General features: G+C 42.0%; 1 protein-coding gene and 2 long non-coding RNA genes across 9 annotated transcripts; 1 reads left to right on the top strand and 2 right to left on the bottom strand.

Annotated features, from left to right (window-relative positions):
- Nucleotides 1-107,488: 107,488 nt before the first annotated feature.
- On the bottom strand, nucleotides 107,489-116,895 carry LOC128152058 (uncharacterized). The gene is made up of 2 exons (XR_008238524.1): nucleotides 114,341-116,895; nucleotides 107,489-110,381 (listed from the first exon to the last, which is right to left on the bottom strand). It is a non-coding gene; the product is annotated as an uncharacterized LOC128152058 (long non-coding RNA).
- Nucleotides 116,896-121,892: 4,997 nt separating this feature from the next.
- Nucleotides 121,893-269,379, bottom strand: LOC128151825 (uncharacterized). 7 transcript variants are annotated; one of them, XR_008238474.1, is made up of 10 exons: nucleotides 262,877-269,379; nucleotides 260,410-260,712; nucleotides 245,469-249,558; nucleotides 241,556-242,064; nucleotides 183,233-183,392; nucleotides 182,618-182,700; nucleotides 138,499-138,604; nucleotides 126,325-126,503; nucleotides 125,949-126,123; nucleotides 121,893-124,842 (listed from the first exon to the last, which is right to left on the bottom strand). It is a non-coding gene; the product is annotated as an uncharacterized LOC128151825 (long non-coding RNA). The 7 variants fall into 7 exon arrangements; XR_008238478.1 differs by having other exon boundaries at nucleotides 121,893-125,948; nucleotides 126,035-126,123; XR_008238476.1 differs by having other exon boundaries at nucleotides 126,035-126,123.
- Nucleotides 269,380-285,767: 16,388 nt separating this feature from the next.
- On the top strand, nucleotides 285,768-288,029 carry ID2 (inhibitor of DNA binding 2). The gene is made up of 3 exons (XM_052810221.1): nucleotides 285,768-286,235; nucleotides 286,497-286,561; nucleotides 287,233-288,029. Exons 1-2 carry the CDS (start codon nucleotides 285,888-285,890, stop codon nucleotides 286,551-286,553), a joined length of 405 nt encoding a protein of 134 aa, XP_052666181.1. The 5' UTR covers nucleotides 285,768-285,887; the 3' UTR covers nucleotides 286,554-286,561; nucleotides 287,233-288,029.
- The last annotated feature ends 329 nt before the right edge of the window (nucleotides 288,030-288,358 follow it).

Raw genomic sequence — 288,358 nt, 5'->3', positions numbered from 1 at the left:
CCATGCTACCAGCTCATCTTGTACTACATAGAAAGTAATGAAATTAGCACTCTGTAGAGTTAGACATCCCATGCTGAAAGGCACTGTCTGCAAATTCAGTATCAAGATTACATTAAACCCCTAAAATATGCTGAGTGAGGTTCAGTTTCTGAGCTCGTTCCTCCCTCACATTTCATGTGGTATATTTCTCAAACAGGGAACCTGCTCATTCTCTCTGTTTACCAGTATCTGCCTGATAAAGTAGAACTGAAAACACTGTGTTGTACTGGAACGTGAAGAAGCAGGGAGTTCAAAACAATTGCTTGCTACAAAAATAAAGGAAGGCCTTTCCTATAAAATCTATGAACTCGAAACAGGAATACAGAACTAGTTGTTGCCAATAACTTTAACTTCATTTATCTATATTTGGCAAAAATTGTGCTGCAGCTGGAGATGAAATGCTGAGCTAAATAACTGCAGCGACGTGAGCTCCAAAACAGCAATTACTAAGCTGTGCTGCCTTGTGTAAGATTTTACTTTTATTTATTGTATTTAAAGCAACTCTCTAGCTATGTACAGTACAACAAGAACTGCCTGATCAAATAATGCCTGATTGCAAGGCATCTCAGCTCCACTGTCAATATAGTTAAGTGTTTAGCAAGGCAAACACGTCTTTCATGAAGCCTGATTAAAGCGGTGTGCATGGTAGTTTTACCATTCTACATACCTTTTTTTTGTCTCTAATTGCAAGGAATAACTCATTTTAAACCTAAACTTGGTTTATCACAAATACTGAATGGATTAAATTTATTTTTTCTTATTATTAGAAAAGCTATTGATAGTTTTAAAAGGCTGAAGGAAATGGGCACACAATCCCTATTCACTGCCACAGTGAAAATCTCCGTCTCTAAGGGCTTGGTTGTTTAACCTTTCTTCATGGTTATGAGAACAAAAAAAATGTATTAATAAAGCTATTGGAGGAACTGCTTACCAACATGATTTCTATCATCTACCCTTTTAAAAAAGAGGACAAGAAAGTTGGGGGGGTGGTTTCTGCAGTGTCATCCCTTCCTGGTGGATGTCTCTGCTCTCAAGTGTGAAGCTCAGGTAGCTGTAATTGTGGGTGTTCTCCAGTGCTATCTAACTCCACATGTGTGTCTACTGCTACAGTGGAGCCTCACAGTGGCTTCTGTCTCAGGCACAAAGAAGAGATACAAGAATATTGAACATGCGTAACCAACTTCATCTGGGGAAATGTTGACATTTCTGAGAAAGAAAAGGAGAAAATGGAGTGACAGAGGAGTATTCTGCTAGTTGATCTAGAAAATGACTGCTGATGCCATAAATCTAGCTCATTCCCAAAAAGTAATGTGACTGAAATAATATCACAGGGACAGAAAAGCTAATTGTCTGGATTCCGAAGGTGACATAGTATTATTAGTAGTATTCAGTCCCTCAAACGGTGGATTTCATCCTCATTTGCCACATTTCTCTCTTTTGCTTTACTTCCACAACCAGAAATCCTGATACAGAGCCTTCCCTTCTTCCAATTTCTTGGTCATTTGTGAGCTTTTTAACCTAAACCAGCACAAGCTCTTAACTATCTATCTCAGTCATTTTCTAGATGCACATAGCAGCACTTCTTTGGAACATATGGCTTTTCAGCAGCTGGTTCCCAAATATTTAGGGCCAATCGATCATTGCTGTCATTCAAATTAATCAAAATTACTCTGCACTCTTATAATCTAACTTCTGCTTGAAGGTAATACTGAAAATAATTCTTAATATAGCTCCAGATTTCATCTGCAGACCACCTCCCATGACTTCATTGATTGACCACTAGTCATTGGTGAATACAAAACTACTGATCTACTGTACACAGAACTGGTGACATTTGTTCCTCATCATCTACATCTGGGAAACAGTTATGTCAGAGGAAGCAGTCACCTAGACAATAGTAGGTCGTACTGCTTAATTTCTCACCAACTTCATCTAAGGAGAAGCAATGTTAGATTTGTCAGTGCTTAGGGAGCACCAAGCTGGCTACTTATATGTCCTGGGATGCTTCTCCATTTATTTCAGGACATTGAAACCTTCTGGGAGAGGTAGGAGTGGGAGACTTGCTTCTTGTCACCTTGTCTCAACTTCAGAGCCTGCCTTGTTTAATGGAATAAATTTTAGTCCAGCACTATGCATACAGATACATATTTTCCTCAGATTTTGTGATTCCAGTCTAGACCTTGTGATTCTATCTTCTGCTAAATTGCTTGATTTCTTGGAGGAAAGGAAAGCAAAGCAAAGCAAGGAGAAGCAAGCCAAGGAAAGGAATACAAGTCCTGTATGAATCTTCAGAATTCTTGATGGAACTTACCCACTTTTCATTACTGGATATAGCCTGTCAAAGCTTGGCTTCTCTCTTTATTTATTTGTCCATACTATGGGTCACTCTTGCAGTTCCATAGGCACAATGTAGAAATATTTCAACATGTTAACCTACAACTGCATCACCACCAAAATAGTTTACAAGCTATAGTTGTTCTTATAGTAGTTGTTACTATAGGAGACCTTTCAGAATGGAAAAGAAGAATTGCTAAGCACATGTGTCTAGCAGCCATTTACATCCCTAGACCAGCTCTGCTGTACTGACTGAGAAGCTAATGCCAAAGTCCCTCTAACCTTCTGATATTCCAGTCTGAGTAGATCGGTGATCAGCTGCCCTTCACAGCCAGGTCCTTGCACCTTGAAGGATATGAAAACCATATCATGGTTTACTCTTCCTTTGCAGAGTCACTAGGAGATGGCAGAGCTAAACATTTCAACAGCCATCACTTTAAACTCAGTAAACCAAATGAGCTGAAGCATTCCAGCATCATTGCTAGTGCTTTTAAAGTACAGCCCGTTTTGTGTTTTTACATCAGAAAACTCATATTTACATCAAGTTCCTGCTTAAAGAGAGAGACTGCACACATACTTCCAGGGTAATCTAACTTGTACCAGAGACTGCTAGAGATTAACTGACTGGGTGTTACTGATGTTGACACTCTGATATATGTCTCTCTGCTTTTACTTCAATATCTTATGGCCATCGCATATGTTGAATTTTTGGGGGGCTGTGGTGCTTCAACATAACATGAAGCAGAAACTACAGCAACATATAATTTACAATGGAGAGTCTACTTTTTACTTTCACATATAGAACACATATAGAATTCTTCCTTTTAAAGTAAAGCTTCCTTGTCCATTCATCACATACCACTAATCACCACCACTTAGGCATCTTAAAGAAAATGATGTACTATGTATCAGAAAAACTGACAGGGCAAATGACTGAAATTGAACACATCTGTACAAATTGTGAAAAAACTGCAGGACTGTTATACAAACAATAATAAAGGCAGCCACATTTCTTTTCTAAAAACGGAATCATTCTCCTGCCAGTTACAACAGTTTAGTATTTACGCACCTCCAACAAGTCTTCAAACCACTCTTCCTGAGTGATTCTGAGGACTAGATCGTGGTTCTGTTGTTTTGGAAAGATCAACAGCTAGTCAAGCACATAACAAAATAACAGCCTGACTAACTCCTTGTATTCAGCAGGATGATATTACTGAGGAATCTTCTCCTTGCTAACAAGGTTATACTCTGTTTCAGGAAGATCTACGTGCATACGGATCCCTGACTGCATTTACTCTTTGCATTGCAATCTGCTCTCCATTATCCAATTCACTACCCTTTATATCTTATATTCCATTCTTAGCTATTAAATAGGAAAGACTATGGTGTTGAAACTTGTGTTAATGTATATGATTACCATGGTAATGGAAGCATTTGGTTTCTTCTTCAAATTCCTAATATGCATTGGCTGCTCTTTGTCTGCTGTACTGTTTTCCTCCTCTTGGCTACACTGTCATCTCTTCTGTTCCCAGTTCCTCTGCAGTAGACTGGACATAAAAGTCTATGTCATCTCTAGAACCAGTCAGATAAAGACACAAGAAAACACTAAGCCTGCTAAAATAAGGGGCTTCTTCTGGAGCAGAAAGCATTTCAGCTGAAAGCTAAGGGGTAAGATAAAGGCAGCTCATAGTTTGTCCCACTCCTGCCTCAAGTAGACACCCTGCTTTGCCCTCTTAGAGACGTGCAGCTTCCCATGGGGCGCTTACATCCTGTTTTCCTAGGGTACCTGCAGTGCAGGTAAATTACTATCAAAGCAGTAAGGTAATTCCCATTTCCACACTCTTCTGATCTGCCCCTGCCTCATGTTCACTTCGGCTCTTTACACTGATTTTGAGACAGTAATTCTTTAATTTGTATGACAGCTGAGGGCTAGGCTCCACCAGCCTCTGAGCTTATGGTTTATCATCTCTGTGAAGCTCATGCTCTTTTTTGGTTATACCACAGAATTCACTTTCACCTGTTAAAAGAATGACTTAGCTCCATACATAGGAACATCCTGCATATTTCCACTAAGCACCATTGCTGCCATTCTAGCATGACTGTATTGTAAATGACTACTCAGACACAAGACAGTGAGAAACCTGATGTTGACATGCAAAAGAAGCTAAAGTGGGTCTCTGCCTTTTACAAGGATGTGCATTATTGATAGCTTGTAACCTGCAATCCTTTAAAAGGCCCAGCAAAAATCATATTGGACATCATGAATTGTGGTTTCAGACAAGGAAATAACTGAGTAGCTCATATTCTTTGATGGCAAACCGTTTCTGAAGGGAAACTATTGTCCTAACCTTTCTAAATAAGAAAAAAACACAGAGAACAATTTATGAGGCTTATGCTAGACTCAAGGCCCTCAATTTTTATTTGTTTGGTTGGCCTGTTGGGATTTTTTGTTTGTTATGGAGATATTTTCTTTCTTTATAGAGAGTGCAATATTGTTAAAAACAAAGGATATACTGTTGTTAGTAGATCTGGCCTGAATATCATTCAACTAACGTTAGTTATTAGGTCAGAAATAAAACTTACCCTGTTATTAAATCCATATTCTACCACAAATACTTTGCTAGTAAGAGAGCACATTTCTTCATATGGCAGACAGGAGCTGAGGAGAGGCAATGGTGAGGGATAATAACAGTGGAATCTCATTTATCCTAAAACATTGCATAAAACTTAAGTTGTAATTTTCCTCTGCCTTATTGAACTGTTTTCCTTTAAATTCCCAAGAGCAGCCAGGTGAATCAGGAAAGCATGAGAATGAAGATTAAACACATTTCCTTTCCTACAGTTCCACTCAGGTGAGGGGGAAGGATTCCAAAAAACCAGTATTTTAACTGCATTTGTTGGAGCGAAAGAAGAAAAATTTGGAGATAGTGCCTTTTCATTTACAGATTATTAGCAACTTTTACTGTAGAGAATAGTGCAATTATAGGTCTGCCAAAATGGCTGAGATTATTTGATAAAGATTCATTAGAGAAGGAGAAAAATAGAAAGTAAAGGAATGAAGATCTTAGGTAATCCAACATGTTCTACTGCGGCCAACAGAGCCAAGAATGTAATTCAGGGTGCATAGTTTCCCATTTTTTTGTTTCCTGTATTTTCAAACATTGCCTACTAAAGCAGCCATTACTAGCAACTCGATAGGTGCTGTGGGCTGATTACATGACAAATCAAGATCAGGTGAAATAATATACAGCATTTGCCAAAAAGTATAATTTCAGTAATCCCGAAATTACTTCTGGATTTGCACTGAACAAGTGGAATAAGGGTTTGAGATCTAGATGCTGATAATGCTGCTATCACTCTGGTTTTGTACTCTCTTCCAGTAATTACAGCTCTGCCCAGTCACATGAGACTGGTTCAGTGCTGTTCTTCACTAAACAAAATTTGAACCCAAACCACTTTTCTCCAAAAAGAATGCCCTAGACATTGAACTAGGCATTCAGAGTGTTCAGACACTCTTTACTGTTATTTTAATATTCCTTGAGTTGACAAGAAAATAGCCCAGTAGCCTAATGGCTACTGAGCCTGTAGACTACCTTGGCTTCAGGCACTGTTCTGAACCAGTCATAACATGACCTGAATGCAGTTCTTGCATTTTTCAAGCAAATGTCTTAACGACAGACTGTCAATCAACCTAAGCACTAGCTTCCTCAACCTGTTTCTGGTGGTGTTTCACAATGATTGTTTATTTGTCAATCCAATGAATAAATCACGGTTTAGCCCAGTGGTTAGGGCATTGCTCTAAGAAACATGAGAAGTGGCTTCTCATCCTCCTCCACTCATTAAGTCACTTATGCAATTGAAACAGCAATGACTTAAGAGCATTTTACCAGGATATCTTAACCAGATGGCTCACATTTTCTACTATGAGTAAGACACCAGGATTCAGTCTTCATTAGGAGAAAAGGGGGACTGTCTCCCACACTGAATAAATGTTCAAAACTCAAGACAGACAAAGCGTGGGAGGACGAAGAGGGGTAAAAAGGAGGTGATGATGGAAAGTGACCCTGTCTTAGGTCAGATAGACAACAGTGTTAAAAGTGGAATCAAAATTCAACCTCCTGGCAGCCAGGACACAGCCTCAGGTACTAAACAGCCTTGCCTGCCCTCACTTCATTTGCTGTTTTTCCAAATTTATCAGGACGCGTTCATCAAGCCACTCCATGTCACCCAGCTTTAGAGCCCAAACATGGGTTGACAAAGTGTCCCTGAGCTCCATTTCTGGGCAGCGGAGACCTTTCTTCCTCTCAACCTGGGACAGGTTTTGAGACGGTTGAGGTGAAACATCCTCCCAGATTGCATAGTGTTTGACTGCGAGAGGGGCCTAAGGTACTAAGACTAGACCGGGATGACTACATTTCAGATGCCTGAACTACACAGGAGGAACCTCTATGATCCAGCTGCCCTGTCCAGGCACTACCCCTGTTTGCCCTACAGAGACGTCATGATAGTTACTGCACATTCCAAAATCCTCAGAAAAAGGTATTAAGTACACGTTATTTGCACCAGCTTTGCAGACACATTCAAGTTCACTTACAGGCTGCTATTACTCTTCAGTTACTGAGAAACCCATCCTATATTTTTACAGAAGTTTGAGTTAACAATGGAGCTAAGCTCCCACAACACAGTAACCATCCCTAACAGCTGGCTTTTTTGATGGCATCCAAGACAAAGAAGAGGAAATGTTTCAGTGATGCTGACCAAAAAGATGTGCCATCTCTTCATGAATAAGAGAAAGGGAAAAGCACTCCACAACTGAGCGTACTCACCAGCTGGAAGAGAAGGAGAGGCAGCAGGCAGGTGCAAAATAGCCATTTTGGGGCTCTAGCTGGTTTTCTCTATATTCCAAAGGACTGACTCCACAACAGCTTTCTGTGAAAAGAGACAAATCTAGATTTAGTCCAGAAGTGACCAGTCAATGAAAAGGGACAGTATCCAAACTCCCGCATTTTTAAGGATTAGGCCCCTCACACACTGTTTTTCAATATTATTCTCTGCAATAAAAACTGAGATTGTTTTCTGAACAGGACGCCAGCTGCTTCCTGTTCATGCTACTAATACATAACACTGCCATTGTATCAAATCAAGGGATCCTCACTCTGATCATCAGCCAGCAGAACAAATGCACTATATTAAGTAAATCCTCATAAAAGGCTACAGCTTCGATTGGTGTAATTCAGCCCAGTCACACTGACTTCAGCAACATTTTACCCCTACTTAAGACCTAATCTGCATTGAAATTTATCTTTCACATGATTAACTAATACGTTGTACACTTATATGTAGGAAATACAGTTCTATAGGTTATGCACATAGTATGGGCCCCGTAGTTAGTCACACTTCCTAGTTATGACCTCTCAGGTGCCCTGCAACGAAAACATACACTAACAGCACAAAGCTCCCTGTAGCATGAGCTGAGTATTGCTCTTCTTTGCCATAAAGAAGCATTCTCTGACCTTCTGCAACTCTTGCTGCGAGCATCCCCTTCCCTCCCAAGAGACGATCTTCCCCAAGAAGCCACTGCCTCATTCCACGCAACTCAAATCTGCTGTTACCATGGTTAATATTTCTGACTTGATTGGCACCACTAGTAATTGAACTGCAGTCTCTTGAGTGCAGCAAGCTCTATTCATTAGCCCCTATTGTGTTAGGACACTGCATCAACCCACATTATTTTTCTGTGTTAAGAAGGGGAAAAAAATCAGCCATGAATACAAAGTTATGTTGCCATACAAGATCATGTGGTTTTGCTCTTGGATTAATTTTATGAAATTAAATAAAATATTGCACATAAATTTTATTTATATCAAGAGCAGTGCAATATGGGATGAGGCACCTTCATTTTCACTGAATAAAATTATGTATATCTAAAACCTGAATAGCTCGGTATCAGCTTTATAAGAAGAGTTTCAGTTTCATCACCATATTAGCAAAATATTTGCAGTCTTCTCCTTTTTTCCACTTTATACAGCGTTATACTTCATACAAAGTTGCTGATTTGAGTCTATATGTGACAGAATGCTATATAGGCAATGAAAAGAATCATATACCAGAAGGTTTCCTGTATAAGGAACAGGACAGATAAGCTTCATACTGCAGCTTCCAACTGTCTACTTGGATGAAGATTTTATATATTATATACCTTTTAGTAGATTTTATAGATTACCTTATGGTATATATAAGTGAATTAGACCATTTAGAAATTACTTCATAAATCTTGGTAATTTTAAGCTGACAGGTTTAATAGAAGTAGCCAAAATATGAGAAATATTTTGTATCCTGATCCCATAAAATCTTTCACAAATGAATAACCTCTGACATTGAGGAGACGGCCATACCAGCAAGATTTTCCAGAGTGTTCCTTTTGTTCATCCTACTGCATTTTTACTGTAGTAAATATCCTCCTGGTTTCGTCTTTGCAAAAGTTTTCATGCTTTGTCTGTTTTATTCCTTTTTCCTTCCCCCTTTATACAGACCCATTAGAGAGGCCTGAGAAATATTGGCTGCGAAGATTCTTTCCCATGGGGAAAAGGGAAAAAAAAAAAGAAGAAGAGGAAGAAAGGAAGATAAGAGGAACACAGGTGCCAAAGCACAAAGTTCTGCTTTACTCCATCAGCCCACCTTGTGAGATGGATCTTGGAAGACAAGGAGTTTGCAGGGCTTCAGGAATGTGAGTTTGAGAAAGGTGGATGGGAGGGAGAGCAAGAGACAATGATGTGAGATACTGACAGCAGACAAACTGCTTCTCATTGTAGCTTGCTATTAAGTGGAGTAAGCTGTTCTTCACACTCTCAGTGCCAAGATTCTCACCTTTCCACAATTTCCACTCTGTGTTGCATATGCAGTAATATATTCCCTATTTCTTCAGTTTCCAGACTCAGCTGAGTCCACTGCATTATGTAGAGTCAAATAGGTTTACAAGGAGTGAGGCAAGAACAGCACATGTTCTAGCAGAGACACACTTACACAACACAGCAGTGCAAAAGAGCAGTACTGTGAGACGTGCATCCCCAAGTCCACAGGGTGGGTAGTCCTGTCAGTGGTTCTGACTTGTCTCAGCTCTGTGTGAGAATGGCCAGTGCTTGGCACATCAGAAAAATCCATTTGTGTCCCATTTTATACAAATGACTATTGAAGCAGTCAAAATTGATGGCACTGCATGCTTAGGTCCTCTTCCATAGCATGCAGATAGCAACAGTTATCTTTCCCTTTATCATTGTAAAGCTTACTTTGTATTTGTAAGGTACTCAGTTGATAGAGTAGCAGTTGCCAGAAGAAAGTCCATGGCACTGTGAAAATTCCTTATCTGGTGTATGCCTGTTGCTGGGACTGCATATGAAGAGCACTATGAGTGACAAACTCAAACAGACTGTGAAATGCAGTATTAACTGAACCTGCTTCACTCTGAGTGATTCTCTGATGTCTAATATGCTGGTTGAGCTGACTTAGTGAGGTTCTGAGGACACACACTATCCCCCCTTCCCTGCATCAAGTTTAGACTAGATTGTCCAATAGATTTAAAGTCATTAGAGAGAGAACTGGTCAGCAAAAAAATAACAAAAGAATCATTTGTTAAGAAAACAAGGTTAAAACTAATTATTGATCATCTGTCTCATCCAGATATCTCTGTCCATGCCATTTGATAAACGAGGTAGGCACCCCGTGGAAAACCATTATATGTGATCAAATAATAGTTCTCACAGTACATGTGCCAATGGGTATGCCTATAGGCATCAGATTAAGGCAGGTAGCTGTCGCGATACTGATGCATTCAAACTTCTGATTATCTCATTTCACAACTGTAATTTGTTTTAAGTTTAATCTTCCCCTAATTTATCTTTGGGTGTTCATAATCCAAACAGCTACATATCTTTTTGTACTTATTCTGCATTTTTAGATTAAACTGGTAACATGATGCACCAGCCCACACTCAGTGTCAACAGTCGCATGTTCCCAGAGCATGATCACACATGCTCCTGTAGCCTTCTGAGTTCTTTCTGTCTTTTCACAGCCTCACCACCATGTGGGATTTGTAGTGTTAAGTAGCCCCACAAATGGTCATCTACGGCGTGCGTTAACTGTGCACCCTTTGTTTCACAATTTACACAGTCCTCTTCAAACTCCTGCTGGGACCACTGCAAGCAAAATTCATGTATGAGCAGACTGGTTATTTTCATGCCCGTCAGCTTTCATTCTTTTTGTTGGCCAACACGCCTGCTACATAAATAATCATGGTTTAAGAATAGAGCTAAATTCTATTCCTCTGTTTGACATACTGAACTAACTGCAAATATTCTCAGCTCAGCTTTTTAGAGCAGTTTGTAAACAGCACAAAACCCAGATGTGACTCAGAAAGGACACTCTCATGTAAATATAAAAAGACATAATTCAAAGTACAACGTTAAGTCTCAGTAATTCACACCCATTTGAACTTTACGCTTTGATGGCAACAACCCTGACCTGACAAATACTACTGTGTAAATTTGTATAAAATTGAGTACATTACAGGATCTTAAAATCATAGTCACATTATAATAATAGCAGTGGAGCTCTCCCTTGAGCCCAGTACATACACACAGATTTTCTAAAGCACCTAAGGAATGTAGGTGCATAGGCACTACTGAAGGTCAGTGGGATTTCCATGGCTAAATCCCTAAGGCATGTTGGAATCAGTCCCTTGCAATTACTAATTCAGGTACAAAATACAGTTATTCACTTCTATATTTTAATGTTCACCTTGGATAGAGCAACAGGCCGCATTTGGACTGGTCCTGAGTCACACCTGCCTGCATACTTTTCCAGTGAGGCAATGCGTGTTGCTTAAGTCATCTCTAATGGGAGAGAGAGCATCTAAGTCTGGCTGTGGCTGTTTGTTTTTATTATCTTTGGTTCTATTCTCTTGCTTTCTTCTCTTTATGTTCAGCATCTCCCATTCTCAGGCTAATTTTCTTCATGTGTGTTTTGATATACACAGTGGTTTTCTTCTTGGCCACACACTCTTTTCTCTCTGCATCACCAGGCTGAATTCAGAGAGGATTAGTGACTTAGCTGCCTCCCTCTCCAAGCTGTATTTATGATGATGACAGCACTTGGGTTAACTCCTTCTTGTTTTCTGATAGAACAGAAGCAAAATTAAATGTGTTCGTTGGCCAGACAGCTGCACTCAGGAAGTTTCTGGAGTTAGAGATATGTCTATGGTACTAGAACACTGTCAGGGGCCAAAGAGAGAGCCACGCAACACTACACCCCCTATAACCCTCCCGCCGTACCCATCCAGACTTACTCTCCCTCCCATTCCCAAACACAGAAGTGGGATGCTACCCTGGACGGTCTTGCTGAATCTGCTGATCAGCAGTGTCTGTTACATTTGAACAGCTCTATCCATTACAGCACAATATCCATCAGTGAAGGAGCAAATAGTTCATATGTCACACAAGGCAATATTGTGCCTGCATTACCACAAGGGAATGTTCCTGGGGCAAACATCAAGTGCTGGGGGAGAAACCCCAGCAGGAGACTTGCGTATGAGGTCTTCTCCATGTAAGCCCCTGAGGGACAGCAGATATGGATACAGCACAGTGCTGCAGATGGGCTCCCCAAAGAGATGTGCACCGGTCAGCAGCTGCTTGGACACACTGCTCAGTGTTAAGCTTCGGATTCCAGAGGAAGAAAATGGTCACTGTTTCGCTCCACAAATGTGAGGAACAAATGCAGCAGAGTCCATGTGTATGAGTGCTGTTTAATGCAGACACTGAACAGGCTTTGAAATTATTTTGTTTGAGTATTCAAACAAAAAGTAAAAATCAAAAGCCATTTTGGTAAAATATGATCTTAATATTTGGATCCAGACCCCCAAAGATATTAGCCATGTGAGGACTGAAGCCTCAGTGTGTGTTCAAGCTCCTTCGCCACTGGAAAGCAGTGAGATTTAATTATTTTATGGCTGGAAGATACATACCAGTCTCTATAGGAAACTGCAAGTAGTATTGCGAAAGATTAGCCTTATTTGGTTTTGTTTTCTTTTACACAGAGTAACATAGCTGCTGAATCATTATTAAAAATTGTTTATGTTACAGTAATGCCTTAAGCAACCCTCCAGGATAAATACTAAAAAGGATAAACCCTGAGCAATAGCTCCAGCAGAGCAAGGGGGATTTTGTTTTCCCTGGACTCTGAGCCTCTTGCACCTGCAGTTGGGCTGCTCCCCAAGTTATACAACCAAACCCATTTTGCAGGTCCTGAACTGTGTGCGCTACGTGGGGTGCTGCTAAGCGAGTGGTGCTACCATCCTCTAGTCTGCTCCTGAAACCCAGTTACCCCTCAGCTCCATAACTCCCCAAGAGATCTGACAAGGAAAATAAAACAAGCCTGGCACACACTCAGCTATGTTAGTCAATCTGAATAATTCCCTAGCTTTGGTATCAGGCACCAGTGCAGCTCCCACTCACCTCAGTAGGAGGGAACTGGCCCTCTGCATTGCCCAATTTATCAACATGATACATGAAGTCTGTCTGGAAGATAAACAAGGGGACATATTGTGGTGCCATACGAACTCTTTTCAAGTTGCGCATCCTAGGAGATAGATTACGTGATGAACATGTGCAGGATGCCTTTTCCAGCTTGTGCTTCTGAGCTGAACTGTGATGTCCTTCCTGAGGACAAGCTGCATTTTATCCCACGGATAAAGCTGGCTTCCCTTTCTGGGGGAGCATCTCAGAATTTGGTTGCTTGGGGTACATGACAAGTGCCTAATGAGAAGAAATTTATAACCCTTTGCCTGATGAGATTTTGTGATGTCTTTCTGTTTGGGGAGAGGTGAAGAAGTACACTTCTATTCAGAGAAATGCAAAGGAAAAGGAGCAAGCCCTGCGGTGTAAAACTGTCCCCGTCCCTGCCTGCCTCCTACCAAAGCTGATTGCAAAGGCTGTTTGAAACCACCTCCTTCCACACTTCCCCTCTAATTCACCATCACTTGAGAGAGAAGCAAGAGCTTCTCCCTCAGTAATTTTTAAAAGGCATTAGGAGTAATATTGTGACAAGTCAGCAGCAATTCAACACCTCCAAACACAGGATAGCAGAAATGTGCCCATCAGAGCACAGCTACAAAACAATTGCTGGACTTGCCATCCCCAGTGTCAAGTATGGAGGTGGGAAATCTCCAGGAGCCTGAAAGACACATAAAGACAGCCTCCCCTCTCCCAGTCGAATTGATCTGGGGACATTTGCACTGCTTCTGTCTTTGAAAAACTCCCTCTTCAAATGTAGCTGATAGAGTTGTTATTAAATCTGCATATACCTGGACTGCAGTATTGCTGAAAACAGTTTATCTGAAGATAGTAATCTTTTAATAATATCTTTTCAAATGACCTGTTCTCCTGTTGTCACTGATATGATGTCATATGGTCAAAATTCATTACAAACATTGATGTTAAGCTTGAGTCACCTGGCTGGAGAAAACAGGTTGGCGTGGGAGTTTTTAAGAGATACATTCACAAAAAATGGGCCTTTTAATAAATATATTAATATATGGGGAATATATATACAAACCGGAGAGCTGTACTAACAAATAGGCTGGCACTGGCTGTACAGTTAGACCATGCTGAAGTATGAATTAAGTAGAATTAAAATGCTAGGTGCCATAACCCAGCCATTTTTCCTTTGTATCACTTACTCCAGGACTACACTGAGCTTGTACCTGACCTGGTCAGTCCCAGGAACAGGCAGAAGCCCATGTCCTGAGTCCCTCAGCTAACATCAATGCTGCCATCAGGCTGCCTACAGCTCCCTTGCACGCTGGTGCTCCCTGAGGCTGGAGCCTCTCTAGGAAGGACGTTTGGGCTGGTGGCTCAGAGTCATTCAGGCAGCGGGTCAGCTGGGTGCTACCACCAGGCACAGAGCATCCAGGCTTGTCCGCGTGGAATGTCTTTTTGCCCTAAAGCATACAGTTCAGCTCCTAGACAGTTTATCTCCTCAATGGTAGCCACTGGGTTACCTCAGGGCTAGCAGGTTAGCACCTGAGTTTGGCCCTACAGGGCTTCAAGGAAAAAGTAGGGTGGATTGGTGGTGTCTTAACTCTGCTCCAGCCTCATGGTTGCTGCTACGCAGCTGCATCTATACTATGCTACAACTATACAAACACAAGCAAACTAGAGATCTTTTTTAGACTAGAGATCTTTTTTAGGCTCTGAAGCCAAGTGGCGTGGCCCAGCCTGCATTCATATGCACTGGAGATCCCCAAAAAAGGATAGCTATACCCCAACTGCTTTGGGGGATAGTTCTTGTTACACGTTCTGTTCCCATCCATCCCCAGCTGAGATAACGTGCTGGTTAAATCCATTACAGGGACCGTGCTGGCAGTTTACGTGTGGACAATCACATACCAATGCTTCAGCATAAACCAGCCTAGGTTAGTTTACCAGCATAGATGTAGCTCCTGTGTCCATACCTGCCCGGGGAGAGATGAACTCAAAATATCCACTGTTGTCCTGGGCTGCTAACACAAGGTCTCACCTAGGCCTGCTCCAGCCAACATCCCAGGAGCAAGAACCCAGGTCCACTTTATGGTCTTAAACACCCCCCCCATATGGTGCTCAGGAAAGCCTGGCTGGCATGTAACAATGTGACTGGTAAGCCAAGATTTGGAAAGTGGTTTTGACTAGGACTGACTGAGTTGTCATACTTCAAAGTCTGTATCAAAACGTTCCAAAAGCAGCGAAAGTAATGGGCTCTCGCATAATGGCAATAGACATCAGAGCAGCCTAAAGGATTAATGAAACAGAAGGCACAGTTTTGTTACTTTGATGCTCGGCTTCCCATGCAGCCTTTTAAATCAGCCTCCTCAAAATCTGAACACACTCCCTTTTGCACAGAACCACAATACACACAAAAAGGAATATGCGATGCAACTTAGAGAGACAATATTAGGTTGGAGAATTTTGGACTATTTCTCTTACAGACGCAATCAATGCCAGTTTTGTGTATCTTTCTACCTGCACGAACAAATAATTACCAGACTACAGCATTCTGCAGTAATGATCATTAACTGCAGTAGCAATATTGCAGGCTCTAGGGCCATATTGTAATCTTCCTCATTTCAGTGTTAAACTACTCTAACTTCATTAGCTTCACTGGAGATACTCCACTTTACACCTACATAATTGAGAGCAGAATCAAGCCTCCACTGCTGTGGAAAATACTGTGTAGTGCAGCACTTTTCAAATAAAATGTAATTAACATGAAATTCTAGATCCATATTGCAATTTGCAGAATGATCACTGTGGGTGCAACATGACTTCCAACTCCCTCTCTCATCTTAATTTAGTTAGAAATAGGACTGCCTGTGTAATATTTACTCCATAGCAGCAAACAGAGGCATATTTCTTTTTCTTTTCCTATTGTTATTTTTTTCTCTTTATAAATCTTTGTCAACAAAGGATTACTGGCTCACCTGAGAGAGGCAGTTAAAGTCAGATACTCACCCGTAATTAGGGAAACTTGGAATCCTTGACAGTGAACACCTGGCTTCTCATTACTACCTGAATTTTATACTTCCAAGTGTTAATCTCTCCTCAGGGTTTGCCTTGGAGTTTCATTCTGGTATTCAATGAAACCATCAGGTTTTCCAGGCACTGACACCTTTGAAATGTTTTCCACATGGGAACCAATATGAAACATGTGTGATTATTACTGATTTCTCTGTGTTGATTTCTATTATGGTAGCGCCCTGGAAAAATAGTACAGACAGCAGTAATAAAATCTTTCATTGAATGACTTTATACAGCAGGAAGAGTTGTGTTTAAAGGGGCTGGTTTGACGGGGGGGCTTCTGTGATGAATGGTGTTATCATGATTATAGCTTGGTTTAAAGGATTCGAAGAACTTCTTGCACATTTTTTAGTCTTGAGAGTAAGTAAGTCCTACCAGCACTTCTTTCCTCTTAAAAGCCAGCACTGCTACCATTCCTCATAGTTTTAGATTAAATACGTGGGCTAGCTGGAAGCTGGGAACAGGCTGAGCATGAACTCCCAGCCAACACTACGGGGCTACAGTTCAGGCAGATTACAATAATTTCCTTTACTTTACTGAGTGAAGAGTTTTCTTCACTTCCCAACCTTTACCAGCCTTATGGGCAGGAAAGTTTTCTCATTCTTATGAGATCAAATGTGCTGAGAACTTTGTGCTTTTACTCCAGACACCGGAAAACCCAGGCAAAAGGATATCTTTGGGGTTTATCTTCTGTTAACCAGAAGGACTTACTATCCTGTGCCTGAATAAGATCCGTTTAAAGCACTCCAGGCCCAAAGCTCTTATTGACTACTGCAAGGCAATAGGGCCATAAGAAATCAAAATAATCTGAAAGAAGAAAAGCAAAGCTAAGAGTTCCCATGGAGCTGAAACTCACTTAGAAACATGAAAACAAGTAGCTTTTAAACAATAGTTTGTTTGGTTTCTGAAAGAACCAGGTGCCATTGAGAAGGAAAACCACCAGGTTATCTTACCTCTATCAAGTCCAAGCCCTGATGCACTTGACCATTTTTAAAGTTTTCAGTGACTTCAGGAAGAGCAGACTATGAAATTTACTTAAGGAATAAGCACACTCAGTGAAAGAAAATATGTAAGACTTGTTTGGGATCTGAAGGGGAAAAAAAAGGAAGCAAAACAGTGGGAGATCCTCTGACTGATGTAAGCACTAGTATTGGAATTAGCAGTATTTTGCTGATAAAAGAGCAGTTGTGACTGAATCCCAGAAGAAAAACACGGTAGAAGACAACTGAGAAACCCCAAATTAACCTATGGTGAGCTTTATGTGTGAAAAGATTAAATGAAAGAAGAATGCAAAATTTAATTAAAATATCAGATAATCAAAGGTGTTGATCAAAGTGGTCTTTGTCTTGCAGTTCAGTGATAAAAAGTGGAAAACTAAGTTGCCTACTCCATTTCTCTTACATGGTTCAACTCAGACTCTGACGTCTAATGTGTCATAGATGCTAAAAAAACCGAGCATCAATATGTTCCAGCAAAAGAAGAGAGTTCGTTCTTCCTGTATGGATACAGGAAGATTCATGTCCCTATTTGCCAGAACTCAGTTTCATTTAAAACCAACCATAGTCCAGTTCTCACCACTGCGAGAGGACACCTGACAAATTTTCCCTGGAGAAAAAGATTTCCTTTCTTTAGTTGCATGATTATGATTTGAGTTCTGGGCACAGCCCCAGGAGAGACTGATGCATATACTTTGAAGAAGACTACATAATCTTACTATCAGAACTGGAATGCAAGCACGTTTCCCCAGACCCTTAGTGAGGTCCTAGATGCATGACATTTCCCAGATTCCTTGGGGATATCCAATAATCCTTTCCAGTCTCATGGTCACTTGAGGAGCAGCTGCAGAGCACCGCCTCCTACTCAGCAAAGCTCAGGGGAAGAAAATAGTATGTCTTCATAAATATGTGCTTCAGATTATTCATAAAATTAAAAAAAAACCAAACAAACCACCAAACCTGTGCCATAGCGACCATGCACATTATGTACATATATATATAAGTAATGGAAGGGAAAGTTTAACCTAGATGCTTCTTCTCTCAGCAGTTTTTTAGTCTCCATTGACTGTTTCAATTCCTGCATTAACCCCCTTCCCCTCAATTTCCTACAGTCTGTTTTCTCTCTCCATTGTAATACCCTTCCTGTCTCTGCCTCTGATTTTATGCAAATGTAAGTTATCTGGGAAGATGATTATAGAACTGAAAATAGAGTAATACAATAGTCCTGCTCTAGAGCATTAGACTCAAAGTGCAGCGGATCACTACCTACTCTGCTGGGAGCATTTCTGGGCACTTAGCTGCACCTTCTGCAGCTCTTGTCTTCCTTCAGATCCTACTATTTCTCTTCCACCTATGTGTATCAGGAATGAATTGCCTCATAAGGCTGTAGGGCAGACTCATGCAACAGTCCAGATCTGGACATCATAGACTTGTGCCCTGTGACAGGAATGACGTGATGCCAGCTTCCCAGCACGCGATCTTCAGATATTTAGTTGTATCTGCATATAGTTAGTTGTATCTGTCATTTGATACTTCTTCAAGTCCCCATTTCTTCTGACATCAGCTTCTCTCATTATAGGCACTATAGTTCTCAGTTTTCTGTTAAGAAAAACATCTGCAGAGGAGGTGATGAACAATGTTGCTGTGGTGCCTCCTGCGATGAGTTGGTGAATCTGCCCCAGTACAACTGACAAATTCTGGTCACTGATGAAGTTACCAGGAAAATTGTTGGGCTGTGAGATGTTGCTATGAATTCACCTCAGCTGTTCTCACAAGATGAGGAACCCTGAGGAACTGCTAATCTTAACAACTATGATTGGATCAACTTTGGCTCGAGATTGACTGACAAACCAGCTTTAACTGCCTGTCTGCCAGGAGGAGTGAGGAATAGAAAAATCCCAAGAAGGATTTTAGAGACACACAAAAAAGCAGTGAGGGAGAAAGGTCACAAAACTCACAGGACAAAGAAACATGTACGTTCATGTGATGGGGAGGACCTGACTTAACTAATGGATCAGCTCAAGATGCGGAAACACTGCCTTATTCAGAAAACAGCAAGAGAAATATCTAAAAGGATGCCAGAGGACCTGCTTCCAGCCTAAATGATGTACCAGAGGAATAAGGAAAAGAAATGTATATAGGATTTATCACATTTATCTTGTTCTAGTAAGTAAGGAGCAAAAGAGTTCAGAAAACCTGAACAGAGCCCTGTGAGAAGGTATTAATAAATATATCCATGACCTCCTGAATACTCACAATGTAAAGCAGCGTGCTCACATACTTGCCAATAGTGATTTCTAGGAAAACATGTTTAAATTTGGGAAGTCTAAAGAGTTGGTGTTTTGTTTAGTGGAGGGAACAAAAACAAATGTTGTTTTGGATGAGCACAAATGTTTCATTTTGTGGGGTTTTTTTAATTCAGTCAACAACAAAAAATACTTCATTGCTAGCATCACTTGCGAGTCAGGCATATACATAGGAAAACAAAAACCATAGATTTATGTTGTCCTCTGTTGCACTGGAGAAACCCAAGGGGAAACTATGTCTGACAGGCAAAAAAAAGAAAACAGAGAGGAAAGAATTCTTATTTTAAAATCTCTAACAGGATTAAAGAGACAGGGAACAAATGACTACAAACCTCAGAAGCTGAGGACTTCCATCTTTAGGTGTTCTGGAGCTTCTATTATGAGCCCCCACTTCGAACATAACTGCAGAGAAGAAACTGATTTTCTGTTTTTATGACTTTTTAAGGGCACATTAATGTTCTACATAACTGAGTATTTGCACAGTACTTTATTATGTGAAATACCATTAATTTCAATGGGAGTTTGTGTAGTATGGTAACGATGTCATTAAGCAGGGCTGTTAAACTCATTGGGCTATATACCATCCTGAATTACACCTGTACACCCCACTCCCCAAGATCAGCATGCCCTCTCTCACACCTCTGTACCTGAGCCATACAGCATGCCCCTGCTTCCCCTGGCTAGCAGGGGCCAAAGACCAAACCTCTGCAGCTGCGGCTAATGACTAACAGGTAGGAAGTTTTGAGACATAGCCCATGTTATACCCATCTGCACAAGAGCAAGGTTTGTCCAAAAGACACTTACAGACCTTTACTGTGTGGCTGTGCCATGGGTTGGAACGGCTTCATTTATCACTTTATCCTAAAATGTCACAGGTTTATTCTCACACCACCTTTGTGAAGAAGAAAAAGAGCAACTTAATTCCCCGGAGTGGAACTGAGGCACACACAGAAGATACAATCTGCACACAGCAAATTCCTCCAGCAGCCTGAGCCCTGAGCAGCATCCTGGCTAGAGGCTGCTTTCCAGACCCATTACTGCTGCAACCAGTAGGGACATCAGTATGTGACACGTTTTATAGGTGACTATTTCCATTTCAGTCCATGGATAATAACTTGCATGCTCAAGAATTTGCAAGACTTTGTCTTTTTAATGTTTAGGGATTAAATTGCATCTTCAGGAAAAGCTTGAAATAATGGGTGGTAAGCTGCACCATCTTTGAAGTAGCTCCAGGAAGTATTGTGCTCAGCATCGCTCCTCTGAAGTACTGTCAACCTCTTTCCTGTGTGTGCCGAAGTGAGGGAAGAAGGTGCGTTTTCCTTCCTACCCTATCCATGCTGGTTGCCTTGAAGAGAAGAGAGAAATTGATGTACATACAGACTGGAGAACAAGAGGCTGGAGTGCAGCCCTGCAGAAGAGGATCTGGGGATTTTGGCTGATGATAAACTCAGTCTGAGTCAACAATGTGCCACCAAAAGGGCCAACTGTATACTTGGGGTGCATTAAGCACAGTATAGCTAATTGGTCAAAAGAAGTGATTGTCCCACTATACTTAGCATTGGTGTAGCCTCACCTCGAGTACTGTGTGTAGCTTTCAGGGTCCACAATATAAGAAGGATATAAAAATTTTAGAATGTGCCCAAAGGAGGGCAACAAAGATGTTGAAAGGACAAAATAGGGCATGACTTACGAGGAGTAGCTGAGGATACTAGGTTTGTTCAGCTTAGAGAAGAGGAAACTGAGGGGTGACCTCAATGCTGTCTACAGCCTCCTCAAGAGGGGGAGCGGAGAGGGAGGTGCTGACCTCTTCTGCCTGGTGTCCAGTGATAAGACAGGAGGGAAAGGCTTAAAGCTGCATCAGGGGAAGTGTAGATTAGATATTAGGAAGAAGTTCTTCCCTGAGAGGGTGGTCAAGCACTGGAACAAGCTCCTCAGGGAAGTGGTCATGGCCCCAAGCCTCTTGGGGGCAATAAGCAGCATTTGGACAATGCTCTTAGATACCTGATTTAACTTTTATGTTGCCCTGTGTGGAGTCAAGAGTTGGACTCAATGATCCTTGTGGGTCCCTTCCGGCTGAGGATATTTTATAATTCTGTGAAAATACAGCCCCATTCTCAGCTTTCCACTTGATCTAGAGGCAGTGCAGCAGAATGGACCAGGAACCAGCAAAGGCCTGGTATGAAGGAAGCTCTCACTTTCCATCTTCACACCATGGCTTGCAGCCCAAATCATCTCTTTGACTTTAAGCTCTGTCCTTTGCTCTCTTTCCCAATAATGGGCTTTTCTTTAGGATGGTTTCTTCCTGTCCCATTGAAGTCAATGAGAGTTTTGTTAATAATTTCAGCAGAAGCAAGATCAAGCTCTTTATTTTTCTTTTTTTTTTTCTTTGTTGGTATCTAATTTAGATTGCAGTTGTACTGATTGACAACTCCACTACAACTGCATTGAATTGCTGCCCAAATCAGTAATCTACTTTGGTGTCTTAATTAACTAGAGTCAAATTTGAATTGAATTGCTTTTCTTGGAGATCTTTTAGGGTGGCTGTCAATCCAAAGGTAAAGACTTTTATAAAATTGCTGCTGCTTTTTATTTTGTACAATTGCTTTAGATAAAGATATTTTTCTTCATCTCTTACCTCTCAGTACTTACATTTTCTTATTTCATATTCCCCTCTGTTTCTTTTTTCATTTTTAATATATTCTTTTCTCCCTCTTATTTTTTTAATTAGCCTTCTATTTGAATTTAATTATTTTCTTCTCTTTCAGCTAACTCCTGTCTTACACAGCTCACTATCTCACCACCCCCTTCAATAAAGCTCTGTCTCTCAGCTTCACCTGCCTCTTTTAAGTCTCAACTCTCTAATTTATTTTTTGCATTTCTAATCCCTCCCCTCCCCCCCAATAATTCTTTTTTAACTCATAAGTTTCCCTTCCAGCCACAGGGCCTAGTTTTATCTCCTTTTGCTTCCTTTACATCAATGCAGTGCTGTAGGTCCCAAATGAGCAGCACTAGATCTGTACCCTTCCAGTATAGAGAAGAATCAGGCCCACAAAGCAAACCCAGCAAAGAAAACTGGGATGTTTTCCTGGGCAAAACTTTTTGTCCTTTTGAACAGACTGGGAAACAACTGTTCAAAGTATGACAAATAATGGGATAATTTTTCAAATTCCTGATCCCAGGAAGGTGGAAGAGCATTGCAATAAGCAGTTAAATATTCCTGGTCTTTATCCATTCCCTACCAACATTTCTCTTCCCACTCCCCTTCTTCCTGCAAAATTCACATATGCTGTCTCTCTTGGGCACAGATTCTGATCTTGTTTTTACCACTTTTACACTGGCTTCACTGGACTAACTTCTGTTTCATTTCTCTTGAGTTATCCGAGCTGAAGCAAGAGCAGACTCAGGCTCTCTGTTGGGCTGGGATTTTCTTTTTTTTTTTTCTTTTACTTTTTAAATTTGATGTCCCAGCTGATCTTAAACAGCTGGCTTTTTTCATTTCAGGAGTAGCTTAAGTCTGCACTCTCCAACAGCACACAGCAGTTATCAGTTAATGAGATGACTTGTACCCTTGTCCACACTTGCATCACTACGGCTGCTTAAATGAGCTGATGTGCTGCAACTGAGGATTAAACCATCTCTTTCAATCCTGCATGCACTGCAGCACAAGCTACTCACTCCAGCAACCACAGAAGCAATTGCAGTCCTGGGAAAGTCAAGATGAGCAGAAACTCTTGTGCATTAAAGGTAAAGCAACTTCAGCAGTGGAAAAATGAAGAGAGGAACACATCTTCTGCCTGCTGTTCAGATGTTGCTGAAATCCCTTACCTGTTTTTTCCAAATGTACATTGTTTTGTGTATTTTCACATCCTTTTTTAAACCACCTACCCATGTTTCATTTTTGAAAGGTGCACTACAAACAAGTTAGGGTTAAATAGGACACTGCAACATTCATGTCTGTAGACTTCACCATTCCAAAGCCATGCACGTATAGTATAGGAAACATGTTCTAGAAAAACAAGAAAATTCCTAGTGTTAGAATATGATCTTTGGGGCTTCATACTTCCAGGATGAAGTAACAACTTTGGTACCCTGAAGCCTGAAGAAGAGCTATTTTTATAATAATGCTACATTTGCTGACTCCACAAGGAAATCACAAATGTTGGGATATGGTTCCAGAGGATTTAATCCAAGTGTTGGTCCCACACTGAAGGATATTCAGCTATAAATGACTACCTGGTCATTTAAACTGGCAAGTTGAAGATAATTACATACATATTTTGGTTGTTATTGATTACAGAAACACTACAACCTAACTGTTTCAGCCCTAGGGCTAACTAGGTTCAGATGTACCCTCTTTTTTCTACACAGGCTGCATAAACGAAGATGCCTTAAGGAAGGATTGGAAACTGGGGTCCGTTTATCAGTGCAAAGGTATACTTTGCTCAGAGAACCTAAATTAGTTGTTCCATTTCCATGTTACAGAGACAAAATTAGTAACATTTCTTCATATGTGGAGGCAGCATTTGCACTGAGGTGATTATACTTGCCAAAACAAACAAAAGCCTCAGTTGCTGAATATTTTTTGCTGTTATCCACTATTACTCCCTTCTCTGCAAAAATTCTGTTTTAGGCTTCTTTGACTTATTACAGTAGAGAGCTAAGACACCACTCTTGTAAGGAGCTTTATGTAGTACCAAGATTCTGCAAGATCCCAACACAGCTCTAGGCACTGTACAAGCACCTACCAATAGACAAATCCATATATCCACTCAACCCTGAAAGATATTTATACCGATGCAAAATGAATGTATTATACTACCACTCTGTTTTGATGGCAACTGAGGTCCATCAGTTAATTAATTGTGTGCAGCACCAAAATAGTACTGAAGGGACACAACCGTCCCTGCCCTGGCAACCTCATGAACTACTTTCCCATCCCTTCCATGTTACACTTGTGTGAGCTCTACACATAGGCAGCAAGTCTTCAGGCTTAGAAAGGATTCAAAATAAAACCCATACCAAAACAAAAACCCCATTGTGTACTTTCTGATTAATTTTTGAGTGCACCTGAAGCAATTACAAGAGTAGTAATGATATTCTTCATAGATCCTGTCCCTTAATGTGCACCATAATTAGAGGAAACTTGGATCCCAACAGACATGGTCTCTAAAGACTCGAGGGATTGGTGGCGGGGGTGTGAAGGGGAAGGGGGTAAGGCCATTAAACATAGCCAAGGCACCTCTGCCTATCCCTCTCAGCACAGACTAATGCAAATATGTGGTCTGAAAATTAACACAGCTAGGAAGGAAACATCCCACAGGGAGAATCAATACCCAGCAAAGGATAATGGGAACCCTGTGCAAACAGCTGTGAGCTGCCCTCTGAACATTAGCACCTGTCGACGACAGCAATCAATGCTGGTCAATGGGCAGCTCTCCTTACAGCTCAATTCACACAATGATCGTTAGCTGGAACCAACCCGGTGGCACCCCATGCTGCCAAATGGTGTCCCATTCGTCCTAAATGCAGGCAAACAATGAATTCCCCAAATAACTGGCACTGCTCTTTTTAATCTTTCCTCCCTCCCTTCTGCTTTTGCCTTTTTGCAGTATACAAGGAGGATCCATAGAATCCACAGCTAGAAATTAAGTTATTCAGCTTAATTTCAGAATGTGTTCTGCCATGGAGTCAAGGCATGACAGGCATTTCAATTCAGCCATAGCAAGGAATTTGGGCTTAACCATTTCTGCTGATAAGATGTTTGCATTGTACTTTATGAATATTATTAAAGAACCATATTTATTACCCTTTCAAGGACAGTGGAATAGTAAACCTGGAGATGCTCAGAGCAGGTTGGAATTTGAGTTATTCTCCACAGGACAGAGAAATTTTGCAGGCAGTGACCTTTATGCCTGTCTATAGCTGTCTAAGTTGCACCACTGAAGACTATTCCTGTCACAGCCTTTGTGCATGTCTCCATACAGTCACAGTGTAATACAGTAAAAAGAGAAAAAATGGATATAAGCAGAGAGTCATGATGCTTTCGTGGAGTCCACTGGGCAGAATGAGGAATTAGCCTGATGTAGTCAGCAGCAGGTCCTGAGAACATTTCTTTCACTCAGAAGGACCTTCATGTTTCTGGTGCAAGTAATAGCAAACAATATCAAAGTCTGCAGATTTGTTTTAGAAATTTGAAGCATGTCATTTTGACCCATGACTGTATGACTCCTTCTAACAGTCTCCAAACTCTTTTGTGTTTCAGTATCCCGAGATACTGTGAAATACACGTAGGAAGCTGAATTCTAAAGAGATCAAAACCTCACACCTCTAAATGCCATGTGACTACTCACATGCTCAAAATTAAGAGTGTGCTTCATTAGACTGGGGTCTGTGAATCTGTTTTAAATACTAAAAGCCAGAAGAATGTCTCCAGAAGATTGCAGGAAATCCTAGTAGCCACCAAAAATGACTCCGGATCCTGTGGTTCCCAGTCCCATACTCTCAGCGTAGTAATATCCAGTTTCCCACTACAGAACCTGGTAGTATTAGCAAACACAGAAATGCAGATTGAGCTTACTGAGATGCCAGCTAGGGCTCTAAAAGGTAGACAGCTGAGCAGTGTACTGGAAAATGACCAGATATATTTAAACTGGCACGATCCAGTTCACTACATTCTGAACTGATGCCAAAAGTTCAGGGATATTGCGAGCACATCTTACATAAGGGACACACGTTTCTGCCATCTACTCCTGGTATTGAGCACAGCCGAGTGGAGAGCAGGGAGCAGAGGGCAGAGGATATCCTAGCGTGTTCTTTCAAACTTGACACAGATTTCCATTTTGTCACGTTCTTAGCATGTGTGTTTATTTTCCTTGAATATTCAAGCATTTGGAGCTTTACAGTTGCCAGAGCTTATGAAAAGTACATATTTAGCTCAAAGAGTTCCCAGATGTGAATTTCAAAATGACACTGTGTTGATTAGCTATAGAAGGCAGCCAGTCAAAGAGCAGAAACAACGACATGTGACTTGGCATTCCCCAGCCAGCCAGAAAATAGTCACCCATTTACTTTTTCATGAATTTTCCAAAATCTGGGAGTACAGCAAAAGTTAAAGGCATGAACAAACGTTTCTGTTTCCTAGTCTGCACCTAATGTCTTACCCTATCATCACTGCTGTTTCACCTCCTCCTGTTGGGAAAGGTCTTGAGAAGACCTGTGGGGTCATCGCAAAGCAGTGGCCATGACTTCAAGGTTCCTCCGTCACTGAAGTTATCCTGCCATGGAGATACCTGGTGCTCTGCCCCACCTCTGAGGGAAAAAAATGAAATTAGAGTGAAATGCATTTATTTTCTCTTAATGTTATGCATTGTTTGCAGCTGATCATTCATCATCACAGCTCGCCCCTATGAATGATTCATGAGGGGACAGCTGTTCCCAGGGCCTCGGCTCCTGAGCTGCACATACCACAGGAGGCATCCCCAGGCTGGTTGTGTGAGAAGTTGAGCACCTGAGAACTGCTGAGGCCTCTTCTGCTCAAAGAGCTTCATTTTTTCAAATGCTACAATGTGCCCTAACAGTGCAAGGGGGGAAGGAGTGGGTAAGTAGGTTGCGCATAGAAATAAAAGGTGCTTTAAGGTATACAATAAGCCAGGCTTTAAGGAAAGGTATATTAGTCTGATCAGCTGGAAACACTGGGATTCAATGTCTTGTACAGCATTCTTCTAGCTTCCACAAAATGCATGCATAAAACACACAAACTTCATTGAAATGTTGACATGTTTTGCAGATATTGTTTGGTTTGTGTCCTATGTTTCAAGAAAAGGTCTATACTTTGCAGGCACTACAAAGGACACAGTAAAGCCAGTTTTCATATCCATTTCTGATTTGCTTCTGAGTCTTGTCTTTGTATAATAAGCTATATGTCTCACACTTACGTGCACAGCATGTATAGCGCTCTCCACTGCGGACAGAACTAAACTTCTCCTAATGAGGCTTCCCAGCATTAAATTAACAGTAATGTAAAAATAATATCCTCCCTCTTTCTTTACTGTTACCTCAACTGAAGGAGAAAGACATAAGAGAGAATTTTAAAATCTACTCAGAAAGCACAGTTGGTAATATTACAGTAATTATTATTACAAATCAGCTATTTTTTTCAAATACAATGACAATTTTTCTTTAAGAAAATAGGAAACTGGCAGTAGAACTGAAGTGGCAAACAATTTCTGTACTGTGTGTGGATGTAGCACAAATCAGGAACATATCCTATGCCTTTTTCCTCTCTCTTCTGTCCTTGCCCCTTAAAAAAAAAAGATAAATTACTTCCAGGATGATATTCTACTAGCAATTTTAGGAAATCCCTAGACCCCAGCAACTGCGCTGAAGAAAGATTGGTGCTACTCTTTCAAGCTCCACACACAAAATAAGATTGAATTGCCAAAATCTGATGCCATTCCTAATAAACAGCACAGATGTTTAGAATAGAAGAGAAAATGCTACTTAGACTTTGGGTTCCAAACTCTTTAAAACCACTTTGATTGAAAAAAGCATCACAGAATGACATTTCAAAAAATAGTTCTTAACTGGAAAGCCTCTAAATCTACAGCCCAGGTTTGGAATTATTCACATATTACTCCCTTCTTTAAGGAAGAGTAGTTTACACCAATGCAGCATGGAAATTTTTTTTTTTCTTACCCATACAGCTTTCGTGTTAGATGTTCCTTATCCTATTTGTATAGTTCTTTCTCTCAACCTCATTCTGACCTTCCACTCATCCCACCACAGACTCAGTCTACAAAGTATTCAAGGTTATTTATACCACAATCATTGTTTACAGAGAAGTGGGCAAGGGAAACTCAGTTGTTTGTAAATGCAGGAGGGCAATTTAAAATAGAATGAATTTCAGCTGCAGTGCTGGAATTCTTTACTGTGTCTCCATAAGAGATGTACAAACCACTTATTCTGCAGAGAACAAGGTTACAAGTCACACATCATACATACACTGGAATTACATGGTTTGTGGTAGACCTCTCTGGTGTCAGAGCCAAATTCTGTTCTCAATCTCTGGAGACAATGGGCTTGTGTTGATATAAGGTTGCAGAATTTGACTTTAAATCAGTAAACAGGCACACCAGACAAAAAACAACAGGCCTCTGCAGACATACGTCCTTGATCAGACATTACTTGCACATGGAAATAATTTTTAGTTACAGAATAAAGCCTTTTGTTGTCCCTAAAAAGACCAATACAATGTCTAGGCAGCCAAACATTAAGTAGCTCCCTGGAAGCAGCAGTGGCCATCTTTGCTGTAACAGAAAAGAACCATGGGAGGATTTCCCAGGGGGAGAGGCAATGTGTCTAGCCACCTTTTTTCCCATTAACAACAGTTAGTGCAGTTCAACCTTCTCATCACATAGACAGGTGGCACCAACACCACTATACCTGCATGTATCCTAGAGAATTAATTATACAGATCTCTGCTTCAGGGAGTTGAACTCAATGATACTTATGGGTCTCTTCCAACTTGAGATATTCTATGATTCTATACATTTCAGCTTGCTTCAGATAACATTTTCCAATGACAAAAGTCCAAAAGGATGAACCACTAAAGCAGTATTCATTTAATAAACAAGCTGCTAAAAAATCCTTTCCTTTGATATAAAACCCACTATTAATTGTCTCAGGCTCATATTTCCTTGATGAAGATCACTTTCAATGATATGGTGAGAGAAGACCAAATTTGTACAGAATGGTAGGATCCTTGAAACTGAAACAAGGGCAATTCCTTCAAGTACAGTGTGGCTATAATATAATGCCTCTCCTCTTCTCAGTACCCTTCAGATTCCAGCTGTGTGCAGAACATGATACTATTATCTGTAGGAAGAAAAACAAAGAGAGAAAGAGTGGTTGGTTGTCTGGAACAAATTACTACTGTTAAAGGTGAGGCATAACAGAGCTCAGAAACCATTAACATTAGATATGTAGTGTATGCCCATGCTGGTCACTCTCTGGGAAACATATTCTTCTGTAGCCGTTGTTTAAGTCCCATATCTTGTATCCTCAGTACTGAAGATCTGATTCAAGCTGAACACTACCAGATTCAAACATGCTAAATTTTAAGTGCTTTGACTCATAATTAAAACCTTGCATTATTTCTTATTATTTAATGTTGCAAGGATTTTAATGATGAAGATAATATTTTGCTCTTGGATAACTTTTATCTGCAGATCTGTATGCAGTCTATCAAAAAGAGATAGAACCGAGCATCAAAGAAGTGAAGACCATAGATGAGATTCTCAGCAGAGGTGAGGTTACATCCCTCAATTCACTACCTTGTCCCTGGATCACTCTGCTAGTAGAATTAAAAATTACAGAATTCACAGGACCATGGAATCATAGAATCATTTAGGTTGGAAAGGACCTTTAAGATCATCGAGTCCAACCGTAAACCTAACACTGCCAAGTCCCACTAAACCATGGCCCTAAGTGCCACATCTGCACATCTTTTAAATACCTCCAGGGATGGTGACTAAACCACTTCCCTGGGCAGCCTGTTCCAATGCTTAATAACCCTTTCAGTGAAGAAATTTTTCCTAATATCCAGTCTAAACCTCCCATGGTGCAACTTGAGGCTGTTTCCTCTCGTCCTATCACTTCCTACTTGGGAGAAGAGACCAACACCCACCTCACTACAACCTCCTTTCAGGTAGTTGTAGAGAGCTGTAACGTCTCCCCTCAGCCTCCTTTTCTCCAGACTAAGCAACCCCAGTTCCCTCAGCCACTCCTCATAAGACTTGTTCTCGAGACCCTTCAGCAGCTTTGCTGCCCTTCTCTGGACACGCTCCAGCACCTCAATGTCTTTCCTGTAGTGAGGGGCCCAAAACTGAACACAGCACTCGAGGTGCGGCCTCACCAGTGCCCAGTACAGGGGAACAACCACCTCCCTGTTCCTGCTGGCCACACTGTTCCTGATACAGGCCAGGATGCCGTTGGCTTTCTTGGCCACCTGGGCACACTGCCAGCTCATATTCAGCCAGCTGTCAACCAACACCACCAGGTCCTTTTCCGCCAGGCAGCTTTCCAGCCACTCTTTCCCAGGCCCATAGAGTTGCATGGGGTTGTTGTGACTCAAATGCAGGACCCAGCACTGAGCCTTGTTGAACCTCATACAACTGGCCTCAGCCCATCGATCCAGCCTGTCCAGATCCCTCTGTAGAGCCTTCTACCCTCCAGCAGATCAACACTCCAGCCCAACTTGGTGTTGTCTGCAAACTTACTGAGGGTGCCCTCAATCCCCTCGTCCAAATCATTGATAAAGATATTAAACAGAACTGGCCCCAATACTGAGCCCTGGGGAACACCACTTGTGACCGGCTGCCAGCTGGATTTAACTCCATTCACTACCACTCTTTGGGCTTGACCATCCAGCCAGTTTTTTTACCCAGTGAAGAGTACTCATGTCCAAGGCATTAGCAGCCAGTTTCTCCAGGAGAATGCTGTGGGAAATGGTGTCGAAGGCTTTATTAAAGTCTAAGTAGACAACAACCACAGCCTTTCCCTCATCCACTAAGTGGGTCACCTTGTCATAGAAGGACATCACGTTAGTCAAGCAGGACCTGCCTTTCATGAACCCACGCTGACTGGGCCTGATCACCTGGTTGTCCTGTACATGCCACATGATGGCACACAAGATGATGTACTCCATAACCTTCCCTGGCACTGAGGTCAGACTGACAGGCCTGTAGTTCACTGTATCCTCCTTCTGACCCTTCTTGTAGATGGGCATTACATTTGCTAAGTTCCAGTCACCTGGGACCTCCCTGGTTAGCCAGGACTGCTGATAAATGATTGAAAGTGCCTTGGTGAGCACTTCCACCAGCTCCCTCAGTACCCTTGGGTGGATCCCATCCGGCCCCATGGACTTGTGTGTGTCTAAGTGGTGTAGCAGGTTGCTAACCATTTCCCCTTGGATTATGGGGGCTTCATTCTGCTCCCTGTCCCTGTCTTCTATCTCAGGGGGCTGGGTACCCTGAGAACCACTGGTCTTACTATTAAAGACTGAGGCAAAGAAGGCATTAAGTACCTCAGCCTTTTCCTCATCCTTTGTCACTATGTTTCCCCCCACATCCAATAAAGGATGGAGATTGTCCTTAGCCCTCCTTTTGTTGGTAATGTATTTGTAGAAACATTTTTTGTTGTCTTTTGTGGCAGTAGCCAGATGAATTTCTAGTTGGGCTTTGGCCCTTCTAATTTTCTCCCTGCATAGCCTCACAATGTTCTTGTAGTCCTCCTGAGTTCCTGCCCCTTCTTCCAAAGGTCATAAACTCTCATTTTTTTCATGAGTTCCAGCAAAAGTTGTCTGTTTAGCCAGGCCAGTCTTCTTCCCGGCCGGCTCATCTTTCAGCACATGGGGATGGCCTGCTCCTGCGCCTTTGAGATTTCCTTCTTGAAGAATGTCCAGCCTTCCTGGACTCTTTTGCCCTTCAGGACTGCCTCCCAAGGGACTCTGTCAACCAGTCCCCTAAACAGGCCAAAGTCTGCCCTCCAGAAGTCCAAGGTAGCAGTTCTGCTGACTCCCTTCCTTACTTCTCCAAGAATTGGAAACTATCATTTCATACCACTACACCCAAGACAGCTTCCAACCATCACATCACCCACAAGTCCTTCTCTGTTTGCAAACAGCAGGTCCAGCAGGGTGCCTTTCCCAGTTGGCTCCCTCACCGATGGTGTCAGGAAATTAAAGCAACCAGCCTAGTTGTAGACCTCTATGCCCAGGATTGACCTGTTTTCCAGTGTTCTTGGGTGATCTAAGAGAGAACCTACAGGTATCGCCTCAGTTGAAAACCAATTAAAAAGAAGAAAGAAAAAAAATCCTGTGCATGTAATGGACATGAATGGAAATTCCCTGAACCAATTAGCACCGCAGTGTGTTCATACTGACATATGAAATATCTGTGGACTTAAAGCAGTTTTCTGTGATGCTTAATAAACTTTATATCTATGACAAACTAAAAAATTGAAAGGTCTGTTTTTCTTACAGTAGCATTCACTACAATTTTTTCTTTACAATGCTTACATTTCTGTTCCCACAGTGAAGGGTACTTTCTCACCCTTATTGGACACAGTAAATATTTGAGACAGAACTGAAGTAATTCATTCAGACAGATGCATATCTCCAAAGAAAATCCAGCTGCATGAAGGCAGGTTAGAAAGGGAATGATTTTGTAGGCGCTGTCGTTCACTTCCTAAAATATCAGTTATCTTTGTGAAGAACTTGTCTTAGAATAATTCCAGACTCTTTTTCCATATTACTGGTAGGCTTCTGTGCATATGTTTATATCCAGACTTTCCTCTGGATGTTCAGTCATTTGCAGAGATGTGTGTGTACTGTGGGTCTTTTAAAGACCACTAATTCCTGCAGGAGGACTAACCCACTGCCCACTAACCTACTGCCAAGCATCACTATGGGAGACAAAACCTCACCACTGCAAACAGATGCTGAAACTACTTCAGATCCACTCTGCCATTGTGAATGTGCTTTTTATATAGTAAGTAAGTGGCAAAGAAAATTGCAAAGCGGAGGTTGGACTGAATGACTTCCTAAGGTCACCTCAAACCTGAATTTTCCTATGTTCCCATGAGAGGTGGCAATGCAGTACATGAGACAGAAACTGCTCCTACTGCATAAACCTGAGGATTTACTGTCTATTATTACCAAGCTGTTGTTACAGTTCTGCTGTGAGGTACTGCATGATCTAACATCCTGATCATGTGAATTGCCTTCCTCTAATATGCTTTTCCACATAAAACACTAATATATTTTTATTTATAATTTATATACTTATAAATGATAAATAATTCATTGTATAAGCCTGCACAACAAAATCTAGTGAAGACAGCGTGAGCTAAAATAAAACCCAAGCAACTCTCTGACAATTTAGCAATGTCTGTGCACTGTGATATATCCTTTAAGCAGAAGCCCACACATGAAGATAGAGCTTGAAGTGCCTTTCCTGGGACTTTACGGCAACCAGGGTTGTACTGCAGGAACAGCACAGCTCTCAGCCATGTTCAACAGTCGTGCAACACTGATTTGGGGCAATATCAGAATGGGACCCCCCGCTATGACAAAAATAGGGCTGACAAAGTTGTGGAAGGAGCCAACGCTTAACAACAGATACAGCACGTGGCGAAAGGGAATGCTGCTTGAAGTATAATGTAAGATAAGATTACACTCATACAGCATTGCTGTTTGCAGGAAGAGAGATGTTACCCCTCCAACACAGGCACACTCACACATTGTAATGAATCACAGATTAACCGTTACATTATTCCTGCAGATTCAAAGGGCTGTTGTAGAGTAGAAGGCTGTGGTGGTGGTTGTCCTACCGCTAACAGCTCCAAAGAGTTGCCTCATTTCACTTGTGAGAAGGAATTCCAACATTACACTAACAGAAGTGCTCAAGAAGCCCCTTTTCCCACCTATGCTGAGCTTGCCATCATGAACGTAGTCCTCAGATATTAACTACTTTGGATTATTTCAATAAACAGTTCACTACCTGGTGTCAGTGGCCAGGCACTCAAAATCCACAGAGTGATTCAAAGCATGTACACTTCAATGAAAGACATGCCCTGACTCTCATCCTGACTCACATGGGCTGAGGGTCAGGCTCTTAGAGTCCGCACATGACTGGTAATTTTTAAATGATTACAATGAAAGGAAAGACTGCCTTTTTAATGCCCAAGCGCAACAGCTGCAATGTCATTGGGGTTGTGTTCTGAGATGCTCCTAGACTGCAGCCCAAATAAGTGTCTTAATGATACTTTGAAAATATGTAAAGCACTTCTTTTATATGCAATGACAATTCTGTCTGGGCGCATCGTCTGTTTGTCCAGCCAGAACAGAATTAGAATTAATGAACCAGATTCTACTCTGATTTGTACAACGTGCAGCTACAGTAAATGCAATGAAGTCACACCATGTGTAAATAAGGGGAGACTTGGACTAAGTTACTTTATTTATGACAGTGAGATTACAAATAGATAGCACCTTTTGACTGCAGTGGATCTCTAGGTTCTCTGAAAAATGATACACTGCACAAAGCTCTGCTTTATTTGCGTGCATCTACTGTTTAACAATTCTTAACCAACAGCTTCAGAAAACTCATACAACAATAAAAGTTGTTATCAAAGCTGCAGAAGGAGTTTGGGGAAGCAGACTACAATTACTTTCACAGGAATTTGGACAGTATGCAGGCACTTCACCTCTACTCCTGTAAGAAATGCCTTTGGATTCTTTAATGATCATACTTGATGATGGCCTTGTCTTGTTACCATATAGACAAGACAGCTTCTCTGGCATATTGTCCCAAAAGTGATGGTTTGAGTCACTCGGAGGTGACACCAACTGATGGTCCAAAGCTGTATTACTGATTCAAAGAACTATCACCTCTTATTCGCAGTAGTTGTTATGCATGGCAATTATGTTACTAATTATGTTATAAATGGTAATTGCTATATATGGTAATTTATATGGTATAAAAAATATATCTGGTGCTAAACAAGTAACAAAAAATAGACTAGGTTCTTGTCTTAAAAAAAAGGGGTAAACTAAATGAGTTCATTGAGGTGCACAGCATTGTCTAAAGAAGGGAACAGCTGAGGTCCTGCAACCTACTACTATTGACATCTCAAAGGAAGCAAGCGGTGACCTAAGTGCAACATGAATGAAAATAGTGACGGTTGACAAAACAGTAATAGCTGACTATATCGGTGGGAGGTGAATTAGAAACAGACAACTGAACCAATATTAGTTCCAGCAATTCTCTCATATTCCTACTGCCCTTATACTAGACCAGTGTAAGGGCAGCAGCATCTCAGACAATATCTGATGTATCCTGAGATTATAATTGCTGTCTCTGGTAGATATTTGGCTTTTGTGGGTTCTTCTAGAGTGGGTGAGGTGTTATGCAGGAAGATAAAAGCCTATCCAAAGCTTTTCCATTCTGAAAGACAATCCACCACTAATTTATAAACTCATGAGGGAAAAAAAGTAACTGCATTATTCCAAAACTCTTAGCTTTTTGTAGGCAATGTCTTGCTATATAAAGCAAGACAACCTAATGAATGATACCTGCTTGTCAGCACTCTGCACACTGAGAGACAGGCATTTCCACGTACTAATAAGGTCATTAAAATCTGGAGGACAGAGAAATTTTTAGGTCTTCCCCATTCTGGCCTTTCACTTGGTTTTACCCAGAAAAGGCAAATGTCCATTTTCTTCTTTCTTTCAGTAACAGTTCCTGTAATTAAAATAAGATTTGAGGAACAAGATGCAGGATAGAGGGGAAGGAGGTTAATGTAAAAAAGTCCTGAGAAACTTTAAGAGGCCTCAGCTGTTCATTAGGCAACATATACACAGCCACCAGTATGCAGGTGAATAAGGGAGTTACACCTTAGGGACAAACAACAAATCAAGTGTGACACTCCAGCTTATCGGATGGAGAAGAGGCCCCTGGGAACTGGCAGCATAGTCCTTGATAGTAAAGTGACTTCAGTGAAAACATATGGAAGCCAGCATATGGTTATGCCATCTGACTCCTTATTATACTTTAAAGGACAGAGGTCTGGTAATAGCATGGGGTTATAATGCTACAGCAGCCCACAGCATGTGTGCTTCTCTCCCAGTAAAATCTTCTGCCTCCTTCACACACCTATCAGGCTGTGTCTGTCTGATTGACCACAGCAAGTGACTTTGGCAGGGCAACATACAACCCTGAGGAGGAAGGGCTATAACATATTAATATAAGAATGTAGTTGATTACAATATAAGCCGCTGAAAGTGAGCTGACTATAGCACAAGACTGGAAGAATGCGGCTGTCTGCAGGGTCCCGACAGGAGAATGCATCTATCTATACCTACAAGCGTGTGGCTGACTGCAGGCAGCTGTCATGCAATTGGAGTGGTCTGGTGGGGTTGTCACCTATCAAACCATCGCGCCCACAGTTATTGTGGGTTTAAATACACCTCCCATCTGCCTCCCAGCAGCTAACTAGTGTTCGTCTCCAGCAAGGGAGGAGGAAGGGGTCTCACTGGATTTGTTTAGAAGTTTCTGAATCTCCACTTTGACAGAAAGTTTTGTCCTTCAACTGGCAAATGCCATTCGGCTCTTGTACTCAAGGGAATGATTCCATTATTAAGAATCTGATTTATTTTTAATAACCTTTCTGCTGTATATATAGGAACACCCTGGATATTATAATCTAAAAAAATCCCTAAGGGTAATTTGTTTTGGAACAAATATACTGTCTGGGATTTTTTGAATAGTGGACAGTAATCAAATGAGGTGCATTTTCTATATCTGATGTGTTGTAAGAACACATTGAAATGTATAGGGGTTTTTTGTTTTCTTCATCCGATAGACACAAGCAACATTTAAATAATAAAGCATTACAAAAAATAGATCTAAATAAATTCTTAATAAAGGACAACCAATCCTGCAATCAGACCCGTCAGGCCCATCCCGCCTGAAAGCCAATGAGTCCACCTGCTCTGAGCTGACTGCTATATTTATATATATATCAGACTGGGATTTGCCAATTACTCTCTGCCCTTAGTTAATGGAGCTCAGCCCTGCACAGTCTCAGAGAGGATGCTTAGGATAACTCTGCATGGGGCTGCGGCCATCCTCTCCAGCTGGTGCAGCATGCCTTCCAGTGCCCAGCTCCCCTTGGGAGTGATGGGCCCTTCCAGGCACCTGTCTTCTCCTTGTTAGTGGAGCAGCCTACTGCCTTTCAACTCTCACCTTCCCTTTCCAGCTCTCCTGCCCCGGAGGCTTCATATGCAAGTGTTAGCTGGCCTCACCTCTCTTTCTTCAGTACCAGTACATGGGAGTCCATTTAAACATCCCAGATTGGAGCTGTTGATATCACTCTCCATTTACATGGATCAAGTAGGCTGAGCTTTTTCCTATTCAGTTGTATGAGCTATTAGTATGTGAATGTTTTGTCCCTTTCTTCCCCTAAAAAAGAAAGCTTAAAATGTTATTTGCTTTGGATTCTGAGACGTACAAACTCTACCACATGGCAGACACATGTGAATCCATATGCTATCATGTCTGTAAAGCCGAGAGAGATTAAAGCCTGAAGCTTCCATTAAATGCTCTCCTTTTTTTCTTGCATACAACATTTTTAGATCAAGCTCTAAATGTTCACCGACTCATGAATATTTTTGAGCCAGCTCTGTTCACTGTGATAAATCATGCTGCTTGTGTGTTGGTTTAGTGACAGATAGTTACCTGAAAACTTCTAATGTAAAATGGTTTATGGCCATCTGAGGGGAAAAAAATCTGTGATCTTTGCCTGACTGCTGGAACAGTATGACAGGAGGAAACATACTGTATTCAAGTCCCACAGCATGCCAACTTTCTTTCTTTCTTCTAGAAATGGACAGAACTGAAAGGAAAATGACTGCTGGCATATTGTGAAAGTACTTCCAAGTTTGTACAAGCTCCAGTGATAGATGCAAACACAGACAAAACCCTTCATAAGAAACGAAAAGTTTTGCAAAGAAAGCTGAAAAATATCCTATGAAAGAAATAGAACTATCATGGTTAGTCCTTCCAACAAAAAGAAACATACGGTCTCTAGGCTTATGTTCCAAAGTCAGATTTATTGTAGTTGCTAAACCAAATACAGATATTCAAGAATGTTATTCACACTGTCAAAAGCACATATAATATTTAGAGCAATGCAAAGAAACCTTTTCTTCTTTTAGAGATCTCAAATACAAGGACTGCCTTGTCTCCTTGAAAGTTAGCTACCTTGAATCACCTCACATTACCATGGTGTATGAGCATATAAACAGGCAGTTGGCTAACAAATTACCCTGCATGAACTGCTCTGTGATAGCAGCTTGTATGTACACTTCCACACAGCTGTAAATGGAGGACAGTCTGATTTAGCTAATCCCTAATGGCCATCAAATTCAACCCTTGAATTAGAGATCCCTCTGGGATGGGGAAAAAGTTGTCTTCCATTCAGGTGAAGAATGATAAGGAAACTACCCATAGACAGTTAGCAGAGAGCAGCTTTCCCTCCCCATGATGATGACTGAGCAGCAGCAACCTTTACCGGAGTCATCATCAGATGTCTCAGATCAGGCACCACACCAGCCCTGTGCTAATGAAAACAGGGAGATAGGGCTTTTAATTCTTCCCCTACCAATCTTTTCATCTTATATCAGTCCTAAAAACTGAGGAGTTCTTTGTAGAATAGGGTTCTCCCAGTTCTCGAGAAATATGATATTTCCTTCCTTTAGAATAGAATGTAAGAAGTAATGGAAAAAAATTTCCTCCCACTGCTGGTTGGAAGTGCATTAGCATAATACAGGATTCTGTAGTTAGGCTAATAAACTGTGTTTCTTTTCTTGATTAGAAGTAAATCACATCCTAGTTATAGTATCATCATTAATACGACATCACCACTCTGAATATTTCAGCTCTGGGCCTTGAGTAAGACCTGATAAAGATTTCTTGCAGGGTAGAAACAAATTCCACTGTCTATTTTAATGATCAAAATCAGCAAATCTAGACTCTCTTTTTTCCAAAGGAATCCAAGGGAATAAACCACCAAGATCCTACTGATTTTCAGTAAGATCTGGAAATTAACTCCCTATACGTGCCTTTGAAAATAGTAGCCTGAAGAGCTCAGCCAAGAGTGAAATTCTGCTCAGTAAATCAGGAGAACACCAGTAACGTCAGTTGCACTGAGTGGGAAGGACGAAGGGTAATTACAGTCCCAGCTGCCAAATTCACCTTGGTTGCAAGTAATCATGATTTGCACTGGAATTACAAGGTGGGGGAGACACAGACACTCTGAAAATCAAACCACTTTCATTACATGGTAAAGCATGGACATAAGCACTTCATCTGTGTTTGAAAATCTTCACCTCGATGACTAGGGAAGGTTAGAGAGTAAATCTGTGCAGGGTTGTGAATGACACAAAGACCATCCTGTTCCCCAACAAGCAGACCACGCCTCCTCTTTTATTAAAAATATCATAGAGTACCTTGGTCTCTACCCAGATTAGTACTTTTGCATCTTTTATAATTAGATGATGCTAACAATGAACTCCCCATAACTACCATAATTTTACTGATACAGACTGCTTATGTAGTTACATGTATTTGTAGTAAAAGTACTGTTGTTTATTAAACTATTATTATACTACCATACCATTGTTCTTTATTAAACTATCCAAATGCTATCCTTTTATATGTATCTGATAAACTAGTGTATTAAAACAGGCCCTCCATTAGAAAGTGATTATTTACAGTGTAAGAGCAGAATAGCGCAGTAATCCACCATCACCTGAACCTCCCAGGGAACCTCTGCAAGGGTAAAAGAAGGCACAGGTCCCTGCAGCTGCAGCACTTCATTCCTGACTCCCAGCCCTGTGTAGTTCCCAGTCCTTTCCATGGAGGCACCCTCCAGAGGTACTGCTGCTTGGCAGTCCAAGCAAGTTCTCAGCAGCCACCGCACACACTTGCTGTTCTAATTTGGAGGAAACTCCATCCTAGAGTGTTCAGTACAGGAAATAAGGAGACAAGATACTTAAGGCAAAAAATAGAGCCCTGTTAAGTCACCTACCATTCTTAGCATCAGAAGACTGTTGGGGCCATTTTCGTGTTACGGTGCTAAACATGACAATCAAAACAGAAATGACAGGTGGAATCAAAGAGATTTCCTAGGGAAAAAAAAAACAATCAGATTTAATGTTTTGCAAAGCTTTTGCCTTAGTGGCCCATTGACAATACTCAACATTTCTCTCAGACTATTCTGCACATTTATCAAAAAAAATTCAATAGAAAACACTCCATTGCTTGCAGGGGCCTGGGGCCAGTTATAAAGCAGGCATGTTGGCTTTACAGAGCAACCGCTGACTTACAGACAATCACTCAGAAAACTTCAGTCCAGAGCATCTTATTGTTCTCATAATTGTGGTATCTGACCACCTTTAAGAGTAGATTATTTGGAAGAAGTAGGTAAAGATTAATAAACTAAGGAATTAAGTAAACACACCTGGACTTTTTCTGCAGCAAACACTCTGGTGATCAGTGATCTGGATCTAATCTCTTTCCTTCAGTGAAGCATAAATTCAGCAGTGATTTGGATCTCCATCCAGATTTGAAAGTTAGATATTTAATAGGCCAAACTAAGTCCATGTTCTGCAGACATTTGGAATTCAAGCAAGAATATGACCGGGAACAACGCTATCTCTTCTTTCAATTAGCAGCCTCTTTCCAATTTTCTCAGCTTGCCAGCTTCAGCCTGCCTCAAAACCAGTCACCATAAAGAACAACACACTTACCTGTTACTGATAATCTTTGCTGTGTATTCTTGCTGTTCTCTCTTACTAGTCCAGAGTTAACACATTGATTTAAAAAAAAAAAGAAAAAAAAAAAGAAAAAAAAAGCCAACGTAAATTGCTTTTCCCTGAATCATCTAATTAAATTACCTCCCTACAGTAGCTGAGCTAATTGCTCTTACCCTACAATTCTATATACCCATTTCACCTTTGCTGGCTATTTTCTAACCATGTTTCCTATCAGTTTCCCAGAAGAAACACTCCGCCACTTAGAGTAATGTTCTCTTTCCCTGATGGAGAGGCAAGGTACCTTGGAGCTCCTCCAGAGTGAGTTTTAAGGACCTGAAATGTAACATTCAATAGCACTATTCCTTATTCTCGTGTTTCCATACAGGCAATCGACCCCAATGGAAACAATCCTACTCTTGTCCCCCTTCCAGCAGCCAAGTGAATAGTTCTGAAGAGTAGCTAGAAAACTCCAATTTCAGACTGGCTGGGAGAAATCTTCTTATTATTGCCAGCCCTCAGGCTTCTCCAGCCACAGGCATTTATCTAATATCCCAACTCAGCCACAACTCATAGATTTGAAGCAGGAACTAATTCAGGTAAATTCAGGAGGAAGAGTCAGTAAAGGAGGGAAAATATACCAAAGGTCAAATTGGATTATCATGATGGCCCATTGTAGGCTTAAAATACGTAAATATAGACCTGTTCTCCTGCAGTAGTCTTTATACAGTGCTGTCACACATTTCCTAGTCACAGAGACTACTAGCATCTCTCAAGTGCCCCAAAATTATTATTACCACATGGAAAAAAGCCAAGAAAAAGGGCTTCTTCATTAGCCAATCTCCAAAATTTTCCCCAACTACCTGCAATATCAAGTGTGCTGTGATAGGAAACATCCTTCAGACAGGTTTCCACACTTCCACATGCAGTCATAGTGAAATCAATACATGTGACATAGGGATACGTGTGGACCTCACAGAATATCAGCCTTATTGTTCCCGTTTCAGGTACATATTTGAGGCTGGGATTGAAAGCAATCAGCACATCAGTATGAAGATGTCTATACTTTTACTGCACATTTTCCTTGCTTTCTGTATACAGACAAAATATACATATAGTTTATGTGTAAAGTTTTCAGATTATTATTTTCAGACTAAATGTTGTTGTGTAGATTATGTGCAAAAAGGAGGATACAATCCATTTTCTTTCTATATTCTGACTCAATATAGTTGAATCAGATGCTGACTGTTTTTTTCTGGCAACTAAATGCCTTTTTTCTTTCCAGATTTATATAGCACCATATTGATTTTAGGATCATAGTGATCAAGGACCACTTTTATTACCAGAATTTAAAGACCAGGCCCAGCAACTGGATCTCATGAGCAATCTTGAGCACACAGATTAAGTTTAGCTAAGAACAGATTAATAGATATATAAATCTAAGGTTAAGAAGATGGAAATTACATTCAATCATTTTAGGAAAAAAAAAAAAGGAAATATTTGTCATGCTTATTTGGAAACAAACATCTAGTAAAATCTACTAAAATCTTCAATGAAATGAAAGGATATATTTTTCAGTTTGTACCTCCCCCTATTACAAATATCCCAGGAAACTACTAAAAAGAACATCAATATAAAATTCCCATTTTTCAGCTGGGTTAAATTTTGATTGTCATCTTGCAGGCCAAGAAAAGCGGGGAGAGTGTTTCCATAAAGTTGCTGCAATTGTGTAAGCCTTCAGTAGCCTGCATGGGTGAAATCAGTCAATTTAACTCAGATATATCTGGCTAATAATTATTCAGAGTAGTGTTCTTTCAACCAATGGAGTGTGCAGGTGTGCGACATCCTGTTCTGATGTGACTAGCCGAGTACAAACGCCGAGTACAGAATTCATCCCTGGCTGTAGCGACTGTAAATCCAACTACCCAAAAATGGCAGTCGCGCTTCTGAAACTCAAGCAGACAATGCCAGTGGAGTGCTTCATAAAATGTTTCCCCCCAGCATCAGGACAAAGTCTTTCATGAAGTAGAAAGAACAGGTGTGCATGTGAGCTAAGTTGTCTCTATTGTTTTATAACAAGCCCTCTCATTTTTTTGTACTTCAGCCCTGTGTCCATTAAATGCAATTTAGCGGGATCATCAGAGCTTGAAAGGGCAGATCAAACAGCACTGAGAATCCCAGCTGTGCAGGCCCCAATTCAGAGTGAACATTAACCTCGGCATTCAGCAATAATTTATTCTACTCGAGACAGGAAGATGCTCTGTTTCTGTCTTGCATGTTGGTCCCATTTTTTTTTTCCTCCTGAAACAAAGTAATGCGTGTATATGTGATAAACCACAGCAATTTATATATGTGTGTGTGTGTGTATATACACATGTATTTGTGGCACAGAGAATTATATATCTGCCTCACAATTGATTTTAGATGTGCTCAGGGCTGAACTAGTATCTCAGAAGCCCTTCCAGAGGAGCAGACTATTTCTATTATTATTATTTTACAGTGCCTGAGCTAAAAGAAAAGAAGCCTCAGTAAACACAATGACTCTACAAGCTTGTATTCAGCCATCAGGTTTCAGTCTTTGTGGTACTGTGGCTGAAACCTGATGGCTGAGGCTGAGGATTGTGCTGAAGGCACTTATTTTAGGCAGAAGCTGGTGATCAGTGATTGTACTTTAAAGGTAAACAGAGAAACGGTGTTGTGTTGGGGTTTTTCTTTCTTTTTTTAGTCCACTGTTAGCTAAAAGCTCTCAAGCAGTGCTTTTTCTAGTGCCTGAAGATGAGAGATGTGCACAGAATGATTTGCCTCCCAGTCAGATAGGCTGCACCTCAGCTGATATAACTGTATGCATGATATATCTCTCCATTTCACAGTATATTTCTTCCTGACATTTTTTTAACTATATGAGATGTATAGTGGTACAAACCTCGAAAGCTGGTCAAGAACCAAACCTGCAACTGTCTTTAAGGTAAAAGAAGGCAATGGTAAGGGGTTAGTGTCCACAATGCTCATTACACAAATTGTTAAATTACGTACTAGAGAGGCAATTGCTATTTTAACTACTAGTGACATGGCTAGTATTTAAACAGTAGCATTTCTATTGCTACATCCAGCACTGGAGATGTCCAGGGAAAGGTCAACTCCAAAAGACGAGTCATAGAAGTATAGCAATTAATGGCCAAAGTACAGAAATAACCTGTCGGGTTTTTTCCTCTCTCTTTCTCTCTTCCTGTTCTTTGCTTCTGTACCAGATTGTGCTACATAAAACATTTTGCTTGTTTTGATTTTTCCTAAGCACTGAAGTTTATTTTGGATCAGTGAGGTGAGAAACCTTTGAAAGGCTCATGAGACTCCCTAAGCCCGAGAGTCCAGCATTTGCACCTGTCAGGTTCATGGTTTCCTTCAACAGATTGCTAACTTGGAAATTTAGCAGACACATTTCTGCATTTATTTCCTTCTCTGCCTTAACAAGAAAAAAAAGCAATATTGTGTAGGTAACATGTAATCAAAGGTTTCACTTGTCAGATTAAGTGGATTGTGATTTTTTCAGAAGTGAAAAAAAGCTGCAGCAAATTCAGTCTGCATTGCACAATCCCCCAGGTACACAGACAGTAGTTAGCTTGTCTTGGAGAATGTTAGAAGGATTAAAAGACTATATAAAAAAAAGAATAAATAAATAGGGTTACTCTGATTAAGGAAAGCAATGGCTGCCTGTGTGTTTGTTTAAATCTTCACAGTCATATTAAGGGCTTAATTACTTTAGTTAAGGATTCAGGTTCTATTGAGGAAGAGAACTATAAAGAGACAAAACTAATTAATGCAAAATACTCAGAGTCAGGGAGCACAAAAAATTCTTGCAATATCCATTTTCCTTAGACACATTTAAGTTAGTGAAAGGTACATCCAATAATATCAGACAGATTTCTTCTGTTGAAGTATTGCAACATTGCTACTTTCCTCCATCCTTCCTTCCCTTTAGAAATAGATCCAGTATTTAAATTCCTTCTATGTATAACTATTCACAAAACAGAAAGTGAACAGATCCTGGGATCTGGACATCAGCAGACAGCACAGATCACCGCTACAGAAAGATACAAACAGAGTTCAGTCTGGAGGTCAACAGTTTCAGAAGTTTCTAAGCTCATTAGCAGTCTAAGTCCCACAGATAAGCCCCACGTTGAAATGCAAGCAAATAAGAATTCAAGCTTCACCAAAAAGGGAGAATTAGGCTCCTATGTCACTTCCAGAAATCAGGTATAGTTTAATAAATTGCTTAAACTTTACCATTTTTCAGAAATGTTTGCCTGCAGTCACAAACCCTATTGGAAAGCAATATTGGGCGCTTATATGAGCCTTCAAATACCTACATGCTTTTTGGAATACAGACCTATGGCCTCAAAGTATCTAAACCTGACCAGCTGGCTGGCTATATCTGAGTCCCACTGAACCTGGTACTGCTTTGTGAAATGGCCGTTTGCTTTCCATTTTATCAGAAATGCCTAAAAGTTGCTCCAGTTCTGCGTAGCTGTAACACACTGTGAACCAAAATCACAACCAACAATCAATGCAAATGAGTGTGATTGAGACACTACGTTGCCTTCCCCATTGCCTTCTCCCTTCAGTCATGCACCCTTTTGATGTTATCCCTACAACACCAAGGAAGAGAAATGTAGGTGCCCCACAGCAGCTCATCTCAGAACTACATTTCTGCTGAGCCAGATCCTCCAGCTTTCGCATTAGTTTATGCTGACAGTGCAGACAAAAGCAGCTGCACAGTAATGGAGACTCCTGCCCTACATTTCTATTTCTATCTAGCCCAAAGGAATCATAAGAGGATGACCACATCAATCATAAACAATCCAAATGTATTTTGATGCAGACTATGAAGTTGGATGAATGTTGCATTAAAGAAGGTTGTGCCTATTTGTTAAAATAGAAACCATGAATGAAATTACTTTGTGCTTTGTGACTATTCAGTAGTTAGGTTGTGCTGTTAAAACGTTCAAAGGATGCACATGTGCATTAAAACATTTACAAGCACATTTGTGCTAATGTTGATGGAGGTAACATTCTCACTGCCATCTTGACATCTCTTCGTCAAAGTTTCATTTACCCATATCAGGGGACAGAGACAATGATACATGCCCTACTTAATCACTCTAATACAACACATGACGCCTGAGGTAAAACGATCACAAAAGACAAAGAGATTGCATAGATTGTTAAACAAAGGAAAGTAATAAGGGAATTACCAAATATCCAATCAAATACATAGGAAATTCGGAGGTGAAACATGAAGAAATATTCCCTGGAGCTATTTGATACTTCCTCAACTCATCACAGTGTTATGGAGGACACAAGGGCCTCGCCAAATTCTTTTTACTATTTGTATTTACACTGGATACCAAAAGCAGTAACACACGGTGAGGAACAGTCTCAATCTCAAGAAGCCTTTTGTCCAAAATGGGCAAATGAGGTAAATAACAGGATCGAGCCAATGTAGATGCAGCCTGTAGATGCTCATGCTAAATCACATCTCAGAGACATGTCCCCAACACTGTGGAGAGGTGTTGTAGAGGATGGCTCTCCGCAGCTCCACATGGCTTTGTAAGTGCTCCCAGGCTGGGATATGGGCCAAGAAGCAGAAAAGGGCCCACAGCCGGTACAGTGTGCCATGGGTAATTGGCAATCAGGGGCAAACAGAGAGAGGATAGAAAGCTCCTCCAATCTCTCTTCTCCTCCTAAATCCATGCCTAGCTAAGTCACAGAGAAGTGAAACTATTTGTCCTCATAGTCCAACTACAAAGCTAGGAAACGCCAGGCTTCCCAGCTATCAACACAATGTGCTTTCCATTAAAGCATATTTCTTTCAAGTGCTCTTTTAAGTTAACACCACACTTACAACCTAGCTCACAGCTTGTCATTTATTAACAGGTCAGCCAGTTCTAGTAACATCTTCCAATACCATACATCTTTCCATCCAGAAAAAAAAAATCTTTTTTCAAAAATTGTATTCCTCTGTACTTCGTGCCTTTGAATACATCATCTCTAACAACTGTGATAAGAAAGCTCAGTGTGAAGGCTGCAGAACTCAGCAATAGGCTTGCATGAAGTGTGAGCCACGCATTCATCGCTGCTGGCCTGTGTTTCATCACTGATTTGTGCGGAGGTGTACGTAAACTACACTCACTCCTGAGGAACTTGTCCAATTGTAATTGGAATCAGCAAGAAGCTTTGGAGGATTGGGCATGGGCAAGTCTTCTGAGAAGGTGTTTTTGCTAAAGAAAGAAAATAAACATGGCAAACTGGCATCCAAGTAAAATATGAACCATGTAGCATTTTATTTCCTAAGTTGCACATTTCATGCTGCCTACCAGCTTTTAAAGGTCAAACATGTAAACTTAAGAAGTGTGTGCGAGTGTATACTAGTTGCAAAGCTCTTTTTTTGTCAGTTCTATGAAGCAATAACCCATGAAATATAGTTGATATCTCATGGGCACAGTTCTCCATGCCTGCAAACATTTAAAATTGCACTTGTGGTACATAAAAGATTTATAATGATCTCACCCACAAATATAAATTTTATCCCACATAGGAGAAAAAGACCTAGAAGCAGAAGCAGTGAACAGCTGAATATGAGCACAGTGTCATAAATTCATAACACTTACAGCTTTTTAACAACCAGTCATAAATGTGACCGATTTCAATTTAATTTATGAGACTTTGTGATAGAACCAGGATTATCTCCTCAAAACTGAGTTTTAAAATACAGTGGGTACAATTATGGCCTTACTACAATGTCAGTTGGGGCAAATGGGATTGGGGTGGCCATCTGGAAGGTCCCTGAGCCATGCTTCATGTGCAGGGTCAGACAACTGGAGCTGAAAGGGCTCCACCAAACTTTAGTGGGGATCCTACTACTGCTCCAAGCCAAGCAGCACATCCCTTCACAGCACAAGCTACCGATAAGGGACACGTTAATAAGGGCTATGCAACTTGCCATCACCAAACCTAGCATTCTTTGTATGGGTACAGCTGGGCAATAGATAGTCAAGACATGCATCATGGTAGAGACTATTTCTCATGCAGGTAAGTATCAGATTCACCTCATCTCCACCACCTCCCCCATACATTCACATGACTCAGTCCTTGTAATATTTTACACATATTTAGACAGTTTTGTCTGGACTGGAATTTTTAGTGGCAGTTATTTGAAAGGAAAGGATAGTTGGGAAGGGACTGGAAGATAGGAAAGACCACCAACCAAGAGGACAGGGGATGAAATAAGAAGTCAGACGTGCTTGCTCAAACATGCTTCTTCAGGCATCACTGGAACAACTCAGGTCAATGAGCTGCCATAAGTTAAAAACCTTTGTTTTCCAAAATGCAATGTAACCTTTCTCCCACAACTGTATTGTTTAAGTCTGGTATCTATGGTAAAAAAAAAAAAAATCTGAATTTCAGCTACATGTATCTCATGAAAACTCAAAGGCAAGCCCTGATATCTGGTAAGTCAACAGAACTGTTTATTTTCTTGGACATAGAGATTGAATTTTATTTTGGGTCTGGCAAGAGGAAAATTTTTGAAATACCCTGGGGAGTCAGAGTTTGCCTCAGAGCTCTCTCTTTCTGCACCTGTCAGAAGTTTGATTTATTTATTTTTTCTCTACTGTACATATTGGCAGCTTGGAAACCGAACAAACAAACAACTTGTGTATTTTTCCTGTAATCTCATCAGGAAAAAACAGGAAGAAGAAAACATGTTTTACTACCTAAGCTTTTTGCTTCCATTTTTATCTTACATTGCACTTGTTCTTACATATGGAAGATAACAAACAGTCCCTTGTGTTGCCTGTGTGTATGTATTTGAAGGCAAAATATTATGTCACAGTGTGAAGTTGTAATATCGTGCCTATTAAAACATCAAAATGAGCTCAATATAGAAAAAGACATGGTGAGGTCAAGCTGCAGATGTATCCCCAAAGGTGCTAACTAAGGAGGACATATTGGTCCCAATTATTTTTAAATGTGTGTTGTGACGAGTGGCATTCCTCGGGGATCAGTATTGGGACCAGCACTGTTTAACATCTTTGTTGGTGACATGGACAGTGGAATTGAGTACACCCTCAGCAAGTTTGCCGACAACACCAAGCTGTGTCGTGCGGTTGACACGCTGGAGGGAAGGGATGCCATCCAGAGGGACCTTGCCAGGCTTGAGAGGTGGGCCTGTGCGAACTTCATGAAGTTCAACAAGGCCAAGTGCAAGGTCCTGCACATGGGTCGGGGCAATCCCAAGCACAAACACAGGCTGGGCGATGAGTGGATTGAGAGCAGCCCAGCAAAGAAGGACTTGGGGTGTTGGTTGACAAGAAGCTCAACATGACCTGGCAATGTGCATTTGCAGCCCAGAAATCCAATCGCATTCCGGGCCGCATCAAAAGAAGCATGGCCAGCAGGTCAAGGGAGGTGATTCTGCCCCTCTGCTCTGCTCTCATGAGATCCCACCTGGAGTACTGCGTTCCGCTCTGGGGCCCCCAGCATAAGAAGGACATGGACCTGTTGGAGCGAGTCTAGAGGAGGGCCACAAAGATGATCAGAGGCCTGGAGCACCTCTCCTATGAAGACAGGCTGAGAGAGCTGGGGTTGTTCAGCCTGGAGAAGAGAAGGCTCCAGGGAGACCTTATAGCAGCCTTCCAGTACCTAAAGGGGGCCTACAAGAAAGCCGGAGAGGGACTTTTTACAAGGACATGTAGTGGTCAGACAAGGGTGTAACAGTTTTAAACTGAAAGAGGGTAGATTTAGATTAGATGTAAGGAAGAAGTTCTTTACTGTGAGGGTGGTGAGGCACTGGAACAGGTTGCCCAGAGAGGTTGTGGATGCCCCATCCCTGGAAGTGTTCAAGGCCAGGTTGGATGGGGCTTTGAGCAACCTGGTCTAGTGGAAGGTGTCCCTGCCTGCAGCAGGGGGTTGGAACTAGATGATCTTTAAGGTCCCTTCTAACCCAAACCATTCTATGATTCTATGATTTTATAACTAAAACATAATTCTTCTGGGTTTGAGGTATAATGCATTTGCTAATAGTTGATGGCTATGTCATCTGAAGAGGCAAAAAGTTTTATATTTTATTTACTTTTTTTTTTTAACTTTAAACCACTTACATTTTCCTTACAAGAAGATCATTGATCAATCAAGGAGACAAAACTAATGACTGACAGGTTCATGATATTTGTTACTGCTTGATACCTTAGTCAAACTAATTGCGAACCGTTAGAGAGCAACATGATGGTCAATGTGAAATGTAGCAGTGATCTGAGTTTCTTGTATAAAATTGTAGATATAGCTGTAGTCAGTCCTGGGTCAAAAAATAATGCTCAATTCACATACTGCTCATAGTAACTCTCAAAGTATGTTAGAAAACAACAGAGATAATTACTACATGTTCTGTAATAAAGAATAAGAAAGCAGTTACAGACACGAACAAAAAGCTAGTGATATCAGCACTGGGGTCTGAGAAGGTGGTCTGTGCTTTGTAGAGATGCATAGACAAAAAAAAAAAAAAAAAAAAACATAAAGCCAGTTGGCAGGACAGCCCTGAGGACCTTGCAGAGCCCTTGACCTCAGAATAAAGTAGTTAATATCAAGAGCTCTTCAGTATCTGAGAGGAGACCATCTCCATACCAAACTGAAATCACTGCAGTACTGAATTAATCTGGATGCATCCTGGATTGTGGTGCAAAGCTGCAGCAGCCAAAAGCTCTAGTCATGGCCTAAGACATCACTGGTCTGATTTGTTGCTGAAAGCCCAACTGTCTTTTCTGAAGTCAGTTGTCCTAATAAGAGATATATACCTTTTTTTATATACCTATCTTAGTTTACATTGTTCAGACCATCATGGTTACTAGGAGTATTGTTTCAGGTTCAGAGAACAAGAACACCTCTGTCTCTGAGAGAAGCGAGAGAAGCAAGAGAATCAATGTGCATTCAAGAGTTTCACTAAGAAGCAAAGCTTTTAAGAGTACAGAATAGGATTTTTTTGCTTAAAAAAGACCTAACATCATTACCAAAATGTCTCAACAAAATGTCTCACCTTTCCAGGAAGGTAAAATGGGCTCAAGGCGCTGAAGAAATCCCACTGGAAACTTCAACTATTGCCTTCAGTGGGATTTTTCACACAAACAAAATTTGGGCTAGAATGATACTCAATTTTTGTGGCCAAGGTATGCACATGAATTTGGAAGCTCTTCTATTTTTCTGCAAGTATTATATGATTACCCATTTGCCTCCAGCTAAGATGAAAAGAAGAGGCTGAAGCAAGAAGAAATAGAGTTGTTTGTGTAATCAGCACATCAGCAAGCCATGTCATGCTCTGAGTGAGGCTTCTGTTCCAATGGCAGAGGTGCAATTCTTCTTTTGTTTTCAGTTTCACCACAAAACTAACTGAAAATTAACCTTTATTGAAAGCAGGACTGTAAGATTTTTCTACACCTGCATTTAGTCTTCCACTCATGACACCTTGGATGTTAAATTTACTGTTGCCTCTTTTAAAATAGTGTGACCCGCAGGAGGGAGAAAAGGTCAGGTATTTATATCCTAATAGATGCAGTAACACAACTCGCATTTGCACTGGTGCTTCAGCTATTAACTAAAAATGAATATGAATTCCTCAGAGGCCGAGAAGAGGGAAGAAGGATAACCTTTTCTTCTTAAATCAGTGGTCTGGAGAAATGACTGGAGAAAACTGAATAAGAAGTTTCTATGCTTTTAGTTCTTCATGATGAAACATAATTAGTTATATTTGTAGGGTCTTTTCCAAAAAGTCTTTCAAATACAGCAGCCCCAATCCCACAGTTCTGATGTAGGTTCATTTCTACTTATATCGGGGAGCAATATGACCATAGTCAGGTAGCCTGTATCAGAATAACTTCAAATGCCACAGCTTCTAGAGCATCTAACTTTAAAAGAGTCGGTGAGGCTTCGTTACTTACTGCTCTCATGTCCTGAGTCTCAGTTCACTTGGTGGGTAACAGCAGCCACGGCAGCCGAACTGGACACCAGCTGTAGACAGGCTGAACAGCATCTCTTATGCCTGCAGTCAAGATTTATTCAAGAAGTTTTGTATGTGCCAGTGTAAAAATAACGGACCCCAGAAAGGCTCTGAAACTGTAAATATTAGGGTTATCAGAGCTAAACAGTTAGCAACTGAGTCACACCAAGAGAGCAGTTACTCATGTGCACAGTACAATTTCAGTAGCGGATCCTAAATTTGCCCTGCTATAGTGACTAAAAAATTCTCTCTAGTTTTCAGAATATTATACAATTGTCATCAACATTTATCAACCCAGATAAAAACAAGTATTCAGCTTAGCACTCTGATGTATCTATCAGCCAAGCTGGTGAAGAGGGCTTTAAACTAAAGTTGCCAGGGGACAGGAACCTCAATCCATCCCACTCCTACCAGTTTGATGCCAGTGCCAGCAATAGATGCCCAGAGCCTGGAGAGGGACCACAGGTCAGCAGGAGAGCACCTGAAGAGCAGCACAAAGGAATTCCAGCCCCTCCAGCCAGTAAGTCAGCTTCATCGGGGCCCAACTTAAATGCCTCTGTGCAAACACATGTAGCATGGGGAATAAACAAGAGGTGTTAGAGACGTGTGCACACCTGCAGGGCTATGGTCTTACTGGCATGACAGAGACATGGTGGGATGGATCCTATGCCTGGAGCGTTGGAATGGAAGGATACAGGCTTTTTAGGAAGGACAGGCAAGGGAGACGAGGAGGGGGTGTCACCCTCTATGTCAGTGACCTGCTGGAGTGCATGGAGCTCTGCCTGGGGATGGGTGAGGAGCCGACCAAGAGCTTGTGGGTCAGGACTAAAGGGAAGGCAGGGACAGGTGACATTATAGTGGGCATCTGCTACAGGCCACCCAACCAGGAAGACTGAGCAGATGAGGCCCTCTACAGACAGAGAGGAGCAGCTTCACATTCACAAGCCCTGGTCCTCATGGGGGACTTCAGCCACCCTGGTATCTATTGGAGGGACAACACGGCAGGGCATAAGCAATCCAGGAAGTTCCTGGAATGCGTTGATGACAACTTCCTTCTCCAAGTGACAGAGGAGCCAATGAGAAGAGTTGCTATGCTGGACCTTGTTCTCACCAACAAGGTGGGGCTGGTGGGGAACGTGAAGCTCAAGGGCAGCCTTGGCTGCAGTGACCATGAAATGGTGGAGTTCAAGATCCTTAGGGCAGTGAGGAGGGCGCACAGCAAGCTCGCTACCCTGGACTTCAGGAGAGCAGCCTTTGGCCTCTTCAGGGATCTGCTTGGTAGAGTACCATGGATAAAGCCCTGGAGGGAAGAGGGGCCCAAGAAAGCTCGTTAATATTCAAGGATCACCTCCTCCAAGCTCAGGAGCGATGCATCCCAACAAAGAGGAAGTCAGGCAAAAACACCAGGAGGCCTGCATGGATGAACAAGGGGAAACATAATCCCATTTTTAAAAAGGGAAAAAAGGAAGACCCAGGCAGCTACAGGCCAGGCAGTCTCACCTCTGTCCAGCAAGATCATAGAGTAGGTCCTCCTGGAAGCTATGCTAAGGCACATGGAAAATAAGGACGTGATTGATGACAGCCAACATGGTTTCACTAAGGGCAAATCATGCCCGACAAATCTGATGGCCTTCTATGACAGGATTACAGCATTGGTGGATAAGGGAAGAGCAACAGACACCATCCACCTGGACTTGTGCAAAGCATTTGACACTGTCCCACACAATGTCCTTGTCTCTAAATTGGAGAGACATGGATTAGACGGATGGACTGCGCCATGGATAAGGAATAGGCTGGATGGTTGCACTCAAAGTGTTGCGGTCAATGGCTCAAAGTACAAGTGGAGAGCAGGGATGAGTGGCATTCCTCAGGGATCAGTATTGGGACTGACGCTGTTTAACATCTTTATTGGTGACGCAGACAGTGGGATTGAGTACACCCTCAGCAAGTTTGCCGACAACACCAAGCTGTGTCGTGCGGTTGACACGCTGGAGGGAAGGGATGCCATCCAGAGGGACCTTGCCAGGCTTGAGAGGTGGGCCTGTGCGAACTTCATGAAGTTCAACAAGGCCAAGTGCAAGGTCCTGCACATGGGTCGGGGCAATCCCAAGCACAAACACAGGCTGGGCGATGAGTGGATTGAGAGCAGCCCAGCAAAGAAGGACTTGGGGTGTTGGTTGACAAGAAGCTCAACATGACCTGGCAATGTGCATTTGCAGCCCAGAAATCCAATCGCATTCCGGGCCGCATCAAAAGAAGCATGGCCAGCAGGTCAAGGGAGGTGATTCTGCCCCTCTGCTCTGCTCTCATGAGATCCCACCTGGAGTACTGCGTTCCGCTCTGGGGCCCCCAGCATAAGAAGGACATGGACCTGTTGGAGCGAGTCTAGAGGAGGGCCACAAAGATGATCAGAGGCCTGGAGCACCTCTCCTATGAAGACAGGCTGAGAGAGCTGGGGTTGTTCAGCCTGGAGAAGAGAAGGCTCCAGGGAGACCTTATAGCAGCCTTCCAGTACCTAAAGGGGGCCTACAAGAAAGCCGGAGAGGGACTTTTTACAAGGACATGTAGTGGTCAGACAAGGGTGTAACAGTTTTAAACTGAAAGAGGGTAGATTTAGATTAGATGTAAGGAAGAAGTTCTTTACTGTGAGGGTGGTGAGGCACTGGAACAGGTTGCCCAGAGAGGCTGTGGATGCCCCATCCCTGGAAGTGTTCAAGGCCAGGTTGGATGGGGCTTTGAGCAACCTGGTCTAGTGGAAGGTGTCCCTGCCTGCAGCAGGGGGTTGGAACTAGATGATCTTTAAGGTCCCTTCTAACCCAAACCATTCTATGATTCTATTGTTCTATGATTACAGGTAGTAGAACAGTTACGGAGTTGCAGAAGGCAAATAGCCAAACACAGTTTTGCAATGCTGAAGTAGAGTTGCAAGTAGCATGAAGTTACTATTTCCTCCTTTTTCTTCTCAGATGCAAAATATTCCTGTTTGTGCAATGCAAAGTTTAAGCTGAGCTAGCCACCACTTTGGCATCAAAAGAACATCACATTATTTTAAATGATTGCTTGACAGCCTAGGTACAAAACTTCCCAGGTAAGAACTAAGGAAATTTTTTAATATCTATTTAACTGTTCCAAAGCTCTGCACATTTCACATGGAAAAATCATACAAGCCATTTGTCATCCAATCCAGAATGTATTGTTAGTTTCTTAATAGTCCCCAAATTCTGTCAGGCATTGTCCATTTACAGAAGAAGCTACAAGAGGAGGGGGAGATTAAAAAAAATTAAAATAAAATCAATTAGGTAATTAATTCTAATTGTTTTCTGTACTATTCTAGCACCTAAATGCCTTTTACATGCATATTTATTGTGGAATCTTTGTATCTAGGTGTACCCCAAACACTAAGCACACCACATCTGTTGGTGATCAGTAACCCATATTTTGAACTTGCTTGACCTTCTTGAGCTTTCTCCAGCCATTTTCCATTGTATTTGTAAACAAAATGGGTGGTTACATGACGGTATGCCAAACTAACTTTTTTCCATGAGACATGAGGCACCAGATAACTCAAAGCACTGAAGGCTCCAGGGTGGCAGACCCTTGTTTATCTAAAACATGACAAAAGGCATGTGGCCCAGCACCTCAGCCAGCAACTGGCAAGCAATAAGAGACACTAGAGGTGGTGGTGATGAAATTCATGGGATGTTGGTTCTAGTCCTGGCCCTGCTACTGGCTTACCTTACCTTCAACAAAACTGAAAAAGGAAGATAAAATGTTCACCCTCTACAAAATACAAGGAGGTGTGTGAGCAAGAAAGAAGTAAAAAGAGCTAGAAATAATCATTATTTCAGCACAATAACTACATAGCCACTACAGCATATTGTCACACAGTCTTTCATGTATCACATGAGCATCTACCAAATTCACAAAGCAGCTATCCCCTGGAGAAATAGCTTTAGTCATCACATTGCTCCTGGTTACCAGCCTCCTCACAGTCTGACCAAAGAGCAGGGGCACACGTGACTCTGAAGTGACACTGAGGTGTATGTACGTCATGCTGCTCTTAACCACACCACCATTTTTTCTGCTTCTTCTGATCTTTTTCATTCTCCAGAAACTTCAGTCCTTCCTTCCTTCCTTCCTCCTCAACCTGTGACAGTATGAAGAGGTTTCAGAACCGCCAGGAGAACACTGTCAGGGTGGGAATAAACCACGGCTAAAAAGGGTAGCGTTTCCATTTTTCTTGTTTAACCATACAATCACAAATAGGAAAAAGGGGGTATTAGACATACCTGAGAATTTGCTGTTTCACAAATGCTTTTCTTCACCTTCCCACATGCACAGCAGGCATCCAACTACATTTTACTTATCTACCCTTCAGCTTGTGAGGAACAGTAAACCAGTCTTACTGTTCTGCAAATGAATGGGTAGACCCACTAGCATTAGTCAGACCTTGGCTAATATAGACCAGGAGTCAATAAAAGTCCATGCAATTTACTGCTGGTTTAATGAAACATATTCACACTGAAGAAGTGCAACTTCTTTTCTTTTACCGGCTCCACTCACTTTATTACACAATCCTTCGTGCCCGTGTCATTAAATCCACCAACTTTCTGGACCATAGCCTCTACAGACATCTTCCACTCAGCTAATGAATATCTTCCAGACAACATTCCCTTTATTGGCATACATAAAAGTCCTAGCTTATTTGCCTTGCAAAAGTTAGATCTTTATTGGCTGTGTATGCTTCATTTAGTTAATTAAGAAGTAACCAGCAACAGCCTTGGCTTATACTGATTTTAAGAACTTAGTCTGGGTCCATTTCCAGTGCTTTAACATGTCAGTTTCACATTATTTTTTTCCTATACGTTTTCCCATAGCCTGAAACAATGACTAATAATCATTTACTATTATTTATTTCTATTCTAGTCATACCTGAAGATTCATACCAGACTGTGCTTCTGGTATGTCTTCCAAAACCATGACAAGAGAAAGTCCATGCTTCCCAGAAGCTCACAATACAAACAAGAAACAAACAAAAAAAAAAAGTGGAAGTCATAAAATTATATTATTAATGAAACATTAACTGATAAGGTGACCTACCCATGGTAACATTTAGAGCCCATGGAAAAGCCACAGAAGTCAGAAGAGGTAATATTTTCTTTTCTGGTTTCTATGTAAATAGCTATCAAAGTTAGTTAAATCAATTTTAAATTCTGTAAAGAAAATTCATAGTGCTCTATCTGAAAACCAGTAAATATGTTTTAGGCATTAAAGATCATTTGTTTGGTGGGTTTTTTTCCTTCCATATTGCGCTTATTCACACCTCTGAATATTCACATATGGATGGTCAGACAAGCCTAGTAACAAAGCTCAGCCTTACTGAGCCTTCCTGGTGTTCATTCAGTAATCAAGAGAAAGACGATTGAAATATAGTCATTCTTGATGGTCACTCATGACTAGTATGCGATGTCATTACAGGATCAGGCCCCTATGAAATTTACTCCTCTCTTTCAGGTGCAGTGTTAGGTGATTGGCAGGATTGTGATTTGTTCATCGCCCAGGGGCCAGTGCCAGCGACTGAAGGCAGAATACCTGTTTGTAGCAGGGATGCTTGCTAGCAAACCTATTGTGAGACATAACAGACACCCATGAAGGATGAGGGTTGATCTGTCTCTCTATCAGGTGTTTCCACAGGGCATTGGTGAACAGGAAAATATTTGTGATTGAAAAATGTTTCCTGAGAGTGTAGAAGAAAATACTTTGTGGACACCTCTGACTGTATGTTTTTTAGCAGCTTTTCCATTTTGTAACTCACGTATGTGAAATGAAGGGCCATTTTCTATCCCTATCAAGTGTATATTAGGACATTTGCCTGTTATACAAATGACTGTTTTGCAGATACTTCTTGAACACAGGTAATATATACTATACAAAATCCTTTATACTTTGCACAGGCTGATCATTTTATCGGTACAGATTTTGTGCAAGGCCCATGTGGTAGAAGCAGAGGACATGGGACACATTCAAAGCTCTCTACTAAAACACACAGTCCATGGTCTGCTGTGCTGTCCCTACAGCACCGTCCTTCCCAGCCTGTTTTAGCCTGGTGAGTTTTGTAATGTAGAAAGAATCCACAGACCTCCAGTTCATTGATCTTTTTCTTATTATTAACTCCTTGTAAGAAAAAATACACTCATTGACTACAGTCAAGGATCTCCATGTGTTAGTTTGTCCTTGACTTGCTTTTGAAACGAAGGAACAAAATCCAGCAATGGCTTTTCTTGCCTGTTTTACATTAGTCTAATTTAGAATATTTTGTTGAAATACTGCACTGAACAGGAAGCCTCTCCCTGTCCCCTGAGAGTATTTCTAATGCATTGATATACATGCTAAAAAGATTTGTGTTCCGCATGGACCATGGCTTCAAAAATAGTAGCAGCTCTGCAGCACAAAAGGTGCATTGCTCTGAGGGAATGTTCTGCAGTCAGTCTGATGACTTCTGTGACCTTTTCCAACGAGATGAGGAAGATCATAAGACCTACGCATTGCCCCCTCCGTCCCCAGCCTCAGAGCTGTCGATGTCTTGGTGAAAGCTGTAGCTGTACATACTTCCCTTGCAGCAATTGCTGTCTGACACAAAAGATGACTGTGAAGACGGAGCCAGGCTAGCCACACAGTGCCAAATCAGCACAGCGTTGGATAAAAGTTTTAGACTGATAGCTGTGTTCTGATAATTGCACACTATTAAAATATTTCCTGAATTTATCATTAGAAAAATTAGGTCTAAAAATAGAGATTCCTGCATGCAGTGGCCCATAATTTTAAAGGGTAACATAAAAATCCCAGCAATCAATGATTGCGCATTGGGAGTGAAAGCTGTTTAATGTCTAAGTCTGAGGAAGAACAGCTAAGACATCTGCATTGTTTTCTAAGCTCTGCCACAGATTTCTTTTATCTCCTGGGGCTAGCCACTTAAACTATAGGAAACTGTTCAGCAGCTGCAGCCTGCAGTGTGCTTTGGAGCCCTGGACCTTCAGTCACTCAGATTGGGGATCTGGCTGGGACACACTAGGGCTCTCTTCTGGCCTTCAGGGGAAGAGGGGCTTTCATCCACCAGTAGAGCTTGGAGAGAAAGCAAAGAAATCATCCAGGACCTGGGAAAAGTGTGCCTTAGCTTCTCCAGTACTGACCTCCTTTAAGGATAAAAGGGTAGAGGGGAGGAAAGATGGGGAAGACAATAAAAGAAAAAAAGATAGAAAGTAGGAAAGATGGGGAAACCTTTAGCCCCAGTAGGTCCTAAAGTATTTAAAGTCTTCAGGTTAAAAAGACTGTAAAAGTGCAAAGAATTATTGTCTCCACATACACAAGGTGCTGCTGTGTCTTTGTTAAGTTATGCTAAAGGAAGACTGCATCAGCTGGAACACATCAGGAACCAACAATAAACAGCAGCTCGCATAGTTTGGGGAGCTGAAAAATATAATACACAATAAGAATACTCCCTCAGAAATTCCCCTTCATTCATTTGCTTGCTTGAACTGTGCCCCCAAAATCTGTACAGCAATCTGGATAACATGTCTTACATTCTGACATTTCCAAACTTTAACTGACAGAGAGCAGAAATGTCATTGAAAAAAGGAGCATCAACAGTAGAGAGAGGAATACAGGCAATTAGGCCTTCACCCTGACACAGTTCCCCAGGCAAGCAGGCTCAACAAAGTCAGAAATGTTGCTTGAGCAGGGTCTAAGACCCCAGTGCAGAAAGCATTTAAACACATGCTTTTGATTCAAACAAGACTTGACCAGATACTTAAAGTTAAGTGCAGTTTGATGAACTGAGGCTTGATGAATGGTTGCAGGATCAGACCTTTACACCACTCAGCTCGAAGCTGCTTTTAAACTCTTCACTTCCATGTTTATAATTCTCCCTTCTAGAAACATCACTATTCAATATAAACCTTGCTTATTTTCCTTTACAGTGGCATTAACTCCTGAAATTAAATTAATTAGTTGCTAATTTTCACTCTGTAAAAATGTGTTGACACAAGGAGTATAATAAACAGTGGTTGGGTCAGATAAATAGTGAAGCATTTACCTGACCCTGAGCCATTATTATAATTAGCTCCCTCTGACACATTACAGTTTGTTCTTCAATCTACCACTCACCGAACATCCAAAAGGACATCCACACAACAGCACCAGTTCACAGTCCCAGGCGTACTGGGGAGAAGTGCTTTCTGTCCTATAAACAGCACAGCAGAATGCAGTGTTAAGTCTTTCTAAGGCTTTAAGCACTGTGGGAATGGCTGTTATTTCAAGTCTTTCCTGTTCTGCATTTTTTTAAAACATCATTTTCCAGGAGAGTTGGACATTCAATGTTCTGTCAGAGCAAACAACAAACTTCAGCATCTCAGGAGCAACAACAGCAACAAATATCCTGGACTCGTACAGAATTGCACCCACAGTGGAATCCTACAAGCCAACTGTGTATCGTGCTTATTACCCCTTGTCATGAATTTCCTCTTATTTGAGTATCTGGCAGTATTTTGGATGAAAAAAAGAGATTTAATTTATAGAAGATTATCAGCTGTTCTGAGTTTTTGAGTCAAATGCCAGATCTTTCCAGTTTTCACTATAAAATACAAACAGGTTATTTTTATAATATGAAGAATTCTGGGTTGTTTTTTTTCTTTTTTTTTTTTTTTAACAAAGGAACACATGATGTCATGGACAAACAAACATTGTGTTAGTTTGTTTCTAATAACGGACACATTTTTTAAAGTAAGGATAACAGGAAAAAAACAAGATAAAAGGAAAAAAGATGAAGTTAGTGTTGAATGAATTAATAGCAGGCAGGTGGCTGGGTGGGTGTCATGGCAGATAAACACTGAGATGAAGCCAAGGTAATTATAATTATAATCTGGCTAGTAATGCTTTCAGCTGAGGGTGTATAAAAACCTCCGTAAGTTAATACTGAGATGTTCAGATCAACCTCCTTCTTGCCTGCTCCCCCAAAACAGAATCTCATATATTCAAACTCACATTTTATGCATTTTTATTTTCTGAGCATTTCAATTAGTATTTTTTAAGAGTGCTATTCTGTTGTAACTAGTTCAACCAACTTTCAACCCTCCTTGTGCAATCCTGGAAAACATGAGTATGTAATCAGCCAAGTGTCTTCTGACCTTCATGTTTTGCTGGACAGAATTCACCTCTTTCTATCATTCTCTTTTGCAGGCTTTCTCTCCCCACTGTGCTATTCACAGGGGTATAAAATGCTCAGGCAAACAGAAGTCAATGGCAGATGTGTCGGCAGCACTTCTTTCTGTAATTTTACTAAATGGATGTAGCCCATAAAAGCAGCCTTAATTAATGGAAACATTTTAAAGGCACTTATAATAAGCAGGGAAAACAACAGTTGCCAAAAGCAAACTTTATTAACAAAGTATGTTTAAAACTTATTTTCCTGAAGGTGACAAAAGATTTGTGGTGGGTTGACCCTGGCTGGACACCAGGTGCCCACCAAAGCTGCTCTATCACTCCCCTCCTCAGCTGGACAGGGGAAAGAAAATATAACAAAAGGCTCGTGGGTCGAGATAAAGACAGGGAGAGATCACTCAGCAACTACCATCACAGGCAAAACAGACCCAACTAGGGGAATTAGTTTAATTTACTACCAATTAAATCAGAGTAGGACAGTGAGAAATAAAACCAAATCTCAAAAGCATCTTCCCCCCACCCCTCCCTCCTTCTCAGGCTTAACTTTACTCCCAAATTCTTTACCTCCTCCCCACCAGCAGCACAGGGGGACGGGGAATGGGGGTTGGGGTCGTTCATCACACGTTGTCTCTGCCGCTCCTTCCTCCTCAGGGGTAGGAATCCTCATTCTTCCCCTGCTCCAGCGTGGGGTCCCTCCCACGGGAGACAGTCCTTCAAACTTCTCCAATGTGGGTCCTTCCCACGGGAGACAGTTCTTCACGAACTGCTCCAGCGTGGGTCCCTTCCACAGGTTGCAGTCCTTCAGGCATAGCCTGTTCCAGCGTGGGTCCCCCGCGGGGTCACAAGTCCTGCCAGAAAACCTGCTCCGTGGGCTCCTCTCTCCACGGGGCCACAAGTCCTGCCAGGAGCCTGCTCCAGCACGGGCTTCCTACGGGGTCACAGCCTCCTTCAGGCATCCACCTGCTCCGGCGTGGGGTCCTCCCCGGGCTGCAGGTGGATATCTGCTCCACCGTGGACCTCCCTGGGCTGCAGGGGGCCAGCCTGCCTCACCATGGTCTTCCCCACGGGCTGCAGGGGAATCTCTGCTCCGGCGCCTGGAGCACCTCCTCCCCCTCCTTCTGCACTGACCTGGGGGGGTCTGCAGGGTTGTTTCTCTTACATATTCTCACTCCTCTCTTTGGCTTCAATTGTGGGGGGTGGGGGGGGTCCCCCTTCTTAAATCTGTTCTCCCAGAGGCGCTACCACTGTCGCTGATGGGCTTGACCTTGGCCAGCGGCGGGTCCATCTTGGAGCCGGCTGGCATTGGCTCTGTCAGACATGGGGGAAGCTTCTAGCAGCTTCTCACAGAAGCCACCCGTGTAGTCCCCCTGCTGCCACAGCCTTGCCATGCAAACCCAATACAAGATTTTATGTACGTAGTAATTAGAAGAGGTATTTCTTTATTCAAATACCCTAAAAGTCTTAAAAGACTCAGGTTTGGGGCATGTTTTGTTTTCTGGAGGATGAAAGTGAGACAGGACAGTTTTCTTGCTCCTGTGTGACAGGGGGGAAATGCTTTTACTGTGCCTCAAGTGTCTTTTATTATTTAGAGATCTGAACCTGAAAGGTGCTGAGTGCTCTCAGCTCTCATTGACTTCAATGTCATCCAGTCCTTCAGCCAGCTTCAATGGGATCTGAGGGAACACCACATCCCAGAGCAGATGTTTCCCCTGTGAAGCATCTCCTCTAGTGCACCCCATCTTCAGAAACACCAGGGCCTCGATTCAGGTTCAGCAGAGCTCCTAGGTGTATGCTTAAGTCCATCCTGAACCAAACACACTTCAGGAGTATTTAGCTACATATCTAAAAATTAGCATGTGTTTAAATATTTTACCTTCCTGAAAGGAAACAGCGTACTTTTTTACTTTCTGTGGAAGACGTGACAATATGTCCTTTTGTTTAAATATTAAGTCATCCTTTTGAAAAAAATAAATAAGTATCATAGGTTAATATATTCTCAGCAGGTAAATAACTTGGACAAATCCCCTTGTCCTTTTCTAAAGCCATCACAATTCATTTTTGCCTACATACACTTTGCATTGTTTTGTTGTGGCAGGGATGCGCATGGAGAAACTGAATAAACCCCATGTTCTTGTTTCATCAAAGGAAATGGCTTTCTTTAGGAAAATGCCCCCTCACACACCATCTGACACTGACTTTCCAATCAAATATAAAAAGTAAAAGCAAACTGTCCCCACCATCTGTGACAAATTCCCTTTAATTCTTCAAACACTTCCCTGTAAAATGCAGCTATTAGTAATAGCGATACATTTTGCTACATTTGTACATTAGAGTTGTTTTCTTTCATTCCTGATTGAGACAGAATCGTTGTATTATTAACCCAGCGAAGTTCTCTGTCCTTTTTAATTTCAGAATAATGAAACTCATTGGAACTTGGCGGCATTCAGTCCTGCTGACTAATCATTGGCATTGGCTAATGGCAATTTTTAATCAAATCTTATTATTAAATCAGAATATAAAAGATTTAGAAAATGCAAGGTTGCAGCTAGAGGTCATTAGTCATGAGCACAAGAAGTAATCAATACAATTATGGTTGCTCAAATTGTGTTGGATGGGCCAGGTGGCGCAGTGTGATAATGCGTTACCCTTTCACCTCCGGTGCCCTGCTCGTATCGCAGATAACAGCACGTCTGCTGGTTTCCATCTAATCTCTGGTGGATGCTTGAACATGCAGAAACCATTAAGAGGAATTCAACCAAATGGGCTAAATTCAATTCTTAGTCACACTGGTGTAAATTTTCAGATTTTACACTTTCCCCGTTGCGATTTGTTTAGCCACCTCTTTTTTAAAACTAAGATATTGTATTGGATAATAGGCATGAGCTGGAAATGCTCACTTTACAAAGCCATCAACAGCGTAGCCTACTGTTATTCACAGTAGTGCAAGTATGAAGCCATTAAAATGAAGTCACTGCGGATTTATACTGATGCTAATGAGTGCAGAGCTGGATCGTTGAGCAGTTCCTTTTCATTGTAAGAATGTGATACTGAGGTTGTCTTCTATTGTTTGTCTTAGGAATGTATTCAAGAAAGGATCCTCAGGAAAACAAAAAGGCAGTAGGAAAGGCTAAAAAAAAGGAGAGTGTGTAGCAGGTGGAGCTACAAACAATCTGTGAAAAAGCTGCACTTCATCCTAATAAATGGATTTTCCATCTCAAACTGGTGTTAACTCAGTGGCACTAGAAAAGTTTACACCAGCTGTGAATGTGGCCCTACTGGCAAGTGTTCAAGCAAAAATATTACTATCCGCAATCATTTTCTTTCCAAAAGACATGCTTTTATTTATCTCCTTTTAACAAAATGATTGGCTCAACTCCAGTGTTAGGCAATTTTTTTAAGGATTTCACATATGCATCTACCTGGACAAGGGGTGCTGGTCTACCACCCCCGTCAGCAGGGAACATTGAAAAATGCTTGGTTACCAGCAGAAGTTGGTATCTGGGACATATACACATCAGGAAGAATATTACCTTCACTGAGAATTTTAAAATTCCCTTAAATACTTATTTTGGAGATAATTTTATCTTAAAAAAATATCATCAGTTTCACTTTGTGTCACTGTGTTCCTTGCACTAATCTACACATCCACCCTCTAACGCAAACAAAGGAAATTTCAACACTGCAAAAATAATGTTTTCACATGAAGGTGAGATTTCCTTATGAAAGCCTGACAGGCCAAAAAAAGTAGACCATCCTGAATTTTTTTTTTTCTTTTTTTTTTGCAGACAGTGAAAATGTCTCCTTTTTCATACATAATGTTTCATCCTGTGTACCTTCATGTACGTATGAATAAGAAATAAAAATTCATACAGCAAGCTAACTACCAACCATACAGACATAATTGCTTTTGGAAATATTGTACTTGAAGACATTTTCATGTCAGCTGTATGTGTTCGGGTATCATCATAACATGGTGTTTACACCAGATTAATACCATATGCTGTGTGGGAATTATGTCAGGTTATAAATGGCAATATAGGATAGTATCTGAAATTCAGGAGCGCGTTAGAGTCTGATTTCTTTTAAAGTGCTGCTAATCAAAAAGAACATAAGTTTGAATAACATTACTTTTGATTTACACTGGCATGGTGTGGATAGAACCCAATTCCAGCTGCCTTTAAGTTTCGTTAAACAAGTGTTAAAATTATCACCAATTAAAACTGTTTCTACACACTATTAGTGGACTCATGACCTCATTAAGGCAGCCAGGAGTGCTGCCACAAAACCATGGTGAGTCCTCAGATCTGATGAGAATCATTTTTCTACCTTTTTTCCTCCCAAAATGATGCCACTTTTCCGTGTCTCCTCTAGGCCTCTTGTGAGTCCTGTCAACACATTTTAGCTCAAAGCTGAAAGTGCTTCTTTAATCTGCATTTTACTCACTGCCTAAGTAATTTAACAGTTGTCGAGCAGGTCAGGAATGGGAATAAAAGTATACAAAAGTGGGGGAAGATGAGGGATGCGAAGAACATTGCAGAAGTGAGTCTAAACAGAAAGCAGAGTTAAAAACAGACAAGAAAGGCAAATTAAGGAGCAGAGCCTGACTACCAAAGCCAGTAAAATCCAAGGAAGCTTTCCACTGATTTTAATCAGACCCCCTGGGAACGAGGGTGGGGAGAATAATGAAGGACGTTGAGAGAGATGGCATCATTACGGTAACGGAGCTTTAGCAAAAGGAGAGCGGATGCTGACAGAAAGCAAAGGTTTACCAAGGGAGCATCTTCCCGCACTGCCGAAGAAGAGGCAGCGGGCTCCTTCATGGGCTAAGCTGACCGGCTCCGGGAGCCAGACAGCCACATTAAGTCAGCATCCCGCTCCAGGTCTTGATCCCGCTCTCTGTGGGGCTTATTAGCCACGATGCCTGGGCAGCACTCAGGCTCCCATGTGGAGCGGCTTCCCGCCGAGCCGGGGCAGAGTGGGAGCGGAGCAGAGCCAGGTCTCCCCCATGCCTCTGCAGACCTGACCCATCTTTCTTTCACATTCAGGCTGCCAAAAATTAGGCAAACACCTGACCCCTTGGCCAGCTCCTTCAATTCACACTTAAGTTCTTCTGAACAGACTGCATTACTCAGGTTAGCAGATTGGAAAAAAAGAAAAATACCAGAAAATGCTCATACATAAAGTTAAAGCTCTGAGTTTAAATAACAACATTACATAATTAAATGTACAACATCGTATGAGAAGCTTTCAGAATATTACAGCATGTGAGAAGATCTCAAAGGTAAAGGGTGCATTAATCCCTCAAAAAATAGAATTCCGGTCTAAAGATTATTTTAATTTTAGAACGATACACATGCTGTAGGATCACAGCTTCTCCTGTAAGGAGTAAGGTATCTGCAAGGTACTCTGTGGAGTGTTTTCTTGTGCTGCAGTAAGTTATCCCCTGTATTTTCCATTAAAACATGGTATGTATTCATGTTATTCACTTAAACATTACTGAACTCTCTTAGCAATGACAGATTGCCATTTTGATTAAAAATTTAAGGGTATGCTGTTGATTTGACCCTGATTCGTATACTGAGTAGGACGTGATATCTTTTGTGCTAATCTAGTTCCAAGCAGATTAATATATATATACACATATATATACATACACACATGTATAAATATATGTATATATAAAAAACTCTGTTGGAGGATTGAATGTAGAAGGAGAGCATTAACTCTCTCTTTGCACAGGACCTATTAATATGAAAATTACTGTAATATGATTAACTGCTCCTCTTAACACCAAAGAGAGTGAGTCTTGAGAGATTATTTTGCAAGATGATAACGTTTCCCTATCCAGTTTGTAACCCTAGGGAAAACTGAAAAAAATATGGATTTTGATTTGAACAATAATGAAATGGTAAGTGATATAGCTTTGCTGTCTTATAATGACTGTATTAATTTGCAAGCTGTAGTGCTAAACCAGAATAGAGGTGCTCGAGGAGATATGCCTGTTATCTAGGCAACAGTTAATATGTTGAAAATGCTATTTAGAAGCAGCTCCATGTTTTTATCATAAATATAACTTTAATTCCTTGAGAATCTCCATAAAGTCCCAGTAGAATATAATAAATGCAACATAATCTAAAAGAGAAGCCTGTCATTTATAACTATTCCCAATATTAGTTATGGACCTTTTAAAGTTTAAAAGCACTTTCTGTAAGAGAATCTATTCCATAGATTCCATCCTATATTGCTTCCCCAGTTTAGAAAAATGACTTAACTGTGATAAAGAGATTCAATTTTTACCTTTTGCTTGCTTTTGAGTTAGCATGGCAGACCTTATCTATTAATTTGCCAGGGAGAATTTCTCTTCAGTGGTGCTCTTTTCCCCAAAAGTGAAAAAGTCTTTTCAATTTTAATTTTAGTGTAGGAAAGAAGTACTCCACAAGCAAATGACAAAATGGAACTATACACAGACTGATGTTTTATCACCAGACTGAAAGTGCAAACCTTCTGTGAATGCAATGCTCTTAACAATTGTCAGAATTTTATATTACTGATATTTATATATGACTCTGCTGAAGGAGCCTTTTTATTCACTGGTGAGGCTATACTATACAGAATTCATGTCACGTTCCCTGAAGCTAAATTTAATTTGGCAAGACCATAAACCATAGCCAATTTTTCTATAACAATAGCCTTTGGAAAACAATATTTCCAAAGTTTCTTGGAGGCCAGCCTTGTGGACTGAGAAATGTAGGACTGAACCAAACAATAAGCACAGGATTATACTGAGTTACCCATAATATACAGTTCAGACCTCAGTCAGAGCCTCTCTTGTCTGGCTTCTCCATGGCACCCATGTTTTGTTTTGTCTTACCTCGTATCATAGTGCAGATATACTGGCACACTCTACACACATCTTTGGGCAGAAGATACCATAATGAGGCAGGATTAGAAGGAGCAGTGACCTCTACATGCTTCAATATATCACCAAACTTGGCAAGGTGCTACAAAGGGTTGTCCTCGTTCACAAGCCACTCTCTTCCCAATGTTTCATTCCTGAGGATCCATTTCACAGTAGCATCTAACATAAGCTAACAGGCTGATGTTCATGACGGGGCAGTATTTAAGATGGCATTGTTAGTTGGTTTATCTTGCCTGGCTGCATAAAATAGAAACACAGGTAATATTCCTCAATTTTCTTATGGAGTGCTGAATGAACTTTAGGTCTAGGCACTGTGGGAAGAACAGTTGAGGAGCTGGGTGTACCTCATGAGGCAGATGTGGTTTGCAACAGGCTGAAGCATATAGGCAAGAGTGATGTTACCAAATACTTAGTGGTACAATAGAGGTAAATGAGGATTTCCTAAAAGATGGGGAACACTTAAGTCCTTCTGGCTAAGGACAAAGAGAAACCTTGCTGCTCAAGGAGGGGTTGGCTCTTTTAGTCCTGCTTAAAGTAAAGAGAGAGAGAGAAGTGGGCTTTATTGGTAAGCTTCAGAGCATGTCTTCTGATGTTTATCTGTGCAGTAAATTACCATAATGTTTTCTCTATGTGACAGTGGCACTGAAATGTGCTGTGACATGTTGAAACAGACTTCCAGCTCTGAAGAAGAAAAGCACTAGGGAAAAAAAAAGTATGGGGAATGTATTAAAATGTATCTATTCTGTTTACTTTTTTTTAAGCAAATATAAAGCACCTCCAACTGTTCTTCAGCCAAACTAGCCGTTGGCTTATAATCGCTGAGAATGTGAATATTATGAGAGGAGATTCTCCCTGCTTACTGTCCACATAAGCAGCTACTCTAATAAGGAGGTGTCTTCCTCTTCATGTATTCCAAATGTTGATGTGATAGTCACAGATTTCTGAAGCCTTCACCTTCTTCACCTGAGACAGAACTGACAGAAAAGGATTGGGAATCTGAAGGCTATTCTCCCCACACTGGTGTTTCCCTTTAAACATTCTCGCTTGGGTTGGGGAGCAGGAAGGAAGTTTTTTTGTTCAGCTTTGGTGTGCACAAAGTCTTAGTTTCTGTGCAGATTGCAGGATGTTATGGCGTTGGCTATGTCAATATTGTCTGAGTGCGTTCTTAAACCCTGTGGCTCTGAGCAGGTAGAAGTCTGTCTGTAGCTAAATGATAAGGCTGTATCTGCTATAAATATAATAACATCATCCACACACACGTACAGATGGCTACGAAAGAGTGATGAGACATCTTGTTTTGCCAAATATAGAACCTAATGAAAGAAATCACGGACTCTACATTTTAGCTCTTGAGACTTTTAATCTTTGAACTTTTGAGTTCAAGTTCTTCTTGGCTCTGGGAAAATTCAGGTTTTTATTACATTATTCAGTTCTTCCCTCCCCCACTAAAATCCTACGGCATGAATTAATTACAAATAAGAATCTTGGCACAGGTTTCAATTTAAAGAGAAATATTTTTCTTCTGCTAACTTTATGCCTTTTCTTCAGGAGATTCAGTGAAGGGACAAGTTTAAATTACAACAGGGAACACAATCATCCCAGAAAGGTTTAGAAAAAAAAATTCATTTTCTTCTAAAGTTTAAAATATTTTGCAAAAACTGACTCCCAGCAAGGCTCTTTCAACATTGCTATTAAAATATAAGTGACCATTTTCATTTAGGCTTATGCAAAAAGAATCCATTGTCACTTAAGTCTACTGCCAATTTCTCAGCTGGTATAAATCACCTTTATTCCAGCTTGGTGGAGTAACACTGCTGTACATCCAGCTCAGGATTTGGCTCCTGTTTTCTATTAATTCTGATACAGGGTAGCTGGATGAAATTCTGTGGCCTGTGTTTTACAGGTAGTTAGACTAGATGCTCTAATGGTCCCTCTTCTGCCTTTAAAATCTATGAATCTAATGAAAATTATGTGTGTGTATCAAGGGGAAAATATGCCTGTTTACTGCACAAAATTCTTGTGCCTCATTTCACAAAAGGCATAGAAACCTGACTATTTCTTAAGCCAGGATTTCTTTTCACAGTATTGATAATTATATTACAAACAGTATTTAGCACATGAAATTAATAAATCTTTTGCTTCCTCGTTTACACCAGTTTCCCATATTGTATTAGTAACCACACATTAGCTAATCAGCAGGTTGAGGGGAAAGCTGCCAAAAGCAGATCTGATAATTGGCAGCAGTCAAACAATCATAGCAGGAAACTTTACACTTCCTGCAGACAAGGCTACTGATGAAGACAATGCTGAGATATAACTTTAGGGAAAAAAATTAGGATGTTTAGTTCTTTCATGTTTAATGATGTCTTGGAAAACTGGATTCACAGTTCACAGGGAGATACAGGCATTTTGCACAGAAACAATATAGATAACCACCCAACATTGATTAAGGGAAACTTGGTAATCTAGTGATCACCTAGAAACATTCATGAGATTTGTTCTCTGCCAAATTTTACAATCCATTTACAACACCTTTTCTATTTGTCTAAGTCCATATATAGTACAGTTATTACTGTAAGTGAATGCTTTGACCCATTTCTCTGCCCACCATTCCCCTGAGATAAATAAATATCAACAAATCCATCCTACAGGAAGGAATTTTAAATACACATCAGCTGAGTTCTAGACTCACCCAAGAACTTAGGTGCTCCAGATAGGATTTAAACTAAAATTCAATATTCTAAGCTTCTGCTCATCTATTGCTTAGCCTTGGCCCCATCTGAAGTCCCTCAAGTGTTTAAACTAAAGTTTCCCAAGTCCCCTCAAGGATTCTTCTTCTAGGCATAGATAGAAACACTTCAGTTTTTACAGTATGAAGAAGCTGGGAAATCAAAGTAGCCTTGACCTCGAGTGTTATCCACAGCTTGGTATCCTTCATTTATCTCATTCTTGGAGGCATTCTTGCTGATGTTTTACATCAAATATCCCTCAGATTAAATACAGTAACAGTGGCTCAGAAAAGCAGAGCTGAAGATCTCCCACTTCTGCTCGCACCTGAGACTCGGTCTCTGGGCCATCACATTTGCAAATCTCTTTCATAGGGTGGAACAATTTCAACCAGAAAACATGAGATATCCTTACTTCAAAATATCCTATATCTGGACAGGCAGGACAATGCCATAGAGGTGGCGGAGGAAGAAACATGTCCTAAGAAATGCATTATAGGGCTTTGAGAGAAAGAACTGTTACTCCATTCACTATATAAAGCAAAGGGGTAGGAGAAGGCACAAGATTATAAATCCTGAGAAGAATTACCTCCCTTACATAAAAATAATGACAGAAAACTAACAGCTGAAAACAGCCACTGCACTGCACTCATTTCGAAGCATTTTATGATGGTAAAGCTAAATATAAATACATGAAAAATATATAAATACACTATAACGAGTTCAATAAGATGTACAAAAAGTGACATAGGGAGTAAGGGGTAGAGAACTGAGGTCCAGCCTAAGCTTTGAAACCAGGCTGCCTTTGTAGTCATTGAAGGCAGATACCCTCCTTAGGAGGTGTGCGTTTTGGGGAGAGATTTGTAGTACCTACACTATCTTAGAATAGGATCACCATCTGCTCGTGTCAGTTGAATTTTGCCCCTATCATATCCTTTACAGATCTGAGATGAAATTCTTTGGCCAGCATAGGAATCACAAATTCTGGGATTGTAAACCATACCTTTATCTGGGGTGCCTCCAAATATATGGAAAATGAGGCCACAAATTTGTACATTTTCCTTCTACTAAGTGTTGAATCCTTTAAGCCACCAAGCATAGCAGGACCTCAAAGGATATTCTCATTACTACCACATACAAAAGCCGAAGGAAAATGCAGGGTAAAATGCCATCCTTGAGGTAATCCCTAATCTCACAAAAAATCTCTGGGAGTTTTGCTTTATTTTCAATGCAAGCAGATCAGGACCCTCTGGTAAGCCATGTGTTTTGTGGATTAAATGTTCACTTTTCCAAGGTCACACAGCAAAATGGAATGATAGTCTTCCCCGACAAATTTCAGATTTACCATTTAATTAATTGACTTTGGCAGTTGGCACACAACCTTTTAAAAAAACATTCTGAAATGTCAGCCTTGAAGGGGGAAAAAAAATCATTTGATGAATTTAATCTAAGTGCCAACCAAAGCACAAATGTTCCCTGTGGACCCGTTACAACACTGGAGTTCACAACTGATTGCTTGGGAATGAGCAAACTAATGCGGCAAAATATTTACTAGCTAAGTAGATGTAGTTTAATGTATACAGTCTACTCGCCAGATATTTACACCTGTATCCTGTAAAATGCTGAAATCTTCAGAGCTGTTAAATTAATTAATTTAATTAAGGTAAATAAGTAGAAATACAGGTTGCTGTTTTCCCAAATAAGAAGTTTCACAGACTGAGAGTGTTCATTTACGACTTCTTTTTTTGTTGTTTTGTTTTTTTTACAAATGTGAGAAACCACAAAAAAGTTGTTCTCCTTCTTCCTGTACATACATGTTGTGCAAATTATATATAGTTTACTGGATAGTCTTCAGCAGTGAACTTCAGGTACCATCTGTACATATTTCTGGCACTATTTATTTGTAATTAACCAGGGCCTTATGTTTTATCCCCTGCAACTTAAAGTCTTAAATTCTGGAGGAGGTAAGTTTAGCAGAAGGGAATATTGAATTCAGCATCAGGCTTTCTAATGAGAAAAACCTATCACACTACTCCGTATTTGAACCATTGTGACTGAGAAAGGTTGCTCTTCCTAGGTAAAAAAAAAATCTCTTGGTAAAAAAAAGTTTTAATAGCACCTGCAAGTGCAGATTAAATTATTTGTAATGATTCATTAAACTTGATGGCTCAGATACTACACCAGTGAAAACAAGCTCCGCTGATTTCACCAGAACACAAGGACTTAACTAACAACTGAGAGACTGTAGTAATTTACCCCAGGTGACTCAAGGTGTCCATTCACATAATAACCCTTTCATCCTGCAGAACTTCTCCTGAGGTCAGTGTTTAAAAAGCAGAACCTGTAAGAGAACAGATATTGATGTGAGGCACCAGAAACTTTATTGATGCTGGAGACCGTTTCTTCTTCTCTTCTTTCACCCCACCACACTCATCCCACCCCACCCACAGAAACTGCACATCTTGAAACTTGCAGATGCACTCATCTATCCGCGGAGACACCCAGCTTAGGGAGAATGCTTGAGCAAAATGCAGCAGGTTCACAAAAATCCTTCTATTCATAAAACCACTTGAATTATCTATGTGCAGATTCCCGTATGAGAAGTAGTAGTCAAAGATATGGCAATGAGGCAGAGCTATGAGCCATATCGACATTTTCAACAAAGGAATAGGCAGAAAAACAGAGACAACTGCATCACCTATTAGCTAAATCACTTCTTTGCTTCTGAAAATGGGGCTAAACTGGGCAGGCAGCAAATAGTTTGTGATAACATGGTGCACCCCAACTTTTCATAGCACTACTTTCACTAATGCTATTTCAGTGTCCTAAATGCTGAGTGACAGGTGCTTTAGCACTCTTCCCAGAAACACCCACCTGTGATGGTAAGATTAGTGGAAATGACTCGTGATGCTGAAAATATAAACATTTCATCCCAGACATTGGTCACATTCTCCTAAGCTGAGTGAAATTCTCTGAAACCTGCTAGTATACAAGTACATCTGTGTGTGAGCATGTATAAAAGTGAGTGAGGGTGTGGGTGGGGAAAATATGTGTGGTACAGAACACATAAAGCAGAAAACCCCAACCTTATCTCTTTCCATGCACAAGGAAAGTCTATTTGTGTCAGTGCAAATACTTCTGAAGCAAACAAACAAGACCAGAGGGAGTAAATGACCATGTTTCCCTCCAGTTTTTTATACTATCCCTGAATGCTGGTATCAACACATTAAGGAGAGGGAACTGGTGAATTGTACAATCAGGAGAACATGAATAAACATCAACACAAAACAGTGAGTCAAGAAGTGATGAGCATTATTGAAATTTGACTGCCTGGTTAAACTAAATGAGGGGGAAAAAAAAAAAAAAGAAAAAAATGTAACCAAACCACAAAATACTGGCCTCACCATTTCATAGAAGTAAGTTTTACCTTTTCTTGGCACAAATTTACTGGAATTGAGTAAGAGAGAGAGAAACTCTGAATTCCCCTCCCTCATCTCAGGTTCATTAGCACCGAAGGGCACAATGAGGAAGCTGTGACTGGGAAGCAGTGGCCCTGCTCTGAACATCTCCTCACTGTGGTCACAGCAACTGCCACCAGCTACCAAAACATTCACATGTACACTTCACATATCATATAGATTACAAAACAGAATATCTGAAAGTACCCTTCAACACAGGAACAATTTTGCTGCCTGAGACCAAGAGTCCTGACAGCCTTTTGTCACATTTCCAGCAATGGAGTTAAGGAAGAGTAAAAGAACAGCGCAAATATATACTCACAGTTTCTTAGTTGGCTCACTCATCTCTTCATGATGTGTTGTCAGGGACTCTCTGATAAGAAGATATTTTAATACCTCTCAATGGATTTTTATTCTATGAACCTGTTTAATAACTTTCTGTGCATGTCTAAACTCTTTTTGCACTTACGAAGTAATGACTTGCACAGTCTAACTACACACCGGGTATGTGTTCCAAACCTGCCATCCAGTAGTTTACATTTGATGCCTTCTAGTTCCAGTGTTATGAGCAGGGTTGAATAATCATTCTTTATTCACCTTCCCCCCACGTGTCACAATCTCAGGGATTTCCATCACTTCCTCCCTTCAGGCCGAAGACCCCTAGCCTATTTCATCACTCCACCTGTGAAAGATGTTCCACACATTTGACCACCTTTCCTACCCTCATCTGTATTGAGCCCTGGGCTGATGTTTTTGGAGAACTCAGAGATTTCTTCTGAGTGGTGAGAGCCAGCCCAAAAGCCATTGCTGTGTATCTAAAGTTAGCATCACTTTACACAATTATCACTGCATTGTGTCTGACATTTTATCACATAGTCAGTCAGTATCATCATATTCCTCTGCAACTCTTTCCAGCATTTATTTTTTCCTAATAGCTTTGTATTATTTGTAAGCTATGTTACTTCAATATTTCTTTTGCCAGATCTTCCACCAACAGGCCCTTGCATATATCTTTGGGGGACTTCACTGATGAACCTCTATAGGAAAAGATGACCATTTTTTCTTATGCTTTTAATTACCCCTTGCAGAGGAGAAGAGAACGAGAACAGGATGAAATAAATACTAGAAATCAGTCTGTGACAATGAAGTGCTGGCAGTTCTGCACATTTCATTACTGGCACTTCTTGTGGTACCTGTGCAATATGGCTCACAAAATAAAAGTTCTTCCTAAAATATCTTGCACCACAAAAGTAAGGAACTATGATCCAGCAGCTAGGGTTGGAAGTTAAAAAAAATAATCATTTGGTTGAAAACACTTCATTAAACTTTACTTCTCATTAATGGTTCTGGAAAGGTTTTTGTATTGGGCTACTGTCAGCTTTCCACAAAAGCATCTGCTTCTTCTGAAAATATGATATTAATAAAATACCCCCAAAACCAAAGTGCTTAAACTTGGAAAAAATGCCATAGTGGTGACTAATAGCAGTTGTATGTTATTTGCCTTATTTCCTTCCCTATGAGCAGGGCTCTCTGTCTAGATACCATTTCTCAGCATGCACCACGGCCCCAGAGTTCAATGATGGAGCTTACAAATTCAGATCCTACCTACCCCTTCAAAAACAGTAGCAAAACATAGGCAGAAAACCTCCATTCTCCCACTACTTTCAATTCTTGTGCTCTCTTTTTTTTGAGCTGAGTATTTTTGGAGTTCAGAAGACAGCTAATATCCAGGGTCCAAATGCTACTGAGAGTAGTTTAACTGATAATTTAGATGCACATTTTTAGAAATGCTGACTTACCGCCTTCATTTCCTATTTTCCCTCTATAGGAAGTGCTAGTATACCCATTTGACGGGAATGGATGTTCTCCGGCCCATTGCAATTGCTGACTATGGATCATTATTGATTTTTGCAAATGGTCAGATTCCTTTTGGGGCATAATATGATCAGTAAGCTGCACTGGCAAGCCATAAAATGCTACCATAATACAGATTAACTTTAAGTAAGCATTTGAAAATGCAGAGGATGTAGAGATTTTACCAAATTGTTTTGTGTTTTCCAATATCATGAATCTTGATTCTCTTCTCCTCACAAGAATAACCTACCTCATTCACGAGGCTAATGATCTGCTTTTGCTCTGTAGATCATTGCCTGCAAAGGCCCTTGATCCCTCCACTTGTCAGGATCATTTTCTGCAAAACTGGTGGCGCTTCTTCTCTTCATGTCTTAAGTCTTTGAGATGAGCCTAGATGACATTGAAGTTGCTGACCAGAAGTTATCTGGAATGAGGTGAGCTGAAAACATGAAAGAAACAGGTCTGTGACTGCTGCCTTCTCTGCACCTTACTTATCATTTTGTAGTGAAACACGGAGTTTGCGTTGGTGGTTTTTTTTTTCAAGAAACCTTTTTTTTTTATACTGCTGACTTCCCAAGACTCTCTTCTTTTGAGCAGGATATTTTCTCCGTCCCACATTTGCATGTCTTGTGCCAGAAACCAAAAAGAGGAAAGGAAACTTGGTCTTTTTTGGGGGGGGAAGATTTTTCCTTTTCTAATTCAAAACACACATACTGGCAGCCCAGTAGAATTCATATTTTCTTAGGTTTTTTGATTAGTCTCCATCAGAACTGGTCAAAATGCAAACTCAGAAGGCCTGGTACGAGCTTATTCATGCAGTCATCCATCTCTGAAAAATATTTTTATAAGTTTGTGATTGTCTTTGAAGTGGCAGTATGGCAATCCTCCCATTTCCCCCTTTGTCCATCACTCAGTAGTTTTCTACCTATCATCAATGTACAGTGACAATCCCTAGGAGAAAGGAAATCCAGAAGCCATGCCTGATGGTGCCCAAAACTCGGGGCAAAATAAATCCAGACAGGAAGTCATGTTTTGAATACATGGTTTTCTTCCACCACATTTCTACCATAGCTAGCTCCTTCACATTTGCTTTGCCAATCACTTTTGCAAATTCATGAGAAAACATAACAAGAAAGCATAACATGGCACTGGAAAGTTTCTGGATGACATAGGTGACTATCAGTTCCTCCTTCAGGTCTGGCATGCATGAGATTTATTCATTAAGGCTTCGTTGGACTCTGCATTGTCATCACAGCACCTACATGACTTCAAGATGCTTCTGCCAGACATGTAGGGTTAAGGAGTTGGGAGAAAGGCTGTGGGTAGGTGTTGGGCCCCATGGTCAAAGAAATCCCTTGTGAAAGGATATTCCTCTACAGCAGACATGTATACTTCCCTTCTACACACAAAAAAGGACAGAATGGACTCCAAATAGTTTGGAGGGTCTTGCACAGATTTCATTTATGCTGGCCTGGTATTGGTTACCTACGTAGTCACTTTTATAAAGCACTCTTTTAACAGCAAGGGTTGTGCTTGGCATAGCAAGCACTTATCCCCTGCTGTTCTATGGACGTTACTGCCATATCATAATGCCATTGATCTGTAAAATAAAGGCAAACTTTGAAAATAAGTAGCACCACTTCTTCTTCACAGTTATTTTTAATGAAATGTACTTTTCATGCAGTGATTTAATTTCAGTAGGACTAGCCCAATAAGTAAGGTCAAGCCCTTGTAAGAACTACAGAGTCTAATGTTGCTGATCTTGACAAATTATGTAGAGTGCCACAGCATTACCCCTTGCATTAGTATAGGAGGCCAATGAAACCATTACAAGAGATGGAGTTTTAGGAAGGACTTAATACTAAAAACAGTGTTCCCATAGTTATGTAGCTAATACAATGTTTTGATTTGGAGACTTGAACATTCAGTTTGGAAATCAGAAGGTACCAAGCTCTGTTCCTTTCTCTGCTAGCAATGATTTGTGTGGTCTTGATGACCACCTGCCTTTATAATACTGTCTTGCCTGTTCTGCAGAGGTACTGTGAGCATTATTTAATGACTGCTACGTGCTTTGAACACGTAAAGCCCCATGCCTCACAAATACATGTATTATGAAATATAATTATGTAGTTATTGGAAAAGTCCCTGGCTGTCTCTTAGAAACAACTGTCACACAGCACTTACTATACATAGGGAGTGACACATAATGATGAAGCAGTTAAAACTGAAAACGATACTCTTGCTTCTAGACAGGGCATTTGCATTTTTGGAGAAAATTCTTGTTTCTTTTTAGGGATTGGCATAAGAAGCTTTCAGAAAGGCTAAAAATACCTTTTTATATTAACTAGCTTTCCTTTTCTTTGGGCTAAGCACACAGAGGTACAAAACGGTTTTGATGAGCTTCTGAATATTGACATTAGGGCTAGAAAACTGCATATGCTAGTATGCTATATGGGCCCATTTTATGTAGCAGTAGGGAACTTTCATTACTAAAGAATTAATATACTCTGAAATTATGATTGTATAGGTTGCCCTTGGGCACAACACATACCATAACATTTCACACAGGGAATTCTGCATAAACCCCATAATTTCTGGTCAAGGTAGAACAGCTTCTAGCAAAGATATGTTTTAAAATTTTAAAATTACTGAGACTCCACCAGTACCCTAAAAAAACTGTCTTAGCTGCTACAGTCTCATACTTGTTACATCATGTGTGAACTTGTCCAGATTAGGCATTCAATCACTGGGTCTTGCTATGGCTTTGTCTAGTAAATTAGAAATTCCCCACGTATTGGAAAACTGTTTCTCAACGTGGGACTTTGAGACCACGGTCAAGTCACCTCTTAACCTTCTCTCAGATAATCTAAGTACACTGAGCTTCTTTAATCTTTCAATGTCAGGCAGGATTTTCAGACTTTCAATTGTTCTTGTTGTTCTTTTCTGCAACCTTTCGAGTTTGCCTTAATCCTTCAGAAGTAAGGACATACAGCAAAAGGATTACAGGATTCTAGGATAGAAATCCATGGGAAACATCCCTAGCTATGGAGCACCAACCATAGGAATGGTATTAAAATCAGTGGCTATCAGCTTTTTGCATGACCCCAGCTAAGCCAGGTTGGGAGGCTGATCTTAGGACAGAAATTGAAGAATTTTCTCTATCCAGAGACTGGACATGAGAACAAGGCAAAGACCTTCAGAGCCAGAGCCTCTAGAACTTAATCTTTGGCAGGAGAATTTTTATTTTAGTATCTTTTGGGGTTTTTTCCAATCTGAATTAGAATTAAACAATTTTGTTTTAAAGCTCAGAATTCTCTAGAAGATTGAATCAGCTTTCCTCACACAATTTTATTAATGATACTAGCATTTTTTCATTCTTTATTGACTGCATCTGATAACAGCATTTACAAGATCTGTGATTTGGAAAATAGCTCTTTAAACTTTGAAGATTGTTTTGCCAAATCAAGTAGAAAACAATGTTTCTATTACAATTAAATGCTAGCAGACCAGACTACAATGATACTGCAATTGACGACTGAGAATGCCTATACACATTAATAATTATACAGCATGGTTATGAAGCATTCTGAGTATTTGAAATTCACCATTTAACCTAAAAACACCTTGGTGAAGTAGACTATATAGTAGTATCACACTTAATTTATAGATTTGTGGGTCTGGCCAAGATTGTACAGTTGCATCAAATTAAAACTACCACTATGTATATAGAAAAAGAAAACAGAACCAAGTTTTGTTGGGAGAAGTTTGTGTGCCGGTGCTCTTGGGTCCCCTTCTTGATAATTCTGACTTCCTAATGGATAAAATAAACAAATGGTCATTAATAGGTAAAAAAATAAATTAATAATTGAAATTATTAATAAAGTTATCCTCATTCTCTCCTGCTGTAATCTGTAAACTGTTCTCTAGGCTAATTCATCATTGCCCTAATGCTTGTTTACTTGTTACTGGAATGTGCATAAAAAATGTTCCTGAAAGACAATAATGCATTGGTGTAAGTCAAGTCACACAATGCTCAACAACAGCAAACTGGGGCTTGAGTTTCTATTCTTTCTCTCTTCTCCTTCTTACTTCTGTTGTCAGAGCCCACCTGTGTATGTCCAACCCACGTGCAAAGGGATTTGGCAGTAACTGCAGCTGAACACGATAATGCTATGCCCTCTGCTCTGAGTGAAGAGTCAGGCGAGGTACTGAAGAGACCCATTAGGTACCAGTCCTTCTGCCCACATCCTCCTCTCCTTAACCACCTATCCTGCTCCCATCCCTGAGAACCAACGCAGGAAACCTGGGTTCCCAGCATGAATCTCATGCAGCAGTTCGTGGTCTGCCCAGTTTAACGATCTCTGTAAACACAGTAAGTCCAGTAAGCAAGAATGTAATCAATCAGTGCTTGCAACCATTTCTCTAAGGGAATGTAAACAATAACAATAACAATGCAGGTGTACAGCTCTCCTGTAAAAAAAGTAAGAAGTTTTGTTATGCCTATTGCACCGGTGGGTGTACTGGGCAGTATAGAACAGGCTATGCCTGGGGCGACAAATGCTGGCTTCAAAATACAGCTGTGCACTGTGTGCCTGAAATATTCATTATTAAAACTACAGGCCTAAACACAGCTCTAGGATAGCACCCTCAAGGTCCCAGCTCAGGAAAACCTGGCTTAGGGTCTTGGCCAAGGTCAGCCTGCACTCAGAGAGCAAAGCCCAAGAGGCTCCTTTGCCTGGGGGAGCAAAACCCAACTTAAAAAAAGCAGCTCTAGTTTAAGACCGAAGCTCTAACACCCATTCTGCTTCTTATATGTCAAAGACCAAGATAAAGGACAGGAAGAGAAAACGTCTGTTCCCTTTGTTTTTAATGTATTTGTTTATCGCTTCATTGCATCATTTTGTGAGGCCGCTTCAAAGCTTTGTAGGCAGGCTGAATATTAACCATCCACTGCAATCCACTCAGTCACTCCTGGCACAGGTTAATCCCTGTATCATAGGCTGCCACCAGTTTGCTAAGCAGCTTAAAAGGACATGTTATAACTTTGACAATGACCTGCTAATGGTTTTACATTTCTCAGAAGTATTATGAGCTATCTTTGTCATTTTTATCTTCTAATGAGATCAATAAATTTAGGAAGCAGACATAGATGGTGCAAACTGCAATGCCACAGCCAAGGACGTGGCATGTATAACTGCTAAACTATAAATAATAATGCAGGAACTATAATCAAACCTTGACTTTTACAGACGAAAATTGAGTTGCAAGTGCCTCAGCATTAAAAGAAATCTCCTCATTTGTTAGGAAAACAGTGTAACCCCTGATTTCTTCTTTCATATCACACCATGTCGATCTCTTAATGAAAAGCTTCACACTGAGAAATACGTTTCATTCACTGATTTTTTTCTTTTCCAGTGGGAAATAACAGTTTTTGATGTTTTAACCCTCCCTCACAGTCTTTGGTGCCTCTACATGAAATAAGCATGTCAGGTTAAAATTTTTGCATAGCTGCACAGCACATCTTACTATTTCTTAAAAACATTATCATTAGCTCTGCCTTCACCCTTCCAAACAACTATGAAAAGTCCTAGGCTTTAAAAAGGCAAACAGAGATCTCGGGTTACTTCCAGTGCAGAGGACTGCAACTTTGGGGTGACATGGCAGGGAACGTGTCAGTTCAGGTGTCCCACACATACCTGTTATGCCACACCATGCCCAGTTTGGGGCTGGAATCCTGGGCCGTCTCTAAGCAGCGTGAACGCTAGAGAGGCTCCTTCACCTGCCGATCCCTCTGGGAAGCACACAGTCCAAGTGGTCTCCAGAGACAACAAACTATTCTCGATGTGTTTGCAAATGGGGTAGATGCCAACACCTGAATGGGCTGGGAGCAAGGCACATTTACCATCCTCTGAGTTTTACACCTGTGGTTATCCTCCCCAGCACATACATGGCCCAAACGAGCCTGAAAACAAACAAACATTCAGTGGGCCTAAGACCCACATTTTATTTTACTGTGCCTGCAGTTTCTGTTCTATATAATGAATGGAAAGCTTAAGTCAAGCAGCTGTACCAATAGTTATTTCTCCGGCTCAGTAACTGTGTGCACGGGAAGGTACTAACTGTGTGGTGAAAAAGAAGACATGTCTCTGGAAGTGTATTCCTTCAGGTATAGGAGTCCCAGGCAGAGAAACACCAAAGAAAGTATAATTGTCCTGGTTTTGGCTGGGATAGAGTTAATTTTCTTTCTAGTAGCTGGTATAGTGTTATGTTTTGGATTCAGTATGAGAAGAATGTTGATAACACACTGATGTTTTCAGTTGTTGCCAAGTAGTGTTTAGACTAAGTCAAGGATTTTTCAGCTTCTCATGCCCAGCCAGCAAGAAGGCTGGAGGGGCACAAGAAATTGGGAGCGACACAGCCAGGGCAGCTGACCCAAACTGGCCAAAGGGGTATTCCATACCATGTGACGTCATGCCCAGTATATAAACTGGGGGGAGATTGGCTGGGGGGGGAAGGATCGCTGCTCAGGAACTAACTGGGCATCAGTCGGTGAGTGGTGAGCAATTGCATTGTGCATCACTTGGTTTGTATGTTTCAATTCTTTTACTATTATTATTGTCATTTTATTATTGTTATTATTATCATTATTATTTTCTTCCTTTCTGTCCTATTAAACTGTTCTTATCTCAACCCACGAGTTTTACTTTTTCTTTCCTGATGCTCTCCCCCATCCCACTGGGTGGGGGGAAAGTGAGTGAGTGGCTGCGTGGTGCTTAGTTGCTTGCTGGCGTTAAACCACAACAATAAGGTAGCTACATATTTAAATGGTCCTCATTTCTGCAGTGTGCAAGCATTTGTCATGCAGTGGTTGTATAAAAGACAGAAAAAGGAATGCACCATTTTACAATACACCAGCTGGCACAGCTTCACATATGAGGAATAGAGAGTTTGCACTTCTCAGAGCACAGGTCTGCTTAGCCTACTATAGTTTTCAATCTTACCAAACTGAACCTGAAAAATATGTTGTGGCAAATCGTTCCACATCCTACCTGCCTATTGTTTACGGAAGAATCATTCTCTTTAACAGGGTTTAGATCTGCCTGTTATTCAGATTCAAAACTCTTTGACTATAAAACTTGATGGATTTTTGCCTTGTACAATAAAGATATCTTTAAACAGATTACCCTTGACAATATTTAGGAGATATTCTACTAGAGCATGGGTACTCTTCCCCATTCTTAAACACAAAGCAAACTGCACTGCCAGACTACAGAGCCTTCCTTTGGAACACTATTTAAGCAGCATGAGTGTTAAATGTAGAAAGAGATTCATACCAGCTGTATATGTGTCTATAGACAAAGAGAGGGCTAGCTACTAATCCAAGTACCCCAGGAATGTATGGCTTGACTTGGAAAAGATTTTCCTACTGCAAAATAGAATGGTTTGGATTTTTTTTTTCTTCTTTTTTTTTAGCAAATGATCACAGACGATGAAAATTAAGGCAATTGAGCACCTTTGAAACGCCAGCAGCTCCCGCCTCAGTGCATTGCATTGTTGTGATGTCAGGAATGAGCCCCAGGAAGGCTTTCAGTGGCACTGCAGCCATGCTGCTCTAAGTGCTTACTGCTGACACTGGTGCAGATGAGCCCAAGCTACATGTGAGCAGAAAATCAATTACAGAAACTAGAGAATGGGGAAGGGAGAAAAACAAGTCTCCAGTTACCAAATACCTTTCAAACTATTGCGCACTCACACACCAAGAACATGTTTTTCTGCCAGCTTTAAAAAATATTGCTTCTGATTTGGATGACAAAAGCGGATTATGCTTTCTAATAGGTGTGCATGGTATCCAAAGAGGATGTGAGAGTCACATTGCTGGTTTGTGCCCAAGAAAAAGCACAGAGTTCAACACACACATTATCCCTCAAGCATATGTGAGCAGGACTAATGCAAAGATACATGTGCACTATTTAATCTAGGCTTTATTTCTCCAGGAACATCTGCATTCTGCTCTTCACCTGCTCCAAAATGAGGTTAATAAGGGCTCCAAAATGGAAATGCTGGGCCCAGCTCTGTCCCCTCCCTCACCAGATGCAGTAGCAAAATCTCTTTGATGTCAATAGAAACTGAATAAACTGCACTGTTTGTTGGGAAGTTCATGCTGCTGTATTCCAGATACTGTGAAAACCTACCTGGCCTTTTGTGGAGGGTTTCCCTCCTTTTTTATTTACCAGCACAAAACAGCTCTTTCAGACCCTCCATTCACAACCAGATGTTGTGCAATGGATGAAAACCATGCGGTGTGTCTCCAGCATGATCAGGACACAAATCACCTCACCTGTTTTTGATTTTCTATAAAGTAGGTGTCTGTACCTGACCTAGCAGGCTAGACTCCCATCTTCTAGTCAACAGAGAGGAACAGAGGCTTCACTAATCTGAACTCAGATGTCAAACTTAGGGTGACACAGATCATGCCCTAGCAGTGCTTATTTCTCTTTGATGGCTGCTGAGTGTTTCTAGAAAATGAGCTCAGACTTTGAGCAGTTATAGTGCACTCATCTATATTCTACCATGTCCTCCACCTACTTGTTTATCTTCCATTTCCATGGACATGGTTGCAGAGGCCCCTGTTCCTCCTGTATCCTTGCTATTTTTAGCCACAGTTTTAATAACTTTTGACATTATCTATACATCCAGCTTCCATTTTCCCTGGAACTGCCCACTTTTGAGACATGTCCCTCTACATATGTAGTTGCTAGTGATTAATCTCACATGACAGCTTGGAATCTAACATAATTTGACCTGTGCACCATGTATCAAGATCTTGAAATACCAATGAAAATCAGTTTCTTTCTACATGTAGATGAGTAGGCCAATGGAAGAAAAACACTAAAACCTATTTTGATCTCCTTCTGTCTCCATATTGCACCCAGTTTGGCTCTGGCATTTGCAGAGGACTAAATTCTGAGGTGAGAATCACCAAGCTGATGCTATGGGACTTCCCAAGAGCTGAGCGTAACTACACCTACCTTTGATATAATAGTCTGGAGGGGTAGGAGGAGCTGGAAAAGACAGAGCCTCTGGGTATTTCTATACCAAAACAGATCCAGGAAAATGATAGCAAGGAGACAGAAAGGATCAAAAGATTTCACAGCTATTGCCTTCAGCTGCATTTCACCTTATTTCCAATAATTAATCTCAAAATATTCATCTAATTTCTAATAAGGATGCTGTCCTTGTTAAGTATATGCATTTTAATCAATTATTTGCTCATAAGGCTATGGTATGATATAAACCAGAAAGCACAGTACACAACAGTGAATTCATACTGTTGGAGCATCCTTGATATGTGGAGCTTCATGACATTTGAACATTTAATATTTCAACACAAAGATAAGGATTTATGTTTCACAATTGCTTAAAACCTTATACATGTGCTTCATGTCTTTACTAATAAGCTAAATACAAAGGCCCAATATTATTATTATGGATGAAAACTTAATATCTGCTGAAGCCATTGACCTAAATACTTACATAGAGCTACCTAAATGTATTAAGGAAGGTCTACCTTTGAAAATGATACTGCAGTGCCAGACCACCTATTTTAGAATATAAAACATGCTCCCACACACACATGGAGTATCAGTGACACTGATGAATGAGTATTAGCATTTCAATGATGAAATGAGGAGACATGAGTGAACACCACCTGATACTGTAAATAAGCATGCTTCAGAGAAAGGAGGCATAATTTTCTATCTACAATCTAACCATGACCTCAGTCCTGACCTGAAAAGACCACTTTCCCTAGTGATTAGATCAGAGATAATCCCACTGTGGCATGCACCCAGGTGTGTTGAGCTGAGCTGAAGTGGGTTTGTGACAAACGCTGAATTTTTAATATTCAAAAGCAGGACGAGGAATATCTTGCAAACTGAACTCCATTTGTGCACAGTGAGAATCCATTATTTTTTACTCTGTTAACCAACTACACCCAAATTTCAGACAGCATATTTTAATACCTTATCAAATGTTCCAATTTACTGTCTTTTTTATAAATATTACTCATGACTAGAACTGCTTTGTGATCTTTAAAACTCTGGTCTGTCAAGAAGATTTACATGATGCTTTATGTGTCCAGAGAACACGCACACTATTGGGCTGGCAGGTACGCAGCATTTTACTGATACAGGTACTCTGATGGTAATTCAGAGTCCTGAGTTTAGCACGCAGACCAAATACCATGCTCACAATGCAACTATTGCTGTTGCCTAACCTGGCTGCATATAAAAGTACATTTCATCTCTTGATGCAGATATCCATCCCTGCCAACTCATCTACAAAAATTTCAACTCCCTGCCTTCAGACTTTTTTTTTAACTTTGCACGCATCAATAACCTCTGATCACCAGCAGTAATACACTTCAGCACCTGAAATGTTTATCTTTAAAGCATTGAGCAGAAAAGAACTGTGCATGTTGCAATTGAGTGGACAGAGTGACCTCCTGCAGTCACTCAAGAGGACTGTGTTCTCAATCAAAAAGTTCATCTTTTAAGTCTCAGATCTTGGACAGACAAGATATGACCATGAATGTGCGGTAATACATATCAGGTCTAAGATTCAGCAGCCAGTGTGCCTATGCTCTAAAATCAAGGGTGAACACAACTGTAGCAACTTGTCGCAATACCTTGATCATACAGCCGAGTCCATAGACTCGCAAGCAGATCGGCAGATGCTGCTTCCCTGCATTGATACACAGGGCCGTGGACCTCCCTTCTGCCAGGTGCGGAGCCCATAAGCCTGGTGCTGTCTGCAGGCCTGACATTCATATTCCCTGATCTTTGGTGTTTATTAGCATTTATCTGTTGAGCTCTTTCCACATGTAAATACCTGGTTGTTGCAACGGGATTTTGTACACCCCTATTCTACCAATGCATTTAAAAGTACCAAGTGCCCTTGCAAGAGTTTCACCTGTGCAGCAGTAGGTGGTTTCAGACTGCTGAGCAGTTTCATCTGATGCAGCACCATGAATATTCAGGTCTGATGACAACAGTTTCCAATAAGCAGTCACCTAAGTGGTTTTATTTTAAATGTCGCTATCTCAAATGCATGAGACAAATCAATTGTGATGCAGCATCTCCCATGTATCTCTTCTTAGGGTCAGTTTTCAGAGACACAGCCTCATCTGAGGTGAATTAATACATATCTTTTTTAAGTATGGCAATTTCCCCTTACTTTGCACTAACCATCAATTTGGTTTCAGTATTACACTTTGTCACTGGATCCAGTAATGGATCCACTCTCAGGAAAGAACTGAAGCAAGTGAACTGACTTGTGGTGCACTTCTGCATACCAATAAAAACACCGAGCAATGACAAGCGGAAGTCTTAGGTATCTAAAAGAGTATATTAAAGTACCATCATAGTCATGCATTCTCCTCACCATAGCTCAGGCTTGCCAGACACAGTAATTCTTACCACAAATATCAGCTCTCTAATATCAATGCAGAAAGAGAGCTAGGTCCAGAAATACATTGACGACTTCTGGGGAGGAAGCACTCCTCACTCTGTACCTCAGTACTGCGACTGACCTTCCCTCTGGCTCTGCATCCTTTGAACCACTCTGAATTGTTTATCAAAATCACAAACGAGGCACAAGTCAATTACCCTCTTAGCACATAAAGCTCTGAGTCTTGATTACATGTGCAGGAGGAATATTTACTTTTTAATCAGGGTTGACTGTGGGGTGTGGAGGTAAGGCCATTTTGAAGATTAATTAGTTAGTATTCGTACATTGCTTTGAAGATGTGAGATACTAAGTATTTTTATGGCACCCAGCTAATGGCCTTAACTCTTTCAGCCATATTGATGTCAAGGCCTTGAAAAGTGGTCCTCCTGAGCTATTTTTATGCAAACCTTTGGTAGGCTGTATTGACAAAATGCAAAGATGGAATTTGCAGTTTTGGTCCCAAACACTCTTCCATCTCTGCCAAGTCCTGCAAGGAAATGGTACGTTTTTAAAACATCAGTAGAAGAGGCAGGTAGTTGCCTAGCATACACTTTTACCTCCTTTTGATTCAGTGTTTGGTCTTGGCAAAGATGAGCAGCTTGTATGTTACAAACATGGTGCATCTGTTCTCACGACATCCTGCTGAAGAAAACCATGAGCTTCCATGTTCATTTTGCAGATGAGGTGCTCTGAAAGATTTAGGATCTTCAAAAATTTGGACCTTTCTCCTATCCAGGTGGCTAAATCCCACAGTGGGATTTAGGTGCGTAAGTATTTTCTGGATCTCAGCGTGTGTGACTTGCCCAAGGTCAAGCACAGAGCATATCTATACTGTAAAGGGAGAAAAAAGTTCCAGGTTACTGCTCTAACCACTGCCTTATTCCTCCCTTCCTAAAATAGACAAGTGAGCTCCCATGTTCTGCATCAGGACAGCCATTTTTAAATAAGAGTTCAGGAAACTAGCTTTATTTAGTCTCACGAACAGTCAAATCCATGCAGAGGATCTGGGGCCATGAGGAGACATAAACACCCCTTTGTTAGGCAAGCACAGACTATAAAATCACAGGGGATGTTCAAACTTTGGGATATACCAACTGCATCCCTTTTGTATACCCCACAGCAGCTGGCCAGAGCGCAGTATCAAACCCCAGGAGGAAAACGGCTATTCTGTCAGCCACAATGCTGGTGTGCATCTGCCACTGTGAGAAGGGGAGATTATGAAAACAGGAAAAACAATAAAGGTGGCACACTGACACCAGCCTGATATTCCAAGATCCATCCTCAGGAAAGTTAAGAGGCCTCTTGGCATATGGCTTCAGCTGAGACGATGGGCAAGATAAAACCCTAAGGTCTCCAGCTGAAAATACAAATGACAAATAAAGAGAAATTTCTGGAGGAGAGAGAGTGGAGTGAGCCACCATGCATGTAACTGGCATTTAAAATCAGATAACAAATGGGAATCTTGTTATCATCAATTATGACAAAGCATAATGTCACATAAAAGCTCAAAAATGTAAAAGAGACAAGGTCCTTTGACTGAATATGCTCTAGCCGCATCCAGCACAAATTACACAGGCTGGAAAACTAAGCAGATTCTTACAGGATCAGGTATTATGCGAAGTGTTCAGGATTTGGGTTAATGAATACAGTGTTCTCCCAGATGTTCCATCATTGTTCCAGAGTGGGAGGAAAGCTGGCTGCAGACCAAATCAAATTTTTATATTCCTCTTAGATAGTGCCAGACACTAAGATTTCATCAATATAACATCTGAGGCACAGAGACAACGCATCATGGTTGGATAACCCTATATTCAATCCATTTTGCTGAAGACAGGACAAATAAACTAAGAATCAGAACATTCAATGAGTCATATCAAAGGTATAAATTGAAAGTCAACACTTGTACTGCATATAATCTAGCTGAAAAAGAATTTATAGTCTGGAATTTCCCATTTAAACACTGCTGCTGCTTCTTGCAGATATACTCCAAATGCTAACTTTAAACACTCCCAGTCCTTTCAAGTTGTGTTTTCCGCTTACTTTATAATATCTTTGGGATGCACATCCTTCTCCAGGGTAATGGAGAGTTTGAGAAAAGAAATTAATTGCTAAAAATGCTAGTTTGCTTAGAAAAAGCGCACCATTTAGTTTTTACTAAGGAGCTAAAAATCAGTTTCTTTTTTTTTTTTAAACATATCATCCTTTTTTGTAAGCAGAATTAAACAAGGAAGTTTCTGGGATGTGCAGAAACAGATCACTAGAGAAAAAAAGGGCGGTCAGCATAACACTCTAGAAATGCCTAAGAGGTGATGACAGAAATAAAGAGTCAACATCTACACTGGCCAACAGAAACCCACTGCAAGAAATAAACCAAACTTTTCAAAAAATACACAGAACTTAATAATAATTAGTAAGTTCATCTTGAGTGCACAGCTAATCCTCATGCCCAGCAAGAGGCAAGCTGATGTCAGAGAAGAGGGTGTACTTGGGGAATGAGTTTCAAGTTTGAGGCTTAAAAGCAGACTGGATGAGGTCTGCGATTAAAAAGCTCAGATCCAGTTCAGTTACACCAATCTGATTTGGTCCGCACTTCTGCTTAAAGTGGTCACTTAGCCTAAAAGATTGTGTGTTTGTGCACGTATGTGTGCTTGCTTGTGCATACACATCCATGAGACCCAAACACCTGCACAGATTTTTTTTTATACCCTCTAAAAGCAGGTCAGCAGTGAGCATTCACTGGGCATGAAACAACATTAAACTATAAAATGCTCCCTGCTTGGTGCTGGTGAGGATTCCAGTTTTGGGGGACAGGCAAGTGCCTGGGAGTACTGTAGATATATCCACCAAAAGTATTTGATTTGCTGCTTCACAGATGCCCTTTCCCAATAGACACTCGTCTGGGGTCATATAATAGGAGAGAAAAGAAGAAGGGGAGAAGGAGATGCCATGAGGCTGCTGCCCAAGAGTGGGTCCTGCCTGTGGTCCTCTTTAAGCCCACGGGCCGTACCAGGGATGCAGTAAAATGCCCCTGCAGCTTCAGGGACTCAGTGGAGCCTGGAGCTAGGGAGCTACTGCATCATGGTGAACTCATGGTACATGGGAGACAGGAGGCGGGGGACAGCTGGCTGCACACCACGCTTGGAGCACAAGCCTGGCATTTAGCTTGTGCTAAACTTAGGGCTGCATCTTCTCCAGATTCAGCAATGCCATGAATCAGGACAGTAAAAATTAAAACATAGTCTTGCCATTGAGAATTCAGGGAAATCTATCTCATTTGAGTACATCAAAGCTGAAATTCAGCCAGAACACAGTGCTTACAGGATCTTCTCTTATGCGGGAAAAAACCACCAAACCCAAACCCTTTAAACTTTAAGGGGACCAAGAAAATCTCACCTTCATTTATGTCCCATTTGAAACCTTTCACTTCACCAGTTGCAGAAACATGGCATGTAAGTGAAAGAGTATTGACTTGTTCTTAAAGGGAAAAATAATTTGCATAATATAAAAAAATGGTTTCATGAAGCCTATTTCTGTGTCTGTAACAAGGTGACGAGTTGATAAAGAGGGAGATGTATTCTTGGAAATTCAGGCTTCAGATCTTGATGACAATAGGTGAAAAACTTGAACTGTATGTATTCATCTGGGGACTATCCTGTCTTTTTAGCATAAAGCATGTTCTCTTCTGCCTGCATTTGCCTAAATATATCTTGAATTTCCATTCAGCTCTGGCTTGTTGGGGTTTTTTTCTTTTTAAGTAATTATTTACAAATTAGATTGCTTGAGAGTAAACTATCAGAGGAGGCACACTCCCCTCTCTTCAAATGTATGCAATAGATCTAATTATTTTTCTGTAAAACTACAAACAACCTTCTAAATAATGACAATCATTAGAAAACATTAGGGTCTGTCACTTATAATCTCTGCCAACTGCTGATAACATTTTATTACTGCTTGGAAAGGTTGATTAAAGCTTGTAATAGATTTAGTGAGGGTGAAAGATTAACAAAAAGGTATTTATGATGGAGACACTAAAACATAATATGTTTCTCAGTAAACACTCGAAAAAACCTAGCCCTGTGACATTTATAGATGTTACTCAAGACGCAGTGTTTCATCTGCACAATGAAACCGATAACAAGTTTCTACATGCTAGAAAAAAAAAAGAGAGAGAGGGAGAGGGAGAGGGGCACATTACCTTTGTAAGTCTCATGTCAGAGCAAGGGAGAAAGTGCTCTTCAAAAATAAACCAGCTGAAACCCCTGAATAAGTTCCTGGGACTGCTCTTGTTTGACCGTTTGGACAATCTCCTCTGAAATTACAGCAATGGACAACTCAAAACCAGGTTGGATCAGAAGGCAGTGACTAAGGGGTGTCTATTTATGCCTGGCCTTGGAGGAAGATGTTAATCACATCCCTCAGTCCACCCGCCCCACATCCCTGCCCAGGGGGACAGACACCACATGGGGCTGGACACGGTAGAGCACAGCAGCTGAATGCATCACAGCTGACACTCTGTGCTGGGCTGGCAAGACGGGCATCAAAGCTTTCCTCCTGCTCATCTTTCACTAGTGGAAGGTGCAGCCAACGACAGGCTAGCAGCTCTGAAAAGCATGTTTCGGTATGGAGCTGTTACGAAGGATGGAGAGAACTGCAAGAGCACGTGGAAGCTCCCACATCCCCCACCAGCAGTGAGGTCCATCATCCTCTGGAGATGCCAACCTTGCAGCGCATTGCAAAGACGCCAGAGTGACTTCATGAGCTGCGCTGAGCCCTGGTGCCTCAGGGGAGAACATGCACTCCTGTGGCACAGTACAGTCTCCCTGAAAGGTTTGATCATTTATCCAGTCATAGGGGCCACTTGCAGGTACTAATTTAATGGACTTGCAGGATCAGCTTGCTTCTCGCTTCAGAACAGCCTCTGCTGAGGTCAGCTATGAAAGCCCTGGTGCAGCTGAGAAGCAGGTGCCCAAACTCAGCAGTTACAAGCTCAAGCCAAGGATGTGAATGCACGTGCCGTGGCGGAGAGCTTCAGCTGTCCTGGCTCAGTCCCGACCTTCACTTGTCTGCTCTGCCTCTCTCCACTCCCCTAATCAAGGAGATGGAGCAGGAGGGTTCGTCTGGCTTCCACAAGCCTGCAGCTTGCCTTAGTAAAATAAACTGAGGTCTATTCCAATAAACTGTGGTGAGTCAGAGGATGCTGAGCATCCACACTCAGACATCAGGGAGCAGGACGAGTCTCCAGGAGTGAGCTGGAGCAGACAGCGGGGGATTAACAGGTTCAGACTGCCTACCTTAAGCCAACACGGCAGGACTAGATGACCTCTCAAGGTCTTTTCCGACCTGATTCTGTAACACCCTCCATGAACTATCTTCTCTGTTTTTTTGAAAAGGGTGGGGGCAATATTTAACAGCACTCCTCAACACTGACCAACTGACACCACGAAAATCATTTACCAGGCATAAGTGACCAGCCAGATCACAGCCAGAAACAAACACATTTGAAAATAAAAATTATTTCTGCGCTGTGCATGCCTTGACAAGTCTATAGCAGATATACATACACAGTCTGTAAATACATTAATGTGTGGCTCATCAGAGAGGTCAAACTGTGGCGAAGCAGAATGAGCTTGTGGTTAATCCGAGCAGAGAGCCACCGTCTGCAGCCTGTGAAAATGTTTGTAAGTTGAAGTACTGCAAAGTGGATGACAGATTACAGAACCTGTGAACGCAAGTCAGCCTGCCCCAAACCATTCCTCAAATGCACTACATGGGCAACACTCACTTTGAGGATGACTCACGGCTTTCGTGTTGAAAAGTGGAAAATTTTTTTTTTAATGTTAAGTGATTGTCAAAACTAAGGTTGTTAGTTATCTCGGAAGGTGTAAACCCAAGTCTGTCCCAGGTTTAACCATACTCCAGTGTGTCATAGCCAACACATCTTCTGAGATTAAGATATACAGTGATTTTTTTCTCCCTCATTCTTTCATACCTGGGAAATGAATAAAGCCTGGAAAAAATATCTACAGGCTATATAAAGATATACAAAAAGCAATAAATGTAAACAAAAATCTCGTATTTATGTGTTGATGTAGTGAGTCAGAATAAACATCACAGCTTTACCTGAGAAGTTAGAGTCTGAAAACAAACTCCGCATGTTTGGCAACAGGCGCAGAAGATTTTTAAAAGGAATACCAAAAATAAGCTTAGCAACATACTTTACAACTCCCACAGGTAAGCCTCATTCACCCAGGCAGACTCACCAAAGTCAAGAAAAAAGAATCCTATAATGCTGGGTGCTGAGTGTCCCTCATGCCCTGTATATCCACATGCTGCCTGTATCCCACAGACCTGCCAGCCAAAACCTGCTCCTACAGGGCTAACCTGCTCAGACAGCAATATTTCTCCTGGAAACAACAACAAATTAGAAGTCCGGCAAAGGCTGGCATAGTGAGCTAAAGCCACAGAGCACACAGAGGAAGGAGAGAGACTGGGACAGGCACAGTTCTTTATTTCCAGCATTTATGCTGGCAGCCAGCACAGTCTGGATGTGACATACTATACTATGACAAGGACTTACACCTCATCAGGGAGTGCTGGTGTGAAGCTGACAGCCTCCTCTACCTCCCTGGTAAAGCTGTTCCCGATCCCTGTGGCACTTGCATACCTTGAATATGATCCAGAAAGATGATTTTCTGCCAGGGCAACAAGGATGACAAGCAGATTACAAAAGACACTGCTAGCACATGATTGCGGTTATGGAAAGTTAATTCTACGTAGTCTGAACCATTTTGGAGTAGATAGTGGATAGAGTACTTCCACCTGGCTGAACTGCTGGTTTGACTATAACAAACCTAGTCATGGAAGAAATTGGGGAAAATTTTGAAAGCTGGATAGTATGTCCAATATACATTTAATTAAAGGATAGAGAGAAGATCAGAAGAACCATGAAAACCATGAAAAATTCCATACTGTCAGTGTCTGAACGAAGCTAAATATCCTGAGTGCTAGCTCATCAGCTGTGAAAGCAGAAGATTAGCAGAGTAATCTGGATAGGTTGGACTCAGTAGGATTTTTGCCCCCCAACCTCAGGTAGAGGCAATATTTCAATTTTTGCCTCCCAATTAGAAAGTACCACAGCACAAATTCACATCAAAAACACTGTTATTTTGTCTGTATCTCCTTGATTCCATAAAACTATTTTGGTGACAGGTATTCCCCCCTTTTTTTTTTACATTTAAATCAAGGTTAGCAAGTCAGAAGTTAAACTGATTTTTTATCAAGACTCTTCACTCTTGAGTGCCAAAGTGTTCTTTTTTTCTTCTAGCTTGGGAAACAGCTGCCTAGGCAGAGCTATGGCTTGTACTAAACACATTCAGAGAAATGGCATCCCTTCTCTTTTTTTTTGCATAGAATAGACATTTTAGGAAAAGATGCTGAATTTCACAGATGAAACAAATACATTCAAGCAACAGAATAATCACCCTTCCCAGAACTGTGAACTCTAATTTTTGCCTCTTCTGCTTCTACTGTAGCACCATTTCCCACACCTCAGGTATCACACATTCCCTAATGGTGTGTCTCAAGCTGGGGAAAGGGTAGGTATAACACGGCTCTTTGTATGCCTGGTGGTTTTTATAAGAAGATAAACGAAACCTTCATTCTCCAAATTTTAGTGGCTAAACAGCCAGGGTTATATTTTGCCTTTCCCTGAGCTCAGTTCCCGTCTCTTGAAGTCAGTGAGAGTTTTTTCACTGGATGTTGAAATAAATCATAATGAAGCAATAATTATCCACACTTACTTGATAGCTGGGACTTCTGTTATGTTCCCTAGATATCAGGAGAGCTTTCTGTTGTGTTTCTCAGTTTCATGTTTTTCTACTGCCCTACATTCACTCTGTGCTTGTAGCCAAATTTGCAGCCTAATTTTTTCTGTTAAAGGCAAGCGATGATTCTTCTAGAGAGGTTTCCTTTCTCTTGGTGGCATCTTAGCTGTTGACAAAGTCAATGTTCTTTGAGGAGTTAGGGCTCCATACCTACTACCCTCAGGGCAGGAATAAACTTCCTAGAAGAAATCACTGCTGGGGGTGGTGGGACAGGCCCTGGAAGGTGAAGCTCCTTCATTCCCAGCGCAGGGAGTCCCTGATGCTCCTGGTCCCCAGCCCCTGTGGTGCCCTGGCAGCATCTTCTCTCAAAATAACTCACTATTAATCTTCTTCTACTTCTGCTTGAAATGGTAAAAAGCTCCAAAAATTTGATGGTCCTATTATCTGTCTTGAGGAAAAATCATTGAATTTTAAATATTTCCTCATGATTACTTTCCTTCTCCAAGTTACTCCAATTTCATGAGTTAACAGTACATAACTTTAGTTCCTAGCCTTAAATTAAATCTAATTCATCAGCAGCAATCTTATCTATCTCCCTCCTGCAAACACAGAGTCCAGAAGCAAATTGGTCAGACAAGAATAGAAGAATTCACATGTGTATCAAATATGCTCAGTCCAGCAGGAACTATGAAATAGCTTTCCATATACAGGAGGCAGAGCTCTCAGTGGAAAGCTAAACACATTACCAGCTTTTTATGTGCTCCCCAAGAGCCCTGGAGATGAACCTGAACCTCGAGGATCAATATGCTCTTTGACCGCCTATGTGTGCACAAGACCTTTTCTGCCTTGTGCTGGTCAACCAAAGATTATACTTTCACATAGTCTCCCTACTTTACCAGTTCCCATACTGTCCCATGCACAGGTGGCAATTTCTGTTGATCATTGGATATCGTGGAGCAATGTGTTGGGGACTTACATGTTACTAGACTGTGCCTATATAGCAGTTCTTAGGGTAGTTTTTTTATGTTAGTAAGCATCCTGAAATCATCCTCAGCACAAGCCAAGTCAAGTCAAAAGCAAGGAAAAATACTTATTTATCCAATCCAAAATAAGCAACACAGTCACAGAGGTTTATAACATATGGCTGGCAAAAAGGAAAGAAAACTTTCTCTAAAGTCAAGTCCAAAAGGCCCACCACTCTCTCTTTCCTTCTCCCTGCACTTTGTATCTAGCTGCCAAACAAGATCTAAACCACATCTGATCTGCATGGCCAGGGCCTCAGAACTGATGTGCACTCTCCACCCCAAGTATATATTCATGGGAGGGAACCTACAGCCGAGGAAGAAAGCTAACTTGTAACGCTGTACTCCTTGTTGGAGTTTTGCGTGAAGGTTCATTCAAATTCATCTTCCCTCCTCCATTCAGGAGTTGGCTTCGGTGTCCTCTCCCTGGACTATTAACTTGCCTACCTTCTTCAAATGCAATCGTCCCTTTCAATAGGCCAGGTGCAGACATCTCTTATCCTTTACAGAGCTATCAGTAAATCATTAATCCACAGAGGAGCAAAACATTCTCACTTAACAAGACAAATCTCAGTGTTAAGCTTTTCCAGGCGCCAAATTTCCTATTTCAAATCAACGTATATATTGACAACCACAACTGATGCAAACATTTAAGTGTGATCTGTGCTTTTAGGGTAGAGGTCCGTAGGGTGATTGATGGGCTCCAGCTTGTCCCAGAGGGTTACCGTGAGCCTGATGTGACATGGCCACCAGGACTGGAGCAAGAGCAGAAGGAGTCCCTGTTGTCAAGTGTGAGAGGGACAAGGATTTGATTGCTCTTCAGCATTTTAGACCACTGGAATCTGTGGCATCTGCGACAAAGGGTCTGAATAGATGTATTCTTCCACCAGATTCTGCCATGTATTTATTAATGCAACATAACAAAAGGGGGAAAAGCCACAACAGAATCTAAGCCTAAGAATGTCTTAAAACTCAGCGTCTCCAAGTCACCTTACAAAAAATGCCAGAGACAGCCAGACAGGCTGCTGATTCGCAGGCGGCATCTCGGACAGCCTGAGAACACAGCTCCTGCATGAAGCTGAATGAGGGGCAGGTGTGCCGAGTATCAAAAAGAAAACTCCGCTCCGCTGTGCCCGCGAGCAGCACCTCAGCCTCCACACGTCACCCGGCCCCACTGCCACGATCAGTCATCTCAAACCAGACCCTGCACAGAAGTGTGCTGAACGCGGAACTGCCGGCACTGAGTCACTCTGTTTGGGGCTGCCCCCACATACAAAACCATTTTGGTTATTGATCTAAAGATTCGTGACTCACAGGCTCAATATAGCACTGGGTTTAAAAGACTGCTTTGTTCTTGGAAGTGACACATACGGTCTTCTCGGGGCAGCAGCCCTCCTCTGTGACACCTGCTCCCTCAGAAGAAACTCCACAAAGAGTTGAAGAGATGCCCAAAAATCAAGTAACAGGGGAAGTGGGTTGTGCAGCTCTCACTCCATCCATCCATCCTTTTCCAGCTCACAAGGCTCGGATGAGGCAGTATCATCCATGCTGCGGTGTCACAGAATCTGAGATCCTCAGGACCATAAGGGATCATTCACTATGTGAAGCTCTGTCTAATCAAACAGCTTTAGACCAAAAGAAGATCTCAAGTCAGACTCTTTACACCTAAAAATATGACCTTGACCTAAAGAAGTACTTTCTAGAGCCACAGAAATATTTAGGGGCCAAACTTCAAGGATCTCATCAAATTCATATATGGAAGCAGTAGCAGCTGCAGGTGACCTTTTATGGTGCTCAATCATTTACAGAAAATACAAGAGCATACTTTTCCAGTGTACTCTAGCATACTTTCCTCGCCTGGGGAAATTCATTTTGGATGTGTGATGTCTCTTTGAATGAACTGGCACCAGTTTTGTAATCAAGCACTGTTGAGCCAACAGGAAGACAAGGACTTATGGTATTTTAGTGTGGAATACACACAAAACCCCAAAAATTGGCCCAATATGCTATAAAAGACTACAATACGTCCATTCATTCATACAAAAATTAAGTATATAATCACATGATGAGCAAAGGACTTCATATGATGGTATACAAATTTAAAACACATACAACCCCATTTAAATAAACTGCACACTGTGCTAGATTCCAAAAAAGATGAAGTTACAATAATTGTCACTTTTAGTTTTATATAATTTTCCAAATAAAAATGTGAGAGTTGCCATTAACTAGTACTGACAATGCGCGTACAGTACACACATTTGTCAATTTCATTAACCTTCCAAATTAGGTATTCACAGGGAGCTAATGGCAGCATAACACATCATTACAATATTCAATGCAATTTCATGGATATTATGTATAGGGAGAAATTTTAGGCTCTCTTGTCCTTACAGCTGTTAGAAAATATTATACTTTGCAAATATCCCATTAGGGATCGGCAAATGCTAAATAGCAGAATCTGAATAGCATGAATTATGTCCCCCTCTCCCGCCTCTCCTCGTCAGGAACAGGGTGCCTCTATTTGTGTCATATTTGGCCATAAGTAAGGAATACAAATCATCTGCCTGGACTTTCCACCCTCCTCACCATTGCTATTACAGCCTCCACAGCTAGGATTAGGATCCACGAGGTTTGGGCTTAATTTACCCATTAACTTTTTTTATGACCTTGGGCAAATCACTTGATTTCTTGTATCTACAGCAGTTCCTTGCTTCACAGGGCACAGTGCGGGTAGATAAAATCTATTGTGGATCATGAGGAACTGAAATACCAGTAGAAGGGTTACCGTCCTCCTCATAACTCATAAGGGGAAAAAAAAAAGAGGTTTTATTGCGACAAGAAGAGGAGGTCTTCCAGCTGGGAATGAGAGTGGGAAGGCACTGGGTTTGGAAAGAAAAGTTGAATGTGGGCAGGTGTGGGAAGGAGAAGAAAACAACACATACTTTGAATTATCTAAAGATTCATTTGATGATGAGATGGGAGAAGACACTCAGAAGAGAAGCAAAATGAAAGGATCTTAAGTAAGAGGAAGATTCTTAGGAAGTCACAACATGGGAGAAAGTAACTTTGTGGCACACAAAACAGAGAGATGGGTCGTAGCACTGTACACCTCAGAAAATAACAAATTCCTACCAGCACCAAAGGAATATGAAAGGAAGAGATTGTCCTGCAAGACCAGAAGAGGAAATGAATGACAGAAATCAGATTTTTCAGCTCTGATGTACTTTTAACGGATTTCTTCTCTGGACCCCTTTGAATTCCTCAAATCAATCATCTGTGAGTCAAGTGAGCAGGACTGGACCTCATGGAGATTGTTCTAGCATCAGCAGAGAATCCTTAATTCTAAGGTTACCAAAGACATTTGCCTCTCTTTTGAAATAGAAAGACTTTAGAACACTAATAAGGTATAATAAATTCTCAATCTTTTTCCTTCTCATCAGCAATAAGGTGTTTAAAAAATAAAAGCCATCAGCAGCCACATTACAGCAAAATAAACACACACCCATGCGTGATCTAGAAGAACAACAAATTCCCATGCAAGCCATCCCCTACAGAAACGGTCAAGGTTACCTAAAGCAATTTTAATTGAGCTTTGCCTTTCTGCTTGATGCTGTTTTCCCTGCAGGTCCTAAATGGAGCTCAGTATAGGATCTGTTCACCTTGTCAAACAGGACTAGAGATAAATGCCCCTGTAGCTTACCAAAGAAAAATGATGTTTTCTGTAGGTGGTGGCATGGTGAGCAGCATTAACAGCAGCCCTTCCTCACTGTTTTTAACCCAGTTGGCTATGTTGCATCTCAAAATATCTGAGGTTCTCTATTCATGGGAAATGCTTTGGAAGGTCCAGCTTTACAACAGCCAGCTCGTGTTAATTTGAATCACTTTGGTTTGCTTTTCTCACTGTTGCTCTCACTGCCAAGGGCTGTCAAAACACATTGTCCTGCTTTCAGAAAAGAGCCACATACTGTGTCATGGAGAGATACAAAACACAGCTGATAAAACTACACAGAAGAGTTCAGCTGTCTTCCTAGTCTATGAATTTAAATAGCATTCTCCTATAGAAATGAAGCAGTTTTTACGTTAAGTTAATTTGTCTTTTTTCCCCTCCATATGGAGCACCTGCTTCACTTTGCCACCTCATTTTGTGTTTAGTTTTTACTTTTAGCTCAGTTTTCCATATTGGAGATTTGACATCATCTAGACTACCAGAAAAGTGAGCTTTTAGCCATCTTCCTTTCAGAAGAGTTGAGTTATCCATCCAACCAGTTCCGGTGGTTTAAAAAGTTAGCTATATGGGTAGCCTTTTATTGCTCTGTGTCGTAACTTCCTATTATAACATACAGATAAAACATAGAACAAATGGGTGACTCTAAATCTCTAAAACTACATAGAAAAAAACAAAATAATGTTCCAGCCTGTTTAAATTCTGGGCAGCACAAAACTGTCTGATAACTAGGGGGAAAAAAAAAAGTAAAATAAATAGAAACATTTTTTCTTATAGTTGCAGATTTACCAAAGACAGAAAAAGAGTAATCTTTGACACAGGAGAGAAGGAATATTTTTAATAAGGTGCTGTGCCAGTTTGGCTTGTTATTCCTATAGATAAAGTATCCTGGTGTCCTTTAAATTAAAAAAAAAAAAAAAGTTCAAGCCAGACAGAAGTGCCAGCAAATGTTATAAACCAGTGGATAGTGGGTGGGTGGTGTGAAAACGTTTCATAACTGCTAACAGCAACCCTGTTGTGAACCAAACAGCTGTGCACAGAACACAGGTGTGCTAGCACAACAAGGGCTATTCATGCCTTCCCACAGGGCGCTGGCCAGGTTTGCAGAGCCACAGCTGACCACATAAAGCATCGGGGATGGAAAAGGCTGAGAGTGAAATGTCCACTAAAAGTGTAAACACCAGACGCCACACAGGCACACGCACACACATACACACACGTGCGTACGTTTTTAGCACGTTCTGCTCGCTACTGAAATGAAAAGAGGTAAGGAAATCTATTCTACTGTGGGAAGCAGAGAATATAATGATATAGGAAGTTAATAGGAATGTTATGGGCATGGAAAAATAGGCAGGTAAGAAAGTATTGGGATATGGCACAAGCCAAATTATTCAGAATTTAATTGACCCTGTCACTCCAATAAATCCTTCCAACAATGTATCCAAGACATTTGTAATTAAAGAAAATTTAGAAGAAATTCCAAGTAATGCTAGCGGAAGGGTTACAGATCCTCTTTTCTTGTACAGAACCTCCAAGAGAGAAGATAAATTTCAGGAAAGTAAAATATTATGGTTAAAAATTAAAATAATTTACCTTTCACATGCTCTGCAAAAAGTGTTTTTGCAGCTTTTCTTCCACAAATATCAGTGCAGTAAAAGGTTGGGGGGAGGGTTGGGGTTTGTTTCCTTTTTTTTTTTTTTTAAACAGGATTCTTATAATATGGTTTAAAAACAATTGATGTGAAAAAGGAATGGTAATTAGGAACCCCTGAGTTCTAATTCTGGATATAGAAATCCTGCTTTGGGCATTTCAATTGAACACACAAGCAAATATTACAATTCAATTGCAAAAGGTAGAATTCCTTTGTGGAAAAGTAAAGGACTACCTGCCTGAGTAGTTCTTCTCTATCTCTTTTACCTATTATGAAAAGGCAATTATTTATTAAAAAGACAGTCTCCAGACACAATATTTGTACGCCGATGGTACACTTTAGGAATGAATGCTTTTCAATTGTAGGTATATAAAAGCCACCTTTCATTAAAAAGCATAGCAATGAAAGTACAACATAGCATAACCATGATGATGACTAATATCTCAACATTTAAAATTCTCACGAGCCAGTCCAACGCGAAATCCCACACGACACGAACTTTGACACAGCAAAGCCCTGCCTGATTCCTACCAGTGCTGATATTCCTGGATCCATTTCTGCTTTCAAACCAGAGTACAAGCTATCGAGACTGAACAGGGTTGCTGTGCCAGCTAATAAAGCTAATGATCAAGTGACCCTATGAACCTAGAAAATCTTCCAATTCTCCAAGTACCCTTTTGCACAAACAAAGTGAAAACCCCTAGTTTCTCTCGCTTATGAAAGCCCAGTTTCAAAGGCATTTGAATATTGAAGCAAAAATCTTGTTCCTAGCAGATGTAGGGTCTTGGTACAACAGTTAGAAATGCGCAACAGCAGTGATAAAGATATCAGGTATCTTTATCACCACACACTTTTGGCTCCCGTCAGCATTGACCTAGATGTGTATCTGTCCAACGTTCGGAGTGTGGCTGTTCCACTGCTATTAGCAGCAGCTAGTGGTCAGCCTCCCCGAACCACGCTTCAGAAAATAGCATGTATGAGCCTTGCTGTTTACACGTTATGGCTACTATCTGGGGTAAACTGAACATCCTCTCTCACCAACTACAAAGGTCTAGAGAAATGCTTTTATCGCATTGTTATCATTGCTTTCTTCTAAAATGGCCTCTGCCACAGGAAAAATAGGTCCTGAGATCAACCAAGATCAGCAATTTGCACGTGCATTTTTGATGCTGCTTGAAAATCTGATAAAAATGCAGTGTTTATCACCATTAAAACACTTGCAACTGAAAAGTGGCCCGCAGGTCTTCACTCATCCAGTGAACACAGGCAGCTGTGCTCCAGCAGGACATGCATTTCTCATTAGTCACAATTTTGCCTATAACCCACATGAGAAGGAGCCATCTCAGGGAACCAGAGCACAGTTCAACCTCTACCTCCATTCCATCCCTGGCCTCTCTGCTGAGCTGTAGAAAAGTGCCTGGAGTGGCTGATCACCCTGATTTTGGCTGAGGGCCCCAATTTATCACCTCTAAGCCAAGAAACAATTATGATATTCAACCAAAGGAATTAGTTTGGCTTCTTCTCAGTTATTCCTACATGAGTCTACTGATGTTGCAGGTATTAATTAGTCACACTTTTTTATGTATAAAATATTCTGTAGTAATTTAAGCAGTACTTAGGCAAAAATAATGTAAAGATTGGCTAGCAGCTTGTAATTATGAACATTTCATTCATCGCAGCTTACTTAGAAGTGATTTACACTTGCCTCAAAATGTTGAGCAAACCTGAAGCACACGCTCGCAAAATTCTCAAGTTCCTTTTTGAGATTTCCCTGCAACCGACAAACCCAGCTTCGTTGCAAAAGCACCAGAATTTGATGTCTTCCAACAGAATGATATCTATCTGCCTTGCAGTGCTGCTGTTAGCCAGCGTCTTGTATTTAAAGAGTCAGCCAGGGAATTACAGGGACATAGGATCTGTCATATTTCAGTAAGTGCTGGTACTATACTGGAACCAAAACTTCAGGCTTATATATGACGTAAATTGTTTCAACTCCAACAACCTTAGAGAAAGGTTTAAAAAAACTAGAAGACCTGAGTATATGGCCCATCATATTCGTCAAAAAGTTGTTTAAACCATGACGTTGACTCTCCATTTATTCGATTGCTACAGGTTTACACTAGCTACGCTTGAGCAAAAGCAGGGCCGATTTCAACCTAAGCAGATCTAACACCTTTAAAGGGAAACCTTAACATTGACATTCTCATCTTAAACCTTCCAATCAGTCTTACATAAACCCTATTTTTGTGCTTTTTCATGTGGAAATGAATGACTTGCTGTTCTTTTGTGTGATAATTTAGCTAAGCAACAATTATTACTTTGTGTCCTCAGCTGTGGAAAGGACAGAGTTGAGTTACTTCAGTTCATTCCCTTTTCTCTCTCTTTGGATTTATAAATTATATACTATTGTCTTTATAAGCAGTTTGCAAGGAGATAAATTGAACTCATCTGAGTATTAACCTCACCTAAATATTACTACAGAAATTCAATTTCTAATCTCAAGCACAGATAAAACCTTGCACTCATATTGTTTCTTCAAAATTTTTGATCTGTTTTTCAAATCCATACTAAATTCTGCCCTTCAGGTCCTTAAAGGGATCTGTACACAAGAGTCAAGAGCAAAAAATGGGCAGAACTACTGCTGTGGAAAGAAGAGATACAGTCTGTGAAAAAGAAAAACTCCATTCCTCGCTTGTAAGATCCTTTTATTCCAGAACTGTGATTTTATAAAGTTTTTAAAGAAAGCCTCTAGACAAATTAAATCATGGATTAATATTAATTATACAATGTTATCTTTATAACAATAGATTAGTATACTATTAAGTCACATATGTTATCTTCTCACTATTTATTACAGTACTGAGGCCAGTAGCACTAGCATAGCTAATGCCACTGCAAAAATTCAAAGCCCAGTGAAGCCTTCCATGTACAAATCACACTAATCACTTCTTAGAAGCAGATTACCTTCAAATGAGAAAATGTGAAGAAATAGCACCAACCGCAGCAAACAAAAACCCCACTAGTTATTTAAAGAAAATTGCACACAGCAATGCTGCCAAGATGCCACAGTGTCTCCATCACAGCCGGAGGTGGATGGCTTCTGTAGGCTTGGGCAATTCACATTTCAGATTCTTTTCCCACTGCCCACATGTTCAATTTTACTCAACAGCAAGCCCTATTTCTCCCTTATTTACCTTCTAAAGCAAAGCCCACATTGGTGGGAATGAACACCAAAGTGACACTTAGAAAAAGCAACATCATTTGAACAGCTGTAGACAGTCTGTTATTTATCAGAAATTTTAACAAAGGCCAAAGGAAAAAAGCAGCAGTTCAGCAGAGAGCAAGTCCTGCCCTAGCACAGCTGTTACACAAGATGGGAAAATTTCAAAATGAGAAAGTAAACACCACTCTATATTCTAGCAAAGAGGGAAGAGATTTTTTTCCCAATCCTTGGAAATGGCAAACTTAACACTAATGAAATGCAAACATCCCCCCCACCCCCTGAATATAAAAGCTGGGATCCAGTTGTGATTCTTTCCTTGTGGTATTACTTTGCCCACACTACCCACAGGGCAAAAAGCTACAGATGCTGGACCAGACCCCAGGATTGCTTTATTGATGTTCATGTCCACTGCTCTGACGGTTTTGCTGGACAGGCGCAGAGTTCACAGCCAGCCTCTGCTCACGTCTCGGAGTACTGCAATTTCGGGAAACACCCATGAGGGTAAACTCTTCCTCCAGTAAACAGATTTGTTAAAAAGCAGTGCAGAGAAATCCTTTCAAGCGTCCTTTCAACAGGTTTCTTGTTGAGGGCAGGAACTGATGCTCCTGTGGTATCAGTATTAGGAATTCAAAACTGTCTCCACTCTGCATCTGGAGACAAACTGATGGCAGCTCTCACATGAACCAGTTTGATTCAGCTGCTCTGTCATTTAGAGGGTCACATTTCCTCAGTGCTGTCATTTACGACTCAGATGGCAAATGCACAGAAGAAAAAAACAAAACCTCCAACTGAATGAAGGGGGGACTTAAAAAACACCCACCCCACAACAACAGAAGGCAAGCCAAGCGCAGCACAGCTTTACACCCATAGTGCCGGTAATACATAGACCTACACTACTGGAGCCAGACACACAAAAAAAGCCTTACATGGAGCAGTGTGGTCCTCAAAACACCCGCCCAACAGTGCGGAGAGTGAAGAGTGTCCCACTGCTCACCCACTCGGATGCAGTGCTGTAACCAATGTGTGCAGCATCTCCTGGGGGTTACCAGTGCATAGATGAAGGCAGAAGCAGAAGGTCCCACTCCCTGGGCATCGGTTCTCACCACTGCGTCCTCTCAGCACCTCTGTCACCGTCTTTCCTGGTAGCTGGTTCCTAAAAGTTAGAATGGGCCAGTTTTCCCAAGGCAAAACATGCACCCGGGAAGCCGTTCAGAGTTATATAGCCTGATTTACCAAAGGCAACATCTCAGGCTGACAGAGGATGTTGAGAAGTGGAAAGAGTGGTTGCTGTTTGCTAGCACAGGCATTCACCACCTTCACTCCCAGCTTATGTCCTGATCTCTGTAAAAACAGGTTTGGGGCATCAGCATGTCCCACATGTTGCATATGGAGCTCACGTGCCTGACCTAAGGCTAAAAAATCCTGCTCTGGTAGGCAGACACCATATCTCCACTCAAGAGGATGATGTGTAGCTCTAAATCTGCCCTATTTCAGATCTCGGACGGGCAACAGCCTCAGGCGACGGAGATGGCCGAGCTCCGTGTCAGGCACACCCACAAGTAAGTGACCTTCCAGCAAGAGTGGTGCTGGCCACCCACACAACACCCAGGGGTCCATACGCCTCCAAAGGCATCACAGAGGCAAACTGCTCAGTCACATAGGAGATAACAGGAGATGCTTTACAAGGGTGGCAGGGGGGGTATTTCTTTGTTTAATTGTACTATCGGCAGTTTTCTCCTCTTCCTATTGTTATGTCTTGGACAATATGGGAAACAAGGTATGGATGTCTGGGCATCTACAAGAGCAGCTGTGTTGTACAGACGTTTGTGCCCTGCAGGGCTGTGACAGCAGAAACCAGGCACTAAGCAACACCGCCTCTGCGTGATTTCTGAGCACCACTGATATCCTTTGAATATTTTTCTTTCAAAACAAAAGAGAAAGGCAGCACACCACAGGAACAACCGTAACCCAGTAGTTTGAGGACATCTAGGAGATGTTAGGTGCAGGCTTGGATATTAATCTTCTACTATTCTTTGAATGCCTGAGCCACTGGTTCAGTGGTGTTCTGGGCTAAGCTCTATCCATCTCCCCTGTTGGAATAACTTAATTTTGTGTAAACAATCACTTATTAACTGGAAAGGGAATCTCAGTAACAATCTTCCACCTACCATGGAGTTCTTCACTGTATAAAGTCCATCTTTACTCCCTGATTCAAGGTATATTTATTTGTACAAAGAAGAACAACTTCTATTCAGGAAAGTGAGAGGCCCATGACAAAAAGGCTCAGGGGTCCCTTCGGAGAACTACACTTCTTGCCCACCTTCTTGCCAACTGGGCTGTTGGTTAGTCTGGGGTCCAGGCTGGGGTAGGTGACCAGAAACTCTTTGCTAGTGTTGTCACAGTTAATGCATCCCGGGGTCACAGCAATCTGACATTTGCCAATGCAAAACTGTTTAGTCAGAATTTTTTCTGACCATTGTCCCCCTGACTCCATTCTGCAGCTATTTCCCCTGGTTATTCAGTAAGCAGCAATCTGCTGCAGTGCACTGAATGCTCTGTGCCTTATATCATACCCCAAAGGTCCAAAGCAATACGCCAAAGAAATAACACTCTAGCTGTGTTTCTGAATTTTAGCTTAGTTATAACACCATGGGCAATAAAAAAACTCAAGGTTCCAGTTACAAATAGAAATTTTATTAACTTCTGAAAGCGGAATTTTTAATCATTCGCTTGCAATATTTTCCTTTTTAAAACAAATATTCACGTTTCTAGGAATTGCTGACTACTGTGCTTATAAAATGGAGCCCATTTTTGCTGTGTCTAGGGAAGGATAAGGAAAACATGATGCACAAACCAGGAAAACTGTAGAAAAAATATTGGCTGTAAAGTCTGTGTTCCTGAAGACAACCAAGGATAACATTTAACCAGAAACTGGATTTGACATTCAGCTGTCGGTAGTTCCCTTAAGCACTGGAGCCTCTCAGTCTGCAAATAAAATCTTGATTCATACAAATGTATATACTAAACAAGTGTATGAATCCACCAAGCTTTTTCAGAAAATTTAATGAGAAATGACCCTTCAAAAACTGATTTCCAAAACTCCAAAGTCTGTTTTTATATGCATACAAACTGATATATATATTTAATATATATAATGCATGACTTTATATGTTTCATTTCACTTTCAGTGTAAAATCTACTTCTTATTAGGAGAGAAGGATTAGCATATACATGTTAGCCAGGTGGTTACAGAACTTGCCTGTATGAAACACGATAGGTTAAATCCCATTTACACTAATTACATCCACAGCAGCATTACCACATACAACCTCACATGTGTTTCAGCTTTGAAACTTAAAGCACATCAGCTCAAAGTTAACTTAGGACATCAATGTCTTTATCTGGAATAAGCTAAAGCATTTTTGGTTTATGTTTTCTTATCCATCAGCTGCCCACTAGAGATTCAACATGTATTTTCATGTTCACAAATTATGCCAATAGAAATACACAAGCTGCAAAATAGAAGAGAGGAAAGCAAAGACAGCAAAACTCCCACCACTGGTCTATCTGCATATAAAATTACATATCAATATAATTTATAGGAAATTACCTAACATTCCCCCTCAAATTTAACAATCTTCAGTGGCATTTGATATATTCTTGACTTCTGAACAAATTCCAGTTAACAGAAAATATTGCCTATTTCTCTGCTAAAACAACTTCTAGGTTTTCTTTTCAAAGGATTCTCCTATTGCTGGTAGGTAATTCTGCCATATATATAGTACTTCATATGCTTTCTATAGCAGAAAATCTATGTATATATCTTTACCTTCATACAAAATACTGACAAAGTTCTAGGATCCGTTACTACTATTATTTTATAGGATTCAAAACAGAAGACAATAAAAAGGTGTCTCTTTTCTGAAACCTACAATCTGAATTTTAGCTAAGGTATAACTAGGGACAATCAACAGAAGAGATGAGGCAAGAAGAAAAGCAAGGTTACAGCAACACCTTTGCCAGTCAGACAGTTCAGGAAAAGGGAAAAAAAAAAAAGCTATTGTCACACTTACTTTAAATTGATAAATAATAGAGGGCATAGAGGTTCTGAGCCAAATCCTACCTAAGGCAGCGGAAAGATAGGTAATGGCTACAGTGGCATTTTAGATCAGAACTAATATTTTTATCTAATTTCAGCTAAGGTCGGAAAGCATTTTAGCTCACTCTGTTAAACTCAGTGAACCTTATATTTTGCAAATGCCTCATGAATGTCTTTGAATAAGCTACACTATGAATAAGGTGAGTTTCAGGAAGACATTTAAATGGATAGCAATAGCTTTTCCTTGACGAGTACTTTATTGATGTGAAATCCCTGAGCTGTACATTGCTGGAGGCTGGGATTGCATGTTGTGTGAGTGCCCTGCTCCTGTACCATCCACGAGTATCTCCTCTCAGCCTCTGTCAAAAACAGGACACCAAGCTGGGAGGCCTTTGGCTAAAATGGCCTTTTAATGTTCTTATGTACTATACAGAAAATCAGACCAGTATCTTTGCAAAACTTCTTCCCTCTCCCCTCCTCCCTACTCCCTCGCAGTTACAGCATTCAGTCATCATTCCACACATTTTCTTTTCTGAACTTTTTCATTTTAAATCACTGACATTAAAATCACACTCACAGGATTGGCTACATTTGAGTGCAGCAAGCAAGTGGCTTAAGCTTTTGTCTTCTATTAACAGGGTAGTGCAGTGCTCTTCCTGCCTAGCATTTTACCAGAGCATCTTTCAGAAGCATTAGCAGAAGATTACACAGTCCTCCTTGATTATCTCAGAACTTAAATTTATTATGCCCCTATCACACACAGCTATTATAGTCAACTGCAGGTTTGTAATTGCTCTCAGTGGGAGAAGGTTCAAGCCCTTTATTTCTTTCTCAGAAGGATATTGGGCCTGATCCAATTCAGGCCAGGCTTATACTGTTTTCTTCTCTGAAAATCTATTTCCTTATTTCTAGATTAATTCAAGCTACAAGATACCATCTTTCTCTCTGGCCCTTGACCTTCTAGATAGCCCTTATTTACACCAGAAAACAAATGTGTAGGAGAACATAATATTAATTAAAAGGCAGCATACCTTTGATTTACACATCAAATAAAAATATGATAATATCACCGAAGGAAAGTCTTGCATATGGTTCATCATATAGACAGAGTAAAATCAAAGTGTAGCTATGAGCCAGTATTAACACAAGCATCCTCCCCTCTGACACAGACTCAGTCACTCAGCTGCCTTATCACTTGAACTCGGGGGTGGGATCCTTGCCCACACACGAGCAGCTTTCGTCTACCCCAGCATCCCCCTTAGGTTCTGCCAACCAGCTCAGAAGAGAAAGAGCCACTCGCTCAAGGGGGCCTCTCTGTGGGGGCCCTTGACTTGAAAGTTGTATGAATAACATGAGACACTCACCTCTACACATACATAAACGACACTGGTAATTGTACTCTGGTGAGCTTGCATCTGAGTATTTTCTTAAAGTAAGATGCGTTTGTCTTTCCAGTTAGTTGTCCTCTGTGAAAACACAAACTTTGATGCTTATTTTCCCAAGACACATAAGAAATATCATTCATTATGAATTAATATGCGTAAGAAAAAAATGCAGCTCAAGGATTTTGTAGAAGGAGACCAAAATAAATAATAGTGTTTGCAGGGGGAAGTGGAAATCATGCATTTGCTGCTACTTTTATTCTGGCTTGATGGGGTTTCCAGGAACTCAGGGTTTAACAGTAGCTCAACAGAGCAAACAGCCAATGCGTAAGCTTGGCTTTCACACATTACGAGTCTACAAAAGCTACCTCTCCCAAAAGATGCACTCGCTACTCAAACTCCTCCTCTTGAGAATCCCCCAGAAATATTGCTTCCAAAGAGGAAAGATCAATAGAGTTCTTCACTGGACAGAGAGATGCTATAATCAGGTTCAGGAAGTGGTTAACATGGAAAAGATGGCTGATTTAGGAATTAATGTTAAGTGACAAGTCCCCTTGCACTTGATTTTGTTCATAATCTGCACTGCAAAGGCTACTACTCTTCCCAGTTCCTCACTATTGAGTTAAAACAAGAAAAGGACTAAAACCAGCTTACAGTATTTGCCAACTCCAGCTGCTGGTTTTGTCCTCTGTTTAAATGCTATTCATTTCTCCTTTACTACATTCTCAGCAGAAAACAATTGACTCTACAAAACTTAGATTTGGGACCAATTCTATATTTAGAAATCTTTCAAAGCTGAGGGCTTTTGGATAAGGAATTCTCATTTAATGACATTAGACGGATTAGAAATTAACAAAACGTTCATGTATCTATTTTTTATAAAGCAACTAACCAAGCTAAGCTGGAAGACGAATATTAAAATGCCTAATTTTAATTGGTGAACTAAAATGCCTAACAGTCAAGAAGCCCATTGCATGATATATAGCACTACTGAGCAAAGTTAATATTCTTTGGATGCATGTCATAATTGTGTATTTTCATAACCTAAAATGTTTTTATTTCATAGATGTGTCATTTTAGCCCTAAATTTCCTGTATTACATACTTGTTGTAGGGTGAATTTCAATACATGTATAATGTATGTTATGCTTATGTTACTAGAACATACTGTCAATTTTAACTAAAATGTAACATTCTTTTCTACTTCAGAGTACAAATCAATTGTTGCTTTCTCTCAGTCTCTCCAGTCAGTTGCATTATAAAATACCCGCAAGACTCCAAATATTGGTGTCTTATAAATCCTTCTAATGTAAGTGCTATAATGTTTTGGTTTGTATGTATTGAAACACACCTGAGTTTTGATATTCAAGGACTTCTACATTAGTGATGCACTGAAATTTGGACTATTTATGTGCTGAACTGTCATAGAGGCTCTGGGAAAGCAAAAGCCCAGCAACAATGCCATGGCATGACACAAAGATCCAAATTGAGGATGTTTGTGAAAAGGCTTTCATTGAGCCAAAGAGATTTTATGAGACTTCAGCACAGTATAGCATTATTATGGCAGGACTATTAGGGGCAACTCACTGTTTACCCAGCACAATCATATTTCTGGTGTATGCAAAAAAGCGTGAAAATAAAGACTATTTAGGTTACAAATACAAAATCTATAATCCCCAGCAGTTTAGGGAATTTTCAGTGTTTCCTATAACAACCTTGTCACACTTTTTAAGAACTGTCATAATAAGGAAACAGTTACAGCATTGATGTACTTGAAACTTTGCTACTGAGAACAGTCCATTTTACAAATTGCCAATTAGTCATGTTCAAGTAGTTACTACTACAAATTTGCTGGAATAAATAAATAAAATAACAACTGCTTTGATTTTTTACATCTTTAATCTTCTGGAACTTGATCTTTGGGAAACTGAGATTTTAGAAGTGCTCTACATGCTGATTTAAAATATGGAACCTGGAATTTGCCCAAAATGATGATATCCTCATAAAAAGGCAGGCTGGTCAAATTTGTTAGCATGAAGCATAGACATCCAGGCTTTAAAGACCCATGTGCTGAGAGAGTCTCACATTGACATGGCTTTAAAGGTCACATACATACTCTGCCTCAATTGAACCCCAAGGGATGCTGTGGCTAAGCGCACAAGATGTTCAAATACTACAATTAGGTTTAAATGGGCATATGGCAGAAGAAATCTGTTCCCATAGGAGGAGGAAAAGGAGAAGTAATATCACAAGCGAAATTAAGAAAAATCAGGATGACAGCATATTACTAAACTAATAGAAGGGGTGATACAAAAGGGAGGAGGTTGAGTTGCAGGGAGACACTTGAAATTAAGAAGCCAATTCTGGGAGCCTGGCAATGCGTTCAGTGTTCACACTGACCTTCAGCTGGAGAAAAATGCCATTCCTTTTGATTCATTTGGAATTTGGTATATTTCACCTTTATCTAATGTTTTCAGTACAAGGCAACTAATCTCAAAAAAAGCTTGGTTTGAAAGCTTAATAAATGTGGGAGTTCACACAGGACAAAGAAGTAAATGAGTGAGTAAGGAATGAGATTTTTTCCTCATGATCAAAGACAATATGTCTTCATACACTGGTCTCTAGACCTCGTAATCTCTCAGGCGCTGCTGCCTCTATCTGCCAGGCTTAGCTTCCAGAGCAAAGGTTAATTTTGCTAACTACTTTGGACCCAAATCTGTCTAAGATGCTTTCTTATTGGCTTGTCCTTTCCTTGGGCTAATAAGATAGAAATCAGCCTCAGAAAGAATGAACATTTTGTGCAATAGTTTCCCTTCTGCCATGTCTGAGCTCAGCTCTAAAAGTGAAGCTGCAAATGCAGAAAGGCTCATTTGTCTTCCAAAATACATTTTGGGATAGCTCTTAGCTCTGCAGTATCAATGAAAGTCAATGAAAGTGCAAAGCAGCAGGTCTGTGACCTCCTCTTTGCTATCTGCACAGGAGCATGACACATCTTACTCATTTTTCCCTTAAGAAATAATTTAGAGGAACACAGGTATTTTTAAGAAATTTTTCTTCATATTTTTACCATCACGTATATTTTTAAAAATCCACAAAGCATGAAAAATTCACAAGAACTCCCATTTCAAAACTCCTCAGGTCTACAGAGTGCTTTCTCCACCCGGCTGCAACAACATCATTTTGGGGAGGATTTCTCCATACGGACATATGACAAATGATGCAAAAATCCTCTTCTGACACCTCCTCTATTGTATCCAAACAAGGCAGGGAGTATTTGGTAGCCCCCACCAGGCTGGGAGCTGGCAGCTGCTGGAGCTGAATACAGTGTAGGAGGAAAAGCGTCCGAAAGAGGCACCACCAGGAGACTGAAGGAGCGGGGCAAAAACCTCCGCCTCCTCCCGGACCTGCCCCCCAGTTCAAGCTCTCACTCGGATGTGGACTCGCTCCAAAGCACAGTGCAGATTGCAAGCGCCTTTGCAGTGACTGGGGAGGACTGGATCAGGTCCTCTTTTCCAAGTTTCAAATTTTTGTGGTTCATTTGTTTGCTTTGTTTTCCTTAACTGTACATTCTAACAATATTATTTTAATTAAAGTCGTATCTATATACAACTTTGACTGCATCTTAATGAAGGTTTTTTTGTTGGTGGTTTGGGGTTGGGTGGGTTGGGGTTTTTTTGGTCTGGTATTTTTAATTTATAGTTACAATATCTAATTACCAAAGAAAATATAATGAAATCCACTAAATGTGAAACAACAAACAGCAATTCCAATTAGCAGAGCGACTGATAAAAGAATTTACATTTCCAAAGCCGTAGCCAGATACTTTTTCTTATTATGTTACCTGCTATTCATTTCATGCTATCAAAGTTCTTTTGCACAACAGAGAAGCATTTATAAATTCCAGCCATGATTCTTCCCCCAGATAAGCAGCACTGAGAGGGAAGGAAGGAGTGGGCAGCAATGAGAGAAGAAACCTGGGAAGTTTCAATGAGAGTTTGTGGGGAGACAACTAGGAGATTTTTTGCCCCTTTCCATTTTTCCTACCTGCCTAAATCCCATACACAGGTTTTATCCACAGGAGCGCACTCAAATCTGTTGGACACTTTTGTAAATGTTGACTGTAGAGCCGGTAGAAAATTGTGACAATAACGACAGCTCCTAAGACTCCTGTAAAACACTTCACCTGCACACAGGAAAAATTATGCCAGAAGACATCTGACTACTGCTGCTTTCATTGATTTTGCTCCCAAGAAGACTAATCATCTACCACAATGTCACTCTGCATCACTCTGCTGAAAAGCTGCACCTCAGCTTTTGTTTACAGACTTTTTTAATTACCTAGTGTGTGTCCCACAAGTGAAGGAACTATTACACACAAAGTAGCAGCACTGTCACCATCACTGCATTCAGGCAGACTCTGGAAATGATTAGCCCAACACAATTTCTTACAACAGTGAATTGCAGGCTACCCATTAAAAAAAGAACAAATCTCTTTTCAACATAAAAATGGCAATTTAACAGAATTTAGGTGGGAAACAACAGTTGCAATGACAATACTTGAGTGCTTGTCACATAAAAGCCCAGTCTCAAAACTCAGATCTGTGGCAAGTTTTAGCTTTGTCAGACTAAATTTTCACCTGACGTGAAACCAGATGGAGCAAAGAATTTTTTTCATGTTTCAACTTTCAATCCTAAGAGCCTGGGAGGAAAGAAAAGAGTATCCATTTCTAAACTTTTATGAGAAACCCAAAACATTTTGGTTAAAGAAATGAAAAAATAGGATTGGAAAGGCCTGTTGATTTTTGTTGAACTGTTTTTGTGGGAAACTCTCTGCTCTTTCTCCCTCCCCCCTTATTTTGGTCCCTCCTCCCCTCTCTGCTCCGGGGGGCTCTGGCTGGAGCGGTGGCAGCCAGGAGAGCATTCCCGCTAAGGGCAGCGGTGAGGTTTGAGCCTGGCTCTAGCTCCACGAGTCAACCTTGTTGCCTGACGCTGGGGCAGTTGGGAGCGGGGTAGGTGGCACAGGAGCCAAACTCACCCGTTTCAGGCAAACCACGAGCATTCCCCGCAAGAATCACGTGTGGACAGGTTATAGGTAACCCAGCACCTTTCTACCAGGGGTCCTCTTTGCGGAAACTTGGGCACACAGGAGGAAGGGCTGCAGAGAGAAATGGTCCGTGAGCCAGAAACACAGAGCAGTGCTGTTTCCTGCCCAGATACCCTTGCCCAAGTCCTGGGAACCCTATTGACATATATTATGAAGGCCACCTATAGCTATCAATAAGAATATGCATCACCAGCTCTGATGACACCATCAAAGAAAAACACGGAGCTGATTTTATCGTTTTCCTCAGTCCTCTTTGAATCTTAATTTCAATCTGCTACATCTTTTCTTATTTTGTTATTTTGCCTCCTTTGTATTTTCTGCTTGCCATCCCAAAATGCTGGGTAATGCTGCTGTGCACTGGTAGAAAGATGTTCTGCTCCCCAGAGCTCCCTGTAATTCAGTGGTGTGGGAACTGATTCATGTAGCCACATGTAATTTGTATAGCACTTTGGGACCCTTCTGGAAAAAAGACACTATAGAACAGTCAGATCATTTGCATTACAAAGGTTCTGGTGGCTGTTTCTTGGATTAGACACTTTAGGTTTGTATTATGTTTCTATGTCAGAAGAAATAAGAGCCAAAATGGAGAAAAAGTCTTTTCCCCAAAGTCAGATATGCATTCCATATATTAAAAGTATTGTATATTCATTAGGATTCTGATTTTTCTTTCCACTTCCAAAACACACTTACTTTCCAGATTCTCTTTCATTGTTTAAAATCAAACCTTTTGAACATTCAAATTAAGGTCTTGCTTTTTGAGTTTAACATAACATTGCTCTTTCACAGCAGTAAACCCAACCTCAGAGGCAATTCCAAGCATCCAGCCTCCCAGATCATTAGGTGAAATAACACAGTCACTCTCTCTGATGGGAGAGTCCTCCCTTCACAGGGGGAAGCATTCATCCGTGCCTTCTACAAACCACTATCCAGGAAGGGCCAGTAAGGTTGTTCTCAGGCAAGATGTCAGATTGCCTCTTCCTGCGGAAAAAAGCACTTGGGGAAAAAGGAGATGAGGTAAACGTGAAGAATCTTAAGTTTTGATTGAAGGAAACATCACAAGTAAAGAAGGGGTTAATACGAGGAGAAACATAAGAAAAATCGTTTCTGAATCCTCTGGCCCAGATGTACAACTGATAAAAATAAGATTAGCTTCACTGACTTCAAACCCCAATTTATGCCAGATAAGGATCTGGCTGACTTAATTTTACCCCTTACTTTTTAAAACAATGAAATAACACTATCTATAGCCTTGCCTTCAGCAACAGGTGAGCAGAAAATATGCTGTATGAATGATAAGAACCCATCCTTTTTTAAATAGCTTTTAGCTTCTCTCAATAGCTTAAAAATGCCCCACAGAGTGTTTTCTTACCCATATTGTAGCACCAACTTCTTCCATGTACAATAGGGTTATTCCAGACTTTGTTGGAATTACTCCAGATACACTCACCAGCAAATGACAATACAATCATTCAGTATCCCTCTGACCAAACTTCTGTATACATACCATACGCTCCTCTGCCAGCACAACACTCAACTGTCACATTTTCATGTCATTTCATATAAACAGATCCTTTTCCTTTTTTAACTAATTTTTTATAGTGAAGAAGCTGTTCAAAGTGATACTTTTGAGTGGGGGACACAATCAGAGATTACATTTTACCTGTACAAAAAGAGCATCCTATTTTAAGATATTCTGAAGAAGTCCTGCAGTTTACATACTTGCAACGTTAGGACTGACTTGATCTGCTTCCTTATTGCATGATGGTCTAATTATATCACACTTTCTCCCACTTGGAGATGGACCAAAGGTCCACTGCAGTTACCACAAAACTAGCTTTGGGTCAGGACCTTATTTCGTAAGAAATGGTCTGTCTGCAGTAGGACTTACTGCTGGTGCAAACAGCTACTCAGTGTGGGTATGGACGTCACAATCTGGCCCCAAGTATTTTTAAATGCATTCTTCCATAACTTATCATGCATGTTTTAAAAAGTTTGAGCAAAACCTTTAAGAAAGATGATGCTACAGCAAGCTACCCTAAAGCATACCACAGGAGAGAGTGTGACAATGTTATCAAATAAAACAAGATAGACATCTGTTATTTAAGTTATTACAAAGCATTTGGTGTCATACTCAATAAATAATACTCCAGGAAGTTTAAATGTAATCCTGATGGACACTTAGCAAAAAATAATTTTAAAATGAATAGCATATGTGGAGAATATCTGATGGTTTTCCACTCTGAAAACTGAAAGAGAGCTATTTGTGCCAGAAATTGACACTCTTCCAGTTATTGTCGTGCTAGGGTAGCTGTGCTCCAATACAGTATACCGTGTGCATAAAATATTCTCACAGTTTAATGTGGGCCAGAAGGGGGGGGGGGGGGGGGGGGAGAAAAAAAACCCCACCACTGATGTAGTTAGGAATTCCAGGCTGCTGGTTATTAAAGTGCCCTTCGTTCACCTGCTACATCCAAATCACAGTGCGGTGATTGGCGCTTGCTCTCATACGCGGGTATTGTGTGAGCAGTGGGCAGCTGGAACCCTCTGAGAATCTTCACTTGTCAGAGATGAATCAATCATCTCAAAAGATGTCAGCATCTGCCCAAACCATTTTATATTAGAATAAATGGCAGATGGTGGTGTTTTTATATTTAATCAGTTCCACCAAATGCAGTTTCATCTCTTATAAAACTAAACCATCTGCAGTGTGTAGGTGTACAAATCTAGCTAAATGCCCACTGCAGAGCCTTTCCTCTTAAAGGTAAACTGTACATGTTAAACATTTGTGGATGCTAAGTTCAATAAAATTCAAAAGCTTTTACAAACTGCTTTGTTTTTATAAATACTTATTTTATTTTTATATTTTAAATATTTGGTATCAATGGTCCATGCCTAACTCTCACTTCTGAATCTTATTATATAAACTGCTCATACTTGATAGTATTAAAATACTTCCTCTGAAAGATCATTCCTCCCTTCTTTCTATATAACTGTAAACCTCAGGTCCAGCCTCACAAACCATGGCACAGAAAGAGACTTAGCAACTCATCCAGGACAAAAGAACTCAACAGCGGTATAACTCAGAAAAGAAAAGGTCTGACCTGGCAGGATCAGACCTGAAAGTCTTGACCTTAGTAAGGCTATATCTTGATTTTAGCATGGTTTTCAATACTGTCTCTTGTAACAGCCTCATAGACAAACTGAGGAAGTACAGACTAGATAAATAGACAGTGAGGTGGACTGAAAACTGGCTGCACTGTTGGGCTCAAAGGGTTGTGATCAGTGGTATGAAGTCCAGCTGGAGATCAGTCAGTAGCGGAGTACTAGGGGAGTTGATACCGGGGCCAGTACTGTTTAACCTCTTCATTAAGGGCCTGCATGATGGGGACAGGGTGCACCCTCGGCAAGTCTGCAGACAGTACAAAGCTGGGAGGAGTGGTTGGTGTACCAGACGCTTGTGCTGCCATCCAGAGGGACCTCGACAGGCTGGAGAAATGGGCCAGCAGGAAACTCATGAAGTTCAACAATGGGAAATGCCGAGTCCTGCCGCTGGGGAGGAACAACCCCATGCACTAGTATATGCTGGGGGCTGACCAGATGGAAAGCAGCTTTGCAGAAAAACATCTTGAGGTCCCTGGAGGACAGCAAGTTGAACACACACCAGCAATGCGCTCTTGCAGCAAAGAAGGTGAACAGCCTCTATGGCTGCATTAGGAAGAGCTTTGCCAGCAGGCCAAGGGAGATGGTCCTTCTCTGCTCAGCACTGGTGAGAAACATCTGGTGTGCTGGGCCTAGTCCTGGGTTCCCCAGTTCAAGGGACACAGATATACTGGCAAGTCCAGCAAAGAGCCACAAAGATGGTGAAGGAACTGAAGTGGAGTCCAGTTCTGTGGAAACTAGTGTTCTTTGACTTTACCTTGCTTTTGTCCCAGTTTCTCTCTTTGTGGCAGGTTGGTGCTGTCAGTTGCATGGAGACACCCACAATTTTAAAATAAATTTCTCCAACAGCACCTGGGTGCGGCTTGACCAACAGCAGGCTGGACAGCTGACTTCCAATACAGACAGATGGGACTTGATGGGGGAAAGAGGGGCAGCAATAAAGCTGCCACACATCTTAGCGCTGACTTCAGTCTTCGTGCTTTTTCCATTTTATTCAGTCAGCACTGATGCCGGTGTGCAACAACTAGTACAAATCAGAACTACTGACATATATTGGACTCTGCTCAGACTAAAATTAATAGTGAAATCACTTGGAAGGTCTAAAAGTTCCCCAAGTTTCATGAAGAAAAATAGCTAAATTCTCTATCAGAAAGAATTACAATCCAACAACAGAAAATATTAAACATATATTTAGCTATCTAATATTTCTACAGCTTTGGAAAGTGATCTAAAAATAAAGACTTGCCATAAGTTTAGAAAAAAGATCCTTTGCTGTGTCATAAACTTGCAGCACTAAATATAACATTTTCCTTAGCACAGTGGCAATAAACATGGTGTGAGGCTTTTGTGTATTGTTAAAAACCCCTTACTTTTCAACCCGACATTGGCTATATTTTGGGCAATGTCTATAGACTACAAGAAACGGGGGGGGGGGGGGGGGCGGGGGGGCCTTTGTAACCTTTCTATTTTTCTATAAAAGATGTCAAAAAATTAAATGAGACTGAAATGCCCTTGAAAAGGTACCACCCAGGCAGCCCCTGGAAATGTAGGCACTGAAGATATAAGTGAGGGCTGCAACCCATGGCTTGCATGGAAAAGTGCTGCCCACAGGGCTGGACGCCCCAATAGCATCAGCAGGATGGGGAGAAGATTATGCCAAGAGCAGCTGGCAGAAGGAAGAAAGGACACAGCTCAGAAGGGTTTATACCTCCATTGTCTTCCATCCCGCACAGGAGAGGAGCAAAGAGTGGTTTGTGCTTGAATAGTAGTTCCTTCCCAGCATTGTGTCTGGGGCAGAGACCTTTACTTAAGGTCATCTCTTATGGCTTCATGCTAGTCCATAGGGAGCGAGCAGAGGAGGTACCTCAGCCGGCAAGTAGAGCACCCATCTAGGTTAACACAGTGGTTTCTGTTTATAGCGATTCATGGAAAGCTTTTCTTCAGTTTCAGCCCAACTGCATTCACAAACACTCCACTCAGGTTTCAGTCTGAGTTTGCCTGTCAAATACGGCTCATTTGAAACTGAGTTACTCCTGAAACTCCTGTTTACTGCATGAAAGTGAAAACTGTCCCTATGCTGCATTGTTTAAGAGGGTTTTTTTTGTAACTTGAGAGCTCAATACCTTTTTCTGAGTTACTAATTTAGTTTGGGGCCTTGTATTCCCCACAGGTCGGTCTTTTTTCCAAAACCTTTTAGGAGTCATCCAGGACACGTCTACACACCTTACAAAATCCTAGTTTCAGTGTAGGAATCACTTGTACTTTTATGTCCGGCTGCCTTCACTGTACCTTGGTTCAATACAGTTTGTATTAATAAGCAGGGAAGTGGGGCCAAAAAAATCTATCTTTGAAAAAGTCTCTTGTTAAGTGGTATTGTCTGGGCACCAGGGCAGGGCAATGAGAAGGCTAAAATCTAGGAAAAGGGAGATTGTCTGTACTGGCTGCTGGAGCTAGAGCCTGGGAATTTTCCTAAAGGCAGAAGCATGAAATGAAGCATTGATATGACCCTACAGAAGCACATACTTTGCCTTGATAAAATCTCACAGATTAAGAAGCTGGGGAGGGCAAGCTAAGCAAGAAAGAAATGGAGACAAAGAGATAGAGAAGGCAGTGGGCCAAGTAAGGAAGTAGGAACCAAATGACATGATTCAGAGGAAGAGCTGTGCACGACATGAGGACTGGGGACTGCGTGGAAGACCCTGACACAGACAGCTCCTGGGAGCAGTAGGGAAAAAGAAGAAAGAAAGGGCAATGAGCATATATATTCTTTGTTCTTTTTAGAAAGATACACATACACATTTTTGTACTTAAATACACATTTTTGTGTTCATAAATATGCATGCATAAATATCTATACGCATACATGTATGTGTGTATATGTGTTATTTCTTGTGCTATTTCAGTAGAAAAGTGACTGGTGTGCAAAGAGTGTAAAGAGTGTTTGTCTGTTTGCTATCAGCTGTCACATCGCTGAAGAATACATTGTAAACTCACTTTTCCAGTAGGACCGACGTTCTCAGCAAAGATGAGCTGACATTAGTCAGGAGCTTGGTGGGGAGGCCAAAGAGGCTAATACAGCTGTGAAAGCATAACAGGCTGACAGACTGTTTATTGGAAACCTGCCAGAGAAGCCAAAAGAAGAGACCATGTTTCAAACCACCCAGTCAAAATGGAGCTTGGGAGTTCACCACAAACTTGAAAGCTGAGTTTAGCACCAGCTCAGCGGTGCCCTACCAATGCTGTGACACATTTTAAATAACGGTTTGGTATTTGTATAAAATTCTTACTTGATTCGTTCTAAGCTGCCAACAAATCATCATTCCAAAGAGAAAGTCTCTGCAATATTAATTTAATCAAAACCATTATTCAGAATTTCCAAACAGAATTTTTTTTTTCCCAGAATCACACAAATGCATAAACACTTCATCTACAATATCTACATGTTTAGCTGCAAGGGACTGCTGTAATTACTTTAGCCGTGGATCATGCCATGAAGTACTGGTCTCAGCCACTGTCCTCACATCATTGAAATTAAGATATATTGAGACATTTTTTATTATGGTCTACAGGGATCCTGTACAAACAGCTTTCAAAAATGCAACGCCACAAGAATAGTACTGATCTTAGCCCATCCAACGTGTATAAATATACAGCATCCACAACAAACCAAAACAAGCTATTTCACTACTTAAAGGCCTAATGATGCTAGATGGAAAAGGCAAGAAAGGGATGGTAGGTGGGCAAAGAATTACTGACATACAGAAGCAGGTCCGTTTTCTGGGGAAAAATTGTGCCAGGGATAGAAAATACATAACAGAAAGCACAAAGTTGTAGGCAGGGGACAGATATGAAGCTGGTAAACTAGTACAGGAAGGTGACATGGCAGTGAGGGCAACATCTGTAAGGCCCTGAAGGTGAGGCTGGGAAGATTTCATGTGATGCAGCTAAACAGGAAGCCAATGAGTGGCATAAAGGTAAAGCAAAACTACTACTGGATCACTTAATCTACTGTCATGTCAAGTCTCTATGCAATTCACAGCTTACAGATTTACCAGCTAATGCATTCCTCACGGCAAATTTCTAACTGAGCCAACTGTGCAGAAAGTTTTCAGTTGGGCTCCACCGAGAACGCTGTTTTGTTCACAGCACAGAGCAGTGCGGGAGGAGAGGACTCTTGTTTTCTGTCATTGCCGTTGTATGACGTTCAGCACACTGATGGTGGCATCCTTACTGAAACGCACCATGATTTGTGCAACCCTGTGAAGGACCCAGATGCAGAAACAACCCCATGGTTACACTCTCCGGATAACAGAGACCTGGTCCGTTGTGGTCATGAGCAACTTTGCCACTGGGGAGAGGAAAGAGGACTGTGCCGGTTGCTTTGCTCCAACTATATTGCTTCCCAGCCTGTTTATAGTGTAATTTTAACAGCCATGGAGGACACGTTACTTGGCTGCCCAACTTGGGGTACACAACTAGCAATGAAGGAGGGGGAGGAACAGCAGAGGTAATGGAAATCATAACACATAGGCTACAAGATCATAAGAAGTCTCTTTCATAACTCAGTGCAGCAAACAGGGGTAGAGAAGGTGAGTTTTGGGGTTCAGAGTACAATCTGGAGTTCGTCTCACCCAACTAAATGCAAATAAACTCCTCAGGGAGAAGTGGAGCTGTTCTGCATTTATGCCAAAAATAAACGAGAACAGTCTCTCATCCAACATGATAACTACTTCTTCTGATGATTTCTTTTGGCTTGTTTCTTTCTCACCCCACAAAATGCTGCGTAATGGGCAAATGAACATGGAGTTCTCTTGCAATAAATTGGATGAGGGAACAGAGGGAAATCAATTTCTTTATGATGGCTCCTAGTAAGAACAAAACCAGAATGCCTAACGAGTGCTGGAATGATAGATGGAGTTCGAGGACAAAGTCTATTATTACATTATGTTAAACTAAAACAGCTTTGTTGACTTCAATACATTTATTCCAAATTTTGTACAGATAGAGACTGTGACTGGAATACACACAGTCTACAAAGTTGTGGAGCAGGTTCTGGAAACTGGAGGGGTTTCTGCTTCTTCTGACAGTTAGAACTAAATGGGGTCAACTACCAATTATACAACACATACGGAAAAAAAAAAATCTAACATTGCTAGCAAAGGATATGCCAGATGAATTAATAGGAAATTTCTCTAATTTATGAGGTTTAAAAAAGAAATTCTTACCTGGGTTGGAACTAAAGAGAGAGGAATGAAACTTTACAAGGACATTAAATAAATCATTTTAAAATAGCAAAACATGCTCTTTCCCATAACATGCAGGCGACCAGCAGAAGTCATGTGTGTAAGAAGATATTCTCTAGCTCAGAGTTTAATTGGAAATTAAAATTAATGTCATATACAATAATTAGAACGGGTGTTCTCAAACTTTTTTTAAACATTTCCCTTTGAAGCAATAGTTTGCTTACCCTGTTTTATACTCTTCACACCTATTAAACCAAAAAACATATATACATAAAAACATAATTATGAATAAATCCAGGCTCCTGCTCCAAAACCCTACTTCCAGCAATTTATAAGGTTTGAGGCGGACTGTCCAGTGGGATCATCCATCCCTCACCAGACAGCCTACCTCAAACCTTATAAATCACTGGACTATGATAATAATTTATCAGAGGTACATTAAAGGCAGAAATTAGCACCTGCATTAATGCCTAATCAGGGCTTTTAAAGAATCTTCCCATTGCCATACAGTGTTGCCCCCCTTGGCAAATCTGAAGATAGGCACCAGACCAGAAAGTGCTCTTATCTGGAGCACTGATTCCTACAATGCCGTGAAAGAGCACTGCTCAACTAATGAACTCCTTTTGTAAGAGAACATCTTTCATATCAATGCTAAAAAAAGCATATCAATGCTTAAAAATTCAGGAGCCATCCACAGACATTAGGATGGAGCATGTGAGTCACATCAGGAAGTTACCATTTCTGGGACATTCCTCACGGTGCATTTTTGAGAGCAGATAAGGAGGATTGGGTTCTTCAGTTTGCCGTGGCTGGGAGATAGTGATGTTTCTGGTCTGCAGACGGCAGAGGAGGAAGCGAGATACTGCTGCTGCCAGTGGCACGTTGAAGTAAAAGAGGTCCCATGGTCAGACTACAAATGACTTTGTGGAGTGGACTTTGCAGAACTCCACTAGCAGTGCAGCTGAAGATAGCATTCCTCACATGCATTAGCGTCTAGTAACAGGGCATCCTCCAAAGCACTGATTCTTACATCTTTATCCCTGACAAGGAATAAAAGAAAGTCTTTATCCCTGATATTCCTGATCCCTTTATTCTGATTCCTCATGTCTTTCTTGTATCCTACGGGGCAATATCAGAGGAATGGTGGAGCATATCAAAACACGTGTGTGTATTTATTTGTTCATTTATTTTACATGTTTACAAACCCAGGACCTTGGAAAAGTGACTTAGAAAGAGAACGTCTGCCTGCAGGCATATGGACCCTGAGGGTTACAGATGACTGCAACCTTTTTCTGAATTACAAATTTTTTACTTAATTTTGAAATTGAAATGTCAGTCTTCCAAAAATTTTTCTTTTTTTAATATCCAAATGTTAAAAAAACTACTTCTGCTTATTTTATACCTACTCACATGTTTAGCTGTTATTTTAAAGGGGGTTCTAAAATCTCCTGCTAACTGTTCACCAGTAGTTGTGGTTACCAGTGACACCTCCTGTACCAGTGTCCTCCTGAGTAAAAAGGGAGAAACCTCACACTATGAACCAAACATTCATGACTAATTTTCCCATCCAGAGGCTCAAAGTCAAAACCCAGTTTTGTGAAGCATGTAAACCCACACTTAATTTTAAGCTCTGTTCTTGGACCATGCATTTAAGGTTAAAAATTTTGCTGAATGGAGATTGCCATAAGTGCATCTTCAGTGCTCTGCTGAATCAAGTCGCAAATGCTGATTAAGTTGGAAAGCTAATTCTTATCACGAGGAAGTTGAATAGAATCTTAGAAGACATCTACTTTTTAAGGTCAGATTCTAAGCTCTGATATACACTTTATATCTGTAACATCTCAGAAAATGTATAAACACATCTGACAAACTGGGATGCACGTCTGTTGGCCACTCCCGGTTACTAGACAGGCTATCAGATTTGCATCACACACATATGTGTGTTTCCTGGCTCCCCTCAGTATGTGACCTACTTGAGCTTCCTATGTGGAAGGTTATGGTTTAAGAAGCAAAGTTCATGAATCACCCTCTTTATACACCCTGCCCACAGACAGTGTGCTTGCGTATGTAAGCTCCTATGGACCATTTCATGCTTGCAGTCATTGCAGCAGACATTTTGAAATGGTTTGTGCATGCCAACACCTACCTGAAAGTAAAACCATGCCATTAGAATAAATTCAGGACATTCCCTTTGTCAGCTACAGAATACAAAAAATTCTCCTGTGCTTTTACCTCGGAGCAATACCCATTGGCTTAACGAGTGAGCAAACCAAGGCAAGGCTGGATTCAAGATTTGCAGGGAGGCATTCAACATATCAGCCCTGCAATAGGAAAAAATATTCATCAGCTTTGCAGGAGACCTTTGTTTGTAGCACAAAGCCTCCTAGATCACGGAACAAGTCTGTCCTATCACCTACCGCATACATGTAAAATACACACTGCCTCCTGTCCTCTGAGCACAGTTTGAGGACCAAAATCACCTCTCCTGTCAACCCCGACTGAGCAGTGAAACCCATTATTACCTCACTCCTCACTCGGCCTCCTCGGAGAGCAGTGTTCAGGTTTCTTTTCTCCGTGGTACTACATCAGTCACTATTACCAGCCTTCAGCCTTTGCTAGATCTGTTACACATCATTCTGTAAATATGTTCACAAAAATTACTTTCCAGCCTAGGTCAGGATTCGATGCGTATCAAGAAGACCTATAAAAGGAATAGAGCCATCAGACGTCACGTCATTCTGAAACAACCCCAAAAAAACAAGTCAGCTTTTTGGAGGAGACAATAGGCTTTGAACTTGGTAATTACCAGCTATTCCTGATGACTGTACATAGGAAAAGCCACAACCTCCACTGTTCACGGAGGCTGCAGATGTAAACCCTTCATTATTGCTTCTGCTATATAAATGTTCTTTTGCTTTCCCGTGTATTTAACCTTTATGATGGCAAAGAAATTCAATGTTTAAATTAGCTTTAATTATGTTTTTCCTCGACTGTTGCAACAAGATCCCTTGAGTGACATCTTTATTTGTGTAAAAGGCAGAAGAGTTTGCAAAAATGGGTTTTAAAACACTACTTCTGGCCCACAAAAGTATTTCTCTCGCAGGGCACAATAGACAAAGAAAGGAGACAAAATGTTGGCCTAGAAAAAAACCCTAAGATGGAAAGAGTTTTCAGGAATCCAGTTAAAACAAAGTGTTATAAAGATTACAGATGGCACTTCAGCCTGAGAGGACTACATGACTTGGGCAGACCCTTTCAAGGCTATCTATCTAAATTGACTAGTGTCCACAACAACATAAGATTCATAAGGCACAAAGCCATCTTTGCTCCTCTCCCACATAATGTGCTTTTTGAGGTGCATTAGATTTTACGTGTAAAATGACTGTATACTTCAAGATACTTAAGCACTCTAATCTTTGGAAAACAGAAGCCCAAATACTTTTAAAAGTCTGGCCCATTATCAGGTGGAAACCTGGTCAGATTCAAGAAATTGGTAAAAGCAATTTCAGTCACTTCTTTCTTCTCTCTGTTCACCATCAATATATCCTTTTCATATATTGGTCTAATTTAGGCTGCAAGCTCTACTGAGCAGGGAATATGTCTTTACATTTATAGAGTGCCCCATAAATTTATGGCACTAGATGTGTTTTTATAATAATACGTAAGAAAAAAAAATCAATTATTTCAGTGAAATGATACTTTCCTCACACTAGCAATTGATATTAATGCCTCCAGCAATAGCTGATGCTGGCTATATCAATATCAGAGCCTCAGAAAGATCCTGGAAGTTGTGCTCATGTGTTTCTGTAGTGTTTGCATTTTGGACTCTTGGAAAGTAATAAAGCACTGCAATACAAGATGTCTCTTGGCTCCTTGCTGACATAAAGGCACTCTGCTTATCAGTGAATTAAAGGCAACTTCTTACATTCACATAGCTAAATCATTACTGATGTAAGACCATTACATCAAATGACTAGGATACACACAAGTGCAATGCACTCAGCTTTTGTTTCATTATAAGTTTCTTTGAACACTGATATAACTGCTGCACCTCCCTTTATGTAGGCCTTTTGTCCTCTCAGCTTTTTTAAGTGCTTCTCTGGCCCACGTTGCAGGACACAGCGTGGTTTCAGGCATATAGTTTGCTCTAATGGTATGCATGCAAAATGAATGCAAAATATGCAGCCAAGATAAGCCCTGGCAGATCTGTAAAGCAGAGCGGAAGAAATCGTTTTGCTCGTTACCTTTAAAATCTCTTCCATTTGATAATTATACAACCAATAGAGGGAGAAAAGCACTTTTCTTTGGCAGAGGTGTGTATTTTCCTGTAATCGTGCAGAACTTTCCAGGATGCCTACTCTTTATTTGAATCCTTAGGAATTAATTGTTTTATCCACCCATTTCCACAGGACAAGGCCACTAGATAATGAGACCCATAAACCTTTATAGCTAAGGAAAAACACGGATAACATAGAAACAGGCAGAGCCTTTGCTGGCATAAAAGGACACCTCTAGCTAGTTAACAGGAATAGCCAATGCATTCCTGATCATAAGCGCAATGATTTTAACAGCTGGTCTCACAAAATAGAACCCATAATTAATACATTTGAAACAAACTTGAGTTGCTAGATTAGGGCACTCTGTTCAAGCAGTGGGAGCATTCGTTAAATTGAGCATCAGATATCCATTGTCTGAACATGGTACTGATAGTCGCATTGTAAAGCTGATTTTCTAATATTCTTGGGATGCAATGTACTGCATTTTTTTCATCATTTCCTCTACATGTAAACTGATCTCCTGCGTTGAAGCAGTACTATTTAAAACAAAAGGGTTTGATTTATAGCCAGTCCCCAGCCTCATAAATCACACCTGCAGTGTGGTGCTCTGAGCTCCCTGTGTTCTGCCAGCATTTACCTTTTATAAATGATTTGGGTTTACCTCCCATTGTGATGGAGCCTAATACAATTGCATTCTTCTCTCCCAGCATTCACTCTTGCTGTTGCTCATTATTCCCACTGGGAATTCAGACCTAGTTTTTGCAAGCTTGTCGGGGGGGAGGGGATTGATCGTGGTGTAGTTTTTTTAAATTAAGGAATGTTGAATTAAAAATTTATGTTTGCATTCTGTAGCTTTTTCTATCGCTAGACATACTATGCAGCGGACTTTTTTCCTCCCCATTGACTATGCTTATATTTAAGCTCCCATTTGCTAAGCTAATGATTTGGAACTTAAGGACAGCAGCTTGAAATGTCCAATATACAGAGTATTTGACTTCCGGAGTAACCCAGGTATGCACATCAGCCATTCTACAAACTGCATATGGAGCTTAAATTCTCATTTAAGAAAAAAAAATTAAAAATAAAAAATAATGACTTGCGTCCCCCAAGAGACTAAGTGCAAGGATTTTTTTTTTAGCTCTCAAAATCTATTGAAGTGTCCAAAAGATGTTTATATAATATTTTGCAATTGTGTCTCAAGTTCTCAACCATATAACAGTTCTAGCTGGTTAAGCACAGTTCAGACAGTCAGAGATAACAAGACTTGCTCCTTAGAGCTGACAGCCTTAAGTCCTGATTCAGGGAATTATTCCTAAGTCATGGCACCATTTAACTGAGATTGATGGGATTTGTGCAAGTGCTTTGATTTCCTCTGTACCAAAACAATTAATGATTTAATTTGTTCAATTAATGACCATCATCACTGCCATTTTTACTGTTAAAGAAAAACAAAGAATTAATTGTAGTTTGAGATTGGTAAAAGCCACAAAATCTGAGTTACATTTCTGTCACAAATACTCAATACAGCTTAGATTCAGTTTTGGAGTCCAGTCTTCCGAGCATTTAAAATGGAGTCTGTTATTTGATGAGATGGTTGCAAAATTTAGACTTGAGATTTGGGAGGCTGCAGTGCGTGTCAACGGAGATCAGGCTCAGACCTAAGTAGTTGGAAAAATATTTCTGAAATGAATAGTAGTCATTCAGAAAAGCTACTCCCTTTCCAACATAACTCACAGGTGGACTGGAATAAGTGGACCTGTTCCAGTTCAATGAAGGATTAAGCTAAACACTTCTGTTTTCAAAGTAGATTAAGTGAAACAAGAAGACATTTTGATTCCTGAATTAGAACTGTCCACACGTGCACTTATGCAGGAAGAGCTTTTGCACTTTAAATGCAAACCTTACTTTCATCCAAATTAACTTTCAAATGAAGGCAGCAAGCCTTGAATTATTGTGTCCATTGTTTGAAAATTCATAGAAAAGTATTTGAATGAAAAGTAGGCTTCTCAAGTTCATAGTGTGGGCATAAAGATAATCAGTTGTAACAGTTCTTGCTAGGTAATGACTAGCCTGATTTTTAGAACCTGTTTTGGATTTATAGTGACTGATTGTGTAAAAACTAGTGATTCCAATAAGTGCTTCCAAAAAAGAATTTAGTGAATTCAAATGTTCTGAACAACTGTTTTAATTCTCCAGCAGTTCAAAACTAGACTTTATTGTGAGAGAAAAAAAAAAAAAAGACTCATAATTACTGAGAAGCAAACACCTAATTTTTAATGCCAGTATTTGTTACCTCAAGTTTAAATTTCTTGGATTTGTAACCCAAATATGATAGAGCCATGAGAAGAGATGGTAACTCTGCAAATATTGTCCATCTGATATTTTATCTTATTGCAGGACAAGGTACCAAATCACTGCATGAACCTCCTCCCTCATTGCAGTTATTGTTTGATCCACAGGTTAGTTTTACCATTGGTGTTAACCGCAGTAGAGTGCAATTATGCAAATCCTGGTACATATGCATAAGGTTAAATTACATCTTGCTGTGTAGCCTTGTGCTGCCACAAAAGCAAACCTGCAAAGTATGTAACTCCATGCACTGTTACAAGTCCTCTATTACGATTTGTTTTATGAAGTATCTTCATATATTCAGCCTCTCATGAAAAGAGGTCCAGGATTATAAGCTTCATTCTGAAGTATCTTCACATGCAACCATGTCCACTGAAATATTAGAGAGTTTTATTGCGGGTTTGGGCCAGCAGTATTTCAAGTCCTTTTTATTCAATGGCATGTGAGGCAGCATAGTCATGACATATAACATATTCTTATACATTTGTTTCAAACAACCCTAAAATTCCAATGTTTCTTCCTGAAGGCAATGTCTTTATACAAGGTCCTATCAAAAATAAACCTGCAATAAAAAATGTTTATGTAAAAAAAGAGATTTTTAGTTGAAAGCATAAAGCCTGCTCCTCCATCAAAGTAGTCATTTGGGTTAACTTTGAAGCCTGATTTAAATATTAGCAAATGTGCAAGATTTATTGTTGTCTTTACACAAAGCAAAAGGGCATTAAATGTGCCCCAATGTCTTCAATGAATTAAACTCATTTCCGTAAATGTAGATATGTTTCAGTTAATGGCTTTGTTTATAATGTGAAGCAGCAATTATAAGCTATATCTGGAACACTGATAAACTCATCCAATCACCTCTCAGATACTGGCATGACCAATTTAAAGGGGACTACTAAATTTATGCCTGCTAAATTTCCATTTGCACACACAACTGCAGTAGCTGGAAATGTGCAGTTTGATTTCCATACACAGCTTTGACTTCCTCACAGACAGTGCTAAAGACAGGTATCTAGAATTCTACTGGAAATTTGCCCCTGTGACTCCTTACATGTTAGTATTCTTGACATGGTCCATCCAACTATTTTCTGAGTTCACATTTATATAATAAAAAGTCTTGCAATCCATTATGTTATTAGAATGGAAATGCCTGCCCCAAATGCTCCTGTAATAGATCTGATACTTTGAGAATACATTTAAATATCTAGACCTAGCAGAAGAGGACTGCCTATTTCCACTTCTGCAGCTCATTTACCCCTGGGAGAAATCAATAAAGAAAATTTAACCAAGAAACTTGCAAAATAAATATCTGATAGATGCATTAATATGCAATAACAATCAATAAGGAGGGCTTTCCCAGCATTAAATGACTAGCTGGAGGAACCATTAACTGTGAGAAATTTCCAATGCAGAGTGGAATGTGATCTTGAAAACACTTACGCACATTATCAGTCCTCATTCTTACAAAATAATCCCGATTTGTGAGAGCCAGATTTACTCATTAAAGTAACATCCTGCCTAAGTACCATAACATATCTATTGTTTCTTAGGTACATTAATAAAGTACCATTTTTAGACCATTTGTTAAAAAGTTCTGCAAATACTACTTACAAAACTATTTAAAAAAAAAAAAAGGCAGTTGCTTTCTTAAGAGCTTTAAATTTTAGAGTTGAGTTCTACGTTCCCATGGATACACTGCTTCAGTCCTATAATGGTCTTGCTTCAGCACAGTAAGCAATAGGGAAAGGGACTTACTCTGAACATTTCAATAGGCTTAGCACCTTCATTAGCTAAATGTTCCTCCAGTGGAGCCCAATGGCTCCACCTTTTTTTTTTCCTTTTTCATTCTCAGAAAGAACTAATTCTTGTTCGTGGCCCTGCAGTTGATCTCAGCACAATAAATATGCAACTGTGTCATTTCTCCCCAATACACCCCAGGCACCTTTCTCTGGCTGGGTCACACAGTGTCAGGTGGTTGCAAACTACTTATCATCATCCCAGATCATTTGTACAACAGCAAGTATCATCACTGACCTCCCCCTAGAAATGTGAAGTTTTTAGTTTATACAGAGAACCCTGTTTTCTAGAAGAATTCTTAGAATGATGGAATGGTTATCAACACAAATAACAATCAAATGCCTCTGCTCCAAAAGAAATGAGTTATTCTCAGATGTCGCATCAATCCCATCTTATCCAATTGTACATGTGAGGAATAATTCTCTGATGCTACAGGTTGTTCTGCTTTCTTGCTCTTTGATGAAGAAGATCATTATGCTCCCCAGGATAGGTCTCAAAGACATTTTTAAGGAAAGTGCTTGACAAAGAGAGAGCAATCTTGGAAGAAAAAGAGCCTATAAAGAAAAATAATTTTCTTTAGATGCAAAGGGGGCAGAGAAGGGTAATGTATTTCTCAAAAGGTCAGTAATGGAATACACAGCTTCTCATCCCTATGTCACCAGTTCAGATATAGCTGACGTTGTCAGTGATCAGAAGTGGTGAGTTTACAAATGCTGATAGGCTGCAAAACATCCAAGAGGAAGAGTGATTATCTACAGCAGCATCAGAGGTGGAAAGGAGGCAAAATGGGGTAAAATTAATGTTAGCTTTCAAAATAACATGAAAACGCATCTCTAGACAGAATACACTTAAGAGAAAGCCTGTCTTCATGGTGAGGTGGACTAGTGACCTAACAGCTGTTTTCTACAAGATGCTTTCAGACCTAACAGGACCATTGCTACACTCAGGTCAAATGAAAATTTTCCCCAGACTAACTTCTAAGATTGCTGCTGATCTTTCAAACATTCATCAAAACTCCTCTATCATCTGGTCCATAAAAAAACCCAATTATCTATGCTTGTTAGGTTCAGAATGGCCAGCAAAGTTAATTATAAAGTTATTCTTTATTTAAAATATTATTGTCAAGTTCAAAATTTAAAAAATCATTACCACATTCACTATTTTTAAGGTATTCCAAGTGATGCTGAATGTCAATGACTGTAAAGCTAGCCTGTGCATCCTGTATCACCATCAACACCATTAGTTTGCTTTTACTGTCTTCTTTCAAGTTTCATGTAGCCTCTTCAGCCCTGGGGCTATGTTATCCTATCTACTAACTAGTACATTGGATTCTGATACTGCCTGGGCTTTCAGGACACTGCTGCAGAACAAATCACCATCACGATCAATATCTGGGGAGCCGTGACATTGCTAGATGTGAGCTTGGCTCAATGACTCCATTAGCACCATCAATACACATCCAATGGCCATGTGAGCAGCTATGTGATGTAGTACTAGTCACTTCAGAAGAATCATTGACTGACTTAGTGCACAGACACAGAACTGGCAATTAAATGAACTAACAGCTTCAATTTACTTGCCATGATCAATTCAAGCTACAGTGCAGTCATGCAGGGAAAAGTTAGGAACAGCATGACCAAGCCTGAACCACAGCTCCTATTTCGTGACACACAGTCTCCCAATAGAGAGTTCTTCTGGCAAGGGCAAATAAGACATCTTAAAAATAATTTTTCACGGTTAATCTTAAAGGTGGTCTTTCAGACACAAGGAAAAAGATTTTGGCCAAGAAAACTATGGAACAATGAAATGGAACAGCTGCTGAGTGGGCTGCAGATCTTGTTTGCAGTGAGAAGGGAAACATCCTGCATCTAGAATGGAGTCTACTGAGTATCTGCATATAACCCATACCTGGGTCTGATTCTTTGCTGTCTCGCATAATGGGTATTTAAATCTGTGCAAAGACTGTGAAACTTAGTCACTCTGGGCAGACTTTGACACCCACTTTGCAGCCCACAGAGCAGGACAGTGGAGAGCTGGTCCCCAGACCCAGCATAGGAGCTCTGTGCCATTATGTGCAGTAAAACCTACATTTACAGTATGTTTTTCCAGGCTCCTCCTCGTCCACTTTTTTTCTTCATCCTGAATACAGGAATGGTTTATTTACTTTTCATATCTCTATCCTGTCTGAAAAAGGTACAGCACTCTTTAAAACTGATAAAACACTAAGTCACACTGAAGTGGTTTTGTGAAACTCATCCAAGTTCTTCAGTACAATTGACGTGGTTTCCTTTTAACATAGATTTGGCAGAGTTGAATAGACTCCCTGGAGACTCCACAGTTATTTTCAGTAGCGACAAGAGCCCATCCCAAACATAACTTTCAATCTGTTCATCCCTCCTTGAATACTAAGTAGAGCCTTTTCCTGTTATAATGTACTGAAACCAACCCTGTGTAACAAAAACACCTCCAGCACTCCAATACCACCTGAATTACTTTCTAAGATATGCGTCCTAATGCCACAATTGCTCTCCTTATTAGATGTAGATCAGGCCAAAAGGACTGTGCAATGCCTTTTATCCAACCCTACCAGCATGGGAAGTTCCACTGAGAGATACACATTTGTGTCAGGGGCAGCATATAGCACCTTGAAATTTAAAAGAAGCACTAATGAAGAGAGGATGCACCCAGAGGACAGCAGAGATTTAATGCAGGCCAGAAAGTGTTGGGATTCCTCAGAAAAACACAATTAACTTTCAAAATAAAGTGCCAACTTAGTAGTAGTTCTATGTAACAGTATCAGTCAAAAGCAACAACAGAGAGAATTTACACCTTTTTTTTTTGGCCAGTGACTCATATTTTTAAAGGCAAGTAAGAGAATTCCCCACCATTGGTCTTTTAACCCATTTGTATAGATACAGGATCTCTGCAAATGCAGTGCAGTATCAGTTTTGGCAAAGGCATGGTTATTATGGAAGCAGTAACTTTGATTTTCCCAGTAACTGTCTGCACATAATCTCACTAAAGTCTTACACTACAACAATAAAGTTTGGAGACTGTTTTCATGGTGTTCATATTATTTTTTCCTGGACTGCAAGATTATTCTAAAGAAAAGAAAACAATTAAGATGCATTGTTTGATTGTGATCACTCATTCAAACAAATGCATCATTTACAGAAAACATTCCTCTCACATTTCACATTCTCCAAGTTTATATAACAGTGTGCCCCCTCTTTCCAACAATTTGCATGCAAAGTCTGAAAAATTTCTCTCCTAGTAGGAAAAAAATCTTACCCACACACATGCTAGACACCTTTTAATGTCTTTTCAAAAGGAGATGGGTCTCAGGATAACATGCAAGACATGAAAGGCCCGAAGACTGCGTACAATTCTCTTGTGAAACAAGAGACATGATGCTCCGACAGCGCAGCCAGCCTGTAAGCATTACTATATGTCTGCAATCCAACCTGTCTTCAGTCCCACAGCACAGCTGCAGTCCCAGGGGGTGGTTTCCCGCAAGCCCATAATGCCAGGCTGGCTACTGGCTCTGACAGCCCGGGCACCAGCCCTTTCACAATTCCGCACATCTCAGCCCCTCTTCAGAGTGCACGTATCCGAGTGCCAGTGCCGGGGGCTGATCAGCCGCAGTACCCGGCACAGAGGCACCGCGACAACAGTGCATACCTAGAATGTAAAAGGGGATCTGAAGAATAACTTACCCTGACAGATAACGGAGCCAATTAAAAACAGTGACAGGACGTCTGCGCAGCTGTACAGAAATCTCTGACAAAGGAAGAGAAGTGCAGTGCTATCCCGCTATCTCTGCTCAGAAGAGAATTTCTACCGACTTTGCTGGGCATTGTATCAGTCAAAAAGTAGCAAAGACACAGAATTTTGTTGTCTTAAGAGATTTCTCAGTTGCATGACACATGCATTCAAAAGATAACAACTTCAGTTTCCTATTACTATGAATGCATTAAGCTATGTTTAATAACAAGAACAGCATCATAAATATCCCTGAAACCATTTTGTTTATCTTCTGGCATTGAATTTGATATGACTAGAAACACTTCAAAATTTGTTAAAATAATTTGTAAGCCAAATATTATCATCATGGAAGCTCACGCAAGTGCTCATGCCTGTGTACTGGAAAAAACATGAATAGCACATTACATTTGGCATGACTAGTGGGTGGTAGTAAAACATTGTAGAACAGGTTGTAAGAACAATTTAGAGTGGTACCGAATGGTTGTATTATTAAATTTCAACATATTGTTTAAGACAGCAAGTACATGGTCTTGTTCTACTCTTTAAATTATTATTTATATGGACTTAGCTGTCCTCTGTTAAATAATGTCATATAACCATTGACCCAAAAAAGCAATTGATCAGCTGAACAACATAGAAACATTTAGCATCTGTATACAACGCAGCAGCCTTTTTGCAGTTTGTGTACCTAAGATGAAGTACTATATAAAACCACCAGTGCCATTCAGAAAAATGTGTCTCCAAAGGAAATTAATTAGAATTACTTTAGCCAACTTGTTCTAGGATTGCAGCCTAATGCCAAATTTTGCCAGGAAACCAGTCCTGGTCTCTTCCTATTCCTATTGCTCTCTGGTGGCAGACAGGGGGTGCAGGGGCCTGGACACTTTATTTTGCATACATTATTGACTTCTCAGTTTACCATCAGTTTGACTTCAGTGGGAGTCGTCACCAAAAAGAAGACAAGACTTGGTGTGTGACCAGCTCAAAAGACAGTTCATTCTCTGACTACTAAACATTATGTAGAATATTAAAAACCAACTTTTGCAAAACCCAGCTGGTATAGGCTTTGTTGCAAACTGCTGAAGGGTGTACATTACCAGTATTTACACTACCAGCCATTTACTAGTGTTCACCCTACCTCCTATAGTCCTCACACGTCCTCCCTGGAGAGGCAGTCTCAATGCAGCAGTCCCTCCTGCACACTCAAAATCTACACCACCAAGAATCCAAACAGTTCTCCCTCCTATCCTGTACTGAAGGAACTATTAATTTTTTTAACGTGCCACACAACCCACTGCTGACACCAAAAGCAACATTCCCAAGAACAAGATTGGGTAACAGATTTTGTTCGACGCCTTTAAGCCTTTGAATGACAAGATGTCAGCAGCCCTGATCAAGCAGTCATAGAATCACAGAGTCATAGAATGGTTGGGGTTGGAAGAGACCTCTGAAGGGCATCTGATCCAACCCCCCTGCTCAAGCAGGGTTACCTGAAGCAGGTTGCCCAGGATGATGTCCAGATGGCTTTTGAATATCTCCAAGGATGGAGACTTCGCTGCCTCTGTGGGCAACCTGTGCCAGTGTTTGAGCACCCTCACTGTGAAAAAGTGTTTCCTGATGGTCAGATGGCACCTCCTGTGTTCCAGTTTGTGCCTGTTTGAGTCCATAGCCTGATAGAAAGATGACAGGCAACAACCAGCTGGGGTACTAGGCACAGTGGCAAGGTAAGCAGGCATTGCTATATGAGAAGACAGAAACTACTCCAAACCTTTCTATGCACAATTATAGGCTCCATACACATAGGGACCTGTTTTTCACTCCTTTAATGGTCCTGTCATGAGGTTTGTGATACAGCTTCTGTCACAAGCTCAACTTGCACCCTTCATGCTCTCCTATCCCTATCAGAAGGTCAGCCTCCATCTCTGTAGTGATGGGCACACTTAAATAAATTACAGTGAAACTTCTGCAAACCGTCATCTGGAAAGGGCCAAAAAGCCTAATTTTGTTCATTATGGAAGCTTGGAGGCAGGAGTTTGAATCTTTGTTCTGGTTGGGTTTTTTTCTCTGGTAAAATATCAGTTTAATGTTTTCGGAAAGATTTTGCCTTTTTTTTGTTTTTTGTGGGCAAATCATCAAAGCCTATTAGTGTAATACTTGCTATCATTCATTTACTGGAGAAAACTCGTTAAACACATGTCACTTCAAAACTGCGTGACATAACATGAAATTGAAATGACCTTTATTTTGGCACACTACTGCACTGACTTAGAGTATTACTAAGACCTAAGCATTGCCTGTTTATGAATGCCAGTCAGGCTACTAGTACGGCTCTAATGTGCTCAGAGATTGTGCAGCCTATGAGCAACTGTAACTAACTGCAAATAGTGAAGTAGCTGTGGGGGAAGATCCACAGCTTATCAGGGGGAAAAGCCACTACTTTGAGACAATAGATTAATTTATGTTGGAAATTTGACTAAATAGAAGTGGAAACTTTGACCAATTACTCACTTTTGTCAGATGCTGTTTCAGTGTTTGGCCTCCTGTCTTGCAATCCATGAACTTGCATCTTGGGTCTAGGTTACTTCTTCCCATACATATGGTTCTCACAGCAAGTCTGTAAGAGTGACAGCTGAATGAGTCACGGTCATGCTTAACTTCAAGCACAAAGGTGTCTAATTCTTAGTCTTATAAATGCACATGACTGCATCATAAAAAGCCACAGGCTACAACACAGATCTTCAAAGCACTGCCACAGAGCGCACAGATGTGTATGTCAACCCTCTTGCACCCACCGTCCCACTTTCAGGACTCAGGATAGTCAAACAAGAGTCAGATTTCCACTCATTTCCTGAGGTTGCTCAACAGCTTTAGACAGCATCAGATGGATGCTGTGGATCACTAAGTTTCTGTCCCCTGGACCTTTTAACACACATTCAGCCGTCCCCCTCTCTCATCAGGGGACTCCTCCTGAAGAGGTGCCGAGCTCCAAGACAAAGACATGACTGATTCTTATATCTGTTCCAACAAGGGGCTCCATGGCTATAGCAAATGCAGCATTTCACTGTGTCCAACTGCGGTCCTTCTCCTGAGGCCTAACAACACAAAAGACATTTTGTAATAGCTCCCTTTGAAATCAAATTAGTAATGTTTCAAGGCGTGACCCGTAAAGGGCTGCTGTCCAGAATCTACATGTGTTTGACAGATACATCTTCCACCTAACAGGCCTCTTCAAGAGTACAGATGGAATCAAGATGTGTGAACAGAGCTCCAAAAAGAGAGCCATGGGATATCAGGATACACAGCAAAGCACTCTATCTCAACAGATAAAAAGGAAACAATATCAGATTCAGATACAGTGTGAAATAGCTCACTCCAGCTGGTAGGACAGATTCTAACACCATTATATAGGTGAGATTATTGCAGAGGAAGATGCTATTCCATATGTGCAAAAGCTAGCAAAATACAGCCCAAAGTAACTATATAACCTTGTGCCAACTCCTTAAAAAGGTCATACAAAGTCACAAACTCCTTTCTACATATGTCCATACACTGCAAAATGCTAAAAGTTACTGTGGGCTGTAGCTCTGTATACCCAGGTACCTGATGGGTTGGAGACTAGAGTCTTTTTGAAAGCAGCTTATTTTTACCTAGCTAGCTAGCCATTTGTTAGCTGAAGGACTAAGCTTGGCAATTTATGCACAGTGTGTGTTTGGTTTCAAAGGGCTAATAAAGATCAGGGGACAACATTTCAGAGATAAACACGTGGCACAGAAACTGTGGGTCTTGAGGGTAAAACAAAATGAATGGAAAAGTTAGAAAAGAAGATGAGTTTTCAAGTTTGCCATGATGTATTTGCTTATCTGCCAGAAAACTAACCACTCCATTGTCCTGCAGGGTGAATCTCTCTGGAGCAGGAGTATGAAGATGAGAACCCCTCCCTATGGCGTATGAAAATGAGAAAGCATTTGGTGGCTGGCCTTTCGAAACATCCAAAGGTCCCATTTGAATGTATAGAGAATTAATTTAAAGCAGGGCAACTTCCTAGTGCAGGCCAGGGCTCAGCTCCATAATACTTTTTCACATGAATTCACAGACAAGAAAAGAAAAATCACACTAGTATATCAAAAACCCCTACAGCAGCCAAATAAAATGAAACACCTGCTGGCAGGAACTCTACCAGCTACTACTTGTTGCCAGTGTCTCCCATCTGAAAAGGGCACACGACTAGAGATGAACTATGTGTATTTTATAAGATGAAACAGAGTACAAGGCAAGGCCCTAAAAACAGATAGGCTGTGCAATCTACACTACGGACCAGCCACTTCTGAAAAGAAACCAGCTACTTTAGGCTAGGACTAGGAGCCAAGGCTGAAACACCACAGAGAAATGCCTGTGATTGACAACAGCAGAATTCACTGATGGTATAACTCAACTTATATCAGACTCCCAGTGGCTCATTTCTTCAACGACCTTCAAGTTCTGCCTCCGCTAACAACAGGAACGGCAATCATTTCAGGAAACAGAACAAATTTCTGCCTTCTCACAAGAAGAACAGAGGAGCATGCAGTACTCTTACACAGTTCTGAGATAAGGTTATAGCCAAGATTTGGCCCAAGTTTATACATATCAAGATTTTCAGCTGCATTTGATTACTTTAAAATGCCATAAATCACTGACTAACACTCAAGATTTTCACATAATTTTTCCAGGAAGTTACTTTAGTGACCAGGGAACTGTCACAGTGATTACAGAACTATATGCAAGTGCCATCCTGATAAACCTGACATCCCCGTGAGACGTGTGCAATATGAGATTCAAACCCTGATATGAAGGACCAACCCAAACAAGGTGGGAATTCAGGTCACTCTCCACGTTCAGGCAGATCTCCCTGCTTGGTCAGTTGTCATATTGAGTTTGGTCATTAACAGCTGTTCCTCAGGACAGGAGTGAGAAAACCAGATCTCTACCACTAGAATTTGATGGTCAATGACTTTGCACATGAATCCTAGTGTGGCCGCAGCTCTCTCTCTTGGATTATAAACCTAGTTAAACCTTTGATTAAGGAGTTAGTAAATGAATGGTAACCTGATCGTTGTCATCTGTATCAGCGGCAGAGTTACACTCTCCCATTGTATCTGAGGCAGTAACTAGTGTTCTCCATGTGACTTGTAAATAACCTTGGCCCTGGAAACTGTGCTGTTGGAGTAGTGGGTAAGAGGAAGCTTTAAAAAAAAAAAAAAAGCATTAAAACTAGGACTAAAGCCCAAAGGCAATGATCAGTCTGTCTCACAGACTGTCACTCAGGTTGAGCTGATGCTTACGCACCGAGTTCCCCCCTAGAGTGGTACCTCTTTCTTTTCAGTCTATCATGACATATTTACAGCTTTGTCTCTCAGCTGTCCCTACTGAGACTCCAGGGATCCACACTGGCCCGTCATGAATGTTATTTTTCTTGAGCTACTACTGCTTAGAGCCAATAGAAGATATTCAGCAAGGAATTAAGAGTCTGTGTTAATGTGATTTCTGTCATCCCCATATATCCTGGATTAGGTTAAACATATTCTTTCTCCCCTTCCCCTTTTCAGCACTGCTTCCAAATGTATATGATATAGAAGTAAGCATGCATTAGCTACATCTATACTAGAAAATTGAACAAGCCTGGGACTGTTCTTCAGGATTACAGCTACTGGTTGCAGATAGTTCCTATTCATACTACTTAACCTTCTTAGTCTCCAAAACAAGATGGTCAGGTACGTATTCAGAACATGTCCCTGGTTGGAGTTAATCCCTGAACGGTGCCTGGAAATTATTTGGGAGAATCCTAGTTGGCCCAGGTCTAAAGCCTGCCAAGGACTCTTCTAACACTTTAAGTGTAGACAACACAGTGACTGGGAATGTTTCCTCACAGTTTTTTCAATAGTATAGACATTGCTGTAGAGAACAGAAAAAGAAACTCAAAGTCATACAGAATCCAATGTCTAGTGTTTTGGTTTTACAGTTGCTTTCTTTTGTTTTCATTTAAACTCCTGGTCAAAACTGCCTTACAATCCACCAATATATCCTACTGGTTTACAAAACTATTCAATGCTCCTATGAAGACCTTGATTAGCTGTAAATGTATTATCAAACCTGAGTCATTATATTAGACACAGGAAACACTATGGGTAGGTAAATTATTCAATCACACCCATAAATGATATAAATCTTTCAGACCAGAAGGGGTCTAACTGTCTTTCAGACCTCCATGGAGAAGGAGGAGAGACTGAGTCTCTCCTAAGGGGGTACCCAAACTGTATCGTTCAGCAGATCTAAAACAGAAACTGAGTCATATTAGAGAGCAAGCAAGCATTTACAGGTCTCTACTCTAGAACAGAGTACCCCATCTCCTGTCTGAGTGTGACAGGTCCCACGCTAAGGTCACTGGTTATTGGGTTATTCAAGCATTCATTGTTGATGCAGAGTCGATCTATTCCTGCTCAGTTATGCAGCTAGGCCACATCAGCCCTCAGTTTCACTGTCCTTTCTCAAACAGACATGCAGACACAAGGACAGTGGTTTCAAATCCTTACAGAGTAGAAAAGCTCTCTGCTCAGAGACAAAAATCCCTATCTCTCCCTGGTATCATTACTTAGTAGCAGTAACTCCAAGGTGTTGAGACCACATTTAGCTTTATGGAATAAAACATAACAAGCTGTCAAAATGTGCATAAATAAATTAGAGTCATTATTCCAGCTTAAGGTTCTGGGGACATAAACAATCCTCTTGAAGTTCGCTGTGACATATTTTGCAGCAGGAGCCAAGCATTAAAATTACGTCCTGTATACAGAGAGCTGTAAATGCATTCTGTCTTAGGGCCTGGCACTGCGGCGCAGAAACCAACAGGCCTGCCTTGGAATAGAAAATAAAGCAGTCCGGGGCCAATTCCCTGCCCCTGAGCACAGGTTTTATGGCACAGCCCACGTCCATATGGCTAAACTCTGTCCTTCTGCTCACTCCCCAAAGAGGAGTCCTCATCCGTATCTGCCTGGCTCACGCTGTTGCCCTAACCCACATCCAGACACCATTGCAGAGAGTGCTGGCTGGCACAGGCAAAACCATGCAATGGAGCATGCTAAGAGTTACACACCACAGGTCACTTCATGCTACTGCTCCTGGCCCTGTCCAGGTTACCAACACAGATACAGTCTGGGACTTCTGCTAGGATATTACCCTAAAACATGTTTACCTTTCCATAAGTGACTTCCAGTTGCATAATAAGAAATGCAGTAAGCAAGATCCAAAAAAGGCATGAGGAATGAAGACATACATAACATTTTGTGTGTTTAGAGACATAAGGGAGCTGTACCAGGTGAGACCACAGATCCATCATGCCTCCAGCACTAACCAACGGCACAAACTTTGGAAAAAGTATGAGATCAGGGTACGTGTGCAGTGATACTTCCTCAGTACATCCTCCTGCAGCACTTTGTGACTTGGGGACTTCCTGAACCAAAAGTGGTATCTTGGTATTTAATAGCCCTCTGAGGATTCTTCTGAAAGAAAATGAACTCTGGATTTAAATGCTGCGTAATTAAAAAGTCAATGAAAATAGGCTTTAGCAATTTGAATTATAAACAAGGAGCAAACCTATTCATTCAGAAAATGCATTTTACATCAAAAGAACATCAAAACAAGGATGAACAAGAGTAGTGTCATTAAAAGACAGTATCAAGCTGAAAGCTACAATCTCTAAGAGCAAAATGGCACTGACATCCTCACAGAAGGCTTTTGCTTGGGCTCAGTGCACACAAAACAAAACCAAAACAAATTTCATAGCGTATTCAAGACAGAACCTGCTGTGACAGAAATCAAAACAAATGGCTAATAACTCAGCAGCAAAATGTAGGATCCTTCCTATTTTGCAACCAACAATTTTTATAGCAAAGTTTTTTCCTGATGTTTTCTGGTATGCGCCTTTAAGGTTTTGAAAAACCACCATAGCAGCTGTGTCTTTGGGTCCTGATGGGTACTTCTGAGCTACTTGCTAAATCCATATTAGAAGCTGAGGCAGCTGTGGCAGTATGAAGAACTGTCCCACTCCTGAGTGGGAAATTCCATGAGATAAAACATTCTTGCATTTTGTCCAGCAGAAATACTGTATTTCCACTGAAAATGCCATACTAATAAGCTCACTAGTGATGTCTTTTCTAGAAATAAATAAGACAGAAAAAATTTCTGATGCTCTCTCTCTGTCTCCCCCTCCCCCCCGCTTGTTTCCTCCTTCTCTTCAAAGTGGGAGCAAGGTGGTAAAAACAAAGAGCTAAATGCATTTTTTCCCCCTAATAATAAAAAAATGGATATTCCCATACTTGTCCCCTGATGTATCAAAACAATACCATGGGAAAACCATTCTGCTTTCCAAAACTTGTTGTTTACCACAGAAAGGAAAGACTCCCTAGAAACACACCTAACACAGAAAGGTTCTTGCTTGCTCTGTGCTTACTCACAGCTCAGTCACAGCCACGCAGGTGCAAGTTTTAACATCCATGATCTGACTCCTCTGAGACTTCCCCTCACCTCCGTGTACTTTGTAAACATGACACAAAAGCGTTCCAATATTTTTATTTGGGAAATTAGGGAAAACCTACAGAAATTAATTTGGAGCAGATGACAGCACAATTCTGACTAGAACAGAAATCAAGAAGAATGCGAAGTCTTCAGCCAAACTTGGGAAGGAGGTATAAGGTGCTGCAACGCAGAATTCTCACATTCTATGTATCACCATCTGATATACATTAGAGGAATGCTGGTTATGTCATTTGTTTCTGTTCTGCCAAAAATATCCTCATGCAAAATGGTGACAGCAGTACTGCCAACCTCACAGGGATCCTGTGAGGACAATGAACTGCTTTGCGGTGTTCCTACACTGGGCAGATATTAGATGAAGGATTGAGGAGCCCAGCACCACCCTATGGCCTCCTCATATGTCAGAGAAGCATACAGGGCTCTTGGCATGCAAAGCAGCTCTATTCATTCTCACTTGTAAATACTGTTGTTATGGATTGTCAGCTACTCAAAAGAGCAAAACACAAGCCCAGGGTTTTGCCAGCAAAGGCCGTGAAGCAAAAGCAGTTGTGATCTAGCTGTGATCACTAGATACCAGCCAGGGCAACACAAGAAAGACAATATCCAAAGACACGCAGGAGTAGGATGGGATCAATTTATCAGCCAACAAACTCAACATAATTACCACTAGCTATAAACAAGCTGATTGCAGTACTATTTAAACCTAGTAAATTAGATTTCCTTTCACCAGGAGGAACAATCTGTGCTCTGGTGCTCTACTGTGGACTGACAGGAAGGTAGGGAACCATGCATGCCACTGGGGAGAGATCTGTGATCATTTTACCTAAACCAGCATTGATCTGGATTCCTCAGATCACTAATCACCTTCAGATTACAACACAACCACCATACCAATGCAAGACAAAAATGAACTGTTTACAGCTATATGTGTAAGATCAAATTAAATAGAGAAAGGGGAGGAGGGGAGTGCAGGACAAAAGAATCTAATAAAATCAGATCAGAATACATTTGGGTTGCAAAGCATTTAAGAAAAAAATCCAGGAAAAAAAAGTGTTAAATGATCCTTCAAAGTAACCAGTAACTCTAGTAAGTCAGCCATACAGCAAGGGCTCAATGTTCAATACTAGCTTTACAGGGAAGGGAAGTGTTTTTATGATGTGGAAACTATAGTGAGGGTAGCAGGTGACACAAGCCCCTCAAAAACATTGCATTTTCAAAGCAGTTTCAAACATCCTCTCAGAAGTAACAGTTTTATATGACAGTGTCCTCAGGCCTCTCACACCCCATCAGTGATGTCCATATCTTGGAACATACACGGGAAAAACAGAGGCATCTCTACAAGGTATCCCTGGAAACAGGCTAATACACAGAAAAGGCAGCTTTACAGAAAGACACCGTGAGGTTCCCCATTTCTTTTCCCCTCAGCCTATGTTGTGGCAGGAGGAAGGGCAGACATAATAAATATGGGAATCCCCCAAAAAACTAAGAAAGGCTTTTCTGAAAATACTGTGTGTACAAGATTATATCCTACTCCTTTCCCCTCTGGTGGTTACAGTCCAGATTACATAGGCACACCTTATCACTGAAGACAGACAATTAAATATGTGAATGGCTGTCAAGTAAATGGTCTGTGTTCTTGTGAAACCATTTCACCATTCTTCCACAAACAGGAAAATATTTAGCAAGAGGTGTGCAAACTGGGCACAGATGCAAGAGTGCGATTGAAAGGTGGGTGTCATCTGCTGAAAGCAGATCTAGACAGAAGGATTCAGCATGAAAAATATTTCCTTTGTCCTCCAGACTTAGAATTTTCTTCCTCTGGCCTGAAAATGTTCATTACTTTTATTCTGAAATTTCGAGTGTTTTTTCTGTTCACACTTCCAACAACAAATTGTCAACTGTGATCCCATATTTACAATATTTCTCAGAAAAACCTATTGATCACAGCAAAATATTCCCCTGCTTGCTCACATAGACTAAAGCATTTGAGGCATTGGAAAATACAGCAGAGAATAAAACATTCAGCCATTAAAACCCACTTACTCAGTTTCTCTCTAACAGCCCTTCAGAGCTTCAGTTCAGTGACATGAGAAACTCCCAAATCTGGAAAGTGGTCAGTCTGCAGAGAAAGTACTTTCCAATGGCTTTGATGTGTTCTGGTGAGACTCTACATTACTCCAGAAGCCCCGGGGACGTACACTGTAGTAATATAAGGGTTGAAATTTCTTCTTATATTTTTGCACCACTAAAATCCTACATAATCCTCATTTTGAAGACTTAAGTGAGACTTAAGCAGTACATAGCCTCATACCAGGTCTTCTTTGTGTTGGCACAAATTTCACCCAGGCAAGACAATATTTGCTCAGGTGCAGTACCTTGGGAGAGAGTTAATCCCTTTCATTTCTGACACAATAGTTATTATGTACAATAACTAATAAAAGCCACTCTCGAGATCGACAACCTACACATTTTCAATTTCCTCTCATGTACTCTAGCCTTTCATAAGCTCCTTTGATCCTGTATAGGTGTCAATCTTTGTATGCATATAGGTCACAAGAAAGTTCATCTCATGTTAATAGCCCGGTCACCTTCGGATGCATTGATTTTAAGCAATTTCCATTTCCAAATTTCAATTTATCATCTTATTTCAGTCACTCCATTATTCTCAAAGACGCCAAGCTACAGGGACCGTGATTTTGCTTCGACTCCATATTAAAGAGGAAAAAAGTCAAGTCAAATATCAGATTTTCCTTCTTGCCTGGCCAGTTGGAGACACACGTGCAGACTGTACCCTTCCCCGTCAAGGGAAAGGTGGGCCATCTGAGGCAGGGTTTACTGGGACTCCTAACCCAGCAGTAATATTCCTGAGACAGTGATCAGACAGAAATCAGGCAAAATGTGGAATCGACTCACACAGGCTCAGGATGCCTTGTGAAATCTGCACCGAGGGCTCTGAAAGGGGGGAAGGGCAGAGGGCTGCCTGACGCAGGCACGCCTAGAAGAGCTCTAAGGCAGGGTGCTGCCTTGGGTTTCTGCATGGAGCACAACCCTCCCCTCTTCTCCCTCCAGCACCAGAGGCCGAGCACAGCCCTTCACAAGTGTACACGGTGGACGCTGCCACAGCCTGGACCACCCCTCCCAAAGTAAGACGTCCTCCATAGTTTTTCCCCTTTTTCCACAAACCACCAGTACCAGATTAATGCACCAAAAGTCCTGCCTTCTTTGCTGCTTCAAAGAGGGACGGATGCTGCCAGCGACAGCATGCAAGTCAAGAGGGACTGGACTTAGTCTTTTCTGGGAAGGCAAACCTTATAGAAATGTTTGGTTTCACTCTGCTGTTTGACATTCCGGCTAGTGGGAAGCTTCGGGAACCTGTTCCAATGGCTTGTTTCTCCTGCTCCCTCCCCTGGCAAACTGAAATCAATATTGTTAGATTCTTTAAATTCCCTTAAAGACTCTCTCTCTCTCTCCCCCTCTCCCTTTCTGAGGTCACACAAACTTTGCTTTGGACTCCAAACTATTCATTTTTCACATTACTCATTTTAGGTGTCTGAAAAGCTTCTTACTCATCAGCCCGTAGAAGGAAGTGTTCCTTTTAATTTTTTTTTTCTTTTTTAAGACAAATAAGAGATACATATCTCAGCAACAGAAATTAAGTCTCTTCTATGACATCGCAACAAGATGTCTATAAGCCTGATTTGCAGCCCCCCCTTGGCACATACTTGCTGGCTTTGCTTCACACTCACTCAGAGCCCTTTATTTCTGTAGACACAGCAAAAAACTGTGCCACTTGAGGAAATCTGGGGTGCCTTTTCATCCAGGTAAAGTAACTGCAGGGAATCGTAGTGAAGTTGAATTCATTTCTCACAGGCCACTGAACACTGTGCTGCACATTAATGACTTTTGGTAGCCATGAGCTTAAACTAGAGCTTAAAAGCTGCACAGCCCAGCGTCAGCCTCCAGAGCTCAGCAAGGACTCCTGTCAGCAATGCCTGGAAAAGAGATGAGCACGTAACACAGGAAGTGGCTTGTGAAACAAGCAGCTCCCTTCCTCATTTACCAAAAGTTCCCTTTTCTGCTCAGCTCCTCTCCCAGACTCATTTGGACTAGCAGAGGAATATACCAGTGCAGCCCTACCTGTCAGCAGGGAAGAATGTTTGTGCCTCTGATTCCTCTGTCTCTCTACCAGAGCTTTGCTCTTGGATGTCCTCAGGCTCCTGATAACCTCCTGATGTTACCGCGGCTGTTTGTTTAACATAAACCCATAAAATTCTTGAGGTTGCTGCATTGCCCTTTTCTCCTGTCCACACCCAGGACCTCCTCATCTTCTTACATACAGTAAACAATTCCCCGCAGGGTCCACATTTATTGTGATAACTAACAAGCCCATTAAAACTTCAGCTCTGACGCATACTATACAGCAAGCTTCAGTGCACTGCTGTCAGGTAAGACTTTGCTGATGCATTCAGACTTTACCAATAAAATAATATTTGTGTTCTCACAACCATCTACTGAAGTCTCTCAGAAAGCCATAGCAAGAGCTACAAGGTATTTTTAAGAAAGGAAAAAAAAAAAAAAGATAAAATATTTTTCCCCATAGAGACTTCAGCAAGTCTAAGCTTATGTAGACAGGGTGGAAAGCATTTTGCAAAGGCAAAAAGCAGATGTTGTCACAAAGCCAGTTTTGTCCAGCTCACCTATACCATTCCTTTGGTTCAGAACAAATTGGATGCAAGTAGCACCATAATCAAGTATTTCTGGTTTGGCCCCTGGGTGGACAGAATACAGCTGAAATCCAGATGATCCACATTTTTCACATCAGGTAAGCCAGGATCACATACAGGGCAAAACAAAGCAATTTGCAAATGCCCCTATCTAGACTTCAGGTCTGAAAAATATGCTGCGCTGCTTGTGCTTGTTTGGAAACACTCTTAAGTCTAAGTCAGCAAGAAGGTCTTTACTTGCTGCATTGCTTCATGCCTACCTGGGACAACGTCCTGTGCAATTGTTTGTACAGCTGGATAGAGCATTCAGGATGTCTGTTTGAGGTGCGAGTCCTAATTCCCCTCCCCTGCGGACACTTGAGAATATATTCTGTGACAGACTGTATTATGCACAATTTCTTCATTCAGTTTTCCCTCCAGCTGAGACTACCTTTCTGATAAATACATACATCTACATTTACACAAATGCATAGGCATATATAGCTAAAAGAGAGAGAACGAAAATACTAGTCAGTCTCTACTGACAACCTTTGTTTTAATAATACAAATATCTGAAAGCATTTCTTTGTACATACCTTGCTGTAAGTCCACAGCCTATTTCCCAATCAAAGAACATGTTGCCCATGCAACAGCAATAAAGCTGTCATACCACCTTCGGCTGTAACTTGCAATCTGTCTGTATCCAATACTTCACTGAAAAAGAAAAGGTGCAGGCCCTAAATCTGGATGAACTGACTGGCAAAGGGCTGTGCTACCTAAAGTTCAGCTCACTTTTTTCTTGGCAAAAGCATTTAAATCCTCTAATGTAGATTTATGTCATTTTGTCTAGATGCCTTCCCCACAGAGGCTTCAGATATTAATCATGCTTCCTCCACAATCATGGAAACATCCCTGAGTTAGCATGAAATTACTTTTCAATTTTTTTTTACCTCTTCCCTCTCCTCCAAAATACCTGTCCTGGCTGAAAATATCACATACTATATTTTACTCTTATGAAGAATTTTATCTGTGATAGTTAACAAGATGCTGCAAATGATTAAGACTGTAACATCTTCAACATTTCTTAAATTGTTTTACGGACTTTGCTGCTGCTTGGTCAGACTCACGGACACCTGTAAATTCAATATCTTTAGAGTTATTTTCCTATTTCACAATTTCAAAAAGTTCCAGACTTGTGATTCATTTTAGAGATAAATGGCCAGCCATAAACTACTCACTTTTTTTTTTTTTTTTTTTGCTATGTTTCATGTTTCATTAGAAGATGCAAAACACCCTGACAAACAGGAACTGAAAAAGAAAATATTGGAGCAGGGAGCTGTGTTTGTAAAGATGTCAGTTTAATATATGCAAAATGAAAGTTATTTTATAAAACCTATTAATAAAAAATATTCCCAAGCTAAACCAGAGTCAACTGCTGTATTTCTGCTCTACTTTAAACAATATTAGTTTCATAACTAATTATCTCACAGTTACTAATATTTTTCCTTGATGAACTCTGCTGCCTCATCCTAATGAAAGTGCTGCAAGGTAATACAGAAGTTACATGACAATGCAAATAGGACCCATTCAATTTGCACAAAAAAAGGTTGCGAGGAACAATTAGCACTTCATTAATATGATATAAAATGCTAATTTGCCATATATCCCAAGTGACTCAAAACTCCTTTCCATCCATATGTGCAAATAATAGTTAATATGATGCAGTGTGTGTGAACCAGGTTCATGGTGCATTAGCTGGAATCCCTGTGTCAGTTTTCTGTATAATAGCTATTAGTTAATATGAACAGTAGCTCATATTTAACCTATGACAGCAGTGTTAAATGATAAAAGGATCTGTTGGCAGCAATATCTCATAATTCCACCCCTGTAAAGTTCTCCCTTCCTTGCTCTCCAGGATGAAGTATTGGAAACTGACTTCTAATCTAATTTATAAAGCAGATTGAAATGAAGTGCTGGTAGCACTCAGCTCGGCTGCTCAGCATTTTGAGAGGCAAGATCATTCCTGGTGAATCGCACAGCTCAGGCATTCAAGCACTCACTGGCAGCTTCTAATGATCAAAGTATTTGACTTAAATAATTGATTTATTTATACCAGTAAAGAAGCTCCAGGGGGTTGTGAATATTATGAGATATAATCACACCACTAGGGAATTAGAGACACTCAGATGTGCCTTGTGCCTGCTAATGCCCTGCGGGTGTGATTAGGATATCACACATCAAAGGAATTTGCTCTAAAATTTTTCATATAATAAATTAATAAAAATAATTTATTTAAATAATTTCACTGATTTAATGGGACAGATCTGATGCAAGATGCAGTATGTGGAGAACTACAATGAAGTGTGTTGATCTAGGACAGTACACAAGCCCCGACCATCTTCAGTTAATGCCCCAGTACCAGCAGGATCCTCTGGCTAGTGGGTCCCTTACGAGGTATTAGCATCATCTCAAAGCTTATTGTCTGTGATGAGTATTCCCAGAGATTTTAGCCAACCTGCATTGTCTGAGATGGAGTAAAATGGTGCTCCTTTAACAAATCCTTTCAGGAAGGGAAATGTTGATTAACAGTGACATACAAGGCGGTACAGCATGCTGGCACAGGCAGGCAAAGCAATGGCTGCAATACTTCATGGAGAACCCAGGCTCTCCTGGCCAGATTGTTTATTCAGGTATTTTTACAGCTACCTTAATGGTTTATATGGCTTGACCACTGCAGACTGCAAGTATTTTACAGTCTTTAATACACTTCTCACCCCAGAATACAAAGACAATAGGGAAATGTTCTTATTTCAATTGCACTCATAAGAAATTGAGTTACAGAGCGACTAAGTTGCTCAAGGGCACGCTGACAGTCTGTGCAGACCAGGGGATTAAACTTGTACTGACTTTCTGCAGCATGCTGCTATTCTAGAAATACACCAGCTTTTCCACAAGGATATTACAGCAACAGGCAATTAACATCATGTTATCTTTTAACCTAGCGTGCTGCAAGGGAAGTATATAGATGTTTCACTTCCAGAAGTACAATCCTTTCCTATATCCCAGGATCCACAGGGAAGCATTTATGGCAGTGACAGGAAAAACAAAGGCATCCTTTTAGAGAAGAGATGTGCATAACCTCCACAGATCCTTTCAGAGCCACAGACAGGCATGAAGATGGAAAGCAGTATTTGGGGGCAACTTGTGCCTTGGACGAACTAGTACTCCAGGTGCAAAATATGATCGCTGCCCGTAGGTTGTGGAAAGAATGAGTGAATAAGATTTTTTTAACCAATCTCTCAACTTCCCCGGGGTCAGGCCTAGTCTGTCTTATATTGCTTTAGTGCCCTCCTAAGATGTTGCAAAAGAACTCCAGAGCTGCAATGCTGTTTAAACAAGTCACGCAAGTTCTAAGTAATCAACAGCAATTATAAATTCCTGCAAAAGTACCATCCTTATCACTAAAATTAGAAAGGGAGAGGCTTCAAGGGATTTATTCATGCCTATGGGAAAACCCTGAGACCGTGTTCAACTTTTCGACACTTAAGCTTCATTCCCATCCTTGCATAGCTGTTCTGATTTTGGAACAACAAGCATTGTGTGTGTTGGCTGGGCCCTTTATCAACTTATGCCACAGAATGAGGTACCCGGGGGCATATCACAAATCAGATGTCCACCATATTATACATGTTTTTATTGCAAGGGTCAGATCTGAAATCAATTTCAAATGCACCCAAAATTCAGCCTCTCTCACTTAGTGAGTTCAAAAGAAAATCTCCTGTTTTGGAATTTCAGGATTTGAACTGAGCCTGGAGTCATGCAGTCCACTACCAATTAGTCTGACAGCGCTACTTGTAGCATGCTGTGTTGAAAACAAATGTACACTTTTTTTTATGTTTATAACCTCTTTCCCTTTCTTTACCTCGTTTTTCCAACATGCACATAATAAATACAGTGTGTCCTACAAATGCAGTTTCGCTAGAGTGCACAACAAGAGGACTTTTTTCTCCCCAGCACTAGCAGATACAGCACCATCCACTCGATGGAATGTGGCACAGGCTCTGTGAGGGTGCATACCGCATTTAGGTATGGCTGAATCTGCCCATGTCGTCTTGTAACATGATGTGTATTTGCTTTGTACTACTTATGTTCCTCTTCTGCCTCGGTTCTCCCATGCCAATTTACCCTTGTAGAATTGAGTTGAATACAATTACCATGAGGAGTCAGAAAAACTCAGAAACAGTCTTCATATCTAGGCCCACCTTTAAAAAAGAAGTACAAAAAGTCAGTAAATCCTTGACATACTTATCATCATTAGAGATGGAGTCACATCACCAACTCTGACCCCAATTTCAAATTCTTCCTGTTTTCTGTGACCGTCAACTTGAGCTTCAACAGCTACCTGATCTGAGGGAGTCCCATGCTGACTGGGAAATCTCAGATGTGATCCCAGGGTAGATTATAACATGGTTCAGTAATTGTGATCCTAATGATATCCCAATATGCATACCACAGCATGGCTGCCTGTTAGTTAAAACTCCAAATAGCAACAGTCTACCCTTGAAGCACACTGTCAAGTTTGCAAGCAGCCAGTAGAGATCAAGATTATTAACAACATCGGCTCTCAGAACTGAGGGGTTTTTTAAACAGTGTCTGTTTTGTTATCTATATCAGCTGTGACCTGCGTGTTACTCTCAAGGATAACAACAGCTACAACACCTTGAGCAAACCAGCTACTTAGGATCCCAGAGAAATGAATCACCAAGAGAGAGCTCACACCAGAAAGCAGCCCCTGAATGTCTCAGCAGTGAAAGTACCTGTTCTTGACTGGGGACAAAACTTGATCGTCAAGGAACAGAACTGAAGCTTACCAATATGCTAGAATTTTCCATGTTTATTTATAACTGGAAGTATTATTTACATCTATACATGAAGGTCTATAAGGGACTATAAAATTCTCTCGCTTTGCATACAACACTGCCCTTTAGCTGAAGTGGGAGGTGGATAGCATTTCTCAAAACCAAACCTCAGCAGCACAATAAGCAACACAGAGGGGCCTGGCGTCTACTATTAACATAACAACAGCATGCTGACTGGCAAGCCACAGCTGAGCTCAGAGGCAGGAACGTAACTGCATGCCAATACAGGTGTATGAATCACAGGACAAAGGTGACTAAACAGGAGCTTTCATGAGCAGGACCTGGCCTTGAAGGCTTGGCTGTAGTGAATCAAAGATGGTAGTAACTAATACATGGCTCTGATGAGCCAGACCACAGCCAATAGCCTGGGAGCCAGGAGGAACGTCAAGGCTTGGGATGGTAGTGGCTCATTTTCCCAAGGATACAAAGGTGTCATATTTGCACAAGCTGAGCCTCCAACTTGCCTCCATCCTCATCCTCCATTGTAGGAGTTCAGTCTGAAGGTAACAGAGACATGAATCACCATGCCAAATCACACCCACGTGGAAGATGCAAAGTAAAAATAATATCTAGAGTTGGGAAAGAAACATTTCAGGGCATAAGAAACCAACAGTAGACTCAGCAAGGGCAGTGGGCACAGGGGGCAGCTCTCCTCCTATGAGTGCCTTTCCCTTCTGCAGAAAGCCACCTTTCCTTACAGCCTCTCTCACTGCCTGAATTCAGTTAGAAGCTGTTCTCCTTCATCCCAGTGGTTGTGTCCCAGGCATTGTGAAATCTTAGTGCTGGCAGCATTTGCAGCTGTAGGAAGTCAGATATAAGCCTTAGTGCCACCAGTACACTGCTGGCAATGGAGCCTGGCAGCCCTATCACCAGCTAGGACCTTCAGCACACAAAAAACCCAGTTAAATAAACCACAGACTTGGTGATCAGCAATAGACCTGCCTGCTCATTCTGCCTAGAAAGGAAATTCCCTCCTTTTGAGCTGGCTGCTAAAGCGCCGCTCTTCTCCGAAAAATACCTGATGTAACATGGCATCCTCCACCTGAACCAGCCAAGCTCCTCAGCAAAAGTTTCAAGTCTGGGACTTAAGTTAGATGACTGAATCCACACTTAACTCCCTTGAAAAGAGAGAGAAGGATTTTTAGGGGCATTGTCCACTCAGTGGCTCTGAAAGACAAGCAGTATGAGATATGTAAGTGCCAACACGAGGCACTGCAGCTCGAAAGTGTCACTCTGGGTACTGATCTCCTGGTCTGGCCACCCCTTAGTCATGGAGGGAGACACCCTACCTTGCGTGGCTGCCTGCTCTATATTCCTCCTCCCCACTTTGTGGGCCAGTTAGGCCTTCATTTTGAGTAGAGGTTCTGAGAATTGAATAAACAAAATGTTAACTGCAGGGCCAAATTCAGACCTCGGTGTATGCTTGTAAAGATACAGCCAATACCATCCAGGGAGGAACCCAATGACACATTTCCATGTGAGGTAGAAAGAACATTACTTATCTTTTTAGAGCTTTATACTGCTCCTGATAAAATCAGTAGGAAATTTGCCTTTGGTTTCAAAGGGAGTAGAAAGCTGCACTATAAATTTTAAACAGATTTGGCAAGGTGTTTTTTTTAAATCTTGCCTTTTTCAATAAACTTACAAAATGAGAAAATCTTCTTTGCAACCAATAAAAAGACAACAAACGTAGAACTCATTACTCCGTAGCAGCCATTGTACATCACAGAAGCACTGTTTTTTAAAGGGCACCCCCCTTTTGATGAAGAACTGCAATGACTTCTTGTAAAATGTTTAAATCTAACTCCTCATTACTCGAAGTTCCCCACCCCCCTGCCAGCCTGACAGCCTTGGAGCCTGTGAAAGGAGGAATGTAATGAGTACACATTAATGTTGTATACTTTCCACAGTTCTTGTTCTGGTGTGACCAGATTTATGTACGGAATAGCTTGAATGTAATCCATCATGATTATACATAGCATTGGCTTCAACATTTCTGCAGGTAGCACTGTCTCCAAACTCTCTTAGCTGCGGCTGTATGAAAGGAACTGAGATGCGGTGACACAATGTTCATTTGTTTTAGTGGCAAGACTCAATTAAAACAACATAACGGGGTTTAAAAAAATACTAATCTGTGAAAAAATGTGAAAGTGAGTTAAGTAAAACCTTCAAATATTCCCTTGTTCAGGACAAGCTGTGTGGGCTGACAGCTTCTCCCAAGGGAGCAAGAGGTCTTAGAAAAAGCCCTGCTACGAAAGGACTGGCTGTTAAGGCAAATCCCCACCAGTCAGAGCCCTGAGGAGGGTGAAGCCCAGCTATTGATGCCCAAACACAGAGAAGACATTGTAAAGGAAATATGGGGGATGAGAATAGCAGTGGAGGAAACAAAATAGGGACTGCCTCCCACACAGGGGGACAACAAACCTGTGAAAATAAGAAACTGCTTTTTCACTAGACAGATTTTTAAGGAAGACAGACATGTCCCGTGTTCAAAATGCCACCTGGGCCGTTAGGGAACTCCATGCTACCACAGCTTGAGCCATGAGACAAGACTGCGGGTTATTAAAACAGAAATACAAGGAGGCTTCTTTGCAAGTAAGAATCATTTCAATTGCTGCTGTCTTCAGTGGGGGTAAAAAAAATAAAGTGACCTCAAGTATTGCTGACTCCCCATTTTCATCCCATGTTCTGCAACAGCCAGTGTTGCTCCCAGAGCACCAGGATCCTCAGGCCTTGTCACCAGAGCTCTCAATTTTCAAAAAGGATTGCAGTCCAACCAAGTCATGTTTTAAAGCCTTTTCTTTTCACACACAAGCTATAATCATGAATGTAATGCAAACTGTTAGAAATAAAGTCATTTTAGACTTAGTTGGGAGTGGGCAAGAGAGAAGAAGAGCCATGTAAGGAGCTTTGAGTCTCTGGTGCTGAGAGTAACTTCACAGAGCTAGGATTGCTCAAGAGAAGAAAAGCTCTCTCGTTGTTGGTATACATTGTCCAGAGCCATAAATGGATTGTAATGGAAGGCAATAATAATAATAATTTACATTTAGAGAGTGCTTTTCATTGAAGAACTTACAGGTAATTTTACATATCTGCAGTTCTCATATGCCACTACACCCCTCTGTATAGTTACTCCTACAGCTGTTTCATGGCATACTGTACAGAAGCCCTGAAAGCCAAAATGCTATGCCCTAGGACACAGTCAGAGCAGCAAACAGGACCACAAAAGCCCTCTTCCAAGACCCCAGGTCTCACCAAAATTCCCCAACATATCTGTACAGGCAATGCTGGTAAGTGATATGACTATAATGACTAAAGATGAAAGAAAACATTGAAGAAGGATTCAACACTAAAGAAAAACAAGGAGTTTCCTTATTTAGTACTGTAATGTTGTATCTCTAAGTCTCTTGTATGGCTCCTAAGTTCTTCTAATACATGAGCTGTGAAAGAACAAATTGCTGGAGGCCTGCACATGAAAGAATATGTCCTATGTGTGAGGTTGGATTTACTTCCCCAGAACTTTACTCCCCCAGAACCTTTTTCTGTGGAATAAATCCACTAAGGGAGAGGAATCTTTTTGCAACCTCCACTCTTCACAGTGAATTGCCTAAGATGGAGGTTGTTCCCACAAAGTAAGCAGGGTATTCAGCTGTGGAAGTATAATTAAAAGACATCTGTACAGTTCTCGGAGTCCTCAAAGAGATGTGGCCAGCAAGACCCGGGACAGCCCATTAGCAGCCTGGTTTTCTCATGACATGAAGTTTCTTGCGTGCCCCATGGCAGTTTCCATTAAGAGCAGTGTTGCATTTGTTTAAATTTGCATTAAGAACAGTAACGCTTTGTTTCTTAGAAGGCAAAATCATCCCGCAATTACTTTACTAGACGAGCATCTCTGCTTTCATTTTAAAAAAATAAAGGGAACTGTCTCTAGCGTGTGTGGAGAGCTGCAGGAACTACATGGAGCTGGCAACACTGAATCTACCAAAGAGGTTGGTTGAAGGCAGCTCACAGCCCTAAGACAATGCCAGCAGGGCACTCGCAGGGAGGTTACAACAGGACAGTCCCATGGCCCTACAGCATCCCAGGCAGCCCTGCCCTGACCCTCTGGTGGCCTCCAGAGAGTCTGTGAGAAGGGATGCATGCCCAATAAGCACTGCTCCTTACCTTTCCCATTTTCTACAGCTCCTGTCTGGGCCCAATAATACTGAAGTTCAGCTCTCTATGCACAGTTAAGCAGAATAAAATGTTAGGTTTAGCATCAATAGTGGCTAATACAGCTCACCTCCAAATGCTCCCACCCCTTCCACTGAGCTGCACAGCTCTGAGTGCCCCAAACACAACATCCCTCTCACAGGTACGACAGGCCATCATCTTGAGACACAGAGACAAAGCTGGGAAAGGGATGTAGCATGTGTTGCTTTAAAATATTCAAAGTTCCTTTTGGATCTCCATCTCCTGTGCTGGCACTTCTGTGTTCAGGAACTGACAGCGACAAACAGTGCACAACCCAGTTGAGGTGATGCTGGATGGGCCATTGCATTATGAAAATTACAAATTTGCAATGTGATGCTGCTTAGGAACTCCAGCCACAGGCCCCACAGCACTGTGGGCACTCTCTGAACTGTAATAAATAGGGCAGAACAGATCATTAGCTACTAGACTTATGACAGATCATTTCTTGTAGAGGCACCATATATGTGTCAAAAATGGGTGTGCTACCTTTGAACAAATCACATGGAAAGAGACAGCAGTGTTTCTGTTTGCAAAGGCCTCACACAACGAACTGACACTATTTCCAAATAACTACCCTAGCTGACTGCACAGCAGCAAGTACCTCTTGTTAATGATGATACAAAGAAAAGTGCATTAAGGTAGGAAGAGTTTGGGAATCCCAGACTCTCTCTTCCCAGGTCACAGTTGTTACTTTATTACTATTACCATCTCAAAATCCCAGAGAAAGAGCTAGGGATTTAAAACAGATTATCAACATTACAACAACATTTGTGGAACTTGGATGTAAGCAGAAAAGTTGTAAGTGGGAAGACTTTGGAGGAATTACTTGAAAGTCAGTCTGTGTGTACTGCTAGAATGCTTAATGCTTCTCCAACAAAGTTTCGGTTTAGTTTTACAAGCATGGCATCCTTTTCACATTAGCACATGTTATGTGAAACATCACCCTGCTTTCCCAAAATAGCAGCTCTAATGAGTTTCATGGTAGATGTCCTGCTGATCAAACATGGGTTTATGAGCAATACAAAGAATCAATAGGATGCTTGCACTCCATGCATCAGCCCAAGTACAAGCACACTGCAGAATGCCTGCCTTCTGCCCACACAAGCACTATTTGCTGGCTAATGAACAAGGAGACACAAATACAGTCATACCACAGCTCATGAATAAGTTCAGCTGAAGTAGTAACATACAGTTGAAATTGTCCAACAAAATATTTCAAAATGCAATAGTCTGGATACAACTTTCCATTGGAAAAAGGAAGCTAAGACTCAGTGGTACATGGATCACGAAGGTTTAGCTTCTCTCCTCCAGTGGACATACGAGAGAGGGAAGGAAAGAGACAGAAAGATAGCATGCTTTCCACCCTCTCCCTTCTTCCACTAAATGTACAAATGCCCCTCCACAAGCCAGCAGTAAGCTTGGGCTCCACCTGAGGGCATCATCTTGACACAGGGACACACATCAGGTTTATATGCAGCACTGAATCCCTAAATGGGAATATTAATACTTATCCTCCATACTTTAAGGCTCCTGTAACAGGGCACAGGAGTTAGGCAAAGCAACACAACTCATGAGGAGATACCAATCGCTGATGTAACTGGAACTTCAAAAGCATTGAAGATAAATTTCTTTGGTGAGGTGGACCACACTGCTTCTTATGGAAGTATGAAAAAGCAGTCACATACTGTGATCTCCATTCCTAACATACAATCAGACACATCCTAGTTTTCTATTCAAAACATCACTATTTTGCCACATGACAAGAAACACACTCATGCAGCCAGAGGGAGAACTGCAATGACAAAACAGTTGCCTTGGTCCATGATCAGGGTGAAGGTGCACGGCCATAGCCCATCACACAACTGAGAGAGATCCTGATAATGTGACTGGAGCAGAAGTATCCCAAGCACATGGCTGTAAGTCCACGAGTCCTTATACCACAGAGTCCAACATGATACCATCGTACAAGGAAAGAGTTTTTCACATATGACAATTACACAAGAGGGAGTGCCCCACCAAAAAACCTAGGCAGTGTGCAAATCACTCCCTGCCTACAGCTGCAGGGACTTTGAGGCAGCAGGGAGCTGGCCTCGAGCTGGATGAATTATGCAGCCCAGGTGGGATACGACTTGCAAGACCTTAAATTGGGCAAACCCACTGCAGAGCGACAAAGAAGTATTGCAGTTTCTAAGCTCTCCCCACCACCCAAAAAAGCTCAGCAAGGTGAACTGCTGCATTCCCAGCAATTTTCCCTTATGATATCTATTTCCCAGGAGGCAGGGACTAGGCCTAGTTAAAATAATCAGGTCCCGGCTCATAACATCTTGCCCTCCTTTCTGCACTGGGAGCACCATTACGCTGGTATGCATTGCTCAGCCCCTCACTATCACATGTACAATTAAGTTCAGCTTCTAAAAGCTCTACCTGTAATTGGAGCCAGCTGCAACCTTTCTGACACATACTAATTGCCAGTAATGATTTAAGTGCAGTAAATTCACATGCTGCAATTGTTTTAAATAAAGGAATCTCTCGTAGCTTTTCCCTGAGAAAAATCTGTTAATCTTTGCTGCTGACTTATCAAATCCTCCAGTCACCTGTTTGCCATCATTTTCATGAGCTGATAACGTGTTTATTAGAGCCATAATATGCAGGTGGAAGCGTAAAGGTCTCATTTGGTGGAGTATGAATTCTGTCTCATGTATCTGTATGGAAAAGCTTGGTTTCACCATTCAGCTGTGCCTCAGAAAAGATTAAGTTCCAAAATAGTATCTTTTATTCTTTTCAAATGGAATATCAGTTCTTTTAAGCTCAGTACATATCTCAAAATACCATTTGGATGAGCATGACAGGTTGGTTTTTGTTAAGCCCCAGATATCATCATTTCCTATGCTGAATCTATCCAGCCTTAGTTAATTTCAGCTTAATTGTATTCCCCTTTTAATTATTTTTCATATATAAAAGCAAGTTCTACAAAATAATAAAATGTCATGTTGATTCTAAAGGGCTGGTTTAAGAGTTCTTCCCACAAACTCTTCTAGTTTCCTGCAGAAGACGTTACCTGAGATATTGCAGACAATACATTTCTGGCAGAATGAACCCAATATCTCCCTGGAAGTTTTGCTCTCCTTTCTGCAGAGTTTGGGGTTTATGGTTGGGGTTTGGGAGTTTGTTTTTTCGGGGGGGGGGGCAGGGGTAGTTTGTTTTGTTTTTAAGGCATGTTAGTGAAATTACTGCAGTTTGGAAATCGGTGCACAGGGTTTATCAGTCTACTTTTTTCCACCAGTGAGTTACTCAGAGTGGACAATCACATAGCAAATGGATGTTCTGCTGCAGCTGAGTTCACTGGCCTTTCAGCTGGTTTATGTGTGTGATGTACTGAATGCCCTTAGCTCCTGGGGCAGTGGCTAAAACCCAGCCTTAAATGGGGTCTATCCCAGGTATCTGCCATCTCCAGAAAGATGTTCATAACCCTTGCCTCCCCTGTGAGATTGCAGGAGGAAAAAATGTATGAACCAGAATGTGAAGATGCCTAACCAAACATCTTTAACTGTATGAAGGAGAAGATAAATAAGTACCAAAAGAGAAGTACTGAGCAGCTACTCAGGGAATCAAGGCAGATTTTTCATGCGAAAGAGCAAGCCTGAATCCAAAGAGAAAATATATGAGAAAGAAAAGAAACTGTAAACAAGAAGCCAAGTGAAAACCTAAATTATGTTTGGGACAGCCAAACTTTCCAACTGCAAGAGGAATTTCATCTGAGTTAGGACTCCTTGACTTGGCTCCTGAGAATGTAAAGTAGGGGCCTAATTCTAGGACAGTATGTGGTTTACTATAAAACAAATCTAGCATATAATAATTTCCTTCCACAATTCCCATGACTTGTGGCACAGACCCAAAACCATTTCCATGATTCACATCCAAACCTCCCAGGAGAGATGTGATGGCCAAATTGTTAGTTTTAGTGCATGAGTAGTTTGGGTGAAATGACAAATGCTAACACTCAGTCATACTGTGGAGAAAAGATGACCACAGTTATGAGCGGACGGCAGAGCTCCACTGACAGTTTATTATTAGCATCTTGAATATGCGTAAAAAACGTTGCGTTTTTTTAAGGTAAATAGCATTTTCCTACCTAACTGGCCAGTCCTCAGGGACAATTTGTTAGTCATTCCACAGCACAGGCCAATTCCTCTTTTCCAGAAAGGAGAACAGAACGTCTCAGCAGATCCAATAGTCCAACGGGCTGACGTTCCGAGGTGCCTTACAACTCCTAAAGTCTGCTTCTGTGCCCAGTAATCTCCTGAATGTGCATTTTATACAAACTCTGAGCCAGTGCTGACCATGCCCAGACTAACACCTCCTGGAATAGCTTTCCTTACTGCTGAAAACCTTGCCAGAGTAAATAATGTACCAGTTTGCTGATGCAGCCTATTCCAGAACTCCTCCTAGCTTTAACCTTTCCAAATAGTCTCTGAATCCGAAAATACAGCTAATCTGCGGCTTTGACCAGTCAAATTATGCATTCCAAATTTCATGTTTGCTGTTAATTATCCCCTTTTTCTTCCTGTTTGTAGATTAATCATGGATCAATCCATCAAATCATGCAGAGAAACAAGTCCCAGCTTCATGGTCTCTGCTCACTACCCATTGCTCCTGATAAAAAGAGTGATCACTTATACCACATGTTATTTCCTCCTTGTGCCTGACTACATGGCTGAAACTCTTGAATTGAGAATACTGACAAGTATTAAATAACATATGCACCTTTGGCACAGCTTTGCAGAAAAAAAAAGGCATTTCTACTAAAATTTGTGAGCATTCTGGATTCACTATTCTTTCTAAAAATACCTCCTAGATATCCCGGTATTAGCAAACAAAAAAAAAATTAGAGAATACAAAGAGGAAAAATATGAAGAAAGAAATGGAAAAACTTTGCAACGCTTGACTGTAAAAGCTATCACTGGAGAGATCATATTATGCAGTTAGCTCTCTCTAACCACCTCACCTAAAACTTGTGGCAGTTAAGAGATAATTCAAAAGTGGAAAGCAGAAAGGCAGAGGTATGCCTCAGAGGACCAGCAACATCCTTTTTTTTCTCTCAGAGCAGTTCCTACTTCACGTGTGGTGTCCCACACACCCAGCGGACCACGAGCTCCGAGTAGGAGTAGCAAGCCAGTTATTCCTGTTTTTGAAGGGGAAGTGAGGGCAGAAACAGGAGGAGGTGAGAACGGTGGTGACCACTGGAGAAGTAGAATTTGAAGAGCAAGATTTCCTGATTGAGGTTAGAAGAAAAGATGACTAAAGAAAGAACTATGTCTCCTTGGATATTTTCCGACACCTCCCAAAAACATATCTAAACAGCACCGGTCTTATCAGATAGAGGCACTAAGAAACGGAGGTGAGCTAGCGGACAGCCACGTGAGCAAAGGAGGGCAGGGGACAGGCAACACAGAAAGCCCACGCTACTGCAGAGCAGGGGAAAGCATACGGTGCTTACTTCCCAGGCAGCCCCTTAGGCATGGCGAAAAGAGGAATACCACAGAGACAAAGACGGGCCATGCCTGAAACTCTCAGTGCTAAACATTCAAGGACATGATGGAAAGTTGTTGCTTAGAGCCATTACAAACCCAGCAGTGCTGATAGGAGTAAGAGTTCAGTCTGGGCCAAGGTACTCCAGCCCAGCTTGCCAAACTTGGAAGTGGCTCCATACGAACCTAAGCAGCATCTTACCTTCCTATCCTATGGGCTTTTAATGCAGTCCCTCTGTCTCCCACGTGTGAATAGACACGTGTAATGTTATGTTCTTACTTGCTATAGAATACCAGAGCTCTAATAGCAGTGGAAAGGCCGGAGAGAATTCAGGACAAGAACCAAGCATTTAAGAAAAATGCCTGGTTAATTGTCATTAAAAACCCCTTCATAGAGTGGCAAGTTTCTATATGCTATTTATCATGTGAACTTCCCTTGAAAACAAACACCACTACCCCCCTGAGAACTTTTCCAACAGTCACAGAAGATATCTAATGAGGCAATGTTTATGAGACCTAATTATAAGAAAAAATAAACCTTGATAACCATCTTATCCAACGTACAGCTCAAATAGGACTCAAGAGTTTAATAATCCTCATAGGTTAACATAGCACAGTCCAAGCTGCACTGCAGCAATACAACTACTGAGAGATCATGAAGAGGAGCTGGGAAGTCACCCACAACATGATGCCTGACCAAACGGAGGTGAAAGAACAGAGACATGCTATAGAGGGCTGAAAATAGCAGCCTTGAGAAAGCAGGGCTTTGCATTGCAAACTAATATCATTATATCAATTTTGGCCACTTTGCTCTGATCACCTGTGTCAACAAGGCATTTCCTCTGTTCTGTACCTTGAGCCACAGTGCTGCACCTGCCCTTGAGGGAGGAGTTATTGGATTAACCCAGCTTCCTCTTATCTGTGTTTACTCACCAAAACTACTCTGCAGAGAAAACTCCCTGAATCAGTCCCAGAGCTGCAGTTTCACTCATATGCAAAAACTCAGATGTAGCATTAAACATGCAGAGCTGAAAAAAACCAGAAAAAAATATGACCTCATTGTGAGTAACCACCACAAGCCAAGCTGGGTGAAGTCACTGGGGATTTTTCTTTCCAGCACACCCACACCGCTGGGACTCTTTCAGAGCGACAGACACCTGCAGTGCTGCTGGGCACAGGCAAACCTTTCTTCCCCACTTTCCCTGAACTGGGGGAGAAGAAAGTGGGTAACCAACAGCATAGACAAGGAAATGGGTTCAGACACATTACTTTTGCTGCCTGCGCTGGGCCAATAGCAAAAAAAAGAAGGAAAAAAAATTTTTTAAAAAATGGTGGAGTCATAAGGAATTCTGCTTGCTAACACCACTGCTGGCTCTGCTCCAAACCCATGACCCTTACAACATGTCACCGTAGGATTGCTGGGCAAGCTGCTAGAATCACTGAAGCAAGAGAGAGAAGTCCCCAGATTTCCTACTGTGTGTAATTTTGTATAGCATGAGCTAACCATAAACCCCCTGAGATACCTCTCGGTTTTAATCTTAAAATGGACCCAAAAAAAGAAACAGAAATAAAAAAAAATATTAAAACTACACAACATTTAGGTTTAAAGCAAATTAAGTTCTAATGGCCAAAAATACCAGGCTTCAGCAACATTTTGTTATGTAACGCAGCCATTCAATCCAGAACTGGGAATAAAAACTCAGGGCTGACTGCCCAGTTGCAGAGATGGAGCGAGATGCAGTTCCTAATAAGTCTTGCCTCCAAACAATCGGCTTCTTCAAGGTGAGCAGAGATTTCAACTGAAGGATAAACAGGAAACTGTTAATGACAATCTTAAAAGGTTAGATAAGAAAACAGGTGCCAAAGTACCTTATATTTATCTACTTGGCTTTCACCTGCAGATACTTGTCACCACTTACTGCCTCCTCTTTGGACCTTTAATGACCCACCATATTGCTTACAGAAGCCTTCACATAAGTCATTTGTGTTCAAGAACTGCAAACTCATATCTGCTTGTGAAAAAAACAAAAATGTTCTCCTTAAAGGCAAAGGAAGCTGGCCATTTCTCTCACCTGTAAATGGTATTTCGCCTCTGCTGAGGCCGTTCTCTAATAATATAAGCCTGTACTTATGTCAAAAACAGTGACTTGCATCTTAAACCCAGGAATCCAAAAGTTATTCACTCAATACACCTGCTGAACTTTTAACATACTGATTTCTAAGGGGCAGAGTTCCCTTCACAGCATCCTGAAGCTCAGGAAGCTCTCATTGTGACATAAGGGCCAATTCAAAATTCACAGAATACAAAGCATACTGATGTAACTGATGCAAGTTTACATTCCATCTTGCAGCTTTCCAAGCCCTTGTGCCATTTCTGCTGACAGATGAGTAAACCCTGGTCAAAAGCAGCCTACACTCACAAGTATGCCAAGCTGCACTTTCTAAGAAATACACCGCCATTTTCCAAAAGTGGGCAGGAGAGTAGGGTATCAGCACACTGAAACATTTTCTCAGCCTATATTTCTAAGTACTTATAGCAGTGCTTCTGAAGTCCCCTTCTTCTATCAAGTGGAAAATTTCTGAGATTCCAGAGGCCCACACGTGACTTGGCTAGAAAAATGCAAGGCCCAACCTTTTAACACACAGGCCACCCACACGAAGAGATCACTCACAGGACCTGGGATAAGAAGTCTGAACTCACAAATAAATCAAGAGTTTGATCTTGGGCAGGTTTAGCAGAGCTTAGAGTCACATCTAGGGAGTCAAATAGATGTGATCAGAACACTCTGGCCCTTCGCTGCTAAAGCGTTGTGATAGGAGAAGACAATGATCAATATTGAAGAATAACTCAGTAAAGGGAATGTAGAGTGGTGGCAGAGGTACACTGGAATACTAGACATTTTGAGTTGTAGGGGAAGAGGAGATGGGAAAACACAATTTCTCACCAGGGGAAGGAAAATTAGGACAGAAATGAAAAAGAGTAGTCGACAAGCAAACAGCACTCTCAAACAATACCTGCCGAATTGAGACGTCCTCCATACCTAGAACATAGAATGTATCTAAGATGTTGTGATGCCTTGGTACCACATCATTTTCTGGTTGTCTTTAAGTTTACATAGCTGTAAGGCAACAGTTTTCCCTGATAAAATCATTCAGCAAGCAGGTTTCTAGTGATTCACTCGACTTCTAAAATAAACACTATCACAGCTGATTATAAGCACTTACCCATGCCGTAACTGCTGTCATGTTCAGATACACAGGAGTATAACGCTACCTTCAGCAACAACACCAGGAAAATAACATCAGTGTTCTGAGTCAAGCAAGGTCTTACTTTCAGCTTGAGGGCATTCATCTGTCTGCCTGTAAAATGGGAACTTTTGAATGTCATCTCCAGGCAAGCCCAATGTTCAGGAGAAGTTCTACAAATCAAAGCACAGACCATATGATTTTCATGACAACCCATTCACCCAAAGAGAAAAGTGCAGGATGCGTGCAATCCCTCACCTCTCCCCAGCCAAACCAATACCTTGATTTCCCCCTGCAATGGCTTTTATACTGAAGAGAAAAATAACAGTTGCTATTAACCATCTGCTTCTCACCCCATTACAGATAAAATGTGGGCAACTGAATAATTTACTTCTTTTTGCTCTGTCTGGGAGATAAGACTGGTCAGAAGGAAAAGTGTATTCCCAGCTGCTGGCACAGGAACAAGGGACCTTTAGCAAATGAGAGGGGGATGAGAGAGAGAGGTAAGGAAGCCCCTATTTCCTGGTAGAGATGGAAATGGGGATACTCCAAGTATAAGAGGGCAAAACTGTGGCCAGCACGAACACCTGAAGAAGCAGTAGATGGGAGAGGAGCCTGGAGAGAGCCCACAGGGGGAAAAGTATGATGCAAGGAACCCTCAGTGCCTACATTGCATTCAGCGCTGCAAAATACACGCCACGTGGTGATTTCCAATAATATTACATATTTCCAAAACTAGTTAAAAGGGCCCCTCTGACAGCCCAAGAACTTTTTACTAGCCAGGTCTGGTGAAGGAACTCGGTTGAAATGAATTCAGGAAGGACACTGGACTTACTCTGTGTCATGAAGAGCACTGGAGAGGCAGAAAGAGATGGGGTAGGCAAAGGTACAGGCTGCCTGTCACACCTGGGGACGGCCAGGGAGCACGGTGCTGGCCTGCACGTATGCATCTAAGGGCTGGTGCTTGCTGATAAAGAGGTGGCATTTTTACCTCAGGGTAGCTAACATGCACGTCAGCTACCTTGAGGTGAAAAAATAGTAATGATGAGGCACTACAAGTTTTACCATGAGGTGACTTGCCAAGATGAGTGTTGTACCCCTGCCTGGGGTTGACCTGAGGGAGTTTACCTCATGGTAAAACTAACGTGTGTTGCCTTCACTGTGCTTTCGTATTTAGACAGTTGACATGTACCTTTGTTACCCTGAGGAAAAACCACGCAGGTCTTTCTGACAGTGAAAATATGATGATTCACATCTAGGTGCCCTGTTCAAGAAACTGAAACCTTTTTGCACTGGCTCTGGGTGTCAATTAGTATTTTCTTCTTCACTTACTTTCACTTAAAAGCAAATAATTTGACTAATACACAGATGCATATGCGCACCAGACAAGCTTCTGCAAATTCTGCAAAGAATTTTTTCATACACTGCAAATTTACTTTACAAAGATCTGCAGGTATCAAGTAAGTAGTGCAGTTTTTATTTCGGCACAAACCTAAATGTTTCACCATGTTACTGTCTTGCAAACAATTAAGAGGAAATTAATACAACATAAATTAAAATTTTTACCACCATTACTCTGGAGGAATAACTCATCTCCTTATGTTAATTTAGAATAAACTTTATTGTTCAGCATTTTTAAAAAAAGAATTAAAACTCAACATGCAGGTGAAAACCCTTTCATGCATACACAACCCCTTATTGTTCTGCTCATGTGCCAGTATCATACCACATTCAATAAATACATATTAAACCTTTCACAAGCATTAATTATTGAGAAGAAAGGTAAATTTTTGCATAAAGTCCATATTAGTCAAACATTATCAGAAGCTTCCACACTAAACTAATTGGGGATCATTTTCATATTCCCTGCACCACCCAACACATATGCTGTGCAATAACTGTAAGTGCTTCAGGGTAGGGACTGGCCCTTCCTTATTTAAGAAATGGCGAGTACCATACGTATTTTTGCTCCTAGTCCACTGTGAACAATGATCAGTGACAACTAGTAGCAATCTTAATGATTTGTAAATCCTTTACAAAGGATTTTAGAGAGAGGTCTTTTAACAAAAAGTCTTTTAGTTAAAGCAATCTTGGCCTTTCTGTAGAAATACAGCACGGGAATTGGATTGCTTTTAATGTGCCTTGTTCAACCAGCCAAGATACAACAGGCTGGTCAAGTTTCTTCTGACCCTCTTCCACACTCTCCTGCCCCAGTAAAATCACCTTTCCCATTCCGTGGTACCACAGGCAGCTGGCTGATGGGTCTAACTGGTGGCTGCCCCCAGTACAAAACTCTAAAAGGTTGTGTATCTGTACACAGCAGTTAGAAACACGTGGTGTGCCTGCTACAAGTGTTTTATACTCAGTCCTAGATAAGCTCTTAGCTGATGCCCCTGGCATTTCCCACCAGGATAACAGAATACATCTGCAAGCGCATCCTGGCCAAGATCCAACACCTCACGTCTGCCCTGCATTGAGTGAGCCACTGTTTCAGATGCCTATACCCTTTGCATGACCACATTAAGACTTCAAGAATGTGGGAGATCTATGCAGCAATGTAAGTCTCCAGGAAGCTGGGTCATATATTGGGTAGGAGTTAAGTAGGCATATGTAAACATCTAGCTTTGGGCCTAGATTCTCCTCTCAACCATCCCAAAAGACTAAAGCTTTCCAGGCTTCCAGCTACATGAACACTGAATGTCTGGGTAGAAATACTTTTGCAGTCACAACTAGTGCAGCCATGAAGAACATGCAGGCATAAAACCCACCTTCTTACTCATGTCTCAGAGCACTTCAAAGGTCAGGAGCATTATCCCACTTGATTCATTTTTCACTACAGGACAAGGTTATGGATTACGTAGTTGCTCTGAGTTGGGACATGCAAAGACATATTAGCAACCAATGCTATATACAGTGCAGTAACATATGGCCTGGGTTTTCTTCTGTTTCAGATGTTTTGGTCATGTTTCCAGACCTTACTGTACTGATAGAAGGACTAAAAAATTAGTATCCTTGTGAGAGACAAGATTCTCAATGCCATTACCTTCATCCAAGAGCTAGGAAAACATCAAATATTGCAAGAATCACAACAAAAAGCACAAGGGAAAGCAAGTGAAAATCTAAAGGAAGACCAAATCTGCCATGCCACATCAGACCAACCGCTCATGTCCAGCATCCCACTCCTAGCAGAGGCATTTAATCACTGTCTTAGATTTAGAGAAAGACAATAAACCCATAATGCACCTGGCCAATTAAGAAATGCTGTATATGGATAAGGGAAAATCCTACCTGATCCCTACAGAGACTAGCCAATGTCCTGAAATATGAGATTTAATTAAGCCTGTCTTATTACTTCAAATGTTACAACTGTTCATAACATTTTCTAGGCCCTTTTCAATCCAGCACGGCATTCACATTTACAGCCTCCTGTGGCACGGAAGTCCACCAGCTCAACCTCATGCTGTGAGGCACCTTCTGCGGATGAATGAAATTTACTGGCCCTTTTGCCTCCTTTTCTTAATACAAAGCCATACCAGGCAGAAATGTATGGCTTTTCTGATGACGTCACCTACCTAAGACAGTCACCCCCCAAGTCCACACGGCTGTTGGCCTGGGGATAGAGCAGGGAGGGTGAGAGAAGAAAAGGAAGCCGATTCAGATGGTGCACCAGGACTAGCAACACAGCCCCTTCTCAAGCATGCCTAGGACACTCTGAGTTTGCCTGCATGTGAAAAATTAGGATTGTATCTATAATGGAACAATTATTAATTAAAAAAAGTATATATTACTGTTACTTTAACATCCCCTCTGGAACATCCTCTACTTTCTGCCTCCGCAATCCCACAAAAATTCACTATTAACATGTTGAAAGCAGCAGATAAGAGAGAAATGCAAAACCTTAGGTCCAACTATAAGGAGAAAAGGAAGGAAGGAAGAGGAAAGGCTACAAGTTAATAATTGTTCAGAATCTGAAGTCTACAGTAAAGAGGGAAATAGCTTTGTTCTGTTAAACAAACACCTTACTAATGACAAGGTCTCCTGCCCATTTCTCACAATCCTCTAGGTAAATTAAAATAAAAGGATTTGTAGGTTCAGCCTGTGCCTTACGCTAAGTCAATTCTGAAGAAGATTACTTCAAGGCAGGGGCGGGGGAGGAAAAAGGGGAACTGAAGGAGAAGTCAGTTCAGAGAAGAAAATGTTGCAGTTTTGGAAATTCTCCTCCCTGAAATTACACAGTACCTCATTTTGGAAACTCCAGAGTAATGTTTTAGCAGTCCTGGAACTGAGTGAGACCCTTGGCAATGCCAGCTGACAATCTGCCCCAACTGCAGCTGCAACGCTGCAGAGCCAGTGAGGCCAGAAGCCCTGCAGCCCATCGGCTGACTGCACGGAACACATTTGAACTGGCAACAGTTTTCTACAGGGAGAACTGAAACTTCCCATGGAAATTTTTTATTTTGAAGGAATTAGTTTCTTCCTGTAAATCTGTATGACAGAGAAACAGCATAATAAGAAACCAGAGTGAGTTCAGCAGAAGGCCACCAGGGCTGGAGCACTTGCCCAATGAGCAGAGGCTGAGGGAGGTGGGCTTGTTCAGCCTGGAGAAGAGTTGGCTTTGGGGTGACTAACAGCAGCCCCCTCCAGTGCTTATGAGGAGGTTATCAAGGAGATGGAGGCAGGTTCTTCACAGTGGTACATAGTGGGCAGGCAATGAGCATAAATTGTAAGAAGAAGGGTTCAGACTGGATCTGAGGAAAAATATTTTTTCACAATAAAAGCAGTAGAAATCAAGCAGGGGAACAGGTTGCCCAAAGAGGTTGTGCAATCTCCATTCTTGGGGGTTTGCAATACCTGACCGGACAAAGCCCTGTCTGGGCAACCTGGTCTGATCTTTTAGCTGACCCCAGTTTGAGTAGAAATTTTGACGAGACCTTCTAAGGTCCCTTCTAACCTGAATGATCCTATGATCTTAAAACTCCCAACCTGCTCCACCAAACACAGATTTAAGAACTGAACCATTTGGAGCAGATTAACTCATTCAGGTGCAAACCACACCATCCCCTTCCATCTCCTCTAAATTGTGTTAGAAATCATTCAGCTTCTCATCATCATCAGTGCCTCTTGCTCTGCAGTGTGTGTGACTAGAGAGCTCAGCAAGTACTTCTTCTGTTGTCTGACACTTGTTTATAAACAACATTTCTACAGCATTCACAAATGCTGTGCAACCAGTGCACTAATGCTACTGAATCAAGGCTCCTGGAACATCCAGAGCACAGCCTGCAGCCACCAACTCCCTGCAAGGCTTGGAGGGGCTCTACCCCCTCCTTTTAGTTGTCTTGTCCTATAAACGATACCACCTGTGATACTGAGGGGTCCATTTGCCCTCCTGTAAGGCAGCTTGATATCGGTAGGCTTTACCTTACTATTGTTACCTATCTAAAAGTTTTGAGGAGCAAGTGGAGCAAATGGAGCAATCCTTTTTAGGTCTTAAATGCTTTTCTTCCTGTTAGCGTCATGCTTGTGAAATTTGTGGATATTAAACAAGCGCATAGTATCTAATGAATGCAGACTTTGACAAGCTCTCAGCAGTCTTGAGATGAGCCTCTGAAATGTGAGGACATTCATCACACAACAATAAATACATTGGTCCATACAGGTCCTGAGGTCATTAAAGTCAAACACAAAGTATGTGAAGTCATTGCAAAGATTCTAATAAAACTTTATAGGTTTTGGAACACGCAAACAGAGCAGGAATAGCAGATTGCTACGATTTTAGAGAACTTTGTGATTTTTCCCTATTTGACAAAGCAAAATGTCAAGAATAAGAATCCAGGGAACAACAAATGTACAGCCTTCAGACTTTTCACTGTCCTATACAACCACAGTAATTGAGTACACTCTTCAATGTACTGATCTCTACAACACCTCTGCAAGGTAAACACAACACCCCTGTTTGTTTTACAGATGCTGAAGTGATGCACTGGAAAACTAAGTGATATGTTGAAAACCATACAATGAACAGAGAATTGAATCCAGGTCTCCCAAATCCCAGGCCAGTGTCTACACCTGGTAGACATTGTTAACATATATTTTCTTACAAAAATTAAGGAGTTTTCATCCTCAGAAAAGGTCTGCAAAGGTTTTCAAAATCTTAATTTTCTCTCAATTTACCAAGAGTTCAGGTTATCAAAATTTAGACAAACATTTGACTGAAATGTAACCCAATAAATGTTCAAACTAGATCACTTTTGAACACTGTAAAATAGAATTACCTTGGAAATTTTGAATTGCATGTGCTTTTTCTACCTTTTTCTTTCCATTTTTGTACAGCAAGAATAAAGCTTTGCTTGTTGAATAAATGCAGAGACTGGGGTGGTGGTGCCTAGAAACTAAAAGGTTAGACAAGTAAAATCTACCACAACACCTGCTGCTCTTCTAGATGCCCCACATGCAGCATTTTTAGCAAGAATTACTGAGTCAAGAGATATCTAATTAACACTTAGTCCTTGTGCTTTCCGAGTCTGACCCAGGTGCAGCAGTGAATATGCTAGCTGAAGTTTCAGTTTTCTATCTTTCCGTTTTAAATGAAAAAACTATTTTTCTGTCAAACAACAGTTCTAATGGAAGGTTTTTTGAGCAGTCCTATTGCCAAGTGCTCTCAAGCCCCAATTAATTCACGGAGTAAGGGCATTTAGTGTCTCTAAGTGCTCGATACTTTCGTACTTGACCCTCTGGGATCAACATAACATGATACTTAGAGCCAGAAAAGTAGTTCCAAGTAGCACAAAACCTAAAAGTGTTGATTCACATTTGCTGGCAGATTTAACTGGGATGGATGAAGCATTTACCGTTGCCAGCTGTCGCCTCTGTCCCTCTGTTGGAAGCTACCATCCCAGGGACAGTTTAGCAGAACAAGTATCCCCTCTTGAGTCAGCAGGGTTTACAGCCTGAAATCAGCAGGAACTCACATGAGTACAGCAGGCTATAAGCTCCCTTGGCTGGGGTGCAGGCACACATCACATTCAGCCAGCCCTGTGGCAAGGCAGCATCCCCAGCAGAGGGTGGGGAAGATAGCTGGGAGCCGTTTCTACTTCAGCTATCTCTGACTGAACTCTGTCACCAAGCATGAGTCAACACCCAAGGCAGGTTAGCTGGCTGGGAGCATATAGCTCTGCTGGTTTATAAAAAGGAATGACCCTATAAAAATAGTTAGGGCTCAAACTTTCAGCGTGCACATCTGTTCTTCGAGACGGACTGTAAGGTCACTTTGAATCACAGAATGAAACATACGGCTAGTGAAATCCAAGAAAAATGACTGCCTTTCCCCTTGTGTCTGAACTTTTATCGGCTCATCTGAACATTTTGCAAAAACCAACAGAAAACCTATTACAAAGATTGCTGGTGCATGAAATGATTGAGAAATATTTGCAGTTTGAAAGCAGTTTCACTTCCTGCCTGATACCACAAAGAAGCTTTTTAATAAAGTTAACATCACTGTTATTTGTTTTACATCTATGTCCTTATTTTGTCTATTTTAGATTTCTTGAATACTTATGTTAAAACAAAAAACCCCCAGCTCCTAAAGCCAGAAGTTCATGGTTTTTCATTGTAAGCCACACTGCTGATAATGTAATAATGTTTCTAATAATAATACTTTGTGCTTACTCTGTAAAGCAGCTTTCATCCAAATATTTCAATGCATGCTACCAATTTTAGTTAAACTACCTAAATATATGCATACCATTTTACAGCTGGGCAGACTGAAAGATTTTGTGACCCTCTTTCCACAAGCATAGAGGCTGAAAAACTAGGTTGTGGAGTCCTGAGTTAAAATACCCCAGGAACCATTAAACTATACAGCCTGTGCAACACCTATTCACAGTAGTTAAGCTCCAGAGCTGGTAGAATACTAATTAAATTAATTTTGCGAATACTTCTGTGCTGCTATTTGTGAGGTTGTGTTCCAATATGCAGACAAGCTGTTAGATAGTCATAAAATATATTTGTGAGTCCTGAAAGTAACGAATTTCAGCATGAATAACTAGCTAAAGACTGTCCTATGAAATAGAAATCATAACAAAAAGCTATCGCATGTTCCCTACTATTATTTTTGGTTACTTAAAATGTTTCAGCTACCCACTCAAAAAGCCATGTGACCAGTATCATAATCTTGCAGGCTATGTCTCTTTCTAGAAACTACTTGCACTGTGACCAGAATAAAAAGGCTAAATTTGCTTATTACAGTTTTGACCAATACAGTTAAATACAAAACCAAATACCGTTCTGACCCACAAGGGAATTGCCACAGGGATGGCTGACCAATAGTTCTTGCTTTTAGTTCAAAAGGGGGGTCATCAGTTTCTATGTCAGCCTATTCCAAGGTTGTGTCATTGGCAGTGGTAGCATGGCAATTACCTGATTAAAATCACATGGCCAATCTTTGCTAACACAGTGATACTTCAGCCCATGTTCTGCACTGCCATCGAAGGTCATGTTTCTTGCATCTTCTTTGGAAGCCATCTGGGGGCACCTGCTGGCTGTTGGACTTGCTGGACCCTGGGTCAGTTCTTGCAGGATACTGGACATTCCTACATAATTAAGTAATGTGACACATATATGTTAGAAGTCTTTTTTTTCACCATTTTTTTCTGAAAGGGAAAGTTAGGCATGCATATTTAAACTCAGGGCTTTTATTCCTATAGGGCTAAATGAGTTACAAGCCCCACACCAAAACAGGATTCTGGTTAGTGACAAATGTGGGAAAAATGCAGTAAGATGGGGCGTGAATGGCAGGAAGCAAAGATGGTATCTGGGCGATTCATGTGTGCCTCTTTCTTTCATATAAAAATTTCATTGCCCAGGGATAATCCCAGAGTGAGCTAAGGGGTGTGAAGCCATAATAATGAGTATATTCCTCCTCCACAGGTAGACCTGTGTAATTTAGATCCTTCCAGCATAGCACCCTGGAAGGTTTATGCACCAGGACCTGAAACAACTGGAAATAGCAGAAATTCTAGAGAAAAGCTTTTTCTGATGTCCAGAGACTTCCTTCCCCCTCAGGGAGTCCTCACAGCAGGCTGAGGCTTTCGCTGCTCTCTGTCTCAGCTCTCACATTGCCCACTGCCCACCACGCACCAGGGAAAGGCTGCACCACCATTGGGCACGCAGGATTTGCAGCACGTATTTCCAGGTGGGAAGTGTCACTATAGGACCTGCAGAATCTCTGATGCTTTGAAATTCTGCTTTTATCCTTCCTTCTTTCTTTCTTTAAGCATACCATTTCTTTTTTGTCCCCTGATCTTGACCATGCACTCAAACACACAAAGATCATCAGGTCGGGTCACTGGAGGCAGGGCCGGGCTGGGAGTAACCCTCTGTGCATGCAGATGTGTGTACGCACACACCTGGCAGGATGACCATGTTTCAAACTGGAAAGCAAGACACCAACAGTGGATGACCATTCAAGTGGAATATAGGAAAGGAAACTTAGAAATCAGAGGACAACCTTTCCCTGCTTCAGCAGGAAAAATAGGGTCAATTTATAACAAGGGACAAGGTTTTATAATGATGGAATTCTCCCTGTATGATACTTTTTTTCTGCCAATTCCCAGCATTTCCAGTGTCTATGTGGGAACGTCTTCTATACCCATACCCCTCATCCTTGCATTGCAACCCACTAACCTTACTCTTCCCCCAGTACCTTCATATCCACCATTCCAGCTTCTTATAACTCTAAAAACTCCATACAGACCTATATAACTGGAACATATGGACCATATGTACCTATGTTCCTTTTTACCCGTACGAAGAATCTTTAGGCAACACTCTCCACTGCTCTGAACCTCCTTTGCTCTCCAAATTCTCTTCTCTGCATTACCCAAGATTTAGGACCAAACCTTGTATCTCCTTTTAAAAACGGACATAGGCACCAACTGCAACGTTAAGAGTGCTGGGAATTGCATGTCTTCGTACCTACTTTCCACTAGACCTGAGCTCTTGACATTCAGGGTATTAGCTTGGCTTCTCAGGTGTCTGGAGCTAAGAGCTCCAGGGAAGTCAGTCTGTATTTGTTCACGCTGTTTGGCTAACATATATAAAATATATTTGCACCCATCATATGAAGAATGGATGTTACTATGTTGATGGGCACTGTAATAAATAACAGGTTACACAATAAAATTAAACAATCACCCATGCCATAGGAATAACAATTGGTAAACATGCTGGCTCCCTTTTTATGGAGCATTTCAGACTTTGTCTGGGTTTTACTGCACTGCAAGCAACATTTGCTTTGTGTTAGGTTACTCTTCTCTTTTATTCTCTTTTAAAAGCAATGGAGATTTGTTCTATAGTTACTGAATTTTTATTCTTATCTTATATACCACTGCGCTATCCATATAAATGCAGCAAGATTAACTGTTCAAGTGTGACTAAAGCAATCTTGGAAATAACAGGAATAAAGTGATATATTCCCCAACCCCCACTTCAGCACACAAACAAAAAGTTGCTAAACAGTACAAGCCAGCCAACACAGAAATCTCCAGCATTGTTCCCTTCTTGATCTTGGTTTAAAAGGCAGAAAAATTGGAAAATGTGGGAGAAGAAAAAAAGGCATAGACAAGTACAGTTATGAGGACAAAGAGAAATTCTCATATAGTGCATTGTATCTAATTTCGAAAGCTTTTTCTAGTGTATACCAAACACCTCCTCATTGATTCAAGTAACAGAGGAAATCACAGTCTATTGATCCAGTTAGCATTGCTGCAAGTTGTATGTGAGTACACAGACACATATTAAACACGTTTTGGAAACAAAACCTAGTTTTCAGTACATCACCCCTCTCAACATGGCTGTAGCAATGCTGCCAATTGTGCTGCAGTTTAATATAGATTTCCTATGGAAATTATTTCCACATGCTGATGGCTTACTAGTTAATGCCTACGAGTTACTCATTTATCTGTTTTGCATTTATCGACTGTCAATTTCATAGAATACCCCCCACCTTCTCATGTTATGAGGCAGTGAATAGTAGCTCCTCATGTTTCCTCTGCTCAGTAGTTTCCAATAACTGCCTTATGCTTCTGGAAATTTTACAGTGTTTTAAATGTCTTTTTATACAGGCCTCTTAACTAGGATCATTACACTCTTACTTACTCTATTTTATATCATACAAGGTTTGTGAGACGATCAAATACCTTTAATATAATTGGTAAGCTCCTAAATTATAGAGGATGTTGTTAATATTTTCCTTATCAATCTGTTTCTTTGCAGATAAAAAGCAGTTGTTAGGTGAAGACACATAAACATCGTTGTTACAATGAGAGAGGACAAGTTGTGCATTCGCTTTCTCTATGTGATCTCACTCATGTATTTCTGTAGGACTGACTGTGTTAAGGCTATAATTTGGTTTGAGATCTAGTTTCGCAAGGAAAGCATTGTTAACCAAAGCTGGATCCTCTTACTCTGCTTTTTATTCTACTTTATTCTACTCCAGCAAGACTTCACCTGGGAGATTTGCAGCTCAGAAACAGCCCGAAGTCATTGTCTCACATTAAGGAAGCATATCTAGGGAGACCAATTTCCCTTCTGTATTATCAGTGCTCTTCATGTATGCAATAATTATAGGTCAGGGCCTGATTCTCAGCTTACCACAACAATAGTGAAACTCTGTTAATGTCCACTGAGTTGCTTCCAATACAATAGAGATTTCCAAACCCTACAATCAGTTAAGATAAATATTACTATTTTGTGAATGACTTTGTGTGGATCTTATTGACCATATGTTTGAATTCTAACATGCAAGCTGGACATAAACATCAATACATTTTTTTCAAACAAATTGTGAAAGTGGTTTTGTTAAAAGCAACACTTGGTAAAAAGTCCTTTAGTGGATGAATTTCTGTGCTTAACAGAAAGCAAGAAAACAATTGTTTCCTGTAATTGGACAGTTTGATTAGAGGCAGGTGGTGCAGAGCTGAGAAAACTGGAGCCACGAAGCCAATTTTAGTGTCAAGCACATTTCCTTTTGCTTTAGGATCCAAAAGCATAACATGTAAATTGCTTCCCCAAATAAAAAAAAAAAAGAAAAGAAAAAAAGGAAAAAAAAAAAAAGAAGAATGTAAATTTAGTTCCTATTTATTATCCCTACTGGTACTCTATCCATAGCAGAAGTTTGCAGCTCAGAAAGAGTTGCATGCTTGATGTTCATAATATACAACGTACACAGAATCCCAGGTATAAAAAGAACATAGACTTAAGAGAGAAAAAAAAAAAAACGGTCTTTAAGATTTCCTTGAAAAGGTAGGCAAGAGATGTGGTGATGATCTGTTCTTGTAAACCCCAATTCAAACAACACACTCTCACTAAACTATTATCAACTGTGGCTTTATTACTTATTATTTTTATTACCAGTGAACTGAGGAGTCCCAGTGATGGACCACTGCTAGGCACCATACCAAGCAGCACCTTTGACTGCAATAGAATTAAATTTTATTCAACTCTTGCTGAGATTTCAGTGGGTATCAATCTCAATTATTGCACAAGTAAATACAATAACCAGATCTACTCAACAAGCCTCAGCCCACATTAAGCCAGACACCATATCTAATCAAGGAGAAACGAAAGTCCTGCCATGGGGTGAGAAAGAGGTTGACCATTTTATATACAGCTGATTTAAAGTATACAGAATACCTAACATTGAACTAGACAGAATTAATTTTCTTCTTCAGAGCCCACTTCACACTGATCATTCATAAGAGTATGGCTTAAACAACTGAAGGATGAAAACGCCAGGGAGAAATTTGCTGCTGGTGTAGACCAACATGTAACTTCGGTCATTGTTCGGTGTAAGAAATAAGTCTGAACGGAGGGAACTTGCTCTTCAGAGGATGACAACACACCAAGAACTGCCAGTGCCACCAAACCTCGCTGGAAGCTGACTCCTCATGCACTGAGATGGGAGATTCTCGTCACTCCCGTTCTGACGTGGTACAGAGGACATGACCTCATGCCACCCGCTCCGACCGAGAGCCCGCTGCACATCTCAACAGCAAGCGAGAACAGAGAAGCAATCCAAGCGGCACTGCGTTCACAGCACTTCTCAGCTGGGCCCTGTGCGTGGGAGGAGGAAGCCGTCTTGGTTAGCTGTCACCCAGCACAACTGCGAGCGATTGCACACTCCCACTCCCACCACCTGCATCCTACTCAAGCGAGCTGCACCTCTGATCTGGACTTAGACGCTGTGTGAGCACAAACTCTCCTCCCCAGCACTGCTGGGAAGGGGACGGGGAAGGCCCGTGCGAACGGCGACACTAAACCACCAACCACTGTGAGCAACGCAGAGGCAGGAAGGAGCTGAGCTTCTCAAGTGCATGGCAAAACTTGCAAGGACTATTCCTAGGCTTGTGAACCTTATGTATCACACACAGCTCGCGGCTGGGCCTGATGTCCTTACCTAACCTCGAGCATGGGAGTGCCTTTGGGCAAAGCTTCATCCAGAAGCACTGCCTGGTGAGGTACCTCAATGGAATGCAGACAGATCAAGTTAGAAGTGTCAGCAGTGTGATCACAGGGACAGCTGACACTCATGCAGAATAGAGGAGGATGATTTGCAACAAAGGTAAGAGGCACCACTTGCATATGTGATGGGGCAGAATGAACTTTCCCAGCTGGTGCTTGCATGAGAGATGATTGACACACATAGATATGTTGGTACTATTGCAACAGTAATATTTTCACAAGGAAGGTAAGTACTGAACAGTATCTTTACTATACTGGGCACAAACATAGCTTCAATCAACATAAGCCACGCATGACCTCTTCCCCATCTATTCTTTCCCTCAGACAGATATTTATTGCGGGCAACACAAGGCATACTTGCAGGGCAAGTGACTTTTTGCATCATTACTTGCACCTTTTAGATGAGGGTAACATGCTGCAGGCTGCACCCTCAGTATTTATAAGTTAGGCTTAGTAATGACATAAGAGTAAGGGACAACAGACGTTCCAAGTGGTCTCTTAATGTCAGAAAAAATGCTCTTTGGTAAAGGAAAATACAAATTCTGAAAGGTAGAAGTAAGGCTATATGAAATCCAGGAGTACCTAAGTGTCTCTGACACAGTTCAGTGGTCAGCACTAGTAATTTGTTTGTTCCAGCTCAAAATATTCTCTGGCTTTTTTCTTAGTTGTCAAAAAATTGTTCCTACTCTGGACATTAATTCTTCCAGAGCAGCCCAACCAGGATCCAGCAAGATGACTGTCCAGCCCATCATCAGTTCAGTTGTGAACAGACAAAAGAATTTGACGTAAGAGGAAGAGTCATTACCAACAGCATGGGAAATGAAGCACTTTTTGAGCATCTCCTAGAGCTCACACCTCCCTTGGCAAGTTTCTGTGACATCCACTAAGCAGAGAGAGAAAGGCCCAGTTCTGATGATAACACTCTGGACACTGGTCTGGAAGCGGGAACCTGCTCTTCAGCACTGAATAGGCTTGATCGGCCTGTGTTACATTTATAATATCCAGATGGTCCATAAGGTCCATAAGTTAAACTCTAATCACAATGTCAATCCACTGAAATTCTTTGCATTTCCTCAGAGAAGTCAAAGCCAAACAGATTCTCTTTGGTAGACATATTATTTCTCATGCAATCATGCTAACTATGAATAATCAAATCACAGTATTTAAGCCGTCTCACTGTATTCCCCTTCAGCTCCCATGCCATTAGGAACAAGACATCTCACAAAATCTGGTTGTTAGACTGGAACTGGAACAGAACTGCATTCCTCTGTACAGCTGGAGTCTAATGGTCATCTGAAAAGGGTCTTTATCCCTAAAGCAGAGAGAAAGCGGACGCAAATCAGCTGGAGGTAAGGTCAACAGCTATGGCAAGGGAGGAGGAACTCCTGTCCTTATTTTCCTAGATCTCCAGTAATTTCCAATCCAACCAGACCTCTTCCAGGAGCAACCGATACTGTGAAATGCAGTCTCCTCCCTAACCTACAACCTTCCACTTCAGGCACAAGACACATTTCTCAGCCCATCCTGTTGCCACAAATATTCTACAATACACACACTAATAATAACAAAAAAAAGCTACTGAAACAAGGCCCCCCAAGACACACTTGTTCTCTGAGGAGGAGAGGCTGAGAGCGCTAAGGCCACGTGGGTGATGTCACTGAAGGTCTGATACTCCAGCAATGACAGTGGTGCAGAAATACACAAAAAATAGAAACCACCCAGCTGATAATACTCTGATGTACTCTGATTCTCTCCAGGTCATCACTGACACTACAGTCTTACCAGTCTTCTAGCACCTCCCAGTTTTCTCATGTTGTCCCATTTGCCTCAGAATTCAGAGAAGCTGGTTACCTAGGCATGGGTTATATCGACCTTGAGAAATTGAGTTTTCAGGCATTTTCGATTTCATGATCACCTGTGCAGGTCTGATTCTGATCTTCTCTAGTAATTCTCTTTTCTCCCTTGGGAAATTTCTGCCATCTGTCCTCTTATTCCTTCCTGAAAATGGAGGCAAAAATATAGCTTTTAGCAACATCCTCAGTAAATGCTTTCACTTTCTCTCACAGGCCCCATCGTCCCTTTCAGTAGCCTGTTATTCCAAATGCACTGCAAGCAAATACATTTAATTCTCTTTAAAAGTCAGCAAAGGTTTCAATTACCAGTTTCATTCTTGCCCACTGCATATATTTATTTCAAACACTTATGCACATTCCCTTTCATTCTCCATCTGCCTTTTTTTATTTCCATTCATTCTTTCTGTTGTGGATTGTCATCTAATGTAGAGCATTATAATGGAAGTCAGGTCTTCTAATTCAGCTGCTTATCCCTCAAACTCACGGAGTGACCCTGTGTGTGTCATTAAGCCTTAATAAGCCTCAGTTTCCTACCTTTAAAAAGGATGTTGTCTCTTTGAACCATTATATTAAAATTGTTTAATTTAATCACAATAATAATACTTTATAAATGCTAAGTACTATTTCTATTTCATGCTAATCATTCCGGCCACATTAATAAACTCCTTTGTGTTTACCTCTGGGCTGATACATATGTCATGATCGACTCTTGGGCTCTGGGTTCACAGTGAATAGATAAATTTAACTTCATGGAGATCTGTCTTGCTCCTGAACCCTTTCCCCTCCTGTGCAACTTTCCTCCAAAAATTATCCTTCATGAAACCATGCAGAGAAAACCTGTTAAAGAGAAATTGAATTTTTAAGCTGAACAACAGATAATCTAAATACATTGGTCCCCTATACTGCTAATTGTTCTTGTTTCTTAGAGGTTTTGGTAAAAGTATCTGAATGCATGCATTCGCCCAAAGCATTTTCAACACGATGTAATCACATTGAAACGAGGAAGGAGAACCTAGTACAGATAACTGGGGGATGGATCCCATCTAGTTATTTGTGGCTCAGAGAGATGCAGAAAGCACATAACATTCAAATAATGTTAACAAATTAAAAATTGATACAATGTGTTTTGCTTTAGTTTGTTTGGGGTTTTGTTTGAGGGTTTTTTAACTTCAGTATGATATTATTCAAATCAACTGACAGAGATAGACTACTCTTATTTTAGTTTCAAATGGTCTCATTAGCATTCAGCTCCATTGTTTTGGGTTTGTGTGGTGGTGTTTTGGGTTTGTGTGGTGGGGTTTTGGTAGTGGGGAAGGGGCTGCAGGGCCGGCTCCTGTGAGAAACTGCCAGAAGCTTCCCCGGCTCCAGGACAGACCCATCTCTGGCCAAGGCTGAGCCCATCAGCGACGGTGGTAGCACCTCTGGGAGAACAGATTTAAGAAGGGGAACCTGCAGCGGGAGAGGAGATTGGAATGTGAGAGAAACCCCTGTGCAGACCCCCAGGTCAGTGCAGAAGGAGGGGAGGAGGTGCTCCAGGCGCCGGAGCAGAGATTCCCCTGCAGCCCGTGGGGAAGACCATGGTGAGGCAGGCTGTCCCCCTGCAGCCCAGGGAGGTCCACGGGGGAGCAGATCTCCACCTGCAGCCCGGGGAGGACCCCACGCTGGAGCAGGTGGCTATGCCTGAAGACAGCCGTGACTCCATGGGAAGGCCTATGCTGGAGCACTCTGTGCCTGAAGGACTGCAGCCTGCAGAAAGGACCCATGCTGGAGCAGTTCATGAGGAACTGCAGCCCATGGGAAGGACCAATGCCGGACAAGTTCGTGAAGGACTGTCTCCCGTGGGAGGGACCCCACGGTGGAGCAGGTGAAGAGTGAGGAGTCCTCCCCTGCGAAGGAAGGAGCGGCAGAGACAACGTGTGAGGAACTGACCCCAACCCCCATTCCCCATCCCCCTGCGCCGCTGGGGGGGAGGACATGGAGAAACTCAGGAGTGAAGATGAGCTGGGAAGGAGGGAGGGGTGGGGGAAGGTGTTTTTAAGATTTGGGTTTACTTCCCATTATCCTGTTTTGATTTGATTGGTAGTAAATTAAATTGATTTTATTTTTTCCCCAAGTTGAGCCTGGTTTTTGCCCATGACCATAAGTGGTGAGCAATCCTTCTCTGTCCTTGTCTCAACCCAGGAGCTTTTCTTTATATTTTCTCCTCCCCATCCCACTGGTGAGGGAGGAGTGAGCAAGCAGCTTCGTGGTGCTTTGTTGCCAGCTGGGCTTAAACCACGACATCCATAAATTCTAGTTTCTTTTAGCAAAGCAAACACGTCCTTCCTACTCAGAGCAACTCAACAAAACCTCATTTGGTTACTGCCACTGGAACCTTTGTAGACACAAGTCCAGGTGGCCTTTGTGCTTCAGGCAATCATTTGCTAACACCTTCTACATGTCGAGCCTTAGCTACATTCCCCACATGCCCAAAACTCCTCTCAACATTATTTGCACATTAGAATATTCAAGAAATGCAGAATCAGACCCAAGGACAACAGAGTATTGTGTTGTACAATTCATTGGGATAGAAACATCTCAGTCATCATTTGTCCTCACTTACAGGAGGTTTATATTACCTCTTCAGCTCTGGTTGCTCTAGCAGAGAGAATTGCCTATCAGTTGCTTCCTATTATAATGTCAGATAGTGTCTGCTCTAGGCATCTTCAGTAACACACGTTGGTGGGAGACAGTTTATAAGTGGAAGAGTGTGAGGGTTTTCATTATTCCTTTGAACTATGATGGCTTGATCAATGGCTTGATCCTAGCCATTGAGAGGACTAGAGCAGAGCTGAGTGCCTGTTTCACGTCCAGTATTTTTCTCCTCTGACCAGATAAAAAGGGATAGGGAGAAAACACAGCCATGATGCTTGGCTTCAGTAAACCTGTCAGGTAAAATGACCCACAGCAGGAGTGCTCCAGGAAACTTTGAAGTTCTGCGAACCACAACTTTTTCTCTAAGATGCACCTCACCTCTTTTTCTTAGTGATTTTTTTTAGTGATTCCTGGCTAGGCTGTTACAAAGCTCAACACGTGCTCATAGCTTCCATATATGCCTCCACAAGGATGCTGCTGCTTTTGTGCCCTGGCCCCTTAGACATTTCCCTTTACCCAACATTCATGACTTTTTTCTTGAATTTTGTTTTGTAAAACTTTTCCTCTCCTTCCAACATCAAAGGTATCTATTGTTCGGATCACATGGTGTCTCAAGGGCTCACCACTAGTTTCTCCCCTATGTCTGGTTGCCTAAACCCCTCGCAGAGATCTCTGCCTGTCCCTTCCCACTAACCCATATTAAAGAGCAGATAGGAGCTGCAGAAGATGCTGACTTCTCAGGAACTACTTTGTTTTCTCGAAGACTAAGTGACTTCTATTTTTCATTCATCATCCAAAGATAATCATATACATTTACCAGCAAGAAGAGTACTGCTACTCAAATATAAGTGTTAACATTACACAGACTGTTACATCTATCCAGGATGGATACCATTTCCCTGTTGCCTTCTGCAAGCCTCGTTCTTTGACTTCAGGCCTTATTTTTTCCTTCTTCCCTACATGAGAATATTTCCCCTGTGCTCTGTTTCACAACAGTGCAGCACTTTCCAAGAGATTACGGATTTATTTGGCAACATCAGGCTTTTCCACCCCATCTTCCCCACTGGTTCCTCACCCCTAGAGCTCAGTCCTCAGCCAATGACCTGCTGAGACTTTCACCCCGCAGGCTGCTCCGTCTCCAGTCCACTTAGCTGGATTCTGCTCCCCATATCTCTACCTGAGAAGCGCTGAGTAGCACAACTTGCCCGAACCTCTCACCCTTGCATTCACGCAGCTTTGCAGGCCTGGTCCCGAGGCACATCCTCCTGCAGTGCAATACCCACCCCCTTTAGACTCACACCTTGCAGACCTCTCTCTTGGAAAAAAAGACAAAGGGCTTATCTTGCCCACAGACCTTACAGGGTCAGCTGATTCTCTGGTAGAGGAAAACATTTAGAATATACATTGCTGCCATAAATTGTAGATAGTTAAAAGAAAAAGAACCCTGTGGAGATATCTGAAATCTAAACTCAGACAGGCAGCAATCTAAAATAAACTACAGCCAGTGTTTCAGCTTTGATTCTGCTGCCACCAAAGGCAAATGGCACAATTCCCATTGATTCCAATTAAATCACAGACTAGGTCCTCTTCTTATTCATCTTTCTTTTTTAGATGTCTCTATTTGCTTTTCAGTAGTAAGTTTCCCTGCAATACTGTGTGGCTCTCAGGACTATGAAAATTTTTCAGGGAATTCCATACAAGTGCAAATCTGGTATTATTTTTTTAATAAAGAAAGTAGGTAAGATTTTTAACTCCCCCAATTAGTGGCGTGGAAGTAAAAGCAGCATGGTTTTGTGCTCATGGTTTAGCTGGTTTCAGTTTGCTCTATCATCTGTCCTAAGATCCAACATACCTTCTGTAAATCTCTCCACTTAAGAAAAAAACACTCTCTTATGACACTAAATACCTAAGTACTAAAATGCAACTGTTACCCATGTTGCAGTGAGATTGGTGTTTAACCCCTACTCATCTAGCTTGACCTTGACATGGCTTATCTCAAAGCAGAACCCACACGCGCACATTTTAGCCTGCGCTTTGCACACATGCATACAAAGGAAGCCGTGCTGATGTGCGACATCCCTGCATTGATGCTGCCATTCTTGTGGGAGCTGAGTCACCACAAGCTGTGCAGCTTTTTGCTTCACTCTCCATTCTTACAAGGACAGCAAGAGGGTCTCCTGGCTTACACTTCAACAGTGACACAGAGAGTGACACCCAATCTGTGCTGTGGGCAGTTCAGTTGCAGCTGTTTTGAGACATCTGGGGGTAAAGTTTCAGGGTTGTCAGCTCCCACGCTTTGCTGGGCTCACAGTCCTCTTTCCTGGAGGTTATTACCTGCTGTCCTTGAAACTCTGGCCTTCCTGGTTGCAGACAAAAGCCTGGAAACATGGAATCTTATGGTATTTTGAAGTGTGACTCATGACTTTTTACCATGAAGGGCACATACTATTGCCTCCTTTCAACTTCCCTTTATCTTTTTGCATGCAGCCGCACCTGCAGATGTTCAGGGAGGAGTGCTTGCACTCATGCACCCTAAAAGCAGCTTCTGTGTATGCAAAAGTCAGCACCCGTGTGCACAGGTGTCACTATTCCCAACGGGCGGGTGCAGGAGTTCTGCTTGACGGGGCTGCATGTGTATAAGCAGTTGCCCCTTTGGGCAAACTAGTCTCTAAATACCACACTTTAGCAAAGTAGCATAGCTTCTTCCATGAGTTCCTTCCACGGCACTTTTTTGAAAGTAGTTTTATAGTGTTAGATACACAGATGTCTACCTCAGACTTTTTTATTTTCCACTTGTACTATCTGACACTACTATGCAGAGCTTATAGTTTTATGCCACTGATGGATCCTGGGATGCATTTGCTCTCTTTTCCTCATCAGAGTTCTTAAAGTAGTCAATGCAAGTTGTGAATTTTTAGGACAAGATTAGATCCATTTCCTGCATGTGTAGCCAAGCAGGGCACAGTGTACAAAGAGCCTCCCAGAAACGAATTACTGCCTGTCAGGCACAGAAAAAGATGTAAATATCAAAATGTCATTGTCTATCACCCCTTCAAAATCCTCACTTCTCCCCTTGGTTCATTTCTGCCCCTTTTTTTTGTGTGTATTATTGTGTTTCTTGCATCCCACCCTCCATCATCAGGCCAGCCGCTATCTTCCCACATTTCCTTCCCTTTTGTATCTTCTGCCAATCCCCCAATACACAGCTTTCCCCTGAAGAAGAGGATGGGAGGGCAGATGACCTCTGTTTGTGAACGCAACTCTGATAGCAAAGGGAAACAAGGACCACAACACAAGCCAACCTTCTCTCTGTATCCTGTCCAAGTGGCTGTGCCTCAGAGTGGCCATCTTGGGACAGGCAATGCCTCTGTGTTTTTGTTCCACACAGTACCATCAGCACTAGATCTCAAAAAAAACCAAAAACCAACTGCGACATAATTCTGAGACTGCTGCAAAGAGAAGGAGGATAGAGGATGCCAAGGTGAGCTGGCATGGGATCCCAGGCTTGGCTCCTTGGGGAGCTGCTGCCACAACCCCCAGGTCGCAGACCCCCTTCCCTCCCTCCGTATCTCCACCCTGCACACCTACCCCGGATGGCACCTCAGGAAAAGACAACTGTAATTGGTGCTCAGGCTATCTATCAGGCATAAACAATGCTGTTGATGAGGGTAATTTTCAGATGAGTTGAGATAAGTATGTTGTGTTTTACTCTGACCTTCCCAGTTACTTCACACCAAGCCCAGACCTCAGTTAACTGTTTCTAACGTCTGCTGCCGAGAGCACTCAGCACACAGAGGAAGAACAGGCCTAAACAAATGGCCAGGGTGGAAAGGCTTAGAATTGCCCATGCTCGTTACCATGCTCGTCCTCCTCAGCTTCCTCCAGGGCTAGGGGGGGGCGCATGGCCTTGCCTCATAACTGATGTGGATGGGATGGTGGTGGGCCAGGCGGGGATCAGGCCACTCTGCCCTGCAGCCCCCTCCCAAAAGAACAGCCCTCCTGACTTCATGGTGTGCTGGGGTCATGTAGCAACACTCAACCAAAAACCTTCTTAATTTAAATTTGTCTTAAGACAGATTTTTAAAAGATGTACCAAAAAAAATGTCAAATAGCTCTGTCATTTTGCCTCAGAGATGGCAGAACGGGTTTGCTCCTCCAAATCGAAAGGCAAGAGCTCTGTCCCTCCAGCAGAGTCACATCCTGGGACCTTGCTGGCAGAAGACCTTCTGCAAGCTGGCAACAAGTTTTTTGTATCAGGTGGATCGCTCAAAACACCCTCGCTGCTTTCAGAGCAGTACAGAGGGAGCACAGATCCTCATTTCTCTTTATAATCCCTGGATCGTTTCATCAAGAAATGACACTAGATGATGACACTGACACCACAGCAGCCTCAGGGGAAGCTGCCCAGAATGGCCTCAGCCACCTTCACCATGAAGCTGCCCAAAGAAATCATCACTCCAGATACCTTTAATAACAATGCCTATGACTCAGATAGCACTTCTCATCAGTAAAAGGCAAAGGTAGCTAAGCATCATTACCCCATACAGATGGGGAAAACCAGACCCGCTGGGCTGAGTGATTTGCCTGTAGCCCTGTAGCACCTGGCAGACCTCAGAGCAGAATCTAGGGCCAGGGCCATGTTGTGCTAATTCACGGCAGAGAGCCAATACATCCCACCTGCCTCAGAGGGGTTACAGCCCGCTTGCTCCTCTGCACGCATGAGCTGAGTGTGACCCCACAAATTCTTTTGCCTGGAGACAGGATGAAATATAAATTTAACTGGTTATTTTTGCCATTAAATGCGTTCCACCAGCCTAGTCCCACCATATAGTATACATGAATACAAAGTAAAACAGAATGTTAAAAATCAAAGTGCAAGTGGCTGAATTCAGTAAAGCCAATAGTTGCATTCAATAAAGTAGCATATTTGTGATTATGGAGTTTTGTTAGACACATTTTTAAGATAACATCTTCTTTGTACAATGTAGTTAAAAAGAATGGTTAGGCTAATCAGTGCAAGGGTTTAAATAGTCTTAAATACATTAGCATAATCACTCATGAAGCACATGTAGTTTATAAATGAATTAACAGCTACAAATTAAAGAAGAAATGCCCGCTTTTTAAAGCATCTGCCCAATTGAAGGGAAAAAAGGAAAGTTGGGCATTCTAGTTTTCAAATGCTCTCAGCCTGTGCACTGTGAAAATGCCTGATTGTGTCCTCCCTTCAACCTGCCCAGCCCCCCATGGGGCTCCACGGGCAGCTCACAGGAGGTGGGACTCAATGCATGAATGAAGCTTTGCAGACCCCAGTCCTGAACTCTAATCAGTTCTACCTTAGTCAACTTTAAGACTTTTTATGTTATGTTGTGTTGGGGTTAAACTGTCCTAGGATTTTAAAGTGCTTGTACCTTCCCAGAATTTAGAAAAGGTGTATTTTTATTAACAGGATGATTTTACAGACCTGTTGAATGTACTGAAGTGAGCAGGATGCATGGTTTCCACTCTGTGCTCCCTCATCCCTGCACCACATTCATGTGCATTAAGCAAACAAGGATGACTTCTTCACTGCTCCCTGAGATCAGACACACCTCAGCTGTCCATTCCCCTTGGAGCTGAGGAAGACAAGTGCCTACATGGCTGCTCTGCAGCCAAGGAAGCCTATACTGAAGAAATCCCTGCTGGAAAGACCCGCTGCAGCCCCATATCACAGCCTCCATTGAACACGCAAAGGTGCACACACGATGGGGGTTCAGATGTTTCATTTCCTGGAATGGAAAATTAAGGGGTACGATTCCTGCAAAAAAGTGACATAGAAAAGGTGAATAAGAAATGCTCACTGAGAATGAGGGACACAAAATAGAAATCAGGAGACAGAGCCAAAATGAGGCAAGGTACTTCTCAATAGAACTGATAGTTAAATTGAGGAGCTGCTTGCCAAAGCATATTGTGAATAAGTACATGGTCTCAAGATGCAGTTACACAAATTCACAAGACAGACATCCATTCCAGTACTAGCCACAGACTTCTGTGGCTTAGGAAGGAAGGAAATTTATTCCTGCATTTGCCCTGTATACCCTTCCCTAGGCATCTGGTGGAGCATTGCCAAAAGACAGAGCTGGACCAGCCATTTTACGTTCTTGTATTTTTTACTCCAGAGTGGCAGAAGTGGGAGTTAAGAACTGCATTTTCCAAAAGGGAAACCAAAGGGGAATGTTTTACCCCACGGAGGCAGGATGTTCCCTTACTGGTTTGCTGCACAAGATTGCTTGAACAAGTTCGTTAACTTTCCCCTCCTTAACATCCACCCCACCCACAAAACGCACTGGCAGTGGGTGTGTTGGGGCTGTGGTAAACACCTCTTGTCACCTCCCTGCCCACCCCAGCCTGCACACAGCCCTGACTGGGGACACCAACAGGTTCATTAGTGCTGCTCGTGCTACAGTTTCATTGTGGGCAATTGCCAACCACTCGGTGTGGAGCAAAAATTTAGTAAACATGTTGCCCTTTTGGCTATACTACTTTCTTTTTTTTTTTCTATGAAAGAGCATATTTAGCCCTTTATACACACTAACTCACCACAGGTGAATGTGCCTTGTATTTTGGATGGATAGGTTTGTTTTCTTTATCTTCCTGACTGACTGGGAACTACTGCGAGGCAGTGATCAGGAGCCTTGCACTGGAAGTCCAACCTTCTGGCTCAACTCCCTAGCAAACTTGCTGCTATTTTCATCTTAGGCTAAGGGCAGCCCGGTCACCACTCACACTGAAGAGTTCTTCCCCCAGTTCTCAGAAAGAGAATAATCTAAAGTCTCAAACTAACTGAACTGAAAAAGAAAAAAAGAGGAAGCCTTAACGTGAAGAGCTATTATTATGTCTTCTCACATTTTGCTGTAGCTAAAAGCATAAGTTGTATATATAACTAATGCACCACCCACCCAAGCAAAAAATACTTGCTTGAAAAAGTAAAGGCATGCCTGTCAGAACTCATCCTCTTCCATTCAGTCTCCATTGTATATTTTTGTTCCTGTGATAAATTAGCCCACTACTCAGGTGATTCTAGCATTTCAAATTTTAACACAGGACATACTCAAGTAAAATCATCAGTGCTTTCTTAAATTCACTAGCAGGCTGAAATCACAGGGCATCTAGTCCTCAGCAAAGCAAAACCGAAATGTGAAGGTAATAGGGTGAAAGTTTGAGGCCTGCCCTCCACTTGCACTCACTCGCACACATAAATGTTTCCATCCTGGCAGCTATAAACACTGTTTACCATCAAACACCTGCAACAGATTTCCAATACTCTCATGCCTGCAGTCTAGGTTAGGATGTAATCTGTTTTGTATGCTAGCGCATAGCAGAAACCTGAGATTGCCCTGGAGGGTTACAGTTTGTAGGTGGAGCTGCCTGGTCACATCTTTCTTCTTAGTATTCTCATTTCTGTCTTTCTCCTTCAAGATTCTAAATGTTCTTCTCAGTGTCAGCGCTGACTTAAATTCTTTTTTCATTAAGCATAGCTAACCTCTACTTCAGTCTAAGCTGTAGTCATTTTCTGGTGTACACAGGCAGACTTTCCAGCCAGTGAAAAGGAACACAGAAAGATACACAGAGACACCTCTCAGTCAGCAAAATAGCGTCTTTGCACCAGCACCTTGCAATTTTAGCTCTAGAACCATGCTTACAAATATAGAGAGCAAAGCGAGGAGATTTTACTTTATCTTTTCATGGAAAGATGGCACAGCCTGTGAACAATTATACTTTTGAAAGGCAGTGGTGACAAATTCTTGGAATTTCTCTGAATTGTGAAACAAGGTTGAGAATCTCTAGACAAGACTCCAGACATTCAAAATATTTAGCAACTTCACAGGTGGTTTTACAGGGATATTCTGGTAGATCTTGGACCTCTGCTGTGTACCATTACTAACATCAGGATAGAGAACAGGTCTTCTCACTAGTTCTGCTGCTTTCAGAATGTCAAAACAAACTCAAGTTCAACATAGTTGGCCCAGCTCCTAACTTTGATGCAAAAGGGAACTATTATCTTGTAAGATAATGTCCAGGGAAAACCATAATGCTATGCGCTACTCCTGGACTAAGTCATTGTATGCTTCTCCATCACGCCCTTATGATGCACCCTAATTCCTCCTCAACAACCCACCACAGAAACGTGGGTAGAGTCAGCTGAGAAGCGATTCCATAATTTCTAGGGCAACTGTTCCTCCAGTACATTTGATACATATAGCAAAGCTGCATGGGCTCCAACGGAGAGTTTTAATAAGTATCTGGACCGAGTTAGAAAAGGTATAAAATTTGGGATCAAGATGCTCCAGCAAGCACCATTATGTACATATTTTGCAGCTTGTAGTTGAGGTCAGCATTAACATGTTGACGTACATTAACTGCTGGCATGCAAGGACAGAATAAAAAATTCCAGAAGATCTCTTCTAAGATGAAGTATTTGAATCTGCTCTCTAGCGCTGCAAGGTATAATTGCATTCAGGTATTTATGAAGTTCAGGAAGTTCAAAGCCATTTCAAGCCTTTGCTGGGTCACAAGCAGTGATGGATGTGATCATACAGTAGAAGAAAACCCTGGTCCAAGACTTGTGTACTGGTTTGGTCTGAAACCACAGACACAGCTCCGCTCAACATGGAAGGAGTCCCTGGGATTATTCCCTGTGTATATTTTTGCCATACAGAGCCTATGTTTCCTAGGTTTGGGGTGCACAGGAAGGCCTATGTGTTACTGAGCCCTTCAGAAAAGTGGGTTTTAGTTTCCCTATGCTGATTTTTCTACCTTTGTTATGATATAAGTCTAATGCTTTTAAATCATGCAAATGTGTCTAGAGATTGCGATGGGTGTGTGTTTGAGAAATCCAAAAATAAAATAATGTAATGCAGCCAAATACTTAATTACCAACATGTGCATCTGTTGTCAAACCATACGCTAAGTGAGTGGCACTGCTCATTAGTTCTGCTTTCAGGAGCTACCAGGCGTTCGTGTCATCACTACCAAGAGTCTTCTGAGTCTGAATCATCTCCGGAAGGGACAGATTCTGTCACTCATGCAGTCACTGTTAACAAGAATGCTGATGGCGTAGCAGGTGTTTCCTCCACTTCTCTAAACCTGGAAAGGTTCTGGCACAGCTTCCCTCCAATTTTCCCTCTTCAGAAAGGAAAAACATTCTTTCTCTCCTGGCTCACATGAACAGGCAGGCATGTTCCAATAACTCAGGTATTGGATACAATTGCTCCTATTCTCTCTGTTGCCTAAAATACTGTGTGATTATCACACCATGCTAGGTCCTCAGGAAAGACTGCTGGTTTATCCAGTCCAATCCCTTTTCATGCAATAAAACTCCCAAGTTGAATAAAACTTCATGCAAAAAAGACCCAGTGAAACAGAAGGTGGTCTGTGACCCACAACAGTAAAAAAGATCCGCTTGTTGTTTACCTGACCCATTAATTCTGCAGTGCATCTGAAATGCTCTTGCAAAGTCACTGACTGATAAGCCCTTTCAAACCTTTAAGGGCATCTGATGTTCTGAAACGGACTTGGAGAACTTCCTGTGCTCTGTCCACATCAAGCAAATGCCAGCTGGGATCCAAAGAAAAGAGCAGAGCATCACTACCAAGAAAACAACACTCAAGTGCCAAAGAACTGTAGTGGCGGAGAAAGGATCTGAGCAATCCCAAATACAGGTCACAGCCTGATGAAACACTACAGTAAAAGCTCTACAAAACTGGCTGCTCCTTGCAGCCTGAAAACCCCACAGCTTTGGATAAGGAGCAGAAGGCATTAATGAGTAGTAGAGATTGAATGTAGCTCCTGCTTAGCTCTTGCGGTACTGAGGGACTAGGGCTCACCCACTCCCTTCTGGGGATTGCCCAGAGATGGGTCTGACCCCCACAGCTTGTGCAGTCAGTGTAGCCTCCCGTGGTTTAGGGTGGGCTGTAGAAGAGTGCTGCTTGCCTTGCACCTCATTCTTGTTACTCTCTTTTGGCAGCTAGGGGTCTACCATGGTGTGCAAGAGCTGACCCAGCCCACGCCGGGGATGCAGCAGAGAACCAAGGAGCCATAGCTGCACTTCATCACAGATGGGGCTTTGCTAGATGCCAGTTAAATTGTAGCCCAGTTCCACTCAGCTCTCCCACACTGCCTCTGAGCCAGCAAGCCACAACTTAGGTCTCTCCCCTCACTCGTGAAATGCCTCATGGCCACACGGGGCTCTTTACGCAGAGAAAAAATCAGCAGTTGGCCAACACTGAATGTGGCCAAGCCCAGGCTCAGGTTGTGGCATTTGTGTGGGCACAGCAATTCCAGGTTGCACCCGGGTTGCTACTGCAGAGCTGGAGAGGGCAGGGATTCTCTCTCCCTCCCTTCCTGTGCCCCACTTTTCTGTGCAACAAAAAGGCCAAACCAGATCCTTTTTTTCAAATTGCTGAAGACGGCTCAGGCACTCCTTTTCACTCATAATCAAATACACATTTTCTTTTCAGTGCAGTGGCTCCCAAGAGCCAAAGTTCAAGCTGGAACCTTGAAACTCACATGTCTTAAATCACCAGTGGGACACCTCTGGTGCTGAGGCTGATGTACCCAGCTTGGACCTGTTTGGGACTTGGACAGTACTGGGCCCCCATGCTACAGAGCTCCCCTCTACAAGCTTTCCTGTCCCTGCCAGCTGCAGCAACCAACACTGCCTACAGCAAATGTGTCACATGTAGGTAGGTCACTAAATATCATGCCCAAATGCAACACAGGACCAGATGCCATTAAAAAAAAACATAAAATCCTGTTGATGTAAGCACTATGCTTTTACTTCCCCAAGTCTGACAAGCCTCCTACACAGCCAGCAGCAAGCAGCTATTTCCCTTGTAATATCATCAGCCTCCAGTAATGTTCACTTGCCTGTTTTTAATCCCCTCTACAGCCCTTCCTACCATCCCATGATAAATACCTTCTCCTCTACCATTTCATGACTGCCCAGATCTTTTCCTCTCTCTCCCCACATCTGGCTTCTAGACTGTTTTCCATTTCTTTCTGTTAACATTTTCGAAGTTTATCTAGGGCTCAACAGACTTTCCCTTCTTGGTGGTGGAGGGAAGAGGAGGGGGAACCTGCTGCTCAGCTGGCTTTGGCAAGCCTGGGCAGCTCTAGCTGAACTCCCTAGCCCTCTGCCAAGAACAGTGTAAATAGGAGCACCAGAAACATCTTTTAATGTCATTTGTATTAATATTTTTTGAATCTTCACATGCACACTTGAAAAGGATTTAAAAACATAAAAAATAGAGGAAAAGGGTTGGCAACCATATGAAGCTCAGACTGTATCACACACAGTACTGTCATAGTGAAGCAACTACAGCAGGATGAGGGTCTAAGCCGTTTGTATCAAAGGCCTATTTTTCCATCACTTTATTTAATAAAATTGTTCTTAAAACAACAAGACTGCTCATAGCCTTTGGACGGAAGAAACCATTCCGGTCTTTGCTCATCCTAAGCAAGGTCCATCAACAGTATACATTTCTTGAGGAGAAAGAGTAGTCCCTGTCCCCTCAAGGTATGTCCAAAAGGGAAAAAAGACAGACCAGGATGAAAGGGACCTATGTGCCTTTTCACTCTCCAGCTCTTTCCTTACTCACCCGTTCGCCCTGTGAGGGAAGCAGAGTGGGTCTCTGGAACATCCCTGTTTTGCTATCTACTCACATCATCAGGCCCAAAGAGCTCCTCAGAATTTCACTCTGTGTGCCTTAACCTTGGTTCTGTAATCATCAGAGATTTCCTGTGTACTCACTGGACCACTAGCTTCAACATCTTATAGGCTCTGATTAAGGAGCATTCAACCAGCAGTTTTAAGGAGAGTTAAAGCCAGCCAGATTCCTGGTGCCTTCCTTCCTTCTCAACCTTTGGCTTCAGCGGGGTGGTAGAGCCAGCACTATGGGATAGATTCAAAAAATCACCTTTCAAGGAGCACAGGCTGGTTTGCAGGCTGGTTTTCTGCTGTACAAAGCAGAGTACAAACCAGGCCATCAAAATTTCAGGTATGAGAGAACTGGAAACACTTCTCACACTAGGGGTGGGCTGGACAGGGAGGGGCATTGTTAAGTCTTGGACCTAGGGCATTGCATAGTTCACAAGTTCATGGCACCTTCCCCTTCTTCTTCCCATACACAATGCAGCAGAAAGGCTTCAGCCAGTGCTGCAAGGGTGTCACATAAGAGCCCCAATGAGATAAACTAAATGGTCCCCATCACAGAGGTCTGCCACTGATTATCCTCAGCTTGGGTCTGTGTCTCCAGTACGATGATCGCACCCATCTCCATGCCTGAACTCCAGTCTGGATACAGCCAGCAAGTCTACTTTGGGACAGTGTCCACAGCAACTTGCAACCACAAGTGAAAAGCCTCCTTACAATAGCAAAACATAGGTTTTTGAAGCATGAAAGGAAGCAAAATAATCTGTATGAATAATCTAGATATATGTGCACACTTTAGGAGGCAAAACAGATAAGAATCTTTCAGGTGAATTAGAGGGCATATACTTGCAGAGAAATAATGCTTCTCTGGTCTACAATCATTTCATGATTACATCTGCTTCCCTGGCCAAGGAATGCTGGTTTCTATTTTTCCATAGCCCAACCCTTGTTCCTAGCTTCTAGATCAGCTTTTGCATTTTAGTTGTCCCAGTAGGAGACATCATACTCATTCCAGCTCGGTTTGCTTTTAACAAATTTCTCAGGCTCTTATTTGTCCCCTTAAAATTATTCTATCTCAATTAAAGATGACAAGCAATTAAAAATTGCTAGATTTCTGCTAGACTTCTGATCATCTGTCTCTCAGTTGCTATTGTCAATATGGATCATAGAACAATTTATATTGTCCCAAGCAGGAAAGAAAGAGTCTATGAATTTCACAATTACTTAGAAGTCCCCCAAAGCTGGAAAGAGAATTTGTCAAAGCCTTTTAAATGTTTTGGCCTCATCTTGTGATTTCTCCTTTCTGAGGAGAACTTTTCTGAGGTCCTTGCAAGACTGAAAAGTTCCTTTTTCTTTCATCAAGGAGAACACCTTTCTCCTAATGAAAAACAAAAGTTGCCATGCAACAGGTGTTGTTATTTGAATGTTGGTTTGGGATAACATAAAACTTGCCTTTGGCTTCTGTAGCAAAAGGCAGCCCAGTTCAGGAGATCAGTTAAGTGTGTGCCTCATTTACGCATGTGACCTAATAATTTACAGTACTAAAAAGCTTTTCTTGCTCAGAGGACACGAAGGTTGTACACTCAGGCCTCCCCCCATACTTCATGGGAACTGGGAGAGCTTAAACATGAATGACACAATCTGCATTTCTCTAGAAAGCAATGGGGTTTGGGGTTTTTTTCCATTTCTTTCTGCCATATGCTAAAAGTGACTATCATTTTACATTTATTATAATATTTTGAGTTGGTTTTATGTGCTGTACATTCTTTCTTCTTTAAAACAAGATCTGTGCAGGAAATTTGATAAAGTTATTTTATGTCTTCTATTCATTGCTACTAATTTCACTTGCTGACAAATTAAGTTCCAGTCATCTGAGTCAGCCTCTAATTTCAGTTCATCATCCCATTTTCCCAGTGTTTTGTCAAATAAATACACTTGTATGTGTAACTACACACAGAAACCTACAAATGATCTACATGACACTCTCTAGCTTTGCAAATTAGAAGAAATTAGTTCTTCTAGAATAAGTTATTTAGGTGCCATAATCACTTTCCATCCCACTTTCCAAAGCTATAGCATTACCAAACTTCTATTGCCTTCTGCATACAGAAGGCATTTTATTAGCCGAGACCCACTTCCTTGCTTCAAAGTTATTAGAGCCTAAGAGCTTAGCTATGACTGGGAAATGACAGCTCAGAAAATTGCCCTGCGAACGCATCCGCATTGTGGTCCGTACATGCACTAGTCTGTTGAGGCAGGGCACTGACCCTTTTACTCTTCACGCACCGTCCAGCCAAGCATACAGCCCTGCGCTTCCCACTGTGCCAAAGGACTGCGTGTCTCCCTCTGCTCATTAAGCAGCCAGTGATAGGCTGGGTGATCCGACCCGCTCCAGAAGGCAGCTCAGATCCTGGCAATGCTGTTCTGAGACAAACAAATAAAACAAGAATTCAAGCCAAGAATTCAAGGAAGGGCTGAAGGAACAGTAGGATGCGGCCGAGAGTCAGAGACATATGGGTTATCTGCACCAGGCAACCAAAGAAGGCCAGGGCATGGGCCCAACTACTGGCACAGCATCACCCCGCTGCTCGACCGTCAGTGCAGTCCTTGGCACAGACTTGTCCCATGGCAACAAGCCCTCTCTTAAACAATGCCTGGACACTTTTCAGCAACAGCCAGGGACCATGCCCAATACTCAGTTTGGATGGGCCACCTTGTTGGGCTGGGAAAGGAAGAGAATTTATGGTCAAAAGCCATGACACCCTAGCTGGCCTTGTGGCCAGCGAACAGTTCCCTGGCCTATTTTATTTACTAGCATAGAAGTAATCTTGAATACCACAATTCATTCAGCACAGAGAAGTTCCCAGAATGGGCACTGCCTCTTATTAGGACTGCCCCGACTGCTCCAACATAGCGGACTCAGTTTCTTTGTACCCTTTTTTTCCCTGAGATATTTCCGTAGATTCTATTTAATCTCCCCAGTCTTCGTGCATTGTATGGGCTGATTTTTAATTGACCAGAAAATTAGATGAATGCATCTATTAGGCCAGAGCACTATTTCACCTTGATCTGGCCCTCAAACTGAGATTGTAGATTGCATCTCTAAGCAGCAATCTACTATCTTACAAAACCCTCCTCCTCTCCCATGGTCATTCTGTCCCTGAATCTAAGCTTCTCCTATTGGATTTAATTCCAAATACATTAAGTACAAGCTGAGATCAGCAGAGGCAAGTTATAGGAAAGATAAAGATCCTGTTTAACAGAAAAACAATTTCTGATTGAGTTAATGCTACTTAGCAATTTCTATTTTCAAAGTGCATTACAAACATGAATTAATCTTTGCAATATCCAAGGGAGTTAGGTATATAAGCATTGTTATGCATCTTTTACAGATGAGGAAAACAAGAAGTCAAAATCACCTGCTAACTTAGGGTTCCTTGCTTTCGAGCAGTCCCATTCCCAAAAAAATCAAAGTGTCTCACATCACAGACTATGTGAAAAACATGGCTTTCTTGTCACTTTTGCATGACACAGTGACACCTGTCCTGACAAAAGTTTCCACTGCTTGACAGACACAGAAAATACAAAACAAGTTAGGAAAGGAACCAGGACAAGAAAACATCAGGAGTTGCTGGCATCTAGCCTACACCTCAAACCACTGGACAGCATTGCCTCTCACGGCTAGAGAGATTCACAGCTCCAAGGGGAGAAAGGGCAAGCACGCACTAGAGCAGAAATCTGCCTGCTACGGAGCATACGGTACATCTGCATAAGGTAAAAGAATAGATATGTATAAACACTGGAAAAAGCAAGTGGCTGTACAAACACAAATAAAGATGAGATATGTTTCTGTGAATGCTGCCCAGGTGTTCTTTGCAAATCTGATCTCATAGGGACTTTCTTATAAAGTATCAAAGTGAAACAATATTCAGCTTATAATGTTTTTTAGCAAATGCAGATCAGTCAGTTTTCCTGCCTGGGTGCTTATCAAGTGCTCACCAAGCCACTTTCAACCATTTATCAGCAGTACTGGCTAACCCAGGAGGTCCTAGTTGACTGGAAGTTACCAAATGTGACACCCATCTACAAGAAGGGCCAGATGGAAGATCCGGGGAACTATGGGCCTGTCAGTCTGACCTCAGTGCTGGGGAAGGCTACGAAGCAGATCATCTTGAGTGCCATCACATGGCATGTACAGGACAACCAGGTGATCAGGCCCAGTCAGCGTGGGTTCATGAAAGGCAGGTCCTGCTTGACTAACGTGATGTCCTTCTATGACAAGGTGACCCACTTAGTGGATGAGGGAAAGGCTGTGAGTGTTGTCTACCTGGACTTTAGTGAAGCCTTTGACACCATTTCCCACAGCATTCTCCTGGAGAAACTGGCTGCTCATGGCTTGGACATGAGTACTCTTCACTGGGTAAAAAACTGGCTGGATGGTCAAGCCCAAAGAGTGGTAGTGAATGGAGTTAAATCCAGTTGGTGGCCGGTCACAAGTGGTGTTCCCCAGGGCTCAGTATTGGGGCCAGTTCTGTTTAATATTTTTATCAGTGATCTGGACGAGGAGATCAAGTGCCCCCTCAGTAAGTTTGCAGACAACACCAAGTTGGGCTGGAGTGTTGATCTGCTGGAGGGTAGAAGGCTCTACAGAGGGATCTGGACAGGCTGGATCGATGGGCTGAGGCCAGTTGTATGAGGTTCAACCAGGCTCAGTGCCGGGTCCTGCACTCGGGTCACAACCCAATGCAGCACTACAGGCTTGGGGAAGAGTGGCTGGAAAGCTGCCTGGCAGAAAAGGACCTGGGGGTGTTGGTTGACAGCCGGCTGAATATGAGCCAGCAGTGTGCCCAGGTGGCCAAGAAGGCCAACGGCATCCTGGCCTGTATCAGGAACAGTGTGGCCAGCAGGACTAGGGCAGTGATCGTCCCCCTTTACTGGGCACTGGTGAGGCCACACCTCGAGTGCTGTGTTCAGTTTTGGGCCCCTCACTACAGGAGAGACATTGAGGGGCTGGAGCGTGTCCAGAGAAGGGCAACCAAGCTGGTGAGGGGCCTGGAGCACAAGTCTTATGAGGAGCGGCTGAGGGGAACTGGGATTGCTTAGTCTGGAGAAAAAGAGGCTGAGGAGAGATCTTATCACTCTCTACAACTACCTGAAAGGAGGTTGTAGCGAGGTGGGTGTTGGTCTCTTTTCCCAAGTAACAAGCGATAGGACAAGAGGAAACGGCCTCAAGTGGCACCAGGAGAGGTTTAGATTGGATATTAGGAAAAATTTCTTCACCAAAAGGGTTGTCAAACATTGGAACAGGCTGCCCAGGGAAGTGGTGGAGTCTCCATCCCTGGAGGTATTTAAAAGATGTGTAGATGCGGTGCTTAGGGACATGGTTTAGTGGTGGACTTGGCAGTGCTAAGTTAACAGTTGGACTCAATGATCTTAAAGGTCTTTTCCAACCTAAATGATTCTATAACTCTATGATTTTTCCTCTCCGTGGTTGCAGTGGTTCCCTCCACCGCTCTGCTACCCTGTCCCACCTCAGCCCCACAATCCTGCTTAACTCTGCTGCTGCCCTTACGAGTCCTGACACAAGAAGGTGTTTGTAACTAAATGAAGGTGACCAACACAACCTTTCTGCAGACCCTGCTTCCTTCCCAGCGCTGCAACCTTTCCTGTGCTGCAGTCTCTTGCCTGCCTATGGCTTGAAATCATTATGCACTGGTTGCAAACAAACATGAATAAATTAGAGTAATATTCAAATAAGGGGAAGAAAAAGAGGAGTAACAGGGAGGGAGACTAGGAAACCAAGGAAGAAATGCTAATTAATTCAAATAGATTGATTTGCCCTGTTTGCTCAAAAAATTAATTACAAAAAAAATTGTAAATTAAGAATTAAAAGCTCCCAATGAGAGGAGCCAAAAGGTTTTTCTCTGGAATCTATTACGAGTATCTGAAAAGGGATTGTGTCTAATTAGACATTATTTTGCATCAAGATGACCTCATATTATAATTAGAGATATGCTAAATTACTTGGAAATAATTATAATGATTGGATATCCTCCATGACTGCCAGTTTGGGAGCTTTCATGTTCACATTGATTCTACCAACCTCAGTTTCTTTTGGTCAGGAGTTGGATCTTCAGCAGGTATCTAACATGCAAAAACCCAGCATTCTTCACAACCTCCGTCAGGTGTCACTTTTTTTAGACACTTAAAAACACAAGAGACATGCAAATTTTCATGTAATAAAACCACGACCTAAACATGTGGCAGGTACGCAGGCATAGTTATTTGCACTCCATTTCCTAAGCAGGGCACTCACAGTGCAAACAGATGTTATTCATTTTTATATTTACAATGAATATATCTGCAAACACTCCAGCCTTCTAAAACATACTGCTCTAGGACCGAGTTTAATTTTCATCTACATATTGCAAAAATGTTAGCCCAAGCTCTAACAAGTGTCAGTTGCTATTTCAGTCCTATGGTCTGGCTCAGTGAATCAACTGAACTCCAACTACTTCACTGGCTACGCAAAGGGAGGCAAGACAAGTCTAGCACACTGGGCTGCAGACATGCTGGGCTGTGTGATGTGGGTAAGAAAATGCTAGTCATGCTAGAAAACATTCACAAAGAAGCTAGGTCAGAAAGTCAGGTCAATGGCAAGGTGAGAAACTGGAATAAGGCAGGGAACAGCTACAAGAGATCCTCCTGTATTTCAGCATGTTTCTGCTCCACATGGAGAGCCAGATGGATTGAGCTGCAGTGAGCAAAAGACATTGAGATAAAAGTGAGCCTGCATACCCTGAAATGCCACCTGAGGAAGGGAACAGCTTCAAAGTTGCCCACAATGCTTTGAAAGGCACAAAGGAGAAGGGCTTGCACAGCTACATCAGCCCCTGCATTGGGTCAGCAAATGAGTCCAGCTGCAAATCCAGCTGGACAGAACAAATACAAAGTCTCCTCCAGGAAGAAAGAAAATGACTGCATCAGCCTTCATGTCAGTGTGGCAGCAAAGTGGACAAGATGGGCAACTTCATTTCTGTGGGAACAGCTAAGAATGTCATAGGGGGGGTACAGCTGGTATAACTGGTCTCAGGAAACATGATTACAACATATCTCCCTGCTCAGTGTCTGGTTTGGAGCCCATTTCACAAGGCACGGATATGGATCTTCCTGAGGGCCAGCATACAAAGAAGGCTGGCTTCGAAAGGAAGGCACACACACTGGCTGTGGTCAGCTGGAGAGAAAGCAGACCAACAGAAACAACATCCATGTGACATAGCCACCTACTGATGTGGCAATGAGGAGGATGCACATCTCCTCAGTGAAGGACTGCGCTCTTCCGTCTGAGGCGTGGCAGCAGCCTAGCAAAGAGGGAATTAACGAAGCTGTAGGGCAAAGCACGACAGAGAGTTAAGAGCAGAGCTCACCACTGGCTCCCACAATCATTGGCACAAAGGGTGGGAGGACAGCAGGACCCCAAAAAGCTCCAGCAGACCAGCACCACCCAAACACTCAGCAAAAGTACAACTCCACACAACTCAGACCTGCGGAGGTATCTGGGCACCCCAGTATCTGTGCTGTTCTGTGCCTTGCAATTTCAATATGCAGAGCAGAAGGGGAAATGATTTGTGCAGTTATAAAACAGACCAGTGTCTGAGCTGGGAAGAGAAGGGACATTTCCCACATCCCAACCCAGTGCCCCCATTCACCAAACCACAGGGCTCTGAGTCTCACCACTGACGTGTACAGCTGTCGGCACAGACCAGCCACAACTGCCACATTCATTTCTAGCATGGCTCTGTACATCTCAACTGCTGCAGAGGTTCAGAAACAACTTTCAATATTTTGTGGTATTGACTTACCCATTCACTGTGTAGTGACATTAGCACCCACAAATAATCATAAAATAAAAAAAGGATAATTAATATTTAACTTTGCCAGAGGGATGTACTTAAGGGAGAAACCATGTTTTAGGAAGAGCAGCTGATATTTGTCAGCTGGAGAACAGGACTAATTAGATGCATCAGGCAGTGGTGACATGAAGTTGAAAAACAGCTTGTCAAGTCTGAAATGACTTATAGCAAATGATTATATATAAAGATGCTTTGTTATACACTCACACACAGGTGTGTTCCTCATTTTCCAAATACTTCCTGTGCCTTTTGTTCCTGTGATAAAACAGGTGCAAAGCAGATTTCCCGCTCATAGATACACCGTAATTATATTTCAGGTAGAGCAGACATGTAGTCCACTTCTTGTGCCCAAACCAACAAAGTGTTGAACACTGAAGCACCCTCCATTCTCACTGATTTCAGTGGAAGACAGTCAACAACTTACAGGATCAAAGACTTGATGTCTGAACCACATAAGGAAAGTGATGTTGTAGGGGATGAGGCAATGAACCAGGAGGCCAAATTCATGTCTGTTGTAATGTTGGTTGACTGCAGCCAGACAGTTCATTGATCATAGCAAAGGATTTGCCCCAGGGTGTTTTAATTTAAAACAGATTGACATTAATCTGAAGAACAAATCACCCAAATCCTAAACTCTGATCTGATGCAAGTCAGATGCAATATGACAGCAACTCAATCTCCTGGGCAGCAGAGCTGCTAGCTTCAACTTCAAACTCATTTCTGAACAGTGTCTGGAAGTTCTTGAATACTGCTGGAATAGGCCCAGTGAGGAGTAATTTATCCCAGGTAGAGGTACACATCCTTCAGGACATGCAAGAGGTACCAGGAATGCGAAGCTTTGAGGGGGAATGAAGCGTGGGTACTGACAAGAGGAAGGGGCCGCTTTAGGAAATAAGTGCTCGACTACTGAATGAGCAATACTAATGCTGAGCAGGCAAAACAGAAGCATAAATTCTGAGACAGCAGTTAAACCGCAATCATGGAGTACTCTAAAAAGCTTATTAACTTACCTATGAAGTTGAACACAAACTAATCATTTGGATTGAGCTGCTCAGACAATAAAAACATTTGAGATGTCCTGGGAGTAATTTGTTTAACACAGTATTTGAGCTGTCACAAAAATAAAAGACAGCATTTCCCTCTGTCCGTAACAAAATCACACCACTTACACGCACTTTGGCACCAGAGAAGAATACTTAAGGCTGTATGTAGCACCTGTAATACATTGCTTATATTTGTAGTCCTGGTATGGTTGGTTTCTAAAGAAAAATTATGTCCACAGACAGCATGCTTTTTTCCTCCTTGTTACTCATATGCAAGAATGAAAGATCTATTACAACATACTCTTCCTTCCACCTGCTTTGATGAACTGCCTCAAAGCTCTCTGGGGAGACTGCTGCAAAGCCTGTGACTCAAAGCTTAGGCTCAGAAAACAGATACCGGATTGCAAGAGCAGACTCAAAGGTCAGTTCAGAGCAGCACGGGCAGCAGATTGCAGTTCCATTTCTAAAAGCAAAGGATACCGCTGTGGTACAGGTGATTCCCCTCAAGCCTATACCCTCACAAAGAAAAAACTTAACAGATCTGCCTTTAGGGACAAACGTAAAAAGTTCAACTTGAAACTCCAACACCTGTTTTACAGAGACTTCTCCAGATTGCATATTATTTAAAAATTGCAGTTCACCTCAGCACCATTTCTCACTAAGTCAGTTAACGATTTCTACGTCTGCTCAATTTTCCAAACAGTGTATTTTGTTCTGCTCAGGTTTGTATAGCATGCCCATTGTTGTGATATCTCAACACCTCCCTGCAGTGTGACAACCCACTTCCCTGATGTGCATCTGTCACATGTTGATCTTTCTTTTTTCTCTCTTCTCCTCCCAGGGAGAAATCTTTATAGATGGAAATAAATATGAATACATGCAGTTCACTTTTCAAATATAGCTATATAATGCATTTATACTTTCATACATTATATATAACTTTAAAAAAATATTGTTATTGATGTCTGCTATTATCTGTGCTTTCAGTACTGAAGGCAGAGTTGAAGAAATACATCTTAGCAAAGTACCTAGGTTTCTGGTAGGTCATACGTCTCACTGAAATTTATTCCACAGATTTGTGTAGGAGCCTGAGAAATTTTAGCAGAAGGAAAAAAAGGAAATATTTGTTACAGAGCCTCAGACAATCTATCAGGTATTCATGCAACACACTTTGCAGATAAGCTCTGAGATCTCAAACTGGACATAGCAGACATGCAAATTTAACAGCATGGAAGATAACATCCTGACTAACACTGAGCTTTGTACCCGGCATCTTGATAGCACTTTTAACACTGCAGCACCAGCTGACTCACACGACGTGGTCACCCTGGTTTGTGATGGCACTGACCTGGAGAAGTTGAATGCTTTGTCCTTTGTCACATGCCAGGCCACTGCAGGGTCATAAACAGAAATTGGGGCATTGGGACACAGCCTCATGCTCTAATTATGTGGCAACCAGCATCTTGCTTACACAGACTTACATGCATCTGCAAAGAGAGGCAATTGACACACTTCCCATTGCGTTTTTTGCAAGCATGCATGCAACTGCATTGCCGAATGTGCAGCACCTACACATGGCTTTGAATATTTATTTCCTCAAACCTATTTTCCCTTAACCCTTTCAAGCATGCTGCTGACTGTGGTTAATTATAGCTTTAGAGAAAAACCTATCAAAACACAGCAGTGTATTTCCTAGAGATACAGAGGTTTTAATATGCACATCTGCACAGCATTCATAGTTTTCCGGAACAGTCCTGTACAAAACAACATTTCGTTTTTAATATAACAATTCCCACGGGAAACTGTTGATGAGGACTGGGATACAGATGAACAGAAAGCGTGCAAGATGAAGGGCTGTTTTCAGCCCACAGAAGAGTGATGGTTCTTGTAGGGGCTTACCATTAAATACAGACAAATGGTAAATTCTGCCATTTTTAGTAAAAACTACTAAACCAACAGGAAGATTGGATTTGATGGAGGTGGTTTTTAAGTGAAGAACTTCCTTGAGTATAAGAAAATGTTTCAGATTTCAGGTGTGGAAATCATCAAAGTCCACAGATACTACCAAGAACAACCAGAGCCAAACTGGCTCTTTTAGCTCCCTTCCCATGCCTGGATCTGCAGAGCGGATCTCTGAACCCCTACAGATCACCACAGGAGGGAGGACTTTGACACAGGGACACAGGATGACCAGCTATCAAGATGCTGTGGTGGCCTAGGAAATCAGCTGAGCCATGGCAAGGCTATCCTAAGGCCCCACAAACACTCAGTTTCATGGCAGTTTGTACTGTCATGTACATCACTTGTGACTAGGAGCACGTATCCTGTGAGTTTTCACCATTCATCTTACCATTGGTAACTCATTAACTCAAATGCTTGCAACTGTCCATAACATTACAGTTTGACCTTGGGAAAGCCACTCACACCTGATTCTGTTAATCTATTAATTGCTCCATGGCAGGTGCTGATCTTCCTTGTCTTTTTCTGAAACAGAGACATGGTGGATTCAGGCTTTACATGGCATTCTGCCTCAGATTCCCCATCACAAAAGCAGGGATAGTAACATTTACCTACCTCAGCAGGTAGTTTGGATGCTTAATTAATCCTTTCAAAGCTTCTTAAAATATAGATAAGAAGTAAAACCATTAACTTTTTATATAATTTTCACTATGTAATTAAAAAAGCAGAAAAAGCTGTTTTCCCAAGCAATAAATAGCATGTTTAAAAGAATTCAAAACTTATCAAACTATTCATTACTTTAAGACCTGGTAAAAAAGCAAGACCCTTTGAGTAGTTAATCTGACCTGATGTTTAATTAGAACAAATTCAAAGGCAACAACTCACTCGTGATTAAAATAACATGGTTTCTGCCATTTCTTTTAATCAAGTTCAGCCAAATTTCATATTTTGTAGTGGATAATTCAGTCGAGGGCTGTTTAAGCCTCTGACTACAATTTAACAAGAGCCAGCTCAATGAAGTCTCAGGCAAAAGATGGCTGCACCAGGAACTGTGTCACTGAGACACGGTTGCTAACACTACTGGCATTCCTGTACACTGTGCAAGACGTGACGTGCACCCTGGTGGGTGGTCATGTGGGTGATCAGATCAATCGCTTGGTTAGTCAAAGTCATACAAATCCACTCAGCTGAAATCAGAAGAAGGACTTATGTATGCAGAGGGAGAGGGATACAGGCTGTCTGTCCATGGGAAAGCCGCCATCCAGGTCCATGCCTGTTCTTCAGTGCAATACCTTCCATCCAAGAAGTCTTGACCATGGTAGGAAGTGCGGGAGGCACACGCAAGGTCCTTTGTGCCAGGAAAGGTAAGAGGCTATGGTGTGGGGGAGCACAAGGACAGAGGCCATAATCAGAAGCACGTGCCCTTCGATAACGATAACTTATACGAGGTGTTTGTTGTTAATTATTAATATTTAAATATTATTTAACACCTTTAACAGTAACACTTCTGTAGGTATAGAGGTAGGACACAGTTAAGATATGAAAGCTTTTGATAAAATTTTGCTTTTATCACACACATACCAGCACAAGGTATGGCTGTGTAGGATTGTGAATATGAGACACATCACTATAAAGGTTTTGCTTTAAGAGAAAAGATGGCAGGTGACTGTTGTTGGAGCAATAAGGGGTTTTAACCTTGTAGCGCCTTAATGCATTGATCTGAAGTGTTTGCAAACAAGATAAAAGGATGTTTTACTATTGTGTATCCTAAAAGACATACACAAGGTCAGGCTACATTTTACAGTGTATTTGTACCATCAATGTTTGGGTGTCCAGCAACTCTGGTGACATTACAGTGCGACAGAACTGCAGATGTGATGTTCACCAATAGACTAAGTTGTTCAAAATACAACATGAAGCAGCTAAGTGATGGTTATAGCACCACAACGCTTACAACATTAATGCATTAGGAAGCCCACCTGTTTTCAGAAATATTGCTGTTTCTCGCATGGGAGCAGTCAGTTTTGTCCACAATAACTTTTACATGACTTAGCACAGAATTTCAAGCCTGTATTTAACTGACCTAGTTTTGGTTCACATTCTACATCAGCTTCATGCTATCTCTCAGTGGGAGAAATCACAAATGCTGAGGCAAAAAGAGAGGACAAGGACTGGAGAGAACCTTCTCCTGTTCCGGGCAACCATCTCATATAATCCCATTTCTCCAGCCAGGTACCTGGATTACAGAATCCATTTTGCTCTGGTTTTTAATCAATTGTGTTTCAGCTCAGAATGCCCCACAAATGTCCGGCAGAGAACCGATAATATAACAGGTAAGTGATTAAAGGATGCCCGAATGTGGAAATAAAAGCCCAACATTAGCTGCAGTAGGAAAGACATGATGCCAGTGGTACCTAAGAAATCCACAACCCACCCCAGCAAAAGTCACCCTGTGACTTTTTAGTCATTTACACCTGTGCAAATAAGATATAAAACCCTCCTGCTTTTCCTTGTTGAAGTTTTACATCTACTTTTCAAAGGTATAAATGATTCCACAAGGCTCGCGGCATTCAATACTCATGGCCTATATATTTCTTATTAGCAATTATAATATATAAAAAATATTTTACTAATTTGACAGACTTTATTAGTACAGAGGTTAATTGCCTTTCCCTGACACATTTTCACTGCCTACATCTGTGTCATAACATTATTTGCTTCATTAGTTTTTAAAGTGGAACAGCTAAAACTCAGGTTATTGAAATAATAACGTATCTATGACTGTGCTTCTGCACCACACTATCTGCTTGCGATTCAACTGATGAATCACCTATATTTCAAGCAAAGCTGGCCTTGCATTTGGAGGAATGCCAGGAAAACAGGTCAGTGTTATCAGCTGTAGGCACTGCTACCCCTTTTCATTTCCCTTGCCATCTTCCAAAAATAGTTCTTTCCTGCAAGAAGGTATTAAGAGTTAAGATGACAGCAGCTGAAATATTCCTTTCTCTTTATTGGGAAGCTTTATTTCTTATTGCGCCAATTTTTCGAAGTTTGAAATGTGGTTTTAGCAAAATGCAAGATTTGGCTAGAAGTTCTGCTCTTTAGGCCATTACTCAGAGGCACACGTTGGTGCTGACTGAATGATTAAGTAGGAAAAGGATTAGTTGTTTGTGCTGAAAAATCACCAGGAACCTCAGACACACACCAGCACTTACTGATCAAAGGACGAAAAAGAAACATGGGTTTCCTGCTGTGAAAATGTGCCTGTCCCAATGGAACATCTATATCTTGCAGCCCACGTCCAAAAAATGTCAGTGGATGTGTCTGAAGTGCCGATGTGACAGTCTGCGTGATGCTGGCCCACTGCAGCAAACGATGAGAGGACAAGACCACTGCTGCCCCAAGCAGCTAACAACCCAATTAAGGCCAGTAACAGAAAGCAGACATACAGAGAGCATAAGGAAACGATGAAACAACATGGGTACACCACTGCTTTTTGATTTTTTAAGGTTGTGCTTGATCAGGAATTACAGGATGCGATAGCAGAGATTGAGCACGCTGTCCCAGGAGGCTCCTTCCTGCCCTCTGTTCCCATGCAAGATGAAGGCGAGTCACGTGCGGCACAGCAGCTGCCTGGCTATGGCTGTGTCTCGTACAGAAGGGGTAACTCTCACGCTACGGATGAGTGCATGAGTCAGCCGGAGCGTGTCCTTTCACTTTCTGTCCTAAATGTGCCTCTGTGCACAGCTCACTACCCAACTCAGACATGCTCATTTGGTATCATGTCCCCTCACCACTGATGATAAAATGCATTTTAGCACTCCTGACTTCACCCCCCTTAATGACTTCCCCGTTACAGCCCACCTTCCACCGGTGATTTCTTCTCTCCTTTTTTTCCCTCATTGTCTTCCTTGTTTAACATAAGAAGGATGCTAGGAACATTTCCTGACCTTTTGTGCCTTCAGTAATATGAGAATACAGAAGAAAAACAGCTGGAGGAAAGCCCAGATGCAACAGCCTCAAAAAGGTGCCTCCGCATGGTCTGCATGGCTTGTCCTGCACAGCTCCTGGATGTGCGCGGAGTCAACGCTGCGCTGGCTTGCTCACCCCAGGCTCCGGCCCCGGACCAGTGTCTGGCAGGAGAGCAAAGCACAGCCGAGGGGGACAAGTCCCCCTGCCTTGTGCACCCACTCTCCACGGACGCAGCTCACATCAGAGCGTGCGGTGTGGATGCCACGAGCCCGTCCCGGAGTGACTTCACTCCCAACAGCGTGGACGCGAGCTGGCCTGTGACGACTTGCTGACTGGATGAGGCTTACTCCCTGCCGCTGGTCAGAAGGGCGATACGGACAACCGTGAAATGCCGCTAGCCAGAACGTCAGTGGTCTCATCCCAAGCTGCGCCACAGCTTGCATGGGGGGCCCCAAGCTGGTTTTGTATGAGCTGGCTGTAGCACAGCCTGGGAGCGTCCCAGGAGAGGAGCATGGAGCTCGCGGCGACCGCCTGCCTGGCTGTTTGTCCCCAGCTCCAAGAAACAAAACAACGCATTGCTATGGCTACACCAGGTTTGATAGCCAGCTCAGAGCTAGCTCAGGCACAGCTAAAAGTGCACCTTCAGATCGCAGGATAAACCCAGCACGAGCAGCCCATCAACAGCGGCTGCTTCCCATACAGCTATTCCCCTGCACATCCCTTCCTCCCCCTTCCACTCACTGCAGAACAAAATCACTGAGTACAGTGCACACAGGCAAGAAACATAATTACACACACATATGCTATCTTGAGCCCTTCATAATTACATTTTAAATTGGTTTACTTGGAATCCTTTCAGCTAATCATTTTTACCCAACTCTAATCAACTCTAAGCACTAAAATAAATATAACAGCATCTTTACCTGGTAGTGTCCCTCTCTTCTGCCTTAAGACCCCATACTCCAGTTAGTTGGGCATTGGGAATTTGAATACGGCCAGTTTTAGGTTCAACTTTCATTATGAGCAAGCACCAGACTTCGTTCTAAGCCACCGAAATGCACTGGCAAAATTCACACGTGCAAACCAGTGGCAGCTTCCGTCTCTGTTGAATCCCACAAATATTTTCTTCAGTTTCAGTTCCCGCGCCTCTGGATATCTCATAAATGTACAGCTGAAACAAAATGCAAAAACTTGACACAAACGGATGCCCAATTCTCATCCAGAATCAGTAATTAGCTTACTTTCCCTTAAAACTGAGCCTGAACTGAGGACGGCTAAGCTCAGTCTGCATCAAGGGAAGCAGTTCACAGCTTCTTACTTGCTATGCGAATGTTCTTACACACACAACTGTAAAATCTGCATTTTCATGAGCAAGTCAGCATTTCTTTGAGTTGTCTCTGGCCTATACTTGCCTGCCTGCAGCTTGCATTCACAGTTTAGGAAAGGAAGCTTGAAAATTCAACCCCAAGTATCTTCAACTTGACTCACCAGACCTATGTATTTTCCATATCCTTCTAGCTGCCCTTCATGACACGACCAGTTTCTCTCTCCTTTACCTTTCTGGGTGAGTCCTGTGTTGGCTGGAGCCAGGCTGCTGGTGTAAAACCTTCAAGGAGAAGGGCAGTCATTTTCCCTCAGTTCACACGCACCCTTAATAACTCTCTGCAGCGCAGCAGTGTGAATCTAGCTCTCGGCAAAGCTTTAATAGCAAAGCTGAAGGTGTGAAGCTTCATTACTTTTAACATATACTACACAGTTCTGCATATTCACTGGTATACATAATGCTCCATCTTATAGCACAGAACACTTTCCAGCCACTGAGCTCAGTGCTTTATTCATACTGAGGAACTGAGTTTCCCAGAACTCTGTAAGACTGGCTACTATTTTTAGCTTCTCTTTGTGGGCAGTGAGGGATAAACCAAGAGGCTAACTGCCTAGACGGAGGGCTCGGCATGGGCACCACCATGTACCCCCACATGGCTGGCCAGGACCAAACCCAGCAGGGGTGTCCTGGTCCTTAATGCTGATTTCACTGGTCTGGGGGAGGTGGGAGGAGAGGTGGATTGATGTGCTCCAGAGACAGAAAAACATGTCAGTATTTTAATCACTGGACAGAAAAACAAGTAAGGAGGAAATTAAATTTCCAAAAGACTTTTTTTCTGTCCACATCATGAGACACCTCACCTGCTACCAGCTGGCTCACAGGGATCATTTGCCCTTGGGCTTTGCCTTCCCTTGCCACATGTCCTCCTCAAGCAGCTGTGACCACATCACAGTCCCCTCAGCAGCGACTCTCACTCCCTGCCTCTCCGAAGGACCTGAGCAAGCTATTTGCCCTCGCTCAACTCTTGTTTATGGGTTCCGATACAAAAGACAAGTGTTCATATGGCATACTGTATCTAGGAAAATGTCATGCTTCATACATTCAGTTATCAACCACTATGCCAAGTGCTTTATGTTATCTACAAAAAGCAGACTTCAGAGGGAAATGAACTACGGCAAATCAAAGTCTATTACTGGGAAAGAGAGGAGAGTTTTAAGCCAGGCTTGCAGTGTTCTTCCAGCTGCATAACTTTCTAAATAACTTTACCCAGCCAAAGAGTCAATAAATGGTCACCCAGCTGCAGTCAAAAATAACAACTCACCTGCTGTTACCTAGAAGGGCTTTTCTAAGCCTCTGGGGCACAACATCCTGTGCACAACTGCAGCGGACAGCAGCCCGCTGGTTCAGAGACAGCAGCAAGAAGGCTGAAAAACACCTCACACCCCCCACAGCAGCTGGGAGGAAGCAATGAGAAAGTCCCACTCATCCCACCCAATGTCTCCAGATGCCACTGCCACCCACCTCCAAATTCAAAGCAGGGCAGCACTTACGCTTACCCTCCTAGCCACACACCCAGGGCTGAGCACTGCTGCGAGTGACTGCTCAGCAGGACAGGGAGGTAACGTGCACAGCTTCAGCCCTGATTCATTACAAGGAATTAATTACTCCCCACTGTACCATTATTTCCCATCTTCCCTTATTTATACACACCGCAGCAGCACCTGGACTAAAGTGCGAGGGCTTCGCCTCCGTACTCGATAGCTGCTCCCTACCTGCAGAAATCCTCTAGTCTCTGCAGCCAGTTCAGCAACAGGTTTCAGCCCTGCATGGGAGCAGAGCACGAGCAGCCCCATCCACCAGTCACCTCTGTAGCCAAGTCTGTACTCACCACCCAAAAAACAACCCATTGTCGTAGTACAAACCAGTTCATTCCTGGTTCACAGGAATTAAATGAATGGGATTTTTTTTTTCCTAATCTTGATGCTAAAAGACTGAGAGCCACTGAATAAGAGGTGGCTTTGAAACATGCCAGCTCTTCTGGATTTGAAGGAAAGGGATGTGAAATTCAGAAATTAGAACTCAATCCAAGCTTTATGGCTGCTTGTTTGTATTGGGTTGAGACAAAAACAGGGGCCTGGATTCATTAAAACTTCAGTGGTTTGGACTTTGGACTTGCATCTGGATTTGACAGTGTGGGTGTACATATATCAGCAGTGAGGAAATTACCATAGGAAATTAAAGGCACCAACACAAAAATCTGCAACCAGTAAGAACAATAAAGAGGAACTGTTTAAATGTATCAGGAACAAACAAAATCCTAACAATGGGATAGCTCCACAGCTAGATAGGAATCTCAAAATTGTCAGTCATGATTCATAAAAGAAGTATTCAATAAATACCTCAGGTTTGTATTTGGAAAGTAGCAGGATGGTGTATTCTTATCTCACAGCGATAAGGAAACACTTTCTATTCCATCAGTTACTTAGGGGAAAGTTAAACAGCTGCTATCAAAACTGAACATTTTTCAATCAGCAGCACTCGGTAAGTTGCACCCCAGCATATTAAAGAAATGTGCCAAAGAGTTCTTCAAAATGTTTGTGTTGAGTTTTCACACATCCTGGACCACTGGAGAACTTCCAGAAGACTGGCAAAAAGCTCATGAGGCATCACTGTTTACAGAGGGTAAAATAAGCAGCCTGGGCAATCACAGGCTGGTTAGCCTAACACTGATCAAGGAATCAAGTGGATTGATGGGAAGGGTTAACAAGGCAACAGTCTTTTTTCCCCCCATCCTTTTTCCACTAGTACTACCCAGTGCAGCTCCTGGCCTGGAGATGACATGGCTCAGCAAGTCCCCTCTGCCCCCATGTCTCATTTGCATTGCAGCTTCATCCCGCTCAGACAGGCTCATGTGGGTCAGAGTTGAAAAAGGGTTAAAAGATGGCAGCGTAATTAATAGTCATCAGCACGGCTTTGTGGAAAAGTCTTGTCAAATGAGCTTGGTGTTGCTTTTTAGTGAAATTACAAGTTTAGCTGATAAAGGTAGCTATGTCTACGTCATGGGTTTCAACATCTGTGAGGCATTTAACACAGTCCCACATGGCATTCTGATTAAAATAATTAGCACTATCCAGAATCAATGTACCTCATATTAAATCGATTAAAAGCTGGTGAGCCAATAGCGCTCAAAAAGGCAATGCTAACTGAATCATCCCCATCTTCAGAAGATGTCTAATGGGATCCCACAGAAACCTCTTCTTAGTCTAGTGCTGCTCACTATCCTTAGCAATTATCTGGAGAAAATGAAAAAATGTTGCAATTGAAAGCTAGATCTGATTTTAAAAATTGCTGGAGTGGTAAATAATGGAGAGACAAATAGTTATGCTGGTAGATCTGCATCATTGGGTCAAGCGGATTCACTGGAACCTGAGTTTTAATAAGCCAAATGCATCAATGCCTTAAAATCTGTAACTCCCTCAACACGTGGCAGGAGCCCCACAGCAGGAACAGAAAGAGCTAACAAGTAATTCCCATCTTAGCATTCGGTGGTGCTCAGTTGGACTGGATTTTTCCTAGGTATGTCTACTAAAGTGACCAGGAGAGAAGCAGGCAACAATGCTGAACATTGAACACAGAGTATTCACACATGCTGGCTCTAGGATAGTGAGAAAAACCTCTCCAAGCATCCTCAATGTATTGCTGAGATTGACAGGCTCCTCCAAAAGGTTTTTCAGAACAAGAACACAATGCTCACGCCCAGCTATCATCATTAGGTTTCAGAATGAATGCTGAACGGGAAAGGATGGAAGCAATCCCTCCTATCATTTGGATGGCAGGAAGACACCTCTGCTTTGCTTCTCATTTGAGAAACTGTGCCATGAACGTTCAGTCCCCCAGAAGCTCAGCAGTCAACTCTGCTGCGTGAGCACAATTTCTTCTTCCTCTTGATTTTCCACGTGGTCTGCCTCAGCCTTTGGCCTAAGCACTCCTGCTTCCAGGCATGCAGTTAGTCTGCATGGGTGAATGGGACAGGGTTATGGCCTTATCCATGCTCTTATCCATGGCCTCCCTACGCTGCTACTGATGATATGTGTCACGACTTAGTGAAGAGCATACAAGAAGTCACAGGAACTTCTGCGCTGCCTCATGCTCCAATAGAAGGATCTATTACATGCTGACTCATAAACCTCATAAAGGTCTAAAGTGCTTTCTTTTTTCTTTTACAAAAAAGAAAAGAAAAAAGGAAATTCTTTGGGCAAGGCTTTGAGCTCTTCTCCTTTCACTGTTTCAAAGCCATTTTTTTTCAGTGGGCTGGAGCCCCAGAGTCTGAGGAGCTGATTTCTGCCCCGCTAAACACTCACCTCATTTGGGGCTGGCTGGGGCACTCCCGGCAAGGGAGCTCCCACCCAGGGGAAGTCAGGCCAGAGAGAAAACCCTCACTTAATAGTCCTGAACTCCAAATACTTGGTTCCCCCAGAGTGGGTGCTTCCCAAAACAGCCCTGACAGTAAACCTATAACCTGACCTGACAGGAGCAACAGGAGCAAGGGACACGTCCACTGATAACTGACCCTCCGCAGTTTCTGCACCCTGCTGCAGCAACGAGGACACCTCCAAACTGAGCTCAGCATGTGAACTGCGCTTCAGTGCTGTCAGCTCAGTCACAGCTTGGAGAAGTAGCAATTTTCCAAAAGGTTTAGGCAGAGGAATTATCATCCTGTAAAATACCAAATTCTGGATCCAGAGCAGGGACTTGTGCCCTCAGCTGCTCTAACATCTCTGTGGGACAACTTGGCAAAGGAGGGAAGAAGGATACCAAATGCTGAGATCCTTGTGCTGAGGCAATGAGTTATAACTATTGCTAGAAACAATTTTGTGCTTGTCAAGCCTCAACCATAACACTGCAACAATGCAAGAACTGAAATAAAATTAATACCGTGTCATAAACAGGAGGCGTATTTCTTAGAGTGACATTCTTTAATTGCCATGACACTACATACGAAGAAATCCTGTATATAAAACTGCTGAGCAGCCTTTGCAAAGCCTACATCCAAGAAATAATGCAGCAAAAGGCTCAGAAAGCTCACCATTGCCTCTATGCCTGGCAGAGCTGACTAAAAGACCAGTAGCAGCTGGCAGGAAATGGGTAAGAAAGCTGACCACAGATAAACTGTAGGATGCTAAAGAGTAGCAGAAGATATACTCTGGGAGAGGAAGCCAAGCTGTCAGGTCACACTGTAGTCTAGTGCATACAGTACATACAGTCTGCTATTGAAGTATGCGGCCACCAGATAATGGTCAGGGGACACAGCTGTCAGGCGACGATGAAGTAACTCCAAGGAGCCCGAAGCAGAGTGTGGTACAGCTGCGGATGTTTCTGTTGAGCAGGATAAAGCCTGCCTGTCTCAAGGGTACCGTAGCAAATTCAGTGTCATGTGAGCAGCACTAAATAATTAGGTTCATCATGCTTATTTAAATCAGCATTGATCTAAACAGGATACCAGCAAAAGCTCCTCGGAGCCAGGCCTGATCCATGCATACATGGAAGCACACAAGTACTTACTGCGTAGCCTAAATAAAACAACATTACGGTTTCATACTCATTTTGCAGGTAACGCTGCCAGCAGCGTCAGGGAGGGTTTTTTCTCCGTGCTGCAGAATTGGGAAGTTGGCGGCTGTGTGGAGGCGGTGGGGGATTTACCACCGCTTCAGTGGGAGCAGGACACGGCCTCAGGTATCATTTAACATTGGAAGGCTGTGCCCAGGCTGGATGCTAGCGTATATGCTGTGGAGATATTGAGCTTTCCTCATTATATGAAGAAGGTAATTATGGGTCATTAACCTGCTGGGTGGCAAACGGTGCGGCGTGCTAAGTGGATCCAGGAGAAATGCGACGACAGAGCAGGACATGTTTTGCCGGTTTTGCCAAACGGCCAGAAAGCGGCTGCTGGATCATACAGGGATCAAAGAGCAGGAGTTTAAAATACACCAAGTAATGGCTTATAAACACCGTTTCTTAGTCATGCAGCTCTCCAGGCGGGTATTGTAGACGATCCATTGGCTGAGACCTTATTTCAGGCTCAGGAAGCTCCTAGGGTGGAGGAAGAGAGCCTCATCCAGACCCACAGAGGTGTGTTTGACAATGTTGGCTCAATGAGAGAAGGCAGGGACCCTGACGGGCAACACTGGCCTTCAGACCGCTTCAGGAGATGCCTACGCTCACCCCCAGCGCCCAAAGGAAAAATTAACCATGCTCCAGCGGTGCACAGACGTTTCGGCACGAGGGAGAGCCACTGCCTCGGCAGCACCGCTGCAGCTAACGGCCGGGGGAGGCCTACGAGCCTGCCGGTCAGCCAAAACTGCCCCTCCGCCTTGAAGCAAAAGCAAGAGGGGTGAGCTGCTGCGTGGTGACGAACAGCTTTTCCCTCCTCACTCTCCAGAATGAGAGGAGTTGATGCACTAATGTGACATGTGCTTTGATGGTGTTTGGTTTTTTTTTTAAATTCCAAGTGTCCTCTAACTAATGGAAACAACGGGGCTTTGCACCTGGGAAGGCCGTTGTGCATTTCTCTCCGATAGGCAGGATATCAGGGTTAGCTAAATATGAGTTCAGCTGCGGGACTGACTCACTGCTTGTTCCTGGAACTGTCTGAAGGAGGGGAGGATGCTGTGGGCAGGCTCTAACTGTATCATCTGGGTTAGGGCCGGTAGCAGATGGTCCTAAAAACATACTTCCATGTGGGTTTAAAATAGCGCAGCACCCACAATCAGCTGAATGGGGAAATGTGAAAAAGGCTTGTCACACAAGGAATGCTGCTGTGAAGATCTGCAGTCAGGAGGGGATCCAAAGCTTCACCAGCCCTCACAGCGTGGAAGTGCCCGAGGCCCGACTCTCCTCGCTCACACCGGCTCACACCGCTGCCCTGTCCCACCAGCCCTGGCAGGGCAATTCTGGCCTTCCCGTCATACTTCATGCAAGAGAACGATCTTTTTTTCCCCACCATAAAACAAAACAAGGAAACTTTCTCTTAAAGCAGCTTTTCTAGTTAAGCGGCACTCCCTGTCCACCGCAGTGCAAGAGCTTGAGCCTGAAAAACTACATTTAAAAAAAGAATCCCTTCTCCTTCATGAGTCAGCCTGCTGTACGTGTTGGTCAGCAGCAACGACAGCCCTAAATAGTCCAAGTTAGTTATCATCCGACAGTTAACAACCTGCTGGCTGCTCTGATGCCACACTCAGAGTAAAAGAGGTGGCGACAGGGGAGGAATCGACACCCGGCTCCAAGGCGCCGAGAGGCCAGCTCTCCCCAAGAGCCAGCTGAACCGCCCGGGCGGTCGGCGAGGAGCACCCCGAGGAAAGACCCCCGAGCGCAAGCCGTACGGCGAGTTTTCACACCGTGCCGCAGCCCAAGCAGAGGGGCTCGCTGGCCCTGAGGGAGGCACAGCAGCGCAGGGAGCACGGCGGGGCTGCCCTCTTCCTTGCCCCAGCCCACCCGAGGTCAACCCGGTGTAACCGGCGATGGCTAACCTCGCCTCGGAGGTGCTCATTTCCTCCAGCTTCCTCTACAGCCAGCACCGTGACCCCTTCCCAGTGCACATCCTAGGACCCTGCCGGCTGATGTCTTCTGCTTGAAGAGAGATGGGGTGACTTGCTTCTCAAGGCTTAGGTTAACCCCCAAAACTCCCAGGGCCTGAGGGAGCAGGCTGAAGTGAAAACCAAGGAACTGGATTGCTGTTTGTGTGCCTGGCTTCCTTGGGCCGATGGGGACACAGATGTGGGGAAGAAAAGAACACCTTGCTGTTCCCCCAGCCTTCCCCCCATCCTCCCTGCTGCAAGGGCTGTTACTGGAAAAAAAGCCTGATTCCTCCTCAGGCCCCATATTTGTGTCTCAGTAGATGTGCAAACACATGAGCAAAAGGTTTCTTGCTCCTTCCCCTCTCCCCTGCCTCCTGCCTTTTTGCCATGCAAGCACCAAAAGCGATCTGGGCTGTAACCTTTAGAGGAAGAGACATATCACAGGCACATCTGTTTTTACAGCTAACTGGCCACAGTTTTTGAAATGGGCAGAAGTGGCTCAGATGAACAAAAAGAGATCCCTGAGAAGCCCTGGCCCCTGTGGGGGTCTCTAGCTCCTACAGCAGTTCATGGCAAATGTCCCACTGATGCCAGACAGACGCATCAAGGTTAGCTTGAGATCGCACCAACTGCTACTGCAAACAGGTCCAGCCCCATTTGCTCCACCAGAATCTTGCACGACTACGCAGCAGTGAATTTGGCCCTCCATTTAAGGCACATTTTGAAAGCAAAGATTTTCCTAGGCATTACCCCAGTCTTAAAAAGCAAACACATGGTATCTACATCTTGCGCTTTGTTTTCAACATCTCCTGCAAACTGTTTTTAGCACTGCAAGAAAGCATTTCAGAACGCATTTTAAAAAACTACTTTCTGTGTTTGGCTTGACTGGGCTTTTATCAGTACAAAACTACTAGTGTAGCACTGGCTTGTCATGCACATACTGCCAATACAATAAAGGCTGTAACAAGAGATGTTTTAGATGAAGATTATTTATTACTGCCAATGGTTGCAGAGAAAGTGCTCATTTAGGCAGAGTGGGCTGAGAGAAGGAAAGGCTGTTCTGGTGTTTGCTGCAGCCTTCACTCATTACCTTTTCCAGAAAGCATTAAGCTTCCCGCCTGCACTTGCAGTACATATCCCACAATTTTATCAGGAGTCAGTCTCCAAAATCTAGACTCAGGGATTTTAAGAGATGGGAAAGCTATCTGAGTTCACACAGGGTTGCCCTTTCCACCCATGTTTTCACATTTTGGTTCTAGCCAGCCGCAGCAAAGGAGCTTCCCTCCACATTTACCACCTACTAGAGCCCACCGAACAGACACAGTTGTGCAGGAATGGTTACTATTCTTCTGTTCAAACTGCAGTTGCACAAATCGGGCAGGGCACTTTCTAGATGCAGAGGAAGGCACAAAGGTACGGTCTTAAAAGATCTGAATAGCACTTCTGTTTCTGCCTCCAAGTATGCAGAGAGGAAATTCTCCAAAATCTCTAAGATAATCTCCTTCCTTGTTGCTTATGCAAACTATATGCTCCTTTAACTGGAAATGATCACCTCCCCAGCACCCCACTTATTTTTACTGCCTTTCTCATCTCCCCCCAAGAATTCAACATACAATAGTGAAATAGCAAGCCTAACATATGCCAGTCTGAGTACATAATATTTTGCAATAAATGTAATCTATATATATATAAAGGAGCATGACTGTGAGAAAGAATGACCCTACCTACTTCCCATTCATGTTATGCAAACACCTTTCACATGTCTTTGCTCACTGAATGCAAACAGTGTGTACAGCCATGCCCACAAAGCACACATTCCTCATTAAAATCCATGCAATAAATTTGTATCTGATTGACTTTTAAATCCTTCACCTTCCCACAACTCCATCTTCCCCAGATCTAGTGATCCAAATACTGTTCGCTTCTTAAGGCAGCCTGTCACAGTCAGGGTCTTCTGTCTCCATTAGCGGAGAGCGTCCTCCCATCTCTATGGATGCTACTGGCTTGAACCCCAGAATTGGTCACATCCAGTCTCACACCATTGGCAACAAGGTGAAGAGGTGATACACGGAGTTTGGTATCGTGCAAAGGGAATAGACTGCACTTTCCAACAAGGCGCTATTTTTTTGGAAAATCAAGGCAAATGAGGACATTAACATGCTTCATTCTCACATAGGGGAAAGTTTTTCTTAGGTTATTTTTAGAAAGTTTTACTGGTTTTAATTTTGGTAGTTGGATCCTAAAAAAGGAAGCATGGCACATGGCCTCTTAAAAAGTTGCAAAACCCACTCTCAATAAAATTTAATATGCCCTGCCTTGGCTTTTTTTTAATGTGCACTGTGTGGAGTGCAGTGGTATGACATTTTTAGCATCAATCATTTCGGCACACTCCTGAGTAATGCGACTACCTCACACCTCTGCAGATAGGACATTTATTCAACAGTACCACTTATTTTCTCTGTGCTATGTACACGTGTGCGTACCCACAAACACATGTATCGCTGGCAGCTTTTCCTTGCTCTCAGACGTTACTGCCCAGTGCAGGAGTCACTAAGTGCACAGAAATCAAGAGAGCTGTGCTGACACAAACTCACTCTAACAGACCAGATTGTCATCCTAGCAAAACAGGAGCTCTGATGAGTACATGCTGGTATGTACTCTGGGTGTGCACTGCTGCGTGTCTGTGTGTGTGTGTCTAGGTAAATTTCCCATCCCCTAATTCCTGATGGAACAAGGGTGGCTAAATCTTCTGCTGCAGTGAACTGATGGAGTCCTGTGTAATTTGACAGAGCTGTAACAGGTTACACCAGCTGAATGGTTGGCTCAGATGCTCTGGAAGGCTGCTCCAGGAAAGAATTCTGCTGCCATATCTATTATGTGAAAGCAGTGCTGCTACAAATTGTATTATTTATTGTGTATTTTGTGTCACTGGTGCACTCAGGAGAGTGCGCTATACAATGAAGAGGAGCAGGACCACCTAGCTCTCCAAGTCCAGTCCCTCTGAGACCACATTAACAGATGTTCTGCCCAAAATGGCCTCTGAACATTTTCTCCATAACACACACACACACACCTCCAACCCTACTAAAGCACAGACCACAAAACACTCCTAAAAACCTGAGAAAAAACTAAAACTGTTAGGATACAATACTAAAATAGATAAAAACTGTAGCGTACCACAGGAAGCATGAGAGATCAAAGTGTCACCAGTATCCCACATCCCAGAAGTAACAGGGAATTTGCTCCCATCCCCTAAAAAAAGAGTCCATTCGGGTACCACTGTATATCCTGGATGCCACCTGGAGCTTTGGCTTCGTGAAGTTAAAATGTGCACAACAGGGCACCCATCATGGCTGATTATTTATTCAAGTAGATACGGACCACTAACATTTTGGCTAAAAACACAGACCTCCTTGAACTGCAAGCCCAACTTTCTACAGGGTGGCTTAAATACCAAGACTGTACAGAAGAGGACTTCAGGAAGAAGCCCTTTTTAGTCAGTATGTCCCTTGTTAGTCTTGTTGGTCAGCATGTCACTGCAAAACTATATAAATAAGCTCATATTTCCCCATAGGTAAGGTTATAAAGCAGCAATGTGAAAAGTACTACTGATTTAAAGCAAGCATCCCCACTTTCTAAAGCTAGTTTTCCTCTACAGAAAGTTTCTCATAAAACACAGAGATCCATAACATTTGGGTTTTTTAGTAGAGACGGTCAGATCGGTACAGCTTTCAACCTCCCGTATGAGACATTCACTAAGCTTTTCAAAGGAACAGGTGGATTTGAAAGCAGAATTAGACACTTCATATTTAATCATCCCGAGTTATCACCTAAGACTCATTTTCAAACAATTGGATGTGAATTGGCCACAGGACATGGTTAAAAGGAAGTTCATAGAAAATAGAGCACGTGAAATCTGGAGCCAAAATACATATGGCCTAATTTAAAAACAGGATTAAAGGAAATTCACAAAGTCATTTTGCTGCCAGATTTAATTAGTATGTTTAATATGTGAGATCACCTGAATCTACTTTTACTTGTTTTGTGTCCCATTAGGAGTTTCACAGGAGCAGTAATATGATTGAGTGGCCCTTGTGAGGGATGAAGCTTAGGCTGCTTTGAAACAAATTGAATTAATTTGAAATGATTCTTTCCAGGTATGACATTCTTGGAAACAGATGTGGGGATAGGGAGGGAGGGCATCAAAAATACAGATAGATAGACCTATAACCATACCCACTTTTTTGTATATACATTGGCAGCTTTTTAAATATTTGCAGAAATGTTGTAACACTAGAAAGCCTATTCACGTAAGATTACAATTGATGGTACTCTCTAGAATTAAGCTAGCATTTAAGATAATACAGTGGCAAGGGTCCTCACACAGATTTTCCATCTCTACCAGTTCCCTAAGATGTGAAAGTTGTGGGGACTAGGTCATGGGGCTTCTTCTGAAAGATGTTAGAGGGTAAATTTGCACCCAAAGGCTTCGCAGTGAGTGAAACGGGCCAGATGCCAGGTCGCTGGCTGAGTTAGAGCCGTGGCAGAGGAAAGGCAGCCTTATTTTGAGTGACATTCACAGCCTTTCTACTTGATTTCACTATCATCGATTGATTTTACATGGAATTCACTGCTGCTACTCAGCAGCATAAACCCCTAAATTGGATAGATAGAGTGGATTTTATACTGTTTCCCAAACAAACGGCATCATAAATAGTTTAAATAGTACGGTTTCATAGCTAAAATACAATATATCAGCAGAGGAAATGGAGGCAAGGGTGATGAGAATAGTATCAGGGGAAAAAAAAGTTCTGAGACTGATTTCTGGAGACTCAGAACATCTAAAACTTGCACCCAACTCTGCAAGCTACAAGTGCTCAGCTCGCCTGAAAACAAGCCCATGCATATGCATTCTCATTTTAACCTACGAAAATATTTCAAAATCCAGGCCCTGATCTGGCAACAAGCTGAATGTTTTCCCTTTTCATCAGACAAGCCTCTAAAGAGATACTGAAGCGTACGCACTGTAGAAGCCAGAGCGCAGCCACAAAGGCTAATTTACCGAGCCAAAAAGCAGTCACTGCTGCAACTGCCATGCAGACGTACCCACTGCCTTCAGCAGAACTTCAGTGAAGACTGAGGGCGCTTGTCACCTCACAGGGGGCACTCCATGTCTCCCAGGCTCACGTTGGGGCTACATATGGATGAACTGAGCATTTTTCGCTACAAACACTCTTCCCCTTCCAGGCCTCCTTCGCTTTCAGTTCTGAAGGGTGAACTCATTGAAAACATCTGCACTACTAGAAACATTCTGTGCTTTTTCCAAACCTCATCCCCGTGGTGGCTGTGTAGTAACGGAGAGTAGACAAAGCTGCATAACACGAGCCTGCAAGCAATGAACTGCAGTAGAGAGAGGATGCCGAACGCTGGAGCTTTGCCTCCTACACCGAGGCACTACCTAGGCTCCGCTTACCTTCTGCGGGGTATTCTGCTCTCGGCCATACAGCCAAAGGGTTTCCACAGCAACTGCCACATCACACCGCACCGCTCCTACCTCAGCGATACAGAACACCTCTTAAACGAATTTCGCTCAGCAGTCTGTCATGTTAACTTCTGCACACCTACGAGTTGCTACACGCTCCCCGTGGTATCAAGGCCAATTCTGGAATTGTTTTTGGGGCATCTTACGTAATATGTATTTCTCCTTCTTTTGTCCTTTTTCCCCCTTTCCTTTTCACATTGCAGACTTGCAGCAGTAAGGGAAGGGCTCTGTAACCGTCTCACAACAGCACGGTAGAGACACAAATGGGACTGGTCCAGCGTCATTCACAAGCGGCAGCGATGTACCCGGGCAAAAAACTGCAAGAGCATGTTTATGGCAGTAAACTTTAATGAGCCACATGAATTCTTCAAACAAGCGAAGGGAAAAGATTTATTTTTGTTTGGGGAATAAGGGATGTGGACCAGCCTCCAGCAGGCCTACCAGGAAGGCGTGTGTAAGGGCTTGCGTGGCCATCTGTTTCTCCTCCTTATCAGCGCTCCGGTGCCAGCTGCCTCTGTGGCTGAGCTGTCCCACGTGCGGGCTCCCCTGCCCGGTCCTGCGCTGCCGTCTGTCTGCTCCTCACTAATCCCACGTAACCGTATGTGCCTGCTTACCACCGACCCCATTTGGCCACACCCCACCGTAAACCCCCATATAAATCAGGGGAGGGGAAGCTGGCCGTCTCCTCCATGGTGCCAGTTACCTATGCTGCTCCCTTCCCTTGAGCGGCTTCTGAGGCACGTGAGCGGATGCTGCGCTCGCCTCGCTTCCCGCATCACCTATCCCCGCGGTTCTCCGGCGCGCCGAACCTCCATTTCCTGCAACGCCATACAAACGCGGTCCAAGCCTGAACAACTACAGGATTTATGTTTGCTGACGTAGCACCCGCATCCCAGCGCGGCCATGCCCAAACTGCAATTAAAGCTGCAAAAGCAGCCCAGAAGTACGATACCCGGGATAGGCGGGCAGCACACAAACCTAATACCAGATAGACAGGCGGACAGGCGAGTTTTAAAGCTGCAGCCACCTGGGAGACATGCACAGTGATGCAATCCAGCAGTGGCAGTTGCCAAAGTCATTCTGACAGCGGGGGCCAAAGGCGGGCAGAGCGCCTGCAGGGGTGCGGGGAGGGGAGCGGGGTCCGCGGCCTCCATCTGCAGAGAGGTGTGAAAACAGGCAGAGCCACGGCCAAACTCCCTTTGGGGTGTCTCGCAGCGCTGGCAGCGAAGCTCTCCGCTAAGCCTTGTGCTCAGAGACCATGAACAACCAGGATTGAAAAAATATGTATAACCTGGCTAAAGGACAGCAAGCTGCTGGGGGAACGGAAGGGGGAGGCAGGAGATCGCAGTAGGCTGTGGATATCTGAAGGATGCTGACCCCAACAAGGGCGTGGAGGCCTAGGAAGAGAGCGAGAAATCTAAGTCTTGCATTACTGTTCCCTGAATGAGTTACTGGATGAAATTTAGAGAAGAACAATGAAACCCAGCCAGGCAGGACAGGCTGGCAGAGGCACTGGCGCCTCTTCTCCTTCTCATTCCAGCATCTCCATCAGGAGGGGAACAGGGAGGAAGGCATGGGGGTTGCTCCCATGGCTCACCCACGGAGCAGCAACCAGATCTGGCCTTCTCAGGTCACTTGCAGAGGTGGAGAGGATCCATCTGTATCATTATAATATCTTTGAGCCCAGGAGGCATGGCCATGGATCAAGCATGGACACAATTCAGAACAAAATGATGATGCCACTCCCTGAAGAATTTACCATCAATCTAAGTGTAAGAGAAGTAACAGCAATTGGATGTAGTTTCTCTGCCAGGGATTTAGAAGTTTACAGTGAGTTGCTGCAGCACTTTCACTAGCTTTTCAGCCTCCTCTTTAGCTTTACTGCTTTCCAGCCGACAAATACTGTACAAAAACCAATATTGAATGCAATTTTCACTTTAAACTGTATGTTGAACTTCAACGTCTTCAGTGAACCCAGGGTTAGAGATGGACTGATGCACTTTTCAGGATGGGTTTACAAACTCAAATCTGGCCCAGATTATTAAGGACTAAAATCCATAATAATAACAACTTCATAATTTAACTGTTTGTTTGCTAAATGCACACAAAGGCTATTTCCTACTAGTTCCCTAGTATTGCTACCACCACAGCAAGCTGTGGCTTTGTGACCAACCTCCACAGCAAGACTAAGGACTGAGCTGGACTGGCAACTGAATTGCAGGACCCTGCTAGAAGTACTTGCTTTTATTCCAGTGTTGAAGGATCTGGCAAGGCAATGTAGCAAAGGTCATACCATTATCACCAACACTGTCTTCCAGAACAGAGGGCTTCTCTTTCCTGGGGTGTCAACTGAACTAGCTATTACAAACCTTTGACTACCTCTTGGAGAAGAGTCAGTAGTCCATCCAACTTCTTTATCATTTTAACTCTTAAGCAGTGATTTGTATTACAGAACAAGCTATGATCCCAACCCCCTTATGCTAGGCACTGCATAAAGTTTTTTGAGGCATTTTTTGTGAAGGGAACCCAGAAACTAAAAAAAAAATACTGAGGAAGAAATTAAATGGAGAGGAGAGGAGAGGAGAGGAGAGATGTTCTATCACTGTATCAAACCTAAATTCATACTGAAGAATACATTCTCACCTGAAGAAGTGCTTACAAACCCTACTAGAGTTCCTGGGGATTTTACTGAGACTGAGCACTAGAAGTATGAATTATTTGAAACAGACAGGCTAAAACTTCCTGACCAAACACCCTGAACAATGTACAAATGTGGATTTGAGTGAGATATGAATTCAGGCTGGATCCAGTCCCGTGAGGGTCAATCCCATGTCATAGAGTACAAAGTATAACTATGAGATTAAAGAGAACTGAATATAAATCCTTGTTCTGCTTTGGTAATTTTCATTTACAGAGATGCAAAGCACAAATATTTATAAACAATATTCTTACAGGACTTGGAGGGTATTCTTCCCTTTCAAATAATTACTATTTAAAGAAATTCTGACCTCACTTAAAATGAGATGCAGCATGTAAGTATGCAGAGCTTCATTGGAGAAAATAAATACTATTGAAAACAAAATTAGCGATGGAAAACCTCAGGCAATAATCCCAACCAATCAGCCCAGCAGGCTTGAAGGCAGACATGCAAGAAAGGCTCAGATAATGCAGTGATGCAAGATGCAAAAGAATCTGCTTGCTTGGGTAAGATAGAAGATCGCTATTTAACACCACCAAGACAACACCTCCAGGCTCTTTTATTTAAATACTGAGCTAACCTGGCTCTGTTTAGCTCACAAAGTTTGTTGCCACCAGATGATGATGAAGTCAGAGGCAAGATAACTGGAGATTAACCTTTACAGATATTTCTGTTCCTGAAATTACTTCCCTTTCTATACTCTGATACTGGCTCTGACTCACAAGTTTCTTATTCCCTCTTAATGTTGATAAAGTTGAAAACAATTCTCCCAGCTGAGGATCAGGCCCTGAATTTTCGTTGCCCTTGATATTGGTCTGTTAGAAGCAAGTAAAATTAATGGTGCTCATAAAGCCCCCAGAAGGTCAGTGAGAGGTGCACAGAGCACCCTGTGACTTAGTATTAAAAGGAAGAAATTCCAGTCCCAGTTTCTCAGCCACCTTAACTTCAGAGATATAGGAGGCATCATATGTATGCAAAATGCAAATGAGGAAGGGGATGTATGTGATGGACTGGAGGGGGTAAGTAGTTACTCAACAGTAGAAATAATAAGTAGAAGGAAAAGCTTATGAGTACAGCTGTGGAAGAGGTGCTTTAGAAGTGCAAGGAGGAAATGCAGCTACAAACCCATTGAAATATCAGTGCTGTCTGCATGGTTCTATGGTGAGTGTTATTCTGAGGAGGTGAGGAATGCGAGGCAGGGGGTCTGTGGTCTATGGTTTGTTTTTCCATCAATACATATGTCTGACTTCGAGTAAAAGATTAACGAGACAGCTAGCAAATGTCCTAGGAGACAAATGGATAAAATGCTGTTTGTACATGTCAGATGAGGGAGGGCTTATTCTCTTCTCTCACTCTCTGAATGAATCTGCTAGGATGCACACCTGCACCAGGAAGATTTCCTTGACAAGGTAACCCTTTCCACCACAGAACACACGAGCACATCAGCATACAGCTTACCTGACACGCACATTCTTTCGGTCAATGTGGTTTGGAAAGAACCTTCCACCTACTTTTTTTCTGCATGTGACGTACATTGCTGCATGTTACAGAAAAGCCCCAGGTAAAGTAAATGGAAACTCTAACCAGCAGCTATGCACCTGGTGTTTTTGCATTTCCCAACAGATATTACAGTTGCTGGAATGATGTGTGAATCTTCTACAACACCTCCTATTGACAATTTAGTTTAGGTGTGGCATGAGAGAGATCTGTGTTATTGATACTAATGACCCACAGCCTGTTGCTAAAGAGAAGGAAGAAAGGAACTGAGGGAATTTATAGTTAAAAAAAAAAAAACCCAAACCATAAAACCCCACAAATATTTACATTCTACTACATTTGACAGCAATCACTCTGTTACAGGCTGAAAAGATTGCAGACAGGCGTGCTGACACTTTCATTTTCCAGGGATGATCATGGCAGTGGACAGAAGAGCTAGACTGTCACTAAAGTTCACCCTTCCTAGGTATCAAAACCTCTGTTGCGTTTTCCTCTCCTGTTGGCAATCTGTGCTATTGGTGATCCCTCAGAGCTGATGGTGTAATGCTGTTGGCCTGAGTCCCATTTTGCAAGGAATGCAGTGGCGCCCAGTCAACCACCAGCACTAACCACAATCTCCCTGCAGATCTTACTAACCTGGCAGATCAGCTCTGTGTAGCAACATCACAAAAAACGGGAGCGCTTTTTCCTTTCCTCACTGCCCTCCTCCTTTTTTTGTTCTTTTTTTACCTTTTCTGGAGAAACCTGAGGGAGTTAAGCAGATTCCATAAGGAGAAAAGTGACCCATCACTTATAACACTGTCATAACCTTGAACATCTCTCATGTTCTGATTTCTGCTTTACCTAAAACCTGTGAAGTGTGAGTCACATCCATTTTCCTTATGCCACGATGGGGAGGAATGCTGGTATGTGGGAACTGACAAAGCAGCATGAGGGAACTGACGTTCACCTCTTCGTCCCAACGAAATCTGCTGGTGAATCATAGGGTAAGAACTTGACCTCACCCATGAAGTTCCATGAAGATTAAAAGAACTTCCTTGTGTCTCTTTGCTGTGCCTCTGACTACCAGATTTATTGGCTAGAGATGAGCAGTTAAACCACCCCACTAAGCTCAGGGAGAATGAGTTCAAGTTTTGTCAAGGGCCACCCTTGACAACCCAGCTCTAAAAAACATAAGCTATCCCTTTCAGTGAGTCAAGAGCAACCAGTCCTGCTACTGGACACATCAGACAGATGCAGTTGGCTGAGGAAAGGGACATACTCAGCCATCCCAGATACAATATGAATATTAGTCACGTCAGATATATTTTTGTGAGAAAAGTTTGGAGCCCTGAACGAGAAGGTGATGTTGCAGGAAGTTAGCCCTCAAGTAATGTTTCTATCTCACTTAAGTCTGCCAGCATGCAAGGAAGCACAGGATAAGCTTGTTCAAAAACGCTGCAAAACAATTAGAAAATTCTAAGGCCATCTACAGCCATCTCTGAAAAGCAGGAAAAGGGAACACCATGAAATGAACGCAATTTGTTATGAACTGAACAGCCTTCTGTATTCAAGGCTCTTTGTCACCTAGGGATTAAAATGGTCCTAATACTTTAGCTCTCTTTCCATGCCTGAATGCAGCTCTTGAACTCTTGAGGATCTGGCCCATAGTCACTGCCACGGTGCCGTGTCCCTCCTCCCTGAGAGTGCTGCCAGAACGCAGGAAATAAGACACATGCTGGCCCATCCTGTACTGTACTCTTACTTCTATTTTTTTCCTTCTTTGCAGCTGCAAAATACAGCTAAGCAAGTTAAATTCCACTTCCCTTGAACACGGAAGCAAGCAGTGCATTTTGTCACATGGTCACATCAGCAGACCGCAACAACAAGCACAGTCACCTGGTGAAACAATCCACTCGGAGATTTGGAAGGAAAATTTCCTTAGGGCAGGTGACACTGGACATCTGGCAGCCCTCTACTTTTGTTCTGAGAATAACACCTACGTTGTAGGGCATGTTGCCAGAAGCTGCACCCACCTGGGATGCAGCCAGCCCTAGATGAAAGGGAACACCAAATCCAGAAGGGATGATTAGCTTTTACTGATGTTGCTCAGGACACAGGTACCTGGGAACATGCTAGTTCCCCTTAGGTGTTCAGTACTGCTTGGTAAAGTCAGGGAACTAAAAAAGTTAATCAGGTCAGAGCCAGGCTTGCATATGCTATCTCCACAGGGATTACAAACTACTTGCCAAATATTCAGATTGGGTAATTGCTACCTGGATTACCAAGGGTATGCAGCCCAAAAGAAGATAATTGCTTAGAGTTTCTGATAGATTGCATCACTCCCTGCCAAAGTATATGGCAGAATGAGAATCATCAACACATGATGTAAGGATACAAGCCTGCGCGTAGTTTAGACAGTAGAGCTGAACCCATCGTGGCTGGCTAAAGCGGAAGAAACATTAACCCCCACACTCCATTTATAGGAAAGCAATCAGTTGATTCTGAACTCCAGAAGCATTTGTGGAATCCAGAGATTCCCCAAAATAACTTCCCTTTCTTAGGACACAGGGGACAAGCATTCATCCCTGCTGTAAAATGTAAATTTGACCAAAGCTAATTTTACCCCAGCGTCTAGCTATGAGATCATTGTTCTACCAGCATATGAGTTTAGCCTCATGCTGCCATATATTTTATCACCAAGTGCAACTTGGAGCAGAGCCTGTACTGTCCGTCAGGGGTGCTGCTATGTGATAAAAAAAAAAAATATATCATCTGTTGTATTTAACACAAAGCTCCAGTGAAAATCAGGTTCCTTCTAACAAAAAAGGTTAGGTACTACTAAGATATATGGAAAGATTAGGCATCCAAAACACTACAGTGTAATTGTATGTGAGAGTATGAGATTCCTGAAGCGTTTTAGAGGTGCTTTTCTTCTCTGCAACCAAACAGCAATACAATCCAGGGAAGAGAACAGAAATTATTCAAATTTTCACTCTATTCCAGTCAGCCATGCATACAGTGCTGACTCAGGAGCAAACATTAAAAAGCAGGAGCCATGCAGGAACTTACAGATCCAATTGTACATCTCCCAAGGGGGGTCATTACAACAGTGTCAAACAGGCCTTAAGCAGGAGGAATGAATAGGTGGGGGGAGATTTGACAGCAGGGGAAAACAGTGCTGGCAAAAAAGGCCCCAATAACAACAGGTCCAATTGACACACACAGCCTTCAAACTGAACTGTGATCCTGAGGTTTTTAAGGAGGAAAGTGATAGCCCATATCAAAAGTTAGTAAGGAAGACATGGTGCAAAAATAATGAGAGAGAGCGCATTAAAATATCCAGTGCAGGGCCCACTTCTGTGTGCATTTGAAGATTACACTCCTCCTTGTTTTCTTAGGTTTATAACTAAAACAGTTAATTTTAGACATAATTGCAAACAAGCAAACAGACTCAAAACTACATCTCTAAGAAAGCTAGGAGATGGCAATATTATTAGGGCTTATTCAAGGTACTAAACCTGGCCATAGACGAAATATTAATTAAAGGTTGCATTCAGTGCCTTCAGAAAATGATTATTCAACACAGCAATGATGTTTTGCCTAATTGTGTAATGAAGTTTTATCTTACTATGTAGTAAAGCTTAGACCAAAATGTTAGTGTAAGAAGAAGATCACAGAGTTTTAATGATGGGCTGAAACTTGGGAAAGGCATGCGTGTATTAGTATTTGACTTCAGAAAGTATGCAAATCACTACAATAACACTGTGCTTGTCTTCTATATGAGATAATGGATAGTCAACAGCCTTTATTTCATTATTGGGTAGATCATCAAATTAGTGTCTAAATTAAGGATCCAATTAATCTGTATTAAATAATTTGTCAATACAAATAAAATCATTGCAATGTAAGATGACCATGTTTGTGGGGGTTTTTTCTCTTATTACCATTAAGAATAGGGTTTTTTATCAATGCCCAAACCACAGCTCCCTTAAACTGGGAGGTACCCAAAATTCAGATCTTGTAGCAGGCCGCCCTCTCCTACATATGCATAAAAATGCTTCTTTATCTTTTGTGAAAGTATCTTTTTTCTTGAGACAGGAACTACAAATTCTACTCCTCCCATTCACACTGAGGACATTACTCCCTGAACAGTGCCACTTAATCCAAAACAAACAGCACGGTATCTAAAATATCCCTTAGTTTACTAAGGGATGTAAGACTCGGAGAGAGGGTACCTCCTTCTTGGGACAAAGGAGGGAGAGAGGGTGGATTCGAAAGGACTGTATTCGAATGGGTCTAGCTCATCTCCAAGTACCATGGTCAAATTTATGAGTGTTTCCACAGAAAAAAAAAAAAGTCTCAGAAGGACATCCCGGGTTGGAATGCAGCAGAACTGATTCCCACAAGCCCGGGAGTGTTGCTGGTTTTCATGATAGAGCTGTTAATCTTATAATAAAGTAACTTTTGAATGTATTTTGCACTCGGCGATGAGCTCTCCTAGCAGTGACCTCAGTGTGAGCAGCCCTCCCTAGTAATAGGGCTGTGGAAATATTGCTGGAGGCAGGTCTTGCACTGCTTTCTTTTGTCTCTCCACTTAGTCTTTGCAGAAAGATACTACCAGAAGCAGAGAAAGGCCATAAAACTGAAGACATCGTTTTAAATCAAAAGGCTTTTAGTGATTGTATTAAAGGGGCTATCTGTGTTCCCAATAGTGACTATAGCAATTACGTGGTGAAAACATCTAGGCAGGTGCATAATTTAAAAAGAAAAAGGACAATCCCCCTGCCTTTGGGAGAGGTCAGGCTTTGTATTTCCGTAGGTCTGTTTGACTAAAGAAGGAGAAAAAATGAGGGCAGAGTGAAAGAAGGAGGAGTAGGGTAGGATAGAAAAAAGACTAGATGAGAGAAAAGAATGGGCAGCGTAAAAAAAGCAGGGAAGGAGGATGAAAGAGAGAGATGACATCTGACTTGGACAAGGGGTGAACCACAAACCTAGTCATTGCCAGTGTCCAGGAACAAAAATAACTCGTTTGTCCACCAGCGGCAGGGCAGCTGCCAGTGCGGCAGGACGGTGTCTTCCCCGCGCTGCTCTGCATGGCACATCCCCAGCCCGCTTCCAGATCTGCCCCTTTCGCTGTGCTGTGTGACAAAACTCAGGGTGTTCTCGCAGTCCCTGTGGTTGTGGTTAGGAAACTGCCGCCTGTTGGGTCTCAATAGAAGAAGTATTTTAATACAAGAAAAACAGGAAACTCAAGCACGTTTTGGGTCTAATTCAATTTCAGTTCCCCGATTCCTTTATTTTCTATGGACAAAAGGCATGTAACAAAATTATGAACTGGGACGTGCAGAAAGCAGAACTGTGCACATGACAGATAAAGCTGGCTCATTATGTGAAAACTGAAGCCATGCAAAATATAAATTCAGAGCAGATTAAAACACCTCTCATCCAAAAACCAGTTAGGACCAGTCAAGCAAACCCCGGCACCTGGACAGAGTTTGAGCAGAACGTATATGAACTGGCACGGGTCATGGTTTCACAAGAGTAGACCAGATTATGAAGAAATGCAAATATCCTTTCTTCATTTTAAGCTGAAAGCAACCTCTGGTTTAGGAATCTCCAGAGACAAGGTACAAGGTACCAGTTCAATGTCAGCAGCCCTACACTCTCTTTGCAAGATCGTCAGTGCATTTTAGTGCTAATGTACTAAAGCATGACACTAGCTCAAGATAACCACATGCTATTGAGAAACATAACAATAGAAATAATGGAATAAGCACTTCATGCAATTTGCTAGGAATGTAGTTTGGACACCAACAGCCAAAACAAACTGAAATGGCAAATGCAAGGACTCTATTTTGAAAAGATCTGCAAACAGACTCAGCAGCCTTACAGGGGGTCATATTTTCCACAAGGATAAACTGTCCTTGAACAATATTTTCAGTGTTCTGGGTACTAACGTGCTTTCTTTTCATATGGATTGTTCTCACCTCCACCTCTTTTCCTTGAACAAATACTTATTGTGACCAATAAAATTCTGGTCTCCATTTATGAGTTAAATAGCATCGCATTCCCACACGCTGTTTTATGTACCTATACATAGAGCATATGTGCCCACAGAAAATGACATCTCTAAACTACGTCTGGGGGAATTATTTTTAAGCAATCATATTCACTGTAGATTTCAGTCCCGATTCATCAATACATTTAATTCACTGTGGTATTAGATCTGTGAGTGAGAGGAATGAAGCATTCAGCTCAAGAAAGGAGGTGACATATTTCACCAGAGATAAAGCGTTTCTGTGAGTATGTGAAAGAGTGATGCCTGATGCAGTGCCCATAAGCATGGGAGTAAATACATCATCTTCACAGGGAACTACTGACACATTTAATTTTAAGAAAGCAACCAAAAATATTTTTAGTGAATTATTCATATGCTTCTAAACGTGTGCAAGGGTTTTACCAGGTCAGAGCTTAAGTGGGCAAACTACAGCCTGCGAGATGCCAGCAGACTGTTAGTGATACGCGTGCTGGACTACTATCTGTTACTCATTCATTATTCACCTATTGTTATTTGCTGCTCATCGTCTTGGAAATTTCAGTAAATGAGTCACGAATCCTTACATGTGAACCAAGAACATCCAGCACAAACTATGTATGAAAAAAAAGGGTAAAAATTTCACAGGTTGACATATATAAACAGAGCACGTCATCTAAACCTCTTTTCTTTTTCACAAGGGGGGACACACCCTCGGTGCACCGGGGCCCACCAGCATTTCTGCTGTGTTTATATAGCTTTGGGGAAGTCGGGGACTGTGCTCCACACGCAGGTCCTTTTTGCTGAATTCCCCTCCAGGAGCACAGGGGCGAAGAGGAACACATCTCTCGTGAACACCTGCAACCAGCAGTTCCTTCCTCAGGCACTTAAATAGATTTTCCTCACGCTACAGTAAAACAAGATACCGGCTGTTCCCCTTCATACACACCAAAATATAAACAGTGGTACTAACAAGAAAGAAGGTGAGAGCGCCAGCAGGTTCCTCTGGGATGCAAAAGCAGAGCTACATAAAGCATTAATGTCTACGCTGGACTTGGGTTTAATTTACAAATCCCAACTGCTCTGTGGTGTCCCGCAGAAGAAGCTGAGGTTCAGGCTGCAAAGCATGCCGGAGGTCTATCACACGCACGCTCGTACTCAAATACCTTCTTTAGAGTTTTTCCTAGTCTTACAGATCTCTCTCAAGTCTTCTGGTCTTTACAGGGGATGCTCAGCGGCCACAGACCATTGAGACAGCCTGCTGGATGTTCTCTTGGTAGAGGAAGAGGTGCACCCACACAGACAGCAACACAGACGGATTGTGTCAGTATGTACAGTCTCCTAACAACTTGAGTAGTACTGGACCTAACTTGGTTTAGGGCCTAGCTAAGCCTGCAGTTTGAAATTATTAGCATAGGCATGCTTTATTTTTTATTTTACACTTACGTTGGTTGTGGACAAGCTTTGGATTTAGTCAAGATAACCAGACTTCAGGACAAGGTGATGGCCACAAGGCAACCATCAGGCTGAGCCTGTTGGCGAGGGAAGCACTGACTTCCCTGTGGGTGGAAGGAGGACAAATGTATCAGCACAGACCCTTGGTGAAAGCAGAAGAGGGTGGGAATTCCCTTCCAAAAAAGAGACGTCTGTCCAGCGTGAGGAAGGACATGTTAAACAGCCTGTGCTACGTGCTCTGTACTACCAGGAGTTGTGCACCGAATGGCAAAGCCCTCAGTGTCAAATACCAGCGAAGTGTTAAGCAGCAAGGAAATAGTCTCAACCACCAGCATGCTGGAAACAGCAAAAACTCTTGGCTTTGGCACACGTACAAGGCATATATGCTGGGGTTGCCTGGAATAGCAAGAGATACAGAACGCAGGACAGCCAGGAGAGTTGGTGGGAGGGACTGGGGAGATGCTGCACTGCTGGGCAGAAAAAAAGAATATAATCCCATGTGCAGAGCTCAAAGGAAATCCAGATGGTTTCATGATAATCTCGAGAGTGAGAATTTCAGATCCATCAGGCCAAGAAAGGGGAACTACATAGAATTATAGAATCATTTAGGTTGGAAAAGACCTTTCAAATCATTGAGTCCAACTGTTAACCTAGCACTGCCAAGTCCACCACTATACCATGTTCCTAAGTGCCACATCTTTTAAGTACCTCCAGGGGTGGTGACTCCACCACTTCCCTGGCAGCCTGTTCCAATGCTTGACAACCCTTTTGGTGAAGAAATTTTTCCTAATATCCAATCTAAACCTCTCCTGGTGCCACTTGAGGCTGTTTCATCTCATCCTGTTGCTTGTTACTTGGGAAAAGAGACCGACCCCCACCTCGCTACAACCTCCTTTCAGGTAGTTGTAGAGAGCGATAAGGTCTCCCCTCAGCCTCCTTTTCTCCAGGCTAAACAGCCCCAGTTCCCTCAGCCGCTCCTCATAAGACTTGTGCTCTAGACCCTTCACCACCTTGAGACAGAGCCATATCACAACGTTTAGGAGACCTTCTTGTTCACTGGGTTGGTAGGTTGTAAGGTGTTTTTTGTACTTAGCAGCAAGCGTTTTCTATACTAACACCTGTATGACAAACAATTTGATATTTGAAAGCTGTGTCATCTGAAACCTTATCTGTCTCATCTGAGCAAATTTACCTCCTGTCAGACACCAAAGATCTTTACTTTACTTTAGGATGACTTTATTTCCAAACTTGTAAATGCTGCTTTACAGAGAAAACATCTTTTCATCTAGTATTTGGCCACTATCAAGCAATCATCAACAATAGCATAGTACAAGTCACACTCGTCTGTGCACCATGCAATACATACAAAAATGTCTCTCTTTTAACTAGTCCCTAATCAAGCCACAGTGCTGGTTTCAGGGTTTTTTCCAGCACTTCTGAGAAGAGACAGTAGGCTGAGTTAAACAGCAGCGGCAAGCAGGCAGTGTGCAGGTGAGAGAAGAAAGAGACCCCTACCGAGATCTCTGCCCAGCATCCCCATATGCCTGACACCTTTCAGCCTCTATGAATAAGATTTCATTGATTTTCATAAAAGAGATGCTATTGAACAACTACTAGGAAGTCATTAAGCATTGTAAATAACTAAAATAGATATATTGTTATCAAAATGCACTGAATAATTGCAATTTGTGATGCATGAGCTTTGCTGTGCTGGGTATGTTAACTTACTAAATTGCAAAATTAATTCAGCCACAAAGGGTCTCCCAGTCAACTGTGAAAATTAGCATGGTTCTGTTGCAATGCTTTGTATTTCACTACTGTCTTTAATCAGAGGATCTCAAAATATATTTGTGATCCATAATTAATATGATGCACTATGTTTCCTTGAGGTATGCAAGTATGATTATAGCGTACACTGCACTACTCTCATTGCACTTTTCCACATCTGTAACACTGTTGAGTGGGCTCACGCAACAGCAATAAGCTCTGACCATTGCATTGTTTCTAGTTTACACATGTGCTAGTCACACAAACATGCGTATATACATGTGTCTCCACTGTTATTCTTTCCCTTCCTGTGCAGGTACAAAAGATACAACTTGGTGGGAGGATATAAAACTTGCAACAGTCTTTTCCCAGATGCCTATTTCTTGCAATTTTCCAGTGGGATCCTCCAAAGGAGGAGCAGCAACGGAACTGAAATGTGAATGTGTTTGTGTACACATGTGGATGCATGAGCTGCAAATCACACTGCAGAATCATGTAACATCTGAGAAGCAGACAGGTAAGCCTAAAATTTACCATTTAAAAACAACTGCATACCTAACTTGTCTTGCTAATCACACAGAAGATTATTCATGGTGAAAGAGATTTAAAAATCCAATTTAGTTTCAACCATGTATTCTTAAAGGCTAGAAGCAAAGTATTATTTTACCAATAGCAATCAAGACACCAGGAGACTTACTTTCCCACAGTTGCATTGTAAGGCTGTGGCTACACTGGGCAATTGCATCCACTCAAATTACTATTAATTCTGCTTACAACATCAGTGCCTAAGGACTACTGAGAACGGAGCGCCTTCAGTCTTGCTAGGCTCTGTACACACAGAGCTGCAGCCAGGCCCTGCCTGGAGCTCTCGCAGCCAAAACAAAGAATGATGGAGGAAAGGCAGTAACACAACCAGCAAACTGTGATAGAAACAACCTCAGAGGAGGTCCATTTCATGTTTTTTAATTAACAGGGTTTAGATAAAGTGGGGGGTGTGGAACTGAGAGAAACAAGGGACTGATGAGGAAAGATGTAAGGAGAAATAGGCCAGGAGAGCTGAAGATAAAACGGAGCAGACAAGGAGCAAAAATGAAGTGAAAGGACTGCAGGGAGTGGAAGATGCAGACAGGAGAGAGACAGAGCTCCAGCGAAAGAGGACGGGGCGCAGAAAATCCTCCAGAAGTGCAGCAAACTCTCACAGCATCTAACAGTCCCTATTTCAGCAACTCTGGTAGCTGTTCCTCTCTGTGGTTCAGTGGAGGCACCACTTGTGTCCTAACATCCTCTGAGCAAAAGAGCTCCCTGCACAACTCTGCGTTGAGGGAAGGGGGAGGGATGGGCATTGGCCAGAGCCCATCTACTTCCCCATCTCCTCACAGCCAGCTCGGCCCCGGCTGCCTCTGCAGCTGCTCCACCAGCTAGAGAGCTTGGCCACAAGGCCAACCACAAGCCCAAACTTCTTCTCTTGCTAGTTGGTTCACCACTTGTATCTCACACAACAGGCCTGTTGTGAGCACACTGCAAACATGTTGAACACTCCTGCTTCTCTTCCATATCCACATTGTTTCCCTTTCTGCTTCAGATGAGGAGAAATATATGCAACAGATGAGTGAGGAAGAGAGGAAAGAGGAGAAAAGATGCATCTTTCTGGCTCATCACCTAGATGGCCTTTCAGGCAAGTGAGCTGCCAAACATGCCATCCCTCTAAAAGCTGTTCCTATTAAACCCAACTGAATTTGAAGGACAGGCTATCTTTATTATGTTTTCATTAAAGCTTTCAAAAACCCAAATTTTCTAAGTCTATTCTACCAGAGGGTTATGTTGTGCACCCTCTTCCTGCAGACAAAAGGACACAGGCATACAGCAGATCATGGTTTATGATAGCTGGAAACAGAAGATGGAGGCACTGCCACCTACCTCCATATCCCTGTCCCCGGTGGGAGGAAGCAGAGTTCAAGGGGATGGATGTAGAACCATTTCTTGTGGTATCTTGCCAATCGTCTGCCCCTGGGTCTATTATGATTAATGCTGATCCACCACCTGGAGTCTGTGTTGGCCGTTCATACTGTTTTTCATGGCGAGTAACCATAGTAAGCATCAGTAATGGATCTCCACCCACATTTTTGAAGAGTTCTGGGACTGCTGGAAAGACAAAGTGAAGTTAAACTGGGCACCAGACCACACCATGTAACTGAGACCCCAATGGATCTGCTCTCTGCTGAAGGGCTTGTGGCAAAAGTTTCCTGTCCCTAGTGGGTATATTAGGAGTAGCAGCAAGAAAGGAGTTTCAGCAGGGTCACTTCTCAACAGACAGCAAGTAAGAGAAGATATTTTCTGCTCCTAAGCCACTCTGAATCCTGTTCAGCAGCAAGTTTCCAGAATCCTTCAGACTGTATGACACAGCTCACTGCCTCTAAAAGGGTGACCTTCAAACAAGAATATCAAAGTTAGCGCAACAGGTTTCTGAAATGTTTCAGTTTCTTGTTGAGTCATCATTAAAATGGCCATTCGTGGGTAAGAACAAAACCCTGAGCAAAGGTTAGCCCCCAAATGCTTTTGAAAAGCCTTGTGCTGTGTTAAACAAAACCATTACAACACAAGCTGCAACCTATTTCCAACATCCAGAGCCAGAGATCATATAAAACTATCAGATTAGATTTGTATTGTAAAGTTTCTACTAAAATAAAGTCACGCCTGATAACACTGATATACTACACACTATACTTAGGTAAATCAATATTATCATTACCCCCCTGAGTGCAATACTCAAGCAAGGTTTGGTAATCAAAGCAGACTGCATTTAACAGAATATCAGAAATATTTATGACATCTTTAAACAATTGCAAGCCTAAAAGCCAGAGCCCTGATGATTCAAAGTACAAAAGCAGGATTTTGACAGCACTCCATGGAAAGAGAATTTTCTTTCTCCTTTTGGCACACCACCATCAGAACCCCTGCATGCAATTCAGCCCTACAATAAATATCCAGGCCACATACAATACACATAGGCACCCCCAGGCACCCAAAGCTTCAGCTGTTGCAAACTACCATCACTTGCTTGACTTCAGCACAACTGTCTGCAGCATCTGAGGATTTGGCCCAGGGAACATATTCCATCAGAAACTGAAAAGCACCAGTTTTAAGGTAGCTTTTGACAGATTAATGAGGTTGGTGTTGTTTTGTAAATGAACACCCTTTAGTTCATGACAGGTCTTCAGCATTTCTATAGAACAACAACCATCTAAGCTCATCTGCAAGGTGTTCAGGCCAATGCCTACACACACTATTGCCAGACACTGGTGTTTGGGGCTTATAAATTATTACATTTCATTCACCAAACTAAAAGCCTAGAAACTCAGTTGAGATTTTAAACTTCACCCCACAGAAGTGCAGATTCTGAGCTGGGGCTGAGACTGTGGCTGTGACTGAGGGAGGGCCTAGCTTCACAACAAGCCCCACTGATTCTCATGCCTCCCTTCTCACCTAACTGTCCCAGACAAATGCTTTGCTTCCATGCTGACACTCCTGTAAATGTGATTAACAGGCTCTGGTTTAACAACAGAGTCTTCTTGTCTTTCTGTCCAGTTGCTGAAGTGGGTAGGTCAGTAGGATCAGAAGTTTAGTGAAGTTTACAAAATAAAATCTGCTATTAATACAGTGTGGGTGGTTTTTTTTTTTTACTAAACCAGTTCAGAAGAAGACTCATCTACTCATCTGTTCATTCTCAAGAAATGTAAACTCCTAAATTCACTGCACATTTAATTGGAAAACCCATGGCCCTGTGATGTATCCAGAGCCCTACCACCCAGAGAAGCACTGCAATTTGATGACGCATTAAACAGTGTCATTAGTGGGAGCAACTTCTAGGTATAAACACTGAAAATCTTTACAAGTGGTGGTCAATTCCTCATTGAAGAAACTGCTGCTAGAGGGTCCCCCCTTCAGATGGTTGCTACCATCCCTCTGAAGGAGGTAGCTGCCCCCACTGCAGAGCTCCTCTTCATTCCAAAGGCTAGCAGGTTAATTTAACCCAATGAAAGCTCTTTACTTTAAGCTGGCTGACATTGCCCTGAAGCAGATTCTCACTGTCTCTTTCCAAATGGCTCTGCTGGGGCAACAGCATTATAAAAAAAAAAAAAATATATAGATGTTGGTAACCAGCAACAAAAGGAAAGAACATCTGAAACCAGTGTGCTGTTCTACAGTGGATGTCTACCACATCCTAAAACACAAAACATCATTCAAAGATAAAATCTGCAGGCAAAACCAATCTTTGCCTGCCAGTGCCTTTCCTTTGAAAGAGATTAAAGAAAAAGTAATTGCAGTGAAAAACTATTCCTCCTTTACCTAAACAAAATCTGGGGAAATTCTAGGAATACTTACCTTGCAGAAAATGAATACTTTCTGGAAATAAGGTTCTGGAAATTATTAACAACTAGTTGACTTCTCTTATGGTAATGTTAGAATTTGAAGCTAAGGAAAAAGACAGTAAATTTCAGCAAATAGATCTGAATTACACTTCTCTAGCGCTCAGACCTGAATGGTAACTTGATAGCAGAGTTTGGCCAATGCAAGTTTTTTGCCTTCATTTTTGTTTCTTTCCTGTGAAACTCTGAAAGTGCTTTTTCTTTTTTAATTTCAGGCTGGTTTATGTTCTTCAAATTTTATTTTTCTGTATAACTGCCCAAAATGCTGAATGTTCTGTTCATATACACAAATTTCAAATTCAGTTTCCAAGGCTTTCTTCTCAAAAATGCCAATTTCCTGTAAAACACTCCTTTTCAATGGGAAAAAAAAAAAAATTCTGAGCTTCTTCTCTTTTGTCAGGATGGATCTCATTACAAACTTGCAGTAATTTGTCACCTTTTATTCCAAATCTTGGATTAGTAAGTCAAGATGATTTTCCAATTAGCCAGAAATAAAGAGGAGGAGGCACTTCCATGGAGCTTGCATTGGTCTGTAGGTTCCCCCTGTAGCTGTTGATGAAAATCACCTCTTGATGACAGCAGTGTTGGACTTTGAAGGAAAGGAGGCTTGAAAGAGTGGGAATAACCAGTAGAGAATAAAAACCTTTTCAAAGAATTTAAGACTTCTATTCCGCTCTGCCAGGTCCTTACTGCCAGCAAATCTCAACACAAATACAAATTATGCTGTTCAGTACTGGTATAATCGACTCCTTCCTGTTCCCCCCCATTCTTCTTTTAATATTAGTCCTATAGAAAATGAAACCAGGTAACTTCTGTTCAACCTAGGCACGGAAACCAACGCTGCATTATGCGGACAAGCAAGGCTCTCCCCGATTTCAAACGGGAGTTTGCAAAACCAAGCAAGAACAGTCCAACGCAGTCAGTCCCTGGGCGAGGTTCCCCGTGCCCCGCCACAGACGTCCCTCGGCCATGACCTGCCTCTTCCCTCCTGCTGCAACCCCGGGGTCTTTTCACACCAGAAAATAGCACTTACGCCAAATTGTGAAGTGGTTTTACGAGGTGGAAAGGCACCAGCTAGGGGCTAAAGAAAGGCCAATAAACTCCTCTAACTTGTAACAAAATAACAGATTTAAACCCAGGTCAACAGAGGTGAAGGGCAAGTGCATTAATCGCCTGTATTAACGAGGCTCTGTGTGCCTGCAGCAGCACTTGACTGGAAAAGACAGTACGTCTTGCTGTAAATAAGACAAATAAACAGCAGCTACAACAACAAATCTTCCCCCAATTTCTTTTACTTTTCATTAAACAAGTAATCTGATTTTTATTAAGTTCTCTTCGAAGCCCGTACGGGCCACCCTTTATAACTGTGCCTGTTTACACCACATACATACTCTCACACATACGTTACAGTCTGACAAATGCCTGGAAAGGAACTTCAGCCAGTTTTGTTCTTAAGTGATAATCGAAGAAATCCTCCGTCACGTGTTGCAGCAGTGTGAGTTGGCCATACCAGGACGAAGAGTCATGCAGATGTTACCCAAATGCTTCCATTAACTTAATCTTCCTCAGAAGAGCCCTTCTGCTGCCAAGTACTTAAGAGTGTCACTTGGGATTTAGATGCCATTTTTGTTCACTACTGAAGACTGGTCATGTGTAGGAATCTGCAGCCCTGATAATAGGGTTTACAGAACACCAAGAAAATAGATGACTAGCTGCCGAAAACATTTTAAAAAGACAATGTTACCTTTTACTAGTCTTAAAAGTGCTTTCTGGCATGGAAGGCTTAATGGTTGTTTATTCCGGTGTGTTTTCTAGAATGCCAGCTTAGAACAAAATAAGGCTCACCATCATAATTAGCTGAGATGCTGACAATATGATACAAGAGTCTAGATCATAAAATGTTTTCCTTCACATCATTTTAAAATATAAAACTGTATTTTGTGATTAGAAAATGCATCAGACTTTTTCAATTGTCCTAGCATATGCTATTACCCCAGTAATGAAACCAGCTTTACTTTTTTCCTTTTTTAACCCAGTTGTTATGTGGGAAGATGTAGTAATATAAAATAGCAGGAAATAGTATGAGTAAATTTAACTTGAAAAGTTTAGTATGTGTTTTAGAGAAAAGATTAACAAGTCCTATTTTTTTTCAACTGTCTTTTTATCTCCATTTTTTTCATCTTACATTTGCTTCAGCCAAGCAATTCCAACAGTTCAGAAGGACAGATGTTTCATCTCATTCTATTCCCAGAAAAGTCACTCTGTAAAATTACATTTCTTTTGAAACATTAGTACAACTGTTTAAAGACCATCAGAAGTTTTAAAGGAGAATTGCAGAGGAATAATCAGCAATGTGTTTGGATCTAGTTTCTATACTGGATTTTTTTTTAGTTGCAGTACCACTCCTCAGCAAGATATGGTTTCAAATTTATTTTCCACCTTGTGGTTCTTCCTGGTTTGCATCTATATAAGTACCACAAGCCTCACTGCAATCCATGCAGAGTATGTGTATTAGTGATATTCAAGGGTGATGTGTTCGGGGATGTGTTCAGTGAACCAAGGCATACCACTACACCTCACAAGGAGAAAAAAATTATTTAAAATACGCTACTACGCTGACTGGCTAATCAAAACCTACTCAGTAAGGACATTCAGATCACACAGCTGCATTTCGTATCATCACTGTTAATCTGCTTGTGCTGATACACTTCTACAACAAGGCCAGAGAGGTAGAAACCTTTGGTCTATGCTCTCAGGAACCACACACCTGCATTGGCTCTTCCTGAATGGGTTAGTGATGGCAGAATAATTAAATACAAAGTCTTGAGAAAAGCAAATTAAGATCTAAAAGCAGTCACTTAACAAAATGAGCAACTCTCATGCACAAATCACTCCATGTGGGTGCATCTATATTATTGCTTTAGTTGGGATCACAAGGATTCTTTTGAGTCGAACCTCCCAATCATTCCCATTTACTGCACTTCAGCTCACATTGCAGGGTGGTCTCAGAGCTAAACCAGAAAGATGTGTTCCCAAGAGCCCTAATTTACTCACTTCGATTACTGACATTCATTCCATGGGACTTGACTAGCATCAGCCTGAAGTACCCTCCTGAAATGTGTGCAGCGTGGGCACCAGGTCCAGAGCACCGACAGTTCCTTTCTGCAGATGCATCGCTATTGGTCTGCACTGCTTGCTAATGTGGACACACAATCTGTATTGCGTCAGATGCAAGGCACGTTACTATTAGGGCCTTATTTTCCAGGCTCTTCATCAGGTGCGAACACTGATGCTTGTAAAGTGGAAATAACACCTTACATGCATCTTATATGGTTTAAGTCAGACCACACAAGCTTTAGGAAAGTAGAATTAGGCCTAGTATCTCAAATCTTAATAATAACTGATCAAATCAATTGATTATAACTCGTATAATCTATTAAATACGTATTTGATTCTGGCACATAGAAATACATTTCAAATTAGGCACTTAAAATCCTATTCAATACAATGTCCTCCTAGGCCAATTATTTCTCAGAAAACACAAACTTAAGTTTACTAACACTGCCAGTGTGAATTTGTTCCTTAAAGCCCCAAACCTGCAAATACTTACACACAAACAAAAAACTCTTTGCACGTGAGCATTTTATGTAAGCCCAGTGTTGCCTACACGTACTAAACCTTAATGCATACATCATCATTTCGAGGTCAAGACACGTAATCAAGACACATAATCAAGATCACGAACTTCACAGAGAAAGGCTCGTGCATCCTCTTACTCTGTTACCAAGATTCACTTCATGAAAGGATGATAGATGAATTCAGGCCAAAATATTCAGCTTAAGCCAGATCATGCAGCCTCAGAGAGACGCCTGGCTTTATCCACCTTCCCGTATCGGACACGGCTTGTTCAAGGCACACCGAAGAATTTGACTCCTAGCTTTTGAACTTCAAAGGCACCACTAGAGATAGTGGCAAGGTACTTTAATGTTTAACTTGGGCTCTTTTTTCTCTATTTTTAGATATTTTGGAGTTAATCACCTAAGATTCCTCTACTGTCAATGGAAAGAAACACGACCCTTCAGAGTATATCACCTTCATGTGATCTGAACCCCACTTTTACAGAAGGACAGTTGACTATAAAAATAGCCAGGTGCAACAGTGGGAAAATTCCTGCCATCCTAATGTCACTAAGAATTTTACTATTGGTTTCAACATGAACTAATGAAGTGAGGTTTCAAGGCAATTGTGGATACCCTTTAGGTATTTAGCACTATTTACAGCAGCACTTTGTCTTCTCTCCTTTCTGTAGCAGGAATTAAAAGAAAAAAAAGAAAGGATGCTCATGTTTGAGTGCAGAAATAGAAAATGGTTATTGTGTTAACCTCCCTGAAAAGCAAGATAGCATTCAGTGAAAAGCATATTAGGTCAAATCCAATTATTCAGTAACTCCAAAGAGGTCAATGGAATTGCAGTGCAGATGAATTTGGTTGGTCCAGTGTTGCAAATTAAGAAGATTGAACTAAATTCTGCCCAAGGTACGTGCACTGAAGTAAGACTACACATTTAGCAAATAGGAAAAAAATTAGCTTACACCACACAGGATCAAGTCATGCTTGCTCTGGCAGTGTAAATCTCTTACCAAATGCAGTGGACCTACTCCTCTAATTTGAAGAAGCAAGATTTGGATTTTTCTTTTTACAGTTACATATAAGAATGTGATCACATTAGGAAGATTTTCTGTCATCACTTTTCCTTCAATTACAAAACAGAATACAGAGGTTAGGGGATATTATGAAATCACAGTATTGGACTGTATCCCAAAATAAGGATTATATTAAATAAAAAGGGAAATACAAACTTGTTTCATGACTGTGGTGCTTCAGTTTTCCTTAGATAATTCTAACAGAAGTAATCACTCATGCCTGATTTACAAATGTGCACATACCGAACATGGGATGGAAGATCTTAGTAGCCTTCCAGGAAAAATGTGGAAAATACATGCTTCTTAATAAAAACAAAAACTGCTTTTATTATTACATGACCAATCTTATTTATCTGATATCGGTACAATAATGGACTAAAATAACCTGTAGCTCCAAAACACAGAAATAGCCCCTTTCTTCACTCATTTCAGTGCGTTAGACTTTCCTTTCTACAAAACCTATTGCTCAGCTAGAAAGCAAACTTTCATCTAGTATTATCTTGCACTAGTGACAGCTAATGCGCTACACTTAAAAATTGCAAAACTACTTCCTTTATCATTAAATGTAAAAGAGCTTGTGAACTTTCAAAATCCTGCAGGTATTCTTAGGACTTTGCATAATTGGAAATGCAAAGTGGGATCCTCATAGCTATCCAGCTGCCCAGTTCTTCTTGAATTCCATCGCATGTGGTACCTACCTACTTTTGAGGATGTGGGCCCCAGTCTCCCCCAAAATAATCCATCAATACTCACAGAAAGAGGATACCAATGTCTGTTTTTCAGGCTAAGCCCTGAATGAAAAATATGGGAAAATCTTAAGTAAAAAACTTCCTGCGTGATGATAGCAATTTATCTTCAAGTATCGTCTGCTTTTTAAATTTTCAGACACTAAAAGGACTAAAATACCACACAGATGTTACATTTTAAAAAAGGAAAGTCCTGGAAGTATCAGAAATAAATGGAGTTCTCAGGGGTAAATTCTGCACCCTTTCAGTGGGAGTCAGCCTGAGGGAGTGGGAGTGGAGTCACACTAACTGGTAACAAAGTCATTCAGTCCACTGCTAGACTGGTACTAATTTCATTATTACACTATATAGAGAAATGTAATTATTTACAAATAATTTCACAAATAAATTGTCTGAATTTACACATGAATAATTCAGCCCAAAGTTAAATTTTGCTCTGGAAAATGCATTTTTCAGTAGCTTATAAAGGCCCAGCCTTTAAAAAGAGGGACTGATACAAACATTGCCTCTGTATGTTCTGTTGATCTTATGTGAGAATTGGTTTAACATTAACAATATATGCTGCACAAAAACTCATATGGGCTGAACACTGCAAGGCTGCCAATTTAATTTGAAATGACTTGACAGAAAATCTCTAGGCCACCAAATGCTATTATAAAGCACTGTATTCTCATTAAAGGTCTGAGCCCTTTTTTTTCTCCCCGAGGGCAGACTCCTCGTGAGGCTGTCCCTCTGGCATAACATGTGATAGAGCTAATCTGTCTTCACTTGGACAGCATTGCGGATATGCAAACCCAGGTGGCACTAATAGGTTTACAGTAATAACTATGGAATTGGATACAGTATGTTACACTGTGAGAAATTCCCACAGATCAATTTTTGTGGTGAAGGTTAACCAACAGACATAGAGCCGTAATACTCTTTTTTCATGGGTCTGTTAACAATTTTATGGTTTTAAAAATAAAAGAAGAAAGACTCTCCCATATTTGGACAGAATATAAATATTTAACTTTTCAAACATATCTACAATATATGTGCATAAAAAATGCTCTCTTGGAAAGACAACTTCTGTTGTCAGTTATTCCAGCACAAATCTGGAGGAATTCCATTGGCTTCAAAGAAAGATTCCAATATAAATGAGAGCAGAATATGCCCCCAAAATGTATTTAACATAATATCATGTCATACCGTTTTGTTCGTACATTTTAGTGGCACTTTTCTAACTTTATTATTGGAAATTACAATGAGAATAAAATTAGCTGCATAATTATAATGAATGCACTATACAATCAAAAATACCCTTGTTGTAGTAAAGCATTATAGGCAGAGACATAAAATTGTGATCTGACCATTTGTGGTCATTAGAGATCCCATGGTACTCTTTGTAAGATTAGGGGTTTTAATCTCAGCGTGCTGGCCAAATTCCAGCATGGGGAATTACATTCTCTCTCCCTAAATTCTCTGCATTTTACCCAAGGTGGTTGCATTTCCATGGTGCATGAAGTGTTCCTTGCACATGGATTTTAAAATTCTGTAATACCCGTTAGCATGAAAGGTGTTATACAAGATGTGATATCCTTGTTACAATTAAGTTAGAGTACATTCATTCCAGAAAATAGAAAAAGCCATCTGTCAATCAACTACAACATTTAATGTACTGATTAAAAGCATCATTTCAGCTCAAGAGGCACTCCTGTATTGTGGTATGTTATAGTCTTTGCAGTCATAAATTCCATACCCACGTTAGCTACCACAGATGGAACATATTGAGAAGTTAAACACACAGCACTGGTGACTGAAGAGGATGTATACAACCACACTGCAAATTCACCCAGCTTGTCAGCCCCCAAACAGCACTATTACCAGCTCAAGCCAAAGCATCTGTCTCGCTTGAGACTAACAAAGTGATCTCCTCCAAGGAGTGTAATCATCTAGGAGAGGGAGTTCTGAAATTGAAAACAAAGCCAGACAAAAGAAATACATTTCTCAACACACAGCCGCCTGAGCACTTCAAAAGTAGGGTACCTGTCTACCTGCAGATAGGATGATGGGCAATTGCCTACCCAAGCAATTTATTTCTCCCTCAGATGATTCAGGTAGTGCCTCCTACTTCAACACCTACTCATCCTCACTAGTAAGCAAAGACATATGGAAAGAGGGATGACGTACTATGCAGCACTGCAAGATGGTTTTCCGGCCCAGAATGCCACCTCATGTATGCCTTGTGGCTATGATTTTGTCAGCCATTGTGGTTCATCTTTCACAAAAAGAAATGGACTGGAAGCAAAATAACACAGCATCACAAGAAAAAGCAGTCGTGAAAAATAGTTCCAAGCTTTCCTTTCACCAGCATCTCTTTGCCCCATTTTTGACACAGTCAGCTTTTCCAGTAAGAGCCTTGACACTCCTCAAGCACAGAATGAAATCATTAAAGTAGATTTGAGTTTCATACGCTTAATTAATCTACTAAGGAGTAAAAAAACCTTTCAGGATTGTTCTAGTCATTGATCCAATAAGTCATGGGCCAGGTCCAGAGATGCTCACTCCAGCAGAATGGCATGTTCATTTGGACTGACACACTTGCACTGAAACCAGTCATCTACAATTCAACATAAGTAATGTCTCAGAGTCTAGCCTGGTGAAACCAGACTTAAATATATATACGTTAAGTGGTCAACAGACAAATCACTTGTGCTGAGCGGCGCCACGTGCAATGATTGACACTAAGTGCAGTTGGAAGCAGGAAATCACTGATTTTCAATTGATATTTAAGCAGGAAATCATTTACTATTGATTGTTATTAGGCAGACACTGTTGTACTGAATTAGTGCAAAATGATCGGATACATAAAAACCCCTACCATTAATCAAGGTAATATAAGTGAATTTAACTGCATACTTTAAACAGTTCTTCTCATTTGTTTAAGCCTTCCACATCAATCAACACAGCCTACTTACACAAGATACAGTTTACTCCTAAGATTAATGGTGTTTTCTATATTTACAAAAACTCTCATGTGTGGGCCCTCACATCAGAAAAAGACTTTATACAGTGGTTTCTGCTAAAAGGTTGTTTGACAACTGATACCATGCAACTGCCACAGCCAACCCTTCTTCTCTCCAGAGAGAAGTGGAGGTATTTCAGACACACCATCTGATAACAATTTCAATAGCCTGCCTTTTAAATTTTGAATCTTCACATTACCATACTATATCAGTATCATTTTGGTTTTGATGTGGGATCATATTCAACCTGTATATGGCTAGCTTAGATATCACAACCAGTGTAGTGTTCAAATTCAAGAGAATAGCATCCCCTTCAGATCATCCACAATCCAGAGCTTTCAGACCTGACTGCATACGCAGGCAATGAAAAGAAGTTAAATTAGGGTTGTGGAATTTAGACACTCCAAGACTGTATTCCCATTTATGTTCTGCATTGCACAGACACAGTAAGATCTGAACTGACCGTATATAACACAGGCATCTCTGTGAGGTATCCAGTTGGAATACAGTCTCCCTTTGATCCATGTCTTGCCAATAAGGATGGAATGACACCTCAAGAGCATCACTCCAATTGATTCAGATCTAAATCAAGTCTGGAACTGCCAATCTCTTGATGACCTAAGCTAAAACCAAGACAAAAATCTTCCAGGGCTCATATCCTGAACACATTAAACAGATGAATGAAGTCAGAAATAAACTATTATGTTCCTTGAGTATGAAGAAATGAGACACAGAAATGGTGACCTGTCCAAAAGCCCAACAGACACCTAAGGAAAACCAGGAATGGTTCTCAGTTCTATCAAGCTCTGGTTTGGTATCTTACTTTTAAGATGCCTTCTTACTGCATGTGCTTGCAAAGATGCAGAATCCTCAACGTCTTATCGATCAGGGCCTTCAATTTTAGCAACACCTTCGAGCAACAGAGGAAAAAAGTTATCTTCCATTAAAAAATTTAATCAAAAAATTTTCAGGAGATTTTTCCTACTTTACTTCTAAGGAAAAGGCGTGGCTGAATCTTCCAGCTTTAGAGAAAAGTCTGACCGAGCTTAAAGCCAACTAATAAATTAGTTAATTAATGAATGGCAGCTCCTGAAATGGCTGCCACATTTTCATTTACACGCATCCAAACCCAGCCTTTTACCTCAGTTCTTCTTCCCCTTTCACTGATATTTCACATCACCTGTTCCTACAATATCATAGCATCAACCTCTGAATTTCCTTTATCTCTAACAGTTCTCTTTTCTCAAAAAAAAGATATCCAATCTCCTGTACTTCATAGACTCTTGAAACTACACCTTATGCAGTTTTATTCTTCACCAGCTCGTCTTCACCTCTCCACCTTTTCTGCATCCCCAGACATCAGTAGTCATCATTTTCCCCAGTTATGCAACCAACCACATTTCCCAATACAAATCACAGTGCTAAAATGCTGTGCTTTGTTCTGTACCCACTTATCTTCCTTTACTACTCCCTTCCTACCTCTATCATATCTGTCAAAAAGCACAAGTTTCTCAACCTCTCTTCCCTCCTTCCAAGCTATCTCTAAAATGCCCCACATGAATCCTCCTCCCATTCTCATCTTTCTGCCCCCCCTCTTTCAGGCTTTGCTCTCTCTTTTGTTATTCACCAAGTTGCTTTTCTCATTTTTCATTCACTTGCAGTGCATTTCTCCCACAAAGCATCTTAATCATAATGCTATAGAGAGATTTTTTAATCTCCATTAATAAGAAACGTGAATATTCAACCCATGTATTTCACACAGCTCAATACCTATTGTCTCACTCAGCCAAGTCTATTGTAGGCTCCATGGGGCAGTAGCATTTTCTCCTTGTATATCTGTACAGGACCAAGTACTCTCCCGGAGCTCAGCAAATAATAAAGCAGTTGTGTATCTTAAAAGAACGAGATAACACAGTAATAATGACCATATGCATATGCAGTAACTTTTCTCCAGATGGATCCCAAAGCACTCTATACCATTTGCCAATTAACAGTACAAAATGAAGTATTTACATAGGAGTCATTTCACCCACGAACAATGGCATAACGCCAGCCATGCCTTAATTGCATGGAGTTACACAATACAAATTTAAGACAGGAAGTGAAGACTCACGTCATATTTCCAGGGAGAATTAAGGCTGGTGTATTATAATTACCAGAACTGGTTGTAAAATGCAAATAAATTCTCAATTTTAAAAATGACACTTTTGCCAGAATTTTGGAAACATCCGAACCATTTCTATCTGGTCAATGAAGAGAACAGTTAAACACACCCCAAACTCTGAACACTTTCAAAGATTGCTGCAATCTAAAAAAAATGCAAAAACTGGTGTACTCCTGAATAGCTTTAATAATACTCAAAACTGGAAACTAGCCAGAACCAGAGCCCTCTTCAACAATTGTCATAGGATTTTACTCATCATAAACTGGGACTTCAGATGACAGGAAATATGTTGTGGAAATCTAAAAAAAGCAATTTAACTGTGCATCCACATATCTAGATTCAAATTATAACTTAAATAAATTAGCTTAATAAAAGATGAAGTAATTCCTGCTCATTTTTTTCTACACATCGACAAATTCACAGACAAGTTTACCACAGTTTAAACCAAAGTTCCATAAGTAAAAGCAACACTTAGTTTTCAAAAGACTTTTAATTGGGTGAAGTCCTGGCATCGGTCGAATCATTCAGAATGTTTTCACTAACTTCAGCACAGTCAGAGTTTCACCCACAGTCCATAGGATGGAGGACTGAATAATGAAAAAAATATTTTGAATAAATTATTCACTGATTGCTCAAAATTTATGAATAATTTATTTGGAGAAGAGTATTCAACCATACATAAAGCTTGTCAAAGAGGGGCAGATCTGTTTCTGAGTCATTTATTCAACAATTAATGGAAAAAAACCATTCACAAATGTCATTCAAATAGCTCTAGACTATAGTAACTTGATTTCCAGTTGACTCAGTATGTCTTTTAGAAAAGTGCCAGGTTTTCATGCACACTAAGCTTTCTTTCATTATTTGAGATCCTCTTGTTTCTATTTTTCCCTTTACCCTAGCAAAATAATTTCTTTTTCCAGTACCACCGCCACTGTTGCAGGCCTGACTTGCTTTGACTGCAAGCCCAGTATGCAACTGCGGTACTGGGCTTGAAACGATCTCTCCCTTCGCCAAGAAGCCTGAAGCAAAGAAAAATGAGCATATATATGTTTGAATTTCCGAATATATACTAGGTGGGGAGCAGAGAGGAAATCCACCTCAAAACAACAGCATGAGTCAGAGGAAACACAGGAGAGGTGAGACAAGAGTAGGTAGCCGCGTTCCTCCAAAGCCCCTCTTCCACCCACGTCCCTGCTTGGGCCTGCATGCCTGGAGGGATCCGGAGTACCAGCGCACAGCCGGAGCGAATTTCCATTCTCAAGCCACAACATGATTCATCGCAACCACTGGCCAACTAGGTTGCTGCTGAAAAGAAATCCTGGCATTTGGTGTAATTATGCTTTCTTAACTATAGTGATGTTAAATGCAGGAAATTAATTTTGTTATCATTGTTTTTCCAATATGCATTTAAAATGTAGCATTGTAAACACTGGCTGGTGTTACTGCCTCAATGGGATTTTCTCACTGCCTTGAGCATAATGGAGTGCACTGGTCTTTCAACAGCTTGACACTTTTTTTTTTCCAATAAACTTAAACAATAAAGGTCAGATTTAAAGACACAGCAAGACAAACAGCTCTGCTTTACTTTTTTTTTTTTAAGTTATTCGCTAGCATTAAATGAGGATTTCCAGGGTACTGTAAACCATCGAGGTTAAACAGAAATTAACTGCAAAGCAGAATCTACCTGAAAAGGAGAGAGAGGTGGAAGAAGGGCTGTATGGCGCTCTGATAAATATGGAATCAGTCTTCTTCATACGCAAGGTGTGCAGAAATTGGTGACTTATTTCTTGAGTTCTGAGTAAGAACAAAGGCAAAGTGAAGTGAAAGAAGCAGAAAAGATCAGAGCGCAAGGCTGTATAATAGCTACTCTAAAGCAAAAAAAGCCAGTATTCTTCATCCAGATCTGCTTTAAAATAATGGCACATAGAACTAGGTACAATATTTTCTTAATTTAGAATTTTATAATACAATCTGATTTGGCATCTAGAATATATAATCATCACCAGAATGTAAATGCTATAATCCTCGTGACAACATCTATTCTACCTACTCTTTTTGCTGCTATTTTGGCTTGATTCTAAGAAATCGTACCGCACCAAGTATTACTTTTATTAATAAAGGTTAAGCATAGCTGAGTAGTGCTTAGCAAAATCTTATTTACCTGAATAAATAACTCCCTAGAAACGATGAATACACACAGTAATGTGCATGCTTTCATTTCCACATAATATACATCCATTAACACTGACTGTGCAACAGAAGTTATCAAAGAGCTATGTGCCCTGTATCAATTGAAAGAGATTTATTTAGCAGAGCATGATTTTAAAGGTAAGTACTCTTTGAATCCTTGGACTGTTTGTCGGCCTGTACCAGCGAAGCAAGGTCTGGAGCTGGAAAGAAGATAAAAAGCCGGTGGTGTGGTTTACGGTGCAAGTCATCCTTTCAGTACCATTTATCCATCTGAGTCATATGTGAAGCCGCACAGTGCCAAAGACAAGATACTGCTGGAGGTGCTGCCTTTCGGAGGAGATGTACAGCCCAGCGTTAACCTGCGTGAAATCAGCAGAAGGATGAGGTCATGGCTGGGAACAAAAGGCAGCAATTTGGGGAACCTGTTGATCACCGAACAGCCCTGGGGCTCAGCACAGGCTTGGAAGGATCTCCGATCTCTGACCTCACTGAATAGCAAGATGGGAGAAAGGAGGAGATGGAAGGGGTTTGTAAGGAAGATGAACGAGCAACTGAATCCTGACAAAACAACCTTCCTGAGACTCCTGTGCCTAACGTCAGCAGTTAGTTTGTATTTTCACATTTAATTTGGACACTGCTGGACCAAAGTCTCCCAGGCGCAACCTGTCACCACACTGATTTCAACAGTGTGAAAGTGGGATACATGTGTCCTGTTGATTACAGTTTATATTGCCATCATATCCTCTTTATGCTTGTAGCATTAGACTGAGATTTCTTCTAGGCATTTTTTTCAAGCAGCAGCCCTGCCACACGTTAGAGCATTCACACTACTGACCACTTAACCACCCAACCCCCTGAAAGAAAAGAAGCCTCTTTCTTTTTCCCTCCCCTCTCTAGCAGATCAATGTTCAGGTCCCATCCATTTCTATGGAAATGACCCCTCTGTAAATATCCTGTTACCTAATATTTACCACACTGGTGCAGAGTCCAAAAGGTAAATTTGAAAAGAGGTGATTTCAGCCCTCATAAACAAGTAACCAAGAAATGCTGCAGGAACAGCAGGCACATAGGATTCGTTAGCTGTAGCAGGGCTGCAAAAGCCATTCACAACACCCTTGTTGACACTGCTTTACTTCTTCGGGACTCTGCTTGCTAATAAAACTGCAAAAGGATTAACCAAGGAGTTTCACAGAAATGACCACAAAATGCCTTAGCATTTATAACCCTACTCTTGCTGCCCTGACACAGTCAAATTCCTATTCAAATCACCAGCTATTTGGAGCACACAAAGTTTCTTCCTAAAAAAGAAGAAAGGGGCAGAAGGCAGAACAAATTTGCGGCAACAAACAAACTGGTAATAAGGAATTGAATTAAAAACTTTCATAGAAAAATTACAAAGGAATAATGGAAATTAATATCCACATAAACAAAATAAATGATCCTTCCCAGGTCACAAATTCCTGATGCAACTTTGCCCTTCTAAGCAGGGAGCAGGATGGCATAGCTACCAATTGGTAGGTAAGGTACCGAAATGCTTCTGGAATAGCAGTTTTGATCTCATGACAGCTGCTGCAGCCTTCTACATTCAAGTAGTAGAGTAAAACCAGCTCTACTAAAATATAGTTTGTACTTATCCTTCCATGGTAATGTTTTTAAACTACATTTCTTCCAAAAGAAGGGCAGATGCAGGGGTAATGACTCTAATGAGGGTACCTCGTTAGAACTGAACAGAGAAGAACCTTTGCAATAGGTGGGCATGCCCTGTAAACTGCAGGTGCCAGGGATGAGCCTTAGTCCCCAGGTTTCAGTGTGTTCCCTCTTTACAGGCTAGGGGTTATTCAGCACATCATTGCAGTCACACTAAGGCATTTTGTAAAAGTTGTCTACATGTGAAGAGTTTGTCTGAGTAAGGAGGCCAGGATTGGGCTCCTCTTCATATCCTCTGTTCCTGCTTCAAGCAAGCATTTTAGTGCATGATCCTACTACATTACACACCTCATTAAAAAAAACACCTCTGTTTCATTTTGCTTTCATGAGCAATTTACATTTCATTTGTGATTTTTAAGCAGAAAACCCTTGGCACCGATTTTACAGATGACATACTGAAAAGGTTGGGGGTTTTTGTTGCTTTTTTCTTTTCTCTTAAAGAAAATAGGATTAGAGGTAGACGCTTTTATATTCCACCACTTCTGAGACATATGTTCTGCTCTCCCACCAGTTATGAAGTGATTACTGGAGTGGCACAAACAGATTTTTTTTAACAAAGTGAAGGTGTGATTTTCTCAGGTTCTGTGAGAACATGCACACTTATTTTTACCAACCCAATCTGTTTTCCAGTAGTTTAATGTCCGCAGGGTTTATAAGGCTATCTTAGGTGTTGGATTCAATGCAGCTTGCAGGGTGCTACCTGACTATGGAAGTTTAAAGAAAAAGACACAGAGAAAGCAGAAATGATACAAGACTCAAAGTAATTTGGAGACTGATTTAAATATACGAAAAGATGGACCTTTTTTGCCGCCTGCCCATATTCAGTTCTCTAAAGCCTGAAGGCCCTCATATCATAAATACTTGCTTCGTTTTAGAAACCTCACTGAAGATCTATCCCTAAATAATTTACATATATAACCTGACTTTTAAAAGTATTATTTTTACTCTACAAAAAGGAATTTGATCTTATAAAGACTTACTGCCAGGAACAGTGATTCCCATGTGGGAAATGGGACTTGATTTCTTGCACCTTGCCTATTTAAGCTGGCCGTAAAACGTTACCAAAGGAAGATGTGAAGAGATCTGATTTTATATCAATTCACACCCATTTTTCAGGTATATAAAAAACAAGACAAGGAGATTTCCCTACAAGGCAGTGCAGGGAAAGGGTTCACATCTGAATTGGACTGCTCACCTATTCCAGATTCTCAGCCAAAAATCTATAAACGCACTGACAGAAGACAATGCTCCTCCAAGAGACTCTTAAAGCTAAATTTTGGTCTGTTAGCCTGGGACAAATTTAGAATAACCACTTCAAATGCAGTGAAGTTACTCAGGACCAGAGGAAGTGAGAACAAAATTTGGTGAGGACTGTACAGGGAAGTAGTCAGTTAACGTTTAATCCTTGATGAAAATCTTCAGGTTGAGTGTCCACACAAATAATTTACACCGGTTTAAAAAACAGTTTATCTGAAAACCCTTTCATGGATATATTTCAGACCGCCATATATCAGCTTAGCTCATCGTTTAGCAACACAAGCTAAACTGCAGATTTCCAGCCTGGTTGAAATCTATACATTTGCGCTTCTGCAAAGTTTTGAGGCAATTTTAAGTGCAGTACTTCTGAAAAAAAATCCTTTTGTTAAATCACTGAAACTTTACAGGTAGAGAAAAGTCTTACGTAGGACAATATGCCTTCAATATGTTTCTGCTAAATGGCTTTACTTTGTGAGTGCTATGAAGACAAGGGGTTTGTAGGGTATTTTGTTGACACAGGATACTTCAGCCCTCCTAATCAAGATTTTTCCCAAGAACAGTCTTCATCCTTACCTCTATGCTGAGGGATTGGACAGTGAGGTCAAAGTCATTAGTTCCTGACAAAAGCCTTAGCAGGTCCCACTAAGCACGCTCAGTAGGATTTTTTGTTGTTGTTGCTTGTTATTTTGGATGAACAGTACCCCCTCCTTGCAAACTGGGATTTTCAGTGCAGCCTCATAGGAGTTAATCTGGCCACACTCACAGGAGCAGCGAGGTCTTGTGTTCAGCAGCAGAGGTGGTGGAGACCCTTTGGTACAGCAGTACAGGCACTTCGGACCCCTTTGAAATGCAGCTTTCATGAAATCAGAAGTTTACCTGTAAAGTTGAAAGGAAAATGGAGACTGGGAAAAAATCTACACATTGAAACTTACAGAACAGATAATCCTTTTGTAGGATGTATCTAGCGATAGCCTTGGTCATTTCACCTATAGACCTCTTACAATGTCAAAGGCACTTCTGACTTCAAAGTTGTTCTTACAGCTTTGTCCTTCCCTGCTTGCCTGTTACAGTATTTCCTACTACTGAAACAGCTCCTCAGTGATGTAATCAGTGATGTTTCACTCGTTTTTTTCACATAAGCTCCCCATCCCCTCTTATCCTACTCCTTTCTTTCCTGTTGGCTTTACCAAATTTGTATGAGACAAAGCTATGAACAAATAAACACTCCCCTTTTAAAATTTACTACGTATACTGTATTATCCCGTAACTATATGATGGTCATCTCAAACATCTTGCATGAATTATAACAAGTTATTTTTATTTATTTTTACTGTCTGCTTATTACCATCATTAAAAAAAACCACAACAGAAATTAAAGTGCAATAATCTATGGCAATGCAAAATGTTAAGTATTTGCTTTAGATCCACAGAGGCAAGGAAATTAAAAGAGGCTTAAACTCTGAGCTAATGCTTCATCCTTAATTCATTCTCTTGTGCCCATATATTGAAGTCTCAGCACAATGAATCTGTGAAAGGACACATTAATGTGTTGTGGAAATGGTGTACAATAAATTGATAGGGAATTTAATGTAACTCTGATCAGAGACTGGGCCAGAGATTTCAGTGATGAGTAATACCAGGCAAAGAATTTACATTTTAATTCAGGCTTTCCTTGAATTTTTGGCTTTAATTCATACTCCAAATACTTTTGGGAAAGAAGGCTTCTGCTGAGACATCCTATACAAGGCAATGAATGTCTGACAGCAGTTAGTACTTTGTGATTTAATTGCATTGGCATTTCTTAAAAATAAGAGGTCCTATGTTACAAAGCAACGTCAGGGTCTGAATCTCTTTTCTTAAAGAGTACTAAAAATTATTAATACCAATTTACAACAGGAGGAGCATACTAGTCCTAATATTGCATGTATGTTTGTACTCACAAAGGTCTCACAAGATCTCATAATCCTATATTCTAATGAAGCAAAAATATCTTACATGGTATTAACATCAAATCAGACAGAAACTCATGCTCCGTGATAGATTTTTTCAAGAAGAAAAGTTTGCTTTTCAAAGTTCTTTCTGCTCCAAGCTTGCTTACTTTTTAGATTTGCTATGAAATGAAACAAGATTTTAAAGAGCGGAGATTTGGAAAAAAATACAGAAACAGTATAATCTTTCCACTGTAAATACCCATGCTGAAATGACAAAGGAAAGTAGAAGGTGTATGCAAAATCACTGCAAATAAATTGCTACATGTGCCGTATCTCATAGAACTGCTCAACAGTTTTTATTACATTTTTGTTCATTGGAGATTGCTATAGAGATCTCTGCATTGCAAGTAGCCACACCATTTCAGTGCTTTGCTGTTTCAGAAGAGCAGATTTTCTTGATTAATAACAAAAGGTTTTGTTGGGATCAGAGCTGTTTCCCACCATCTCTATGCAAACCCGGCAACACAAACTGTGTACATTAGCATTTCAAGGAGCCTCCTATTAATGATGGCAAGAAAAGCTCCTCTCGGTGGGTAAAATCCATTTTGTCCTCTCTTGTGACATCTGTTCTAACTTTTAAAGCCAGAAAGGAAACTAGATAATGCCAGAGAGTCTTTTGATTTACTGTATTGGCACTTGTGATGATGCTTCAGACTATAAAAGCATGTAACCCTAGTGGACATACATGACTGTGTAAATGTGAACATCTGCATATTCCCACAACATAGGGTGAATTGAAGAAGTAATTCCAAAGTTCTTTGTTAAACTTTTAACTAGCTTTTTTTTCAGGATTTCATAATTATGCTTTCAATTACTTCTACACCATACAAAATTCAGCATTTTAAATTGTATTTTTATGTAAATGTTTACTGCTACATATGTTTTTTGAATTAATTTCATTTCCCGAAAGCTTTTTTTTTTTTTACATTTTTTTGCGCGTAAAGACATTTAAGCAAATAGAGTTGGAGAAACTGAAATATGGTTAAAAAAATAAAACCCCAAACAGTGTAGGATAAGAAAAAGTAAACTAAACCCTGCAGATTTCTTACCTCTTTACACCATCTGTGCAGTATTGCTCTTAGGCCTTTTACATTGGTCATCCTGGGAACAAAGCTGAAGGCAGATTCCAGCAGTTTTTCCATTCACTATTCATTCAGAGGTTCATCAGCTCCATATGGATCCAGCCAACTGCTGTGTTAAATCAGAGCCTTTTCCCAGAATTGACATGGTAATGAAGTCATGGTATTGCTCACAGAAAAGGCCTCCATAGGTATTTTCCTCTCTAACAAATCCAGCCTTTTCACCCCATTCACTCCCTAAAATTATCTCATAACGTTACAACATCTGTGAACTGGGTTTTTGCCTTTTAATGTCTAGCATGTTTTATTACATGACTATGCATTACATACTGGTTAACAAGACTCCTACACAACCAAGGAAATAAAATAAACTTGCACTCTTCTCTTTCCAGCTCAGATTGTTTTGTCCCCTTTTCTTTTAATTTATATCTGCTATATTTATTTTTCTCCAGATAGAGCTGTCCAAAGTAGTGATGTACAAGATGAACTTCAATTTTCCTGATTTCTATCAGAAAGTGGTTTTAGAAATATTCCAGGAGGAAAAATTGTTTAACCACAAAATGGTAAATCCATCAATACAAAAGATTGCTAAAGAGAGACTGTGTTAATGGCAACTATGTTCTAACAGTTTCCTTCAGTTCATCAGATGTATGGATCTGAACTTTGCTTTAACAGCAATGGTTCAATATTTGTTGAAGAATAAATAAATATAAGATAGTTTATTTCTGTAATACGCCATCTGCAATGAATATGTAGAGACTGCCTTGATATGACAACACGAGGTAGCTTTATTGGAAAAATACGCTATTCTCCTCGTAATAATGTATTGAACAAATATGATCTATAAAAACAGGTTATCATTATACATGTGTAAGGTTAGACATATACTGACTAAAGAAAAGAGAATAGTTGGTTACTTACAGTTAGTGTAGATTTTTGAGATGGTTTGTCAATATGTATTCCGCTTCTGGTCTGCATGTATCCCAATACTTTTTTTTTGTATGAGTTAACACTGTGTCCTGGCAGACTCTGGCATTTTAGATTGGAAAGCAGAAAGATACGGCGTACACGATCCCCCTCCTGCACCCTAGCATAACATCCATCCAACTCTGTAACTCAGAGGGAAGCAGTATGGCTTACAAATGGACAATGACTCAGGATCAGAGTTACAGTGGGTTTATGGGGCAAGTGACTAAAGACTCTTCTTAGACAAACTGTCTGTGGTATCCCTCTCAAATCTTAAGTACTCTTCACAGTGCTGGTCCCAGCATCTTGAGGCGGATGTAGTAGAGTTACTGCATGTCCAGAGAAGGGCAACCAAAACAGTCAAAGGGATACAGCAGTTGCTCTAAGGAATGAGCAACTAGAAAAGATTAGGGCTCCAATTTGAAGAGAAGGTAGCTGAGAGAGGGAATATAAGTAAGGTTTATACAATCATGAAGGTGGCAGAAAAGCTGAAAGCTGAACTCTTCAACAACTTTTGCAATACTAGAACTAGGGGTCACTTGATGAAACCAGTAGGAGATCGATTTAAAAGAGGTAACAGTAGCTCTTTACACAGCACCTAGTGAACTTCTGGAATTTGCCGATGCAGAAGGCTGTGGAGGAAGACTGTATCTGTAGGATCATAAAAAAAAATGAGGTAACTTGATGGACCAAGAGTCCATAAGCAGATACTGAAAAGGCTAAGCAGGGCTACACGCTAACATCCCCAATACAACTGCTCTGGGTGCTAGGGAAGTCAAGGGGAATGGACTACAGAAAGTGGCCAGGCTAGTACAGTCTCCCTAAATAACATCTCCTGTTTCTGCTTTTGGAGACAGAACACATGGGCAGCTGGACATTGGTCTGACCCAGTTAGTGCCATTCCCAAGTTCTATTTTACATCCTGTGAATGTCACTCAGCCATCACTCAGATCCTAGAGCTCAGCACTCATTCTACTTAAACAATGACTGCAGGACTGCTCTGCCAAAACTGGTATCAAACACGGACCTGCTATTCAAAGTAAAGCTGTCTAAAGGTAGATGGAGCATAAGACCAAGTCACAGAGAATCAGGAACAGCTTTGCAGCAGAAACTGTGAGATTTCTTATTCTCATCTGACACAAATATTTCATAGTGTCTCCAGTAATAAAAGACACACTTTATTAGTGAGCAACAATTAAGGGTTGTCTTATGGGGGAGCTCCAACTGGGTATAAGACAACCCCCTGAGAGATGTGGGACCACCTATAGTCACTGATACCTCAACTAGATGCTGCATTATAACTAGGTGACAGAATCTGTGCTGGATTAGTTCCTGGGAAAAAGTATTCTTGTCTGTGCTTAGTGCAGTAAGGTACACCGTCATGATTCTCAAGATGCATTTGTTACTTATTTGGAACAGGAGCAACAAAACTACTGGTAGGACATGTGCGCTTCTCATGGGTGAATTATCTCAGAAGTATCCATTATTAGAGGGACTAGCCAAACAAACATGTCTTTAATCCTAACATCTTTAAGCCTGTCATACTTAAGGATACAAAGGTCCTCGTCTCAGGATATTCCTTCTATACATTTAATTCCGGAAGGCTAGACAGCTGTAAGGCACAGTGACAGCTCCACCAGCACAGTTACTCAGAAACATTACCCTGAGTGCATCCAAACCTGTCCTGGGATGCATGACAAGAGTCACATGAAGAATAAAGAAGCACTTGATGAGCATGTACAACATCCTTAAAATACTTAGGGCAATTTGGGAAAAAAAATCTTTGTTTGTATAGAAATAGAAAGAAATGCAAGAAGAAACAACATCTGCAAAGAAACATTGCAAAGAAAGAACATATGGAACTTGTATACTAGATTATGCAAAAGAATACCCTTCCCGTAATGACTTTGTTTTACCTATCCATGAAAAACAGCTGCTGAGTCAGAGTCAGCCCACTCCATTTGTCCAGGCTTAGCTTTCAAGTTAACTAAAGTTCCTGCCACCTAACACAATGTTAACTGTTCGAGCAAGGACATACAGAGCAAAGACAAATACCATGCTACCTATGGGCCTCTCTGGTCCCTCTTAATTCAGACAGGACCCCATCCTGTGAAGTGATACTAGGCCTGCTGCAGCAAAAATGTGGAACTGAGAGCAAAGCCCAGGCGAGTTTCAAGTCCTGGTTACTAAGTCCTGCTGCGGCACGCCGCTGTGGCAGCCTCGCACACCAAATGGATGGTTTCTACCAAGATTTTCTGCATGCCCTTCGGCACCAGGCAGTTATGAAGAGGAAATGTGATCAGCATCCTCAAGAAATCACACATGCTGTCTCCGCGACGGCACTCCTCTCCAGGCAGCAGAGTTTCTGAGCTGGTTAAAACCAAGCTCTCTTGCATAGCAAAGAGCTGAGATGTTGACTTGTGCCTTGGAGAGCAGAGGAGGGCGGGGGGAGGGGAGACAAATCCTTGGTGCTCATGAGGAAGATGCACTTGCTTGGAGTCTTTGAGGACAGATGCTAAAGACGTTGGGCATTCTCTGTGTCTGGGACACCTACTGACAACTGATCTCATCCTTTCTTGAAAAGAGTTTTTTAACTATTCAATGCACTTTAGACCTCTTTATTCCCAACTCAGGCAGAATAGCTGTTCAAATGCAGCCTGGAGCATGGATGTATGGCATTGTGTTGCAATTGCTTCCCTAATATTTGCAAAGGGATTGCTTATCTATTATCTAGGTATTATGCATCTCCCCAGCTTGCTTCTTCCTATAGGCTACTATGAAGAACAATGCAATCGTGCTTGAAAGTCTTTTAACCCAGTATACAAACATTCACCTCCGTGAATAGCTCACACAAAGTATTTACAAGATCACTAGACCTAATATTCTGAGATTGCGATGTCATATCTCCCTGTCTGCCACCTAGCTATAAACCCTTGGAGATGTATGCCAAAGGTAATGCTGATGGAGGGGAAAGGCTGCTGGTCTGAAATGGGATGCTGGCACCTCGTCAGCATGGTATTTATTCCTTGGTCAGAGCTGCCCAGCCCTGCTCGCATGTAGCTCTGCTCTAATTGCGAGAGGGTGAGGAGGAACTGAAGAGGTAAATCTGTCTCCTCAGCCAACGAGACCTATGCTTGCAGGTAGAAACCTGTATTCCAGCTCCTTCTTGCATTCCTGTAAGTAACAGTGCTTTCACTGCAACTTCTGAACTCGTGGTATGGGTGGTTTGATTTAGTGACACTACACGAGACAGGAAAAAAATACCCTTCCCCTTCTCCCAGGAGTTAGAGACACTTTGCTCCTCTATTACATTTATTAAAGTTGTAATGAATGAAAACAAATGAACGCATAATTTTGGTTGGAATCAGACTCACAGGAGTTTGTAAAGGAAGGCAGAATCCTTTACAGCCTTGCTCACTGCATCCCACCCTGTGTGAAACAGCATCTACTTCACATCTACTCAGGGATTTGGTGCAGCAAGTTAATCAGTTAATTCCAGTTTTACTAATGAATTGGAAAAAAATCTCCAACACGAAGAACAGCTTTGCTAGGCCCTCAGAAGAGGACATGAGCTACCAGACATAGAGGCTAGAGCATTTTCCCAGCTAGAAGTACCTGGGGTTTGAGGCACTAAAGCACAAAGTATGGAGGAGACTATGCTGCTGTTACCAGTGAAGGAACGAGGAAAGACATTGCAGAGTCTTCAGTCCTGAAAATTTTCCTAAGTATAAAAACTCAATTTACAGAATGTAAAACATCATATGAATCACGTATAGATTTAGGACCACAACAAGATAAAAGCATTGATTTTTTTTCTCCATAGCTCACAGAGGGTTCAATTCTGTTCTGATGAAACCAGCAGAAATGGTTGTCTTTCAATGGGCAGACACATTCTTCTACTGTCCCCTCAAAAAGTCCTCCAGCTTTTCACCTCCTTTGCTTTTAGTCCAGCTTTCAACAACAGTCACTTGGTGATTCTTGGAAATCACGAGTAAGTGTACAGCATTTCTATTTTTTATCTTACTTCTTTTAATCCTTCCTGCCTACTGCTGGTGGGGTTTGGTTTTCTTTCATTTCTAGGCAAGTGTTTTCAGCTTCCCCTCATCTGTTCCATTCTGGAGTTGCTGTCCTTGCCACTTCTTTACATTCTTGCTTTACACTTGACGTTGTGTTTAGATACACTTCATCCACATCATTGTTTCCAATCAAACTACTACCTGCAGCTTTTGTTTGCATTGACCAACAGCTCCTTAATATTTGCTGCCTCTACATTTAATCCATCACGAGCCACAGGAGACCGATTTTTCCTGCAGTTGTCTAGCCCTTGAAATGAAGACTGCAGATAATTTGTAGAATTAACATAATAATCAACTGATACATAAATCAATAAAGAAATTTAGCTCAATTAATGACCACCCATACTTTCCAAACTAAAAAAACACCCAACAAAGTAGTAAAATATTTCACTGGTTACTTCAGCATTTATCTTCTAGGTGGCTTTTTTGGCCCTCCATAAGAACACAAACAGTTCTCATAAGCATTAGTGCACAGAACAAGAACACATCCATAAAATAAGGTACTCATTAACAGTAAATTTCGGCATCCAGATTCCTTCTCAATATGCCAAGAAAATTGAGATGAAGGACTGGCAGGAATTTCAGGCCTGCTGTATATATTCTTTTGTAATTTCTTTAAAGATGAAGTGGGAGAAAATATGCCTAGTTGTTTGTAAGTCTCTTTAGAAAGAAGGAAAGTTTGCTTTGAAGTTCACGAACTTGCAAATATTTTAGCTTGTGGCTGTTATACTGAACTGCTTGTTAAATGCAGCAGGAACAATCTGTTGCACTATTAGTTTAAAAGATCTATATACCTGCACTACTAATGATCCTGTCATTAAGAGAAGAGGGAGTGCTTCCTTCATAAGACCTGATCCTGCAGTGATCTTCATGTTGGCAGGTTATGCATCAGTCTGGAACTTGCAGCTGGATCAGTTACCAAGCCCCTACTTTCTCTTCTTTATAGTTTGTTTACATGTTTTGCAACTTGCTTAATTTCATGTCACCTTAGAAACCTTAGCCAGTCTCCAACTGATCACCCAGCTAACAGTCAGAGGTGTGTCAACGAGAAGATGCTTGAGTTTACTTGCATTTAGCTGATCTACCCACATTAACTGCAACCATAGCAGAGCCCGGGTACCGGTGCCAGGGCTGCTTACTAATGGCAGCAACACCAGAAGCTGATGAACAGACAAAAAGTTCCAAAGAAGCACAACGTCTGAGAACCAGCAGGGTGTCATATGGCACAGGAGTGGGTGCACAGTTGGGTATGCATTGGCCTGTCTGTAGACCAACGTAACAGCTTTTCAGTTCAGTCCAGCACTTCCTCCCTGTGCTGGGTGTGCAGGCCATTCCAGAAAGGCATGGTATAGAAAACAAATGACATGTAGGGTGGAAATTAGCTCCTGGAATAAGAGAAAAAATTTTAGTGTCTATCTGTAGGTGTCAATTTGTGAGTTAGTGGTCAAAGGCTATGAAGCCATTCAACTGACTCAAAAGTAGACACTCCCTGGAGACTCCTCTGAGTGTACTGATTAGATGCCCACTGACTACAACTGGTGTAATTTGAGGTGCAATTGGGTGTCCAAGAAATCCATGCAGGGCTGGTAAGGATGGCACACCACGTATGGGACTTCTTTACCAATACAGAGCAGCAGCTGGAGTCCAGATGGAAGACTTGAGCACTTCAAATAGTGCTGGACTCCCCCATGTAGGCAACTAAATCAAGCCTCTGAGCACTGGTGTCTTAATCTGTGAGGTGAATCCCATGCTTACTTACAATAAAGCTGCACAACAATATATAAGAAGGTTTTAGGGCGCATCACTCGAAGTTTCGTGGGACACAGTAGACCTCTGAGAGGCAGCAGAAGAGTAACCATAGTTTTGGTGGGTGTGAGGGGTATGAATGTCCAATGCACAACTAGCCTTTATAATTTTTTTATATTTTCAAGTGTTACTTTAGTAGGAAAAGGACTGGAAGTATCTTTTTTAAAGAATCTGGAAAGCCTAAACACTTTGAGAAGCACACAAACACAGGGAATCGACACATCTGTGTGAAGTGTCTCATCTGAACTCCAAAAACATTGCTTCTGAACAACTAACTCCAGAAGACTCCATTATAGTCATTTGGACTTTGTGAGAGACTGAAATATAAAAACATACTTCCTACCACTGACAGAGAGACACCCTGTGTGATTGCATTGCAGGGGATGTTGCTGCAGAAGGTCTTATGGATGTTTATGGAGAATATAAAGGTGCACTGTAGAAAATCAGACAAAAGCTGCAAACCAAGTTTTCTGGGCTGCAAAGCCTACAAACCTGCCAGAGATAGTCAGAAGTAAAGGCAGCCTTTGAACTGTATGTTATATGCAGCAGGTTGTTGCTGACGAGCCTCAAATGGGAAAGCAGTGACAGATCAGGCAGCTTCTCTTCTAGCTAGAAAGGTACCTCAACTGCTTTTGGGCAAAAGAGATCCCAAGTTCTGTTTCTCATTGAAATTGATTCCTCTCAATTAAGGCTAATCCCTCATTTGATGTTTACTCAGTTTACTGCCTTCCTGCATTCTGCACTGTCCACATCTGGCATTACACTTTGTATTTATTCTAGCCAATATACATTTATTCATCAGCTGTGTTTGTTCTAGCTATGGTCGAGATGGCAATTTCATTCTAAGTCTCTGCATGCATTGATGGATACATTACCTTTCAGCTGAACCTTCTCATGCTTGTTCTCAGGCCAGAACATTTTTTTCTGAAAGTTAGAAGAAAATGTGTAGTCCTTTTCAAACCTCTAAAATTCAGACGTGAGAACGCTGCATTTTAACAAAAATGCTTTTTGATACAAAGTGCTTTTTTATTTCTGTTTTTGAGTCCTTTCATTTTAAAGAAACTCTGAAATTATAGTCACAAGTATTTCTTCAAATGTTATAATAAATGTGAAAAAGGCAGAAGACTCTGTTTAGGAAAGGTAAGATTTGTAAGGAGAAGGAACACCACCACTCCTGTTTGTGCATGAACTCCAATGGGAGGGTAAAGTGTGTGACTGTGAGAATGTTTGAGTCACATCTGCATACAAATAGTTACAGAGCACTCAAATGAGTCACAAAAATTCACATAGTTTCTAAAAATGAGTGGATATGTTAATGCAATGGTGGTAAGGTTGAGATTTCAATTGAAGATAAGCAAAAATATTTACTGCTCTGATTTTAAAAGAGACTTTAACTTCTGCCCATTATTCCTACCCTACTACAACAGCCTATGTAACATTTGTTCAATTCAGATCTTGCCAGTATTTATACAGAGCTTTGAATTATTTTTTTTTTAAGGGAGGGTGGATTTTTTTGGTGCAATCCAACATTACTTTTCTTGCATTAATGGTGAAGTGCATTATACCTGTATCACTTTCTATTTTGTGGCCACAGTATCTGCTGACTTTCTTATCCTCCCTTCTAGACACAAGGCTTAAAAACAGCACTATGCAACATCTTGAATGTTATCAGAAGTAGGGCACAGGGCAGTGCTAACCCACTGACTACAGAAGGCACTGCAGAGACAAGGCCCTTCTCTTGAAGCTTTACCTCCTACCCGCAGGAACCACTAAGGTGATAAACTTCTCCATTACAAGCACATAGCCAGCCTGAAACTAGCATTCAGAGTGCGTAACAGGGTCAGCTGAAGGAGTAACTGGACAGGATTTCTGGAAGTAAAAAAGTCAGATGAGCAAAGAGAATACCAGCTATCGTAAGCACCTGTCCATGCCACGGGTAACACTTGTATTGCTCTAGGAGAAGACATCACGTGAGGACTACGGGAACTAAGTACTGCCTGACTTTTGCATCTGTCATCCTCGCAAGCTGCCTGATTTTAAAACATTAGCAAAAATGGCAAGGTAACAGCTTGTGTTTGTTCTGTCATCCCCCCACTTCAAGACCCCCGGCGCATTGAGAGACAGACTGCGGGTCAGGTTCTGCTCTGCCCTGTTCTTTCTGTAGTTATTTACACCTGTACAAACTGAGTGGAAAACATGCAAAATGGTACCATTTTGTTTTGATAGTGTTTTACCCTCACTTCACAGGGGTGAGAATGAATAGACAGGGTGCAAGGCAGTGGAGAATCAGGGATTCTGTATATTAAAAAACAGTGCAGACAGCCGCAGAAAGTGTCAAACACTATACAAAAGGATTGTTCATGCATTCATGCTCAGCATCTGTGATCCGGACAGTATAAACAGAAGTCAGTATCTTTGTGCTACGTGGGGCTTATAGGGTTTTGTTTATATAGTTTAAAAATCAGCAGACCTGCAAGGCTGAATGTTGCAGGGTGCTTTGCAAACAGCAATCTCACCCGTTCACAGCATTTCAGAAGCCTCCGGAGCATACGCTGAGGAATTCCCTTATTGTTGGTAGATGGTGAAGGCTATTGTCAGATGACTGATACTGGCTCTCTGCCACATGATGCTGGAGCCTACAGTTTTAATTAAAAACCCTAAAACAATTTGAAGAATTGCCTGTCTGAAGCTCTGATTAGCTAGGATGCCTGCCCCTTTCATACGCAGTTAGGCAAGTAATAGCAACTAGGAAGGAAGCCTTTCTGCCACTCTGAAGGGTTAAGATCTGTGGCTCCATATGCAAGAAAGCCACCCCACCCCCCCAAAACAGACCTTTGATGCTTGAAGCCAAGATGTGTTAACATATTCTGAAAGGGTGGAATCTGCATCAGTCCCTCAGCAAGGCAATGGAGCTAAATTCACAGATGTGCAAGAGTCATGAAGAATGTAAGAAGCATGGTAGCTAAAAGCAAACTGGCAGAGTTGTGACTGAAGGAGAGGGAAGGTAACAACCAGTGGAGCCGAGAGCTGCTCTTATCTACGGCAGCTTCCAATGACAGCTGGTGATTACTAAAACGGCATTATGGCCTTGTCCTCCCCAGCAGGAAAGGGGTTGATAGTAAAACCACAGTAGAGATAATGTGAGCGTGTTTTCACATAGGCTGCCTAGAAAACAATTTAACTTCCACTCTGCCTAGCTATTATCAGCAATGCCCCATACGCATCAGGGTCGAAGTGCATCTTAAGGAGTGATTTGAAGGAGAACGGCTGGAGAGAATTTTCCAGACCTTTGTTCCACACATGGAGTATAGGATGCAGGAAAGCATGAAGATATCTAGGTGGGAAAAAGACTAATGCATGGTATAGGCCAGCATTGCTAGCAGAGCAAAGGTCATGTTCAGCAATGCGCTAAGTTAACAGAGCTGGAAAGAATGGATAAAGAGAGTCCGAAAAAAGAGCAAGGTTCTTTTTCGCCTGGAGCACAGAGGATGTAATGTGAGGTCAGTGGCTGTAGGTGCAGGTTTTCATCTTTAACTATCTGGTTTGCGAATTGATGGCATTTTTTGTTGTCTGGAAGAAAATCTCATGCATCCTGGGATTTTGTTTTGGTCTCCCTCATATTGAAAGCATGCTTGAGAGCTATTAAGTCGAACAGCCAGTTAAGCAGTTAAAGCTGGGCTCTGACAGGTTTCCCAAGCTGCTTCTGACTGTATTTGGCAAATAAATTCCTCCTTATCTGCTAATTTCAGACTTTTAAAATAATTTAGCTCTCAAGTACATAACATAAAGTGATTATCTTGTTCTTTACAGTCTGAGGGCAGAATCTATTTAGAACCTGAGCAGGCTGGCTACATGCAAGTGAAAAGCTTTAGATAAAATTCACTTGCCAACCCAGAGCAGTGAAACAAATTCCCTCTCCGCTCTCACGGGCAACTGCTATACTAGCCAAATACCAGCTACATCCTTCATATACATTCACAAACACACCTGAAGCTGGATCCAAAGCTGTGAACTGACAGGGAGAGTCTTCCTGGGTTTCACTGGATTTGCATCAGGCCCCATGTGCGTAAAGCATCAAGACTACTCAGTCTCCATCAAAGGAGTTTCCACAGCCTGTTTCATGTCTTACCCACAGCCACCCCCATAACAGCTGATCCACGCAGACAGCCTGCTTATTCTATACAGGAATGTACATTTGCAGCTTATACACATGCACTTAACTCCACAAAACACTACCAAAATAGCAGAAAAGAAAGCAATTACCACACTGCCGATTTCTCCCTAAAACAATTCTACAGGTGCATTGCTCCTCTCAGTATGGAGCAGGGAGAATCATCTCCCCAAATGGCAATGCCTTTACCAGGTTTAAAAAAGGAACGTCTGCATTACAGCAAAAAACACCCCAACAACAAAAAAATTACCTAAAACTTTCCCATGACATTTGTTTTTCCTTGATAGAATCTATACAAACGCTACTGAAAACAGAGCAGAAGCTCACACAAAAAAAAGGACAAAACCATTGTAGCAGAACATGGCCACTCTGTACTAAACTTCTGTAAACGTAGTCAAATACCCCCAAATATTCATCAGAATTTGAACATCAGATATGTCTTTAAAGTGATGCTGGATGATATGGAAAGATCCTGTAGTCCAAATGATACTAAATGGATAGAAGAAGAATGATTTTTCCCATCTTGTGAAACCTCTCAGGATTTCAGCAGTCTTACTACCATGCTTCAGAAGAAAACCAAGAGTATTCTCCTGAACATTTTCTCAGGGAATTCTCAAAGAAGTGGTCTGATGTTTAAAAGGCCTGTCAAAAACCAAGGCTTCATATCCTGTTCTTCCCAGTTCAGACTGCAACTCAGAACTTCCATTGCACCAGGTGAATGTCCCAAATGACCACTTCTGGAGTGTCTCTTATATGAGGGTTATAAGGACCTCATTGGATCAATCTTGAACCTGTATCTCCCACAAGCTAGGAAATTTATCTAGCTAGGGCTAAAATCACCACAGTTTACTTCATAAGTTGTCCTACCAGGAGATAGACATACAGGAAACTTCTTCAGAAGCATTCACTTTCTGGATAGTGTCGCTTATTTTAGCTTGTCATTTCAAATGAAAGAAATCTAAAGCAAGGAATAGAGATCTGAAACTTGAATTCCCCCTCTCCCCTGTTCCCCTTTAATCCTTAGACTTCCTTGTTCCAGCTCCAAGTCCTCATCCAGCTGTGACTGGTACTTTCCCTGGTCCTCCAGCCCCATCATGCTCAAGCCAACCAAGCCACCATCATCTTTCTTCTCCCGCTCTCCGTCAGTGCCACCTGGTCCCTGACGGTCACCTTACTGGCTCTGCACCAGCTTGCGAGTTCCCAGCTGGAGAGTGGGAGCTAGAAGCAATCTATGGGCCCTGGAAAGCTTACTGGAGACTGGAATGTCCCTTATTACAATGAACTTCTGACACCCCAGAACCATCTCCCACACTTACTAGAATATACTCTGTCCTACCCTCAAAGGGGATATTCCCTTTTCAAGGAAGAAAAAAAAAATTATAAGCTATTAACTTTAAACCAATGGTCATTTGTTGAAGCAGCTGACCAGAAAATGTACTGGTTAATAACTCTAGTTCTGGCTGCCAAGCTTGTGATAGATGGATGGGACCTGTTTACTTCAGAGTGCTTGGCATTTTCGTTACACTTTAGATATTTAAGAACAACTCCCGTTGACTTCCTATGTGGTAAAGTCTCCTGACAAAAGTCTGCTTTAAATGACTTGTCCATCATCTCACAAAAAACTTTGTGGCAGAGGCATGGATTGAATTAAGTCCTCCACAGCAGAATTCAGCTGTTTTATGGGAGCGTCTTGCCTCTTTCACAACCCTTTGCATACCTTCTACAATAACTGAGGCAAGGCTCCCCCCAGAAAGCAACTTCCCTCACTGTGTAAGACGCATCTATGCTGCAAACGAACAAGCAGTGCTGCAATCAAAGATTACCACAGCTAAAACCAGGCTGAACTATGGCGCAGAAATGCACAAAGCTTACAACTGCGAGCATCTAGCCTAGAGGTTACACACTGTGGCCTGTAAATCCCCAGTACTCCACAAGACCACAGCCAGAACAACTTCTTGGTGAAAGTGTATTAGTCACTGCTCATTTTTTTGCTGCTGTCAAATGTGTCAAGTCACACACAAAAAAATTTGGAGAATTGTCAATAAAGTCTGAGAACCAACCCTGGCATAGACCATCCACATCAAGACCAGGGTGTCTAGTTAAACCATATGCTGGCTGGGCTAAGGACAGCCAGACTCAGAAATCAAGGGGCTATCAGCATAGAGTTAGAGTCTTTCAGACTTCTGGATTAGGAAGAAGTAAGTCACCACAGAAGCAATGATTTTCTCAAGTGTCTGTAAACTGAGTCTTCAAAGACAGGCTTAGATGTAGACATCACCCAGACACATGCCTTAAGTCAAGTGAGGTGAATCCCATCTCCAGAGCCAAGAGACATGTAGAGCTGTGAAGGAGAATAAGGAGCAGAAAACTATTGCTACTGAAGTGAAAACAAAGCAAAGTGAGAAGGCAGGAAATTAAAAAACTGCAAAAAGTCCAAATTCTGACTGCTCAACAGAGAACAGCTAAGATCCTCAGCTAGGTATGAACCAGCTGTTTTGTTCTGGCCCAAAATATTCTAAGAAGTTTGCATATCCTTTTAATGTTTTCAGACCTCTTGCCTCTGCTGGAAGCAAAAGCTTGAGGCCTTAAGTCATTTAATTCTGAGTCCATTCCCAATTACTTTTACGTTGCCAAATTTAAACATCTTGGGTGCACATATAGTTTCAGTATTTTGATAAAAGAAGTAGAAGGGTTTCTCAAGCATGTGTTTTGTAATAGTTGAAGGCATTCAGCCTTATGGATCGATTGACAGGAACAATGTGGTGGAATCATCTCCAACTGTATTTGTAGCTAAAAACCCATCAGGAGAACATATGATGTTAATTTTGCCAAACTGGACACTTACTGTCCACCACTGCCTCTACAATCTACATTTTGCAGAATGACTGGACATAACCCCTTGATGACCTTTGACAAATATTAGATTATAAAAACACATAGCTTGTCTTTTCCTGCAATCACCCATTTGCAAAGAATATATGTGCACCAAACTTAGACTAGCACAAAAAAACACTTGCACTCCTGTAATCTGATAAAAAGGCTGGGTGACCTTTTGCTGATCTCTGATGAAACAATGAGGTACATATTTGGGATTTATCTTGTAGTACACCTCAGCAGTACTCCACATTATAAAAAATGAAAAACTATAGCTTTTTGAAAGTGAAAATTACATGCTCACCTTTTCAGGGCTAGGAATAAAGGTAACATTTTTAAAGGCATCCAACCTCTAGTTTCAGAAGTTAGAGAGAGATTTTTCTGAGTATGCAAGTGCATAAAATGCAATACACACTTAGTGATATTTTCCATAGTACTTAACTTTCTTTGATTTAAATAAGGAGCCTTTCGGCTCTCTGAAAATCCCAGTTGTAGCCTCTTTATATCTTCAGACATTTTTTATGCATATTTTTATGCAACTGGCTCCTGTCTCAAAAACAGTAGTGCCTCTAGTTACTTAGACCATCCACAAAAGAAGTTTGCATGATGACATTTATTAATTCCACACTTAACTTTCAGACACCCAGTGCCAGGATTCCCAAGTGCAAACTAGGGGCACACATGACCTTTCGGCTCTAGACTCCATGAACGATACACATCATCCCAGGACATTTCATCCCAGCTATCTATCTCCAGCATCCCAATGGAAGGAATGACCATTGTACAGAGACAGAACTCAAATGACTAACTTTGGTTACACACCCCATTTTTAAAGGCTAAAATCGGGTACGATGAATGAGAGAAATTAGTCATCTACAGTGGAATTCACCTCACTTGGCAGCTGTAAGTCAGGCTTCTGGTCGAAATTGGTTGTCTAGCTTCTGCCAAGAACTGATGGGGAGCAACGGCCCCCCGCGAGGAGATTCATTCCATCCAGAGAGAGGTGTTGCACAGGCACAGAATGAATCACTCTCTGCAGGTGTCTCTTGTTCTCTCTTCCCACTGACTATAGAGAGATGAGACACCAAACCTCTAAATAGGTAAGATAAGGTGAGATGAACCTCACCCTCAAGAATGGGTGAGTCTGCCAGGCCAGGCCCAGCGTTCAGGCTTCTTGCCATCCAGGAGATGCCTTTACCCCTGAGCTACGGTGTCAGGCTCCCTCTTGTTTATAATCCCTCTGGCCCTTTGAAATTTGCATCTGTTTCTTTACCGTGGCAAGCTTGAACAGGATGGGTGGGTGTCCTCCACCTTAGCTTTATCTCTACTCTGGTCGTTAGGGGTGCTTTGCAAGCAGGAGGGAGTTTATATTGCCTCTGATGAGGAGAACATTGAGTCTGAGTCTCTCACTTCCAGGGCAAGCGCTCTCAGGAGAAAAACTGCTTATAAAAAAGCAGCAGCTCTTTTCCTTTTCTCTCCCCCTGAACTTTCTGGCAGCTACAGCTGCTGCACTTTGTGCTAAGCTCCATGCTGTCAGTGTGCATTTAAGCATGATCTGAGCACACCTCCTGGACCAGGCCTCTCAAGAGATTTAGACACATACCTATTTTGTGATTCCCGGGTGGGTTTATGCAGGCGACAGTCACTAAGAAAGTCAGCTTAACCTAGATAACGCTCATTCTGGGCCCATAAAGAAGCAAAGTTTTAACAGCCTAGGAAACTTCACTGGAACTCACATGATTCAGCAGAACTCGTGAGGGTGCACTTGCATTTGGGATGTGGTACACACATTTTGCTAAGCTGCACTTCCAGTATCCAAACCCTGAGTGGAATTAGGCTCTCCCGATCACAGAAAATTTTGCTGTATGTGTTAGGTAAATGCTGTGGGTCCTGTCCTAACATAACCAGTAACGACAGCTTTGGTAAAGCACTAAATTAGTACTGCCTGCTTAATACTACAAGGCTTTCCATCACATAACTGAGGTATTCTGCCTGAAGTGAACAGGGAGGCCAGATTATAGATTCACCAACCATTAGATGACAGTCACAGTACAGACTCCATTTCTCCTCTATGTTCATGAAACATTATTACTGAGCAAGAACAAACACACAGAGCATGCTATACAAACACATCTATAATTGAAATTATCATAATTTTGCAATTTGAAAGTGGATGTGTGTCTGTGTCTGTGTTTAAAACCATACCTGGAACAGATTTTCAACATCTTCTCCTACCAATGCAATTCCCCAAACCCTCCTTTTTCCAGTGGAATTAAGCCAAGCATTTTGTGATCTTATTCCCATAGGCCTGTAACTAAAAATCAAAGTTAGGCCAAAGTGGGAGGTCGACGGGAGCTGGACCAGCCAGCCAGATAATTAACAAAAGAAAGAATAAGCCCATTTTTTATTCCTTGGTTTATTCCTTACTGCATGCGAGGTACTGTCAGTAACCTCCAGGCTGGCCCCTCTCCCTTTTCTATTCTAAATGAATTTTCCAGAGAATAGATGGGGAGTGCAAAATTTGCAACATTTTAGACCTATACTAATTTAAAGGTATCACTAGAAAAGCTACGGTAGATGAAAACCATCTGCTATGTACGTCAGGCGCTAAGAAGTGAACTTGTTTGATCCCAGATTTTAGCACAACCACGTTAAGTTAGACAGCCGCCTAACTGGTTCACTATAAGCACTTCTAGAAGACATGCTACGTTACTTAATTAAAACATAGACATTGCATTAATAAAATAGGTAAAGATTTTAAAAGAGAAATGTATTTGCTTTTGAGTAAAAACCTAAGAGTTAATACATGGATTCAGTACACCACCTCACACTACTAACACTCTTACTATGCCAGACAGATGCTGCTTCCAGAAAGATTTCATGGCAGTATTCTTCAAGTAGCATCAGGTAAGCAACAGCCCTTTCCAGGTGGCAGTTTATATAGAAATGCCTTCAGGGCACCGGTCCTACTTACAGAAATGAGAAATCCTACAAAACAGAAGAAAACACGAGAACTGAAGTGTCTGAATTTGGACTTGATAGAAATGTCCCGGCAAAACCATACAATTCATGTAGAAACACCCCTCTTTGCAGAGTGGTGCTAGGAAATACAGTTTGAGTAAAAGGCATTCCTGCAGAACAGTAGTTTGGGAGGGTGATCATAAAATGATATGCATGTCAAAACGGAATCAGAACAAAGGCCCGTCCATTCTATAGTCCAACACTTCTGGCTAAAAAGCAGATGCCTAGGAAAAATTAGAGAATATATACGTTTTGTCACAATACTACTTCCCAAGCCTCCAACAACATGCAGCTTGGGAATGTAACAGCAGCAGTTGAGGGATGTTGAGAAGTGGGGATGAAGGGAATGATACTGTACAAAAGCAACATTATTCGAAAGCATAGTGGGGGGGGAAGGAAAAGAGATCTTAGAGTTGGCAGATCCGTGGCATTTGCAAATACGGCCCAGAAAAGAACGGAGTCTGGAAATGGGGCTCAGAGAAGGTGCATCCATACGTTCCTTGAAGAACACAGAGGGGTTCAGAGTAGGGTGGGTGGCAGCGACACCCCGCGCATCCTCCTCACCGCCAAGTGAGGTACCTGGAAGTGAGGGGGAGCAGCGACGCCAGCCCAACCGTCCCGAGAGGTGCTGCCGGCGGGACGTGACGAGCCCTGCCACGGCCAGCACGGGGGTGCCAGGAAGCCGGACTCGCGCTCCCAGCGGCACGGTTGTTCACAAATAGCCCCCGTGAGCGGGGAGATGTCACCGCGCTGCCGCTCCGGGGCGGCCCACGCAGATGGGGCGCGCCAAGGCCCCGCTCCCCAGCCGGCGGTGCACAGCACCGGTGTCCCACGGGCAGCTCCGCTCCACCGGGGCCGGGGCCGGGGCCGGGGCCGGGGCCGGGGCCGGGTGAAGCCACCGGCAGCGTTCACACACAGCAGCACGCGACGGGCGCGTGGCAGAGGGCTTGCGGCCGCAGCTGCGTCCCTGCGAGCCAGGGCTGCGGCGCTGGGGGACGGGGGGAACAAGGAGGGCCTGCTGCTTGCATGGCACAGAGCTGAGCGCTGAAGCAGGGGAAAGTAGAAATAAATGTTGTTTTTTTTTTTAAAATCCCTTCCCCCAAGGCAGCTGCGGAGTGCGATGAAACCCCCTTTTAGGCACAATCAGCCCTGAGCATCTGGGCAAGGATGAGGTGGGTGCAAAGTGCACGGGGAGGAAATGTGTCAGCTGCAGCATCTGAGAGCAGCAGAGCAAACTCAGACGGGAAATGAGCTTGCAAAGTGCACCCAACAAGATGATCGTGGGGATAAGTTGCTTCTATGGAAACTGCAGCCCGATGAACCAAAAAACAGTTTGATGGCAAAGTTTTAGCAGGAGCCGGCTCATGCCTGGTTTCAGCTACATTCCCCACCCCCTAAACAAAAAAAAAAAAAAAAAAAAGGGAAAAAGCTGCACAATGTGTTTCTTGTTATGGACAAAAAAAAAAAGAAATGGGGACACAGGTTTTTTCCTGTATGGGCTACATCATATTAAGCTGTAAGTTTAGTTCTGGACAAACAATCTCTTGTTGCATCTCTGGGATGGAGGTTAATGAATTCCCACAGATGATGTTGGCCAAACAGTGGTCGGCTTGTGACTTGATTTCCAGCATCATGATGTGAGGGGATCAGTATAGAAAAGCACTTTGAAGGGAAGAGGCTGCCTACAGCAGGATTGTTTCTACAAGCTAATTGTACTGAGTGCAGCTGCACAAAGCTGGATCAACAGTAATAGAAGGCGGCGCAGACTTCCTGACGCCAGCCCCGCAGAGCTCCCACCAACAGCCTGGCAATTCCAGATTGTTTTCCAGACCTTATCTCTCCCCCAAGTTTTTTTTTTTTCTTTCGCCCTTTTTTTTTTTTTTTTTCACATTTTGTGACCGGAACAAAAGTAACAGGAAAATCCTTTGTGAAAGTAGAAAATGCTGTTACAGATCGGTGCCTTTCGCAGAAGTTGTAACTAAATATTTTGCATGCATTACTCTCTCCCTCCCGCTCGAAAGAAAGAAAGAAAAAAAAAAAGAGGCAAACCCCAAACTTCTAAAACTTCTTTCTCTGAATGAATTGGAAACGTGAGGCAAACAAAAGGGACCGGGTAGTTAAGAGCAGCCGGGTTTAGCGAGATACTTCACCTGGTACGTTGAAAACTCCTGTATCAAAACGTATTTGGACACCCCGCTTGGATGGTGTCAATGACTTGGAAACGGGCCAATTTTAACAGATTTTTTTTTTTTTGTCTGGTTTGATGGTTTAAATAGGCGGCAATTAAAACCATTTACATTATTACTAGATGTTTTAGATAAATTTCATTAGAGGCACGGGATAGGGCGCGCGTAGGGACTTGCCGGTCCCTGACGGGGGGGGTGGCTCTGCCCGGAGCCCCCTTCGCCCCCGCTCTGTCACACACACGCCGCGGGAGCCCCGGCCCCAGGGGTTACTGGGTGCCCCGGGGGCTGGCCTGAGAAGACCTTAAAAAGCGGGGGAACAGCCAACCTATATAGAAAGCGTGGGTTTTCCTCACAGAAAATACTTTTTTTGGGGGGGGGGTGGTGTCACGGACGGACGGGACACCAGACACCGTACACAGATTCCCCCCTCTCTGCCCCGCACCGCAGCCGAGGCAGCCCGGCGCGCTCCTCCCCGCCCGGGTCGCCGCGGCCCGGCCCCGCGGGGCAGCCCGGGGGGGGGCGCCGAGCGACGCCGGGATCTCTCCCGCGGACGCGCCCCCCCCCCCCCCCCCCCCGCTCCGTGCGCGATTTTGCCCGTTTTCCTGCCTTTTCTCCCCTTTCTGCGGGCGCCCCCCACCTCACCCCCCCCCCCCCCCCCACGGCATGGCGGGGCGTCCGGCGGCGGCCCCCGCTGCAGGTGCGCCCGGGAGGGGGAAGCGGGGCCGGGCCGCCGCCTGCCGCCGCCGCGGGCGCAGCCCCGGTCGCCATGGCAGCCGCCTGAGCGGCGCCGCCGGGCCCGGGCGGCGCGGGCGGGGGGGGCGGCGGCGAGGGGCTGATGTCACGGGGCTGGCGCCGCGCAGTCCGGGCCGGCCCCGGGCGCGGGGCGGGGCGGGGCGCGGCGCCCGGGGCGCGGGGGGAGGGGGGGGCGCCCCGGGGGCGGCCGCGCACCCGCCGCCGCTGCTGCGCACCCCAGCGCCGCCGCGGGCTGGCGCCGGGCGGCGGGGGCCCCCCACGGCGGGGCGGCCCGCACCCCCCCCCCCCGGAGCGGAGCCCCGGGTTGGTGCCTCCCGGCGGCGGGGGGGGGGGGGGCGCGGAGGAGAAAGCGGCGCTTTGTGCGTGGGGAGCGGCGTGGGTTTCCTACCAGCTGTTCGCAGCGGCGTGTCGGGGTTGGGAACCGGCTGTTAAAATCGCGGCTGAGGAGAGGCGGACGCGGCTGCCCGAGGCACCCGCCGCCACACGGGGGGCCCGTCTCCGCCGGGGACGAGCCCTGAGGTGCCGGGGTAGAGCCCCCGAGGAGCAGCTCGCAGCCCCGGCGATTTCGGAGAGAGTGTGTGTGTGTCCCGCCCCACGCAGCCCACCCGGCTCCCCGCGCGTCTCCCCCGCCGGGGCGCGGGCAGCGGGGCCGCCGCAGCCGCAGAGGGCGTTCGCCTGCGGTGCGCTAGCGAGCGAGGGAGGCTTGGGAGAGCTGTCGGGGTTAGGAGAGCAGGACTGAGGGGACGAAACGTTACCGAAAGAGACTTCAGCCGCTTGCCGGGGGGCAGCGGAGCTTGCCTACGCGCGGGCTCTACTTTTCGTGCGGGAAGCGCACATGACAAGCTGATGACAGAGAAAATAAGCAGGTTAGCCTCTCTTCGCACAACTTCTCAGCGTTTCAAACGGCGTGCTAAGCCCTGAAGTGTGGGAAACCGAAACCGTTTGCAAAGGGGTGCAAATTTTGCGGAGCAAAGCTCGGACGGACGTTACCGTAGCACTGCTGCGCTGTCCAAGAATGACAAATAATGATGGGAGAAGCATGAACATACGTGTTTACGTTGGCTATTCTCATACCAAAAAGAGTGTCAAAAATTTCTTCCGCTGGTGCACTCACGAGACAGAAACACAGGCACGCTGAAGGACCAAAGCCTGTGGCCGCAGATCAAGTGCCAGACAGGCTTGAAATTGAGATTCTAGTGATGTAAAGGACTGAAGTCGCTCTAAGTGGCGATTTTAATCGAGTCGTTAATTGACAGGGTGCTTTTTATTATTATTTACTCTCTTTAACTGCACTTGGACAATGTATTTGTCTTCCTATCGGACTGAACGTCGAGATTCACTTTCACCCTCCGCATTTCAAAACACGTTTAATTGTGTTCCTGTCAGCCTCAGCACCGCCTACAGTCCACCCCCAGAGAAAAGCCCCGGGGCAAACACCCTGGTGCGGCAGTCCCCAAAATGTTCTGCTAGAGAATAGGCAACCACCAGCTCCTGAATGCCACGTTAATTGGAAAAAAAATACAGATCCAGCTCTCCGCAGCTTTGTGCCCGAGTGTCCGTAATGTTCCTCCCCCCCAGCCCCAACTCCTTCACTGTAGCCGTGCGACAACAGCGCAGATAAATCCAATTATTTGTCTGCTGTTAACAGTTATGATTGACAGCACAATCCTCACTGATTTTATGGATGTATGCCCTTACTACATTTTTGCTTGCAGTGAACACTAACGTACTTCAAGCATCCGGGTGGTTGTTACAGAATCGCTGCGTTTTGTGTAGAATTCCATTTATATTAATTGTATATGTGTGTCCACGCATTCCTAAGTTTAACTTTCCTCAGGTAGTATGTGAAAAGACGGGTGGAAGCTATGTTGGTATGTCATACAGCCGTTAGTACAAGCAAAATACAGAAAAATACAATGGAACTGAACTTAAAAAAAAAGCCACTTCTCCAGCTAAACAAGAAAAAAAGCCCAACTTTTTCCTCTGGAATGTTTTCTGGAAGATGTTTCATTGGCTGCAACCAAGAGCTGCAAAAAGTACAGCGTGCAGCAAGTATTTGCATTTGTCACCAGAAACAACCTATGCATAATTAATGACAGTACTGTGTCACAAGCACTGAAAGGGTGCAGATGAGCAGCCTTTCAAGGGTAATGCATGTAAATGCACTTCCAATATGCACATTTGCTTAATGATTCCAATTAATAGCATCATCTAAAATAGCCCTGTCCTCACGAAGCCGGGAGCTAAGAGCGGCGCCTGCCTCCGTCAGGGCTCTCGGCGTCCTGTTCTCCTCGGGGCAGAAAGTTGCGGTTGGTTTTACAGGTTTATTTCTCTCTACTCTTGATGCTTACACCTCCCGCTTACATCTGCAGCCCGCAGCGCTCCGCTGCTGACCCGACCGCTGCTTTACGCTGCCGCGCTTTAAATGGGCGCACGCAGCAGCCTCTCCGAGCTCTAATTCACGGCGACTTTCGGGGAGGCTCGGCCCCCGCCAGCCCCTCGCTGCGAGCGTTCGCTGCTCGAACCGGCGCCCCTCGCTCCGGCACCGCCAGCCCTCACAGCCGCCGCGCGGGCACCCCCGCCTCAGCGCCGGTCCTGGCGCCCTCCGTGCCCTGACGGGGATGGGAACGGCGCGGAGGGGACTGACGGACGGACACGACGCCCGCCGCCCCGGAGGGGTGGGAAGCGAGGGCGGGAGGGCCGCGATGGCGCTCCGCTCCCCTCCCCGCACAGCGCTGCCCGCCCCTCAGGGCCGCCGGCCCCGCGCCTTTGTGGCGGGCCGGGCGCCAGCGGGCCGGCCGCCGGCCGCGCACTATTTACTCCCTCAGCTGTGCGGCGCGGCCACGCCCCCTCCCGGGATTGGCTCTCTAGGCGGAAGGCCCGCACAGCCCCCGCGCTGCCCGCCCCGCCAGTGAGGGCGCCCCGGGGTGATGGACGTGCCGGCGGCCGCCAATGGCAGCGAGCGCGGGCTGGGCTCGGCGGCGGCGATATAAGAGGAGGCCGCGCAACCCCGCGCCTCAGTGCGAGCTCCGGCGGCGCCCAGAGCGGGAGGGCAGCGGCAGCGCTCCGCAGGCTTCCCCACCGACCGACGAACCGAGCGTCCGCGGGAGCCCCTCTCTCCTTGCAGCATGAAAGCCTTCAGCCCGGTGCGGTCCGTCAGGAAAAACGGCCTCTCGGAGCACAACCTGGGCATCTCCCGGAGCAAAACCCCCGTGGATGACCCCATGAGCCTGCTGTACAACATGAATGACTGCTACTCCAAGCTGAAGGAGCTGGTGCCCAGCATCCCGCAGAACAAGAAAGTGAGCAAGATGGAAATCCTGCAGCACGTTATCGACTACATCCTGGACCTGCAGATCGCCTTGGACTCGCACCCCAGCATCGTCAGCCTCCACCACCAGAGACCCGGGCAAAACCCTTCCTCCAGGACTCCTCTGACCACCCTCAACACAGACATCAGCATCCTCTCGCTACAGGTAAACGCCTCCCCCCGAGCCCCCCGGCTCTCCGCTGACCCAGATAGGGGACTTTAAGTGGGTGGCAAAAGCGCCTTCGGTGCGGAGCGCGGCGGTCACTGAGGGGACGGGGCTAGGCGACACGGCCGCCTCCCCCCCGCCCGCCCGCCGGGGTCTGTGGCCAGACGTGCCACGGGTGAGGCGCTCCGTGACCCAGGACAGTTTTCTCCTGCTTCCCCGAGTGCTCGGGCACCTCACCCTTGTGTTGTTTTCTCCTCGCAGGCGTCCGAGTTCCCCTCAGAGCTCATGTCAAGCGACAGCAAAGCACTTTGTGGCTGAATCAAACGGTGAGTTGCAGTGCATCTCGCTTCTAAACTTCAGGTAAAAAAGTGCCTCCCTGGGGAATGGGAGGCGTGACGGTTTTTTCTAAAAATCGGTCCTAAAAGTGGATGGGGAGATGCCTTTATAATCAGTAAGAAATTAGACTGAGTCTGGCAATCCAGAGTGGATTTTGTTGCTAAGGTTCATTAAGCAGCACAGGCTGCTCTTGATACTACTCGCTGCTTAATGCAAATTCTCTCGTTATCTGTTCTTGGAGTCTTAACTTCCTGGGCCAAACCGACTGATTAAGTTGGGAATCTTGGCACAATTCCTTAAATTCTGTGATGTGGGATTGTCTGTGCTATCAGTTAAGTAAGTGACTGCTTTTAATCAAATAATTGCTGTAAGAGGCAGACTGGCGCCTCTGAGCAGTGCATTTACAGAGATCTAAATAGAGATTGGACTGAGAATCCTCCTTCTACCCTTTCCCTTGAGTGTATGTTATTTTAATGTTCAATTTGTGCTCTTGAGAGCAAGTGTGTGAGCGTGTATGTGTTGCATCTGGACGCCAGGGTTTGCCCAATCTCTGAGTGTTTGGTTAAATGTTCAAACTGTGGCTTCCTCTCTGGCGCCAGTCTGTCCGGATCTCTGCCCTGTTAGCATTCTCCTAAATATGCCTCTTTTCAATCTCTTGCAGGTGTTCCACTGATGAGATTTTTTTTTTTGCACAAGAAAATGTCTACAAGATTTTTTTTTTTTAGGTGCTGAATTTATTTTTCAGCTGTATCTGGAGGGGAAAATCCACATCTAACTAAAAGGACCTTTTAAAATTAATAAAAAAAAAAATCAAGATTGATCTTTATCCCCACCCCATTCTTCAACTTGGACTGAACCTAGTTATTTATGAAGAGACTCTTAAATACCCTTTCCCTAGTTGGAAGGCTTCCTTTATATACTATTCCCAACGTGGGGAGCGAAACAAAAATCTCACAAGGAGTTGCCCATTTTAAAGCAGACTTTGCCTTTTTTTCCAAAGGTGGAGCGTGAGTACCAGAAGGATCCAGTGTTCAGTTTTTTAGGAAAGTCTGTGGTCAGAAATTACCTTTTTGACCTAGGACTGAATGCTGTGTATATATTTATATATAAATATATATATATGAGTGAAACCTTGTGAACTCTTTAATTAGAGTTTTCTTGTATAGTGGCAGAAATACACATTTCTGCAAAAAGTGTAATGATGTACTTAATCATGCTAAACTTTTTATAAAAGTTTAGTTGTAAACTTAACCCTTTTTATACAAAATAAATCAAGTGTGTTTATTGAACTGTTTGCTTGCTGTATTCTTTGGGGACCAACTGTTTGCTGGCTTTGATTTGTGTTGTGTTTTTGGATTTTTTTTTAAATACTTATATACGTTCTGTTATGACTTTACCAAGTAAAAATTCAAATATGTAGAGAATATAAAGAATAAAATTACCTGAAGTGAATAATAATTCTTGTAACTTGGAAAATCTTATTTGAGTGTATATTCCAAACTTTTAAGTGATCTGCCTGTAAACAGTGTGAAAGGAACTAGAAAAGGTATTTATTACAGAGGGGATGCTATTGACAAAGTGTTTGGAAACATACAAAAGCAGTTAATCCTGAGACATTCCCATGGAGTATTGCCTTTTTTTTTTTTTTCCCCTCACACCCCTATGGATGATTCAGTAGTAATGGCCCAGATCTGTTAATTTGTGTTTAGAATAATCACTCAGAATTAAGGGTTGTGGGTGGTTATTGGTCCCCCAACTATTAAATTTCTCTAGAAAGCCTTTGAATG

This window comes from Harpia harpyja, chromosome 15 (genome assembly GCF_026419915.1).
Source record: "Harpia harpyja isolate bHarHar1 chromosome 15, bHarHar1 primary haplotype, whole genome shotgun sequence".
Lineage (NCBI taxonomy): Eukaryota > Metazoa > Chordata > Aves > Accipitriformes > Accipitridae > Harpia > Harpia harpyja.
This window is presented reverse-complemented; position numbering and strand designations above follow the sequence as displayed.

Excerpts from the sequence above, each read along its gene's own strand:
- ID2 (XM_052810221.1), top strand. The coding sequence starts at position 285,888 with ATGAAAGCCTTCAGCCCGGTGCGGTCCGTCAGGAAAAACGGCCTCTCG. Across the intron at positions 286,236-286,496 it reads TCAGCATCCTCTCGCTACAG|GCGTCCGAGTTCCCCTCAGA; the intron begins GTAAACGCCTCC and ends TTCTCCTCGCAG.